This window comes from Mus musculus, chromosome 2 (genome assembly GCF_000001635.26).
Source record: "Mus musculus strain C57BL/6J chromosome 2, GRCm38.p6 C57BL/6J".
In the NCBI taxonomy this organism is placed as follows: domain Eukaryota; kingdom Metazoa; phylum Chordata; class Mammalia; order Rodentia; family Muridae; genus Mus; species Mus musculus.
This window is the reverse complement of record NC_000068.7, coordinates 174515650-174804007: the sequence shown is the minus strand read 5'-3', so window position 1 is coordinate 174804007 and position 288358 is coordinate 174515650. Positions and strand designations below refer to the sequence as shown.

Here is a 288358-nt window from a genome sequence, read left to right as displayed (position 1 = left end):
CCCAACCCCAAGCACTCAAAGATCCTGAACTTTTGTTACACTCTAGACCTTTTAGACAGAAGGACCTGAATGTGACCCAAGGCTTGAGATAATGACATGTGACGGTGCTGGCAGCTGTTTAAACACTTTCCCAAAGCTCACCTGAGTGCAAATAAAACAAAGCCCAGGTCAGATGGACATAGGCAAGAAGGGCCAGTTTCCAGGTGACCTTTGCTTCCAGCTGGGCCCTGGTAGGCAATAGAATCTGAGAACTGCCAGGACATTCATGCCTGACAATGTGATTGAACAAAAAGGGGAAGCCAGAGACATTCAGTCATCTGAGTGACTCCCTAAGGTAAGGGTTTTCAACTTCCATGGATGTTTGTTGCTTCAGACGGGATATTTGGCAATGTCAGGAGAAAGTTTTGGGTGTACCAATTGGCAGAGCACAGGACGTCCACACAGTCCTGAGTTTGGGCTGAGGTCCTCTGGAGGACATGAACAGTGAAGAGTCAAGCATGTGGGCTCTTAGCTTCATCCTGTAGGAATGAAGATGTTTTAAAGAGACATACATTGCCCTCCCTTCCAGTATCAGACAATTGAGATGATGGACCACCAACTCCCAAATTGAAATTTCACCAGGAATCTCACGCTGGGAGAAGGGAAAGGCTGAAGCCTGGTATATATCAGAGAATGAAATTTTGAGGATGCGATTTCACTTAGTTCTGATGATTTGTCAGACTATCTTGCAGGAAAAAAATGGAGCCAAGAAAATGACAGGCCAGTGATGGGCAGGATCTGAGGTAGTGATGGGTCAGTGACAGGTGAGATACCCCTTGACCATAGCATCTTTGGCTTCCACCATGACCTTATGTCAGACTCAGTGAGGGTCTGTTGACCTTTTCAATAGTTTACCTTTGGGATGTGGCCACATCAAATAAATCTCTTTTGTGTATTTTTTCACTTTCACTTATCTCAGTAGTTGGACTATTCAGGACAGACAGTGGTTGAGACTGTCTGGTGGGGTTTCAACTCTCTAAACCTCGGGGAAAATGAGGTCAAAGGCAACCTGGAATGTTGTCCTGGGTTCTTTCACCTGCAGAGTGTGCAGAGTGCATATCCCATGGCATGTCAGTGCCATGAGAGCCATTCAAGCCAACTGGGGGCTGTTCTGTAGAGCTGTCTTCAAGCCCACACCCCAGAGTCTGTTCCCCATATGCAAGGCCGGATGACAACTGTCCAACAGAAAGCAGATGCTGGTGCCACCGCCACCGCCACCGCCACTCTGATGACACTCCCAAAACCCCTTGTCCTCATTTTTCTTTCTCCACAGCACATCCATCTGCAGGGGGTGGGATTGGCCCAGATGAGAGGAAGCCACAGACGGAACCCAGGCCCATCTGCCGGAATGTCTACAACTTCCTCTAAATTATAGCTACTCTGTCAGATGGTGGGCTCATTGTCTCCAAGAATGCCCCAGTGGCACTTTACATGACAAAAGAACATGGGGGCTTTGCTTGATGAGACTCTAGAGTCTTCTTGGACAAACTGTTCTCTGAATACACCCAAGCTCAGTAGCAGCCAAGGTTCCCCTACAGAGACAGGAGAGTCACCACCAGCCATAAATCTCTCCTAAGAAGTCTTTTCCTACCAGCATGTTGAGTAGCTGGGAGGCCTGGCTGGGGCAGCCGCCTCCTGCTCACAAGTCCTGGCCACCTCTTGTCTGTCTGTGCTATTGTCTTGCAACTCTGGGGACTCCGTGTGACCCCACCCACACCCCTAATGTGGATTAAGGTCTGTTACTGAAGTGTTAACCTAATTGTCGCCTTCCCACTGTGCATCCTTTGCTTTGAAACCAGGCTTGGCTTCCCAAGACCTTTTAGAAAAACCCAAAGCCCTTCTCATGGAATCCCATATGGTCATGGTTTCCTGTCCTTTTTATAACCATCCAACCATCCATCCATCCTTCCATCCATCCATCCATCCATCCATCCATCTATCCACCTATCCACCACCAATCCATCCACCTATCCACCACCAATCCATCCATCTATCATCCATCCAGTCAGCCACTCAATAACATCCATTTATCTATCCACCATCCATCATCCATCCATCCATCCATCCATCCATCCATCCAGAAGACAGGTAGGCACACACACACACACACACACACACACACACACAACCTCAGTCCTTAAATTCTAGGAACAATGGCCCACACACTCTGCTCTCATCCCTCTGTGTGAATTCCCTCCCCTGCTTGGACGCAGCAGTTTTTCCTGTGACTTTTCCGTCAAGATTTCCATTTTCCAAGAAGCTTTCCCATCTCCTTCCCGGATACCAAGACTGAATAGTGGTACTGGGGAGACAGTTGCTGCATTATCTCAGAAAATCCATACACAAGGAAACCTGAACACTAGGAAGTTGAATAACCTGCCTTGGCCATCAGGCATTCACCGTGGAGCCAGGGGATGTTTCTGGTCACACTTTCCATTGGCCAGGAGGCCCCAGCCTAAGCTCTACAGTCTCCAGAATTCATCTCGAGGGCGCTCATCATATCTTGATGTCTCTCAGAGTGTTTTTTGTTTTTTGTGGGTTTTTTTTGTTTGTTTGTTTTGGTTTTAGTTTTGGTTTTGGTTTTTGGTTTTTGGTTTTTGGTTTTTGGTTTTTGGTTTTTGGTTTTTGGTTTTTGGTTTTTTTGGTTTTTGGTTTTGTTTTGCTTTGCTTTTTGTTTTTGTTTTTGTTTTTGTTTTTGTTTTTGTTTTTTGCTGTCTAGACACTTCTACCCAAAGCACCAGATTCTTAAGGAGAGCTGTCTCCAGAGTGCTGGCCAAGCCCTAGGTCTGGCACCCAGTATTTTTACATAGTTGTGGACAGGAGGTCCTTTTGGATGCAGGCCCTTTGAGCTGTCTGAAGGATTGGCTGGAGGACTTTCTTTTCATCAGCATCCATCTCTCCAACCGCTCGGTGGCCGACACCCTAGCCTGCCGTGCTGAGTGCAGATGCCCATCACCACCAGCAAGGCTCTCCCAGCACATGTACTCTAACTAGATGCTAGTCAGCACAGGTTCACAGCCCATGTTCTTCTGAAAATTCAACTGCTTCAGGAGTCTGGTCTGATCTGGGGGCATTCCCAAAGCTCAGAGAGCAATTCCACAGCCAGACCTTGTCCTCTGGGCTTCAGGGAAGGCCATCTTTTTCTCCACTCATGCTCCACAGGTGCCATCCTAAAGCACTAATGCATCCTAGTTCACACAGATGGCACCATCATCCCATTCAGAAGGTCGCAATTATCTCACATCACAGGTGGGGAAATCAAGTCAGAGAACCACTGATCTACAGCCTAGGGCTCCCAGACCTCCCCTGGTGTCTTGAACTGCATGCCAGGACTAGAATATTTCTGTGACATTCACTTCTGGAAATCCCCATTAAGGCCACACAGTCACTGCACAAGAAGACAGGACTTGTATTCTTTACTTACCTGTTTGTGACGTCAAGTAAACCTCCATCCAAGGATGCCTGGAGAACTTAAAAGGGATCTGTCAATTGTTGCTGTCACTTAAGCAGTGTTTGCTCCTAGGTATTTCCTGATGTTAAGTAGCCTGCTGGATATCTCTATAATCAAAAGCTGGAGTGTGAATATTTTTAAGCTCTTTGTTCGTTTTGACAAACTGTATCTGTACGGATCGTTTCAGTTTGTGTGTGTACCAGTAAGTCATGTGAACGACAGCTCCCTTTGTCCTGTGGCTGGGGTTAAAAATGCCAAAATAAGTTTTATTACTTAAAAAGAAAAGGTTTGTTTTTCACTAAGTACGAAAGGATAAAGCCCAGGAGGCTGATGTCTCTCATGCTATGGGGATAGCCTCCTTTTGATTTAGAATTGCCAGCTAAAAGCATGGGCCAACATAGTCTTTGAATTTCAGACAGTGATTGGTTTCTCAGCACATGTCCCAGTTGCTGTGTGAAACATACTTATACCGACATTTTCCTTATTCTTCGTCTGAGATTTAGGTTCACTGAGTTTGCTTTACTTTTATTGGTTAAATCTGGAACGCCTTTGTGAATATGTGTCTAGATTAAAACAAAAACAAGCAGGAATTAATTTTCTCACAGTTCTAAAATTCAAGGTACAATAGGAATAGGTTATGTTACTTTTCTTTTGGGGAGGGGGCAGTGTCCAGACAGGCTTTTGCTGTGTAGCCCTGGCTGTCCTAGAACCCACTCTTTCTGCTCTGTCCTCAAACTCAGAGATCTGCCTGCCTCTGCCTCCTAAGTGCTGGGATTAAAGGCGTGTGCCATCACTGCGTGACATTGTTTATTTATTTATTTTTAACCAATAGAGAAGGCATAACATTGTTTGTATTAATGGGTTGCCACATGACATACACTCATATAAATAAAGTAAAAATTTTAAATTAATATTTAGAAATCACATGATTTTTAACTTTTTATTTTATTTGTGGAGTTATAGACAGTTGTGAACACCATGTGAATGCTGGGAATTGAACCCAGGTCCTCTGGAAAAACAGTAGGTGCTCTCAACCACTGAGTTATCTTTTCCGGAAACACCCCCATAGAATTTTAATGCATATATTATTTTGCAATGTCTAAATCAAGGTAGACTTATCCATTTCACCCAACATTGGATCATTAGTTCTGATGAAAACATTTAAGACTGACTGACTGACTTACTTAAGTGGTTGATGGATCGGTTGGCTAGTTAGTTAGTTAGTTAGTTAGTTTAGTTGGTTAGTTCTGAGGCAGGCTGTCCCTATGTGCTCCAGGCTAGCTTTGAACTCTATAGCCTGCTCTCTCACCTTTCTGAGTACCAGGATTACATAAGTGTGCTATCATACCCAGCTAAGTGTGCCTACTTTTATTTATCTCCTTTTCCTTTTGAACAGGAGCAGCTGTGCACAATAGGCCCTTGGGGATGAGGCCTCACTCCATGCCACAGCCATATATTTCATCCCCTCTGCCTTGACGTGTTTCACCCCATGACCCTGTGTGCAGTGACCTGACGTATGGTAGTGATATGTGATCTTAAATCTTTGTTATTTGATCCTCCGGAGGATTTAGCCCTCTGGGTCTAGCATGAAGTCCTTCATCTCTGGTTCTCTGGGTACCTTCATGTTGGTGCTATGTGTTGGCAAGAGGCCTCTGGTTTCATAGACACACTCATTTTTCATGTCAAAAGATAGAGACAGAAGCCCTTAACTCCTGTCCAGTCCATCTGCACAGCCTGTCTGAGTGGAGAAGACCTTGTGGTACAAGAAGCCCAGTGAGTACCTATTGTCTGTGACCTTACTTATGACAACATCATTATTTCTGGTGTCATTTGAATGCTGTGGAGTATATACATATTCATGTGGTGTACACACATGTACGTCTTGTGAAGGCCAGAGGTCAATGTCTGGTGTCTTCCTTGACTGGTCTCCATTTGACTTTTTGAGACAGGGTCTCTTACCAAACATAAATCGCCAACACTAGCTGACCAATGAGCTTCAGGGATCAGCTTGCCTTCAGCCTGCTCAGTGGTGGCCTTTACAGCCTCCTGGCACCTTGTCTGCCTTTGAGGTGAATGATGAGAATGGGCACGCAGGTTCTGATTGCTTAGACGGTGGGCATTTTACCAGCTGAACTGCCTCCCCAGCCCCTTGTATGGCTTTAAAACAGGAATGAGAAGAAAGCCACCCACCAGAAGACTCACTGGCAATTACCTTATTAATTTATAACAGAGCAACAGATGCTGTGGATGGCAGGGAGGGAGCTTGTCCCAGTAAGTGGGCATGTCCCATGCAAGCAGGATTAGGCTCCTAATTTGCTTTTTCATAGATAATTCGAAACGATGATCCAGTCCACACCCTGTCAGAACAATTATAAACTCTGAATTTGTGGAAGCCACATCACACTGTTGACCATTTACTACTGCAGGTGCAGAAAGTGACATCAGAGGATGGCTCCATCAGCTACCACTGCAAACAGGATACACTCTGGTCTTCTGGGCTGTCAGTCCTGAATCCTGGAAGGCTTCCAGACTGAACGCCCATCTCCCTAATCCTTTCAGCAAATGGTCTATTCCCCCATTCTTTTCCCACAGTCCCCAGCCCTGGGAAGGGGATAAAGACTAGGCCTCAGTGACAGGAGTGGGAAAAACTTGGTAAGAGGAACAGGTGGCGCCACCTGTGGCCAGCTCCAATTCCAACCCCACAGCTGCAGTTCAGCTGCCTTCGAGGACCCAAATCCCAAGGTCTTCTGAGGCTTTTCCCACCATCTGGGCCCAGGAATTCCAATGCCCAGAAGTCCCTTCCTAGGCTACAGTGTCCTATTTCAAATACTCCAGTGTCCACAGAAAACCCATTCACAGCCCCTCTAGTCCTGAGTCCACACGGTTTAATTGCTCTAACAGGGAATGGGGGTGTTTCAAAGTTCTGAGAAAGATCTGTGTCCTTGTCCTTCCATGTCTTGGGTTACTCATTTGTTAGTAGTATAACAGCCTGGATATTTGACACCAGAAAGGGGACTACAGGGTAACTTTATTCCTGAGGAGACCCCAAACTGCCAGCCAAATCTTCTTTTCTTTTTCCCTCCTATCCTCTTCCCCGCCTCAATTTAAAAAATGGTCTTGCATCATTAATTAAATTATTAGACATATTTCCCCTGAAGATAAGCTTGGTTCTGAGTCCTGGACACCAACCAACACAAGAAGAATGGATGCCATTTCCTGAGGGTGCTCCCAAAGAAACTGGAGCCCTGAGGTTGGTTCACACGCTTAGACAACAGCTGGTCAAACATGGCAGCAGAGACTACTGTTTGCCAGTAGTCAGCACTTCTTGACCACCAGGGGCAGTATTTGCACATTGATCCTGCACAGCCTGAGGCTGGGAGAGGCCTTCCGGCCCATCTACACATTGTATCCTTGCCCTAAGGTCAAAGTAGCAAGGTAACATGGACTACTCAATAAGAACCAAACAAAATGTGAGTGGAGTGGAGTCATAGTTCCCAGAGGGAATAAACACTCCCTTAAAATAGGACACACAATGCTACAGTTGCTCCTGGGCTGTGACAGATACAAATACGTTTAATTACCAATTCCCCTCTTTTCCATGCCTATGCCCTTTAGGTAATTGTCTGGCTCCTTGCTACTAGGAGGTAGCTTTCCCCCATGCCTCTTGATTAGAAATGCCTTGCCACTTACTTTGAATAATTCAAAGTGGAAGCATCTTGGATCCGCAGACCATTTGCTTTCTTCTCACCAATGCCTCTGTCTCAACCTTAAGGAAAAGCCCAGGGAAACTTTCTGAAAGATGAATGACTCCATGAAGCAGAGTCAAGTCACCCTTGCCAAGGCCACACTGGATCATCCAGTCAAGCTACCCTGCAGACACCCAGAAGTTCCAGCAGAGATCACCAAAGCATTGCTCAGCTAAGCAGACCACCCCATGACCTATAGACTTGGGGGAGAGGAACTTTACTTTTGTAAACGGTGTGTAGCTGTCTTCCAGGTTGCCTATGATCACCAGCCCCTCGAATCAGAATACACTCAGTGATCACTGAGAGGTGGCCCTCACCTGATGTACCCTATGAATATTTCATGTGGAGAGAGAGGAGAGGCTCATGGGCATGTCAATAATCAAAAGACCACCATCACAAGGCCAAGCATTTCCCTGCACTTATCTAAGAAGTAAAAAGCTGGCCAAAGACAGACTCTTTGATGATACATCTTTTCCTTAGTGTCTTTGCTGTGGTGGATAGGACTCATAGCTGGTCACAAGTCACCACACTTCTTTAAGAAACCCCAATAAGTTCATTAGTTCACCAGGCTGGACTTGGATGGAGCCCCATCTGTGTTGGAATGGACAGATATCCTGTTAAGTCATCCAAGAACTTAGACAGGAACTTGTTCCTTTTTTAAAGTTGGGGGTGCTTCTTTTTTTTTATTAGACTCATTCATTTTTATTCTATGTGTGAGTGTTTTGCCTGCACACGTGTATGTGTACTATACCCATGCTTGGTGCCCATGAAGATTAGAAGAAAGTATCGGATCCCCTGGGATTGAAGTTAGAGATGGTTGTGAACCACCATGTGAGTAGGTACTGGGAGTTGAACTTGGGTCTTCTACAAAAGCAGCTAGTGAGCTGAACTGCTGAGCCATCTCGTACAGGAGGACCTACAGTAAAGCAGCATGGAGAGGACAGAAAGAGAACATAAACATTCAGCATTCTGCTTCATCTTCCAAAGCTGATCAAGCAAATTTAGCCAACACTTGGACAATAAGAAGCAATGGTGGCCACCCAGAGCCACTGTACCCCCGAGGCATGTCCTTCAAGGTAAGTTACTGTTGCCCAGGAGCCTTTTGAGGGCTCAAATAAATAGAGTCTATTGGATCTGGAGTTCAGAACAAAGTAAAGGACAGAGAAAACAACCTTGCATAACAAAATTGAGAAATTCTTCATCAAGTCCCTTGAAAACATAGCATTAGGGCAGTAAGCAAGCTGTAACTCTATTAATATGCAATCATATGAGTTGAATAAAATTTAATGTGTACAAGCCAAATGAATAATTCCTCCCTAATAAAATCCAAAATTAAAAGAAATCATGAGGAAATTCAAATTATTATCTTTGCCACTTGTACTATGCCAAACTCCACACACAGTTACAAAGAAAAATAATCTACTTTGCAGAGCATTTTATGCCACTTCCCAGTAGCCATTCAGTGTGGGTTATGTATCCACCCTCTCATCTACTCAATGTGCCTTGGCTTCACACAGCAGGCAGCCCAGCAGATGTCAGTCCCCAGGGCCTGTGGGACTCTTAGAAGCCCTAGGGAAACTTCTTCAGATGGAAACACTACAAACATGGGCAGAGGGGAGCTAGCTCAGTGGCACAGTGCTTGCTTCAAAGGAGCAAGGACCTAGGCTTGATCCCCAAAAGCTAGGTGAAAGCGTGAGGTATGGTGGCTCTTGCTAGTGATTCTAGTTTAAGGAGTAGAACTGAAAGATCCCTGGGATTGGATATCCAATCAGCCTAGTCAGCAAGAGACTCTGTCTCAGCAAACAAGGTGGATGACTCTTGAGGAAGAATAGTTGAAGGTGATCATCTCTGGCCTCCACATGTACACACAAACTTATGTATGTATGCCCCCTCACCTCTCACACATATTCAACCACAGGATTAAACACACACACACACACACACACACACACACACACACACACACACACACACACACCACACTTGAGACATGTACTATATGTATACATGAAGAGACATATGTGAGAGTGAAGGTAATTGACGAAGACCAGCAAGGAGTGGCTCATCAGGGCACAGGTATCTGTTCTGCACCTATCTGCAGAGGAGCCTTCCTACATCCTGGCTGCATAATAACCAATCACCTAGCACCTGGGCAATGCTTCTTTTGCTTACTTCCTTTCCCACTAGACTCCAAGTCCCACAAGGCGAGGACCATCTTGGCTCATCTCTGTGTCTTCATTCACTCAACAGATGTTCACTGGGCTCAACCAAGTACCAGGTGCTCGTCTAAGCAGCAAACAGAGCACACACTAGCTCCACCTTTGGCAAACAGGGAGGATGAGAAATAATCCCAAAGGCAAGGTAAGCTTGCCCAGGGGATATTGGTGAATTAGTAATGGTGTCTCTGTCCTCAAGTGATACCTTGCCCTACCCTTTCCAGAGAGAAAATTCACCATGTCCATACTGTACAGGCTACATGTGGTAGAATCAAGGCCCTAGCTGAACTTGAATAGCTCTGTGGAGACACTATGGGATATAAGATGTTGGACATGAGGAAACAAGCTTATTGGGGAGGTGGTCCAAGCTGCTGCAGGACATACGAAGTGGCTCAGGGACATCTCTGCTAAGTATTTGGGAAATCATGGTTGGGTGACAGGGCTGCCTTGATCCCTGAACTGCTCCAGATACAGCTTTGCTCTGAGACTAGAGCACAGAGATGACCATGAGGAATGCTGTCGCGACAAACTCACCAGGTTTTGACCTGGTTGGGTAGGAATAGAGTAGATGTAGTCTCGTGAGCAGAGCTGAAGAAAAGAGGAGAACATTCTAGAAAGAAAACAGTCTAAGTGAAGGTCATGAGCTGGGTAGAGGTTCAAGAAACAACAAAGGAGGGACCACTGAGCTAGTCAAGAAGCTTGGTAAAATGAGACTGGGGATGGATCATGTCAGACCTTATGGCCACTCGGAAGTTTCATTCAATTTTTAGCTCAAGAGCACCCAGGAAAGAGGGCAGTCTAAGAATGGCTTCTGGTTTTTAAGCACCAACTTGGTATCAAGTGACAAAAGCAAGCCCCTCAGACTTCACCCACCATAGTGTTCTACAAAAGACCCAACAGGATGCATCTCTATTGCCACCAATTGTCTTTGAAGACTATTTACTGACAAGCCTGGGGTCCTGATCTGTTCTACATCTAGGAGCTGGGACTCAGGTCCTATGTCCCAAGGTAAATCATTTACTAACTTAAAATATGTCCCCTGCTAATGAATGCTAATGAAACAAATACTTACAATGTGGAAGGTCAGTTTGGAAACAAGACTCTGATCCCAGGGAAATCTGGATCCCAGCTGTAGGGGAATGGGCTTTAGAGTATCCCCATGGCAACAATGCCATTGACCTCTGACTCTTACAGTTCTGCTGTGACTGAGGGAGGGGCTGTCCCTTCCCACACAATGTGAATTTCCCCACTGACTAGTCTCTTCTCTCATCCATTTCTTGGACCATGAAATCAGAAGAGAAATAAAGATGTTTTGGACCTTTAGAAACCTTGAAATGACATGTGCTTGACGGAAGTGTCTGAATAAGCCTGTCAGGGAACATTTCCTATTGGTAGTCTGGAAATTGATGAAAACCACAGGTTTTATTTATTTTTAATTTTTTTTTAAGAAGCACTTCACTTAATTCAAGACAGGAATGATGTCTTAATCAAGGCTCTTGTGTTGCTAGGCACCTCTGTGGGCTTGTGGTAGGTCCTTTCTGCTTGTCATTCATTTTCTTCTCTGGGAAAAATATCTTTTGGGTTCAAAGGCTGAACATGAGACCCATGCCAATTCCTACCCTGTGGCTTCCCAGCCCAGTTCACAGATGGACATATGACCTAGTTTGATCCAATTACAGTGGAGCCAAGATTATTTAGAAGCAACCGAGGACGACGTTTTCTCCTTGCCCTTGGAATTAGAGCAATAAAAGCTAAGAATTAGTGGGTTCTCGGGTGAGTTAGACGAGGATGACCACACTGGAACTGTTAACCAGTTACAGGAGCAGAGGGTCTGAGAGGACTTTGCAAAGTGGCAAATGTCCTGTTGCATGAAACCCAACTAGGAAGCAGAGCCAAGCTTGCAGAGAAATGCGGCAGAGATGGAATGTTGCCAAGGACCAAGAAGGTTCCCTTTCTGTCCTCCTCCCAAGCCCTCTGTACTATCTCTGCCACATGCATGGATTCCTTGTTTCTCCCAGCCTCTGAAGCTACTCCCGCTCAGTGTGCAATGCAGAAGGGAATGAGCTAACTCACGACTCTACTTTTAAACTCCAAGGAGACAGATAATTGAAATATCCAACCTTGGCCCAATCAGATAAGCCAGAAGAGCAATGACATCATATACTCTATGCCCCCCCTTTAAGTGAGTATCCCTTTGTCTTTTTTGAAAAGTATTTATTTATTTATTTATTTATTTATTTATTTATGTGCATTGGTGTTTTGCCTGCATGCATATCTGTGTGAGGATGTCAGATCTTGAAGTTACAGACAGTTGTGAGCTGCCATGTGGGTGTTAGGATTTGAACCCAAGTCCTCTGGAACAGTAATCAGTGCTCTTAACTGCTGAGCCATCTCTCCATTCTCCATATAGGATATCCTTTATTACCTTAAGTTCAACCTAGGGACAGTGTGTGAAGAAGAGGGATAAATTGTTTAAAAGAGGAGTTTATGGATAACATTGAAAATATCTGATGTCCTTGGAAAAACTGGTCTATGTAATCTTGATCAGGAATAGATGTTCTAAATGAAAAAATACAAAAGGCAGAGAGAGAGAGAGAGAGAGAGAGAAGAGAGCACAAGCATGTATATGTGGAGGCTAAAGATGCTATCAGATGCCTTCCTCAATCACTTCCTAACCTTAGAATTAAAAAAAAATATGTGTGTGTGTATGTATGTGTGTGTATCTAATGATTTCTGTCAGGACACATGTACCACTACATATATGTAGATATCAAAGGGCAACTCTGTGGAGACAATTCTCTCCTTTTACTTTATGTGGTAAAGAATCACACTCAGGATCACACTCTAGGATCATACTCAGGATCATACTCTGGGATCACACTCTAAGATCACACTCTAGAATCAGACTCAGGATTACACTGAGAATCACACTCTAGGATCACACTCAAGATCACACTCAGGATAACACTCTAGGATCACACTCAAGATCACACTCAGGATCACACTCTAGGATCACACTCAAGATCACACTCAGGATCACACTCTAGGATCACACTCAGGCTCATACTCTGGGATCACACTTAGGATTATACTCTAAGGTCACACTCTAGGATCAGACTCAGGATCACACTAAGAATCACACTCTAGGATCACACTCTGGGATCACACTGAGAATCACACTCAGGATCACACTCAATATCACACTCTGGATCACACTCAGGATCACACTCAATATCACACTCTAGGATCACACTAAGGATCACACTCTAGGCTTGCACTGAGGATCACACTCAGGATCACACTCAGGTTTGCACAGCAAGCACCTCTACCTGTTGAGCCTTGTTGCAAGCACACTTTATTTTTTGAGATAGAGTCTCTCACTGAACCTGGAGCTCACCATTCAGATAGATTGTTCAGCAAGCTCCAGGGATCCTCTGTCTCTCTTCTCAGAGCTGGGATTTTATAATGCTTAGCTTCTACCTAGATGGTGGTGATCAAAATTAGAATCTCACGCTTGTGTCGCAAACACAATCAGCTATCTCACAGACCCCCCCCTTTTTTTGACAGAAGGTCATACTATAATAAGTAACTATGACTAAGCAGGGGTTTATTGTATAACCAGACTGGCCTCCAATGTGCTATACAATCAAGGTTGGCTTTGAGCATCTGCTCTTCTTGCCATCACCCAGATTCCACACAACACATGGAAGCTGGCCCACCTGACATATCGTTAGTTTTTTTTCAACCTGATATAGGCTAGAGTCATCCAGAAAGAGGAATCTCATTTGAGAGAACACCTCTGTCAGAGTGGTCTATGGAAAAGTCTACAGAGCACTGTCTTGATTAATGATTGATATGGGAGGGCCCAACTCACTGTGGGCAGTGCCACTCCTGAGCAGATGGCCCTGGTCTGTATAAGACAGTGAGCAAGCCATAGGGGGCAATCCAGGAAAGGACACTCCTCCATGGTCTCTGCTTCAGTTCCTGCTTCCAGGTTCCTGCCCTGAGTTTTTCACTGTCACTCAGTCATAACTTGGAAGTGTAAGATAAAAGAAACCCTTTCCTCCCCAAGTTGCTGTTGGTAATGGTGTTTGTCATTTACACCAGTAGAAACCTAACTAGAGCAGGAATCTGGAGCTTCGGAAGTTAGCTGCCGACCTAGACAGGCCAAATTGGCTAGTTCATTCTGAAAGGGTGCCTAGGGAGGAATCAGACTACTCCATCAGAATGCATGCATGCGTGCATGCATGCACATATGAATGCACACATGCAAGCATGCATGCACCCTACTCACTGGAGCAAACACTTCAGGTTCAATGGTGGAAAGGAACAAACACTTTCTGGTTCAATGGTGGAAAGAATCAAACACTTCCTGGTCCTATAGTTCAATTGCTGTTTCCCATATTATCAAAAACCACATGGGAGAAGGATTTCTGGCGACACTGTAGGTCAGGGAGAGGTTCTTGGCAGCTTTCAAGGGGCTGTTCTTCTTTCTTTCCTTGCTATCTAAAACTATAGTTGTTAATTCTTGGAGAATTTCATATATTTTGACCATATCCCTCCTTTACTATCTCAGAACCATCTATATCCTTCCCAACTTTGTGTTTTCTTCTTAAAAGCAAACAAAAAACCCACCAACTCCAATCTTTGCTCACACACTCCTGGGTGTGGCACATCCACTGTAGCATGACTTCTACTTATAAAACTTTATCCTAGACGCTGACAGGATGGCTCAATGGGCAGATATGCTTGCCATACAAGCCTAGGGACAGGAGAATGATCCCCGATCCCACATAAAGGTGGAAGGAAATAAATGACCCCACAAAGTTGTCCTCTGACTGCCACACAGGCACCACAGCATGTGTGCTGTAGTGTAAACTCCACACACAAATAATGAATAGAACTTTAAAGCAAAAATAAATTTTCGTCTTTCTTTAAGCCCTTCTTTAACCCCAGAGCATTTCCTCACTCTCTCCCATTACCACCTGCACTTCCTAATAATTTGTCTATTTCAACTTCCCTTTAGTGAAATCACTTTGGGGAAAATATTTCATCTTTTGAGCCTCAGGCTCAACTTATCTACAGATAACAACGACAGCAATGCATCTGTGAAACGTACAGATGTGGTTACCTTTTGATATATCAATCTTGCTGCTGGAACTATAGCTTTCAGAGAGACCTTCACATGAAGAAATGGTATTACAGGTTTAGCTATTGTAGTATTAATTGCTAAGACAAAATACTGGGAACAACTCATTGGCCACCTCTAGATACCAGTTGAATAAACCATATCATATTTACCCATTGCAAAACTAGAAAAGTCTTTTTTTTAAGTATGTCTGCTTTAAAATATATGTTTCTTTAAATATTTAAGGCACTTGCTGCTCTTGCAGAGGGACCTGAGTTCAGTTTATATTATCCAAACCTGGTAGTTCACAATTTCTTGTAACTCCAGTTCCAAGGATGTATAACACCCTTTTCTAGCCTCTGTAGATACCTGTACACACATGGTGCACATATGCACACATAGGCACAGCACTTCTACTCATAAAAGAAAAAATAAATATGTCTTACAAAAACATTTGATCTTTGTTCCCTAGTTCCTGGAAAGGGTTCCTAGATGCCCAAATATTTTCAGTTCTTTGTTTGCTAATGGAGTGACTAATGGGGCAGGGCATAAGTTTTCAATGGAGCAGGTCCTCAGAAAAACCTTGACTAGAGAGTTGTAACTTTCTCTTCTCATGCATTTACTCAATGAGATTGAGTTTAATAATCAATAATCAATAGTGACTTCAGTGGGACCCTGAAACATTGTATTCAATGGGCCGCCACGTTGGTGAGTGTATCAGGTATGCCAGAATGTTCTATACCATGCTGCCATATCTCCTTCCATCTAACTCTTGCTGTGTTCTTTCTCATGAGGCTATCTTTGCAGCCATACCACCCTGAAGTGCCCAACAGAACTGAGAGAATATGTGGAGTGCTTTTTTGTTCTTGCAGTTGTTTGGGTGACTTCAGACCAGGGTGGGTGGGATGTGCCTCATGGACCTAGGCAGAAACATGGGTGCCATGGAGACCCCACTCATGGCTGATATCTGCGGTGGACGTGACCTTGTTTTGAGATGTTAGCTTGTGGTATCAGGTGCCACTTCCAGGTAGGTAACATCAGCATTGAATTGAGTTGCTAGATACCCAGTGGCGTTGGAGAATTAGTGAAGAAAACCAGCATGCATTTGATGTTAGGAAAAAATAGGTAATCTGTGGCAGAAGAAAAACAATGTCAGGTTGTTACCTTTCCTACGGTGAGAAGCAGGATGAGGTGTTGCATTAATTTTATTAGAGAGGCATGAACAAATGTATTTTCACTCCAGAGAGGGAACTGGTGACAGACACCATTCTATCCAAGTACAGCTTGAGGACCCTTACATGGGCGAAGGGTTACTCATAGTAACACAGGTGACCCCCAAACACCTGCACTGCTGCAAAGTCCCACCTGGGGAATGGAGATAACCTCTCAGAAGCACTTACATGGTGGACTTCTTCCTTCCTGTATACACTGATGCCTTCTGTGGCTGAGTGGGAGTACAGAACATAGAGTGCCTGCGATCTCGGTAAAGCTCTCTGATGAGGTTCTATGAACAGATCTGATCTTGTGGGGGTCTCCTGTGTGGGGGTAATCACACAGCTGCTCTAATTTCAAGATTAACTATGGCTGTGTCATGCCTGGAAGACGGACTTCTCTTAACATTGGTACCTGTTACATGCTTAGATGATGAGATGGAACCAGGTCATAAAAAGGTATCTAGAGCCAGAAGTGGGGTGATGTAAGCAGAGACAGGGCGGGGCTTACAACTTCTGTGTGTAGTTTTAGAATGGTTTGGACATTGCCTCATGTAAGGGGTCTTAGCTCTTTTAGATGGCAACATTTTCACAAAAGCAGCAGCAGCAGCAATCTTAGCTCCTTGTGGTTGCCTGCACTGACTAATTCCTTATTTCACAAGGTAAGAGAGCTGAAGAGAGACCCTTGGTGGGAGCTGTTTGCCCATGGGAAAGCCAACCTCCCAGCTCCCAGCTTTTGTGGTTATCTCTTAGATCAGCCCTTAGATCATGGAATTCTAGCGAGAGACTAATGGGACTTCATGTGTGGCTGACTCCTCCCTCACACAGCACATGAGGAAACACCCTCCCCCCACCCCCAGGAACATCTGTGAATTGAATGACGGGCAGTTCCAGTATAAACATCTGCTTAGGACAACCTTGCATTTTTAAAGGGTAATTTGCATTATATTTGTGTGAATGTGTCTATGCATGGATGTAGGCACTCATACATGAGGGTGACTGTGGAGGTCAGAAGAGTGTGTCTGATCCCTTGGAGCTGAAGTTATAGGCGGCTGTCAACAAATTCACAGGCCCTCTGCAAGAGCAGCAAAGGCCTGAAACTGTTGAACCATCTCTCCAGGTCTATCGTTGGATTATTAATACTAAATTCACACTCAAGGAAAAGAACACAGACAAACGCCTCAGTGAAACTCAAGAGGTAGGTACAGAGAGAGTGGCAGAGTACCATTGTTGGGTGGCAGAGCCAAAAGTCTCCCAGAGATGGAGGGATGAGGCTCCTTTTGATTGAGAAGTCACCCAAAGTACTTATTGGCATAGACAAAATGGTACAATGTAAAAGCCCTGCCTAATCCCTTCTAATGCCGGGCATCAAGGACAATAATAAATGTATTTAAGGACACACAGAGAAAAGAAGCAACCCATGAATTAGGAATATTTGTAGGTGATTCCAGAAAAGAATGGGATAGCATCTTTTAACAACAGAACACTATCTGGTAAACTACCACACACACTGTCCAAGATGTGTGCAGGTAGAAGTTCATGACATTTAGAGTCCTGTACTGTCTCACAAGCCACTCAGTCTGCTGATTGATGTCAATCAGAAAGACAGAACATAACCAGGCCCATTCATTCACATACTGCCTATGCCTGCTGTGGGGCTCCATGGCAGAGGGATTGCAATAGTCAACCACATGACCCCAATGCTAAGGACATTTGCTATGTGAAAAGCAGTAAAGGTTGTATTAGCAGCAATTGTCCATTTTATTGGTGGTTTTTCTCATGGCTATGTCCAAATGAATACTTGATAGGAAGCAACTTAAGAGAGAACAAGTTAGTTGCTCATGGTTTATGGCTAAAGTGTACATAGTACGCCTTGACTGAGAAAGAATGTGGAGTGTTCACAGTGGTAGGGGTGTTTGCCGGAGACTTCTCACATTGCCTTAGATCAGGAAACAGAGATCAGACAGAAAGTTGGGCTGTGGAGCCTTGAGGAGCACACCTAGTAACTCACTTCTTCCGGCAAGGCTCCTCCTCCTAAGGGCTCCACTATCTCCCTAAACAGCAACGTTAACAGCGTACCAAGAAATCAAGCACACGGCCCTATGGGGGATATTTCACACTTGGACCACAACAGTTCAGTAACAAGAGAACGCAATAGTAAAATATTTAGAGTCTACATGGAAGTGTCCTGCTCCATCTGTGAAACTAGGTGTGCACATGCATAGTCATTGACTAACATCACTGTGAGGGACAGCATCACATGAGGTGAATACCTGGGACCTGATCCTAGAAGGCCAGAACTTCCATCAAAGTTCTGCCACTCAGGATGGCAGAAGGGCAGGGAGAGAGGTGGGGAGGGGAAGATAAAGGTGGAGGGGTAAGTAGTCAATTAGTGGTCATGGCCTGCCCTCCCCACCCCACAGGATTGCATCTATCAGCCCAGCTCTTGTCATGCCTTGCTACCTTGCTCTGGAGTGTTGGGAGGGTTAATGAGGTACACCCAGCAGAAGGGGCATTGTGTTCAGAGTCACAAATAGTCTTATAATTATAAGTCTTATAATTTCCCTGCATGGAATACCACTCAGACTACAACAGTTCCCAACCTTCCTGCCAACTGGTGAGGGAGAGGCAAGGTGTGATGGAAGATGTGGGCAGGGGAGGCAGAGGTGCGGTAGGGGTGCTTATAAAGCTCCAAGGGCAGGTGGCTCGAATTACATAAACTTTATATACTAAAGCTTTCACATCAGATAGTTCAGGGATTTGGAGAACTCCCAGGGGTTGGGGGCAGGTGTTGATGAGTCTGACAATACCATAAGTAATTCCATTACTTTAAGATACATTCCAAACTCAAAGGTATGCATCTCTGAGAAAGTTTTCATTTAAAACAAAAGAAAACAAAAGCCAGGAGGAGTTGGGGACAGCTCGGTGAATAATGTGTTCACTGTTTAAGCACAGGGACTTGAGTTCAGACTCCCAGTTCTCACATAGAGAGCTGTGTCACACGGAGTGGGCTCGCTGGCCAGCTAGCTTAGCCCAGTTAGGGAGACCCAAGCTCAGTGAGAGACCTTGCCTCAAAAAATAAGATGGAGGTGACTAAAGAAGACACCTGTAGTCAATCTCTGGCCCCAGGTACCTGTGTGCACATTCAGATGTTCATACATGTTTATACATGTGCTCACACACACATTAAAAATGGGGGACGGGAGCTGATGCCTTATTGTTTTGTGGGAGTTGACGACATTAAACCTTGATTGGCACGTAGGCAAGTGCTACAACTGTTTTGGAAACAAAGAAACCGAAGCTACAGTTGGTTAAAAACGAGCCCTACACAGATAGATGCTTGTAGCCAAACCGACTCTCCAGACTCAAGACCACCTGGGCAGCCCTTCAGAGGAGTGCCAATTTGGTTTGGCTTTCTGCTGCAGCCATCTTAAAATCCTTCACCTTCCTGAAATGGGGTGCTATGGATTCTGTAGCCATCCCTGTCAAATATCTCCTTGTGAATGGGTCCTCTACAACCCCTCCCTGATGCTGGAAAGCGCAGCCTATGCTGGACCAAACTGTGCACACGAAGCTCCTAGCCCTCTTGACCTGTTTGCTCCTGTGCCCTGCAGCCTCTCCAAGGGTTGAAGGATGCCAGGCCCCATCAGCGCCTCCCAGGAACACCATGTCCCTGCTGTGCACTACTGCACATCCTGCTGAATAAATTAGTACTCAACTCTCTCAATTCATCAGAGTCAAAACTCTCTAAAATGAGTTTAATTAAAACAAGAGGCTCTTGGGTTTTCTCAGATTAGATAGTGATCAGGCCTACTCCAAACAAAGGATGTCTTGGTGGAGGTAGGGTTGGGGGGATGTTTCTGTGTCTTTGTCTTGGTCCAGCTCTCTAATGGTATGGGTTTGGATTCAAAATTGGGGCACAGAGACAGGGAAGAGAATCCTTGCACCCAGACTCAATAGACCAACACTCTCCACCTTCCTAACACTGTGACTCTGTAACACAGTTCCTCATGCTGTAGCGATCCCAACCATAAGATTATCCCGGTGTGACATTATAACTGTAATTTCGCTACTGTTATGAATCATAATGAAAATATCTGCTATGGATATCTGATATGTGACCACCTCCCTAAAAGGGGTTGTGACCCACAGGTTGAAAACCGCTGCTGTAGATGCTTTAGAATCTTTTTTAAAAGTTTATTAGCATGGATCATACAAAGTGATGCTTTTATAATGGCATTTGCATTAATACTTTAACAATGTTCATCCCCTTGCCCTCTCCTGCCCTCCCTCTGCCCTCCTGTCCCCTCTCCCTCTTTTATCAAACAGCCTCCCTTCCATTTGCTTTTATGTCCTGTGTGGCCTTGCTACTGTGATCACTTCTGGAGATAATTCTCAGATGCTTTGAGCAATAGGCCCATGGTTGTCTCCCTGAAAAGGTTGTGTAGAAGAGCAGGCATTCCAAGGAAGTCACCAACTTCATCCAAACCTCCTTCTTCTTTTCCAGACACTTTGATGTTTATCTTCTCAAATGGTCCCCAAACTCCTCTCCTCCCAATAGCTGCCCACCCGCCTTGGTCTATACTTTCCTCTCTAGATGAATCCTACATCCAGAACTCTGGCTCTGTCCTGTCCTCTCCAGAGGCCTGTGAAGAGTGAATGTGTAACTGTGTGCAAGGAAAAGCCTGCAAGCCAGAGCAAACTTTTAGATTTTCTTTTATTATGCATTTGACTTATCTCCTGAGTGTTCTCACAGTGAGTGGATTTGTTTTTGAAATACAATCTGGCCACTGTGCCAAATAGTGCTTATGAGATTTAAACAATTTCTAGCTACTAAGAGATATGGGTTTGGATTTTTGAACACAATTTAAAATCTATTTTTCTGTCTGTCTATCTATCTATCTACAGTGCCTTTACTTTTAATAGATCCCATAAAGGAGTTACGTAGAAAATAGTTCCCCAATAAATAATTACTTCTCTTAACTGTACATTCCCCCCCAGCAAACCAGCACTCTCTCACACACCCTCAATAAGCAGGCACGTTCACACCTGTAATAACTTAGGAGACGGTCCTCTGAAGTTTACCATCTGGTTAAGGCTCCACTTCACACAATAGCTAAAGTGTCTCCACGTGGTGCCCTTGGAACATGCCCAAAGACAGGTTCTCATTGCTATGAGGCCTGGTGGGGAGGTGGGCAGACTCTCCCAGCTGGGCCTGCAGAGTAGAGTTTACATGGGAACTCACAGTCTGATCCCACCCCCACCCCCATACTCACCACGGACACAGAAGAAAGAGCTCAGCTAAAAGAGATTTTGAACAGAGGTTACAATTCCCAGTTGTTGCCAATTATATAGACAAACAGAAATTTACATAATGTACAAAGAGTTTGTGTTTTTGGGCTTATTTTGAAGCCACTCCCCAAGGATCCACATTTATTCATGAAAGCAGATATCCAGACCAGTAGCCTTGAGCTGAAGCTGCCCCTCAGGGCAGCTTACTGCAAGGCAGGGTTGGGAGCTCTGCCACAGAGGCCATCGCAGAACCCCCAGCTCTTTGCCGAGTGCCCCAGAGTTCAAAACCATCAAGAATATGGGGGAGGGGGGAGTCTTGTTGTTTATTTCTCTTTTTGTCTCATGAACATCTAGATCTCCTGTTTTCTTTTCCTTCTTGTTTTTGAGAGCTGCTCTTCTGATGAGTATTAAGCACAGTGGAAGATTTCTAAGTCCTATGAAATTCAATTTCATAGACTACTGCCCAGCTAGGATCCAGGTCTCAAGCACACAGATGCCTCGCTAACTTGCTCAGGCCACGCAGGCTGCAGAAGAAGGCCTGCTCCGGCCACATGGGTGTCCTGAATCTTCTAGGAGATGGATGTGTGTTTACTTTTGTAAAGAGCCAGCCTGGTGTCCACTTACTCTCCAAGAGGAGTCATGCCAAGGCCAGTAAGTAGCTTTCTGACTTAACATACCTCTCAAACAATTTCCTTGTGAAACTGGAGCCTCAGGCATCCGGCCCCCAGGGCACATGTGGGATCATTTTACCCATTAGGGAAACTGGGGTCTTTTGGACTTGGGCATTCTTGGGGTAAGGGTGTACAGGTAAGCATGGGCTCTTTGGATGGGTCATTCTTTCATTTTTGCCTCAGGCCAATTCCCAACTTGTCGCTAAAGAGGTGGAAATTCAAACTCTGTATGCACAAGCTCCAAGGCTCTTTCCTGGAAGAGTGGGCAGGCAGGGAGAGCAGGTGAAGTCCACTGCAGGAAGCAAGAAGCATCAGTTGTGGCCTGTTAGATCCAGCTAAGGCCGGTGGGCTTTATCTGTCCTTGACATCAACCTATTTCAAGGAAAGAGAACAAAAGGAAAAAGAAGGATGTCATGTTGCCACACCAGCTCTTCCAGTTTGAAAAGGAGGCCCTGGTCACCCCTCTAGCTGTCTCCGGCCTGGAAGCTTCCCTCATCAGGGCTCAGCAAGCTCAGAAGCTGAGCACAAAGGTGGGGAAGAGATTACAGCTACAGCAGTGGCCACCAGAAGGCCTGCAGTTGGCTCACTCTTTGATAACCACAAGCCAAGGATGGCAGTAGCTGCCTCTCTGTGAGTGTGCCTCTGGCCATTACTAACTCCCATCTAAGCAGCAAGGGATGCCGGATGAGTTAAATACTCTGCTCTGGCAGGAAGTGTCTTCTAAGAACTTTAAGTGAATTAAAAGGTGCTGGAAAGCTATCTTGACAGATGGCGGTGGGTGTGTGGATATCGGGGAGAGGTGGCAGACATGCTTACACACACACACACACACACACACACACACCTGTGAAGGTCAGAGAGCAACTCCAGGTATCATTCCTCAGGATTAGTGGCCATTTTTTGTTAAAAAAAAAAATAGTGTCAAGCCTGAGGGCCTGGGGCTGTTTATTTAGGCTGGGCTAGGTGTCCAGAGAGCCTCAAGGTACTTCTTTGCTGCCATCCCAGCCTTGGGGTCAAAGGCACAGACCAGACCACCACACCCAGCTTTTTGTGGGGGTGCTGGGGATCACACTCATTCTCCTGCTTGTAGAACAAGCATTTACAGTTGAATGTCTCTCCAGCACCTCAGTCTCATCTTTTGGTCATGTGACAGAACAATCCGAACAGCAGCATTGTGGGAGGAAGCTATCATGTGTTTTCTTGGCACACGGAGCCTTTGATGGCCATTCTTAGCCTCCCTCCTATACCCCTGTCTGAAACACCTCTCCCTCCTGCATCCACATAGCTCACGTTTTTTCCTCCCACAGGTCTTTGTGCCAAGGTCACAGATGGCTCCTTGTCTACCCAATGATAAACAACAGCACCCCAGCTCTTTCTATCCTTGGTCTACTGTCCAGATTTCCTTTGCTTGCCTCAGTTTGTGTTGTATGTTTGTCTGCTGTCTGCTTCCATCAATAAATAAACTAAAGAAGACCTATTGCATCTTCCCCTATACATCAGGAATAGTGAGGATCCAACATGTAGCTGGTGTGTGACTGATCTCGGCTAAACGAACGCATGTGTAAATTAATAAATGATAACAAGGGACGCATAGCTTTAATCATAGTCTGTTCTCACCCACGTGAGTTTGACTAGAGGGTACCAAAAAGTGATAAAGTGGGCAAAGAATGAAGAAGAGTCTGGGTAGGGACCAGCTGGGGTCTGGCAAATGCTCTCTGAGGCAAGCTGCTACCTCAGCCTCTCTGTTTCCTTCCATTTTCTCTAGACAACTAGAAGCCATCTTATGGATTTGGGAAGCTCCTGTATGCAGGGCTTGGATTAATCTTCCCTTGATCATTCCCTGCAGGAACTGAAGCCACCTCCAGGCTATCATTATGAACGCAAATTACCGTCCCATTGCAGACGTGCGGCTGAATCATAGATAATGACTTCTGACTGGCAGACAGAGTGACAAATAAGCCCAGCTTGGTTTCAGGAAGCCCTCAGGATTGCACATACCAAAAACCAAAGAAAATGACACACACACACACACACACACAGTAAACACAAAATGAGATTGGTATTAAAATAATAACAAAATGAGCTGGGAGTGGTGGGGGTGGGGAACTGCTCATGTGGCACACCCACTTCTATGGAGAAGAAATGATGTAACAGGAATCACTTGGTTACAGAAGTAGAGGCCAAGGTAGGGTTGATAAGCTCAGCCTTCAGATCTATGCAAAGGGCAGGTAACTGTTTTGCCATTCCTATGAGACCCAAGCTGTCAGTCATCACCTTGGAGTTGAAGGACACAGGGCGGGGATGCTCCAAAACCCCAAAGGGTTACACAGGACCAGGAAGGTGACAAATGACCATATACACCCAGAGTTGACAGACCAAGAGGCGTCACTGTCTGTTGGTGGGGACGCCTGTGAGCTTTGGAGTCCCACTGGCCACTTATTGAGACCAGATGCCAGCTCTCCACCCACCCTCTGCCCCGGAATGAATGTATCCTGTCTTCACCTTTGACGTGGGCCTCCAGTCTCCCGCATCTCTTCTGCAGCTGGCCTTTCTGCTCTCCCGGAATAACTGTGGGGACATAGCAGGTTTCAGGGATTAGCATTTCCATGTGGCTGTTTTGGGGGTGACAAATAATGACTTCCTCTTCCCCATGAACAAACACATTAGTATGTGTTCCCCACAGACCAAGTGTCAGGCACCAACTGTAGGACTGAAGGCTCAGTGGGTAGATGTCTGAGTACCAAACACATTCTTCAGTTACTCACCGGGTGCCCAACACCCCAGGTGGGAGAACAAGAGTGTCACTAGTACCAGATTTTCCAGATGGCAGAGCCCCGGCCCAGAGGCTACAGTGCCTGCTTTCCTTTGGGCCCACCCTACTCAGATTGATCTTCAAGCTCAAAAAGGAGAATTCGGGAGTTTCATCCACACACTCAGTCCTTCCTTTAGGCTGGTGATAGGCTGCTCTGCCTGGCTGCCTTGATGAGTCTTTCCTCAATGTGAAGGGAAAGAGGAGCCAAGAGTTTCATGGCACCTAGCTAGGGAACAGTGGTCCAGGTGGTGGCCCTGGGGCAGGTATGGTGGCTTACCACTCAAAATAGATCTATGTGCATCTCTGTGTAGCTGAGAAGACCACGCAGTCAGTCTGAGGGAAGGGTGACTCAGGGACCACACAGAAATGGAACCAAAAACCCCAGACAAGGGGTCCTTTATATGAGGTAGCAAGAGTATAAACTTCTGCTTGCTGTTTGTAAAGAAGCTAAAAATGCACATGGAGGACGGGTGGAGTCTTCAGTCTTTTGTGTTCCCAACTCATTCTGGTTTGTTCACACAGCTACAGGCTGTGGCTGTGCCCTGCGTTCTGAAAGGCAAGGAAGGTTGAGGACCTGGCTAAGCTACCCTCTAGCCACTTTTGTGAAGGCCCTGGCTTAGCTTTGCCCGCCAGTGGTTAGTACCTAGATATGAGTGGGACTAAAAACTGTGCCATACCTGGTGACATCTCTGGTGCGTGCACAGAAGTGTGCACAGGCCTTGTCATCCGCCCCCATACAAGTACAACGCAAGCGTGTCCACGGAGAAGGCTGGGAGCTTTCTGGAACTGGCCCCAAGGACCTCTTTCCCCGAAGGCTTTCTCTGTAGTTGGACAGTCCATAGGGCACAGTCTGTCTGCAGAGCACAGAGAAATGGGGAGGGGTGTCTATTCAGCCATTCGAGGGTGAAGCACCCTACTATAGCATGCTAGTTGGGGAACCATTTGGATGAACCAGACACTGAAATGGGCTGCTGACATAGAAAGAGATGCAGGAGGCCTAGGGAAGGGCTGACGGCCCTAGAAACCTTATAGAGATGAAACAAACCGATGCAGTCAGGAGAGCCCTCAGCCTCACTGACACATAGTTGGGCTTCTCTTGTTCCCAGCTCAAACAATGCAGGCCTAGCTCCTCCAGAGCAGGTCCTGAGATCCCAGCCTGGACCTCTAGCTCATTCCCAGCCTGTCTCAATTAATAAAACGCTCTCAAGCACGAGAAACTGAGTAGGCCCCCAGAATGCACATAAAGAAGCTAGGTGTGGCACTTGTGCTTATGATCCCAATGCCGGGGACATAGAGACAGCAGGATCCTTGTAGCTTGGTGGCCCGCCAGCCTAACTGGCTATGTCTGTCTCATAAAAAGGTGGATGGCTCCTAAGGGGTGACACCTGAGGTTGACCACTGGTCTCCTTATGTACATGCATACACAGACGCACACACATGAACCACTGGGGTTTCCTGCCAGAAACCAGTTACCCAAAGCTCCCTCCAAGGAAATCTTACTTGACCCATTTGCTGGTCCTTATCTGCAGCCTGACCTGGTGCCTGCCTATAAGGCCTTCCACACCTGCGGCTGTCCTTGGTAACTTTAGTGCTAACTGAACTTAATGGCAGGGCACACAGCAGGCCTCACAGCTGGCACTGGGGAAAGTGGGGCAGATGAAATTACAGTTATTAGAGATCCACCTCAGCCCCTGCATGCAGCGTCCTCAAAGAGACAAACACCACCGGCTATGCTCCATGCTCTCCAGGAGCCGCCGCCACTACCTCAGTGGGGCGGCTGAGAGTGGAATTCATCATGGGAAGGTCTTATTGTGCAGCAAAAACTGTCTGAAATGATCAACCACTTATGGTTATGGTCAGCATTGGAAGGCATCTAGGGCAATAAACATTTAAATCCGATTTTAAGAGCGAGCACAGCCCAACCATGGCTCATTCTCCAGAGAGGAAAGGCTTGTAGAGAGTTGAGTGAGAAGTTAAAACCACATGCGTAATTCATTAATGTAACTCAACATGATCTGGGGGACAAATTACTAAGAACTTGAGGAAACTTATGGGGCCAAAGGCCCTTTTCCAGTAAGTCTTGGCCTACTCGTTCATCCCTGTTTCTATGAGACCCACAGAGTATCACCAATTATCCACCTCAAAGGGTGGCCTAACATCCTCTCTGTGTTTTCAAAGTAAAATCAAATTGAATTCTTTTCTTTAGAAGCACAGGGCCAGGAAGTCTTTTTGGGGGTGTTGAGGAGAGCCAGGCAGGGTGCCTGTAGGAACAGATGCTTGGAACAGAACTTCTTCCATGCTGGGTTGGAGATCAGAGAAGAGCACCCCTCCAAGCCCCTCTTGGTTTTGTCCCAACTCCTCCCCACCAAGTACCCTAAAGAGGCAGAGAGTGAGTTCCCTGCTAGCCCAGGCAGACCTAGTTGCTGAGTTCGAAGGGTCCAGCCCTACTGGGAGCTGAATCCTTTCTCAGGACCAGGGTGTGGGGGAGGGGAGGAGACTGTGACCATTGTTGCGCTGCAGATTTGACTGAAGATACATATTTCCAGTAACAGGGTTGCAGTAAATCCCCAAGTGTTGACATTAAAGCCAGTCCTCCGCTTCTTGGTGAAAATTACACGTGAGGAATGCTGAAGCTCCCATTTCTCCATCAACATGGAGACCTGCAATTTTGAAATTGCTGTCACCTGATTATGCATCTGTGGGTGTAGAGACACTCAGATGAAGCAAACCGCTCTGTCTAAAGTGTTTTAAGCAAGGAAAATAAGGCGACTGGGTGTTTGTTAATAGAGATGTGTTAGCACTTCCCCTGCAGTCTCAAGCAAAACGCCATGTACAAACGCCCCCGACAGCTTCAAAGAGTGTTTATAAAGCTGATCCCCATCTCCAGGGGATGGAAGGCTCTTAGGAGCTGGTGGTATATCTTGTCCCAGTGACCACATACAGGGTTTGCAATGAGAGCTCACCATGGAGGCCCACCAACTCCAGGCCTAAATAGTAAAAGATTATTGATCAATTTGATAAATGCTAGTAAAAAAAAAAACAAACAAAAAACCCTGTTCCTCAACCTGGAAGAATGGCATTCAGAGTCCCTCAGAACAGCAGGCTTACATTAGGGGTCCCAGGATTCTTTAGAGTTCTCAGTTGAAATCTGGCAACCAAGCCCCAATGTGGCTTCTCTTCCTTCCTGCTTCATCCCACACCAAGGCAGCCTCATCTATTCCCAGGCTATATCTAAGATCTATCTATCACCAACAAACAGCACCTACCCTGTAGGCAGAGAAATATCGGGCAGTGGTGGCGTACACCTTTAATCCCAGCACTTAGGAGACAGAGGCAGGCGGATCTCTTGAGTTCAAGGCCAGCCTGGTCTACAGAGTGAGTTCCAGGACAGCCTAGGGCTACACAGAGAAAAGCCCTGTCTCAAAAACAAACAAACAAACAAACAAACAAAAAAGTGAAATACATGCCTGAGCCCTGCTGTGTCCTCAAGTGTCAGACACTAGATAATATCTACAGGGACATTCAATTCAGCTAGGGGAACCCAAGACTCAGAATGCTGGGAACGCTCTCTGGAAAAAGGTGTGTTCAGTTTTAGAGATTCCTTGCAAAGAGTGGAAGATGCACGGTCGAAAGAGGCAACCAGTGGCCCTCCAAATCAGAGGCAGGTCTGGGTGTCTCCTCCCCAGATCTGAATACTGCTCTCCCTGAGCAGGCAGCAGAGCTGCTTGTTGAAGCTCACACCTAATCGCAGCACCCAGGAGGGAGAGATGGGAAGACTGAGCAACCAAAGTTAATCTTGATTACATAACAAGTTGGAGGCCAAGTGTCTGAAAAAAAAAATCAAAAGGAAAGTCACAGCAAAAGAGGAAGAAGGAGAAGGAGAAGGAGAGGGAGAGGGAGAGGGAGAGGGAGAGGGAGAGGGAGAGGGAGAGGGAGAGGGAGAGGGAGAGGGAGAGGGAGAGGGAGAGGGGGAGGATGATGAGGAGGAGGAGAGCTAATCCTTTACTTCTTTCATACTAGCTACAGACTTAATACAAAGTAGAATAAGAATTGAGGCAGGAGGATTACTCTCAGTTAGACCTTAGCCTCAGCTTCTCAGTGAGTTCCAGAACAGGATGACCAACAGAATGAGACCCTGTAGGAAGAAAACAACAACCACAACAAAATACTAAAACGCAAAAGAAATTAAAAACAAAAGCAAAACCGGTCAATTGAGTCTTTGGTTGCTAATTGTGAGGTAATCCCGACTGGACCAGACCAGATGCTTTGCATCTGGATGAGCCCAGTCATGGAAAGCACCATCACAAAGAACTTCATGAGCTCTTAAGCACCCACCGTGTAGCTAGGTTTATTTTGAGTGTGAAATATAGACACATCCATGCCTGCAAGCATTCTCATGCTCCTGGGAGATGAAAAACTGATAAAGGAGAAACATCAAGCCTGTATGTTCAGGCATAGAAAGAGTACACAGAGTACAGAGAGATTGCCTGGTAATTCCATTATTAAGTTATAAACCACTTACATGACCTGAACTCCACCCTCACAGTACACAAAAAGATTGTCAGGCACTCGCTGGAATGAGATGCTGCTGTGTGGGAGCACGTCCAGCAAAGAGTTAGCAGTGAATGAAAATTAGATCCTTTGATTATCTAATTGGTTTGAGAAGTTGTGAGTTTCATCAGTAGAAAAATTCCATTTATCAGGCTTGCTGTCTTTGTGATGTGTGACTAAGCAATAAAGGAACCGGAAGACCACAACAGTGCTGTTTCCTGCCCTCCGTCATTCTGGCAGGCGGGCCACGCACCACCGCCCATCTCACAAGAGTCTCTACTTCATTTGTGTTACTGCCCTTTGTCACCATTCCCTGAATGGGCAACACAAAATACTCAATAGTGGAACCATGAAAAGAGTTAAATTAGCTGAGAACCTTGGACCAGTATACTCAACCCAACTGTGACTGCCTCCTGTTGAACAGGGTTTAGATAATGCAATTCTTTGTAGAGACAGGCAGTCCTTCCATCTGTCCATGCCAGTTATACCACAGAGCTCCACACAAGGGAAGCAGATGAAGGGATGGATAAACAACATGCTCTCCGTCATACCTACAGATGCACTGTCTAGTGTTTTGTGTGCTTGTGTAATAAATTATCTCTCAACTTATGTACCAAGAACACTCATTACTTAATCAGTGACAAGGATGCCAGAATCTTATCGATCACAGTGTCTTTGTTTTTCAAGTTTTCCCAAATGTCATATATAAATGTTATTAAATATTAAACTCCCAAGTCGCCTGCATTCATCTTCATCTGCAGAGACACACTGAACACCATTCATTTATCTCTCTGTGAGAAGTTTTTAAACAAGGAGAATGACTTTAGGGAAACACACACACACTTCCCGGTTTTAGGGTTTGTTTTTTTTTTCCTAGAGACAACAAGGGAGTTCCACCTTTCTATCTGTGAAGTTGGCAGCTGCATGTGACAGTTAAACAGTGGGCACAGATAAAACAAACATCCAGCTGGAAATCAGCACAGGGACTTCATCTGCTGAGTTCTAAACCAGAAGGAAAGTGGGTCAGACTGAAAGAAAAATGGCTCCTCATTTCCCCACTGAATGGTATTTAGCAACACTTGCCGGAGAAGGGTCTGGGCAAATATCATAAATCAGATAGGAGGTCCTGCCTACGAAGCAAAGTTTCACATACAATTAACTCATTGGCATGGCTACCCCCCTCCATCCCACAGCGTGTTCAGCTTCTCCTGCTTGATTGAGGTTGTCTGGGCCGCAGCCCCACATCTTGCCATGGCAGTGCTGGCCTCAAGATGGCTGCAAGAAAACACTCCACCTAACCCAAGGCTACAGACCTTGCAATACTTCAGTGTCTGACACTTGACACTTTCTGCTTGGTAGCTGAAAATCTGACTAAGGTGAGCACCTGAGTTTATAGCTCCTGTGTCAGTGACCTCGTTCATAATGTGAAGTCAGCCAGGCAGAGGGAAACATTCACAAAATTTGAACCTATAACTATTTTTTTTAATAAATATAGTTGTCATTTTAAGTTAGAAAAACTAAAGTTCTAGTTGAATACCTCCCCAAGAGTAGGGAATATCCATTATTCTCTCAGAACATGTGTCAAGTTAAGATCTGCCTCCTTCTTTTCATGCTTTTCCTTCTGAAGCAGTCAAGCAAAGAAGATGGGGCAGTCCAGTGTACTTTGGGGACCATTGGGCTTTGGGGACCATGCTGGCCTGGCCAAGAGAAGAGACACAAATGATTCCCACTAGCTAGTAAGTGGTCAGGAGACAGCAGCCACCACTGGATACAACCTCCCAGCACTCTACAGACAAACAACTCTGAGACCCTGGCATGCTGTCTGGCCATGGCTCGACTTCAGATTCTATTAAAGCCTTCCCTAGATGCAACCACTGGCCCATCATCTTAAGCTTAGTTCTTCAGGCAAGGAAGGTGGCATCTACCATGGTGTCTGCTAGCTCTGAGACATTAGCCAGTGACAATTGTGTACTCTCCAGTGTGACAAGATGCAGAAGGGCCAGCTAGCTAGTCATCCTCTTCGTGTCAACCAACATCTGTAGGTTGCCTGCTGTATAGAGATGGTGTGGGAAAACAATCTCGGAGATGGAATACCACTGTCAATAATGGAGAGTAGGGGTTTCTCTATCCAGAACCTGAGGCCAATGTCAGAGGTTCCTGTTTCCTTGAATCCAGCTTCTAGTTTTCCTCATCCACCTGTTTTGGGAGACATGATAATTAACCCCACCCACTCCAAATACTGGACATTAAACCTAGGGCCTCATGCAACTAGACAAATACTCTACCACTAACCCACATCCCCAAACATGGTTTTACTCCTTACTATTTATTTTTGCTAAGTTTTCTACTCCAGCCTTTAAATCATTCTATCACCTTTATCTTGGTTTCACCACCACCACCACCACCACCACCACCACCAGAAGCTGAGATTACAATCCTACAACATCAAGCTGTGGCAATTAATCTTAATTGCCAACTTCATTGAATGACAAAACCTGAGGGGATTAGTGGTCCAAGGGCTCTGACCTAATCAAAGGATTAAGCTCTGGCTGGAGTCACAATATGAGGTCATCACAGAGCCACTGGGAGATAGAAGGTATTAGGAGAATATCACTGAGCTAGATAGTGGTGGCCACACCTTTAATCCCAGCAATGGGGGGCAGAGGCAGGTAGATCTCTGAGTTTGAGGCCATCCTTATCTACAGAGTGAGTCTCAAGAGAGCCAAGGCTACACAGAGAAACCGTGTCTCAAAAGAACCAAAGATGGAGTAAGAGGAGAATAAGGAGGAGAAGGAAGAGGACAAGGAGGAGGAGGACAGGAAGGAACTGGACAGAGAGGAGGAGAAGGAGAAGGAGGAAGAGGTCACTGAAGAAAGGTGTGTCTTACTCTGACCCCTTCGTAGTCTCTGACTCTGCTTCCTGGTTGCTATGATATGAACTACTGTGGTCTACCATGTCTTCCCCACCACAGTGCCAAACAAGCCCTCTGACACTGTGAGCAAAATAAGTCCTTCCTTCTCCTGTTAGTAACTCTTCTCCTCGCTGTGATCAAATAGCTGGCAGGAGCAACTTAAGGAAGGAAAAGGTTGTTCAGCTCAGTTTGAGGATGCAGCCTATCAAAGCTCAGAAGACACAGAAGCAGCAACACTTGGCAGCTGGTACATCGAATCTGCAGCCAGGGAGCAGAGAAGAAGAGTGCTGGTTCCCAGCTAGCGCTTTCCTTTTTATCTAAGCCAGGACCCAGTTCATGGAACGGTGCAGCTCACTTATAAGGAAAGTCAACACACCTCACTTAACCCAATCTGTAATCTCCTTCACAAGCATGCAAGAACGTTCTCAACTAGACAGGTGGTTCTAGACCATCAAGTTGACAGTATTAATCATCTCAGGTTGTTTTGGAAGGCTGCTATAGTGACTGTGGGGCAAACAGTTAGTGGTAAGAGTCTGCCTCCCTAGGAGAAATGGAGTCTTCAGATCACCCCAAGTGTAGGCTCCCCATCTCATCGTGATCACTATGGCCATACATATACCATGCTAGTCAGAGCAGACTGCATAGACAAGCAAGGCATGGACCAGACTGGAGAGGACCCTCAGTAGGGAGACCCCAAGCTCCAGCCAAACTGATGACTATCTGAGATCCTGGGTGTGTTTCTTCCCCACTGAAGGAACTGAAAAGGGTAAGGTTGCTTGGCTATTTGTGAAGGTCCGCCTAATTTCACATTCCACCTGGAGCCTTTCAAGAACCCTCCACACCACCCAAGCACCATCAGCCACTCAATCCCCAGAGAAAGCCCCCAGAACTTGACTCTGACAGGACCACTCAGCACCAACCACTGCCTCACCAGTCTGAGAGGTTCCCAGGGTCTCACCAACTGTATTTAGAAAGCTTTACCCAGTTAACTGGGCCTTAGAAAAACAAACAAGCAAAACTCCCATAAAACCCAAAGCCAGAGAAAGCATCGTCTCCAAGCTCCCTGGAACACAGAAGCAGCTCGCCCTTCTTCGCACAGGGGTCAGAGGAACAGAGGACGCTAGGAAATGCTCTGGCATGTTTATGAGGAAGCTTAAGAGTTAAAGGCTCTGTTCTCCCCTGAAAAGTCAAGAGAATAATGTAGAAAATAGGACATCTAAAGAAGCCTTGGAGTGGGTAGCTTCCCCTCCGCTGTGCGACCAAAAGCATCAAAGGAGCTAGAGTTTCTCTTTCCAGCCCCACATGACCCTGACGAACTGCAAGTCAGATGTAGGCATGAGAACCCTCGTCTCTCTGACCTGGCTTCATTACAACTTTATGCAAAGCTGCAGACAGACGGGGCTCAAAATAGCTGCCAGACGTGGAGCCTGGAGAGGCAGATCAGAGCAGGTATTAGAAGGAGGGGGTCCCTGTAGAGGGGGTTTTCAAAAATGCCGACACTATCACATGCTTCTTTAAATTACCTGCAGGATGTGAACGAGGCCCGCCTGGCTGCTTTTTCAGGGGAGTCCAGGTTCAGGACAGAAAAGGTCTTGATGACTTGGCTTGATCAAATGTCATCACGCTGATAACAAGGTCTTGCATGTGGCTGTGTGCAGTGCCATCTTGATAGTGCTGGTAACTGCAACGCTTCCCTCAACACTAAATTGCCTGGCCCCTGCTGGAGAGTCAAGCTTTATCCTCAAGTGAGAAGTCAGGTAGGGAAACAGCCAAAGGTGGGCAGGCACCAGGTCAGCACCTAAGCTCTTGCTACAGGTATAGACTTTTCTCTCATTCCAACTTTATGAAAATACCTTGCCGTCCCATGCTAAGATGTTGGTGCCTCCACGCCCAGAAACACCTTGTTCTTCAGCCTCCATTTTGTCCCACAAGAGACACAAGGAAGTCAGTTCTGTATTCTCAATTAGTTTCTGCTATCTTTCAGCTAAGCAATTTCTCTTCCCACATTCACCATAGGCCTTTTGTCCCTCTGGCCACCTCTGTCTCTGGGCCTTTTCTAACAGACTCAAGCAATCTGTTTCTGGTTTTTAACTTACTGGGTCAGGATGTGGAGCCCTGTCCCTGTTTACCAGAGCCTCCTGCTAAGCCTGCCTCGGAAGGCCATAAAAGAAGGCCAGGCTGAGTGCTGCCAAGTTGTTCAAGAGCTCTTGGCTCTGAGACTCTGTGTCAGGGCTGACATGGATGCGACAGCACGGTTCTGTCCTGTTACTTTATGATAGGGAGACCTGCGGGCTACTAGGAATTTAGCCTCCTGTACTGTACTGTGCCTAGACAAACAACCCAGCATCCACCACGTCCAGCCATTCTGAAAAGTCCGTTTTCCCTTTGAGAGCAGTTGAGGGGCACAAGGGTCTATATCCATGTAGACATGCTGGGCATGCACACGTGCACATGTGAATCTTTGCACATATGTGTTTCTCTTATACAGTGCCATTGTGCCAACGGAGAACAACAGCAGGCCATTTTCTCATGTGACATAGGACTACTTGAAAGTCAAGTAGTGGCTAAACAGGGTCCCCTCCAGCGAGGACAGAACTCTCTAACAGCTCCCCAGCAGACATTCGGAGACACCAAGGGTGCAACTCGGGACTGAGAGCTGGAATGTTGAAGTCAGTCCGGTTCCAGCCATGGCCAAGGAGCCTCCTTAAGGAAAACATTGTTTACCTCCCAGCTTCCTTTGTTTTAAATTCTTGTAGGAATAAACCACACCAGAGATGTCAGGGACTTGCAAAGGCTTTCAGATTTAAGGCCAAGTTCCTAACTGCAACACCCCTTTCATCTAGCGGAAACCCAAATGCACCCTTGGGGTCATGCAGGGTCACAGCCTCTTCTCACTAAGCTTTCTTGCTTCCAATCAAGCCGCTGGTGAGCCTCAGGCAGGGCTCAGCTGCATTCCAGAGGAACCTGACTCTGCTCCCAGGCAAGAGCTCTCCTCCTCTTGACTCTGGGGCTTTTAGCCAGTGGGAAGCCCAGAGAAAGGTCACCTTGTAGGGATGACCTTCAAACCTACTCTGAAATTGAACTCCAAGGTTCTCAAGTAAAGTGTCTTCCTGTCACATGCTCGAAGAACTAAGTTATTCAAATTGAAAACTGACATATAAGGTGTTAGACTACCCAAGGAGGAGGTGGAAACGGATGCATAGGAAAATCCAAGCTCAAGAGTCCGGGGAGACTGAACAGTCAGAACCGTGAACTAGGCCAGCATTATTTCCTTCACACCTTTCTTGAAAACATACCATGCAGTTCTTTCTCAGCAGTCCATGTGTACAGACTTCTCTCCATCATTGCTGGCAACACTGTCTCCTGTACCTACTTCAGGGACTAGATCTGGACCGAGATGAAGTGGGAAGCTCTGAACCTCAGGGCTTGTCAGCTACAAATCCCTTGCTTGGACTCCATTAGACTCTTCCAGGTAAGAAGGCAGGCCATGACTTCCTTTCAACACTCCACAGGATTTAACAGAGAGACGCTGAACCGAGTGTTTAACGAACCCTGAGGTGGCCAGGTGCTGCCTACTGTGCCAAGAAAACCTGTGGAGGACCTCAGGGAGCACCATGCTCCGGTCTTCAAGTCTTCTGATAATTTACCAAGAACAAAGAGAAGCAACAGGAAATAACAGAAGAGGGCGGGACAAAAATCCCACCCCAACCTGAAACAACCTTTGGCCAAAGGTAGCTTTATCTAGCTACTTATCAGCCACTGGGACAGCCAGACACACCTTTTCCCAAAGTCTAGAAACCTTTATGTTAACTGGACACCAATAGACAGAAAAGACAGCATCAGAAATGCTGCATGTCTGAGAGACACTTGCAGATGGGTTACTTCTGGCCAAGAGAAACACCAAGAGTTCTCTTGGTCCAAGAAGTCAACTTGAGAAGGAATTCTGTAGTCACTGATGTCCAAGCATGGGATGGAAAATAGCAAGACAGTCAGTCACTCTGTGGAGATAGGTTTCTGCAGGCATAGAGGCTGTCCTGGATTGTGATGGCCATGTTTCTATGTATTCTAGACCTGGCTGGTGACTACTCCTAAGTATTATGTTGACCAGTCCACAGATATTTCCCCCAGTTACCTTCACAGACTCTTCACTCCCCTAACAGGCATACAGGGAACTGAGACCCACAGAGAGACGTCTTCAAAGTGTAATCTCTACTAAGATGATATGAGTTTAAGCTCTTCAATGACACATGGCTCTTCTTCCCCTGGCTGTGAAAATTCACATGAGGAAGTTCTGGGGTCCCCCTCTCTCTAAATGCCATGAGTCTTGGACCCAAGGTGTGTGAGACTCTGGACAGCAAGGGATAATGGGTTTAAGCAAATCCATCTCTCTTTGTGATCGCACCAGGTGGTAAAAGGCTGGTCAGGGCATGGACTTAGGAATGATAGAGCATGAAACAACAGTCAGAAAAAGAAAACTCCTACTCAGGATGGAGTCAAGGGGTTGTGGATCCCTCAGACCCACACCTGTCTATCCCAGCATCTCTGCCATCAGGCTAAACCTGCCAGTGTGCCAGGCACATACATTACCAGATCCAAGGGCCCACCCACAGCTCTCAAAGGCTAATAGTCATCTCATCAAGTCAACACTAAGTTACCATAATAAAATGTATACATATGATGGACCCACAGTTTGTAATTTTGCTTGTGTATGTCTTTATATCTGCAAAACGAATTCTGCAAAGGGGCAGATGTGTTATTCCAAAGAGTTGTGTATATGAATCAACATCACCCTTGAAAAGAACAGAGGTGGCCAGAGATAAGAGTTATGTCCCCGAGCCGAACTCACTGCCATGAAGACGTGGTATTCATAAAGGTGTTTCTGAGACGGGGGGAGACGGCCCAGTCAGTGAAATTACACATGCATGAAAACCTGAGTTTTGATCTCAGTCACCCGCATAAAAAGCTGAATGCGGTGGTGAGTTCAACCTCAGCATTGAGAGACAAAAACAGAGGCATCCCTGGAACATGCTGGGTAGTCAATCTACCTGAATCTGTGAGTCCTAAACCCCAGGAAGAGACCCTGTCTCAAAAACCAAAATGCAGAATGACCGAGGATAACACATGATGTTGACCTCTGGCCTCCACCCATAAACACACATGTAACCATATACAGATGAGAACACACACACACTGTCAAAAGAACGGATGCAGGAGTTAGTTACAGCCCAGTAGGTAGGCCTGTGCTAAAAAAGAGTAAACAGGGGGAGCCTGAGAGGACCATTCTAGAAGCCACACTACCGAGCTGAGGGTTCCTACAACCCCAGGTAAACGACTCAGCCTCCTGAAAACTGTGGAGGACACACACAAACACTACCACAAACAGAGCTGTACGGCTTTCACAAATCCACATTGTCACTGTGGGCCTGTCAGTCACTCGTGACGGATGGCCATAAAGACTGTCCTCTCTGCTTCAAATAAACCCAACACAGGCATGATCCCACCAAGGGCTGGCTTACAGAACAGGGTGACTTTTATTGGGATCCTGAAATGCTCTAGTCTGCAGGAAGCTAGGGCCCCAGACCCCTAAATTCCATTGGGATCTTGTAACAGTTGGGCAGCTGCTCTTCGGAACCTGCTAAAAGGCCTTTCTTGAAGACCACAGATGCTGAAAGCACAACTTGTGCCTTTCTGCAGTAAAAGACATTAAAATGCAAGTTCAAATGTTGTGTTAATTATTATCATTATCAGTCTACTCTTTACTTCTTTGGGGAAAGAAAGAACGCAAAACAAATGTCATTCCTGAGGGATTAAGTCAGCGTGGCATGCTTTGGCAAAGGCTGGGCAGCAGGCTGGATGTCCTTAGGAGGTGTCAGTTGGAGAAACTCAGGGAGACCCCTTGGTGACTCCCTTACACTTGTACCAGAATCTGCACCCTACAGAGGGGATGGCACCTCCTGTCATACAGAGAAGTATGGCCAGAACTCAAAGCCAAGCAGAGTCGGAAGATAGCACCAGTCTCCCCACCATACCACAGTCACGGTTCAGTGTCTTGGCCTGCTCTTTCCATAAATACATTCCTGCTTGTCAGCCATGTGGCTCAGAGTTTTGTTTGGGAAACATGGTCGCCATCCCAGCATCACAGTGGCTCCCTCAGATGTCCCTAAGGGATTAACAGATGGCGGGTCCCCTGGCACAGGGGTGAGGAAGCACACACCAGGCTCTTTGCTGGGTTCCCTGGTTGCTCCGTTGTTATTTCAGGATGATTAGCAACCACCTACCTCAGAAGGGAACCTCCTCTGTGGGGCATGATAGAACCAATGTCACAAGAGGGTTCATTTTGTTTCTCAATGCCCAGTTGTTTGGTCAACCACCAACCTTGAAGCAGCTGTGACAGTATTTTTCAGATGTCATTACCATGTATATAGTACCCTCTGAGCAAAGCACATTGTCTTCCACTACCTAGATAGCATTTGTCTAGCCAGTTGGCAGCCTTCAAGACTCAGGTCCCCTTACAAAGACAGAATTCTGATTCTGGGCTCCTTTTGCTCTCAAGTCTGTGTCACCATCTCTCACTAGAATTTTCAGCCATTGGTGACCTTTGTCTGGAATCATATAACATTAATTCCTCTGTCTCCACACGGTTGTACAGACACATCCTATTGCTTCTATCTCTCTGGAGAACTCTGAGTGGTACAATCCCCACCTGTCTTGACGGTAGGACACATGTGTTTTAAGCACACTTGTGCAGGCAGGGCAGCCCTAAGCATTTGAGTATGTACACATATAACATTCCACCCACCATCTCCCCACTCAAATGTGCACATACATGACATCCCATGTACCACCCTTCAACTCACATGTATACACACATGACATCCCATGCACCACCTCCCTCATCACTGTCTTAGGCTTTGTGAATTTTCCAGGACAAGATGGGGTGAGGTTTCCCTTGGTTTGGATTTGTTTCTGCTTTTGTTGGCAATGTTGGAATTTGACTGCGGGTTGTGGGAAGTCGGGGCTCCTCGCGTGGCTGAGGCAAGTTTTAGGAAACTCTGTTAATTGTGCCATCTGTTAATTGTGATCTCAGATGCCAAGTCCAACTGGTAAAGGTCAAGTGTGGATCTTTAGGTCCATGGGCTTTGTTGGAGACCATGAGGAAAATTACGGGTAAGGCACATGGAGAGATATGCACCTCCACAGGGCAGTGAAGGGTTGAGTCTCTAAAGGGGCCACACGTTCTGAACAAAGAGACTTCCTGGAAGAGAGAAAGTCCTTCAGACTAGAGCCATGGCAAAAGTTAAAGTGAGAAAGCAAAATTAGGTTCAGGGCTTAACCAAAAGTCAGCCAACATTGATAGAGCATCTATTGTATACTGAGTGTGTGAGCACAATCTAACTGAGCTCAGGGTCTGACAAACATGGAGGAACCACAAAACCTCAGAGCTTCTGATTAAGAGAGTCTTGGGAGTATAAAGGTCCCTTGAGCCTAAACTAGGCAGTTACTATCCCACTGGAACTCGGGTGGGGCTCGATGGTAACTTCCAACGTCACTCCTTCAGAGCCTCGGATGTAGAACCAAGCCTACTCAGCACAACCTATGAAAGATCCTCACAAGTGTCCTTCAAGGACAAAAACAGAGGGTGGACTTGATCCCCATGCGACCAAATGGACAGGAACTGGAGCATCATGAAAAGGCAGAAACTCCCATAGTTCAAGGTTCTTGGTTTAGAAACAAGGATCAAGATTGCTCCCTCAGCCTGAGCAGCCAGCCACAGGGATTAGGAACAGCCACAGCCTCGTCGGGGCACTCGGGGAGTGAGAACACTAGGCCCCTTTAGGACAGAAATTATGTGAGAGGGAGGGAACCACTGGAGAGGAGGGGCTGAGATGGGAGGGCCGGAAAGGAAGATGTAGACCTTGTGAGTTAGTCAGTAACCTTTCAGGTTCTTCTATTCCACTGGAGGCCTATAGAGCTCATTTTCTCTCATTGTAATCTTGTTTACAATATGTTAAAGATAGAAAATGGATCCACTTAAGGGAAGGAAGGAGAGGAGGAAGAGAACAGACGGTGTGTGCGTGTACACGTCTGCATGCACAGAAAGAGAGTAAGGCCATCCAGGAAACATCTCCCAGCTAACTTATTTATCTTGTCTGAATTCAAAGTGCTCTAGTCTGGCAACTGTCACTTTTGTTTCACAAGCGGTTGAACGGAACACGGGGACACTGGATTCACCCCTTCCCTCACACTGGGTAGAGTAAATTAAGGTAGGAGAAGAGAGGAAGACGTAGACCAGACGCGAGGAGAACTCTTCTAGGTGGCTGTCCCAGAAGAAGCAGATGGTCCATGGCATCCTTTTACTCCACCCAAGACAGCTCAGAATTCCAGCACAGGATCTCAAATATCTCTGGGTGTTTATGGAGCCTCTAGGACATGTCCCAGGTGTTCAATTCCCACCCAAGCAGTGCTCAGAACATTGGACAACAAGCAGAGACCTAAAGGAGTTTCCAATTCCTGACTCCACCCTGTCCCTTCCTGCTCAGTTTCTTCTCTCTTCTTCTAAACTTATAACTTGGGATTCGAGCCAAGGCCAGGACCCAGGGCCTTTTGACTGCCTAGGGATCCCCTTTCTGGGGTGTTCATTTGTGGGATCACAACAGCAAATGGTTAGAAATCAAGGACAGCAGTCAGGGTGGTGGTGGTTCTGAGAAAAGATGAACTCGAGACTCTGAGAAGAGACACCAATACAGGACGGCCCAATACTCACCCCTGTAACCTGCCCATCTCCCCATTGTGGCCAACAGATTGTATAAGGGCCTCATCAGACACAGGAGGGAAGTAAATGGCTCCACTGAGATCAGCTACAGAACTGAGGAGTCTCACACAGCTCTTGGTTCAGTAAGGGATTACTGAACCCTTATTGTCCTGAAGTTGAAGGACAATAGCAGCCATGATTAAACAAACCCAGGGTCCACCTGAGCCCAGTTCCTATGCAGGAGTCTGGGTGGCTCTTCAGTGAAGCCAGTTCTGCCTGCCACTCTGGACACTTGGGGAGATTTCAGACATACCTGGGTATTGTTAGGGGTCTTGTCAACAGAATCAGGAAACACTGGACCCTCAGAGTACCCCCTCTCCTGTGTGCTTTATTACTAAAATGCCTAGGTGGATGAGTGACTCTTCAAAGCCATGGCACAGAGGACTCTGACACCAATGGGCTTCCAGAGAGAGGAAACCCTGAAGGAGAATAACTAGTTGCCTTTCTAGGCTGAGGGGTTGTGCTCAGCCATCTCCAAGCTCCCAGACAAGGATTCCTAGGCAAGTTCCAGTAGATATCCCTAGAGATGCAGAGAACACCCAAGGAACTGAGTTTAGCATCATCCAGCCCAAGATTCAAGGGATCCAAGAGACAAGCTGTGAGATAGTGGCCACAAGGTCACACCCTATAGCTGCTTATAAGTCATGTCTTAGCGCACGGGGAAACCCCAGTGGTCCAGTGGGGATTGAGTGGAAAATAAAACAGAGAAACCTTCTCTATGGTTCCAGGGGAGGGTGCCTCTTATCAAAGGTGACACCTAGAGACACTTAAATACAGCAGCACCTGGTACTAGGTATTTGTGAGAGATTTTAAGATTGAACAGAGAGGCCCTCTGTGGCCATGGCTGTGGACATTGGGGTTAGCCCTGGGGAATGGCAGCCATGTGAGCCACATGTGTCACTCTGGCTTGGCATCCAAGATGGGCAGAAACGGAAGAAGCCATTTCAAGGGATGTATATCATTTGGGTCTGCCAAGCCTACCTTCCTACTTTGCCCCCACCCCAAAGCTGCTCTTAAGGGATTCCAAAGAGTTAGGAGGAAGGCTCAGCCCAACGAGCCTCTGGGGTAGGAGCATAGAACTCTGTGAGCATCTAAAGTCCCACCCCACCACATCTCAAATCCAGCACTGAGTTTCTTTGTAACTAGGTTCTCAGAGGGGAGGTGGGTTGCCCCTGGCCTGTGATAGGAGTCATGCTGCCTGGAGCCACTGCAGGAGCTGAATGCTGCACTGTGGTAGATTCAGGGATCTGAATGAGGTGGGCTGAGGTCTGAGCAAAAACCCCTGAAGCCTTAGGCCTGGCACAGAGCCACACTCCTCCCCCAAACCCCTAGGCCAACTCACTCAGGAGTGTTAATCCAGATGATGTCCAGGTGGCAATAGTAGACACACTCCTTGTCCTTGTAAGTGAAGCACGTGCAGCGGCGAGGGCGGTGGTGTGCAGGCAGCCCCTTGTCCTCTTGTTTCCCAGACCTGCCTGGTGCCCGTTCCTGCCCAGCGCTTTCAGGCTGTGCAGGCAGTGCAACTGTTGGGGACACAATCCTCTCACCAGGGCCAGCCACAGTCTCTTCACAGCCCCTCTCTGATCCAGCTTCAGGGGGACCCTGGGACACACTGGCTCTGCCAGAGTCCCCAGACTGGGGGCAAGGCACAAGTCCTGCAGGAGGAGGATTGAAGGGCTCCTAAGCTGCTGACACAGAGTTCTTGGCACCCACTACCCCGCCCCCCAAACCAGAATGAGACTCAACCAAACTTCTGCAATGTCTGGAGGAGGCTGGTTGCATTTTCCCCAAGTCTCCAAACTAAGCCAAATGCCTTAAAAAGTTTACAAAGCTCCGTGCACATTCAGTAAAAACTTGAGAGTTATTGCAGTCCCTGTGAAATCTGAAAGCTATTTGTTCTTCACTGGGTAAAACTCAAAAAAATTTTTGTATAGTCTCTGAAAAGTGCCCAAAGAAAGTCTCCCAAACTGAAAACCCCCAGACCCAGTGGAAGTTATCGCTATGTCTTCAGGCCCTTCTACCCGCCCCTGGGAGACTTCAGGGTGTAAAGCCAGACTTATCAGCTTCCCCGCAACACAGACCCGCGCCTGGCTTCCTTTTGTGTGCACTCCCGCGTGGAGAGGAGCGCCGCCCCGCCCCTCCCGCTTACCTGCAGCGGAGGTCACTGTGAGCCCGAGAAGGAGCCACAGCCCCGGCTCCATGAACCCCGATCAGGCGCGGGAGCACCGGGCCTGGAGGGTGGCCGCTTGTGACCGCAAAAGGGTAGTGAGACTGGCTACAGCTTTCGAGTCCTGTCGCTGCCTGAGCTGCGCGTCCCGGCTCAGAGTTACTTGGCTGAGGCGGTCACGAACTTTCAGAGCGCGCTGCCCATCCCTGCGCAGGGCTGGCCGGCTGTGGCTCAGGCTTTTCTGGCTCCCGCACCACCCCCTTCGCCTCCCCGCCCCTCCGAGGGGCTGGAACTGCCGCGCTGGGCCTTTGAACCCGGGGCTCACGGGGGTCGCTTTGCAAGCGCAGGGGGGGAGCTGACCAGAGGCGCATTCGCCCCAGGCTTACCCAGGGGTAGAGAGAGGCGGGGACGCCGCGCTCCCCGTGGGTGGATGGGGTAGGGTGAAGGCCCGAACAGCTGCTTGAAGGCCACACTCTGCCGGTGCTCACACTGCTCACTTACACATAGACTCACACTTGAAACCCCCTGCCCAGCCCAAAGCAACCTCACCCCCACCCCAAGAGCACCAAGACCATGAAAGGGCTGCACAGAAGGGCTGCTGGCTTCTTGTTCCTTTGAAGTCAGTCTAAAGGAAAAGTTCTATTCACCAATGGTCTTACCCTTGCCGAGGGCCCTTGTGCCACGGCCCTGGGTGTACTTTACTCTTCTGATTCATGGGTGCCCGAGCCAGCTCCCTGACTCTGGAAGATCTAAGTGACAGGTGGGGCTGTAGGACCAGAGCAAAGTCACAAAGATTCCACTCAACGTGAGTTAGCGGTTTCGGGGGAGCCCTATTTCCTCACTGGCCCCTTTAGTGAGGGGCCTCTCTCCAAAAGTCATACAAGTGTTGCTTTTCAGGGCACTGCGGTAGTTTAATGAGTCTACAAACCTTTGACTATTGTCATAAAATGTGGGTTTCAAAGCCATTCCTCCCCCTGCCAATATTTCTAATGATTGGCATTCTAAAAAGTAGAATCCAAAGAGGTGGCCCAGGTGGCTCTCATGAGGCAAGCCATGAAAGGGGTACACTTGTCATTAGAAGAAGCCCCAACCAGTCAGGCAAAGTGGTCCCATGGGGAATCCTATGTGAAGGGAAACTGAGGCCTCACAGCAAATGAGAAAGCAGATGGTAAGTAGAAAGAGACTAATGCCCCTGCCTCCAAGGAGTCCAGCTAAAGGCCAGTTGGTTTGAACTGCTGTGTGTCGCAAGACACTTTAGACTGAAGGCTCATACACAGAAAGATACTGCTCCCAGTTCTGAGGTCTTGGACGTCCAAGTATGTCCGGTGTCTATCATGGCTCATGGATGGCTCTTCTTTAATGGTGGATTGTGGTAGAAGGCCACGGTGCTCCGGTTAGCTATTACCACCTGACACCTCCAAGGTGCCACCTCCTAACAATCATCTTGGATTTCACCAGGTCAAGAGAAGTATCTATTATTCTCTCTTTCCTTGCCATTAAAATACCCATCTGCCATCGTCGAGGGCACTGACAGCCCAGTTGTCTTCACTGGTCTCTGTGGGTGTGGCCAAAGCAAACACTGCCTGGATGGACGTGTGCCCTGGGTCTTCACTCCAGCTGAGATAAGGAAGGTTAAAGGTGGAGAATCAGGGTTAAGAGTAAAAGACACTGTACAGAGGGCAGAGAGGAGGCAGGTGGCCCTCAGGGGAGGCAGAACTCTGGTCTTTTTTTTTTTTTTTTTTTTTTTTTTTTGGTTTTTCGAGACAGGGTTTCCTCTGTATAGCCCTGGCTGTCCAGGAACTCACTTTGTAGACCAGGCTAGCCTCGAACTCAGAAATCCGCCTGCCTCTGCCTCCCGAGTGCTGGGATTAAAGTCCTGTGCCGCAATGCACTCTGGTCTTTAAAGTGACTTGGATACATTGTAGAAATTCCAGAGGCCTTTTCTTTCCTATTCTGCTCTTGTTGCTGTTCCAAAAGAACAGTGGGGCCGTTCTCAATAATGTTCTAGCCAGCACTACTCTCTCTGTGGCCAAGGAGAGCAGTCAGTGGCTGGGCTCTGGGCAGGACTGGAGTCCAGCTGGGACTTAATGACATTGTACTCTACTCTTAATTGTGTGCTCATTGTTTATTTATGGCAATCAATGCTGGCTTTCCTTGTGTGGTAGAGATAGAACATTCCTTTCTAAATTAATTTTGTTAAATCAAAGAGAAGTAATCTGAATTGGAACATGATGTAACTCATTCGTGGCTCAGATGATTTGGTGGTGTGGTAAAATCACAAAGCTGCTTTGCCTGCCACCAACTCCTGGAAACAGGGGTGAACTCTAGTGAATGGACCACAAAACCAGGTGAGGAGGCCAGAAGAAAGTGCCAGGGACCAGCTGACTGCAGTGTCCCTGACAGAGTGATGCTTATCACCAGAGAGTTGGCATTGGGAAGAGAGAGTCACATCGTCTTTTGGAAATCGACCTTCAGAATCTGGGGAAATTAGCAAAACACTTAATATATTCTGACAAAGTAGTAGAAAGAATTTCACCAAGCTAGCCATCTATTTCTGGGAACTGGATGATCTAGAGAGACTTAGGAAGTTCTGCCTTGGGCTATCAAAAGCTTTATCCCTACTCTCTTGTACTGTAAATAACTTGGAGGTCTGTGATGGGGAACACGGACCAATTGGTCTTCCCTCCACCCCTTGGACCCCACTAGCGATACCACTGACAAAACAGCCACGGACTTACTAACAGTCACCTTGAAGGCCATATTGGTTGGCCTTGTTTACTGTCCACGCCAGCTTCATCTCGCTCCCTTACAGCTACACCTAGTAGTGTCTCTCGCAGGCCCTGCTCCCCGTTTGGTTCAGGTGGGTCCTCTGTAACCCCATGAGTCTGAAATTTTAACATAGGATGCAGTTGAGATCTGGGAAGCTGACACAAAGAAGACACAACTTTCTGGCCACAAGTTCAAGTCTGGATTAGACCTTTGACCATTTTGGGTAAATTAGTCAGTTTCAAGATCTTGACTAGAGCTCTTAAGAGAGTTCTCCATTCAGTGTTGTGATAGAGAAGATATCGGCAGGTCCTGGGAGGCAATGTTGACACAAAACAGGCTGAGTATGATCAACCTCAACATAGAGGAAGTGGAGTTCAAGAGAAAGACAGTGGGTTTAAGCTTTGATGTACTATTTAAGTTCCTGGATCCAGCTGGGCCTGAAATCCACACTGTTCCGCTCTGAACCAGCAGTAAGGGTTTTATTTGGTTCAAAATGTTTAGACTATCTGGCCTCCCATCACAGCCCTGTTACTTATCAGAGTTCAGTTTTGAATTCAGTACTAACTCATTCCAGGGCAGAGTTCACACTCATTAAGTGGTGCTAGCTCTTGAGCTCGTACCCTGAGTTGATACTCGATTTCATTCTATCCAGTGTGCTCCTGAAGGCCAATCACCGACTCTGCACCTCGAGTTTCCTGATTCTCAGCATCTCTTCTGAGAGGCTATGATGGGGAATCGTGGCCACGTGTCTCCTCAGAGGACAATAATAAACAGTCCTCTCTCCTCTGAGGTCTGCCAGTGTTCCTTGATCTTCCTTGGGTACCATCACTGTGTGTCCCAAGAACCTTCATCTCTCAGGACACTGCTGAGCCTCCGCCAAGGGCAAGCCTCCGCCAAGGGCAAGCTTCCGCCGCTCTCTCATGCATCTGCTTCTTCCCAGGTGGCAGATGTGTGACCGTCGCGTTGACACTGTAGCTCTCGTGGGTTGATTCAAAACCCAGGGTTGAGAACATTGCAGTTTATCTCAGCTAAGCGTCCCCTCCAGTGACCCCTGCCTGTACTTTATGACTCTTTTGAAGATTGTTTTCCCTTAAATTTAGGGGATTTAAGAGACAGGGACAAAATATATTTTGTAGTTTTCCATTATCCTAAAATTTCTTCCTCCACCCATTTGAAAGAGCAGTGGATGCCTGGGACTTTCTCTGAAGCCGGAGAATTAAGTCCCTTTCCGTGTTCTGCAAGCTTAGCTTTGTATCCCCTAGTCATGATAGTTCATCCTTAGACCTACCCACAGCTCCAGATGTCTTGCTTTAAAGGCAATGTACGTCACAAATTTGATTCCGTGAAATAAACCCATCACAAGCCAGACTTAGTGATGCAGCCTGTAAGCCCAGCTGCTCAACATGTTGAGAGAGGCAGGAGAATCCTCAGTTCAAGGAAGCCTGGGGGTCAACGAGGCCCTAAAACTTTTATTTATTTATTTATTTATTTATTTATTTATTTATTTATTTTGCATGCAGATTGCTGCCCCTGCCCAGTCCCTTCCCCAACCCCCTTATCTTCTCCTCTGAGAGAATAGAGGCCCATCTAGGTATCCCTCCATCCTGGAACATCAAGTCTCTGCAGGGCTAGGTGCTCCTTCTCCCATTGAGGCCAGACAAGACAGCTGAGTTGGGTGAATGAATTCCACAGACAGAAAACAGCTTTAGGGACAGCCCCCACTCCAGTTGTCCAGGACCCATGTGAAGACAGAGATGCACATCTACTATATATGTGAGGGGTGTGGAAGTGAGCTAGGCCTAATGCTCTTTGGTTGGTCGTGCGGTCTCTGAGAGCCCCAAGGGTCCAGGTTATCTGACTCTGTTGGTCTTCCTGTAGAGTTCCTATCCCCCTTGGGGTCCTCAATCCTCCACCGACTCTTCCATAAGAGTCCCCAAGCTCTCATTTATTTAAGTATGGGCTATATCTTGGTGGCAAAACATTTGTTTAGTATGCGTGAGTACTTGAGTTCTATCCCCAAAACCACAGACACAGACAGACAGACAGACAGACAGACAGACAGACACACACACACAGAGAGAAAGAGAGACAGAGAGAGAGATCACAGTGACAGTGACTTCTCAACTTTAGTCAAACCCATACAGCTCCAGCAGAAATTGTCCCCGAGGGCTGTCTCGTGAGCCTTGTGAGCTCTGCTGTGCACACCAGCTCTCTTAGTATCCCATCCCTACATGTTCTCTCTCCCACTCTTCTTCCACTTCTAGGTGACACTCCAGGACGTAGATTGAAACTCTGCACCTACCAATCAGATTCTTGTTCCCTATGATATGATCAGGATGACAGCTCTTCAAAAGTTCTACATCTTAGTCCTCAGAGCCTGTGGGTAATTCATCCAAAATGGAAAAGGGACCATGAAACAAGAAACATAAATGGATTACTTGTGGGTCCCAACATCATCATAAATGCCATGTATGAAAAAAGCAGGAGGAAGACCATAGAAGCAGTCATGGAAAGGGAAACCCAAGAACTAAGGTTGCAAGCACCTTCAGAAACTGGCAAAGGGCAGGCACAGTTCTCCCCTGCAAAGTCCAGAAGGGGTGTGCTCCTGTCAGCCTGGTTCTCAAAGATCTGACCTGCAGGGTGCATGATCCTAAATTCACATGGTTTCAACCACTGCTTGTGATGATTATCAAGCAACAAGACTGACAGAACTCACAGAGTTTCGTCCAAGGAGAGCTTGTTCCAGAGATGCTCCTGAGAGCTGAGCCCAGAAAGCCAGAGGTAACATGATTCTATGTTTTTGTAAATTTTTTAGGAGCATTAGATGGAGTGAGGGGCTTCTGGTAGCCATACCCACCATAAGGTGAGTGTAGCCCCCTGAATGAAAGCAACAGAGAGGGGAAGATGCAGTGAGGGGGACTGACTAAGGCATTGGACTCTTCATGGCTCCATGGATCTTTGCATCCATCAGCCAGGATATCTCCCTCTTTACTTTGCCCACCCAACTGGATTACTTCCTCTGAATTTGGAAGCATCTAACTGTGACTCTCCCACCTTACAGTTGTCTGGAACCACAGGAAGTACAAGCAGCAGGTGACAACTGTCTCCGGAAGCAGAATGACACTGGAAAGAGAAGCCCTTGCCAAGAGTCTAGAATGTCTACAACCTACACGCCTGACCGGGAAACCATGCACGCTCCTTCAAAACCCTTTCCTACAGGAGTTGACGCTACGTAGGGGAAGGGAGAAAGGCTAATTGATATCCTAAAGCTATCAGGTGCAGCGTTGCGCTAACCAGAGTCTCACCACTCCCTGGCACAAGTACCCATACCCACATGGGATCACTTTCATCTTTCCACAGATGAGAAAACAGCCCTTGAGGGGAACGTCAGCAGGGAGCAGTTTGTGTTTGGGAATTAGAAACTTTTCCCTCAGCAACATCTCCAGCTTATGTCTGTCCCAGTTCTCCCAGGAACTGTTACCCAGATGTGCATGTGGGAAGAAGGACATACGCACAAACACACATACACCCACCACTCTTCTCACCCAGACTTCATGCCTAGATGTGCACACATGTGCCACAGACACACACACACACACACACACACACACACACACACACACACACACAGACACACACACACAGACACAGACACACACACACACACACACACACACACACACACACACCACTCTTCTCAACTTACCTCAAACACTTGTACATTCTTGCTGGCACCTTTGGCACCTTGGCTGAAGGTGGGAATTTCAAGCATTTCAGCAGATTAACAAGAGGCTGCTTCTGGGCAAGCTAAGTCAACAGGACACAAACACACCTGCCTGCTTCACCACCTTGAAGCAGCACTGGCTTTTATCACAAGAATTTTTTTTTCCCACAAACTTCATCTTTCTGAGGTTGAGATACTGGTGAATTCCTGTGTCCCTTGAATGAGACCAGTCACCGGATTTTGGAAATTTGATTCCAGCAGCTGCCAGATGCTTTGAACTGTTTGCAGAATAAAAATATTCATGCACATGTTTCTTGCCTTTCACCTCGTTGCATGAAACCCTACCCAACACCAATTCAAAACCCAGGTCTTGGGGCCCCCATTGCCCAGCTGTTCAACCTCTCCCAGTATGTTTCCCCATCCATGAAATGGGATAATGAAAGAATGGCCCTATGAGGGTTTCACAGATCAAATGAGTATAGGTGTGTGAAGTTTTGAGTTCACACCTAGAAAAAATAAAACAAGCACTTAATAAGCTTTACCCAGCAGTGACAGCCACTACAGCAACTGTAACGGAGGGGGGGTGTTTCTTCTGCTAGATTTGAAGCCCTTGAGCGTGTATATTGGTTGTTATTCATTTGTTTGATTGATCCAGGATCTTACTGTATACACCAGGCTGACCTTAGACCTTTGGTGGTGCTGTTTTCCAGCACCTGCTTTCTGGGGTGACAGGTATGCACCACCACACCTCGCCCTAGTTGACACAATAGTGGACATTGTAAATGCCCACTAATGTAGTAGTGATGGTTAACAAAGCCATCCACTGGCTGCGTGGACCAGTGGCACAGCAATGCCCACTCATCTGTCTGGATATCAGCAGCTGGAGGACCCACAGTGTCATTGAAAGAGACATGGATGATCCACTCTGTGATTTGTATCCCTCATTCTCTGAGGGCTCCCTTGGAGTATCCTTAACAGGCGGAAGACACCCAGTGAACACCCTATTGGTCAGCTCATCTATTGCCAAGTCCACAGACATTCCATAGTCAACCCCCTGGGACCCAGGAAGGCACACATGGGAAATGATGGTGTGATATAGGAGGTATTATGAAGGATTGGGGCCACCTCTGGTGTACCATACCAGGAAATGAAATCCTACAACTGATACTGAACTGGGGAAATCCATCTACAAATAAATGTTAGATGAGTCAAACAAGAGTTTGGGAACCACCCACACCTAAGTCACCAATGTTTAACATCAGAGTCAGTGGCTAAAAATAGATGAATGTATAGGGTATAGGTGACTCATTGCTATTCAAATGTATGTTTGGTGGGTAGCTTTGTTTGTTTATACACTATTTAAGGAGGTCTTTTTGTTTATTTGTTTCCAAGGTAATAAGAATGAGAGACTGGAGTGCTGAGCACCAAATGGCACACCTACAACACACCCCTTCTTCCCAAGGCTCTGGGATAATTGAGGGAGAGGGGGCAGAAAGAGTGTAAGAGCCAGAGGCCATGGTGACAAAGAAACAGTGTCTTCTGGACACAGCAGGACAGCTGCACATATAAACTCACAGCAGATGTGACAACCTACAAGACCCATGCAAGCCCAGGCCAGACAAAGTCCCAGCAGGGAATACCGAGATGGGCAGGAAGTCCCACCCCTAGCTAAAGAGTTATTGGCAACTGATGGCTATTGGGAGACAGAAAGGCAGTTTTTGTTAAGGATGTGGGCCCTGGTAGGTCAACCAGGCTCCATTGGATGGCCACACACCCAAGAGTATATGAGTAGGACAGATTTAACATGATGGGGAAATCAAAAGGACATGAGTTGTGTGGGTAGGGAAGTGGGTAGGTCTGGAGGGTTTTGGGGAAAGGGTGAATAGGGTCCAAATACATTGTTATGAACTTCCCAAAGAAGTAATAAATTTGTTTAATGAAAAGAGACAGAGATATACCAAATTTGCCTGCTGATTTCCAAGAAGCCAATGAAGAAGGGCAGGAGGTGGTGGCTGAAGGCAAGACAGGATCCTGCACGGCCGCTAGCTTTGGATCTCCTAAAACTCAGACTAAGCTTCTCCCATCTCAAGCGACGGGCCTGACGAGTTTTCTTCTGAGGGAAATTTCACAATTGTGCTTTTAATGAGCTCCACATTTTCTCGTGTGAAACCCATTTCCTTCCAAAAGACCAGAGCAATGGCCTCAGCAGGGCAGCAGCTAAACAAAGGGATGATGCTGTTCAGTCTGGAAGTCATAACTCAAGTTCTGAAATCCAGAGAGGGCACACTTCGCCCTGCTACCTTCTCAGAGCCCGGGAGCCTGCCAGACTCTGTGGAGGATCAGGGAGGAAAGAGAAAGAGTTTGGTTTTATTTTTTATTAAAACCTGAGGATTAAATGCTTAGTTTACAGAGCCGTCAACCAGTCATCGGACAAACACATCGACTGGAAAGGCATCTTCTGTGTTTGTTCCCTTATTCATACAACTCTTCATCGAGTACCTACAGGGAGCTGGCACCATGCTAGAACAAAAGGTACCTCTGTGCAAGAGAGACAAGGAGACAAAAACAAATACCTAATTAACACGGTGCCAGGGCTGGCATCTTGGCTGTGCCTTGCTGTGACAGGGAGCTGAGAAGAAAAGTCAAGACATAAGGATTTTGGTTTTCCATGATTTCTGAAGTTTCAGGCCATGGTACCTAGGCTCTGGTGATCCTGGGCCCAACTGTGATAAGCCGAGCGAGCATCATGGCAGAGAATGTAAGCTCCAGCAAAGGAAGGCGCCTCATGGCAGAAGCCCACCAGAAGAGAGGGCCAAGGACACACTATTCCTTTCAAAGCTGTGTTACAGTCATCTGTAGGATGAGCCAAGCCTCACCACCCTAGTTACTAACTTCTCCCAACATTGATATAAAATTGTGACTATATCAGGATGTTAACCCTTTGATTGGAAGAGAGCTCTGATAGTCTGGTGAACAGAGGCCTTTGGCCCCTGAGTTTTTTGTTTGTTTGTTTGTTTGTTTTTTTGAGACAGGGTTTCTCTGTGCAGCCCTGGCTGTCCTGTAACTTACTTTGTAGACCAGGCTGGCCTTGAACTCAGAAATCCGCCTGCCTCTATCTCCCGAGTGCTGGGATTAAAGGCGTGTGCCACCATTCCTGGCTTTTGTTTTTTTTTTTTTTAATCTTTTAAATTTTTAATTAATTAATTAATTATATGTAAGTACACTGTAGCTGTCTTCAGACACTCCAGAAGAGGGTGTCAGATCTTGTTACGGATGGTTGTGAGCCAGCATGTGGTTGCTGGGAATTGAACTCAGGACCTTTGGAAGAGCAGTCGGTGCTCTTAACCGCTAAGCCATCTCTCCTGGCCCCTGAGTCTTAGGAAGAACACTTCATATTCTAACCAGCTCATATGGATGAGTGTTAAGGAAAAGGTTGGACACAGCCTGGGTGGAGAGATATCAATGGGGTGAAGAGAAGGGGCCCCCTTTTAAAGAATAGGATGGGAAACCCCAAAATGAGGATGAAGCTCAAGGCAGGTTTCCCAAGAGACCTGAATGGAGTCAGGTTATAAAACCTCAAGGCTCACCCTCAGTGGCCAGAAGGCATTGACTAGATGTTCAGGAAAGACAAGCTATGTCCCCTGTGTGCTTCCTGATTGCAGACACAGCGGGATTAGCTGGTTCACAATTCTGTCACCAATCCTTCTCTACCATAATGGGCTGAAACCTTCAAATCATGAGCCTTTCTTCCTTAAGTTGTTTTCTGTCAAACATTTAGTTATAGTGACAAGGAAAGTAACTGATACAGCATTCTTCATAGTAGTTACAAAATGCCAATTTCCATGATGACTAGAGAGAATCTTTCCCATCATTAGGGGCCATAGATCATTCCTACCAGATCCTTGCTGCACCCCAAGCCTCGCCCCTAAACTTTACCCTTAGTGGATACTTCTTAGCTTGCTCACACCCATCTACCAAGTGGGTGCCACCACCCTCCCATTTCTCAGGCATGAAAACTGAGGCTCGGGAGGAGGTGACTTGGCTAGAATGAAAGTGGTGGGGCTTTGGGTGCCATTCTAACCTAGGTGTTATAAACTCCAATGTCTCACAAACAAACCATACTCTCTGGACAGGCACATCCCTAAGTTGGAGTCCTGACATACCAGGAGGCATCAACTGGATGTTCAGAAAAGAGAAGACTGCTCTTTTTCTGGGACCTAGGGTTGCAAGTGATGGAATGCCATAAACAACAGAAAGGAGAGATGAGAGACCTGGGTCTTCACAGGCACAAGTTGAGGACCCAGATCAAGCCTTACCTGAAACAGACATGCATCTAGACACCCCTGTCTTTGTATCCTTTTAGTCTATGAAAACACTAAAGTGTGAGTATCTTCTACCTGCTGTGCTATACACGTGTTGGCCATCACCAGAGCCATCACCAGAGAAGAGATTAAAGATACAAAGTGGGTTAAGGCATTAGATGTGCCTTTTTCCAAAGCTGCTGTCATATTTACCCCTGGTTCTTCCTTCTGTTCCTTCTCTAGCTCCCTCAGAACCCAGAACCCCTGGTAGGCTGGTCATTTATACTTCTACCCTGGCCACCATGGCTCAAACCAAGCCTTTAAAAGGAGAGGATGCCAGTGGCTCCCGGGATAAGTCCCAAGCCTGGCATTTGCCTTTTCCTCGATGCTGTCAATAAATGATTGATTCACGACAGATGCGGAAATCAGGGTAAGGTCACGTGACTACAGTTAGGCCCACCAGGGATGAGCCCATCAGTCATCAGAGGATCCAGAGCCTTGTGTTTGGTACTCAGCAGCTTGCAGAGGTGTGGCAGTCTCTGTGGCTTGCCAGGGAGCTAAAGGAAAAGACAGAGAGTTGCTGGAGAACAATGGGAGACAGACACAGTTGGAAGGGAGTAGGGTCTCCAGCTGTGAAGGAGGCATTCAGTGGCGGCATCGCCATGCCTCAGGGGTCTTAGGACGTGGTTGTCTTCTATAATCTTCTACATATCTGGAGTTATGCTGTAACTGAATGATTGCCTGAGCCTGGGTTCATGCTGCTTTTGTCTTTTACTTGATTTAAGAAAAAAAAATCCCTTCAAAATGTTTGCTTTAGAAAGAGATGACGTCAGTTACCTAAATGGAGACCAGTCTCACGTGTTATAAACAAAAGGAAATTATAAAATCAAATACATGCGCCCAAGGCGTGACAGTTGCCGATCTAACTGGATATTACTGTGTACTAACAGATTAAGGTTTTAGCTGCCCCTTTCCACCTGCTTTTCGATACATTGTGGGCGAAGGCTTCAGCACCCCAGCTCGGGTTCATTCAGGTGCAGCTCTGAAGACGGGTGGTGAACATGTGGCTCAGGTCTGCAAGCCTTAGCTTCCTCCTCGGGAAGAAAATGGTAGCAATAACAATGCCTTGGTGGCTCCCCACGCTGTTGGGAAGGACTTAACTGAAATGACATGTGTGTAATAATATGCTCCTCAGAATAACTTCACATATGGATACCATCATCCCTTGTGCTACAGGGCCAGTGTTGAGACTAATCTCCGAAGACTTCCTGCCTCTGCCGATGGTGCTGTGGCAATCTTTAGCTTCAACAGCGTTCCTTGTTTATCTAGCTTCGGCAGTAGCACTTGCTCATCTGGCAAACACTTAGCCTTCCTCCTAAGAACTACTCTTTAGCAGGAAGGCAACATCAGCCTGGGGAAAGTCCACCGGTAGAGATGACAGCGAGTGGAAACATAAGTCCAAAGGGTTAGACCCCAGCAATTTAATGTCTTCTGTAGAAGCAAAAAAGGGCCCAGCTCATGCCCAGGTACTAAAATGGAAAGAGAAACAGGAAGAGGGAACACCAGGCATGCAAATAAGCAGATACGGGCAGCCAATAGGAGAGCAGCTCTAACAAACGGACTTCCTAGTGGGGTTGCCTTTGGACAACTCTGAATTTGAGTCCTGAGGATCTCTGCCTAATGCCCTCCATTCTGGTCGAAGGTCAAAGGGACGTCCCAGGAGAGGGTGTGTCAGCACAGACTGCTTGGTGCTGGTTCCAAAGGCTGCCGGGGTGTGTCTCATTGTCGCCTAGCAAATTGCTGCCACAGCCAGTGTTCCCATCATCCAAGGACCCACCACTGCTCACAGAGAGCTCCGTGTTGAGCAGATGATGCAGGTGATGGGCTGAGATGGCATCTCTCCAAAGCAGTCCTAGCTTGTGGGGCTGGGAGATAGTCAATCCCTTTGCAGAATCTAAGAATTAATTAGAACATCAACACTATGATGGAATGAATCTGCTTCAAGAACATGTGGTCCTGTACGCAGTCTACCTCAAACCAGGTGTTGTGCTATAGCACCAACAGGCATGGGAGGTGAGGTCTCCATCGCAGGATTACCAAGAGAAATGCAGGTAGCAAAGGGTGCATTTCTCATCCCCCGACCAGGGGTGAAAGTGGAGGGAGGTTTTGCAAGTTGTTGAAGATTCCACTGCTGGACTCATTATTTCCCTTTATAGTCTACACAGAACAGATGTTCTTGAGTGTGCTCACCATCAGAGAAAAACAGCAACTAAAAGATTAAGTAGCTGGACTTGGGTCATAAAGCTAAGAAATGAGATGCTGGGGCCAGAGCTAGGTCTGTCTGCTGCCAGATTCCTGAGTTTTCTCACCTTCCCTGTGTCTGTGGTCACATCTCCCTGTCCTACCATGGCCCTCAGATGTGAAGGGACCTCTGAGGGTCAGGCATACACTGTTGCCATCTTTAGGACCACAGCACATGTCAGTACTGGTAGCTCTCATCAAATGATTTTGCAGAGCTGAGCTGACATCTGAAATGTGAATGAGAGTGCTCATGGGTAAGATATGCTGACACCTGAGGTGAACCAGTGCCTCCTTGAAGACCCTGCAGGACTCTCCTGGGCTTGGGAAATCTTTTTCCATCTAGAACTGACTCATTACAGGCACTGTTCTGGTCACTTGGAACGCCACCAAAGGATGTCAGGGACTCCCCAGTCAGATGCACTGCCTTGTAAGATTGACTACCCAACTGCTAGATTCTATGGTAATCAGAAGGCCCCTCCCATCCCTGGCTAGCCTAGGTTTATCCCAGAGATAAGAGGCAGGTGAGTCATGACCTCAGAGAACTTGAAAGCAGGTTCACACCCTGCACAAACATCTGTGGCACTTGACAGTCTGTTTCTGGTGGTACTCAACTCAGTCACCTCCTCTTATATGTGACCAGCACAGGAGCCTGGCAATGGCCTCTCAACATGGACAAAATGGATGTTGGTGGTCATTCTTGTTAGTCTGAATTAGGTGATCTGGACCTTGGGGGACCCTGTGCCTGGAAAGAAGAACTGAAAAACTGACTGAAGATAGACAGGATTTCTTAGTAAAGGTTTCTCAAAAGCAAACTGTGGAGGAAAGGGTTTCCTTTCTTATGTTACCACATCCCTTTTTATCATCGAAGAAAGTCAGGGCAGGAACTCAAGCAGGGCAGGAACCTGGAGGCAGAGGCTGACACAAAGACCATGGATGGGCGCTGCTGACTGGCTTGCTCATCATGGCTTGCTCGCCAGGATCACACAGCCCAAGGATGATCCCATCCATAATGGACTAAGCCCTTCCACCTCGACCACAAATTAAGAAAATGCCTAACAGGCTTGCCTATAACTCGGTCTTTTGGGGGACATTTTCTTAACTGAGGCTCCCTTCTCTTAGATGGCTATAGCCTAGCTGACATGAAACCAGCCAGCAAACAGACCAATAACAAACAACATGTTATGTGACCTTGACAAACTTACAGTCATAATGCAGGTAGCCATGAGTGACAACCATGTAGGGGAAGGGACAATCACCGCCCCTGACTCTCATTCACCAGGCCTCATATACTCCACAAGAAAGCAAGGCTTCATCCCCCTGGGTGCTCATGCAGATGATGGAGAGAAAACAGGCAACGGGAAGGTAAATAACATGGAAAGAAAACATGAACTTAAGGTCCCTTAAAGGATCTGAATGGAGTGAAGCAACATGGAATATGGAGGGAGGCCACTAATCTATGCATGGTCTGCAAAGACCTCCCTGTTGGTAGACATTTGAGCTCATCCCAAAGAAGGAGGAACCAATAACTTACATATCTGCCAAAAGTGCTCTCTGTAAAGGAAATGGAGTGGGGAGAGCCTGGCCAGGTGGAGTCTGACTTAGCAGAAGGAAGAGAGGAAGGAACCTGTGAGCATCCCTGTACAGAGTTGGTGCCTTAAGGAAGTTCTAAAGCCAAGGTCTCCATAGCTGTACTCAAAGCAAGGGTTCTAGGGCAGAGACTTCCTGTGCCATGTCCAGTTTCTGGGGCTCCATGACCATGGCAATCTCTGTCTCCATCCTTGCTTGCTCCTCCCTGCCCTTTATCTCCTCCCTGATGTAAGAACAGCTGTCTCTGGATTTAAGCCCCACAGTACCTAATTATATCCACAAAAGTTCCTTCCTTCAAGTAAGTCCACATTCACAGGTTCTGGGCAGATCTTTTGGGGGAACCACCATTTCACTCACTATGGTCTTCTCCTTGGATCCCTAAAATGTATTCATCCCACATGCAAAATACATTCACCACTTCCCAACACCTAAAGTCTACCTGACACACGCACTCTGCACCTAGAATCTCCTCTGGAGACCATCAGCGTAGTAATCCCCAAATTCATGGTCAAACAACGGAGAAACACTGGATACCTGTCCTTGGAAAATATCTCTGGCTACGGATCCTGGGACTCGAAGTCAGGTTATGTTTCCAAAAATGCCATTGTGGGACCCATGAGAGAATGACATTCCTCCTCAAGAGCAGAGACCTTGAAAGAGAAGACACGCTGATCTCAAGCAGGTTGGGAGAGCAAGTAGGAGCAAGTAGGAGAGCAAGTCCTTCAGACTGAATGAAGTTCTGGGAACACCCCTCCATGGCTGAAGGCTCCATCTTGTAAAGCTAAAGACTGCTGTCTTAATGTTGGCTCCTTCCTCTTGGTTAAGGCTATTTCTTCTTCAGGAACACTCAGCTTCACTCTCTAGCCCAGACCCCACACCTGGCAGCTTTCAGAAACACATTCTGAACCCTCTGGGCAGTGGTTCTCAGCCTCCCTATTGCTGTGACCCTTTAATTCAGCTCCTCGGGTTGCAGTGATTCCCCCAACCATAAAATTATTTTGGTGCTATTTCAGAACTGTAATTTTGCTACTGTTATGAATCATAATGCAAACATCTGTGTTTTCTAATGGCCTCAGGCAGGAAGCCACTTGAGATGCTGATATGGATGAAACAGGAGCTATTGGTGGCTTTGTCTAGAGTGATCAGTGGCCAGAATACAGGCCCATGGTCGGATCAAGAACGGCTACACAGGCAAAGATAACTGGATATTCACATAGATTGAAGTTGGAAGGCAGAAAAGATTGTACAGGGAGGATTAGAAAGGCTTCTAGGACTCGAAGACCATTTGAAGGAGGGACTGCCGAGAAGGTGTGTGGAAATGTAAGCTGTGCTAGTAGAGGGGACCCCACGCACACAGCAGCTGAAACTAGACTCAGCCCCACTGGACTTTCTTTCAGACTTGAACACAACACAGAGAAGAGATTTCATGAGAAGAGAGTGAAAGAGTTCTTGAAGGCCAGCAACATAGCCCAGCTTGCTGAGATAACCTGCCCCCAGCTCCTGCATCTGTATTCCCTCTCTTCACACCAGCCCAGCTCTTCTGATGCCTTAGAGAACAGGCTTAAGTTTAGTTCAGGACCCCAACAGCTCCCACCAGCTTGCTTCAACTCATCATCACCGTCACTAGCATTGCAAAACCGTGTTAACATCACCTAACGTTGCGAGACACAAAAGAGAGTGATAGATGAGCCCTCTGGACAGAGGAATGTAGATGTGTGTGAAGATGCACACTACACACTAGGAGGCACCTGGGAGCTGCCTGCTCTGCACACAGTGTTTAAGAGATGCTGGGAGCTTCTGTATGTTCATCCTTGATCTCCTTGCCTCTGAGATGTCCCCCATTAATCCATTTTTGATGACACCAGTGGTCTTGAAGTGGTACCTAAGCTGAGCTACTTCTAGAGTACCCAGCACGTTTACTCTTTTATGGACCAGGTCATTAAAGACTTATCAGGGCTCAGCAAAATCACCACACAGGAACAAGGGTGAGGCTAGGTCAGAAACTCTGACTCCAGACCTGTGTGCAGATAGATTTCGTATGAGGCTCTGGGACAAGCTCACTTGGCAGAAACTCAGAATAAGATACCTGGAGGCACAGTTCTGAGGATCAGAAAGGATACCTAGAAAAATGGGACTGAAGGGGAGAATCCAGCTGTGTTCCAACTCTACTAGGATACTGGGTGTGAGGTGACATCCTCACACTAGTGGCCACTTCCACTGTCCCAAGGGCCATTTGTCTTGGGCTCATTTGTTTGTTCAATTTGTTAGAAAATGAGTCTTTGGCAGTCATTCCTGCACCCTGGCTAGGGGGAAGAGCAGTCATCACAGTTTCTTGTAGATTCTATATCCATGGATCCAACCAAGCACGGATGGAAAGCATTTCGGGGCCAAATGGAACTATTGTGAATATGGACAGACCATTTCTAATCATTACTTTACACTCAATAAGTATAATGGCAAATTTTGTAGCATTGATATTGTGTGAGATGGTAGCATGATCTAGAACACTTAAAATATGCAAGAGGGTGCACATCAGTTATAAGCAATTACAGTGTCATTGTGTATGAAAGACTTGAGCATCTAAAGACGTGAGCACCCTTGGAAGTGATAGGAGTCATTAGATAATCCTTATGATCCCCAGAGATGCTGAGGGATGGCTCGTTGTCTGCCCACATCAAATACTGATTTCTGTAGCACTCCACGGGTAACATGGGCTGATACGATCTGACAACATTGATCCAGATTAACTTTAGCAAAGTAAACAGGAAAAGTGCTCAACCACACCGAGGTACAAAAGTCACAAGAGAAATCACACACCATTCTCATTACCTATAAGACGGTAGTTCAGCTAGATGGATATGGAGATGTTCTGGGATCCATGAAGTGGAGAATTCAAAAGAAGAAATCTCAATACAGTGAGAGTTTCAAGGGTATAAACCACAAAAGGAAGACCTGAGGAGAAAGCTGAGGGAACTATTTTTATAAAAGTGCCAAGAATTTTCAGTGAAAATGGACCATCTTTTCAACAGATTATGGTGGGAGATGTCATTATCTATGTGCATGAGAATGAAGGTGGACTTTTACTGACAGCACATGCCAAAATTAGTTCAACCTGTGAGCTATAGTAATGACCAGTGTGGCAAGACATGCTCATACTTACAACAGTGACATGAACCTTATACGAATAACTGTCTTAGTTACTTTTTAATTAGTTTTTGGTTCTATTTATATTATATATATTATAATATATATATTATATATATATTATATTATATATTATGACTCTTCTATGATAAAACACCATGACCAAGGCAACTTATAAAAGAAAACATTTAATTTGAGGGCTCATGGTTCCAGCTAGAGTCTCTGACCGTCACGGCAGAAAGCATGGCAGCAGGGACATGGTGCTGAAGCAGTAGCTGAGAGCTTATATATGAACCAATTGGGAACAGCATGGGCTTTCAGTACCTCAAAGCCCACCTCCACTGGCATTTCTCCCTCAAAAAAGCCACACTTTCTAACTTTTCTCAAACAGTCCCACCAACTGGGGAGCTATCCCCATTCAAACCATTATAGTAACCACTTTCTGATGTATTTCAGAGCTGCTCCATGGGCGGAAACCCAGGCCCGATACTGTAAACCTGGCCAAGAACCCATGTTTAGGGAGCCCACAAGCCCCAGGGAAGACTCTATTACTGCTACTTTGCTAAATGGATATATATTCAAACTGCACTTAAAATCCATGTCTATAGAGCCACAGATTGGCTTCACTCTCAGACTCTGCCAGAGAAGCTTCCTTGTGCTGCAAATGGTGGGCAATACAGAAACCCATACCTGGTCACAGTGGCTGTGGTGTACTCATTCATAGATGGGACTTCTGTCTTGTGTTCCTCCCCGCAGTGTTCAAAGACCATCAAGGAAAAGGGAGTTGAAGGATTGTATGAGCTTGGAGAGGAGGAAAGAGAAACAATGACTCCAGGTTATAAAGAGCAGTTAGACTCACGAACTCACCACAGCTGTGATTGCAGACCACAATTGTGTAAGACCTGGACAAGATCAAGCCAGGCAACAGCCCATCATGGAGGTAGGAAGTGCTCACAACCCTCTACCTCTAGCCTAGGAGTTGTTAACTGTTGTTGGTTTCTTGAGAAGAGAGAATCCATTTTCTTTGAGGGTGTGTGACCCTTGGTAGGTCAACCCTGAGGCTACAACCAAGGGTACCTGGGCAGCACAAACTGGAACAAGTGGGCTAATATAGACGGAAGGAGGACAGAAAGTTAGGAAGGACTGGAGTTTGAGGGTAGGAGTGGATCTGGAAGGAATGGGATGAATATGGTTAAAACACATCGTGTTTGTGTATAGAATTCTCAAAATAATGAAGTATTATTCTAAAAATTAGCATAAATTGTACCAAAGGTCTGAAGACATACTACAAGAACTATAAAACTCAGACCATAAATCTCTTAGAAGAAAGAATGCAGACAACAAAGGCAGAAATAGCTAACTAGATCCATGTCAACTCCAAGCCCTTTTGTGCACTGAGAGACACTGTGAACGGAGCAAAGAGAAGAGACACAGAACAAGTGTGTGCAGTCATTTATCCAATAGTGGTGATGTGCGCCATATGCAACAGATTCCAAAACTCCATAACAACAAAAATTCAAAAGTGGCAAAGAACTTAGAGACATGCTTTTCCCCAAAGAAAAATATATAATTGGCCAATAAGCACGTGGGAAAATGTGCCTATCACTAAGACTAGAGAAATTCAAGTGAGAACACTAGAAGGGCAGGCAAGCTGGCTCAGCAGGTATAGGAGCTTGCTGCCAAGCCTGACTGTGACCTGTGTTCCCTGGTGGAAGGAGACCCAACTCCTACAGGTTATCCTCTGACCTCCACAAGCAAGCTGTGGCACATACCCTTCACCCATGCATAAATGTAATAATAATAATAATAATAATAATAATAATAACACTCTTTAAAGGAGCCATAGTGGCATACTCTCTATGAGCATTAATATGTCAACAGTTTGTTTTTAAGGAAGAAAGAAGCCAGAGGGGAGAGGAGGCAAGAGGAAGAACACAGAGAGGCCTCCAGCTTTGGGGGAATTTTAATCTCACATTCTAGTTGGTACATATATAATGGAAGGCCTCCCTCCAGCTCAGTGTTTGTTTGGAATAAATATGTCATTTAATAACGTTTTTGGAAAAATATCTCAAGTTAAGGAATTCTTTTGATGTTCAAAGAAATTAAATGACAAATTGTTCCAGAGAGTTGGCAGAGGCAAGGAAAAGGATTCTATGCTATTTACACTTTTTTTTTAAAAAAGCTTAACCATTCTCTATCTGTCCCTCAGATTTTCTTAAAAAAAATAAATAAATCAGTTTTTATAAAACAGATGTTTGCATGGGTTCCTCCAGGCAGGACCTGGGCTCACCCACTGATTTGATCAGGTCAGTTTAAAGAGCTGGCATATTGAATAATTGGTTTTCCAGGCCTTCTGTCTTCCTGATTTGACTGATTCGATTAATTTAAAGTCAACCTTTTGGCTTGTCACTAAGGAGCACAGGACTGCCTGTGACATTTCCTTTTGACCACTGCCCTTTCTGCTCCTTCCCCCAAACTCTGGGCTCGTGTGAAGAGGAGACAGAGTAATTACTGGAAAGTTGAAGGATCCCGGAAACGTCCCAACAAAGTGGATGTGATGAGATTAAACCCTAAACTGAGAACAAGCACCGTCCGCTACGACATGTTTAGGTTGTCTTTCACCATGGGTCCATGTTCACCACACTTTTCTGAGAAACAGAAAAGCATTGTGGGTAAAAGTTGGGTGAGCCTGGAGCCTCATTTTGCCTCAGCTGAGGCTGTGTTGACTCAGGGCCTTTGTTCTGGCTCACAATGGAATCCTGAATAAGACTTCATGTTGAGCAGTAGCCTTAGACTCTTGGGAAAACAAGGCGTGGGGGGCTCAGGAGAAAACACTTACATAAAGCAGAAAGCAGGCCAGAGGTTGTCTAAATAAGCTTTGGAAAACAGGCATTCTCAGATCCACTGGGATCTGTTCTGAGGAGCAATGGGCTTTTGGAAGCATCCAGATTCCAGAGAAGATATGGGGGCATATAGGGAGAACAACACCCATGCCAGAAACCAATTTTTAAAAACAAGGTGTTGGAGATCCAGCCTGAAGGGTCTCCTCTCTTCACGTGGACATGAAGGAAACATAAACCTTGCAAGGGCCCTTGTGAGATTTTCACACACTCCAGCCAGAGGATGGGGGACATGCGCCCAGTGACAGGGGCCAATTAATTACAGGATTCGTTATAAACAGCTTGCTGCATACCTTCAGCACAGAGAGAATTTGTCATCTCAAGAAGAATTTGACGTTCCAAATAAATAAACGCTATTAAGATGATAAGCAAACTTCTACCCCCTTCAAACCTCTCCATTCCTGAGAGACAGACAGGGTCTAAATGACAGGATGGTGAGAAGGGTTCAGGCTGAAAGGAGATGAGCCCCGGTGAGCCAGCAGGGAATGGTGAGAAGGCCTGGGACAAATGAGGCCAATGTAGCTCCCAGAAACTTCAAGAAGGCAAGTGGCTGGGTCAGCTTCAGCTTGTGCATGTGGCAATGCCCTTCAGAGCCATTAAGTAAGAGCAGGATTCCAGGTGTGCCCTTCCTGACCCATGGGCTCTCATCTGATTTTATTTATTTCTTGTGATGAGGTCCAATCTACTGGTCCCTCCCTTTCTCATGTTTGTGGTGTGTGTGTGTGTGTTTGCATGTATGTGGGTGTATGTGCATGTATGTGGGTGTATGTGCATGTATGTGGGTGTATGTGAGTGGTATGTATGGGGCTGGTGAGTGTTGCGCATGCTTTGGAAACCAAGGTTGGCATCAGGAATCTTCCTCAGTCACTTGCCAGCAAGCTTGCACATCTGAGTACTCTCACTATAAGCAAGCTGGTAAACCACACAGCATTCAAAGGATTCTGAGGACCCAAACTCTGGTTCCCGTAATCACATGGAAAGGACTTTATTTGTTAAACCATCTCCCTCCAGCACCCTTTGCATAGGAGTTTAGGGAACATGCTCAGGAAATTACATGTTTTGTGAGTGTGGTCTACATGTATGGATGTGTCCACATCTGTGCTCATGTGAGCGCATGCATTTGGAAGCCACGGGTCCACATTACTTGTCTTTCTCTATTGCTTATAGTCTGAGATGGGATCTCTCTTGATCACAGAGCTCACTAGGGGTTGGTACTGTCTCTGCCTTTCCAGTACTAGATTATAGCTTCCTGTTGCCACACATAGCCTTTATGTGGGTGCTGGAGATCTGAACTCTTTGTGGCAAGGACCTCACCATCTTCCTAGTCCCAGAAAGTTCTTCGTGGTAACATGCTGTAAGTAAGCTTATGTGACAGAGGTTTGCTCTTTTAGGGATAGTTGACAACATAAAAACACACTTTGAATTGCTACTTCCTTGTGTTTTTGGGCATTGTTGGCTGCTGAAATCTCATGGGTAGAGAGCAAGGATGCTCTGAACACTACACTGAACAGAACAAACAACTGGCTTAATGTCTATGGGCAATGGTGTGGGACCCTGGTCCATTCGAGCTTCTAATGGGTGAGATAGCAAAGCCTTACTGAGCATTGTTTTGGGTTCCAGACTCTGGGTACACAAACTAGAGGGGAGACAGGGACTGAGTACCACCCAGACACGCTCATGTGGAAGAGACTTTGCTGTGCCCAGCCACTCCTACCAGCGGGGATAATCTGTGAAGTCGGTATGCCTGTCACCCTCACAGGAGCTCTGCTTGGACAGATAACCATCATCAGGCAACCAAAACCAGGTCGGCTTCCCTTCTGTGTGCTATGTTTTCCTCCATCTGACCCTGGCAAGAGGCTTCTGTTTCTCATCAGAAGCTGGCCCCATGTTCTTCCTATTCTCTCAGAGACACACTATAACTGGTTAGTGTCTATCTAGGATTTGGACCTTTCCCTGGAAAATAGTGTCAAAAATAAATGCACTACACTGTGCCTTACTAAGAATAAATGCACTACACTGTGCCTTACGAAGCCAGGTCTAGATGTTCTGTGCAGCCCTAGTGAGGAGTGCAGAGCCGAGAGAATGTCTGATGAGCTTTGGAGAATTCCCAAATCCCGAGAGACTGGGTCAACAACACTGTTGGGTCTTTCTTCTGTCCGCCCCTCACCAATAAACAAGAACTTGGTCTCTTTTACGATTCCAGACGTGCCATGAGGTCTTTTTTTTTTTTTTTAACAAATCGGAAAATATGACTTGAAATCGTTATTTGTGAAGGGAAAGGAAAATCTCACGATTGCTGCTTTTACCTCAAGGATAAAAATCTCATTTGAGTTCTTGAGAACATAGATGCCCCAAAGCAAAGGAACAAGGCCTGGCTGAGAATGGTGGGACTGAGGTAAGTTTTAAAACATTTGGAGGTAGAGAGTTCAGTAGAAAGTATACCTCAATCACTCGGACAAGTACTCCACCTCTCTCTCTCTCTCTCTCTCTCTCTCTCTCTCTCTCTCTCTGGCATTTAGGAGCTGCCCCATATGGATACATATCTTCTTGATAGAGTGACAGATGCTCTTAACCCCTGAGTCATCTCTCCAGCCCCCATTTTTACTTGGAGAACAGCTTTTGATGTAGTAGCCTGGTGAGAGCCCATGTTGAGGCTAATGTGAGTATTCTGAGTTAAGACGAGGCTAAGGGGGTTGGTTGGCAACTTAGAAGCTTCTGACTCATGAGGTTTAGCTACTTTTCCTGTTGTTGAGACAAAACACCCACCAAAAGCAACCCAAGGAAGGGAAACCGTGTTCTATCTCACAGCTTGAAAGGCAAGTCTAGCATGGTGGGTGAGGCAGTGAGCACAGCTTGCCAGCATCTCTGCCAGGAAGTAGAGCGAGATGAGCGAGCACTGGTGGTCCACTGACTTTCCCCCTTCTTTCTGTGGTCAGTACTGATATCCTGGTCTATGCATGATACTGACCCACACTCAGGATGAGTCTTCACTTGTAGGCTAACCTTCTCTAGAAACTCCTTCACAAGCGAGCTAAGACATGTCTCCCAGGGGACTCCAGATCCCACCAAATTTCCATCACTTTGTTACCAGGCTGTTGTCCTACAGTGAGCCGAGGACAGCCTACAGGTGCAACCATTTACACATTTTTGTCTCACTCTGTAGTCCAGGCTTCCCTCAAACTCACGGCAAACCCACTGCCTCAGCAGGAAGGCAAGTATCTTGCCTTCATATCTGTATGTACCAAAGGTCTTGGATTTCAACTTGGGCTAAAGAAGACCTGGTAAGAATGTCTTGCTTCTGCACCAAGAAACCTGGAATGAGGTTGCTTAAGCATGGTTCCTTCCATAGTGATCTGAGAAGCAAATTCCACATTCTAGAAGTACATTGTGAGTTGTCACACCTGGCCCATGGTAAACAGTAAAGTGTGCTGTGGTGAAGCACAGTCGCTGGACTATCTCTTGAGAACAGGCACGCTGGACGTGAACATTGAGTAGTCAGACTATGTGTCATGGGAGGAGGATGGTCATTTAAAGATCCTTTACTTCTTGTAAAAGGTGAAGGTAGGGCTTGGCTTGTTTGTTGTGTGATGGCCACTCTAGTATAGAGCTATGTCCCCTGCAGAGAGACTTCTAGTCAAGATGACTTGAGGGGCTGACATACCACTCTAGTGAGAAGGCGCTGTCAGAGGACGGTGAGGCCTCCTGTCCTTTCATTTAGAGGCTCACATTTTTACAGAACTTCCTATTTTGCAAAGTGACTTTTATGTGTTTCATGCCTTCCAAGAGTATTCTATGACTGGTGTATCTGGGGGGGGGGGGGCTAGGACTTTGCCTCCATATTGGTGTGTAGCAGAGGCCTTGGGTTTCCACTTAGGTTGAAGGAGGCCTGGTGAGAAAGTTGCTTGTTTCTGCACCAAGAAGAGTGGAACTGGGCTGCTTGGCACGAATCCTTCCGTCGTTGTCCGAGAAGTTAACGACAGCTGCAGCGGATGACCTTCCTGGCCACACTGTCCTCCTGAGAGTCGTTCTGCTACACAAAGGATCTCCCTTCTTGTGGCTTGCTGTCCCCACCGCATGCTGGGCCCGTCATTCTAATCCTCTTCCTTTTGTTTTCTGGGCTGTTCATCCCTGGCCAGAAATTGCTATGCTGTTTCATATTCTGGTTTCCCACACACCCCAGTACCAAGAGCTTCAGCCTTTGCTCTGAGCATCGAGGATTCTTTGGGAGCTGCTGAACAAAGCAAAAGAGACTGGAACATTACTGGGATGGAGGTAAAGATGCCATCGAGTCCCTGATTTCGGGTTCCTTGAGGACGGGGCCCAGCCTGGTTCATCTTTGTGGGAAACTGAAGTGGACACTGTTACCTGAAAAAGTAAGAAGTCTTCCAGAGCCACTTACTTTACCCACCTAGGCATCGTGGACTGGGTATATGCTCTTTCTTAGCCCCTTCCATGCTCACCATTGTGTCTCCAAAGTGACCCAGTGGGATCAAGGCCAGTATCTTTGACAGCATGAAGGAATGTATTCCCTCTCTCATCTTCTTCCCTAAAAACTATAAGTTGTGGTGAAAACACCAGGCAAACCTGACCTGAGGAAAACTGCATAAAAGATATGGCCATACTACCTCAGCATGTTCAAGGTCATGCCAAGGTCAATGTCACTTCCCTGCAAAGACTCCTGTGCTTAAGGCTTGGTCCCCAGATCCAATCTTAGACCTGACTCAGCTGTGAAATCTCTAAACTGGGCAGCAGATGGATCCTTGATAGGTTTTAAGCATGATGGTATGGCTGGAATTTAGTGGAGTAGGAGGTGGGGTCTGGTTGAAGGACATAGGTCATACCTAGGACATGTCCTGGAAAGGAATGCCTTTACTCTTGTGTTCTTCATGTCTCCATCACCGCTCCCTTTTCAACATGAAGTAAGGTGCTTTGTTTTCCCAAATGATGCTCTTCTGCCTCTCCCCTGAACTACAGTAATGACTCTTATATGCCCTAACATGCACAAACATATATATGATAATTTATCATTCAAAAGAAGGTGCTCTATGTCACCCTAATTGACAGCTGACTATGGATCGAAAACTGTGAAACTGTGAGCCAAAATGAACCTCTGGACCTTTAAAGGGTCCCCTGAGTCATGTATAACAGCAACAAAAAGCCTAACACAGTCATGAAAAATAAGGAAAAACAGAACAAAACAAAAAAACCAAAGGCATTGACTAGCTGAGTCTAAGAAGACATTATACCTACATGTAGTATGATATCCAAATGAAGGCCCAGACTAGGCTCAAGATGTTAGGAGAAAACTAGTGGAAGGCTGAAAACCTGTATGGTTCAGTCGAAAGGAATGGACCAGTGACCTATCCAGTCTGTGACATATCCACCCCCAGAGAAACGGATGTCATCAGCAGAGGAAACTGGATGAAACTGGATGAAACATTTCTGGGACTTCTGTGTTGGATCTACAACTTATCTTGTAAATATAAGATGATTTTTAAGATAATTTGCTAAAGAACTGAACCTTTGAGGGTGGGGAGATAGCTCAGAGAGTACAGACTCCTGAGATAGCCCAGCCAGCAGAGACTGCCTTGCAAGCATGAAGACCTAAGTTCCATCTTCCAACCCACATAAAAGAGAAAAAGATCAAAAGCTGATCATGGTGTGCTTATAATTCTAGCAGTGGGAAGGCAGAGGCAGGTGGGTGAGCCCTTACACATACAAACATATACATACATGATAATCTATTATTCAAAGGAAGGTGCTATGTTTCATCCTAATTGACAGATAAACAGACTGTCCAGAGAAGTTCAAGGCATTGTCTCCTAACCTGACTATCATTCAGCAATCCCTCAGACCCTTCTCTAAGACTCTTCTTTTTGCCACAGGGCTCCTGAGAATTAGATCATGAAGAAGAACTTGACGTGGCAATTTCTCTGCTCAGAACCCTTTATGACCCAAATTGCTCTGAGGGAAAGAAAAGAAACACATCTGCAGGGCCTGGATGCTGAGAGTCTCTCAGGGTAATTCAGTCGTCAAAGTGCTGCAGGGGAGAGAAGCACTGTGCCGTTGATTTAGAGGGATGGGATGTTCCATTGCCATCTAGAACCTAAGTAACTCCTGGATGCCTGAGCAAGTTGAAAAATGGTTGTGATCCAGTCTGGGTGGCAGGAAGTCATCTGGAGTAACCTCTAACTCCATAAAGACACCAACGTTCCTACTCCTCCAAGAAGTCAAAGGCCCACAGCTGCTTCCAATCAGGAAAGCCAACTTTTCACCAGAGCCCCGAGTTCTCACACATTCCCCTTGCTGCGTCTTCAAAGCACAGCTCCCTCGACCCAGTGCAAGTAAAAACACACATGTCCTTCCGAGATCCTGGCTGCTCCGAGTGTGCACCTCCTCCCCTCACTGAGACGTCTGTGTCTCCATGTCCTCAGGCGCCTCCAGTCTGACCCACAGGGACTTCTCAGAAGGTCCCTTCTCTCCTAGCCCTTGCGTGTACCCATCAAAGCCTAATGGCTGCACCTATCAAGCTCTCATTCTCTTTCTGTCCACAGTAGCTTGGTCATCACTCAGCAGCCTACCCACCAGCAGGCTGGCTCCCATGCCTAAGGTTTTGATAGAGGTTGTCCCTCCCTCCTCTAGTCCTGGCTTTATCTAATGGAGTCAGGAATGGGAATATGAGACCAGCTAGTTTTAGGGGAGACTTGCTGCCAAAAGAGAAGAGTCCCAGGGCTCTTTAAGGCTAAATCCCCTGGCACATTGCAATGCATCCCAGATTGTTGTGTCACTATGATCAGTGACTACTACACTAGGTTAGCACAGGGTCCTATCTCTTCCAGTCTCAGAAGTGGCCATCATTAACTAAATAGGTGACAACGGAATCTAAGAAAAAAAAAAAACCCACATTAGCTGTGGAAACACCACTCTCTGATCTCCTTATGTGTGGAGACCTTACATCTTGTTTCTTCCTTATTTCTACAGAGATCTGGTTATGGAAATGGGGCTCATCACACATACCCATTCAACTCGTTCTATGTGATGCTGCAGACTTTCCCACCACCCTGTGCACTGCACAACAGAACATGTACAACCATCACTGTGGAGCAACTTTAATGGCTCCAACATCACCCAACTAGCAAGTGGCTACTACCCAGAGGGGCCATGTAACTATGTTCTGTGAAGTCAGAATAAAAACTCACGTTGGTGTGCTGGGCTGGGCTGTGCTGCTGAATACCAGAGTTCTGAGTGTCTTTAGCTGTGGGCTGCAAGGACATTCATATCCATTTCATAGATAAGGAGACTGAAGGTTAGGAAATGGGTAGTCAACACCCAAAATCACTTCACTGATGAGGAAAACCAGACTGGGTTGAGTCTCGCCCAATTCCTGGGCCTGCTCTGATATCTCCTAACTTTTCAGCCAGCACTGGTAATTAGAGCTGGGTACTTTGTCTGGTACCCACTTTCAAGGGGTCTGCTACTGTTAGTACCACAGTGTCCAGATGGAGTGTCCCAGGGCTGGCCTTGAGGTTCTCTTCGTCTGGGTTGGATTATCATGGAATCAGGCTGTGTTGATGCTGGAGAAGCGATGATTATTTTCTTTCATTCATTTATTTTCCTTTGCTGTCAACTTCAGCTACCAAATCCTCCTCTGTAGAACCTTCCTGATCTTTCCAAAATTACACAGGATGAGGAGGATTTGCTGTTTCCTCAGAGAGTCTGCCCCGAAGGGCTGGGCTCCAGGGTCCCAAGGACAGATGGGTGGAGGCAGAGGACTTCTCGACCTCTGCACAACGTTTCCCACAGCATCCAGTTTGGAAAGCATCACCCATGGCGCCAACAGCAGTGTCCACACACCTCTGTAAGTGGTTTCCAAAAATGGGATGCGTTGAAATCCATCTGAGTGAGTTGCTTTTCTCACTGGGGTGACAATCATGTGACAGGAGCAACTTAAGGAAGGGTCTGTTTTGGCTCGCAGTCTGTAGGTACACTCCGTCCAGATGGGGAAGGTGGGGCAGTGAGGCTGTTAGTCAGGTTGTGTCCACAGCCAGGAAGCAGGTGGAGATGAAGGGGGCAGCTTAGCTCACTGTCTCCTGTTAATTTGAGCCAGAGCCCAGCCTGTTAGCAGTTTAAACACTTGGCAGATAAATGTGGGAACCAAAGTTCAGATTCCCAGAAACTTGTGTAAATAGAGGCTTGGTGTAACAACCTGGCTGTCATTCCAGCCCAGGACATTCGAGATGAGACTCCCCAGAATACGATGCCTAGCAAGAGTAGCAAGAATCCATATCCATGACTTCTGTGTTTGCCCGAGAGACCCTGCCTCAATGAATAACATGGCAGAGCCCTCACTGGTGTCTGTGTGTCTGTGTGTCTGTGTGTCTGTGTGTCTGTGTGTCTGTGTGTCTGAACATACACAGCAACAGCAGAACCAAAGGACCAGTGATGATTCCCAACAACAACCTCAGGCCTCCACAAGCATGTACATCCATGTGCACACACACACAGTCCACATGCGTGCAGACACAAGCATGTACATCCATGTGCACATATACACACTGTCCACATGCGTGCAGACACAAGCATGTACATCCATGTGCACACACACAGTCCACACGCATGTAGACACAAGCATGTACATCCATGTGCACACACACACACAGTCCACATGCGTGCAGACACAAGCATGTACATCCATGTGCACATATAAACACTGTCCACATGCGTGCAGACACAAGCATGTACATCCATGTGCACACACACAGTCCACATGCATGTAGACATAAGCATGTACATCCATGTGCACACACAGTCCACACGCATGTAGACACAAGCATGTACATCCATGTGCACACACACAGTCCACATGCGTGCAGACACAAGCATGTACATCCATGTGCACACACACAGTCCACATGCATGTAGACATAAGCATGTACATCCATGTGCACACACAGTCCACACGCATGTAGACACAAGCATGTACATCCATGTGCACACACACAGTCCACATGCGTGCAGACACAAGCATGTACATCCATGTGCACACACACAGTCCACACACGTGCAGACACAAGCCTGTACATCCAAGCGCACATACACAGTCCACACGCGTGCAGACACATGCATGCACACCAAATGCACATACACATACTGGTGTGTGTGTGTGCGTGAGAGAGAGAGAGAGAGAGAGTGTGTGTGTGTGTGTGTGTGTGTGTGTGTGTGTGGCAACGGTGACAGCCAGAAAATGTCTGTCTCTGAGTAATGGACTGAGAGAGGCTTGAGGGAGCCTTCTGGAAGCTGGAGGTCTATACTACCTGACTGAGCAGGCCTGTACCTATGGACAGGTGACGTGCATCACAGGATAGATACAGATCTGCTTGCATGTGTGTCTGTGTGTCTGCGCAGACACAACGGCAGCAGAACCGAAGGACCAGTGCATGTGCTTATGTGCTGAGACACCTCAGCATTAGCAGCCCCATCAGCTAGGAAGAGGATTTACAGAGTCACTCCCCAAAGTTAGGGCCAGATCTCTGCACTCTCCAAGGCCAGTTCTGAGAGAGAAAAAAAAGTTTGATGAAGTTTAGGAATGCAATAAAAATGTTACATGTTAAATATTAATGGTATTTTTCCTGAGGTGTTAGGGACTGAATCTGAAGTGTTTGCTCATGTTGGGGGAGCAGTGGTAATAAGGTAAAACCCCTGTGCTTTCTTGTGGGTTTCACCTGGGGCAAAAACTCTATTCCACATAGTTACCAGAGTTAAATCCATGGAGTATATGACAGGGCCGAGAAAAGTGCAAAGAATTATGCAAATGGAGGAGGTATTATCATCATGCCCATGAGTGACGGTCTCTGGTGGGATGGAGCCTTATGTGACAAAGATCTATGCCTTGTCTGGGCTGAATTCATAATTTGCTTATGCTAATAAAACAAAGAAATGCAGTTGCTGGTGTTTCAAAAACAATCTCATTTCTTCTATGAATTCTAATGTGACTTTTCGCCCCTCTCCTATTTTTCTTTTTGATTGGCACCTGCAGATATGTGAGGTGTTCTGAAGTGCTTTGAGTCTGGAGAACAAATGGTCTGTGGGAAAGAGAGGGGCGGGGGAGGGGGGAAGGGGGAGGGGGGAGGAGGGGGGTAGAAAAGGGAAAGGAAAGAGAGGAGGAGGAGGGGTATGAGGGAAAGGAAGAGGGGTGAAGGGAGGGAAGACAATAAGGAAGAGGGAGAGGAGAAGAGGGATGGGAGGAAGGGAGGGGAGAAGGGAGAGGAAGGGAGGGACTACTTTGCTTGGCTTCCAAATGTACCCTTAGGTGCAAGTCATTTTGACAAACTGCCCACCGTTTTTGTCAAATCAAGCTAGGTGAGAGAGACTCGTGCTCCTTGCTGGAAAGGCTGCTTCATTAGGTCTTCAATGTGCCTGCTTCTTTTGTTGGCTGCAGGCACATCCAGTTTGACTCCTCTACAGGGAAAAACAAGGAAGAAGCCGTCTAGTGGCTAGGGGCTTTCTGGAACTCTCAGGATGGACAAGCATATGCTTGTCCTCTGTGAGTGGCTTCTAGTCTTGGAGCTGCCCAAATGGGTGTGCAGGTCTTTAAACAAACACTCAGAAACGTAATGAATCTCAAGTCCAAAGTGTCACAGCAGTGATGTTGGTGAACTGTGAAGGGGTTCCTGGAGGACTTGTAGAAGCTATCTCCATCTCCACAGCACAAAGATGCCATGATGCCTCATGGCGGACCCAGCTGGCTAGGGAGCCCAAACCTCCCTTTAATTGCCTGCATCATGCATGGATAGTGGAGGCGGAATCACAGAAGCTAGAGGGCAACAGCTGGGGCCAAAGGCCAGCTCTGCTTCTTCTCCCAAGGCCTGGACCTAAACCTTTCTGTTACATAGTTCCCTCCTCCCCAAATAATGATGTAGAAGTTCTTAAAAGGGTGATGTGGGCTCTCCATCCCAAGCTACTCCAAGAAGTAGACTCACCACTTGTCCAGAGAAGTAACAGGTGTTTAATCTATGCAGAGGGGCACCTTCCAGAGGCAACACAGAATGGGAAATGGCAACAGACATTAAGAGAGGGGCTAGAGAGATGACTCAGAGGTTAAGAGCACTAGCTGCTCTTCCAGAGGACCCAGGTTCAATTCCCAGCAACTTCATGGCAGCTCACTTACCTAACATCCTCTCCTGACCTCTGAACCACTGCAGGCAATACACATAGCACATACATGTCTGCATCCAAAACACTCGTATACATAAAATAAAATTAAATAAATAGAAAAAAGAAAATACTTTAGAGACATGTGCAAGCACAGTGGGCTGCGCTTGTCTTTTCATGAAATTGTTTTGGAAAGTCTTGTTTTCTATTTAAAAATATGCAGCGCATTTAGTATTGTTAGTATTATTAGTACAAAATGGATTAACTAACAGATTTACATGCCTCTCATTTTAATTTATAAACTAAAAAGCATGGGAGGCTATTTTATAATAGATATTTCAGAAATTGTTTTTCTTCATTAATAAGTTTTAGTTGGTCTGCAATATAGAATTTTTAACTGACACGCTTTGAGGTTTCTGGCTGCCTTTTAGGGTGTTGATGACCATAACTGTTCCACATGAATGTCCTCGACCTGGGAGGCGTTTCTTATGCTTTCTTTTCCACTGGAGGAGAGACTGGGGCACAGAGGAGACTCAGAGCCAGCCTTAAACCCAGGGGAGGTGTGGTGAGAGTCAAATTAGATTTTAGAGAGAACTCCTCTTTTTTCTCTGAAAGCAATCGTCCTTCTTGGGAAAGAGAACCAGCCTCCATTCTTAGCCCCATCACAGTAACCTGTAGGAATACAAGGCAAAGTCGGGAAGCTTGGCAGAAAAGGTTCCAGGGACATTTGATCCTGAAGAACTCAAAAACTAGAAAAAGCTCTCCAATGCTACACTACCCTTGGCACTGGGGACCTCCAGAACATCATTCAAAGCCAGACACAATCTACCCTTGGTCCCTGTGACTTCCAGGGCAGAAAATGGCTAAGCACAACCTCAGGTGCTTATTTATATTCAAGGCAAATGTGTAATACCTGCCGGTTAGAGCTACTTCAAGAGTTTGTAGGAAGGAAGGGGAAACTGCTCACAACAGTGAGCTGTACATGGCCCTGTGGCCCTCACAGTGCTGAGCTAGCTGTACATGCCTGTCTTAGTCAGGGTTACTATTCCTGCACAAACATCATGACCAAGAAGCAAGTTGGGGAGGAAAGGGTTTATTCGGCTTACACTTCCATACTATTGATCATCACCAAGGAAGTCAAGACTGGAACTCAAGCAGGTCAGGAAGCAGGAGCTGATGCAGAGGCCATGGAGGAATGTTCCTTACTGGCTTGCTTCCCCTGGCTTGCTCAGCCTGCTCTCTTATAGAACCTAAGACTACGAGCCCAGAGCACTAATTGAGAAAATGCCTTACAGCTGGATCTCATGGAGGCATTTCCCCAACTGAAGCTCCTTTCTCTGTAATAACTCCAGCTGTGTCAAGTTGACACAAAACTAGCCAGTACAATGCCCCTGTGGCCCTCACAGTGATGAGCTAGCTGTACATGCCCTGTGGCATACACCCCTTCTCTCTAATTGCACCTCTTACAAGGCGGTGGCTCCGCTCCTGCCATCCGCACATGGCTGAGGCCCAGGGCTGCGTGCTTCCTCTCAAGTACACCAGGTATTCATTTGAAATGCATGTGTCTGTAATTGAAAGCTACTTTTCCTCTTGCTGTGTAGGAAACCAGAAAGGAGCGCCCACCGGGGTGATTAATAATATAGTTCCCACTCCCACCCCAGCATCTTGGTTTGGGGTAGCAGTGAATTCAATTTCCACCTTTAGGCTCCCTGCTGTTCTGTAGCAGATCGTTTTATTCAGTCTGCCTGTAATATCCAAAGAACTGATTATAAAGCCAGCAGCATACCCCACCCCACGAGCTCTATCTTCCTCAGATAAAGTAATGATGAAGCCCACACAATGAGGCTCTGGTGGTTAAGGGGTCTCACCTGTACCCCTGTCCATGGGTCTGTCCTGGCTAAGGGCCACAGCAATCTCTGGCTCTGTTAATGCACTGTGGTAAATGGATCCCATGAGAGGAGACCCCAGTTTTACTTTTCTTGCTACTTGAAAGGACCGAGTGACCTCGGCAAGAGCTTGCTGGTTATTTATACACTCGCCCCATCACCACCACCATGGATTATCTAGCTTTGGGTCACCTGCTCTACCCCAGGTAGGAACCTGGACGCTGGGGCAATGAGCCTAGCTCATCTTTATTACACAGGTTTCCTGGCACCTATGGGCTACAGGTGGCTTAAAATGTGAAAGATTCTGCACACCTTCCTTACTCAGAGACCAGTATGTGCCTTCTGTTCCTTGTCACCTAGAACTGATGCATTCAAGACAGAATATTTTTTACAAATTGTGTGTGTGTGTGTGTGTGTGTGTGTGTGTGTCTAGATCAGCTTGTGAGGATCTATTGTCGTCTTCTCACGATATGTGGGGCTTAGGGATCAAACTCAGGTTGTGAGTCTTGACAGAGTGTGTCTTTCTTCACCTGCTGAGCTATCTCACCTGCCCGACGCTCGTACACTTTAAAGTGCTTTTCCCCATGAGCCCCTTGGCGGATGTGGGCCGTTTTATTGATAAGCACCAAATAAAAGACAAGGCAGCGACACTGACCTATGAATTGGATTTTTAATTGGATGGTCTCCACGGGGGAGAGCTCCGCTACTAATTGAAAAGATTAAGCTTTTCAAAGCCTAAATCTATGTTAAATAAAGCCTGAGCTGAACAAAATGAAGCCGGCCAGTGAAGGCACTGAATGAATCCCAAACAGGCCTACAAACCCTGGAGGTCTGCTCCCCCACCACAGATACATGTTTTCAAAACTCTCTCCTACCATTCTCTGGAGAAAGAGCAACAGACAGCACGGAGATGAAATACGAGTCTGAGCTTCTAGAATATTCTTCTATTTCAGTTCACTTAAATTCTGTTCCCAAATCCCCAGAGACAGTTCTTACATTGCAAGTCCTAGAAGACACAACAGCAGACATTGGGAATCTTCTAGATGCCAGAGGAGCTTGGCCATCTGTTCATGCAGACGGAAGGTGAGGGGTGCAAGGCTGCAGAAGCCAGCTACGTGTCTATTCGGTGGTTTATGAACTGTGGCCTTCACTGACTGCTTCTGAGTCTCATTTCATCATCTGGAATGTTCCATTTAAATGCATGCTTGTGAAAATTACACAGATCAGCATAAATGAGATAGCAAAAACCCAAAGGGGTCTTTGGGAAACTTTGCCCAGCTCTTCCAGTGACACTGAATATAGATGTTTTTAGCTCAGCCACATCCATTCCCAGGATCTCTCTAGGTTAATGTCCATTTACATTCAAGCCAGGACTTGAGCTGAACACAGGAGACTGCTGAGCACATGACAGGCCGTGGCCCTCCAGATCTGGACCTCATTGCTCTGCAGAGCGACCTCCGGTGTCTCATATCATCATTGCACACTTGGGCCAGGTCACTCTCTTAGTCTCTCCAACTCACTCCAAGCTCTGTCCACCTGGAAAACCCATTCCCTTCACCTTAATTCTCTTTTCAGAGTTAGTCAGAAAGGGCCCCATATTCTGTGGTAACTCCAGTGGTCTTCTTTGCTCTCATGTAGTGTGGTCTCTTTCTAGAATTTATCATATGCTGTAAATAAATCAAGTGTAATATTTAGCTTAATGGCTCATTAAAGCTGTACCTGGATTATAGACGGCAGATACTTGGTGGACATTGGCTGGATATCAAGAAGAAGGAAGGAAGGAAGGGAAGGAGGGAAGGAAGGAGGGAAGGAAGGGGGAGGGAGGGGGAGGGAGGGGGATGCCCAGTGCAAGCTCATGACAGTGTTGCACACATACTGTGAGGTGTTACCCAGACTCTCCTTGGCGAGAGACACAGCCCCACAGCCCCACATGAGATGCTGGGAGTGCTGTATACCACCTGCCTTTGGTCACTGGCTTCTTCATATACGAGGTCTGACTCCCCAGGGTTGCAAATCTTCTCAGGCAGTCCCAGAAACCCACATCTTTTGAGTGACAGATGCAGAGATCTAAAGTCCAAGCTTGACCAACTTAAAGAGTCATCTAGATTCTGGAGCATCCTTGGTTGACCAAAAGTGTGGTTCTCTCTATCAGTGTCTCTTTCCATCCGCCTACCTCCCAACCCCCGTGGGTACCAGTGAGCTCCCTAATAAAACTCACGTGCATGCTGACTTCCACTTTAGCCTGATTCCCAGGGAACTAGAAATCCTCGTAAATCCTCATAAGCAATGCAGGGCACTTTCTTTGGGAATGGATGGTCCCCAAGGCCTAGGATAAACCAGTCTTGCAGCCCTGCCCCTACACACACAGAAGACTCAGGCTCAAGGTGGGGGAAAACACCTGCAATAATTCCAGCTGCATCCCTAAGTACAATCATGATGATTTTTGAAAGGGAAAAAAAAATGAGAAGAAATGGTCTTCCTGGGACCACTTTTGGAATCAGTAATGAGATATCTAGAAGTTTCCTTCTCACCATTGAAAGTGATTTTAAAAGCAGAAAAAGTCACAGAAAAGTGTATCCTGGTGCCTGGCAACTTACTTAGCATCCAATCAATGTTTGCTGAAACAACAAAGACATCTTTCTTCTTCTCTGTTCTTCCCTTAAAACTTTAAAACCGGAAAAAAAAAGATAATAAGATGAACCTATCAAGCCCTGCGTGGCTATTTTCTCCAAATCTCTTGTTTTTAGCACAAAAGCAATAACTACCTGAGATGTATTTTTCCATTATTTCCTTTGTGCAGGAGGTTTTTAAATTAATTTATGCTCTTTCAGCATCAGGCTGCCTCATAATGGAAGATGTGCGCATCTGTTTTCCGAAGGCTTTCTGGCCCCGTCCTCTGCTGCTCGCATCTCCCTTTGTCTGCGCTATGATCTCTGCCAAAGTGCCCGAGGAATGGCATCGGAAGCCCATAAATTATGAGGCCGCATAGGAGCCATTGGCATCTCCTTGAGTCTAAGAGTCTTTAGAAGACTCTTATTTCTGCAGAAACAAACACAATGGAACCTTGATGAACTGGAACATTTAGGGGCCGGGTGGGGGGTGCTGCATGATTTAATTTTCCGGGTAATTTCCTGTTAACCAGAAATCCATCGATACTTTCAAACCTCAAAGCAGAACATCTCTTTAAAAAAAAAAATCTGTCATTCTTTCCATTTCTAGCAAGGATGCCAAGGCACAGTGGAAAGTCTGGGGGGTGGATGTGGCCTTTGCAAAGATGGTAGACACAAGGGTGGTGCACTGGTATCAGCAACAGCTTTACCTCATACTCAAGGCACAGAAATCTCCTCTTGGGGATTTAGTTTCTCCTAAAAGAAAGAAGGTACCCACCAAAGACATGGGTCATCACAACCAAACCAAAGTGCTCAGGACCAGAACTTGCCTACCTGTGTTTGTCTGAGTAGCTCTGTACAGTCTGAGCTGCACCCAGCCCTCTGATGTGTCGGGCATGTCTAATGCACGTTTGAAGGTTAGCACTGATTGTCAACCGGACAGCCTCTGAAATCACAAAGGAAACAAAGCTCTGAGCATGCCCATGAGGGAGTTTCTCCACTCAGTGAGTGGAGGTGAGAAGAGCCATCCTGGGTGTGAACAGCACCACTTCACAAGCCGGAGCGTGAGCTGACTAACAAGGAGAAAGTGAGTGCAATGCTGACACCCATTGCTCTCTGCTTCCTGCCCGCAGATGCACCTGACCAGCTGCTTCATGCTCCTGCTGCCTTGACAGTGCCACTGTAATGGACCATAACTTCAAACTGTGAGCCAGTATCTACCCTTCCTTAAGTTGCTTTCATCAGGTGTGTTGTCACGGCAACGGCTAGTGGACAATTGTCAATTGTGTGCAGTGATGGGAAAACAGCAAACAGCCCTTGAGTTACATTCCTTCATCTTGACTCTTTTTCCTCAAGGGAGAATCCTCAAGAAGAATCGCTAAATGAGAATTGGGCTTCTGTCTATACGAGGAGCCTGGACATTGCAGAATGCATGGAACGAGCTGTTTGGCTGTGTTGGGCAGACTATAAGCTTGACTTCCTACACCAGGACATCTTTGTTCATCACCATGGACACTGCAACCCAGGCTCCTCTTTATTATGAGACCATCCCTTCTGTGAACTGCTGGGTGCTGAAGCACAATCTACACCTCTAGCAACTGGCCCACGCTGTGACATCAACACTGTATCCAGACATTGCCCTGTATCCTCTGGGTGGCACAGTGACAAGCATGACCTGCAAGGGTGAGATCAGCTTTCCCTGGGGAAAAGAATTGAAAAGGAACACACCAGGATCAAACACTTGGAATTTTGCTCCAGAAGTTAGGCCTAGCATGGTGCTGCAGAGGGTTTCAAGGAGCTCTTGGCAGCCTGCAGGCTGGTACTTGGGAATCAGCACGCAGACTAAAGTTATTCTGGGACATCATTCAGGGGTGCCCCATGATCCCTGGGACAAACTGAAGATCCTAGGAGGATCATCATTAAGACTCTAAGCACCAGGTGCCCTTTGTCACCTTCTTGACTTCTTGATAGCTGAGAATGTTGGCCTGAGGCAGAGGAGAAGTGGGTTTGAATGGTGGGGTAGTACGAGTGGGGCAGTACCTCTTTCCTAGCTGAGAAAATGTGTATTTGCATTCAATGTTTTCTTTAGGCTAAAGACACGCCCATCTTTCACTCCTTCATACACAGTCTCAAATCCTTAGTATGCCTGCTGCAGGCTCTTGATACCTACTGGTTAGAAAGACAAAAAAATGAAGTTGTTTACAAGGAAGTAAAAGTTGTTACTCTGTTGCACACACTGAGGGTAGGCAAGGCTGGGTCTCTCTCTGGGGACAGTAGGAGCACGATCCCTTTTAGTGATATCCATGCACCAGCTCAGAATAACAATCTACCAACTCCTGGGCTGAGATAGCCATGGACTAACCCTGGGATGCTGAGTGATAAAGGACATTGATTTTGCCTCTGGCAAAAATTGAGAGAAACTGAAAACAAGCCTGCCACAGTGGGAGACAAAGGACCCAGATGCCACAGAGGAATCTTTCCCTAGTCACAGCCTAATGATCACCAAGCAGGAGGCTCAAAAAGTTGCTCTCCACAGTTGTTAGTGTGGCCAAATCCATTTGCTTCACATTTAGAAGCAAAGGAAGTATGGAGCCAGGCGCATCTGCACCATCACCTCATGCCGTGTGAGCAGGAACTCCTAATTACATGTCCTCAGAAGTTCTTTTACATTCACCAAGCAAACGACTCACACTCACTACCCAAAAGAAAAAAAATCATTTCAAGCAACAAGATAACACATCAAAATTCTTTTGAGACTAACTAATGTCACATCACTCTGATTTGGAAGCATACTTATCCAGCTCTAAGTTTTTATTTATTTGCTTATTTATTTTATTATTCCTTTGCTTACTTATTGATTTTACTTACTGGCTTTTCCTCCTTTTATTGAAAGTAGATTTTTTTTCTCACATAATATATCCTGATTACGGTCTTCCTTCCTTCTACACCACCACCCCCAGCTCCTCTCACCTCCGTTCCCATCCAGATACCCCCACATACACACAAACTTTCTGACTCTCATTAAAAAGCACAAGGTTGCTAAGAGAAAATAATGAAATAAAACTTATAGTATAAAATAATAAGGGAAAAAACCCAAAAAACAAAAACTAACAGCAGAATTGGACAAAACCAACAGAAAGGCAAGTATCCAAGAGAAGGCACAAGAAATAGAGACCCGCTCCTTTGTAAACTACAGGAATCCATAAAAACACTAAACTGGAAGCCATAATATATACACAAAGGACCTGTAGGAGGAAAAGAGAGAAGATATATAAGAATAAGTTTTTCTTAAAAAAAAATCCTGGCACTGTATTATGAGCTAAGGAACCGCCAAAGACTCCACTAAGCTTGCTTTCCGTTGTCTATCCACGCTATGCATGCGGTTTCCCCAGTGAGAATCCCTTGGAGAAAACTACATTTTCATTTGCAAGTAGTTATCAATTATAGATTATTTCTGGGTTAAGGATGAGGTCAATTGTCCACTGCTCCTTTCAGCTCCAAGGCCCCATCTGATGCAGACTTTCATAGGCCTTGTCTCAGAGTTCATATGCAATCATATCATCAATCATGATGATTTAGAGGGCCTTGGTTTTTGGCTCTTATACTCTTTCTACCCCTTCTTCTGCAGGATTCCCTGAAGCCTTAGGGGAGGGATTTAAGGTAGCCATCCATCCCATTTGAGGCTGAGTGTTCCAAGGTCTCTCACTCTCTGCATATTGACTAGCTGTGGGTCTTTGTTCCCATCAACTACAGCAGGAAGCCTCTTTGATGATGGCTGAGCAGGGTCCTGATCTATGAGTACAGAAGGATGTCATTAGGAATCTTTTTATGGCTACATGTTTGTTTGGTTTTGTTTTTGAACAGTAGTATTTGATTTAACCCTAGGTCCCCAGTCTCAGGATGTTGGTTACGCAAGACTTGTCAGGTATGGGTTTCATCTCTTAAAGTGAGCCTCAAGTCAAATTAGATATTGGTTGGTCACTCCCACCAGCTTTGTGCCACCATTGCCCTAGCAAGGCAGGACATCATGTAGATGAAAGGGTTTGTGCCTGGCATGGTATTTACGTAACTTTCAGTATATGCATAATACCTTCCTGTACAAAAGACACTAGCACGTAGGGGTGAGGGCTGTCTAGGCAGCAGCTCGTTTTCTCCATGTTCAATGAGTTGTACGGATGTTTGTCTTCTGCAATGGGTCCTTGCAGTCAGCTTGTGGAGAGCAACCTAGAGTCTTGGCAACAGCCTGTTTAGGGACTCCCAGGGGACCCTTTTGGCCAACAGCTCAATTATACCCAATCTCATTACTGGAAACTTCATTTGGGACTGTCTCTTCCATTATCTGGCAATTTCATTTAGATTGCCTTCATATATGTGTACAGCTTAAAGAGTTTCTACTGTATTAGGTTTATAAACTATCCCCCCAATTGCCCTTAATTTTAGCTATCTCTCCCAATATTCCCTTCCCTTCTCCACTTGATCCTCCAATTCCAAACATCCCCCATCCATCCATAGCTATTTATCCTGATCTATCTGAGATCCCTTACTGTATACCTAACCTCTGTGGTTTGACAGAGTAGGTTGCTTATCGTTGACTTAAAAGCTAATATCCACATACAAGTTAGTAGTACCATAGGTCTCTTTCTGAGTCAGGGTTGCCTCGCTCATGATGATTTTTTTTTCTAGTTCCTGCCATTTACCTGTGAATTTCATGATTTCATTTAAAGGGGGAGAGTGGGGCTGAGTACTACTCCATGGTGTAAATAAATATACTAAGTTTTCTTTATATGTGGAGGGACATCTAGGTTGTTTCCAATTTCTGGCTATTATGAACAGAGCAACAGTGACCATGGTTGAGCAGATGTCTCTGTGGTAGGATAACGAGTTCTTTCCATTCATGGCCAGGAACTGTATAGCTGGATTTTGAGGTAGATCAGTGCCCATATTCCTGAAGAACGGCCACACTGATGTCCACAGTGGATGTGAGTTTGCACTCCCACCAGTAATGGAGGAAAGTTCCCTTTGCTCTACATCCACACCAGTATGAGCTGCCACTTGTGATATTGACCTTAGCCATTCTGACAGCTCTAAGATGATAGATCGAGATATTTTTGATTTGCACTTCCCTGATGAGTAAGGATGGTGAACATTTCTTTAAATGCTTCTCAGCCTTTGAGTTTTGTCTCTTGAGATATCTCTGCTTAGATCTTTACCTCATTTTAAAATTGGGTTATTTTCTTGATATTTAGGTTTTTTAAGTTCTTTATATATTTTGGATAGTAGCCCTTTAATGGGTGTGTAGTTAATAAAAATCTTTTCCTGTCCTGTAGGCTGCTGCTTTGTCCAAATGAAGGTGTCCCTTGCTACACAGAAGTGTTTCAGCTTCATAAGGTCCCATTTATTAATTGTTGATCTTAGCGCCTGTGCTGTGTTCTGTGCAGAAAGTCTTTTCTTCTCTCAGTGAGTTCAAGGTTATTCTATTATTTTGTCTTCTATCAGGTTCAGCGTATCTGATTTTATGTTGAGGTCTTTGATCCATTTGGACTTGAGTTTTGTGCAGGGTGATAAAAATGGATCTATTTTCATTCTTCTACGTGTGGACATCCAGTTAGACCGGCACCATTTTTTGAAGATGCTTTCCTTTTTCCAGTGTGTATTTCTGGCCTCTTCATCAAATAACTGGTGTCCATAAGTGTGGGGATTTATGACTGGGTCTTATATTTGATTCCATTGATCATGTGTCTGTTTTTATGCCAATACTATGCTGTTTTGATTACTCTAACTCTGTAATATAACTTAAACTTAAGGACAGAGATGCATCCATCACTTCTGCTATAATTCAGGATGGTTTTAGTTATCCTGGGTTTTTAATGTTTCCATATGAAGCTGAGAATTGTCCTTTTAAGATCTATGAAAAATTTTGTGGATGGGTACTGCATTGAGTAGATTGCTTTTGGTAGAACCGCCATTTTTACTATATTAATCTTAATGGTTTATGAACACGGAAAATCTTCCCATCTTCTGATATCTTCTTCAATTTCTTTCCTCAGCGTCATCAAGTTTTTATCATACAAGTCTTTCACTTGCTTGGCTAGAGTTACCCCGAGATATTTTATACTATTTGAGGCTATTGTGAAAGGTGTTATTTCTCTTATTTCTCTCAGCTACTTTGCTAGATATAGCCTTATCAGCTTTACCAGTTCCCTGGTGGAGTTTTAGGGTGCGGTGTATACTATGATATGATCTACAAATAACAGTACTTTGACTTTTTCCTTCACCTTCTGCTGTCTTATTTCTCTAGTTAAGACTCCAAGTACTATACTGAGTAGGTATCAAGAAGTTCGATGACCTTGTCTTGTTCTTGATTTTAACGGAATTACTTTGAGTTTCCCTCCATTGAAGTTGATATGAGTATGGTCTTGCTGTAAACTGCTCTTATTATGTTGAAGTTTGTCCCTTTTACCCCTAATCTCTCTAGGACTTTTATCTTGAAGGGGTGTTGGATTTTGTCAAAGGCCTTTTCTGCATGTAATGAGATGATAATGTATTTTTTTTTTGTCTTTCAGGTTGTTTATGTGATGGATTGTGTTTATCAGTCTACATATGTTGAACCATACCGACATCTCTCAGATGAAGCCTGTTTGTTCATGATGTATGATTTTTTGATGTGTTCACATGTTCAGTTTCCAAGCATTTTATTGAGACTTTTTGTGTTTACGTTCGTTAAGAAAATTGATCTGTCTTTGTTGGGTCGTTATATGGTTTGCTTTAGGATAACTATGACCTCGTAAAATGAATTGGGAAATATTTGTTTTATTTTGTGGAATAATTTAAAGAGTGTTGGCATTAACTCTTTTTTTTAAAGTATAGTACAATTCTCTAAACCTATCTGGCCCTGAGTTTTTTGTTTGTTGCTGCTGTTGTTTTCTTTTGTCTGGTAGACTTTTAATTATTGCTTCTATTTCATTAGGGGGCTGTAGGTCTGTTTAAGTTGCTTATCTGCACTTGATTTCATTTTACAAGGTGGTACCCATCAAGAAAATTATTTATTTCTTTTTGACTTTCCAAATTGGTGGAGTATAAGTTTTTAAAGTATGTCCTTATGGTTCTCTGGGTTTCTTCCGTGCCTTTTGGTATGTCTCCCTTTTCCATCTCTAACTTTGTTAGTTTGGATTTTTTTTTCATTGCCTTTTAGTTAATTTGGATAAGGGTTTGTCAATCTTATTAAATTCTCAAAAAAACAACTCTGTCTCCTTGATCTTGGCAATTTTGTAGTTGTTGTTGTTGTTAGTATTTTACTGATTTCAGCCCCAAGCTTGATTATTTTTTGCCATCTAATTTGTTTGTGATTTCTTCCTTTTGTTGTCTATCTTCCATCTCTCTTGTTTTGTATCTAGGTCCTTGGTGCTCTGGACTTTCCTCTCAGATCCACCTTCATCATTTCCCATATGTCTGGGTACACTGTGTGTTCATTTTCATTGAATTCTAGAAAGTCTTTAACTTCTTACTTTCCGTCTTGACCCATTTTTCATTCCATAGAACTTTGTTCAGTGTCTGTGAGTCTGTAAGCTTTCTGGTGTTTCTGCTGTAGATCTCCAGTTTTAATCTGCCACAGTCAGGTAAGATGCAGGGTATTACTTTAATTTTTTGTATTTGTTAAGACTTGCTTTGTGTCCCAGTCTGTGATCAATTTTGGAGAAAGTTCCATGAGGTGCTAAGAAGAAGGTATGCTCTTAAGTGCTTGCTTGAAGTGTTCGGTAAGAATTAGTTATAACCACTTGGCTCATGGTGCCATTGTCATCAGTCAGTATTACTCCAGTTACTATGTTGTCTGGATGACAAGAGTAGGGTATTGAATTCTCCCACTATCAGAGTGTGGAGGTCAGTGTGTGATTTAAGCTGGAGTCATTTCTTTTATGAAGCTGGATGTCCTTGTTTTTGGTGTATTCACATTCAGAATTACAATACTCTGAGTGGTTTCCTTTCATGAATATGTAGTTCCATCCCTATCTCTATTAGTTTTTGGCTTGAAGTCTATTTTGTCCATTAAAATGGCTACACCAGTTTGTTTCTCAGGTCTGTTTGTTTGGAATATCTTTTTCCAAGCATTTGCTCTGAGATGATGTCTGTCCTTGATGTTACAGTGTGTTTCTTGTCTGCAGCATAAGGATGGGCCCTGTTTTCACATCCTAAAAATCCTCCATGTCTTTTTATTAGGGGAAATGAGACCATTGATGTTGAAAGATATCAGTGAGCAGGGTCTGTTTATTCCTTTTAGTCTCTTATTTTGTTTCTGTGACCTGTGAATGGTGTGTGTAGTATAGTATGTGTGGTGTGTTTGTGTGTGTGTATGTGTGTGTGTTGTTGTATATGTGTGTGTATATGTGTGTGGTATGTGTGTGTTCAGTGTGGTATATGTGTAATATGTGTGTGAGGGGTATGTGTGTATGCAGTGTGATATTGTATGTGTGTGTGGTGTATCTCTGTGTGTGTGTAAGGTGGTATGTGGTGTGATGTGATATGTGTGTCTGTGTGTGGTGTGTGTGTCTGTATATGGTATGTATGTGTGTATATGGTGGTGTGTGAGTATGCAGTGTGTGTGGTATGGTATATGTGTGTGTAATGAGTGTATGCAGTGGTGTGTGTATGTGGTATATGTGTGTGCAGTGTGGTGTGTATCTGTATGTAGTGTGTGTGTATTTTGGTGGTATATGTATGCATATATGTGTGCATGGTGGTATGAGTGTATGTGGTGTGTGTGTGCGTTTGGGGTAGTTGTGTGCAGTGTGGTGTATGTATGTGTATGTGTGGTATGTGTATGTGTTGTGTGTGTGTAATGTGTGTATAACGTGTGTTGTGTGTGTGTCCTCTTTTGATCTGCTGATCTAAGATTATTACTCATTGTGTTTTCTAGGGTGTGGTTAACCTCTATAAGTTGGAGTTTTTCTTCTACCACGTTCTGTTAATATATATTGCTTAAATTTGATTTTATCATCAAATGTCTTATTTTCTCCATGTATTGTAACTGAAAGTTTTGATGGGTATAGTAGTCTGTCCTGGCATCTGTGGTCTCTTAAAGTCTGTAGAACATCTGTCCCTTATGGCTCTTAGAGTCTCCATTGAGAAGTCAGGTGTTGCCGGGCATGGTGGCACATGCCTTTAATCCCAGCACTTGGGAGGAAGAGGCAGGTGGATTTCTGAGTTTGAGGCCAGCCTGGTGTACAAAGTGAGTTCCAGGACAGCCAGGGCTATACAGAGAAACCCTGTTGAGAGAGACAGAGGGGGGGGTGTCAGGTGTTAGATTACTTTGCCTTTCAGCTTTTACATTCTTTTCTTTGTTAGGTATATTTGTATATTTAGTGTTTTGATTGTTACATATAGAAAGGACTTTGTTTTTCTAGTCTAGTCTGTCTGGTGCTCTGTGTGCCTCATGTACCTTATAGTCATCTCCTTCTTTAGGTTAGGGAAATTTCCTTCTATGGTTTTATTGAGAATATGTTCTGTTCCTTTGACATGCACTTCTTCTTCTATTCCTTTATATTATTAAATTTGATCTTCTCATAGGGTCCCAGATCTTTTGGATATTTTGTGCCAGAATTTTTTTTTAGATTTAATATTTTGTTCAACTAAGGTATCCATTTCTTCTACTGTCTTCAATGCCTAAAGAGTCTTTCTCCATCTCTATTATTCTGCTGGTGAGGCTCTGGTTTGAGGTTTCTTTTTGAGTTCCTAAGTACTTCACTTCCAGGTTTGTCTCAGTTTAGGTTTTCTTGATTCTCTCTCCACTTTCAGGTCCTGAACTGTTTCATTCATTTCCTTCCACTGTTTATGATTTCATAGATTTCCTCAATGAATATACTCATTTCCTCCTTAAGGACATCTATCATATTTTTAAAAGGGGGCTGTTTTAAAGTCTCTGTCTTCTTTTTCAGTTATGCTGCCTTTCTCAGGGCCCTACTGTTGTAAGGTTACTGGGCCTAGCAGAGACATCTTACCCTGTCTGTCATTGATTGTGTTTTGATGCTGCTGTCTTGGCACCTAGGTTTGGAGAGATTATAATTCTAGCTGTTGATGTCTGCTCTTGTCTAGGTTTGGTGGCTATTTTGTTCTCTTGTTGCTTTTGCTCGCTCGGGTTCTTAGGAGTGTGTGGTGACTCTGTGTTGCCTGGTAGGGGGTTCTTTTGGGATCCTGATAGGGGTGGCCACTGGGAGGCTTCCAGGTAAAGTATGTTTCTAGGTATTGGGAGCTGGCACTTAGGAATGGAAATGGGTTAGGAGGTGGGCTGAGGAAATCCACAGGAGGGAGGAAAGCAGAGTGGTACACCAGGATCTGCTTAGCTCCCTGGGAATAGGGGCAGAGAGTGAGGAGAGGCCACAGGACATAGTCTGCTGCAGAGCTGGAGATGAGACTCAGGGACATGGAGGGCTTCGCTGGCTACTCTTGTCCAACCATCGTGTTGAATTTGCAGGGAGTGTGTGCACTGATGGGACGGGGATAGCAGGGTGACAGGAGTTGGAGAAGATCTGCATAGTCCACTGGAGTGAGGGACACAAAAGAGGGGGAGTCAGGTGATCTGCTACAGAGATTGGGGTGACAATAGGGTATCAGATTTGGAGAGAAAAAGTTGTCACTGAAGATCTGCAATTAGCTTCCCTGCTTCCGAGGCCACCATGGGTTCCCATGGAGTACCTGCAGGGACTGACAGATGGGATAAAGCAATGGGTGCAGGGGTAGGAGGAGAGAAACTATGTGATCCACTAGAGATGGGAGAAGGGGAGGGAGGGAGGTGGTTTGCTGTGGAGAGACGGAATTGAGGGCTTGAATTCGGAGGAATGGAGGGAGAGCTGGATATTTGCAGTCCATTTATTGGCTTTCTAAATAATTTAATATTTAATATAGTTTGATCATATCTTTTCCTTTCTCCCAACACCTCCCAGATTCTCCCAATCTCCCTTCCCTACTGAAAAATAAACAAAAATAAAAAAATCATAATCCCAAACCACAAAAGGCAAAAGGAAAAAATACCCAAACTAAACGAAAATCACACACAAAAAAACAAAAACAAAAACAAAAAACCCATGGCGTACTGTTTGTGTTTGCTACTCCTGAGCAAGGGCCCTGTCTTGGGTACACTTGACATAGAAAGGGACATTCCATCTTAGTCACTGAACTGGACAGTTTGATGTCAACGTGACACAGGTTAAAGTCATCTGAGAGGAGGGGACCTCAATTAAGAAAATGCCTTTATAAGATCAGGCTATATGCAAGCCTGTAAGACATTTTCTTTAATGTGATTGATGAGGAAGGGCCAAGCCCTGATTTCCTTCTGTGATAGCAGTGATATGGAAGCATAAGCCAAATAAATAAACCCTTTCCTCCCCAACTTGCTTTTTGGCCATGGTATTTTATTGCAGCAATAAAAGCCCTAACTATATAGAAACAATGACCGTTCTGTTGCTGTGAAGTGACACGATGACCACAGCAACTCTTATTTTAAAAAGTGTTGAATTGGGGGCCTGGCTTAGAGTTTCAGAGGTTCACCGTGGTGGGAGGAATGGCAGCACACAGGTGCAGTGCTTGGAAAAGTAGCTAAGAACTGCACTGTGATGAGGGTGGGAGGGGGGAGGACAGAGAGAGACAGACACACACACAGACAGAGACTGAGAGAGACAGAGAGAGAGGGAGGTAAAGAGAGAGACAGAGAGGACAGAGAGAGACAGAGAGGGAGGGAGGTAAAGAGAGAGAGACAGAGAGAGAGAACTCCATGCTGGTATTTTGTCCAGTTTGAACCTGTGTAGGTCTCATGTGTGTTGTCTCAGCCTGTGAATTTGTGTGTGTGCCCCCACCCCCACCCCGTGTACCTTGAGATGGCATTTCCTTGAATTTGTCTGTCACCTCTGGATCTCACACTCTTGGACATAGGTCCCTGATAAAGACATCCCATTTGGAATTGAGCACTCCAAAGCCCCTCTGTTGCTGGACATTGTCTAGCTGTGGGGCTCTGTGTTAATTACCATCTACTGCAAAAGGCAGTAGAGCTGAGGGTTGAGAGATGTACTAGTCTGCAGCTACAGCAGTATGCCATTCCAAGTTATCTGTTCATTTAGCAGAATATAGTTATAGGCTATCCCCTAGCCACATACACCCCAAAATATAATAATGGGCCATGGGGGAAAATCAAACTTTTTGTTTGTTTGTTTGCTTGCTTGCTTGCTTGCTTGTTTGAGATAGGACACTACTATATACCCTATCTGGCTGGCTGTAACTCACATTGATCTGTCTGCCTCTGCCTATTGGATGGCATGGTTAAAGGTGAATACTAACACATCCATTTACCTATTCATTTTTAACTATGTGCATGTGAGTACAGTTGCCAGTGGAGGCCAGAAGGGGGCACTATTTCCTCCCTGGAGCTGGAGTTATGGACAATAGAGAACCATCTAATATGGATGTTGGAAACTGAACTGGGGTCCTTTACAAAAACAATACAGCACTCTTAACTGCTGATCCATCTCTCCGGCTTCTCAGCTGAACATTCTTTAAAAAGATGTATTCATTTAATTTATATGAGTATACTGTAGCTGTCTTCAGACATACCAGATTAGGGCATCAGATCCCATCACAGATAGTTGTGAGCCATCGTGTGGTTGCTGGGAATTGAAGTCAGGACCCCTGGAAGAGCAGTCAGTGCTCTTAATTGCTGAGCCATCTCTCCAGCCCTCAGCTGTACATTTTGATGGAGAAAATGTACCTGTATATTTACAATTCTATGTGTGGTCATCAATTTCAGTATCTTCTTGAAGGGGAAAAAAGATGAGGGCAGAAATTATGCTTACTGGGAACTGGAATAATTGGAGAATGATCTGAGAGAAACTACATCTTTTAGATCATCTCATTGTTTCCCCAAGTGCAGTGAACACGCCATTCCTGGCAATGAAGATGATATTTAAGTGCTATACGGATGAATGATTTTAATGATTTTGTGCTTAAATGTATATTAGAAAAGATACCTAACTAGTTCATGTAACTTGAGCCATTTCACAGATATTGTTGCTTAGAGCAATAATCTTTCCTGTAGTGCAGAGATGTTTAAATAAGAAGATTAAGTAAATACCATACCTGTGAGTGGTGTATTGAAACATATGACAAAAAAAAAAAACATTGAGATGGTTCTCAAAGGATTGAAGTTTGAAAATTAATGGGCTAATCTCTTAGAGCTAGAGTTTGAGGAGTTAGAGACTAAGCCGTTACGAGCCGTCAGACAGAGCACGTATCGGAGCGACTGGCTCCCTGAGGCTGTCCATACAGAAGGATAACACTATGCGAGGTTGGAAAACCTGTTGCCTCATTCTTGAAATGAATACACAGTCTGTCTTCAGGAAGAGGTAGGATTCAGAAGCACAAATGTTTCCTTTGTTGATGAATAACACAAAGCTTTCAAGAACATCAACTCCAAAGGGGAAAGTTCTGGATTGTTGCACTGTGGATATTAAGTACTCTGATATGTTTTTCAAAGTTTAGCTACATTTACGAATTTTTAAAAAGCATTTTTAAGTTAGAAACTATGAGTTAAGGCAGGCCGTGTGATGAATGAGGCACTGGGGGGGGGGGGGAGAGCAATAGCACAAGAAGATAGGGCCGTTTGCTATCATCTATCCTTTCATTGGCTGGAATGGAATTCCAACATGGCTGACATAGTGTCTGGTTAAGGGGTTGCAAATAATCAGAAGTGAAGTTTTACAGGAAGTCACTGCTTGCAGTGGGTGGTTCGGGTTAAAATTAATAAATCACACAAGACGTTTTCATTTTTAAGTTTTATTTTTATCAAAACAAAATAATTTAACCATAGAAAGAAGTGGGGGATATTCACTACCCAAGAAGCCACATGTTTCCCCACCATAAGCAAGGAATTGTCTGTGTACAGAAACAAGCAAGCCACTCTCCCGTGCTCCCAGCAGCCAGACCTGACTTCTTCCTGACTCCTCTTCTCCCCACGGTGACTCCGTATGCTCACATGGTCGCATGTCCCTTCAGACCAAATTGTGCATTTGCCACATGAATAAAAAGTGTAGAGAATATGCACACAAGGGTTGAAATTTAGCACTCAACACTGTTCTACATCCTGATACCTGTGTGTAATGAGTTTTGAAAGAGATGGGGAAATACAGTGTTTCAAAAGCCAATGCTTCTTGAACTGGCGACTAATTGGAGTAAGACTCCTTGTTACAGTTGTAGGAATTTGATAGTCACCAGCCAGATGGGTCACTTCCTCCCTCAGCCAGGAAGTTGAGCAGCCCCACATCCCATAACTGTAAGAATCTGCTGCACAAGGTAAATTTTGTGCAAAATGCAAATTTCTGTGCTGAGGGAGAAATGAATAATGAGTTCACTCTAAGTAATGGATGTGAACGCCAGGAAAGAGTTTGCCGTGAGACTGAGAGTCCTTTATCTTTCATGTTGAGGACAGTGGTCACACCCCACTGGTTCGAGACTAAGACTTCAGATCCCAGTTTCAGAAGGCAATATGTCGGAAAGGGAAGTTCCAGTCAGTCCTAAGTCACTCCCCACGTTGTCAGATATGCTTTCATTAGAATCCAGAGGGTCCGTCTGTTTATCTCTCCTCCCTGTCCCCCTCCGCCCCCTCCCTTACTCCTCCCCTTTTCAGTCTTTTCCTTTCGCTCCCCCTACCTGTCTCTCCCCCATCTCTCTTTTTCTCCCTCTTCTACATCTCTCCCCTTCCACCACCCTGCAAATAAACCACAAGTTGAGAGCTGTGCACCATTGATCTTGGGACTTAGCTTCCTCTGAGATGCCAAGCTTAGTCCTAAGGGAGGGAAAAGCAGTTCCCATGGTGGCACCTCACAGCAAGGAGGGCCGGGCCAGCCACCAAAACTCACAAAGCTTTAAGAGTTGGCCAAGTAGAGAGCTGAGACCTATTCCTATATGCATCTCAAAAAGCGGCCAGGCACAGCAGTTCAGGAGGACTGTCAGTGGCCAGCATCAGACACTATGAGCAGCGGCACTTGCGTGGCAAAGAATCCCAGGTCCTCTTTCTCTCAGTCCATGCTGGCAGCCCTGCAGCTCATCTCCATGGGGTAAGTGGAGGCACTGATTACTCAAGACTCCTGCATGAAGATGCATAAGAATAACAGCACTGGCGAGCAGTGGGCTGGCCTTGTCCTAACATGCTTCTTACGTGTGGTGTTGGGAACTGAATCCCGAGCATCACACATGACAGCCAAGCACTAGATCACTGAGCCACATCCCCAGCACCAAAAAATAGACATGTATTTTCTGATCCATCGTGTGATATACACTTGTAGTATTATCAAATTGCAGCAACAAATAGACTGGTAGGTACTAGAATTTTATTTTAATAACCCAACCTGAGTTTGGGGGTTTATGGGTAAAAGTTTTCTTACAATTTTCTTATAATTGTATTTTGCCTTAAGAAAATTAGATTTATAAAAATCAGTGACTATTTGGTGCATTATCAAAAGGACTCCCCATTAAAACCAAACTAAACCAAACCATGTGTGTGTGTATGTATGTATGTATATGTATATATATGTATATATACATATATATATACATATAACTTTAGGATGTTTTTCAGTAGCTAGTTCCTCCCAAGGTCATTTAAAATAATTGTTTGCTTTTTCAAAAATTCTACTGAAATACAGGGTTTATAAATCCATGTTGATTTAAATTAAATGACCCCCCCTGGGAAGACTGGCACTAAGTGATCAGGTGAACCAGTGGGTCTGGCAAGTTTTCTAGCTTTGTAAGAGACAGGGGGGGGGGGGGGTTACCAAGATCGAATCGCTCGATATTCTGCTATATCAGATCCAGCCTTGGGGGGCAGCAGCTAGCTATGGAGGCTCAGAAGAAGCAGAGCTCCCAGCATGCTTTTTGGAGCTATGATTATGACGTGGGCCTGGTGACCCTCTTGGACTTCATTGTCCCCTGGAAATAAGGATCTAGGACAATGGTTTTCAACCTCCCTAATGATGCAACCCTTTAATATGGTTTCTTGTGTTGTGATGACCTCTGACCATAAAATTATTTTCGTTGCTCCCTCATTACTATAACTCTGATGCTGTTATGAATCATACTGTAAATACCTGTGCCTTCCAACAGTCTTAGGCGACCCCTTTGAAGGGATCATTTGACTCCCACCGGGATCATGACCCACAGGGCTGAGAACCACTGATCTAGACAGTGGTCCTGCCCTGCTGCCCTATACCTCCTGAGACAGAGGAGCCAGCTTCACCTACATACATGATTTCTTCCACTCAGTGTTATGCCTTTTTGTTATATTAGTTCTGATGTATAAGGTGGGTGACTACAACCCCAAATCAGGGATTCCAGGGGGGTGCATAAGACGACCCTTTCCTCAGCTCACATACTGCATGGCAGGAGTAGCCTAACAATATTTGTACATCAGCTCCCTAGCGTGTTCTTCAGCATCTTCCATGACAACTCAAGAGCAATGTTTTCTGTGGGGGAGACACTTCTAAACTATGAAGACACAGATGTAAAGGAGCCCAAGTTTCTCTATCAGCCACTCCCACCAGGATCCAGCCCCTCAGAGGCACTCAGCTCCTCTGTCCAGGTCTCAGCTTCATTCATGTCTATGCACAGGGACCAAGATCTCCCAGCCAAAGACCCAGTCAACGGGGCTCGCTACCTCCACTGCCTTCCTCAGGTACAGGTCATCCAAAGGGCAGCCAATCACACGTCCATCACTCTCCTTCTGGTCTGACCCCACCCCCTCCAGACACATATATACCAGAGGACTACCTAGTCTGGTCTCAGTAAGAGAAGATTCACCAAAACCTTGAAAGTCTTGAGGCCCCAGGGAATGAGGAGACCTGAGATGGGGGGGGGGCGGGGGGGGAGGGTCTGGGAAGTGGAAACATCCGCTTGGAGATAGCAGGAAGAATGGGATGAGGAACTGTCTAAGGGCAGACCCGAGGGGGATAACGACTGGACTATTAAAAAAAAATTAAGTAATTTTTTTTTTTTAAAGAAGCATAGAGAGGTGGTGGTTAGCACTTTCCTGCTCCTCTGTGCTTGTCGGCTGGGATTTGATCGGTGAGATATTTCTGAACACGTGTGATGACCGCAGACATACGCTAAATAACGAGAGGCTGCTCTTTCTTGCATTGAAATCCTCTTTAAATAGCAGCAAAACAGGAAAGGTCACATGAAAAATATTTGAAACTGGACCATACTTCTTCACAGATAAGGCCTTTTGAAAGTATGTTTGCGCGCGCGTGTGAGGCAGGTGCTTCTCATGGCTGCCTGGCCTGGGAGCAGGGAGCACGAGGTGTCACGTGAACATCACTACCACGGCGTTAAGCCAGCAGTTCGGCTAGAAATCACAAAGTGTACAAAGTCGCCACGGCAAGTAGAAAATCGTAAAGGACTGAGCAGTGTAAACTTCTGGAAGTTTCCCCCTCCCATTTAAGGGGAAGGAGAGGACGGCTGGGAACCTGAGGCCTGCATAGTGGGCGGGCAGACCTTGCCTCCGCCCATTCGCTTGGAATGCTGGGGGATTTGATCTGTGCTGTTCTGAGATTCACAATACAAAGGCTGATTTAATCTGACAGCGAAGTAACACTAAGCCCGCAAAATAAAATTACCAAGATGTAAAACAGCGTCAAAACTCCAATTAGTTTTCTGCCCTGGAAGCTTCTGAAGGAAGTCGGAACGGCTCCATCACGAGGCGCAGGCATCATCAGCTCAGGTCGCACAGATTACTACAATGTAGCCCTCTAGCTGAAATCACTTACAGCCCAATATGACAAAAAGAATCAGAGGAAAATAAGTTAATTTCCCCTCAAAAATAAAAATGACTCATTACAGTGACTATTTTACTAACTTAATGCAATGTTCCTTTGCAAGACCTAAAAAATAGAAAAGAAAAAAAAAATCCCAAGGCTTTGAGGCGGCAGGAAGGGGGGTATATTCTCACAGAAAAGGCACCAAGTACAAGGGACACACATGCTTGTGTTACTGGACCAAAAACAAGTATTTGTGCAACGTATTAAATGGCCTTAGGCATTGTGATGTATATTTACAGTCTTCATTAGGAAGATGGATGGCCCTGACCAGTTTTTGAATGCATCTGGAGTTAGTCTCCAAACTACATGGAGCCATCTTGGTGCCCAGTTCAAACCCCATGCTTCTTTCTTAAGCTACCCCAATGACCCCAGGTGCGTTTGCCACTCTTAACTTAGTGGCAGTGATGTCAGATGTGTTGACCCAATGGGGTCTCAATGGTCAGGAACAAAGTCCCATATGGCTCTTCTGATTAGTGTCATCTTACTGGGCGAGGCAAAGGGGATCACAGCATCAAGTTGGAGCTGTGTACTCAGAGTCTCTTGCAATGGCCCTTCCTGACCATTCTGACTCTTCCAGATGAATGAAGAAGGCTCCAGGGAGTGGGGGTAGGTTTGGTGGGCAGGGGAAGGGAGAGGTAGGGTGTAGTGGGCAGGGTAGAAGAGTCCAAGGTCTGTCTAAGAGAAGCTAAAGAAAGGTATGGCTGGATCTGGGCACGGTGTTGGTTAGAGTTGGCTTGAAGAAATTATAGATGGCTTTCCTAGTCTATAGATGTTTCATAAATAAAGTTCAGTGCCATGACACTTGGTGATGTTTATCCCAAAAGAGCCCTAGGCCTTGGCCATTTGCCCCCATCTTTCTCTGGGATGACATCAGATCTCAATGACCAGTCTGTCTTCATCGTCACTGCTGGTATCGCTGAGCTCCACCCGTGTCTGCTTCCTCATTCCTTCCAGACTCCTCTTTCGGATGGATCTCAAAGGGGCCTCCTCGGGGACTTGTGAGGGTTGTCCTGGGTCAGAAGGAGCTGTGACAGTCTTGGAGGTAATTAATCCTTCAGCTTGACAAGTCCTACTCTCACTTCCTGAAGCAGCACCCTGGACGGTCAGGTCCCCACATCCGTACTGGCCCCACCAAGGAAAATCTGCCTGGGCTCTTGCTTCCTCCTGGAGTGAACTGACTGAACTTGGTCCTGAACTTGGTATTTCTAGAGTTTGTCCTGGTGATTGTTTACCAGGTGAAGGCCTCCCTGGCAGGAGCACCCGTGGAATGCTGTCCGGTGTGCCTCTTCTATCTGGGGAGTTTCGTGCCAGAGTCTCCTCTGCACAGGATTCTGCACTGTGAGCCCGCAGGGTTTTGCGTCCTGTTCTTATCCCCGCAGAAACACAGATGGCAGCCACAGAGGTAGCAACGTCATGGTGGGGAAATGTTCCTTTGGGTTTAAAGGAAGAAGGCAGCTCTGGGACATCTGGGGAGAAGCACAAGTTGGGAGTGATAGAGACTTGATCCTGGGAAGGCGGCAGCTGAGTTTCTGGAGGTCCAACATCAAGACCTTTGCCCTGAGGCACATCTTCCTGAAACACTGCCAAGAACGTGTTGGATTGTGGAGATAGTCCGGACCCACCAGCATGCTCCTTCTCCTGAGAACAGTCATTATGCTCACCAGTGGTTGGAGAAATATCCTACAACAAAGTGCAAAGGAGAATAAATAGGGAAAAGGATAATTGGCATAAAGAAAACTTGTTTAGAAACACGGTCCACAATGAAAGCAAGGTCCTGAGGTCTTGATGAATCTTTCCTGATCAGGGACTTCAATAGGATCCCTCAGTAAGTTTCCATTAATAACTAATCAGCACATTGACCCTAGCCAAACTCCTTATTAATGCAAATTAGGTCACTGTGTGATCTTATGTGGCTCTGAAGGCAAACAACTCTACTACCTAACCAGTCCCACACTCCCTGTCTCCTTCCAGCAGAACGGTAAAGTGGGCATGTGGGTCCAACACGGTCTGCCTGGAATGATTTTACATTGTAGAAGCATCTGAAGTATGGTAGCATCTTCATCTGCGAGGATTAATCACACATAAAGCATCCCAAAGGTTCCACAACCAATGTCAGCGTATTGTACGTGTGACACATCAAAGTCAGAGGCTAGCGCTGGGTGTAAGTCAACCTTCCACCTTGGTCACAGCTGGCACTCCTTGTTTTCCTCTGCACACACCAGGCTAGCTAGTTCAAGAACTTTTAGAGATGTTTCTGTCTCGACTTCCCATCTCCTTGTAGGACTGCTAAGGTTATAGACTCTCAACTGTGCACCCAGTTTTGATATGGGCTCTGAGATTGCTTTAGTAAGAGCTCTGGGATTTGAACTCAGGTCCTCACATTTGCACAGCAGGTCATCTACTTTCTGAGCTGACTCCCATGCTCCAAAGTTGGTTAATTTTTCAGTGTAGAATGTTTAGGAAAGTTTTGGTCTGGTTTTAGGGTTCTGGGGAGTCCTAGAAGGAAACCAGGGCATTTTACCACACGGGCAGTGATACAGGAATAAAGACATAGAAGTCTGGATAACAGATAGGTGACAGTGCCTTAGAATGGTGGTCTTACCTTCAGAGCTGATTTGTCCATTTCCAACATGGTTTTTGAGCTCATGCCCGGAGACATGGGTCTCGAAGTCTGACTACAGTCACCTTCCTTTTCTTTGTTCCCATGAGACACAGACAAGTCTTTGCTGGCACAAGATGGCTCCCCTTGTACATTTCGACCTGAAAGAGAGACTGTGTTTGTTACTGTACATCTAGACTTGTAAAGCGAGGCAAAAATGACACAGAGGCCATCTGAGTCTCCACAACCACCCTCAGCTCCAATGAACCTCGACTCACTCGGTGCACACTGCACCCTGATTACCTACAGCCAACTAACACCCAGCCAAATGAGTTGTCTCCGCTTCCTGCAAGGAAGGAAATGGCAAAAACAAGCCCCTAAGTTGAAGACTCCATAACCACATCCATTGTAAATCGTGTCCCACACAGTGTCTGTTCTCATTACAGAGTCATCTTCCACCTAGGTTTCTTTGGCTTTGAGTCCCCAGGTCTTAGAGCCAGGTGGCAAGATTAGATAGACTTTGAGCTCCTTGGTGACGAGCTCTCCACCGGAGTGCCAGGCAGTAGGGGATGGGGTAGATACATAGGACACTGTCATTTACTGTGGTAGCTGTCTCCCTGTGGGAAAGGAAGAGACAGACTAGCCTCTCCCACCTACTCCTTCTGGTCTCCCATTGCTCTCTCCTCCATTTCCTCACAAAGACCCAAAATCGGGCCAAAAGAACCACAGGGTGGTCCTTTCCAAGGAGTGAGATTGCATCATGAGATAGCTGGAAAAAAACAAAAAAGATCCGGAATGCCTGGATTCCTGGAAGACGCACCGGGCACACCGTCAAATCTGCTCTTGTTTTGATGAAAGTTATCCAAGCACAGAGTTTGAAAACCTCAAGCCTTTCTGCTTATGAGGAAAGCTGGCCACCCCTGCCCACCCAGCCATCTTGCTTCATTCTGGAGTCTTCCGAGATTTATCTCTCTCTCTCATACTTCAGGTTAACCTATGACCTCCTGCAACGCCAGAAGAGCGCAGCTATTCCTCTAAGAGCCTCCCTCCAAGACTTTAGTTCCCTTGCACACAGCACAACTGTCATTTCCATCCTCTCAGCCTTCATGTGCATATCCCTCATGCCACGGTCTTGTGTAGGTGGCTTTTCTAAGTGGACATCACATTTAGGTACACACCTGTCACCATTGAGCTATGCTGAACAATAATATTGCATTGCCTGTTTTAAAACAAAATTGTTTTCCTCAGAGTTAATAAGTTCTGAGGTCCCCACCACTTCCTCTGTTTACCTTTGTGGGAACATATTAAAATCACTCCCCAGTTTGATATTAAAATCAAACTGTCTATGGTTTGATTTCTCTCTGGGCAAGCTAAAACTCATGCCTTCAGCATATAGTAAATTCTGCAGGTTCTTCTTCTTTTTTTTTTTTTTAATCCATGTAAAAGAATGAAGGAAGGAACAAAGGAGGGGAGGGATTAAAGAGAGAGAGAGAAAAGGTGGGAGGGAGGACAGGACAAGAATTGAAGGAGTGAAGAATAAATAATGGAAAAAAAGACAGAAAAGATACGGTAATTTAAAAACCAATTTAGCGGTGTTCTCGGGTACTTTTCAACTGTAGGTCTTACGGTTAGAATATTTGAGTTAGAGGCTTACAAGCAATGTTGGATGCAGTGTATGTACCTGTAATCTCAGCATGAGAGAAGCAAAGACAAGAGGATCCCTGAGTCTTACTGGCCAGCCAGCCTAGCCCAGTAAGTGAGCTCCAGGCCAGTGAGAAGCTCTCTCTCAAAACAAACAACGTAGATGGCACCTGCCAGCTCCTCTGTTCTCCACACATGCTATCACCTCCCCGAATCATCTCCTATGGACAAACCCATTAGACGCCTAAGTTCTCCCGGGATTCTCAAAGAAAACAGAGTACGTAGATGCCAGCTAAAGATGGGAAAGTGGTTTTTCAGGTTCCCGGGGTCGTCTCACAGCCCAGACTCCATGTCTCAACCAGGACAGTGAGACTCAAAGTGGAGAGTCTCCAAAGGCTCTGCTCCATCCTCACCTATGACATGACAATTGTGGCAATGGCTAACATGTCTATGCCCCGTGGTGTGCCAAGGACAGCCGCTCAATCCAAGTCGCTCAAACTTCATCCCCACGGTGACAAAAGGACCAGGCAATTAATTCAATTCAATAAAGAAATAAAGCCAATTAGTACAGAGAAAATAATCGGGTTAGCCGAACGTCTTCCCAACAGGTTGTTTGGGTTCTTAAGCAGAAAGGCCGTGTGAACATTTGACTGATAACTTCTGGCTCGTCGGGGAGAGCGAAGAAAGAAAATCTATTGATTTAATTTGCTTTCAACCCCAGAGTCTACAGAGAAAAGTGAATTATCTCTAATAATTGTGAAAAATGCCCAAAAAATGTCACCGAAGTATGTTAAACTAATTTGGATTATTGAAGCAGGACACTAACTTGCTTTGGAATGAATGGCCCTTTTCAAAATGTAAGGCATGCCCTGGTTGAATTCTGAAGTGCTAATGCCATCCTGTTTAGGCTTCAGCTCTGCGCCCTATGAATCACCTCCCCCATGTTCAGAATTACAGATCCTGCCATCTCCACGCATCTTCAGAGCCTGGCTGCCCACACTCAATTACAGGAATCTTATTAGAGACTCGTCTCTCACTGAGGCTCTCTGCTGCGTGTTCTTTCCCTGATTAAAGGCCGCACGCACTCTTAATAATTTCTCTCAGAAATAATTGTCGTGCCACGTCAGGAGGAAGAGACTGCTTAAGCAGTTACAGCAATTGCAAATTTAGCCCTCTTGAAAAGGCTGTAAGAAACTGTAAAATAATTAAAAAGAAAATGCAGGCAGAGACAACAGGACAAAATTGACAGTGGAATTATCGGCCTCTTTAATGTCAGATCTGCTTCAGGCCTTCTCATTTCCAGGCCTTATTAAAATGCTAATAAATGGATTACTCAAATACCATTATCTCAAAATGTGAGTAATTTGAATCATTTCTTTTAGTTTGTCCCAGTATCTCCCCAAACTCTGTTCCTGTGGAGTCCACAGACTCAGAAGTGTGAAGTTGGAAAGTGAGCCTACAGGGTCAGCCTAGCTGCCTTCCTAAGCACGTAGAAATTATAAACAGGAAGGTGGGTTTGTCTCTGGAACTGGTAATTGATTTGAGATTAAATTGTTCAAAAGTGTCTTTGCCATTAAAGAGCACACGATGTGCTGGCAATTTAAGCAATCACTTACAAGAAAGCCGGGCAGATCTTTAAAACTAATCACTCCGTGAATGGTTCTTTGCTCATTTATTTAAGTATTTATCGAATGCATTTTAAGTCTATATTTTTAAAGCCCATATTGTTGAGCTTGAATATTGACCGGACACTGAGTGCAGCCAATATTGTGCCAAGAGCTAAGGTGTTTGTTCAATGGGTAAGGGGAGCTGATACCACCTCATAGAGATTACTATCTATTACTACACAGATTTATTTTATTCTTGATTTGTCATGATTACTGTTGGGGGCTTACACACTCCACAGTGCACATGTAGAACTCAGAGGACAACGTTCAGGAATCAGTTCTTTCCTCTTACCACGTGGCTCCTAGAGATTGACATCAGGCCATCCAGTTTGACTACACATGCCTTTACCTGCTGAGCCATAATCACACATGCACACACAATGTCACCAAGCAGGAAAGACTATGCTCAGACAGACGGTAAGGTGATGCCCCAATCTCTGTCCACAGGAAGAGTAGAAACCATGCGAAAAGTGCCTATCCCAGGGCTGTGTCACTAGTAAACCTGAGTTATTCAGCCATGTCATTATGGGACAGATTTTCTTGGATCCTCTCTGTATAGCTGGTGTGTGGTCTAAGGGTACCTTCGCATGTTACTCACATCCTACAGCTTATGTAATCTCTTTAGGAAAACAGGATGGTGTGTCGTGGTGGCAGAGAGCTGTCGGTCCTCCCGGGCAGAGGAAGATGAGCACTGTTGGATGCTGAAGGCAGCCAGGAAGTAATGGGAAACCTAGAAGCTGGTGGGCGGCTGGCAGAAGCAGCTTCAGCCTCCAGCTCTACCAGCAGGAGGGACCCAAGAGAGGACCGGAAAAATGTGTTTATCCAGCAGAGCCTCTGGTATTTCTGTTCTAATGCAATCTTTGGAAAGTTCTCCTCAGAGTCCTCCTGTCTCTTCTCTCAGTCTCTCAGTGGCTCTCAGCACTTGGGTTTCTCTGATGAGAGGCAATCAGGCCAAGCACTCTCCCCTCATGGACATCCTGTGCCTTGACTATGTTTAGGACAAAATGGTGCTTAAAAATCTTGTCACGAGTCTTTAAAAACCTTTTCAAAAAAACATGTCCATTCTACAAAATTGTACCCTTCAGATATGGATTCTGAAATCATGGAAGGAAAGGAATGGAAGATGATTAAAGAAATGTCACCGAGACCATTAAATCCGGAGGCCGAACCCGAACCAGCACTTTAAGAGTTCTTATTTTTAAAGTCTCTTGTTGTCGAGTGAAAATTGTGTGTGGGTCTCTTCCTGAGATGCAATCAACACACCTGCAACAGAGGCTCATCACTCCTTAAGATTCATACAGCCAGGAATGGGGAGAAATTATTCTGTCTCAGCAATTTCAGAGAACTGTGATTTAACTAACAGCTTCAGAGAAAGAATTAATACTCCTCCATTAATCCTAATAATAAAAAAAAAGGTACAGAGAAGGAGGTCATTATAAGAGATGTAGGAGGACTAGTTAGAGAGGGAAGACTGCCATACCTCAGAGCCTCCTTCTAAAAACAACCCTACAGAATCTCAGGCCCCAGGCCCCAGGCCCCAGGCCCCAGGGCAGGTAAGATGCCCAAGGAGGGCACTGCCCATGAGGGAAACCATTAAAACTAACAGCAGTCAACAAAGGCAGGAAACGGCCTTTTACTAGAATCACCTGTAGCCCTCTGTATATAATATTTAGAAATCTGTTCCTTTTATGCGTATGTCATTAGAAAAACTTTTCTTTGGAATACCTGTCTCTTTCCCAGGGTGAAGCAGTATGTCTGGATCATGCGACCCTCTCAGCTCATTTAGTTCTGCAGATGGGGCTAACCAGGTTTTCAAACCTGGCTATGACACAGAATTCACCCTGGCCAGTGAAGTATTCAAAACTCCCCAGGCAGCACCACTAGGAATGTCTGGGTCACATTTGACTAAGGAAGATCTGCCATAGTGGTCTGGGTCAAACAGGACTCCCGAAGCAGAGAGTAACGGCAATGTGGGGCACTGGAGAGGTCTCCTCACTGGCAAAGACCTACCACAATGCACACCCAAAACAGGCTGCTTGGGTTTTTATATTCCCATATGAAGTTGAGTATTAATTTTTCAAGGCCTGTAAAGAATTGTGTTGGAATTTTGATGGGAACTGCATTGAATCTGTAAATTGCTTTTGGTAAGATGGCCATTTTCACTATGTTAATCCTGCCTATCCAATTGCAAGGGAGATCTCTCCATCTTCTGAGATCTTCTTCAGTTTCTTTCTTCAGAGACTTGCAGTTCTTGTCATACAGGCCTTTCACATGTTTGGTTAGAGTCACATCAAGGTATTTTATATTATTTGTGGCTATTGTGAAGGGTGTTGTTTCCCTGATTGTTTTTCTTTTCTTAGCTTGTTTATTGTTTGTATAAAGGAAGGCTACTGATTTTTTGAGTTAATTTTGTATCCAGCCATTTTGCTGGAGGTATTTATTAGCTGTAGGAGTTCTCTGATAAAATTTTTGGAAAAATAAGAAAACCTAGGATAGTTAAAACAATCTTGTACAATAAAAGAGTTTCTGGAGGTATCTTTGACTTCAAAGCTGAACTACTTCAAAGCTGTAATAAAAACTGTATGGCATTGGTATAGAAACAACAGGTTGATCAGTGGAATAGAATCAAAGACTATGAAACAAACCCACACACCTACAGACAATCATTGACAAAGAAGTCAAAACCGTACAATAGAAAAAAGAAAGCATCTTCAACAAATGGTGCTGGTCTGACTGGATGCCTGCATGTAGAAGAATGCAAATAGATCCATATTTATCACCCTGCACAGAACTCAAGTCCAAGTGGATCAAAGACCTCAACATAAAACTGGATACACTAAGTATAACAGAACAGAAAGAGGGAACTAAACCTTGAAGGCATTGGCACAGGAGACAGCTTCCTGAACAGAATACCAGTGGCTCACACTCTAAGATCGACAATTGATAAATAGGACCTCATGAAACAGAAAAGCTTCTATAGGCAAAGGATAATGTCAAGATGACAAAATGGCAGCCTATAGATTGGGAAAGGGTCTTCATCCACCCTACATCCGATAGAGGGCTAATATCCAAAATATGTAAAGAACTCAAGAAGTTGAACACCAACAACCAACAGAGCTAAGAGAGAATTCTAACAGAAGAAGTCTTGAATGGCTGAGAAACACTTAAAGAATTATTCAATGTCCTTATTCATCATGGAAATGTAAATCAAAATGACTCTGAGAATCCACCTTATACCCATCAGAATGGATAAGCTCAAAAACTCAAGCTACAGTTTGTACTGGTGAGGATGTGGAGCAAGGGGGATACTCCTCCATTGCTGGAGTACAAACTTGTACAGCAACTCCAAGGATCAATTTGGCAGTTTCTCAGAAAATTGGAAATAGTCCTACCTCAAAACACAGCTATATCACCTCTGGGCATACACCCAAAGATATCCCACCATACCACAAGGACACTTGCTCCACTATGTTTATAGCAGCTTTATTAGTGATAGCTAGGAACTGCAAATAACCCAGATGTCCCTCAACCAAAGAATGAATACAAAAAAAAATGTGGTTCATTTATGCAATGGAACACAACTTCAGTATAAACAATGGCATCATGAAATTTGCAGGCAAATGAATGGAACTTGGGAATACCATCCTGTTTCAGGTAACCCAGATTCAAAAGGACATGCATGGTATGTAGTCACTGATAAGTCGATATTAGCCATAACTTATAGGATAATCATGCTACAGTCCACAAACCCAAAGAAGCCAAGTAACAAGGAGGGCCCAAAGAAGGATGCTTGAATTTCACTCAGAAGAGGACATAAAATTATCACTGGAGGTAGAAGGAGGGAGGGAACTTTGTGGGAGAGGGGATGAAGAGAGGAATGGGGGATCAGGTATAGGGAGAGCTAGGGAAAGATGGCCAGGAGAGTGGATGGAAATTGGGGGAGGGGGCATTTCAAGGAGCAGAGACCTGGGATGGGGAGGCTCCAAGGGACTCTATGAAGGTAGCTCTAGCTGAGACTCCAAGAGGTAGGGGAATATGGAGCCTAAAGTGGCCACTTCCTGTAGCCAGGCAGGACTTCCAGTGGAGGGCTAAGGACACCAACCCACCCACAGAACCTTCAACCCAGAATGTGTCCTGCCCACAAGAAGTACAGGACCACAGATGGATCAGAGACTAAGGAATGGCCAACCAATGACTGGCTTATCTTGAGACCCATCCTATGGGCAAGTATCAATCCATGACATTATTAATGACACCCTGTTATGATTGCAGACAGGTTCCTAGCATAACTGTTCTCTGAGAGGCTCCATTTAGCAGCTGACCAAAACAGATACAGAAACCCACAGCCAAACATTAGACAGAGCTTGGGAAGTCTAACATTAGCTTGAGTCTAATGGAAGAGTTGGGGGAAGGATTGAGAAACCCATAGGGGATTTGACAAGAAGACGAACAGAGTCATTTAACCAGGACCCTTGGGGACTCCCAGAGACTGAACCACAAACCAAAGAACATATCTGAGCTGGCCCTAGGCCCCCTTCACTTATATAGAAGATGCAAGTCCCTTAACAACTGGGGTGGGGTTTACCCTGACTCTGTTGCCTGCTTGTGGATTCAGTTCCCCTAACTGGGCTGTCTTGTCCGGCCTCAGTGGGGAAAGATGTACTTAGTCCTGTAATGACCTGAGGTGTCAGGGTGGTGTGGTAACAAAGGGAGACCTCCCCCTTCTCAGAGGAGAAGTAAGGGATACTGGAGTAAAGGGCCATGTGAGGCAGGGACTAGGAAGGGGCTACAATCCAGATGTAAAGTAAATAAATTAATGGGAATAAAACAGGCTGCCTGGGTGCAGGGACATTGGGACCAGACCCAGGAGATGCATTCCTGACCCTCAGATCCAACAGAGAAAGCCAAGAGAGGACAGAGAGTCTCGCTCACTCAGCACATGTGCCCAGAGTTTGCAAGGAAGACACAGGAATTGGTATTTTACATGCCTTTTATCATTGCTATTTTCTAAACACAAACCTTGCTTACCCAACAGCCCTGTGCCCTGAATTTGACCATTAGAGGCCAGCACTGTGGCTTGTTTTCCTCCTACCTAGTATTTAAAACACTCAAGTACAAGAACCGGACCATGAGGGCAAACTTAACCTTGGATTTCCTTTTAAAAACAAAAACAAAAAGTGTTTAACCAAGTATGGTGGGCCTCCAGGACTTGTAAGGCAGAGGCAGGAGGACCAGCAATGTAGTGTTGTGCTACATTATATGGGGGAGGGAGTTGGGGCTAGCCTGGGCTATAAAATGCTTTGTCAAAAAATGTAGAAAATATAAAACAGTGTCAAAAATATTTGCCGGACTGGGAGACCGGCTTCAGGAAAGTAATTCAGTAGCATAGTAAAGAGATAACACTCATAACACCATTCAAGGCCATGGTTCTCGGAGTGAAAAATGTTAGAGCAACATGAGAGAGAGAGAGAGAGAGAGAGAGAGAGAGAGAGAGAGAGAGAGAGAGAGAGAGAGAGAGAGAGAGAATGAGAATAAAAATCACACAACTTAATCCCCTGAAATCCATATAATGTACGCTGTAACACGCATACCTACCTACTACATACATGTACACACACAAGCACCCCAACCCTACACACACACACACACACACACACACACACACACACACACACAAGAATTAACTTGGAAGACATCCCACTGCTTTTACCTACTTAGGATGTGATTGTCTTGTTGTTGTTAAATGTGTCTGCAGTGTCCACTCGTGATTCTGTCTGTATGGGCAGAGATGCTGAAGGCAGTGCACCAAGCTGACTGTTTGTGATAAAGGAAAACTAAAAGGCAAATTACGATGTCACTTCTAAAACTTGGGCTGGACACTCTGAGGAAATATCCCAGCACATGTGCACATGCGTTAAGATAAGATGAAAGCCATGCCGTCCTGTTGCCAGAGGGTCAGAACATGTCGTTCAGGGTGGAAGATGGACCCTCACAGGCTAGTGACTAAGGTTTGGTTTCTCTAGCAGAATTGAGGGGCTCAGGGAAAGACATGGGAAAGAGGTGTTGCTGGTGTTTCTCATCTCTAACCAAGTTCTCGGTGTCTTTGTGCGGCTTTTTGTTTTCAGCCTTGCTTCTTCTGATCCACTTTTCAAGTCCCTCTTGTTTCTGTTCTCTTCTCCATGAAAGGCAATCAGTCTGAGAACCCCTCATTTACCGCCCTTCCCCCTCCTCTGCCAAACATCAACAACAACAACAAAACACCCCGCATTCGAGTGGGAAAGTATATTTAAAATCTTTTGGTAAATCAAACCTTTAATCATGGCCAGACAATAAAAGAATGCTCTAAAATAAAGAAGGACAATTTGCAGAGAAGAAAGAAACTAAATGGGGGGGGGTGTTAATATTATTTGAATTCTTTAGTGCCAAATTTAATTCAAGAGAATCTACTTTATGGGTCATTAATTTTAAACTTTCTTAAGTCTAAATGAAAATGGAAGAGAAACAGTTCAGGCTTTGGGTATAATTGATGTGTTTAAGTCATTGCTTCATCGTTTCTGAAGATTTACACCCTGCAGAAAGAGGTGTTAGCCTGCTTCAGCAATTCTGTAAGCAATATTACTTAAATAATGGCTTTGGGAAAGAATATCTCCTATTAATTTTGACAGGAAAAATAATGTTGCAGACCCATTAGCTCTAGTCAGAGAAAAGGGAGGGAGTCAGTGGGTGAGAGAGCCCTGCAGCTCAGCTCAGGCTGCCATCTTGATTCTGCTAGAGAAACACACACACACACACACACACACACACACACACACACACCACAACACCTGGTTCATCTGCCACTTACAATTAGGTAAACATTTTTATCTCTGAACATCCCTTTCAGGGCACTTCACTTCTTTAGGTTTTTTTAAATGAAAGGCAACTACACAAGGGTGTGTGTATGTGTGTGTGTGTGTGTGTATGTGTATGTGTATATGTGTATGTGGTGTGTGTGCCTATATGTGTATGTGTGTGTTTGCCCAGTTAAAATACTTCTGTTAGTTATATGAAGTTTCCAAAGAAGACTTAGAGACAGGGAATAAGAACAGATGACAACCCTCACCCTGCCTTGCCCTGCAGTTAAATACAGGTTCATTGCTAATAATCAAAGGAATTAAGTTCTGAACAGTTGATGTAGTGTTCACTTGGCTGAAGAGAAGGAATTAGAGCCTAATTATCCACTGATTGCTGCCGTGGTAAATGCCACAAAGAGATGGGCTGCAAATTATGCCATAAGAGTACCTCATCTGGTTCAAGTGTCAGAAGTGGACAGCCTCGGGAATCATGGAAATGTCACCTCCCCAAACCATTCAAGGAGAGCCACCATGGCCCTAGAGCCTCAACTCCAGATCCCCTGAGAGATGGGGGTCACAGGAGCAGATCACTCTGCAGAAGAACATATCCTCCTTCCATCGTGAATTTCTGAAACTTTGTCTCTCTGAAGTAATCAGACTTCAGACTGCCTTTGTCTGCTCAGATTCTTGCTATTTCTTTGGTGAAAGCCAATTAATTTAACCTTTCTCCTTTGAAGGTCAGTTTCCCCCTTTTCTGAAAAACATGTCAAGATATGTAGAGTCATGTTCAAAATCAGTCCCCAAATTAAACTTTTTTGACCAAATCACAGCCTGCACCTAAAAATGTAAGAGGAAAAGGGTAAAGGAGTGAGGGTGGGGGGAGAAGAAGAGAAGTAGGAGAGGAAGGAGGAAGAGGAGGAAGATCAGAGGAGGAAGGAAGGAAGAAAGAAGCAGAAATACTGCTACTGATATTCGTGTTGAGGCCTGCAATGGTGTGACAGAACTCAAGTGATCCATGCCCAAGACGGAAGGGATAGCTCATGAGCTAATGCTATTGCCTTGCACACATGAGGACCTGAGTTGTGATCTCCATCACTGTGTAGGGAGCTGAGTATGGTAGTGTGCACCTGTAATCTCAGAGCTGGGGAGGTGGCCTGATTGTGTCTGGCCTAATGACTGAGCCCCAGGTCCCAGAGAAAAATACATCTTAAAACACAAGGTGAATGACTACTGAGGAATGTCACCCAGAGGGGCCTCTCAACTCCATGTGTACATGCCCATACACACTTTTGTGTACCAACGCACCCACAGCACACACACACACACACACACACACGGACTCTGAACCATTACTTCTTAATGTTTCTTACAGCTGAATGAGCCTGTCAAAGGCACTTCATTTCTCAAAGTATAACTGAGTTACTTGGGAGAGCTCATTTTTCTTTGCATCCTTAAAAAGGAGAAATTGATCCATTTCAATGATAATAGCCAGGAAGAAAGATCTTCTCTTGGCTCCCCCATTAATCCTGAGAGTGCTGGGGTAGGGGGACATACTTCTATCAAAGGAAAAGCAGAGACAAGAAAGAGACCATGGGAGCTGACCCCATCAATTTTGGTCTTTTCAATCACCTTAGGGAGAAACAAAATTAGGTGTAGTCTCTGTGAGAAGATAGATGCCCAGAGAGAACCTCAGGTTTTGATCAAATCCCAAATGTTAGAAAGACAAGAGAATGGAAGGCCATGTTTTCATTCCTTCTGCGTGTACAGCTCTGTCCATGTTCCTTCCCCTCCCTTACAGTGCTCGCCCCTGCTATCCTCACTTATAGTGCTCGCCCCTGCTATCCTCACTTACAGTGCTCGCCCCTGCTATCCTCATTTACAGTGCTCGCCCCTGCTATCCTCACTTACAGTGCTCGTCCCTGCTATCCTCACTTACAGTGCTCGCCCCTGCTATCCTCACTTACAGTGCCAGCCCCTGCTGTTCCTCCTCTGTACTGAGAGAGAGGCCTTGGGAAAACCAGCACACCTAACTTCTCCCAGACAAATGAGTGGAAGGGCAGGGATAATATTCGCTAAAGTCGGGGTGGGGGGGGGCTGAGACAAAGGTAGAAGAATAGAAGTCAACCAAAGTTTTCTTTAAAGAAGAAAGAATGCTTGTGGCAAAGCTCACTCAGGGCCAACACTTTCTCCCCTGTGTGCACACGAGGGACTAAGTGGGCAGACATGGGATGCTGAAGTGTTTTCCTCATGACTTCATCTTGAAATACAGCTGCACAGCAACCCACTGATGTAGTGTTTTCTCCACAGAAGCTTGATGTAATTTCTATGGAGTCCCATAAAAAAAAAGGGTGTGGTCATAAGTTCTTTTATGCTCCACCAAAGTGGAGCATAGAGTATGAAGAGTCAGCTGAGCCAGGCTATGGGTGGATCACGTGGTCTTGAACTTGGAGGCTGTGCATGTTGCTTAAAAGTTGAGGCAGAAGTTGCAAACCAAGAGTGACAATGGGGTAGATAGGCCCAACTCTGAGAGGATCCTACAAAGTCACTGTGGGAAGATGGACCCAACTCTGAGAGAATACTACAAAGTCACTGTGGGAAGATGGGCCCAACTCTGAGAGGATCCTACAAAGTCACTGTGAGAAGATGGACCCAACTCTGAGAGAATACTACAAAGTCATTGTGCAACCTCACAACAGCTCTAGAAACTCTCTTTTGTGATATGAAACTGGAGGTAGAGCATTTTCTTACCCTGGAAGTTCTTGGTTAAATTCACCCTAACTGCAACCAGTCCAGTTAAAAAGCACTTTCGATCCAAAAACTCAGTAAGCTCACAAGTTTGCAAGTGAAGCCAAAAATACAGGTGGGAAAAGAGAGAGGGTCAAAAATGAATACGGCCTTGGGAGGAATCTTTAGCTCAGGCCGTGGAGGCAGCCTGTTTGATAAGGTGCTAACCCTGCCCACAAAAGTACCTTAATTTGGTCCCAGTAGCTATGCTAAAAAAGAAGAGGAGTGAAGAGAAGAGGGAAGGGGAGGGGAGGAGAGGGGAGAGGATAAGAGAAGGGAGGATAGGAGGAGAGGGGAGAGGAGGGGAGGGGAGGGGAGGGGAGGGGAGGGGAGGAGAGGAGAGGAGAGGAGAGGAGAGGAGAGGAGAGGAGAGGAGAGGAGAGGAGAGGAGAGGAGAGGAGAGGAGAAGAACTAGTGAAGGTAGGGGTGAGGTTGGGTGGAGACATGGTGGAGCTCCACATATCTGATCTTCAAGGCCCATTAGCCAGCTCCAGGCTAGTGAGACACCCCATAACAATCGAACACACACACACACATCATACCTAACAAGAAAAATTATAAACTTATTTCTAGACCTTTTCTTTCCCTTTTGTAAAAGAGCCAAAATCGACATGAGAACCACTTAAGGCGTACACGAAAAAGAATCAGAAGCATGAGAACGAATCCACCCATCTAGGAGAGCAAAGGGGCTCATCTGATAAAGGTGCTGGCCGCTGTGCCTAATCTGAGTTCGAATCCTGGAACCTACTCGGTGGAAGGAGAGAAACGACTCCCACACGTTGCCCTCTGACCTCCACATATATTCTGAAGCACACGTGATACTCCCAACCCACCCCACCCCCAAAATAAATAAATGTGATTTTTTAAAAGTCTGATCTTCCCCAAAAGATTTTACCTCAACACTCACCAGTGGGGTTCATGCTGTGATTTGAGAGGCATGTGGGAAAGAATGTGGAGGGGGCCTTCTCCTTGGTACAAGAATGTAAACAACACAGCATATTCCCCTAAGGGAAGGGCTGGCACGTATGGAGAGCTGATCTTGAAGCCTATATAGAGAAACTAAAGGCTTATGGAAAAAAAAAACAAAAACAAATACTTAGACCTTTCCAGAGAAAATGAAGGCAAGCATGAGGAACTTCAGGCTGCTCCCAGACTTCTCTCATGAGGATGAGCTTGGGCAAGACTGAGGCATCATGGCTCACCTGAACTCCCAAACACCCATGAGTAGAGTCAACCACATACATAAGACGACCCTCCTCAAACCGTCTCCTCACGGAAGGCAGAGGGTGTTGCTAGAACACTAGCAGAGAACACTGGTAACCGATGAGACTCTGACCGAGGTCACGTAGAAGTGGTGAAAACGCACAGATAAGTCAGACAAGGCAGATGAGGGTTCACTGGGGGACTTGTCCTGGTTTTTTAAAACACGTGCGCCATAAATTCAACCCAGAAAAGGAATGCACAGCTTGGAAGCTCATAACTAGCACAATGGTGTTGAAATAAAATAGCTTACACTGTTTGCATGAATGAGGACAGAGGATAAGTGGAAAATTGCGTACGGGTCTATGGAGGAATACGGTCTGGGTGGGTGGAGCTTCCTCATCAGCCTGTGAGAAGTTCTGTAGGGGGGTGAGTGGGAGGGACACAGCCTTCCGGAACGCTGTGGTAGAAACGGCATCACCCCCTACATCCCTGCTTGTCACTTCAAGAAGTTTCGACTTCTTTTAAAGCAGATATTAGTCGAGGTTACCCAAGCCACTTGTCCACTACAGAGGAAAACAGGGGTGAGCACTTTCTCACAAGAACGTCCTCCAACCCCATGCAAGCTGGAGATTACTGTCAAGCATACTTCATTATTGCAGAAGTTCCATCCAGGAAAGAAATCCATACTTGGGCTCTAATAAATACAAGGTGGAGAGGGTGTGAGGAGACGCAACAGCATGAGGTGGATAATGAAATGTAGAGTAGTCTTTCATGCAGGCGCACACCCTGCCTGTGTGATCACAGCCCATGAGTGTCTTTCTCAACCAGAATGCGCACCTTTGATGTCCTTCTCATCCATATCAAAGAGAATAGGCAATTAACCCTTTCCTTTCAGCACACTAGCTTTTAGAAAGAAGGAAGGAAACGGTTTGCGGCCCTTTGTGGTGGACATCTTTCATTCCCTCGGTAGCTTTTAGAAAGAAGGAAGCAGGATACGGCCCTTCATGGTGGACATCTTGCATTCCCCTGGCCAGCCAGTCACAATGCCCTGCTGAGGCGGCCACATCCTGAGCAGGCAATAGCTCATCAGAGCCCAGCTGTCCAGGTGGACAGAAGAGAGAGATAAATCAAAAGCAGTGATTTCAGAGACTCCAGGGAGTCAGGCTGCCCCGCAGGTGGGAACTGGTTTCCTGTCTCAAAAGAGGTAATCAGCTAGGTGTTGGAATAACAGCCTAGAAAGCTACCTGGCTGCAAGAAGAACCCCAGGCGGCCTGGGCAGGTATGAGCAAGAAGTCTCCAGCTGACCAGCATGAGGGAGAGAAATCAGATTTGAAACTCTCCACAGAGAAGATGAGAGATGCTGTCCTATCCCCTCGGTGCTGCTATAGGAAGGGTTGCCAACAAAACATGGATGCCTGGTCCGTGGGAGTTGTAGGCATATAACAGTTCATTGTGAACATGGGTGTGTCTTACGTAACACTTGGAACACATTTATGTTAAGGAATGTGTATGCCAGAGTGGAGAGTTGGCTCCATGGTAAAGCCCACTTGATGCTTTTGCAGAGGACCCGGGCTTGGTTCTCAGCCACATGGTGGCTCACAACCATCTATAACCCCACTTCCCGAACCACCAATCCCCTCTCTTGACCTCCATGGGCAGCAGGCACGAATGTGTGCAAGACACACATGCTGGCAAAAAAGCACATATAAAATTAAAAAATCTAATGTGTGTGTGTGTGTGTGTGTGTGTGAGAGAGAGAGAGAGAGAGAGAGAGAGAGAGAGAGATGTCTATTTAGAATTCAAATTTAACATCTAGAAATCAATTTTAACTTGTGTCTGGCATTTTTCTTTGCTAGACCTGATTAACTTAAATTAGGACAGAGGGCAGAGATACAGGTCAGAAGGAAATCTATTTGAAGACTGAGTTAGAACGCCAACCATTGCTCTCACCCTGGCTCCAGGCTCTGTATCATTGGGAGACTGTTAATCTGAAGCTGGCTATGGGGTTCCCTGTTAACTTTGAATGAGCACTAACTACCAAAAAATATGACTTTATTTAAATGGGCACTTTACAAATACCCCTAGGTAGGGAAGTCCTTGATGGTCCTTAAAAGAAAATAGATTGTAGAAAAGGCATTTAAGAAACTTGAAAAGTCTTGTTGACAGGCAGAAAGCAATGTGGAGTGTGGTACATGGCCAGTGTAGTCCTCATGTCCTTTCTCAGAGTGGTTTGTATGTGAACACGTGCACATGTGAGTGTGTGTGTGAGAGAGTGTGCATTGTGTGTGTGTATATTTAAGAACAGCATGAAGAACAACCTTCAAAAAAATTCATTTTGAGAAATGACCAGTACATCTGATCTTAAAAAAAAATTTTTTTGCTCTGCCCATTATTGGAGAACCCAAGGCTACCCATTTTCTCCCCAGATGGCCCCTAACCACCGGGGGAGGAGGGACTATTAAATAGAGCCTATTACTCTGAAGGTTCTTTCAGATGCAGAGCTTGAACCAGCCTCCCCTAAACTCCAGGGAAGAAAGAGAGCCTCAGCAGCCAGGTGGGAATAATGATCATTATAAGGCACATTAGGGGAAAACAAGCCTGCAAGTTTTGAACAAGGCTGCTAAGCTCCAGTAATTGTAGGTTCGAGGACATTTTCTACATGAGAGTTTTGTTATGCTCCTAACTTTCCCCTCAAGATCTTTAAAATGGAAGAGAAAAAGAAAAAAGAAAAAAATTCAAAGAGCCTACTCTTAAACTAAGGTGGAACAACAACAAAAAATAAAAGCCACAAACTTTTGTGGTGGAATGTGTCCACATCGTGGACTTCAGAGAAAGGCAAGAGCAGACTTCACCCCACCAGAAACATCTTCGTTCATCATCTGAGGTCAAGGCCCTCACAGGAAGGAGAAGGATTGGCCCTCTAGGAGAAAGATCTTCAAGGGAATAAGTCAAGACCTTTCTGCCAGCTGGGCCTGGTGGCTCACATCTGTAATGCCCATCCCAGCAGTCAGGGTGCTGAGGCAAGATTGCTGTGAGTTCTAGGCCAGCCTGCTCTGCATACTGAGTTCCAAGTCAGCCAGGGCTCAGAAGAACACCACTTCTGAGAACAAACCAAGTCCCTTCGTTGCTCCTGTACTCTCCCATGCAGAGAGAAGGGACAAGGGACAAGAAAGATGAAACATAAAGTGGAGTATAGCTGAGCCAGGGGCAGACAGACTCGGATGTAGTCATCTTGTGGTTGCATATATTCAGAAACGGTTACAACCAAGTCATGGCAACTTCTTTAGAGGGACATTGGGCAGGCCCAGAAGGAGGGAATGAATCTATAAGGATACCAAACAGACTCAGAAAGCCACAATAGGTTGATGGTAGATGATAGGGAATTGACCGATGGTCAGAATGGGAAAAGGCAGTATTGTATATTCAGTAACCTAACCCTGACGCCTGCCTGGGTCATTTGAAACTTTTGTATACAAATTCAACCTTCAAAAGCCCTATCTTTAAAAAAGATTAGTCTATTTGCTTCCGAAATATGTCTTCCCTCCTTATGAAGACCCAAGGCTATCCATCTTTCTGCAGTAAACATCACCAGCCCCTGCTTGCTGGGAAAGAACCAGCTCACGAGCTGCTATTAGGATGTTTATTTGAGGAGAAAGCTGTATCCACCTTATAATAAATAAGGAACGAGGAGACGGGAGCTGATGAAATTGTACGGGGCAAATAATAAAATTTTAAAGTAGGTTTTTGCACAGCAATGTACCCTATGGCTCTTTATGTTTTATAGACATCATCTCCTCTCTGATTATAGGCTTGGGGTATATTTTCTCAGTGAGGATTTTAATGTGGTTCATATCAAATATTTTCAAGGAAAATATAAGTAATTTACTTCTCCAGTCACAGTTTGGGTTGGTAAAGACCGTAGCGACCTCAGCTTCACATCATAGCTCTGAAAGAGTGAGCACAGAGCCCGCTGTAGGAATACCAAGTAGCTCTCCTGTCAGAGGAAAAAGGAACAGGGTACATGGTAGACTTCCAAGGATGGAAGGCAAAGTGTGCCTCAGAGAGAGCTGTGGGGAGAAGAGAAGGGCCCTGGCATTGGATGTTTCTAGGAGCCAAAAGAAAAAGTGAGAATTTCTAAAGATAAGAAACCTGACCATGAAGAACCCAACAAGTATGATCTTAGCCAGGCAGTTGGGGACAATAACCTCCAAGTTGGTGAAATGGCTTTCCTAGCCTCCACGAGCCATGTCTAATCATGAGGAAAACATCAGACAATCTTAGATGGATGCTCATCCTATGAGATTCCCCAGTACTTGTCCAGATGTCAGTACCCCACCAGTCTGAGAATGGTTCTAGCCAAGAGACACCCAGGGAGGCAGTTGTATGTCATGTGGTATTCCAGATGGGATCCTGTGACAAGAAAAGGGCTTTGACGTTTCTTAATGGTCGTGGATTCCTAGAATGACACATCTGCCCTACTGCATGTTCACGGTGGATGTTTACAATAAGGGAGTGCAATAAACAGAACTTCACAGTGTCTCTCTCAAACAACCCAGGGCTTTAAATATTCTTTGAAGGCCTATGCAAACCCCTTTCTCTTGGGAAAGAAGTTGAAAGTAGGAAATGTTGAGCATCCTAGAACATGGATTCTTAAAGAACCTTCCAGAAGCCCACATTGTCTCCTTGTTCTCTTCTGAGAGGGGATGGTGAAGTGTCACTCCATCCCTGATGGTCTTTGAAATAAACATACATTTGCTTTTTGTCCTCATCTTTAGGCATCTTTAGCAATCTCAGAGACATTGTTAGGACCAACTAGCTGGTATCGACCCCCTCCTCCCAGACAACCATGTGAGACCTCCATTCAAAAGTAGCAAGAATTTCAGGGCTTGGAAGAAGACTTCATTGGCAAAGTCCTTGCCTTGCACACAGGAAGACCTAAGGTGGAGTTCTACAACCCATGTGAAAAACTAGGCTCAGTGACTAATCGCAGCACTAGGTGATGGGAACAGGAAGAGCCCTGGACTAGGTCGAAACCAGTCTAGCCTACTTGTACATCTCCAGACCAGTGGAAGACCCTGTCTCAAAAACCAGGGTGATGATTTCTGAAGAGCAAGAACTAATGTAATCTTTGGCTCTCATATTCTCATAAGTGCATCTTCATGCGTGCGTGCGCGAGCACACACACACAGAGGAGAGAGAGAGAGTGAGAGAGACAGAGAGAGAGAGAGAGAGAGAGAGAGAGAGAGAGAGAGAGAGAGGCATACAGGCAGAATACCCCCTTCAGCCACTATCATATACCACAGGCAGGTAAATTTACCTCTACTCTTTTGCAGAAGTTGGGGGCAGGGGATGGTTGTAGCTCCACAAATATCTGTCCTAATTTAAGTCATCGTCAGCAACAAACACAAATGATTAGAGTTGTGGTTGCTGATTCACAAGATTGAAAAGGCTCCAGAATATCTTTTAAAGGTCTTCTCTTGATTCCTGCTACACATTCCGAATTTAGCAGATGCCTGAGAAGACATAAGTCTGTGGCCACCGTCCACACAGAGGTGTAGGTTCTTGGATATGTGTGATCATTGCTGGTCTTATAGCTTGCTTCAATAGCATATGTGACAAACACAATCTAAGAACAGGTTGACCTTGGTTCACAGCTCAAGGGTCCAGTCCATCACAGCAGATGAGTCTTGGTGGCAGGAGCGTGAGGCAGCTGGTCACACCACCACAGTCAGGAAGTGGAGAGAGGTGAATGGTGATGCTCAGATTGCTGTCTCCTTTTTATTCAATTTGTCTCCACCCATGGAATGGCACTACCCACATGTAGGGTAGATCTTCCCATCTCAGTTAACCAGGTCCAGAAACTCCCTCAAAGACACACCCAGGGATTTGTGCCCTAGATTGCAGCTCTAGAATCCAAACCCAGAGTGGAAAGCTTAGAGCAGACACTGAAATGTTCTTTCTTCTCTTCTTTTCTTTCTTTCTTCTTCTTCTTCTTCTTCTTCTTCTTCTTCTTCTTCTTCTTCTTCTTCTTCTTCTTCTTCTTCTTCTTCTTCTTCTTCTTCTTCTTCTTCTTCTTCTTCTCCCAGAGTGACCCGTATCACTGATAACCTGAAGCCTTTCCCTCTAGCTCAGCAGTAGCTGCTAGAGTGCTAGGTCTCAGTTGACACAGCTCTCCACACAGGTGCTAATCAAAAGCCACCGTGGGCTGAGGGTGGCTCAGAGGGTAAAGGCGCTTGCTACCAAGAATAATGACTGGAGGTTTATCCTGGGAGTCTACACAGTGGAAGGCAAGAGCTCAGCCATGGAAGTTGTCTCCTGACTACCTAACGTGAGCACACCCCAACACACGCACACACACGTACACACACACACACACATGCACACGCCATGCACACATGTAATTATAATTAAAAGGTGGTCAAATAAACTTACTGGATGTAAACTAGCCCATCTTCAAAATTTTATTTCCAGAATCCCAAATCCAGTCTCTTCAAGAAGCCAAACTCTGCCCCTTTATCGCAACTTGAAGGTTCTGGGGAAGACTCTTTCCAGGGTATATTAAGAGCTTAGATTCTGAGGGAGCTAAGGGCTGAGGTGGGCTTCATGGAGTAGCCATAGTCAGACCAGCATTAGAGAAAATCCTGCTTCCAGATTATTCTGCAGCCACTTGCCCTCCCATGTGCAAGCGAGCAAGCGAGCGAGAGGTAATCACAGGCTAGGTCCCTCTCTCCTCATCGACTATAATCATACTGTAAACCCTGATCATTTTTGTTTTTTCAAACTCCACTTAATGTCAGTGTGCATCCATCAGGGCTTGTTGCTGTTTTCCTTCTTTTAAAGAAGTAGTTTCCTTTAAAGGCTAAGTGCAAAGCCTGAAGGTCAAGGCCTCCCATTCGAAGAGCATCTGATCGTGAACTCTAGGACAGCAGGCACCACGCTGGGATGGGACACGTGTCCTTGTCATCCATCCTTGTGTGTCCTTGCTGACAGTGGTGGTGGGGAGAGTCTCCTCCTGGAGTTCTCTCACAGTGTAGACATCAATGGGCTCTCCCTGAGTGGTGGGTGACGGAGGACTGGGAAGCAGAAGTAACCATGAATAAATGATAGGACCGTTTCCTGGAGTTTTGATAGACGCTCATGCCTCATTCCCTGTAAACAATAGCAAGGTGTTTCTCTGCTGTTGTTGCTGTGCCTCATCGTATGATTTGAGGCTTCTTCGGTCGTTGGGAGTGGGAAGCAGCAGGTTGGGAAAGGCAAGGCCAACCATGGCAGTTTGGAGACAGAGAAGAGACTTTACTCCTTGGAGTACAGGAAGGGAGACAGAGGGGGAAAGAGGAAAGGCGGGGGAAGGAAAGTGGGAGGGGCCCAGGCTCATGAACAGTATGGAGCATTCAACAACAAACTCTTAAAGAGATGTCAGAGAAACAGAGCGTGTTCCTGAGGAGAACTTCAAAGCCAACCCCTTTCTGTCTCTCCAGTCACTGTCTCCAGGAGTGCTCCAATGAGTAAAAGTTTGCTGTGCTCAGAAAGACAGGAGGCCCAGGACTTAACAGTTCTGGCCAAAGAGATGGGAAGTAAACTGGATGGAATGTGACCTCTGGGTACTAGCGAGTCAACTCTAACAGTACTAGACAAAGTTCCTTCTAAGGGAACAGTCTAAAGGAAACTTCTTTAGACTGCCTGCTTACATTTGAACTTGTGTGGCAGACCTGCATGGTCCCCTTCTGATCTCCTTCCTTGGCACTGGAAGGAGTCACTTGCCAGCAGGTGTGAAGGACTGCTGGGTTGAAACATGCTTTCTCCACTTTTCTCTGCAGCTGAGCACGGTTAGCTGGTTTAGTTCCAGCCTAGGTGACCTGAGAGGAAGATGTGCCCAATTTACAAGAAATGCCTCTCATGGGAGAATGCGTGCCCTCTCCTTTCTCCTTCCCATTCACAAGAGCACCGACCTAACAGCAGGAGCGACCACAGCCATTCTGTGGTGTGAAAAAAAAAAAAAAAAGATCAGAGAACTAAGAAGGAGGAGGTCCGGTCCTCAGCACATAGCAGGTCCTGCACCATGCTTAGACCATTCACACCCCAGTGGTTATTTGTGAGAGAAACAAAACTTCCTAAACCCACTGTGCTTTGGGGTTTTATGAGAGCAGCTCAGACTTTATCATATTTAATTCCACAGTAATGCAACACATTGGTAAAAGCTCCACTGTTTGCCTGTTCCCCAAACACCACAACCTCCCTGTGTGCTTGGTGAATACGCTCTGTCTGATGGTCCCCAAATAGCAAGCCCTTATCATCATCCCATCATATCTGTAGAGTATCTGGACCAGCAACCAGCAAACCATAGTGTGAAGGCCAAATCTGATCTGCTTGTTTTAGTAAATAAAGTTTTATTGGCACACAGCCACACCTATTCGTTGTTAGACTCTTCCTCCAGCAATGCTGCTGAGGGCTTGCCGGGCAGATTACGGGGTTGTCTACACAGAAGATTGCCAATGCTCGACCTAAGTAACAATATGCAAAGGTTAGTGAACTTACTCTTTCCTTTAAACAATGTGTGTGTGTGTACCTGTGATGCATGTGTGGTTTTGGGCATGGGTTCACATGCCTGTATGAATGTGAGTTCGTGTGCAGACAAGACAACTGTCAGTCCTCAGGAAGTATCCACCTTCACCACACACGAGTGCTGTCATTACATCACCTCCACACTCCCCTGGTGTCCGCCAACTCTTCCAATACACTCCCTTGCAGACACATGACTTCTTCTTAGTCATTTATATATTAGTATATAGATATACCTATAGATTAAGATATACTACTGATCCTACCTAGTGTTGCTCATATGTCACTAGAACTTACCATACAGACTAGACTGGCTGGGTAGAGGGTCCCAAGAATCCACCTGCCTCCCCCTGTCCCCTGCCCATGTTACAATCCCATGCCACCATACCCGACTTACAATCCCATGCCACCATACCCGACCTTTTAAATGGCTTCTGGGGATCAAACTCGGGTCCTGGTGCTTCTTTAGTCAACACTTTACCTACCGAGTTAACTCTGGGTTCTAAATAAGACGATTTACACTCAGGCTTTGTGTCTCTGTCTTAAATGGAAGCCTTGTAAGTTCAAGACAGAGTTATCTTTTCACTCTCCCTTTCTTGCCAACAAAAGCCGGAAGCTGTTTGGAACTCCCTAGAGCAGTGTTCTTGACTCTGAAGCCAGGTGGCCCCCTGACCAGATCCAGACAGCAGCTGAGGTGGGGATTGCTGGAGGCGCTACAGAAAGCCAACCCCAGCAGCGGTGCAATCTCTGTGGGGCTAAGCTGTTTTCTGAGTTTTTCTTTGTTGGCCAAGGATGGCCAGGTAATTCCTGAGGCTCATCTTTTTCCATCTCACACACAAATGTGGGAGCCTCAGGGGTTTCCCGGGGACCTTGCTACCCACAGGAAGCATGCAATGTCACAGGTGAGCAGAGAAACCTAGCGCACTGGGGAGGTCGCCAATGGCCATTTTCTCATCTTTAGAAAGAGTCTCAGTAAAGCACCAATATTCTTGTCCAGGAGGAGGAGGAGGAGGAGGAGGAGGAGCTTAAAATGCAGCCGGTGAGATGGCTCTGTGGTTAAGAGTACTTGTTGCTCTTCCAGAGGACCCAAGTTTAGCTCCCAGTGCCCACATCAAGGCTCCCAACCACCTATAATTCCAGCTTCATCAGATCTGATGCCCTCCTCTGGCCTTTGTGGGTAACTACACTCTTGTGCACATACCCTACACACATACCCATTATAATAAAAACAAAATTGGAAAACAAAAAGTTTAAAGGTGATGCTAATAGGGTTTAATTGCCATGATCAGTCTACAGTAAATGTTCCATGGACAATAGCTAAAAGGACCCCAGATTTAACCTTTATTAAGGTATTCAGGACAACAGAAACTGGTGACATCAAGACTGATCAGTAAACAGCACTGAACTGTTAAAATAAAGATACTCATAAGAGGCCGGCATGGCTGCTGGTAAAGTTCTTAGTGTATAAGCATAAGAATTATTCTCCAGAACCCATGAGCAAGCGGGGGAGGGGGAGCAGAGACATACCCCAAGGGTCACTGACTCTATCAGCAAGGTCAAGTGATCGGCCCTGTCCTAAAGATTAAGGCGGAGACTATGAGGAAGACACCTGACATCAACCTATGGTCTACACACACACTCACACACACACACACACACACACACACACACAGAGTTTTTTCTTTTATTGAAAAAAGTTTTTTTATACATTATGTTTTGACTATATTTCCCCTCCCCCTATTCCTCTCAGGTCCTCCCCACCTTCCCTCTCTTCCAGATCCACCTTCTTTCTATCTCTCCTTAGAAAACAAACAGGTATGTAAGGAGTAATAATAAGATAGAATAAGATTTAAAAAAAAAATCAGAAAGGACAAAACAACCAAACAAGAAAAGGATTTAAAGAAAAAGCACAAGAAATGTAGAGAGCCTCAGAGGTACATGGGTTGCCATACACAGGACTCCCATAAACACAAAATCAGAAGCCATCATGTACACAGGAAGGATTTGTAAGGTCTTCCAAAAGAGTCCTGCATTAACAAAGAACTCTAAGGATGGCATTGACTTTATTTTTTTGTTGGCTATTTACTGCTGGACATGGAGCCAACACTTAAGAGTGGTTTGTGTCCCCAGTGAGACTTTGTGGAGAAAACTAATCTTTCATTTGCGAATGATTGTCAATTGGAACTAGCTTCTGGGTTATAGATGGGGTCGTGTGCCCATCTCTCCTTTCATCCCTAGGACTCCATCTAACACAGACCCACACAGGCCCTATGCATGTGGCCACAGTGCCTGTGAGTTCATACGTGCACCAGCCCTGTGGACACATTACATTCTTAATGAACGTTAAAATGGATGACTATTTAAAATAACACATAGAAGTAAAATTGACCCTAGACAGCTATGTACAGGGAATTGTTTAGGTGGTAGGTCTTCTGTTTATAGTAGAACAAAATGAGCCTTCTTGCCTCATATCCAGTAAAATCCCATCTGACTCTACAGACATGGCACTGGCCCCAGTTCAGTTCCACTGAGCCTCTCATAGCACCAAGACCAAGATCTCTCTACAAAACAAAAGATTTTCCCCAAAAAAGCTGCCCTCAGAAAGGAGGGCATGACCAAATCCACACAATCTTCCATTTAATAGGGAGCTGGCTCCCCAGTCACAGAGTGGTTCATACTGGTTGAGGGGTAACACATGCTCAGTAGCATTGAGCGTCATCCACTTTGGTGTGGACTCTGTTGCGCTCTACAGTCTCTTGCCAATGGGCTGCAACCATTTCTGAGTCCCACCACCATGAAGGACAACCGGCACCCCGCAGTGCCCCAAGTCGGGATGTGTGGTAGGTGAGTTAGGAATTCAGTGCACTTTGGATGCTAGATGCTCCCCCACTTAGCCATGGGCATATCAGGACACAGTCCCATCCTGAATGGAGGAACATGAGGCCTTCACGTTGAATCACAAAATGCTACTCAGAAAAACACATTAGACTGATATGACGCCAATGGATGCTGGTTTGGTTTATTCAGAGACATTATCTGACAAAATTAGTTTTGGAAAAGGTAATGGGGGGTGATTTTAACACAAATACAGTCATTAGTCCCAGACATTTGGGATACAATTATAAGCCTTACGTGTTGCTCTAAACAAATCTCTTAAAGACTGCCTTAGAAAAAGCAAAATGGAACATATTTTGTGAAAATTGCGAACAGGCATCTACTGGAAAAATGAAAGTGACTGTCCTAATGCCGACGGAAAATGGGCTCTTAGGGTAAGTCTCTATGACATTGTCCTCCAGTTCTAAAGGTACTAAATCTCAAAGAGCCGGGATGAAAGCAGAGAGCTGTTCTCTGAAAGCCACATTAGGTGACTCAAGCCAGCAGCTCTGGGGATGACAAAGACGTTATTAAAGACGCACAGTGAAAGTTCAGCTCAGCTGCCTCGTGAATGTGAGCAAAGCACATGACACCAAACTAATGCTTTATGTAACGATACTTAAAGGGGCCTGGACCACAAGAGTAATCAATTAAAGGTCAGAGGTGGCGGTTGGCCTGTTGCATCTACGTCTCTCTATGCTGTTTTAGGTTGTCCCCAGACTCTGTGCCTTCTTTGGGTTGAGGAAGAAAAAAAAAAAGGTATGGGGCCTATATGGTACATGACTCCATCTTGAAACTTACAGATAATTGGTGTCTTGGGTTCTCCTGGAGATGACTTCCTAAAGAAGTCCTGGGAGAAGTATAGATCCAGAAGAAACTAGAGGGAGATGGCTTCTGTAGGCAACCCTTCAGAGAGGTGAGAGCTATAGACAGGATATGGGAAAGAGCCAATCTGGAAGAAGGTTAGTGCATAGCATCTACTAAGACCCTTGCTGTGTGACCCATGGTGTGTAGAATAGAACTCACTGGTTGTGAAAATTCTCACTCTCCTCTACCTCTTTGGGGGTGAAAGTTCCCCCAACATGTGCTTCCCTGTGTTCAGCAGCCCTTCTCCACCCAGTGGTCCTTCACCAGACAGACACCCTTCCTCAGCACAGGGTGGCCCACTACCACCTTCCACCTGGTACTGCACACAGTCAGATCTCCCTAAATTAGGCATGCAGAGGCTTGGGTCAATGTTTTCCTTAATGCAATTACTAAGTTGGGAGGACCTACATGAGGCCACTAGAAACTACCGAAAGCCATCAGAGACAGCCCTAGTAGTCTAGGAATAACATATAGGGGCATTGCTTAAGTCCCCAGTCTGACTGATTTGCTTTTGTGCCTAAGTCTTTTTGAGTTGGATTTTAGTCGTTTGGTACCAAGAGCAGTGATGGATATTCAGCCATTCTCCTAACCCACAGGGACACTGAAGCTTCCTTAGACCCCAGAGTGAAGGGAGGCATATATTCTTGAATGTCAGTTGACCCCTAGTACCCTCCTGCTCACTTCGACGCTGGGATGAAAGATTTACCTAACATTACCTCATGGTAGACTTAAATACAAGGCTTGGTTCCCCCAGGAAGCCTCTAATGGATCTACATTTGAGAAACAAATCAGATTGATGGAATGAGCTAGTCTTTTCTAGAAATAGCCGTCTGCAGCTTGCATCAATTCCTCTGGCTTCCCATTCTGCTGTGCTCGCGGCCATCAATTCCCTCCTTATCGAACTCCTCAGACGACTGCAAGGCAGATCCTCAAATGGAGAGGTGGGATGAGGAGCAAGGAAGAAGGATGTGCGTGTGTGCGAGAGCTTCTGGGAGCTCAAGCTGTTGAAACCAACTCCAGTCTTGCTAACCCAGCTGCGGAAAAGGCATCGATTGACAGGAAAAGTCAACACAAAACCAAACAAAAGAGAAAGCCAAACTTGCCCTTCAGAGAAGTTTCCAGAACATGTCAGACAGGGCTCATTCTGAGCTTCAAAATGCAGTTACTTAGAATGGACTAAGAGGATTTCTCTCTCTCTCTCTCTCTCTCTCTCTCTCTCTCTCTCTCTCTCTCCCTCTCTCTTTTAGTTTTTTTTTTAAATTATGCATTGTATTTATAATGAGTCACTTCAATTAATTAAAATTAAGTACAACAGAACACAACAGATAAAAATTAATAGCAGAAAATGAAGAGCCTCCTCTGCCACTTAGGAACAGCAGCGTCGTGTGCTAGCATGACAGAGTGAAAGCAGAGGGTAGAAACCACGCATGGAAACCCAGCAGAACCCAGAAGCAACTGTAAAAGGAGAACAATCGCTTCCAGATGAAAACATATACCACCTTTCTCACTTGAGCCATGAACGTGTGAGCTTGTGAGAGTCAAAAGCATAGTCTATTTAACCCACTTTAGCAGAGGTAGATGCAGACATGTCTTTGGTTCTCTATGGTCTCCACTGCAACGTTCAACGTTTTAGGATACAAGGAAGACACAACGGGATTTTAGATTGCCCTTTCAGAAACAATGGGTAAAGCCTGGTGGGTGGCAACTATGATGCAGGAGGAGTTCCGTACGTTTGAGGCAGCCTGGGCTATGTAGCCAGATCTTTCGTGGAGAGAGAAAACAGGAAAGGTACGATTAGAAGCCACAACAGCTCCCCAGGAAATAGCTAGTGGACAAAGTAGGAATGCCCGTGTGTTCTGCTAAAGCAACAGGGTGCTATACTGGAGTCCACCACTAGAGGCATCAGAACACCAGGCTCTACCGTCAGAAGGGCAGGAAGAAGCCTAGGCTGGGTCAGGGCAAGGGGGTTTGGGAGATACGGGATACCCAGAAATTCCATCTTGGGAAAGATGCCCCCAAATCACAAATGTAACTTTGGATGCAAGTGACAAACTCGAAATGGACCCGGTTCAGTGAGAAGCTGGGAAGAAAGGACACATACCTATCAGGAGGGGACGGGTACAGACCTTTCTGGGATAAGAATAGAAAGCCCACCTCCCCCAAGTGCCACCACATTCCCCACGGGACTTCTAGGGAGTTGGGGGTGTGGAGAAGCAGCTGTCTTCCTATAGTCTCCAGGACCAGAAGGGAGAAAGAAAAGGAATTTTCCCCTCAAATCCAACCGGTGAGTCCCAAAAGAGGATACAGACAAACTGCGTTTGGCATTTGGCTCTCCTAAGCCAGATGCTGAATGTGTGGGTGTTAGATGACAAAGAGAAACGGCAGTGAGCCCCCCCCCCCTTAATAAAGATCTCTGACAGTAGTGTGTGTGTGTGTGTGTGTGAGAGAGAGAGAGAGACAGAGAGAGAGACAGAGAGAGAGAGAGACAGAGAGAGAGAGACAGAGACAGAGACAGAGAGAGAGAGAGAGAGAGAGAGAGAGAGAGAGAGAGTTTGAATTACCATCATGTAAACACTGGAAGATCTATTTACTGTCAAATTCTAGATTTTTCTCATAGAGACCAGAGCTGGCTTTCTCCCTGTATAGGAGCTAAGATTACCCGGATGATAGTTTGGTTTTTGCATTTGTTTTGTTTTGTTTTGTTTTGTTTTGTTTTGTTTTGTTTTGTTGGGTTTTGTCCTTCCTTCCTTCCTTCCTTCCTTCCTTCCTTCCTTCCTTCCTTCCTTCCTTCCTTCCTCCCTCCCTCCCTCCCTCCCTCCCTCTTTCTTTCTCTCTCAGTTCTGAAGCAAAGCTCAGTCCTTAGCAGCAGGACTCAGGTGTGAGGGACCAGAGAATCTGAGTGCCGCATGCTACTGCCTCTTCTGGGCAGGCTGCAGCGCCCGCTCCTCTGTCTCTGATTTACATTTGTTTTTCTGAACGGCTTTTTTTTTCTTTTTCTTTTTCTTTCTTTCTTTCCTTCCATGTGCTTCCTAAAAACACGGTTCTGAGGGAGAGCTGGGGTGTTTTGAAGTTGGGAGGGTGGTTGCTGACCATATCCACGTTCCTTCTCACAGGGACCCTCACCCCATCCCCCGGTCTTCTCTTTTCCCATCTCTCACCCTGCTCTCTGCAATGCTCAGCTTCTCTGGGTCTCAGCCTCCTACGAGGCCCCTGCCTATACTCCTGTCCTTATTCCTCTGGGGGTCATCATTCTTCCTTCAGTACATCTGGGTGGCATTTACGTGAAAGCAGCAAAAAGGAACAAACAAGCAAGGGTCGCCTGCGTGCTCAGACTGTAAGCTTCGCCTGCTCTGCAGGGGTCCAGCCGAGGCTGGCAGTACAAACCCTGCTGGCGATTAGCCTGCTCCTGGTTTAGCCATTTGAACTTCAAAAAATATAAACTAAGACCCAGCAAGGTGTCCGGGTTCGGAGCAGACCCGGGGTGCAGTGGAGGGGGTCCAATCACCCGCCGGGGATCAGGTCCTGCCAGGTCCTGGGCAGCCTGCAGCTCCTGCTGCAGTCGGCGCTGGCTATTCCTCGCAGGCAGCTGTAGGGGGCGCCGTTGAAGCTTGGTAGACGATTTTCCAGCAAATACAGAGTCATGCTTCGCTTTTTTTTTTTTCCCCCGGATAATAAATCCACAGAGCTTGTTTTTAACCCCCACCAGAGGTTAAAGTAGTTTCATAAAAAGTTTTTGGTAAATTCATGGGTAACTTTTTGAGGTTATGTGAGGTTGTTGTCAAAAAAATAAAAAGAAAGGGAAAGAGAAAAACAGCTTTTAGCTGTTGTTCCCTCTCTGCTCATGTAAGACCAGAGTCACAGGAGGGCGGATGGGAGGGGGATTGGAGCTTGGTGTTTTTCCAGAACAGTCCATGCACAGCCGCAGCTCCCTAGTCCCCCCGGAAGCCTAGCGATGGGGCTGGGGGTCGTGGGTGGCTGCGTAGGGTCTGCTCTGCACCCCAGCCTGCAGCCACCTGCCAGACAGCTGCCCCCGAGTTCCTGCCGGCGCCGGGGATGCAGTGCTGCAGTCTTCTCGATTTTTCTACAGCTCCCAGCCCGCAGACCCCTGCCCAAAGCGAGTCAGGGTGTAGAGAGAGCTGGTCGGGGGTCTTTGCATGCATTTCCCGAGTGGCAGTCAGAGTAGGGGTTAAACGGATTAAGAAGTTTATCCAATTGATAGGGAAGGAGACTGGAGGAGGCAGAGGGAAACAGCGCAGTTAAGGGAGGGGGCGTCGCACATTAACTATGATTCAGAGACTCAAATGCACCGAGTTCGTTTTTCATCTGCCTTTAGCTAGAAGAGAAAAATAAGGAAATTATAGAAAATTGAGACGCTAACATCCCTAAGAGCACTGTGCGCCCGGGGGTGCTTTAATGAACACTTAATAATTTCAAATGTTCGTGCTCAGAGGTGGCTTTGTCCGTCTCCAGCATGTCAGGTGCCTCGTAGCCATCAAAAGCTAATGCCTTTGGGCTGGGACAAAAAAAACAAAAAACAAAACAAAACTGAAAGTTAAAAACAAACAAACAAACAACATTTTAAGAGTTTTAGCAGAGAGGGGGCTATCTAGGAACCTATCTTTTCATCCACTATGAACTTGGGCACGACTCCCTGCCAGTGAGGATGGGGAGGTGGGTAACCTTGGCAGCCACCTCTGACCCCAAAGGCCATATCGAAACTCAGGTGAGGAAAAACATTTGGCGGAAACCCTCAAATGCGGAAGCAGGAAGCTGCTTGTTGTTGGAGCTGATTCTCTGAGCTCCCTGCCAGCATCCAAGGTTGAGGTGAAGGCCAACAGGAGAGGGGAACCTTGTCTGGAGGTTGGGGACCTTAAGCAGAGCACCAGTGACTTTTTGAGCTCCCTCTGGAACATCCATCAGAGATGTACATGAAGCATAAATACCCTAGCCTTCTCTGTGTCGCACTAGGGACCCAGTCCCTGGCAGCGGAATGAGACTCCACAACTTCTGGCTCACTCCTGTGGCCTAAAGACATCTTCTCTAGATGTGGGGTGAAAACGGTAGCGCCCCCTACTGTTTGCTACCCTGGTCACACGCTACAGAGTACTGTCATTTTGTAACAGCTCTCTGCCAAGACCTCGCTCCCTGTTGGACCTAGAGGATCCTGTGATGTGGGCCTCTCAGCAACGCCCCCCTCCCCTTGGAATGAGTCAGGACTTTCTAGACAGAAGCCAGATTAGACACTAGCCATACTCCATTTTACAGATGAAGGCCTGGGGCAAAAAGAGACAGATGTCCCTCGACTTAAAAACAAATGAATTCTAAGTCCACAAATGAAATTACTGGTTTCTATAACACCCCCGCTTCACAGGAAGCTGGGAGACCGAGGACAGCGGCTTCAGCGTCTCAGGTGCGCTGAGTCCAAGGCAAAGCAGAGCGTGAGAGCAGATGCTATGGCAAAAACAACTTCCATCAAAACAACCTTGCTCTCAGCTCCCAGCCAGATGTGGACACCTAACCCCTCTTGATGCAAAGGGATTAGGAAAAGGTTAGGCAGGTGGCAAAGGGCCATTAGCATCAGAATCAAACCTTTCCCATGACATCATTAGGGGGCTTAAAGGACTGAACAGCAAAGCCCCTTCTCCTTGGGATTCTGTCACCTAAGGTTGGTGGCGGATCACCTGTCTCCTCCAGAAGACTCGCTGTTTCGGACATTTTGTGTCTCAGATTTCTGCTAACACCTTAGTTAGAATTAATCCTAAAGGTTCTAACCAAAAGGGTCAATTGGGAATTGAGGGGTGTGGTGGTGGGGTGGATGAGAGGGAGGGGCCAATGGGGTGAGAGCGATGTTGAGGGCTCACAGCTCACCCTACCCTATTTTCTACTCTCATTTGGTTGCCCGGCCTAGCATTTCACAAGAGAAATTTCTAGAACAAAATTCAGGCTTCATTTGTAGTTCCCCTGGGAAGGGTGGTTTGCGGAAAGGCTTTCTTTCAGAAAGAGACGCATCCTCAAGATCTGGCCCCCTCCCGTCTCCATGAATACCTGCTTGTTCTTTTCAAGTAGCCCCATCTCCACTGACCTGGTCATTAGCACCGGTGGCACTTTTGCCTTTTCGATTTCTGGGGGTCGGGGTGGGGGAGTTCAAACTTCTGAACTGGTTATGGTATGGGACTCGGTAGGTAGAGCACCTGCCTGGCACGCACAAAGCCCTGGGTTCAATCCCAAGCACAGCACAAACACAGCATGATGGTTCATTCTGCATGTGGAAACAGGAAGATCAGAGGTTCAAAGTCGTCCTGGCATATGTAGGAAGTTCAAGGCCTGTCTGGGTTACATGAGACCCTTACTTGGAGACAAACGGGAGGAGACACAGAGACAGAGAAGAGAGCCAGCATGCAAGTTACTCCAGTAAACAAGACTCTTTTAGTGGTTGCTAAGGAAACACTTAGGATTTAGATAAACAAGTAAATAGTTAAGTGCTATGCATCTTCACTGACTGTTGTAGCATGTATAGTTTTTTTTTTTTTTTTAATCTTTTATGATTCAAGGAGGGAAGCAAGGCGGCTGGAGATACCCAGCAGCTATCCCCCACCGCCCTCCCTCCCACCCTCCCTCTGCAGTGGGGGGCTGAATGGAGAGGCCATGGGGACAGGTGCGGGTGTGCTGCAGACCTCCTGTTCCTGTTTGTGTGCCTCAGCTCTCCTTGTCCCCCCCCCCCAGCCGGTCTTGTCAGGACCCCTCATTCAGAAACTGAGTCATATCAGAGAGCTCATCGTTCTGCATGCGTAATGACCTGTTTACCCGTCTCTGTGGGCTCCCCTTGCCAGACCCAACTCTCCCAAAGGACAGGGCCATAGCGTCTTCTCATTTGCCTGTCCTCTGCTCCCACACACTGCCTGGCACACAGCAGGGCCCGGTAATTGCACGAAAACCTCAGGACTCATCTCCTTTGCAAAAGTGTCATGGTCCTCTAGTCCCCGAGCACCTTGAGGAGAGCCCACGACGTCTTCTGCCTCCCCATTCCCTGCTCCCGTTCCTTCTCCCTTCTCATGGGGCATCAAGACACGCACCTGCTCATAAGATCATGATTTATTGCTTTAACCTAGGGGTGAGACACCATCTCCGAGTTTGTACGGACAGGTAGAAGCATCCTTTGTCACTTGCCTGACCCCCTCCTGTTTAGGCAGCCATCTCCCCTTTACTCTCAAGAGCTCCACGAGGCCTGGCCAGCCATACAATATCTCTGTAGCTGGATTAAAGACAGGCAGTGATCTAGACTAGGCCTGAGAGATTTAGTTTAGGGAATTGGGCTGGGGCAACTATTGGGTCACAGAAGCATGGAAGGATGGAGAGGTTCCTTGTTGCCTAGAGACAATGTAACTGAGTCCAGTAGCCATCAGTAGAAGCCATTTTTTTTCCTATATGAGATGATACCTCTTTCCCTCCTTCCTTTTCTTGCCACCCCTTCTTATTTTTTCTCAAGCAAGTATGCATGGGTGTATGTATGTGCATGTGGAAGCATGTGTGCATGCACACGTCTGGGTGCACGTGTGTGTGTGCGTGCGCGTGCACACACACACACACAAATATAGACTTTTCTCACAACAGAATCTTCCTAATATAGGTATACAATATACAGTGTTCATAATAAGACAGTGTGGTGTCAGTTGGGGACAATAAAAGCTTTAAGGGACTTCAGAGATGACCCAGTTCATAAGGGGTTCACCCTCAAGCATGAAGCCAATAAAAACAAAAACAAAAAACAAACAACCCCCCTCCAATGTTAAAGACAGAGAATGTAAGGGAACTTTCTAGTTAGTCAGCCTAGTGACCCTGTGTCCAAAAAAAAAAAAAAAAAAATACAGTGGAGAAGGCTGGAGAGACTGCTCAGTGGTTAGGGACACATACTGCTCTTATAGAGGACTGGAGTTCAGTTCCCAAATCAGGCAGCTTTCAACACCTGTAACTCCAGCTCCGGGGGATCTGAGAGCCCTCTGACCTCCTCTTCCTCCTCCTCCTTCTCCTCCTCCTCCTCCTCCTCCTCTCCCTCCTCCTCCTTCTACTCCTACACACACACACACACACACACACACTAAAATTTAAAAAGGAAGGAAGGAAGGGAGAAGACAGGGAGAGAGAGAGAGAGAGAGAGAGAGAGAGAGAGAGAGAGAGAGAGAGAGAGAGAGAGAAAGGGGTTCAGTTGGCCATGGTGTTATACAAGTTTATCCAGCACTGAGAGGGCAGAGCCAAGTAGATGCATCTCTGTGAATTCAAGGCTAGCCTGGTCTACATGGTGAGTTACAGGACAGCCAGAGCTATGCAGTGAGGCCCTCTCTCTGAAAAACAAAACAAGACAAACAAACAAAGTGGAATGTGTGTGCACCTGCACATGCTGGTACACACACACACACACACACACACACACACACACACACACACATGCACTTTTAAGAAATCTACTTTCTATGGCCACTCTTCTCATTTTATCCCAGAAGTCCCTGTTGTGGCCCTACATGCCACCCTGATCCAGAAAGGACTGAGACTGCCATGCCTAAGCTCCTGTTTATGATGAGAAATGAAGGTAGCCCCATCCCAATCTTCACTCAGAGGCTCCCATGTTGCTGTTGGCTCTCTTAGGTTCCCAGGGGTGGGCAGAGCTTCTCTGAGCTTGCTGCCAGGAGGGAGCTGACTAACACTCAGGGCTCAGCAGCCTGCAAATCAATTAATCTCTTTTGCAAATTGCTAACCGGGTTTAATGAATTGGCCAGGCACAGAGGAAGTCCTACGTGGCTCTGTGTCCTTAGCAGTGACAAGACTGTCCCTGAGCAAGGCTGAGACATCATGCCTCTGCCGGAGAACAAATCAATTAATATTTGGAAGGAACATCAAATTGTACCCAGTAGACTTCAGGTTTGCTCAAGAGAAACTTCTCTGAGGTCTAAACAGAAAAGGATTCTTAGCAGCACTCTCAGGTTCCTACCAACTCTGAGGCATGGGGGACAGATGGAGGGGCCTGGAGTTTATGGGTTCAAAGGCAGTGTGCACCACACCTGGGGGCAGGGGGGGAAGCAGAGGACCCAGTTGGATGAGACAAAGGAGGGGGACAAGGGATCTCCTAATATGTTACTGGCAGAGACTAATTAGCAAGCAATTTGGAAGGCTGTGCTGAGAAGGCCTAGGAGGTAGCCCAGTGGTTACCCCACCACCAGGAGGACTGGAGTTCCAGCTCTGAGAAGGCAGAGGTAGCCTTCTGATCAAGTCCCAGGTTCAGTGGTTAACCCTGTCCTAAAAGCAAGGTGGCAAACAATTGGGAAAGAGACCAAACATCATACCAGCACCCTACGATCCCCCTGGAGTACAGAAGGCAGGGCCTGTGTGATGTGTCCAAACTCCAATTTCACCAGAGGATGTGTTGGATGGGCTGATGGGCTATCCAAACCTTAGCCTTATGTATGGTTTGGCAGCAATATAGAGGGAGCACACACCACTGTGGAAGTCACTTAAGATAAATCATTAATCCCCCCCCCCCACTTTTTTTTTAAAAGTCTCAACTCCAATTCCTCTAGCTCCATCTAACCACGCATTTTGTGTGAGCCCATAAGTCCTGCCGGCGTTACAGCAGGGACTGGGGTGCAAGGAGCAGTGTCATTTACAGATTCTTGTGTCCAGAACATAACTAGACCAGGGGCACGTGGAGGATAGCAAAGCCAGAGAAGTTTTATCAAGGGAGACACTTCTGAGGCTCGGTGGCAGGCACTGCTTCTGAGGCTCGGTGGCGGGCGCTGTAGAAGACATGGGCCCAGTTTGAGCTCCATTTCTGAGGGCACAGTTTCCTGCTCATCTGTTCCTGCGAGCCTGGGGTGGAGGCAGTAGTTTTCTGCCAACAGGAATGTTTTCATACCCTACTGTGCACCCTCCTCCTCTCCTGCTGCACACACCCATTTTCTTTCGACATTAAGATCAGACAAAAGCCTCTGATCTACCAGCCTCCTGTGCTCTCCATACTAGCAAATTTCATCAGAGGCGTAGTGCAAGATCTTGGGTCTTAGCTTAAGGGGCTCTAACTACAATATATTCACCAAAAAACTTTGCTTGTGGTGTGGTTGATACTGCCTTAGGGCACACCAGATCAGTTTTGCCTTGATGAAATGATGAACAGTTTCTGATTAAAATAAATATACTTAAGGGGTTTGTTTTGCTGTTTGTTGTTGGGTATTGAGTGCTTTTGGAAGAGAACAAGCTGATAATTACTTAGGGGTCACAGTGGATGCAACCCTGTTTGTTTTTAGGTTTTTGATAAGTTGTGGGGTTTTGGGGGGGAAGGTTGTGGGGTTGTTTTTTGGGTTGGTTTTGATTTTTTGTTTTGGGTTTTTTTTGTTTGTTTTTTGTTGTTCTGTTTTAGGGTGTTTGTTTGTATTTTTGGTCTGTGTTTCCCCTTTTTCTTTGTTTTGTTCTTTGGTTTTGGCTTGAGTTTGTTGGGTTTTGTGTTTTGTGTTTTGTTTTGTTACTTTTTGAGACAGTGTCTTACTCCATAGTCCAGGCTGGTCTCAAACTCACAATGACCCCCCCCCCCCCTACCATAGCATTCCCAGGGCTGAGATTATTGGCCTGTGCCTCTACCCCTGGGCATACATGCAGGGAGGGTTTGAACTGAGGAAAGCCCACAAGTATGCTAGCCATCAGATTCCTCCCGTGAGAGACTGCATGCAGATTGCTAGGCTCATACCTCTTTCAGCCTCCGTTTCCCTGTCCACACAACGAGGACAAAGTCATTTCTCCCAGTTTGTTCAGAAGTACAGATTCGGATACTCCTTCTAGACTGGAGAGGCTCCTTCAGAAGCTAAGTTTTAAGGGAGGTTTCTAAAGCCTCCCTTCAGAGGAGCAGGGAGAACATCTGCATGCTTACTGCTGTAAGCCATGCTGACTGCCGGAAACTGTGGACCATAAACCCAATGTACTTCTTACCATTCTATAAAACATCTCCTTCAATCAGTGACTTTGGATGTGTCATCAGGCACAGGGCCGCACTTGGGTCCTCTTCAGTGTTCCAATTTTAGTCTGTGTACTGAGAGGAGCCGCAGGCCTTCCAATCCACCCAGAGAAAACCCGAATAATTAACCTCTGTTACATCAATATCCTCCCTTTGCTTCCGTAAAACCCGTTTCTAAGGAAATGTATAAGAGCACTCTTTCTGCCACAGAATGTTCTATGTACCCCAGTCCCAGCTCTGAGTAAACAGGACAGGGCTCACTTAATGGAAAAGGCCCTTTTACCACAAGGAATCTCAATAATAATAATCAAAGCGGATATGTCATCCGTTCGAGAGATGCACATAGAAACTCAACCACAGGCTCAGGCTAATTACCAGATTCTTTCTGCAGCCCTGGGTCAATAACTGTGATATTAGGCGAATGGTAATGAGACTGGAAGTGGCTTCGTTTCCAGCTCCCCAAGAAGAGAATGTCCCACTGGAAACACAAACACATCCCAGGGATGTGGCACCCATCTCCACTTGCCTCCCCCCAAATTATGTTCTGAAAGAGAGGGTGCAGTATATCTAAGCATACACGACACGTGCCATGTCACATGACACACTGCCTCAACAGCCTTGCTGGGGGTGGGGGGCAGCCCTTGGTTTGCACAGACTTATGGAGTTTTCAGTTGCTTTTTTTTTTTTTTTTTTTTTGACAGACAACAGTGAGCTGCCCCCAGTGCATGCTGGGAATCCAACTCAGGTCTATGGTCTTAAATGTTGAGCATCTTTCTCCCAACCCCCTTCAGTTGTCTTTCCTAATGGGAATATGAAACGTGTGTGTGTGTGTGTGTGTGTGTGTGTGTGTGTGTGTGTGTGTGTGTGTACAAGTTGTACCTGAAATGCTTCTCTTCTTAGGTGATTCCCTGACTTTGGAAACGCAGTGGAAAAATCATATTCAGTGCAAGGTTTGTTGGTGAACTTCCTGCATGGCCTTGAAAGGTCAGTCTTAAGCTAACTGGCTCCAGCTGGCATTTGGTGAAAAATTGCCCCCCTGTCCCCAAGCTGGTAAGACAAGACTCAGTATACAGGGAAAAGGCTGGGCCCCATCACATATGCATGTAAATGACGTCGTGACACCTGTGTCTCACCCTCCCCTGACCTGAGAAGACTGCACCTCTATTACCTCCCCTAATCTCCATCACAACAAACCAATCCATTACGATGTCACAGGCCTTTCAGAGGCTTAGTGATAAACCAGGCGGCCTACGCCTCCCAGAGAAGCAGGGACACCTGAGATCTCCTCACACCCTGCCTTCTGTGGGTGGATTTACTGCCTACCTTCAGGGTGGCCTGGGTGGGTGGATGACCAGATGGCCTTTCCCCTCCTTCTTTTAGCTTGTCCGCCAACACACTGTCTGAGGACATTTCTGCTTTGATTTGTATACACAAATCATACCCAAGAATAGATTTTTTTTCCAGAATCTTCAACTACACTTTTTATCATGGGTAATTTTCTTTTCTGCTTTAGGGGTTGCCTTTGGAAAGGATAAGAGCATCCTTCAAGACCCCGGTCCCCACTACCCTGTGAGAAAGGATTGAATTGCAGAAAAGTAGCGTTTGTAGGCTTGCACTAGCTACCTTCATCTCCCCAGAGTTTTCATCTGTAAAAACGAGGTAACAGTTGATGCGACCTAAGATTGGCGGTTATGGGTCTGTGAAATTGAATTTTGCTTGTCTTCCACTGCCGCCCAAGCTAGACACCTGCTGTCTGCATTCTTCCATGGTTGACAAAGCTTGAACACAATGAGAAAGCAAGCCTGTGCTTGGCCTTATTCAGTCTTACTTACATATTCCATGTTTGCTTATTGGATCTCCTATATCCCAGGCTAGACTCCTATATCCCAGGCTAGACTCCTATATCCCAGGCTAGATTCAAACTGGAGCCAAGGAAATCTTGAACCCTCATCCTAAGCCTTGATTCTACTACCTTTATCTCCTGAGCACTGGGATTCCTGGCATATGCCACTATGTCTGGTTTGACTTAGACAGACAGACAGACAGACAGACAGACAGACAGACAGATAGATAGACAGACATCTATCCGTCTATCTGTCCAATCTATTATTGTGCTAGGGATCCAATCTAGGGTCTCATACATACTAAGCAATGTCTCTACCATTGGGCTATACCCAAGTCCTTCTGGCTCAATCTCAAAGGCTCGGAAACTGGCTTCTGACTGAACTGTTGGATGAAGTTCAGCAAAAAAGAAGAGAGGCCCTGTTTGGGTGTTTGCTCAGTGAACACAAAGACTTACCCCAGCATTGGGCACCTGAAGACAGAGGCTGCTGGCATAGCTCCTGAGATCATGGCTCCTAAGAAGGCACCTGAGATTTGCTAATGAACAATGGGGGCCAAGATCTCACTGGAACCAGAAAGAATAACCTTCAGTTTGTCTTGAAAAGCTAGGATGATGAGGGTGCAGAGATCAGAGTGAACCTATTATTAGAGGTCATGATGCAAGCTCTGCATTAACTGGGAATATCAATAAAAGCCAGTTAAGTATTGATGAATATGGAGTGCATTTGACACATAACTACCAGGTACCCAAGGACCCACCTTACTTTCAATTGACTTCTACACTAAGTCTCCCTAGAAAGACGCTTTTTGTTCTTTCCCTTCATAAACACATTACAAGATTCCATCAATTTCTTCAAGGGGCTTCTCTTGAGCCTGAGACCCCCGAGTCTCTCTCCCCACTGTAATCCTTGTTGGATTTCTCCGGTTCGTTTATCACCTGCCCTGACTCCCCCCATGAGTGTGAATGAACTGGGCTTCCCATGGTCACTTCCATCAACTCCACGACCTTCAACATCCTGGCTGTAATTTTCACTTAACAATCAATTCACAGCTGTCCCCTTCCTCACAGGGAATATGTGTCAAAACCCACCATGGGTGACCGGGGCTTCAGACAATACCAAGTCCCAAGTGGACTTAGTGTTGACCTGAACACCATTGCCCACAATCACATTTCATTTATAAACTAGGCCCACAAAGAGATTAACTAGAAATAAAATTGAATATTTATAATGACACAATGTTATAAAAGTGTCTGGGAACTTACAAACTTTGTTTCTAGAAGTTTCCATGTAATGTTTCACCAGTCTAGGTGGTGGGTAACTGAAACAGCAGAAGGTACAGTGGTGGAGAAGGGGAGTCTACAGTGAGACTTATTCTGAAGGGCATGTTCGAGTCTGGGATAAAGACAAAGGAGAGAGGCAGTCCAAGATGAGAACATGGGGGGTATAAATAGGAGGCCAGCACAGAAGAATAATGGAGGAGCAGAAGAAATGTGATTAAGGAAGGAGGGAGATGGGGCTAACACTCAGTTTATTAGAGGTGCTTGGGGGAATTCCCTGTTTCCAACTAAGTAGTCACTCTCATGTTTGGGGCACCCCAACCATCTGGTGGCACCCCAACCATCTGGATTATAAGGTAGACATCTGCTTTCTTGCTATATTCAGTAATTTGCTATTTAAAAATCCATCCTTTCAATGAGGTAGTTTAAGTATGCAAGATTAAATCTGCATAACTGCTTCCTAGGACACACACATACATAGACACACACACACATACACACATACACACACACACACATACACAGACACACGCACACACACACACACACACACACACGCACACACACAGAGAGAGAGAGAGAGAGAGAGAGAGAGAGAGAGAGAGAGATCATATTCTGTATTGGGAGATCCAGAGAGTCTTAGTATCTAAATAGAAAGTTCTAGATCCCTCATTGCTTTGCTGAAAAGTTGGCTGAGACACTGTTGGATTTAGGTTTAAGGGGGAAAAAAGACTTTTTTCTCTCTGTTCTCAGGAATACCTCAGTTTGTAATCAGTGTAGAATCCTGTGACTTGGGTCTCCATCCTTTGTAACTTTCCTCGCCTTCTGCTTACAGACAGCTCCATCACCACACCATCTGTTAATCTGAATGATTAGCTCTGAGCTGCTGGAATGGTTTAGAGAGGAAAACAAACATCTTTTAAAACATTAAAAAAAAATCCTCTCTCCCTGTGTCATTCCAAGTTATTGACAGCAAGAGTCTCCAAGAAAACAAAACAAAGCAACAACAACAAATTACTGGATCTGACTTGTTCTTGGGAAAGTGTGTCCTTAACCAGCATTTAGAAACGCCAATCTCATAGGGGCCGCCATATCCAGATCCATCGTTTTCTTGGGATTGGCAAATCCCTCATCCCAACGTAACGGGGATTTTCAATTTCATCTTTAGATTCCATCAAATTTCACCAGTTACGTCCTCTTGAACCACCCTAAACAAGTTGGCACATACTACTCTGCCCTGGGATACAGCTCCTCCTCCTCACCTCCAAACAGCCACACACCACAGATACACACAGCACACGCATTCCCACTCACATGTATACACAGTACAGGTACACACAGTCACAGGTAAACAGAGTCACGGGTACACACAATCACAGGTACACACAGTCAAAAATGAACACAGTCACAGGCACACACAGCCACAGGTACAGTCACAGGTACAGTCACAGGCACACACAGCCACAGATATACACAGTCATAGGTACACATGATTGCAGGTATTCCCAGTCACAAATACGCACAGTTGGCAACTATTCACCCTTCACAGTGGCACACATAGTAACAGGCATACTATCAAGTCATCCTGACCACTGGGAACCAGCTCAGATGTCTGTCTCTCTAGCACCCACCCTATCAAAGGACACCCGACACAGTCATTTATTAATGGCAGACCACCACAGTTCAGCCTGGCTTCCTTTGAAGTTAGAGCAGTTTGTCTTTGACACCCTTCACCTACTGGTGAGCCATGGGTAATGAAACCCTTCGACCCCTTGGTTTCCAAGCAGTATTTATTTTGACATGCTTTCCCACCCCTCAACTCCAGTGTCCATCAGACTCTGTCAACCCCAGCTTGCTGATGTGCCCTACCACGATTTCTGAGGTCCCCTCTGACACTTCAATAAAGACACACAGTGATTAATTCTTTCTAGGCCACTGTGTAGACCTCTCCCTGCAGGCTCACACCTGCCCTGCAGTGGCCGTGCTCCCAGCTCTGACTAATTGCAGGGACAGGAAGCCTTTGAAAATGGGCACTAGGGACCCTGTCCTCTGGCTCGGCTTGCTGCTCAAATATCAGACAAGAGAGATTAGACATCTGAGAGCCCTGCAGGCTGTGCAGGGTATGATTACCTACATGGGGTGCAAGCCTAGAGCTGGGCTCCCAGAGGGAAAGTAACTTAGTGCCTTCGATCCTTGAATTCTGTTCCTGTTGAGACCTGGACTTATTCACTAGCTCGCACCTTTGTTCTTGGGGGTGTGACAAAGCCATGGAAAGCTATGGTTGAATTTGGACTGTCCAGAGTAGATTATCTTCAAGGGGAGGGACATGGCGGGGATGTCTGGGGCCTCTTAGACATCCTGCCAAGTGGATACAGAGCCTCCCCCCAGCCTAAAAGAAGCTTTCAAAATGATAAAAGATAGAGTCAGTGGCTCTCTAAGGCCACTCTGTGTTCCTAAGACTCCTGTATCTCTATCATCAAGCCAGTGCCATGAGCAGGACCAGGACTTCCCAGGGGTGCCTGGAAAGGACCACAGAGAGCAGGTGTTCTTTTCTTTGGCTTTCATAGTCCCGTGGTTGGGGCCATAGGGTAAGACGAGGCACACTCTAGGGGAATATGGAGCCGAATGTCTGCATTGCCCACAAAGTCACATGAGAGGCCTTACCTATGGCTCCCTGGACTGATCCCTCAGCCTTCCTCTTAATGGGACACTTAAGGGCCCCATGCAGATTGAGAGTCCCAGAATATTACAGAGCCTGCTGCTTAGGGTAGGTGGAGGTGGGAAATACCACCCTCTCTGTGAGAGAGAGAGAGAGAGAGAGAGAGAGAGAGAGAGAGAGAGAGAGAGACAAGGTTTCTCACTGAACCTTCTCTTCAAAGATTTGGCCACATTGGCTTCTCAGGGAAACCTAGAGAGTCTCCTGTCCCCAACGCCCCAGCGACGAGGTTATGAAATTACACACCTGGTTTTTCATTCAGATATCAGGGACTGATGGACTCAGGCCTATGCCCTTCCCCAGCAAGCACTTTGCCCAATGAACAATCTCCCAGCCCTGTGATTCTGTTCTTTTATGGCTTAGGCTAACTGCAATGCTCTGCCACATGTGTTTGCCATTGAGGAGGTCCCAGGTGATAAGCCTGTTTACGCACTGACGTCTGCATGCACCCTGCCCTCTGTTCATTCAGAAAGACGTGTGCAATCGCTTGTGTGGGATCGGGTGAGGATGACTTACAAAGGCTGGAGCACAGCTTCCCAACCTTTGAGATCTGTGAAAATGATGTTGGTAAAGAGTCCGAAGAACTCATTAATGCATGATTCCAGTCCTGGCTGTCCGTGTAAGAAAAGAACAGAGTGGGAATCCACAGGAGACAAGCTCGTGTGATAAGCCCCAAGGCTGTCTGGGAAAACTGTACAGGGATAAGAAGACCAAGCTTGTGGTGGCATAGGATGGGCCAGCAGGACAATTTTCTTTCATCCAGCAAGCATGTGGGGTGATGATGTGCCCTTGGGTAGACAACCCCACATGGCAGCTCCTACATTCTACTCACCTCTGCTATCTCTCCATCCTGAACATTCCCTTCCTTGTGCTCAATATCCAGCCAGAAAACCACACCCACCTTTCCATAAAAAGGCCTGGTCTCCAACGGAAACCTCCTCCCAAGACTCATGAGAGTGGCCTCATATTCCTCCGATAGCACAGGCACTCGTCACCATGGGTCTCTCAGCACTGTGTGTGTGTGTGTGTGTGTGTGTGTGTGTGTGTGATCACTGTCACACACGTGTGTGTACTAGTAATCAACATCACTGTCTGCTTTGGAAGCTGCAAAGTAAGGCTGTACCCAAGAAGCTACTGTGAGCTCACACTGAGCATTTGGGCCTACAGGCCAGAGCCTGTGTGTCTAAGCTTTACAGTCAAAATCCTCCACACGGAAGTAAACAGGTCACCTATTGCAGTCCCAGTATGGCTTGGTCAAAGATGGACAAGAAGCCAGTCAACTTGTCTCCCCTACTATCAAGAACAGGGACTCTGTTTGTCCCTCCCATCTGTAGGGCACCAAGCCTAGGCCTATGACTTGGCTGGTGTAAGCTCCCAATACAGTTGTATTCACCATTCCAAAGCTGCTGAGAAGAGAGCTGGAGACCTCTATTCTGGGAGACAACGGGCATAGTTTAGCAGCTGCTCCCATTTATTTCGGCTAGGACCATTGGCAACCTCTTGCCCATGGACAGACAGGACCATCAGCTCCCAGACAGTTCATCAGCAGAGTCCAGTCAGGCATGTGACTGGAGCTCCCTGCCACGTGAAGGAAAACCCTAGAGCCAAACCCTCATGGAGATATGTGAGGATAAAGCACAGATACAAAGAATGAAGAGCCAGACAGCAAGGGCCATGGTTCCCACATAGGGACCCTTCAATGTGGGGTCCCTGGATCTGGAGTTCCTCACCTTAAGGTTCTCTGAAAACTGGGGTCCTAACAGTTGGCTGCAAGTTGAAGAAGCATGCCCTAGAGTCCGGAAAGCACAGAGACGCCATCATTACTGTCACACGAAGGCCCACTGAGAAGGCCTCACAGCCTCGCAGGACTCTCTGGCCTTGTATGGAAGGAGCCTCTTGTTCTGGTGTAAAGGTAAAACCCGTGCTGAGCAGTGTGATGCCCTCCACAGAGGGTATCGCGGAGCACAGTGGATATAGAGAGCAATGGGATGTAGACGAAGGTAAGAGTCGTAGACTCTGGAGAGAGAGTAGAGCTGAGCTCCCGCATCCTTCTGCACCCCAGCCTTTCTCCCTCCTGGATCCGGACCCGTCAGATGCCTTAACCAAAGCAGTAGTTTGCCTCCTCCAGCTGGCCACCCAACCGTGGGAATGAGTACCTATACCTACATTGGTTTGATTCTGAGTAAGAAACCCTACAGCTCATCTTCCTCTCTACATGGAGAGAAGACTTTGGGGACTGGGTACGGGGGTGGAGCAAATACCATTTGCCTGTAGGGGGTGCTGGAGCTACACAGAGGTAGAGTACATGCCCCACTGTGGCCCCTAAGAATCAAAACCCGGGCACCAGACAAAGGCTTCAATCAGTCCTTGAACCAACCAGTTAACAACCAGACACAGAGATGGCAATTCAGCCGCTGCTGGCCAGGTGGGCCCCACAGCTTCTCAGACAGCTCCAGCCAATCCTCTTCACGCAAGACCAAGGCTGGAGTCACCACTGCTGTGTGAAAGGGGAAGGAAGATGTGGTGATCCAGAAAAGTCCCCTGACTTGTCCTAGCTGCTCAGGGACTGGAGTCTGGGATGCCTCTATTCCAGGAAGTGGCCTCCATGAGCTCATGTCCCATTTCCTCTGGGCCTTGTCCTGATTGCTGCTCAGGTAAGCGCTAGATACATGCCTCTCACAGAACCATAATACTTGTCGTGGTCTCTGACACCCACAGCCCCAACTGTCTTCATCCGCGGAGCCTTACAATGATGGGATTGTGCAAAGAACTGAGCATACTTCCTGTCCAGAGATGCAGGAGGTGGAGGCACCAGGAGTTCCTGGTGCACACACTCCCAGATCCCAGAGGGAATCTGTAGCTGTGCAGGGCCTAGCTCTTGCAGCCAGGGCAGGGACAAGTTTGTACTGCCCAGAATTGCCATCTTGATTTCATATGCCCCTCCATTCTCCATAGATCAAGGCTGGTCGTCTCACAGATTAAAAACCTCATTGTGGCCCTTCATCCACTTTTCCCTTCTGGATTTTCCCTGCCCGTCTACTACTTTCCTGAATTAAATTCTAGGGCCTCATTCCTTTGCTCACCTAGTCCGGATTCACCACCGAGGAAAATGTTACCTGCCACTTCTGCCGAACTCCTCCCAAGGGTCCCCCGTGGCTCTAACCCCTCAAGTCGGTGGGGGAGACAGCTTCTTCTTGGCAACCAGGGTGGCTTGCACAGGCGTTTGGCTCTCTGCCAGAAACTCCCTTCACACCTGTGGGGCAGAGCAGTGCATCTATAGTCATTGTGTGGAAGGGTATATGCCAGGAAAGCTGGAAAGACCCCGGGGGTGACTGGGAAATGTGGGGCTGAACTGGAAGCATCTTTTGGAGCCCAGTCTGTCCTTGAAATTCCTCCCTAGCAGAGGATGATTCTGACCCTGTGGGATCACAGGTGAAGGCCCCCATGCCTGGTTTATGCAGTGCTGAGGCTGGAACCCGGGCCTCCATGCATGTGAAGAGAGTGCTCTACCCACTGAGGCAGGCAGGGCCCAGCCCGAGCTCATGTTTAAATGTTACTCACGCTGCTGCACAACCACGTAGGAAAATGATGGTGCCGTTAAATTCTGGTCCTTTGCTACTTGCTAGACAGTTGGCTAAATAGAACTTTGTGCGAAGATGGAAATGTTCTAGAACCCACCCAGATCTGCCCCATCGCTGCTCCCCTCCTGGGGCTGCTGAGCATTGTAAGCCACAGTTATGTTAAGAACTACACGTGGTCATCACCACCACCACAGGTGATGTTGGCAGCCTATGTCTTGGGGGTCTGCATAGATTCCCTAACAGAGAGCCCCCTTCGGTTCATTTGATCTATTGGTTCCCCCAAACAAAATGTCCCTCATGACCCAGATGGCAGACATCACAAGGATGGGGAAAGGCTAGGAGCTCATTTGTACTGGATGTCATGGAGACTGCATTCTCTTGGTGCACGGCCTTTGTAACGCACGGTATGCATCCAGCAAATACCTCTGTACACATAACCTTGTACTCTTCGGATTCAGGCTCACAATATTTTACTGACAGGCAGCCATCCCATCTAGCACACACATCTTAGGGGAAAGTAAGCTGAGATGAAGGTTCACTGACACATACATGCCTTAAGCTTGTTTGAAAGCTCTTTGCAGATCCTTAGGGGAGCCACCTTCCTGTATGGGCTTCAGTTTCCAAGCACTTGACTCCCATGAAGCCCCACAGAACCTTCTTGGGGAAAGGCAGCATGCTTAGTCTTCTTCCTTGTGTTTGAGCTTCCTCCAAGACCCAACCACCAGGGCTGACTAGGAATTTTAAATCAGGACTGAAAAACAACACACAGCAGCATGCCCTAGGGTGTTGCCTTCTCTTGGCACCAGCCGTGAGAGAGTGTTTTTTTGTTCTTCACTGGGTGTCTACATTTGAAGAAACTTGCCTTCCCAGCCTGGACCAGGAGCTGTCATCCTCTGGGGTCAGGGTGGAGGGGATAGCTCTGAAGCCACTGTCCCATTTGTCAAGATTTATCCGAAGAGCTATCAGGGGAGGGAAGGCAGGCTGCTACTTCACTCATCATAACCCCCTGAGCCCACTGGAGCTCCTGCTGAGTGATTTCAAAGCACACAAAAGAAAGAAGGGAGGTGGGACCTGTGGGGGTCACCCAGCCAGTAAGTATGCAGGCTCACCTTTGCCCCCAAGACCACTGGTCACTGCAGCTGGCTTGCAGTCTTTATGAACAGCACACATCCTGAACCTTGGAGACTACATTCAATCAAAGGGGTGAGAGGGTCTGTCAGTAGAGTTCCTGGCCCTCCTTATCAAAGTGGGATCTGGACCCTATCATACTTGGGGAGAACCTGTATATATACTTTGTTTAGCCTTGGGCTGGAGCTGTCCCCATCTCTCTTAATCCTTTCAGAGGAGTCTATGTGTAGGGCCCCTACCTCCCCACATGCAACTGCATAAAAAAAAAAAAACCTGGTTAGGCAGTTTTTCATCTGCTGTCATTCAGGGAACCCTAAGGCATGCCAGGTTCTGTGAAGTTCCATCTAACAGTTCTCCCTGGGGCTACCCATCTCTACCACTGCGTTGGGGATGTGCATACCCTCTGGTCCAGCGGGGACTTTGACTTGCTTGTGCGTACCTGGGAAACTTCCCACCTGACTGGCTGGTGTGGGGGCACCGTGGTTCAGACATGTTTACCTCAAAGTAGGATGATCTGTACAGTACAAGTCCCACTTCAGAGGTCCTGAGGGCCCAGGCTGAGGCCAGACTCCTTAAGTGTCTCTACACCCCTTTCCCTGCCTTCAGCTGGCTCTTCACAGCCTCGTCCTAAGAGCTCACTTACAACCCAAGCCCCACTTTCTAAAGAATCCAGCAGGTGTTGGCGTGGGTGTTGCTCTCAGGATGCTTGCTCTGGTTTGAAGGACCGAGGCTATGCACACAGTCCTACGTGCATATCTACTTAGTACATGATGCAAGGCCTGTTCCCTCACTCCCTGTTCTTCTGCCTATTCAAGGCTGAGTTTGAGATCAACTTAGTTTTCTAAGTTCACATCTAGTCTGTGACACTGGGCTGACCCATTTTCTCCTTCATACTTTTAAAAAGCAGCCCCTTCGGATTTTGAACCATAGGCTCCACGCAAGACTCCTTTCTGCTTCCTCTGGGTCCTCGCCATGTGCTTCAGGATAGCTGTGCTCCTTGGTCTCATGGAGACCAGTCACAGTGAGCGTTTCTTGCCCAGGTCAGTGCATCAGGGATTCCTGAAGACTGCTAGGTTAAGATCATGAGCCTGTGGACTTCAGTTTGGAGTGGAGGTCCTTGGTTCACTCAGGAGCTGGGAGGGCTGAGGTTACTGACATGAGTCTTGACGAGCTGAAATGTATCAGCCCTGCTGTTGCTCTAACATACTGCTGTAGTGAGATCTAAGGAGAGGCCTGGCAAGTGGGTGAACAGGCCGGCCTCAGACGTGCTCATCCAAGGGAGAGCTAGGTCCTGCTGTTTCTCCCAGTTCCGTTCATGGCTCTAAGGACATGTCAAAGCATAGAGAAGCTGAGAGGTGTCTGTGACCATGCTCAAAGCCCTAGGGCTGTGGCCAACGGGTCACAGGGTCTCAGTCACGTGTGGGGTGGGGCATAGGCAGCAAAGGCCACCTGAGCTCAGACCCACTGTCCACCTGACTGTGGATCTTACCTCACAGACTTCTCAACTGAGTAAATTCCATCTTGACTGAAGACAAGAATAGCAAATGCACAAGGTAGACCTTCATGATGACTAGAATCCTGTCCTCAGGGCCAAGTGTGCCCTTTAGGACTGAGCCCCCTACACACACACACACACACACACACACACACACACACCTGTCATCTCCCCTCTGTGGGGGCTATCTATTTAGCACTTCCTGGATGCTTCCTCAGCCAAGTCTCTGAGCGCTTCATGCTTGTACACAGCCACAAATTAATCAACAAAACCCAATTCCACGGTCCAGTGCTTGCTGTGGGCCTGGCACAGATGTATTCCGAGAACTTTGTGAATCTCTGTGCCTCGAGTTAACATCTAAGTAATTAGTCATGCCAGCAAGAAGCTTCAACATGTTTCCATTACCGCTCTCAAAATGGACCCCGTATTTTCGACTCCCTTTCTTTTAACGTGAGCGGTGTCATTAATGGAACCATTCTCATCACAGCACTGGGATAGAGAGAGGGAGAGAGAAATGAAACCGAACGGAAAGGCCCCGAAATGAACTTTGAGTGTAAACGGGGAGCTAAAAACAGCAAACAGCTGAGGGACCCTTGATTCTGATGTAAATTCTACATTATGTTTTAGAGTTTTCCAATCAAATAAAATCTCTATATGTGAAATGTGTATGTGTAATCTAATAGCATATATGCAGTTTCAAAAACATTATGTTATAACTAGATAAAACAAATTTAAAAAAAATCACATTTGATCCATGCTCCCTGGTTGTCTAAATCACAAAAATAAAACCAAATCCTTCTACATATATATGACTGTGTATACTTATGTATGTTAGAAAGGTATCAGAGGAAGTCTTTATTTGCTCATGACATTGGGAGACTGAATTAGGAAAGACTTCCTTGACAGACCATCACTGAGTAACTGAAGAAGAAAAGGCAGCTTCGTGGATACATTGAAGTGGGCAACTTCTCACACAGATGCTGAGCGCTTAAGAACCCCATCAAAAGTCTAGATTGGCTTGATCGAATTAGCAAAGTCAGAGCTTCAAAAATATTAGGAATTAAAACAACTTCTTAACAAGAAGGCACACAGCAAATAAATTCTAGCCGGATCTCCTGGGTTCAGAGCCCTCACCTAACACTGTGGTCCCATTACAGCCCTCCTTACCAAAACCAACTGAACTACAAGTTAAGTTGTTGTTAAAAATTAAATAGATTTAAAAGTATTGATAGTCTGGTTGGAAGGTACAAAACCATTAACATTGTAAAGGAAGAAAACCTGAGCAGGTAAATCTGTTTTCATCTCAATGGTTTCTCCAGACCAGGTAATTCCTGTATATGTCCCCTAGCTGGGTGGGACAGGACCTTAGTGGATGTCAAGGGGGGAGTTCTTATTGTTGCAGAGACCTCAGGCCCCTGGCAAGCCATGCACTTACCACGCTTGTGACTGAAAAGTGAGTGCCCCCAGCCCACACCCCCCCCCCCGGGAATGAGAAGAAATCCTTCCAGTTGGTTCCATAAACAGAAGAGACCTTCCCTGATTCCTGTGGGCTGACACCAGGAAAACCTTAACTTCAAGAGCTTCTCTTAGACTAGAGCCTAGCAGAGTTAGTAGAAGCAAAACAAGTCGTCTCCACTCCACTCCAAGAGGTGTGCTTTCAGCCCAGATCTCAGTGTTCCCATATCACGAGCACAGGGCACTCAGTTGCTGTAAGTGAGAATTAATATGTAAACAGAGGCAGGCATGAGGGACTTTAACTGCTGGGATCATCAAGTGCAAACTCTAACGTGTGGTTTTTAAAGAACTGAGGGCCTGGAGAGATGGCTAAGTCAACAAGGTATCTGCCATGCTAAACAGTTCAGATCCTCAACATGAGCACAAAAGCCAAATTGTGGGAGCCTGCTATGCCCATGCTGGGGAGTTGGACATGGAAGGAGGCCAGACAGCCAAGCTGAATTCACAAGCTCCAGGTGCAGTGAGACCCCACCTCTAAGGATGAGGGGACATATTCTGTATGTATGTGCTTCTTGCAGATAAAAGGTAATATCCAGGAACAACTACATTTAAAGATTAGTGAAACTCTCTCAATGGGTAAAGGTGTTGCTACTAAACCTAATCACCTAAGCTCCATCTCCAGGACACACACAGTGGAATAAGAAACCCTGCCTCGAACATTGTCCTCTGACCTAAACACAGAACATACAAACAAACAAATAAATGTAATAAAACTGTTTAAAAGGTCAGACCAGTAAAGACAGGATGTCAATGAATAGGAAACCGCTATGGGAGGCTACAGACCTCTGGTGGAGATGAGAAATGATTAATTTGACTTACAGTCTGGACAATGTATGGACTGACAGGCACTGTGGGATAAAGTTGCTGCTCCTTAGAGCAGAATCCGACGAGATCGCCACCTAAAGCTTCCTTCTGCTTTCCAGGCTGGGCACTGTTGGCTGGAAAGACAGTCCCTTCTCCTTTTCCCCACTGATTTTCCTTTAAAACTTATCAAAAGTCCCTCTTCACCTCCTGGTCTCTCTAATCAGTCTCTGTCTATCCTGGTAGAAGTACCATGCTGCTTTGAATTCACCAGCCTCACATAGAATCTCTTCGGTTTAAGTGTTATAATCAAAATGGTGTGATATTTGCATCAAAACAGACAAATAAATCATGTTAGGGCTAGCACATGGCTACCTGCAAAACTCTGAGCTTCAATCCATAACTCATACCATAGAGCGAAGTGAACATGGATCCCAGGCTCAGGTGTGGAGCCTGAGGTACAGGGTGGTAGGAGAAATGTGTGATTTGGTCAGAAAGAAACTTCAGATATTTTACACTGAGAGAAAACACAACGAAAAGGGGAAAGGAAGAAAATGCATTTCGTCAAAATTGAAGATGATTACTCTTTAAGATATAGCATGAGGGAAATAAAAACTGGTAATTAGGATGTAGCACAGTGTGGAGCATTTGCCTGGCATTTGTATGGATTTAATCCCAAGAATCTAAATAAGTAAATAAGAGAATTATTTGGGCTAGGCATGGCAGCACATACCCACAGTCCCACATTCAGAGGGCACTTGTCTTTAAAAAAAAAAAACAAACCTAAAAATATTTAGTCAGTCATGTAGTTGAGACTCCATGGGTTTAGCTTCTGAAACTTTCACCGATATGACTACCTAAACATGAGCTGAACCCCAGCCGTCCTCAGTCATATGAATCGATCAAGAAGGGGTAAAGTGTTTATGCATACAACATGGATGTGGTGGTCGCCTTTAACTGGCAACTCAATACACCCTAAAATAACCTAGGAAGAGAATCACAATGAGGAATTAATTAATTAGGTCAGGTTGACTGGAGACTCAGTCTATGTGGGATTATCTTATGTTAATTGACCTGGGAAGACCCAGCCCAGAGTGGACATCACTTCCTGGTGTTGAGTCCAGGGCTGTGTAAGAGTGAAAAACTCAAGCTAAGCCAGCACAAGCAAGCAAGTGAGCAGTGAGGGAGCATGCATTCCTTTCTCTCTGCCCTTGAAGGTGGGTGTCAGGTGACAGTCATGTGAGCACTGCTTCAAGTTACTGTAGCCTTCACATCCCTGCTACAAGAGACTATAACTTGGAACTGTGAACTGAAATAAATTCTTTAGCCCTTAAGATGATTTTTGGCATTTTTTATCATGTTTTATTATAGCATCAGAAATTAAACCCAGTGAATCGATGAGTCCCAAGATAATCAAGGTGTCTGGGAGAGCTAACCCCAGAGAAGAGCAACTCCCACACAGAGAGAGTGAGTTTGTTTCTCTTGTAGTCTAGAAGAAGCAATCAAATCTACGTTGATAGAAGCATATTAAAGTTCACTGGGAAAAGGAGAGGCAGGTTGAAGAGAAGAGAGGAATTATAAAGACATGATGGAGACTTTCTACCTTTGGCATCCTACGAATTTATGTCAAAATTAATTCAATTACATGTCTTAAAGATATGCAATTTATTAAAACTCAATTATACATTAATAAAGCTTCAACAGAGAAGTTATTTAATGAATTAAGGAAATTAGTAAAATTTTAAGTATACCACTCATTGTGTAGCCATAGAGACACCAAAATTATTAAAGGTAGAAGACATGCAAGTTGGGTCTGGTGGTGCATTCTGTAAGACCATATTCAGGAGGCTGAGGCAGGAGAATCACCAGTGCAGGCCAACTTGGGCTACACAGTAAGACCCTGTTTTAAAAAAGAAAAAAAAAAGTTGGAGAGATGTCTCAGTTGGCAAAGTGCTTGTTGAACAAACATGAAGACCTGTGCTGTGCAAATACCTGAGCTGTAATCCCAGGACACACATACAAAACCAAAGAACAAACAGGAATAATAATATGCACTTGTAATCTGAGCTCTGGGGAAGCACACATGAGGAGAAGCCTGGGCAAGGTACAGGCCAGTAAGAAAGCCTGCCTCAAAAATAAAGTGAAGCTGAGAACAGACCTGATATATATCTCTGGCCTTCATATGCACCAGCATATATGTGAATGTTCATACACATGTACCACACACAAGAACATGCATACACACACACACACACACACACACACACACAGAAGAAAAAGTCTAAGAAACATTACTTTTCTGTGTTTCGAAGGAAAGGAGAGAGTGGGGTGGAAATGGTGCTTGAGAAATGATGGGCAAAGGATTTTCTAGGAAGATCATCAAAGCCCAGCAGATTCTGGATGGGCTACATAAAGTGTAACCTCTATCTCCAAGTGTCACAGTAAAGTGGTGAAACACAAACACTAAAGAAACAGCTTTAGCAGCAACCAAACCTAAAGACATTCCACAGACAGAGAAGTGGCAAATGGCAGATTTCAACAAAACAGAAACTAAAGATGGTGGAAGAAGAGCCTTGATGCCCAAGCAAAAGAGGAATGTTTATCTAGAGCCCTGTAGCCAGAAGAAATACTGCCCAACACCAGGATGAATGCAGCTATTTCAAACTGATGACAGCCAGGGCAGTATTCTTTTCTGCAGGAATTCTGAAGAAAATACTAGAAGGATGATCCAAAATGCATTCAGAAATGAAATATGGGTCAATTCCATAGGCCAAGATGAATAAAATGGCTTTAAAAACTAAATGCTAGACAGAAGAATGTATACACAGCTTTTAACATGTAAAGAATCTATACTATCTAGACTCTCACAGGATCCTATATATTATATTCATCATTTGAAGATTCAAAACAGCTAACATTAACAAGCATCAAAGAAGGGTGAGCCTCATTCACATAATGTAATACCTCACAACAATGTCAGGAAGATGGATAGTGGACAACTAGATAGATAGATAGATAGATAGATAGATAGATAGATAGATAGATAGATAGATAGATGGACGAATGTGATACATTATATATATACATATATATACATATATATATGTATGTATATATATATACATTAGGTACTTTTTTTTTATAAGTTTTTATAAGTTGCCTTGGTCATGGTGTTTTATCAAGCAATTAAAAGGTAACTAGGACAAGGACCTTGTACAGAGCTTCCTTGCTCCCCTGTGCCCAACTCCACATATTCAACTTTGAGGATCTTTTAAAGCACTTTCTTGATAAAGATGCCCTCTCTTGATTCCCTCAAGGTCAACTATTAAGATAAAGATCTTCAAATTTAATTGTCTGTGGAGATAGGCATGTAAGATAGCTGAGAAACATAGCTGAGGATCCAGTACTGAAGAGAGGTAGGGAACTGGGATATTCAAAAAACAGCTCTTACCTATCAGGGTGGCTACTACCTGTCTCTGGCCAGCTGTGGCCACTCAAGAAGACAAGTCTTGTGTCCTCAAAATTCTGATAACTTCAGATGAGTGGAAAATAAAGACACTTACATGAAATCTGATTTTTATGATTTTTAGACAGACCCCCTTGCTTGATACACTTAGCATGAGAGCTGTTGCTGAGCTCTTAAAGCCTCCTAAAAAATGCCTCTGGACTTGTCTAGAAATAGTGCCTCTGAATGTTTAGAAGAATATCCCCAAGCCTTGGGATTGCTGAAAGATTCTCTTTGCTTCTCTGGATTTTTTTTTCTGCAAAAATACACATTTCTTGCAAATACTAAAAAAAAAAAAAAGTCTGAAAAGCAATAATTAACACATACTCTCTTATCATTGGATAGATGGATGGATGGATGGATGGATGGATGGATGGATGGATAGATGGATGGATGGATGGATTTTCAACTTGGTTATCTCAAATATTTACTGTGTTCTGTCTTAGAAATATACCAGTAAGCAATTACATGGTCAATAGGATCATGCTGGATGGGCTATGGGCAACAGAGGCAGATCTGGAGCTTCAGAATTCCAGACCAATAGAATAGGAGCCTCTCTCTGGAGCTAATCTGCCATTTAATGCCACATTCAGTTCTTGAGGGTTTGGCTAAGTAGCCATTTGCAGCTCCTCATACTAGGCTAGCAGGGAAGGGGAAGGGGAGGCCACATATCTTACCTTTTAGAATGAAGCCTCAGTTTCTTCTGTTTGGTGTTTTCACGAGATGTCTTCACCTTTCTACGCCATAGTTGTTCTTTCTTCCACCGTGGCCTGGATACTTGGTCCTCAGCCCTCAGCTCTGGGACTGATGGATAGGGAAGCTGAAAATACCAGGCATGTTGGCATCATGTCACTCAAAGCCCTCATGGTGGGGACCACCATGATGGGCTCTTTCTCAACAGACAGGATGCCTATTCTATAGAAATTAAGACACCAAAATGTTGTTACTAAATAGTCTGAGCCTGTTCAGTACTCTTACCAGGCAACTGGTAATGTGTCACATGGAACCATCCAGAACTATACCTAGCTGGATTTCCAGTGGAAATGCTGGACCTTTGATGTGAGTGGAGAATTAACCATCATCCATAGTTCTACCACTCAGGAATCCCTACAATTTCGAAGGGGAAGATTTAAATCACACCTTGGATCCTCACCCTTAGTCCCTGGAGAGAAGCAAGAATGCTTTCAAGTCTCAGGTGTAGTGTGTGTGCATATGTGTGTGTATGTGTGCATGTACACACACATGTGGAGGCTAGAGAACAATCTTGAGTGTCATTTCTCAGAAGCCATCCAGCTTATATTTTGAGCCAGGGTCTCCCACTGGTCTGAGACTCACTGGCTAGGCTAATCTAAGCCCCCAGAGACCATCTCCCCAGTGCTGGGGTTAGAATGGCCTGCCATCCTACTTGGCTTTTTAATTGTGGATTCTCTGGCCCTCATGGTTGTATGGCAAGTACTTTACCAACTCAGCTATGACTCAGACTCTAGTAGAATAGTTTTTTACTATGTTATTTTCATGAATTTGTTTAGTTTTGTTCATATCTAGGGCCTTTATTTTTTCCCAGCCCATGTATGACAGCGCTAGCCTCTCTTGGCAGCAGAGGACCTCCTAATGGAGGTGATATCCACAAGGATAGATTCAGGAGCTCTCTCTCTCTCCTCTCCCTCTCTCTTGTTCTTCGTGTCTCACTGTCATGCTGACCCTGTCCCCAGGACAAGCTGGTGTTACCTCAGGCGCCTGTGTAGACACTTCTCCTCCTTGGCTTGTCTGGGTCCTTCCTCCATTGCTCTTGGGTAGTGTTTTGTTACTGTCGCCCTGGAGGTTTCTATTAGGCAAGGATGAAGCCAAGTGTCCAGGAGCTATCCTCCGCTGCTCTGCAGGCAGGGGCAGGCTTCGACTTAAGCAACACCATGTGAGCTGGGGTTCAGTCTTAAGTGAGGGGAAGGAGCTTGGGGCCTCACAGCTCCTGGGGGTTCCTAAGACGTGTGACAAGGCCGGTTTCTGCTGGTTCAAGGAAATATCCTGGGGTTTTGTAAAAGTTGTAAGGAAATAGTGTGCTTGAGAGGAAAAGAAAGCAGGCAGCCCTTCCTTGGTTTCTGAAGGAGGACCTTCTAGGGCACTCTTGGGCGGTATCCCCAGCTTCTGGGATGATGTCCAAGGGTTTAAGAGATTCCCATATGTCCTAGCTCTTGCTGGTGGGCTGTCTGTGCAGAGGCAATGGATGGCATGGGTCTTACTCACTACATCCTGGGCCACCCGAATGTCACAGGTGTGAGTAGACAGAACGGAGGCTATCTCCTGGGTGGTGCTGGTAATTGGAACAGGAGAGTGCCCAACCACTAGGATGTTGTCCTTGGTCCTATCTCTTTTCTCTCTTCCTGTCTGTGCCTCTTCTTTTCCATCCCTTAACCTGGACCAGCTAGGGTCGTCTGGGCTGCCACCTGCCTCACCTGGGCCTGAGTATGCACCAGGTGGCCGGAGCATTCCGAGTTCTGATCCAACCAGAAGGGCCTGTTCTACAGGCTGTGTACTTGTACACAGAGAGTCTGAGCCTTTTTCAGGCCCTGCAGCAACTATCGGTGAGGGGTTCTCTCCCTGAGGTAACCTGAGGAGGTACTTGGGAGGAAAGAAGCCACCTGACCGAGCATTAGGGACACCAGGATCCTGGGGCTGAGCAGGCAAGAGGGAGTGAAGCCCAGGAGTCCTGGGTACAGAAGGCAATGGGGAATCCTTGTCCCCTATCCCTGGCCATTGCAGGGCAACAGGAGAAGCGGCTGAGGAGACATCTGAGGGCTCCGGGGCTGTGGTCACATGCAGGGTACTCTTATTTGAGCAACCCAGCAACTCCTCAGAGTCACTGTCCTGTCTCTCGGACGGTGGGGGGTCAGCCTGCACAGAGCCTCCTGAGGTATCAGCTTCCAGAGGCCCTGGCTGCTCCTGATGGTCCAGCCCTTCCACCTTCAGTCTCTTCCTCTCTGAAGGTAACTTGTCTTCTGCAAGCTGTAGAGCCACAGACCCATCACTGGACCGTCTGAGGACGGTTTGGGCTCCAGGGCTGGTTTCTTTTATAGCCTCACCACTTGAGTCTGGTGAAGCAGTCTCGGGAGCTTCTAAATCTCCTGCTTGGCAAGCCGTAGGCACCGGAGGCGGCTGGCATCCCAGATCTAATTTCCCACTTGGAGAGAGCAAAGAGCTCTTGCCACTCAAACAGAGGCTATCTGTGCTGCCGAGGGTAGGAGATGATTTGACTCTGGTCACCACCTTCAGTTGCTTAGGAGACTCAGCCTCCAGTGAGTCTTCCAGGGATGGTCTACTTCCCCAAGACTCTAGCTTACATCCTGCTGTAGTGTCTCCAAGGATAGGGATCCTACTGTCTTGAGACAGGCCTGTATCCTCACCTCCTCCCCCCTGTTTCTGAGGAGGAGGAGGAGGAGGAAAGTCCAGTTCTGTCCCCTGGCCCTGTTTCACCTGCCTGTGTTTCTGTCCTCCCTGGTGGTTGGTCTTCATTTTCTGGTATATTCTCTTGAAAGTCTCATTTCCATACACTTGCCATTTCTCCTGGGAGAACATCCTTTGCTTCCTCTGGCTACACTTTTTACTGGCTCTGCCCTTGTACACCACACCCTCCTTTGCCACAGCTCTCTTTCCATCTAGTTCCTCAGCAGCGGCTGAAGGGTCTCCAGTCGGGGTACACGGCAGGTCCTCCACAGCAGCCTGTCTTACCAGGGCCCGTGGGTGACCACTGGAGATGCTTGCCAAGGTCAGTCCTGGGCGGCATCCCAGCCGGGCTGGGGTGGGCCTGGGGCTCAGGGCCTTCTGCATTCCTGGGACAGCATCCTGTGGGTCCCGTTGCTCTGGCCACAACTTAGAACCCTCGACGAAAGGCAGCGAGTTGCTTCTGGTGACAGGGACACACTCCACTGTAGTGGAGAGCTGCGTGGGGACTGAGTGGAAAAAGAGAGGTCTGGCCTTTTCCAGGGGTGTGAAGGTGGAGCGGGCCGGGCTGAGGGCAGCCCTCCTGCGGCTGGGCTCCAGAGCCCGGATGTCAAAGTGGAAGGAATCCTTGTAGGTATATGGCATGGGCAGGTCGATGCTGCCCTGCTTGGACAGCACAGTCTTGCGGGGCCGCACATGGTCCAACTGTGGGTCATCTACCACCGCCTGGTTGTGGGAGATGAGCTGGGCAATTCGTTCCTCCAGTTTCTTCTTCTCTAACTCCAGGCTGGGCCCTGGGGTTCCTCGTTCAGCCCTGTTGCCGGAAGAGGAACAGCCAGGGCCTCCTTCCCCCTCAGACTCCGCACTGTGCTCCGATAGACTATGCAATGGGCTAGAGGCAACAGGGGGCTGCTCCACGCTGTCTGAGCGCGACAGGTAGCCAGAGTCTGTGCTCTCACACTTCCTCAGCTGGCCCTCCAAGGCCTTGGGGTCCCAGGGCTTCTCTGAACAGGTCTCCTGCTGTCGCTGCAGGAAGCATGGCTTTGGTTCTGGCAGCTTCCGCCTAGGCTGCGGGCTGGCTAGTGAAAACTCAGGTGACACCATCTGAGTGTGATCCGCAGAGGCCTCCCTGTGGGAAAGGGTGGCCCCGAGAGAGGGAGCCGATTCCACCTTCCTTTCCCTGTTCTGAGCAGCAAGGGCGGGGAGGGCACCTGGGGAAAGGGCTCTCTCTGGAGCACCTTCATCTCCACGACTATCCACTGAGGCGGTCTCTCCGGGCCTGTCTCCCTCCTCCAGAAGGCTGCTCCCACTCCCCTCAGACTCCAAGGACAAGCGGGAGTTGTTGAGATGTGTTTGTGTCCGCCTGTGTTTATACAGGTTGCTCTGGGTCTTAAAGGCGATGCCACAGGTAGGGCACGGGAAGGGCCTTTCACCTGTGTGGGACCGGATGTGTTTCTCCAGCACACTGGGCTTCAAGCAGTCCCGGCCACAGTGGGGGCACAGGTACTTACCAGTATTCTTCACTCTGCCTGTGCTGACCAGTGCAGACCCCACACCCGAGGAGAGTACAGGCAATGTGCCTACAATGTTCACAGTCAGGGCGGGGGTGGCTGGCTTGCCCACCTGGGTGGCACTGGGTCCTTCAGGCTGCAGCAAGGGGCTGAGAATGAAAGGTACGCTGGCCCCCTCCAGGCTGCCTGTCACCAGGGGTGCACGTGGCTGGAGGCCCCCAGGAGGTACCGTGTGGTATAAGGGGACAGGCAATGCCTTCAAGAACACAGTTGGGGCCAGGCCCTGCTCTGGTGGCAGGATAACAGGACCCAGGGTCAGGCGAGGTGAGGCCTGCCCCCCTAGGCCCCCTGGAATGCCGGGTACAGAGGCTGGCTGGTCCGTGGCCGATGGGGTAGGGTGGGTCGGTTCTGACGCCTCCATTCCTCATCATCTGCGTGGTCCAGGATTATGTCAACCTGTGAGTGAGAACCACACTTACTATGGGGTCTCTCTTCTCCCCAATAGAAGGTATTATAGTACCCTCTGTGAACCCAAACAACAATCCCCCACCACTCAGTTAAGGAAGGTATGGTGTTGCCAAACTGTAAGCCTAGCTATTCAAGGGACTGAGGCAGGAGGATTACAGGTTCTAGTTAGATGACAGAGTGAGACCCTGTCTCAAAATAAAACATACAAAAAGAGCTAGGGATGTAGCTCAGTAATAGAACACTTGAGTAGCATTCAACAGGGCCACACACACACACACACACACACACACAGGTGAGCACCCCATTGAGGTGGTTAACATCCACACTGACTACTCCAGCAAGTTCAAATCCCTTTCTTGCCCAGGATGCAAGATCTATGAGATGTCCAGAGTAAGGCCCTTCTCACTCAGACGTTCCGAGTCTTTGATCAGGAGGACTACAGTAAGAACCGACCTTGGTGGGCTAGGGTTAGGGTGGAGCTTCCTAGATTATGAAACTAAAATGCAAGGCTGTGAGACAAATTTGAATTTCATAAAAATTGTGCATCATCCTCTGAATGCATGGAAGCTTGGCCCAAATATTACATGGAAAATTCTCATAATATAAGCTTGTCCCTGCACCCAAAGAGTTGTGTCTATGCTAAAACATTACGATGTTGTCAAGTTCAAATATAAATGGGAATCCTTTATTTGGTGTCATGGCATTCCAAGGAGTTCTCATCCAACTTCAGGATGAAGCCTAGGTCTGTACTCAAATCCCTACCTGATACAATTGAGATTAAGTCAGTTGCTGGTATTCCAGGAGGAGCAGATAGACCACTACCAGGCTACATTCATTCTCAAATCATGAAGGGAAAGTCAGATGACTTCCAGTAGGCTGGTGACACCCCCCCCCCCCCACCTAAGCTTGTGTGCACATTGTACCACTCACTGGAAACTCAAGTTTCCCTCAAGGAACCTGAAAACTGCGGTCTTCAGCAGGTTATCTGTGCTCCTTCCCAGCATCACCACACTGGGTAACAAGGCCACTGGGAGCAAGTGCTGCTCAAGAGAACTGCTGTTGGATTTCCCAGCAAGTCTGTGAGCCAGATGCAAATCATAGCCTCACTTAAAGGCAAATTGTGGTAGATGTAATAGTGCATGCCTGGAATCCCAGCAGTTGGGGGCTGAAGCAGGAAGATTATGAGTTCCAGGCCAGCCTGGGCTACATAGCAATGCCATATTTTAAGAAATTGAAAAAGAAAAGGAAATTTTATAAATAGGCTATGAAAAAATACGCAATAAAATTCTTGCCAACCAAATCCAAGAATACATCAAAATGATCATTTACCATGATCAAGTAGGCTTCATCTCATGGATGCAGGAATGGTTCAATATATGGAAATCCATCAATGTAATCCACTACATAAACAAACTCAACGAAAAAAACATATGATTGTTTCATTACATGCTAGAAAAAACATTTGACAAAATTCAGCAACCTTCATGTTAAAAGTCTTGGAAATATCAGGAATTCAAGGCCATTACCTAAACATAGTAAAAGCAATATACTACAAACCATTAGCCAACATCAAACTAAATGGAGAGAAACTTGAAGCAATCCCACTAAAATCAGGGACTAGACAAGGCTGCCCACTCTCTCCCTATCCATTCAACATAGTATTTGAAGTTCTAGCAAGGGCAATTAGACAACAAAAGGAGATCAAAGGGATACAAATTGGAAAGGAAGAAGTCAAAATATCACTATTTGCAGATGATATGATTGTATACTTAAGTGACCCCAAAGATTTAAGAGAACTCCTAAAGCTGATAAACAACTTCAGCAAAGTGGCCAGAAATAAAATTAACTCAAACAAATCAATAGCCTTCCTCTACTCAAAAGGATAAACAGACTGAGAAAGAAATTAGGGAAATGACACCCTTCACAATAGTCACAAATAATATTACATACCTTGCTGTGACTCTAACCAAGCAAGTGAAAGAAAGATCTGTATGACAAGAACGTCAAGTCTCTGAAGAAAGAAATTGAAGAAGATCTCAGAAGATGGAAAGATCTCCCATGCTCAGGAATTGGCAGGATTAATATAGTAAAAGCCTGCACAAGCAATCTACAGAGTCAATGTAATCCCCATCCAAATCAATTCTTCGTAGAGGTAGAAAGAGCAATTTGCCAATTCATTTAGAGTAACAAAAAACCCAGAGTAGCAAAAACTATTCTCAACAATAAAAGAACTTCTGGAGGAATCACTATCCCTGACCTCAAGCTGTATTACAGAGCAATAGTGATAAAAACTGCATGATATTGGTACAAAGACAGGCAGGAATATCAATGGAATAAAATGGAAGTTCCAGAAATGAACCCACACATGTATGGTTACTTGATCTTTGACAAAGGAGCTAAAACTATCCAATGGGAAAAAAAGATAGCAATTTTAACAAATGGTGCTGGTTCAGCTGGTGGTCACCATGTAGAAGAATGCAAATAGAACCATTCTTATCTCCTTGTACAAAGCTCGAGTCCAAGTTTATCAAGGACCACCACGTAAAACCAGAGACACTGAAACTTATAGAGGAGAAAGTGGGGAAGAGCCTCGAACACATGGACACAGAGGAAAACAATTCCTGAACATGACACTAATGGCTTATGCTGTAAGATCAGGAATTGATAAATGGAACCTCATAAAATTGCAAAGCTTCTGTAAGGCAAAGGACACTGTCAATAGGACAAAAAGGCAACCAACAGATTGGGGAAAGATCTTTGCCAATCCTACATCCGATAGAGGGCTAATATCTAATTCATTCAAAGAACTCAATAAGTTAGACTCCAGAGAACCAAATAACCCTTAAAAATGGGGTACAGAGCTAAACAAAGAATTTTCAACTGAGGAATATTGAATGACTGAGAAGCACCTAAAGAAATGTTCAATATTCATAGTCATCAAGGAAATGCAAATCAAAACAACCCTGAGATTCCACCTCACAGCAGTCAGAATGGCTAAAATCAAAAACTCAGGTGACAGCAGATTCTAGTGAGAATGTGGAGAAAGAGGAACACTCCTCCATTGTTGGTGGGATTGCAAGTGTACAACCACTCTGGAAATCAGTCTGGCAGTTCCTCAGAAAATTGGAGACAGTACTACCTGAGGAACCAGCTATACCACTCCTAGGCATATACCCAGAAGATGCTCCAACATATAATAAGGACTCATGTTTCACTATGTTCATAGCAGCCTTACTTTATAATAGCCAGAAGCTGGAAAGAACCCAGATGTCCCTCAACAGAGGAATGGATACAGAAAATGTGGTACACATTACACAATGGAGTACTACTCAGCTATTGAAAACGATGAATTCATGAAGTTCTTAGGCAAATGGATAGAACTAGAAAATATCAACCTGAGTGAAGTAACCCAATTGCAAAAGAACACACATGGTGTGAACTCACTGATAAGTGGATATTAGCCTAAATGCTCCAAATACAATTCACAGACCACATGAAGTTCAATAAGAAGGAAGACCAAAGTGTGGGTGCTTTGGTCCTTCTTAGAAGGAGAACAAAATACTCACAGGAGCAAATATGGAGGTAAAGTGTTGAGCAGAGACTGTTCCACTTGGGGATTCATCCCACATACAATTACTAAAACCAGACACTATTGTAGATGCCAAGAAGTGCATGCTGAAAGGAGCCTGACATGGCTGTTTTCTGAGAGCCCCTGCCAGATCCTGACAAATACAGAGGCAAATGTTCACAGCCCACTATTGGAGTGAGCACAGGGTCCCCAATAGAGGAGTTAGAGAAAGGACTGAAGGAGTTTGTAACCCCATAGGAAAAACAAGAATATCAACTAACCAGACGCTCCAGAACTCCTAGGGACTAAGCCATCAACAAAGGAGTACACATGGCTCCAGCTGCATATATAGCAGAGGATGGCCTTGTCATGCATTAATGGGAGGAGAGGTTCTTGGTCCTATGAAGGCTTGATAAATGCCCCAGTGTAGGGGAATCGAGAGCAGGGAGGCAGGAGTGGGTGGGTGGGTGGAGGAACACCCTCATAGAAGCAGGGGGAGGGAGGATGGGATAGGGTGTTTCTGGGAGGGAGGGAAACCAGGAAAGGGGATAACATTTGAAATGTAAATAAAGAAAATAGACAATAAAAAAATAAAATAAAATAAAAATAGGCTACAAAATAGATTATGTTGAAAGAAAAGATATTACAGTTACATATATTGTTTTTAAAAAACTATTATTACTATGTGTTCATGATGTGTGTGGGTGCATAAAGCTGAGAGGACAACTTTGCAGAATCAATTGTCTTTCTGCTTTTATGTGAGTCCCCAGGATTGAACTCATGACACCAGACTTTCTCACCAAGCCCCTTTAGCTATTAAGTTTTACAACTTGAGGCCTTACATATATACATGCACAAAAGATTAAAGCCTCTGCTTCATGTAATATGCAAAGGAATAATTCAAAATAGATCAGAGACAAAAATGAAAGATCAAAAGCTCTAAGACTCTTAGAAGACATAGAGTTAAATCTGGACTTCAGATGTGGCAGTGGCTCCAAAATACACGCCAAAGGCACAGCCAGCAAAAGGAAAAGTAGAAAACTTTGACTCAGTAAGACATGTGTGTATTAAGAACACTAACAAGAAAGCGAAGAGACACACAATGGGAGGAAGTATAAGATCTGGTGGTAGAAAGGGCATAAGACTGAGGCTTAGGTGTGTGCCATACAGGCACAGAGACCTGGGTTTGGATCCCCAGAGCCTGTTGTGAAAGCCAGGTGCAGTGGTGCATGCCTGCAGTCTCAGTGCTGGGGAGGCAGAGACAGACAGATCCTCTGAGCTTGATGGCCAGTCACTCTAGCTGAACCAGTGAGCTCCAGCTCTGTCGCAATAAAGCTGAGGGGGGCAGCAACACAACTCAGAAAGTAAAGATGCTTGCTACACAAGCCCCATGCCTTAGAAACGAACCCCAGGACCCACATAAAGGTGGAAGGAAAAAATTGACTCCATACAGTTGTCTTCTGGCCTCTACAGCAACACTGTGGCATGTGCACACCACTCACCACCATACAAACACTCACATACATTCATTCACATACATGCACTCACATACATGCACTCACATATATACACTCACAAACAAGCACTCACAGACACACACTCACATACATGCACTCACATAGTAATAATAAATGAAAAACTTCAAAGTAATAAAAGTTAATGAGCAGAAAGAACTTGAGGAAGACACTCAGTGTTGACCTCTGGTCTTCCTACACATGCACACATGTGGGCACAAACATGTACAGACATGTACATACACAGAACTCTTTAGAACTCAATGTGATAGTTCAAATTCTCAACTTTAAAATGAGGGGGACCTAAAAGGTGGCTCAGTGGGTAAGGGCCCTGGCTGCCAAGGCAGACAACCTGAATTTCATCCCTGAGGCTGACATGTGGATGAAGAGAACTGACTCCCACGAATGTCCCCTGATGTCCATATACGCACAGGTCACACGCACGTCCACACGTACACAAATAAATACATGTAATTAAATAAGCATGGGCATTAGAGCGGCAGAGATGAGAGGATCTCAAGGTTGAGGTTTGTCTAAGCTACCTAGGAAGACCCCGCCTCAAAACACGTTTAGAAAGTCTCCTGATGGTTGGGATTACAGGCATGTACCACCACACCCAACTCAATCTCTTTTCTTCCTTTTCTTTGTTCTTGTTGAGTTAAGGTCTTGCTGTGGAGTCCAGGTTGGCCTGGAATTTGCCATCCTCCAGTCCCAGCGCTCTGGATACTGGGTTTACAGATGTGTACCACCAGGACTGGTAAGTGAAATAATTTATGTGAAAAAAAATTTATGCCTGCATCTACCATGGAGAAGAGCTTGATTAATCTGTGTTTTCAATAATAGCATTAAAAAATAGTATAATGTTTTGAACTATTATCCAGTGGCTCTTCCCTCCCCTGCCTCTCCCTTCATCCCCCAGCATCCATTCACCCACCCCTCAAGTTCCATTCAGGGGATGTGACTCTACTGTGGCTCCCAGGGAGAGGTAATTAGGAAGGCTGTCTGTAGTGGAGTATACTGTTGCCCAGTGGCTGTGTCACCCCTTAGGTTTGGCCATTGAACAGAGTGCCAACAAATCTGGGGCTGACTGCCTCAGACTGCTACAGGAGACATTGTCTCCTGGAACCTGAGTACTACCTCAGGCTCTGTCTGGTATTCCTGGGCCTAGGAGGAGGAGGAGGCAAGGCTGCTCCCCCCCCCGCCCCCCCTACCCCCACCCCGGTTGGCTCTGAAATGGTGTCTGAGGGTTGACGGGCAAGGTTTCTGTTGAAGTCCCTGTGGCAGAATCAGAGTCAAGACATCTGAGTTCTGAGCCCTAATCCTAAGGAAGGAAGTGTAATGAGCAGAATCTGAGCTCCTAGCACTTCTCTGATAGTCCCAGTGGGCGGGTGGGGAGGAAGTGGAAGGGAGGGGAGCCAGAAGGAAGGGAGGAGTACTTCCCACCTCAGCCTGCCTCATGGGGAGTTGAGGGAGAGGTAAGTGGGACCCCATGCCAGGCAGTCTGCAAAAAGCAAGTGTCCTGAAGTGAGGGGAAGACAGCCCACAGAGACCTTTGCCTGGGAGAAGCCAGCAGCCCTGATATCCTCCTACAGAGCTGTGTCCCTGCAGAGGGGGAAGAAGCTACATGAGGGAAGTGTCCCAGCAGGTAGCTGGGGAGCTGAAGCCCAGTGACAGGTGGCTCCAGCAAACAAGCCCATTATTGGGGAGAACAAAAATCTCAGCCGGAACTGACTGTCATGGGTAGGAGGCTCAGCCCTTGGAAACAGTGCGCTCTTCCAGCTTGGCTGTCTGAATCTAATCTGTAATCATAGCTGATGCCTGCTGAGACCAAACAAATGATACCCTTCAACTGGGAGACCAACACTCTTGTCCAGGGCGAACTGTATGGGACACAGCTGATTTTAATCAAGGAAGGGCTAGTTGTACCGTCCCTACTTGGATGGATGGGAGGATTGAGGGGACGGTATGGGAAGGAGGAGCAGAGTTTAGATTGTCCAGTCACCTAGACCCAATGTCAAAGGATCCTTTCAAAGGCTATCACACAGAAAACAGGGCTTCTATCCCTGTCCTGCCAGTTGTGTGCCCATGAAGGGTCACATTCTCCAGTAAAGTCGTTTGGCTTTCTGGATACACAAAGATTTTATGGAGGAGAGATGAGAAGACACGTAGGACCAAAGTAGCAATGGTGATTTTCAAAGCTTCCGATAGTGAGAAAAGCCAGCCCCTCAGGGGACCAGGGCAGAGATGAAATATAAAGCCCAGATGAGTTTGCAAAATTCACATCCAAGGTGAGATGCATGAGGGGGCAGTGGAGGGACCCATGGAGTTGCTAAGTGTGTTGGAAGGAACTGGATGCAGAAGTAGTGGCTTCCATGACAGCGTTACCTAATTTCAGTTCATCTTGTACCACAGTCACCAGCTTGGCCACCCAGTGTGGTCTCCAGGCTTTGAGATCTTTCCATTCCTGCATAATTTCCTCTTTTGGAGCTGTTGGAAAACTCATTCTAAGAGGGACTGGGATACATGAGGGTGTGATCCTAATGTGACCCTTGTATGCTGCATGTCCTCTCCTGGGACTCTCAGAAGCAAGAGGTCATCGTTCTACGATGGGCTGGAAACAAAAACTTGCACACAGATGATTAATATCTGCTTATTAATTATTAATTTTGTCACGGTGAAAACAGAGAAGCGGCTGAGACACCCTTTAGTATGCAAAAGAATAAACAAACACGGGTACAGCTAGACAGTTGAGTATTACTCAGAAATAAAAAGACGTGAGCTATCAAGCCACAAAGAGACACAGGGAGCCTTCAGTGCATGATGATAAGTGAAAGAAGCCGCTCTCAACAGGCTGCTTCCGGTATAACTCTAGCCTCAGACATTCTAGAATAAACAAAGTGTGGGACAATAAATAAGATCTATGAATGCCACAGGTTGGAGGGGAGGAAGGAGTAAATAGATTTAGCCCAAAGGATACTTGCAACTGTGAATCCATTCTGTGTGATACTGTCCAGAGGTAGCAGGCAGTAGACCATTGTCAAAACCCAGGCTACGGGGAGGTGGCTCAGTGGATAAAGCATTTGCTGTTGCCAGCATGAGAACCTGAGTTTGGCTTCCCAGAAGCCACATAAAACGAGGTGTGTCAGAGTCCAACACTGGGGCTCGGGGTGAAGACAGGAGGATCACTGGAGCTCACTGGACACAGTGTACTGTGTACATGTACATGTGTCTGTGTAGTTGTGTGTGTCCATGTACATATGCACATGTGTCTGTAGGTGTACATTCAGAGGACAGGTGTCTTTCTCAATCACTCTCCACTTTATTTTTGGAGGCAGAGTTACTTACTTGACCTTGGAGCTCACCTATTCCATTGGGCTGAGTGGCCGTAGAGCCTCAGGGATCTGTCTGTACCCTCATGAACATGTACATGCATGCTCACATATATGTATGTATAAACACACACATATGCATGTATACATACTCATGCACACGCACGCACATGTAAGGAGAGGTGGGCACTGTGACTCCTGCTTATGACCTCAGTACTGGGGAGATTAATGTATGAGGGATGTTTCTAGTTTGAGGGCAGCCTGGGCTACATAGGGTATGCCTGTACAGGGATCACCCATGTACCCTCCTCTATCTGCATAACAAGAGTCTCCAACGTGAACTGGCACACCCAGTTCCATATATAGGTTCTAAGGATTCAAAACCAAGTCCTCTGGCTTTTGAAATAAGTACTTCACAGATGAAACCATTGCCCAAGCCCCTCTGGTCACTGTTTAATTGGCCTAAAACCACTCTAAACGTGTGTATCAACTAACATTTTTTTTTAAAAATCCAAGTAGTGTTTAGGGGAGTTATCCATGAACAGAAGGCCATCCTCACTTCCAACAACAGACAGGTATCCCTCAATACTGTGATTTGTCGGTGTAGGTACCATTAAAATAAACACAGAACTTCTAGATTGCTTTGAAGTGTGTGTATTTAATTCCTAAGCTGAGACACCAGGTTCCTCTGTTCCCTGAATACTCATGACGGTAGCAATGGCATGCAATGGCATCCCAGTCAGTCGTCTGGCACCAGCTGGCTTTGCTCCATAGGAGACAATGCAGATAAAAAGGAGAAAGGCAGGCACCAGCTCTCATTGCCTCTGGCCCCTATTAGAGGCCATACATCCCCTAGGAGGTTCTTTCCTATCCTAACCATGGTTCTGAGAAGACAACACTCTTCTTCAACATCCCTGCTATCCCTCTAAGCATCCACACCCCTTAACTAGGCCCTCTCTGTACAAACACCAAGCTCTGAATCACTCGTGAACACATGTCTCTTCTCCACCCTTCCCCCACTGTGTGTCTGTCTGTCTGTCTGTCTGTCTGTCTGTCTTCCAGCATCCACAGTGAGCTTGCAATTTAAATTAGACGTATGTGTGATTTTTTCCGCAGAAAAGGAGTCTGTAACTTTTCTCATGGTCGTGAAGGACCTAGAAGTGTCTATACAAGGGCAGGATTTCCTGGTTCTGTGTGCCATCCCTTGAACAAAAGAACCCATCTCCAAGGCTGCCCAGGATCCGCTAGGCTCAATTGCTTGTTAATCAGACTAGAACTTCACCTAAATTAATTCCATTTGGTGATGAAATTATGTTTTTCTTAAACAAATTAGGATAACTGAGCAGGCCAAGAGAGAGTTTACAAAGAGACAATGTGCAGAAAGCAAGAGTGAGTGAGTCCAAGCACAAAGCAACTCATGCTAGGAATGGCATGGCTCACATGAAGATGGGCAGTAGGTTGCAGATACTCCAAGGAGAAAGCCTTATGTTCAACTGGCTATGCCTTAGGCTCAGTTGGGGGGCGGGGAGGAAGCTAAGTTTGAATGCCAGGTTTGCCTTCTTCTGGTTCTATGTGCTCATCAACTTGGCGAGTTCTAGAACCACTTAGGAGATAAACCTCTGGGCACTCTGGAGATGGTCTAGATTTGGTTAAATAAGGTGGAAAGACCCACCCGGAATGTGAGTGGGGCAGTTCTCAAGTGATTGGGTGTCAGACTGCATAGAAAGGAGAAACCAATCCCAGCAACCCTCTCTTCACATCCTGACTGTGGATACAATGTGACCAGCTGTCCCACTTCCTGACTGTGGATACAATGTGACCAGCTGCCTGAGGTTCCTGCTGCCATGCCTTCCCTATCATGATGGGCTGTATCTCTTGAAATTCAGGTGATTCGAAGCTTCTTTTGTCAGGCATTTTGTTGCTGCAAAGGGACAAGTAACTGGTACATTCCATGAAACTTGCATATCTCAGTAAGTTTCTAGAGGCTTCAGGATCTCCCAAAGTCTATATCACAGCCAAATGAGAGTAGTCTGCTGAAAACTATTCACACATTCCTTTTTCCAGAAAATTTAGTTTTATCACCATCACCTTGAGGCTGGAGTTCCTCTACCTGAATGGAGCCACATAGTTCTCGTCTCTGGGTTCCCTGGAATTCCCAAACTCATTGTACAGCAACAATGCAAACTGAATCCTCCAGAATTCATCCATGGGTTGCACAAAAAAAGGGAGACAGCCATTTCTACTGTGCACTGCCCTAGTCATCAGGCAATAAGCACAGAGCTAAAGGAAAAGAAGAGATGCTGGCCCAGGCTCCCTGAGTGAGTTCAGCCACATAGCACTCCTCCCTTCTACCACTTGTACTGAGTGCTGCTGCAGCGCACACAGTTTTCAGGCTACAGTGCACATCAAACACAAGCCTTCACTGCATCTTTTGGATTAACACAGACACAGGGCAGGACTGGCAAGACAGCACAGTGGATTGAGCCTGATGACCTGAGTATATCCCCAGAACTTCCTTGGTAGAAGGAGAGACTCAACTCCTGTAGGTTATCGTCTGACCTTCACACAAGATAGCCCCCTCCCATCCATATGCACACTGAAGTGTATAAAAACAATGAAAAAAATATTTTAAAGAACATGGTAAGATTCAACATGGAGGATAGCTTGGCTGGGTAGAAATATTTTTAAAAATACCATTTGTAGCCAACTCCAAGCAACCTCGTCCTTCTCTTCCTCATTTCCACCTTATGGCTTGGCTATTTCTAGCATACAGACATGGTGACTTTTTCAACCACTTCTCAGTGCTGGGCCACCTATGAACATACCGATGCTGTGCCGGGATTCAAGATGGTTACGGTATTCCTCCCTGCCTTGGTGATAAGGACTAGCTCCAGGTCAGTGTACTAGATGGTAAGAACCCTAGCAGACATGCCCTCAACCTCAGACAGATCCACAAGCCAGCAACACATGAAAACACTGGGGAATCTAGTCTAAACTGCACAGACTCACAGGCCAAATTCCAGTTAGTCCATCTACATGCCCATGTTTAGGGATGTTTGTTAGACAGGGAGGTCCAGAGGAATTGCATGAGGATAGTCTCCGAGGAGCATTAAAGAGTCATTTGAACTAAGGATGTCTTTGCCTTATGACCGGCTGATACCAACTTTCCCAGGATGCATTGCTAGAACAGGTCATGAACTGATGGATGTTAAAAAGATGCCATCAGGTCTGGGAGGACCCTGGACTCCTGGAGATGGCAACGTGCTCACCATTTCTTCAGCTATCCCATGGTCCATGCACAGCATGAGCCCAACCAGAGTTCTTCAGCCTGTGGGAGCCTCAAGCCAGTGTGGGAGCCTTAGCACCCCATCTGCCTCCTTAAAGAGCCTTGGACATTCCACTCATATGCATTTAAAATCAGAGAAGTTCTCTTTCTTGGTTACTTATCTCCATCCAGCTCAATCATTTGTATTATTTGGGGGGACAGGGGTTAGTGGTGTGTGTGTGTGTGTGTGTGTGTGTGTGTGTGTGTGTGTGTGTGTGTAAGGGCACACACATGGAGGCTAGAAGTTAATCTTGGATATAGGTTCTCAGGCACTGATCATTTTATTTGATCAACTCGGGGCTTCTCCTGAAATGTGCCCATTAGACTAGCCTGTCTGACTAGCAAGCCCCAGAGACCTGCTTGTCTCTGCCTCCCCATCAGACTAGCCTGCCTGACTAGCAAGCCCCAGGGACCTGCTTGTCTCTGCCTCCCTACCATTGAGGTTATTAGAACATGTCACCATGCCTAGCTTTTACATGCAGGTGTATACCAAACTCAGGCCCTTCTGCTAGTATATTAAACATCTCCCCAGGCCACAGTTAGATACTTTTGACACCATTTCAAGACAAACATTCTGCTAGAGTTCAAGAAAGGGAAGGAGGGGGACACCAAGAGGCACAAATGGTGCAGTGGACCTGGTGGCATAGAGGGAGCTTGGCTTGGGTTCTCCACCCAGCCTACCACACTGGGGCTCGTCAGCTGAGGCCTGTGTAGCACCACTTTTAGCTCTCTCTTTCACAGTCACTAAGTCTGATATAGTGGCAATGAAATAACACCAAGAAAGACATTAAACAGGTATGTGACTTATAAAAACCAAGTAACTATTACAGTTTAGTCTTCACCTGTAGAACCATCCACCCATTCTATTCTGATGTTTGCTGAACAGCTGCTTACAGCAAAGCACTGCCTTACACATTAACGGTTGTGGGTCTCATCTTTGCTGGAACAGAGAGAGAGCCAAGGATGAGGGACTTGTCTGTGAGTTGGCCCCTCCAGTACTGCAGGATACCACTAAATAACAGAAATTGTGTTGTGGGACTTACATTTTAGTTAAGCAGCAAGAGATTGTTTTTTAAATAAACAATTATATAATATGTTGGAAAATATATAATGAAAAGGGGGTGATGAAGGTGTGACAGAAGTGTGAGCGGGAGAGGATGGCTTCAGAGTGGCCCTTTTAAATGGGATGGGTGGAATGAGCCTCACAGAGAAGGTTGAAACCTGGAGGAAAAGTGGCAAAAGAACACACATGGAGTGTGTGTGTGTGTGTATATATATATATATGTGTGTGTGTGTGTGTGAGAGAGAGAGAGAGAGAGAGAGAGAGAGAAAGAAAGAAAGAAAGAAAGAAAGAAAGAAAGAAAGAAAGGAAGGAAGGAAGGAAGGAAGGAAGGAAGAAAGAAACAGAAGACCCAAACCAAACATGAGCATATGTAACATGGTTGAGACATAGATACATTTCTCATGTCCTTGGGATTTCAGGCCTTCACACATTATAGGCAAGTCCTGTTCTATTGTGCCACATCGGGGAACTGCGTTTATAAATGCTTGACAATATTTTGTGATTCTTTCTGGGCAAGTCTTTTATTTTTTGGACCTTTGGAGAGTAGAGGAGGAAGAGAAGAAGGAAGAAGAGGAAGAGGAGGAGGAGGAGGAAAGGAGAAAGAAAGAAAGAAAGAAAGAAAGAAAGAAAGAAAGAAAGAAAGAAAGGAAGGAAGGAAGGAAGGAAGGAAGGAAGGAAGGAAGGAAGGAAGAAAGAAAGACAGATGGGGAGGGAGGGAGGGAGAGAGGGGGGAAGGAGGGAGGGAGAGGGAGAGAGGGAGAGAGAGAGAGAGAGAAAACCATTCCATGAACCAAATGGCCTGAGATGACAGATACTGGAGGGTGTGCTCTGTTCAGTGACAAGGAAGGGAACTGACCTCGGGCTTGGGTGGTTGTTCTGTGTGCCAAGCGGAGAGAGAAGGAAGGTCTTAAGTCTTCCTACTCACTGGAAGATGGTACTAAGGAGAAAACTACCAGCCAGGGCTGCTCTCATGTGAACACCAAGCCTCACAGACCACAAGGGCAGCTGGAGGCTGTCCACGCTTCCTGAGCCCTAGAACACGTCAGATAAAATAATGCTGCTCCCAGTTGCCTTAGGGTATAAACAGTTGCTGGGATGGGAGATAATGTAATTCTGAACGCTGTGCTGGGGATGGTTATTGTTTTATATAATTACAATAATTTGCCAGGAGAGCAGCAAACAGATAGCATGCTGAGTTCAAAGGGAGATAGTAGAGTCCCCAGAGCCTGTATGAGCCAACCTTCTACAAGAGTTAAGCACCCCCCTCCCCTTGTGATGGCTAATTTCCAAGGTCACCTTGATTGGATTAAGAAAAAAAAATTGGCTTCTCTAGGCCATTTTGTCATTTACAGAGTTTGTGCTAGAAAACTGGGCAATCGAGTTAGAACAAAACAAGTCGCATGATGGGTTAAGTGAATTGGGGCTGCATGACTATTATCCTGGGCTTCACGTGGCCCAAAGGCTGGGTGCTCCTGGCTTAGAGTGCTCTTGGCTACATGGGTGGCTAGGAAGTATGGTTTGGGTGGTTAACCTTCATTGCCAATCTGGCTGGACGCAGAATCACCTAGGAGACCCATCTCTGGGTATACCCCGAAGGCGGGGAGCACAGCATCCCAGAACTGAATAAAGAGGGAAGAGAGAGAGAGCCTGATGAACATAGCACTCACTTATCTCTGCTTTCTGACACATCCCGATGTGAGCAAGCAGCTGCCCTCTCCTGCATCCCTGCCATACTTTCCATGGTTTATGAAACCCTCAAGCACCGTTCTAAAATAAACCCTTTCTCCCCTGAGTTGCTTTTGTCAAGATGACTTGAAAGCAGGCAGCACACTACCACATGAGATGTCCACTCGAGAAACACAGAGTGTGATAGGCATATCCTGCACAAATACTTTGCCTGTGATAAACACACAACACAGAAATGCATCATGGGAGCTGAGGGTTTACATCTGAGAAGCTGAAAGCAGACTCCTCGGACTGCAGACGACAGAGCAGGGACAAGGAGCAGCTCCTCAGAGTTCCCCATCCCTACAGAGGGCTGGTCTTTAATTAAGCACTATATATATATATATATATATATATATATACATATATATATATATATATATGTATGTATGTATGTGTATGTGTATGTGTATGATGTATATGTATATGTATACGTATGTACATATACATATACATACATACATACATATATATAATATATATATACACATATGTGTGTGTGTGTCAAAGTATACATCTTCCCTAGGATACATTTCTATACATTTTGAGAAGCAGATACAGTAAGAGTATCCATGGACATAATGAACTTAAAGTGGAACATTCCCAAGGCTCCCCAGATCATGCTGTGGTAAGCCTCTTCCTCCCACCACAGAAAATCTGGTAGCCAAAGATCTGTTTCTAGGCTCAGAGTTTGCCTCTTCTAGACTATCATGAAATGGAAGCATGGGCAGAGTAGCATGTTCAACTCTGTGTCTTGGTGTTGGAGACAACGCTGTTGAGACTCTCCCACACCGTAGTGTGCTTCAGTGGCCTTCTCCTTTTCATCGTCCAATATAACTCCATTGGTGGGTATGCCTGATGTTTGCACTGTCAGAGGAGGTCACATTGGACAAGGACAAGGTCTTCTGCTTCTGGGACCCCAGCCCAGAGGACAGTTATCCCCACATCCGGGGCAGTCTTGTTTTCTACCCTCAGCTTACCCTCTCTAGAAATACCCTCACAGATGTTCCCAAAGGACCTCTCTCCTCATCTCGGGTGTTTCGTGATCTAACCAAGTCCACAGTGGAAAGAAACTCAATGGATCCAGACTGTCACGGTAGAATTCCCCAAACGCCCATCAAACATGAGTCATATCAAGTCCCAGGAAGACCTCAAAGCACATGGGATCCGAGATCCAGAGACACCAACGCCAGAGGTATCAGTTATCTGCAGATAGAAAGCCAACCATGGTAGACAGCTTCTGTGAACATCTGCAGATAAATCTTGAGCACATGGGAAACGGGAAGACTGGGAAAGAAATCCAAGATTTTCAAAAGCGTTATTTTAGAAGGGGGAAAAAATGCTCTAACCAAAAGTTTCAACACTCAATACATCGCTCACCAGGAAACAGAAGGGATCGGCAGCGACGAGAAGTAAAGATCTGGAAGCGAGATCATCAAGGCTAACCTCTCCGGACAGCATAAAGAAACACAGAAGGAAATAGAGACAAGAGTGTCAGGGACCCAGGAGACCAAAAAGGATCTGACATGTGTGACATCAGAGTTCTGGAAAAACAGGAAAAGGAAGGTGGGAATTACAGATGCTGATGGATGGCTGGGAAGGTGGCTGGGTGCGTGAAAGTGCTTGCCCTGCAATATGAAGAGCTGATTTTAAAGCTATCCATGTCAAGAACCTGTGTCAAGCCGGGTGTGGTAGCACATCTGTGATCTTAGCATTCGGGGCCAGGTGGGAGGCAGAGACAGGATGCCTGCGTGAAGGCTGGGGGCTGGCTAGTGCCACGAAGAACAGAGCAGACACTATCGCAAACAGGCAGAGAGTGATGACTGACACCTGGAGAGCCTTCTGACCTCCACAGGCGCACCATGGCATGTGAGGATCTGCATACACACGTGTAAATGTGTGCAAACACAAAGACACCATACAAAAGAGGGTACATTTACAAGTTTCTGAAAGAACCCGGCTTAATAATGAATTCCAGTAATCCTAGCACTGAGGCAGGAAGATTTTCATTTCATCGTTAGTCTGGCCTATAATGCAAGACCCTCTCTCAAAAAGTAAAACAAGGACAAATGAGTGTTCGAGGAAGAATAATGGAAACTCCAACATGGCAAAAGAGATAAACCTATATTTATAAAAGTGAAGTGGACCCTAACCCAATATTAAATATGAACATTAGCCAAATCTAAATCTAAGCCTAACCTTTGCCCTACTCTAAACATTAACCTTAAGAATAACAACTAATTCCTAAACCTAAATTCAACCCTAACCCCAGTCCTATCCTAAAACTTCTTCCTACCCCTATCCCCAACCCAACCCCGACTTGAACGCAAAGAATTCCTCACTGAATCACATCAGCATCAAACATCTCCCTCTAAAGATGGAGGAGCCTGACCTCTGGGGAGCAGTCAGACAGGGGCTCCTCAGAATCTGGGTGCCAGCAAAAGGGTGCGACATTTTCCAGGGGTGAGAGAAAGAGACAACCGACACTAACTCTTATATCCATTGATTCTTCTCCACTAAGATGTAAAAAGATGGTCTCCGATAAGGGGACAAACCAGAGCAATGGCTCCAGGCCTGTGGGTCACAACCCCTTTGGAGGTCCCATAGTAGATATTTACATTAAGATTCCAAACGCTGACACCATTGCATACACTAGCAAGATTTTTGCTGAAAGGACCCTGATATAGCTGTCTCTTGTGAGACTATGCCGGGCCTAGCAAACACAGAAGTGGATGCTCACAGTCAGCTATTGGATGGATCACAGGGCCCCCAATGGAGGAGCTAGAGAACGTACCCAAGGAGCTAAAGGGATCTGCAACCCTATAGGTGGAACAACATTATGAACTAACCAGTACCCTGGAGCTCTTGACTCTAGCTACATATGTATCAAAAGATGGCCTAGTCAGCCATCACTGGAAAGAGAGGCCCATTGGACACGCAAACTTTATATGCCCCAGTACAGGGGAACACCAGGGCCAAAAAGGGGGAGTGGGTGAGTAGGGGAGTGGGGGGTGAGGGTATGGGGGACTTTTGGGATAGCATTGGAAATGTAATTGAGGAAAATACCTAATAAAAATATTTTAAAAAAGATTCATAACAGTAGCAGAATTATAAAGTAGTAACAAAATAATTTTTTGGTTGAGAGTCACTACCACATGAGAAACTGTCTGAAAGGCCAGCAGCATTAGGAAGGCTGAGAATCAGTAGGCTAGAAGCTCTTCAAGAGGTGTGGAGGGAGGGGCGGACTTTTCAAATTAAGGTTCGTGGTTAAGGCAAGCATTATAATAGGATTTGATATGGTTTTGGGGTATTTGTGGGTCAGACTATGGAGTTGGCTCAGTGGGTAAAGAATATGCTCTGCAAACATGAAGAACTCAGTTTGGTCCCCCAAACCCACATAAAAAATTGATCACGGCAGTGTGTTCCTGTCACCCCGGGTTTGGAGAGTGGGTGGTACAGACAAGTAGATCCCTGGGGATCATTGGTCTAACCAAATCAATGGCTCTGGTTCAGTGAGCGATTCTGTCTCAGAAAATAAAGGCAGAGAGCAACCAAGGAAAGGTACCTAACGTCCATCCTGCATCTATACATCCACACGCTAGCATGTGCATGTGCACACATGCACATACACAGCATGCCACACACATGCCCAAAAATGAAAAACAAAGAGAGCTTTCTATATTTCACTTCAACAGTGCAACCGTCCACCATGGCAAGCTATGCACATGCAGACCAAGCTATTCCCCCAGTGTGCACAGGGATTGGTCCAAGGATAGCCAAATCTAGGGATGCTCAAGTCCCTGAAATAGACTACTGTCACTTTGTATAGAAGCCATGCTTTGTCACCTTTAGGTATAGCTAGCTGACCTATGGTACCTTTGCATAAGTAGCCACTATGCAAAGGGCTATCATGTTGTCTCATTTAAGATGGACAAGAAGGAAGAGGTCTTTCCTGACCCAGTTCTTACCTTCTTCATATATGTCTGATGTATGTGCACATATGTATATGAGCAAGCATGGATCCATAGGCTGATGTCAGGTGTCTTCCTTAGTCAGTGTCTACCTTATGTATTTTGGAGCCAGGTCTCCCGCTGAACGTGGAGCTCACCAGTTTGCTAGGCCGTCTTGCTGGTGAACCTCAGAGATCTGCCTGTCTCTCCCTCCCCAGTGCTGGGGTTACAAGCATGTGCTGCTGCTTCCGGCTTTTTTCATAGATGCTAGAGGCTCAAAGTCAAGTCTTCGTGCTTGGCTAGTAGGCATTGTTCCCACAGAGCTATCTATCCCTTTTCTGACTGTGTTATCTCCCCAGGCCATTTCAAATACACGCTATTCACAGTTGTGGCTTCAGAGGGCAGACTGTACCTAACTGTCACTAGTGTAGACCATCCCCTGAAACCTCTCAAACCACGGGCTACAAATTGGACATCTCTGCTCTCAACGTCAGATTAGTGATTATCTGCGCCACACATGTCTTGCTGTGGCCAGGAGTCCACATAAAGGGGCTCCCTCTGGGATGTGGTGGTGCACGCCTTACATTCCAGTACTCCAAAAGCAGGTGGATCTCTGGGTTCAAGGCCAGCCTGGTCTACAGAGTAAGTTCCAGAACAGCCAGCCAGGGCTACACAGAGAAACCCTGTCTCAAAACAAACAAGCAAGCAGGGCTCTCTCCAAGCCCTGCTTCCCTCCCAGTGACCCAGGAAAAAACTCCAAACCTGATGACCCAGCAAGTGGCCCGAAGCGAAAATGCATGGCCATAACGTGCTTGCTAGTAACTCCTTTCAAGATGTACTCCACACCATCCTGGCCTGGCCTGTTTGCTCAAATCAGAGACACGCACCCTACTCTGGTAGTCCAAACTTCCGTTTCTCCAGGAGCTCAGAAGCCACCCCACATGTGCCCTTTCGTGGCACAGCCTTTAGTCCCTTGGCATAGCTATTCTCTGATTTTTATTAGTTCTTATGTTGCACTGCCCAACATGGCTTCCAGAATGGAGCTTGTCTCCTGACTGGATACAGATGACTGTAGACCGGACCCAAGGTGAGATCCTTACCAGATATTGGGAGGGTCTTTAGATGGCCTTAGACTCAAGCAGGAAACTAAGTTCCTTTCCAGTGAGAAACTTGAGTTTTGCAACCTCTGGCATGCCAGGGCATCATAATTAATCAAGCTGTCAATTGGGGTCAATCGAGACGAAGTGACAAGTGGAGCCGACTCCCTGGGAACCAGAGCAGCTCCAACGTGCGCACAGCAGCAGTGCAGAGTGTAAGGACCATAGTGTGGAATGGATTTTCCTAAGTGTCCTTGAGTGCTAATACAAAGAAAATGACAATCTCAGGCCCATTAACTCCCACCTCAGGTCACGGTCTTAAAGTCATATGGCTTCTATGACAGCCGTGAAGAAACTCTTGTTTCTTGGAGCCAAGGGGCTAACATGGGTGAAAACCAAACACGGAACTTACTGATGCAAGTTGACGAATTCAGAGTCTTGCAAGTGTTCATGTGAGAATTGGGGGGGGGGGAGTTACTAATGGGGATTCTGAAGCTTGGAGTGGGAACATCTCAGATTTATGAAAATCAACTGTATTGAGTCAGCTGCTCTGATCCCTCCAAATTCTTAGAAGAGTTACTGTCAGCTGGGGATCCCTGTGAGACCTTCCCCTAGGGCAGATACCTTGTAAGAGATGGCCATGACCATCCTCTGTTGTGTTGAAACTCATGAGCCATGTGACTAGGGCTAGGCACTCAGTTTAGCCCAGGAGGAAAGAGGTGGCATAACCAAGAAGCCTCTGGTGACAGCCACCAGCAGAGGCCAAGCACTATATGCAAATGAGCCTGAGGGTTTTCATCAGGGAGGACAGGACCAGCAGCAGTGATCCTGAGAGTTCACGGACATAGGAATCGTTCCCAGAGATTCTTTGGTTTAATGTGCTGGTTACACAGCGAGATACAGCTTTCCCTGTGTGTGTCCTAGGCTGGAAGGCAAAGATCTGAATGTGATGGTGGCCTCCAGATAATGAGGTAAGTTCCGTTTTTGGTTTTCACCCATGTTAGCCCCATGGCTCCAAGAAACAAGAGTTTCTTCACGGCTGTCATGGAAGCCATATGACTTTAAGACCGTGACCTGAAGTGGGAGTTAATGGGCCTGAGATTGTCATTTTCTTTGTATTAGCACTCAAGGACACTTAGGAAAATCCATTCCACACTATGGTCCTTACACTCTGCACTGCTGCTGTGCGCACGTTGGAGCTGCTCTGGTTCCCAGGGAGTTGGCTCCACTTGTCACTTCGTCTCGATTGACCCCAATTGACAGCTTGATTAATTATGATGCCCTGGCATGCCAGGGGTTGCAAAACTCAAGTTTCTCACTGGAAAGGAACTTAGTTTCCTGCTTGAGTCTAAGGCCATCTAAAGACCCTCCCAATATCTGGTAAGGATCTCACCTTGGGTCCGGTCTACAGTCATCTGTATCCAGTCAGGAGACAAGCTCCATTCTGGAAGCCATGTTGGGCAGTGCAACATAAGAACTAATAAAAATCAGAGAATAGCTATGCCAAGGGACTAAAGGCTGTGCCACGAAAGGGCACATGTGGGGCGGCTTCTGAGCTCCTGGAGAAATGGAAGTTTGGACTACCAGATCTCCCTCACGTGACAAGGACAAGGGGATCCAAAGGCCTAGGCCAAGTTCATTTCTCATGAAGACTCCTCTGAACCTGGATGGAACACTGAGACCTTCGGGGAGCTCCCACATCCCCTTAGCTCTGTGGACAGGGAGATCTGTGCATGATGCCATCCTGAGGAGTAGTTCCATCACCACAAGGCAGAGATGATCCCAGAACAGTGGAGGGAGAGCAGCCTGCTGTGGTAGCACTTGATCAGCCAAGGCAAGATGGGTGTGTCAACCGCAGATAACAGGGTCACACCAACTCGGTAAGCTGTTTGGCACATGAAGACCTGTAACAGCAACTGATGAGCCACGACGGGCCTAGCAGTGGAAGAATTATCGGCCTGCTAGAATATCAGTATCTCAAAGCAAAAAGCTCCCTAGCTCACGAAGAAGGCACCTGACTTCAGTCCTCAGGTAGAGACCCTCAGCTCTCAGCCACCTGCCTTCTCAGGATGAAGTCGCAGATCTGTGGATCCTTGACTGCCTTGAGAGAGGCCTCTCCACAAAGACTGTAGACATAGACTCTCAGACACACAGGCTTCTTGCCCTAAGCTTCGCAAAGATGCCTGTGGCAGCAGAAGAGGGATTTCTCATACTCTTTAGGATTACCAGGTTCTCCGAGAGGTAAACAGCCAAAGGAGGGGGAATTATGGGATGGCTGCTGAAGAAGCAAGCCAAAGCAGTAAAGGTAGCTGTTAAGCAGTTACACAGCCAGTAAGCCACGGGGGTAGCTGTGTAAGGTTCTCTATGAATAGTGCACATGTATCGTTGTCTCTACTAACAAGGCCATACTCCTTGACTCTTTCTAATTTTATACCCGAGATGGTGCTGCTTAGCTTCGCGACTTGGCCTTCAGTAAAGAAAACATTTGGTGAGAGCCTTGCTGGGCTAGAGGAGTGGTGAGCGTAGCCATTGCTGCACACAGCACCCAGCCTTCTTACCCTGGAGAGAGGCGAGAGCAGGGTAAGAAGGGAGGGAGGATGCTCTCCCGTCTTGTGAGACAAAGCAGAGCTCTGTGTTGTTGGAAGAAAGTTCAACGCACAGAATGGAACATGCTGCTGAGAGTCTGTATGGGAAACAGCAGTTCTATCCGGCTTGTCTCCTTCTACCATACAAAGAGCTAAGTTTTCCCAATAGAGGATGCTGGAGGGATACTGTAAGGGGAAGAGATTTCCTGAGCATTGCAAGATGAGGGTCAATGGGGTTGGCCAAGGAAGTACCCAAGCCATAGGCCTCAAAACACACTTCCTCAGCTCCAGGGCAGTCTCACCTGAGAAGACACACAAAGGCAGACCCAGAGCTCAGCCTCAGCAGCCTCCTGAGGAGGAGACATTCACAGATGTCTGCCAATCCGTGCAGTCTGCCTATGGGTAGCATGTCCATGAAGAACAGCCCTGTTCTCACCTGTGACTGTGAGCTTGGAAGACCTGTGGCTCCTGACACCCAAACTTGCAACACACACCTATGTCTCTGGCTGTGAGTGGGCTGCCTCCAACTTACACTCTGGAATGTTTCCTACCATTTGCCTAGCTACTCCATGCACGGTGCAGCCTGGCTAAATCAGCCAGCAGCTCTGCTATCTAGGGGTCAGAGCCCATTGCCTGGAGTGGTCCGGCTTCCCTCCATATTTCTTGCTCCTTGGTATTCCTTCCATTCTTCCTTAGGGATACTCTTGTGTGTTGTGAAGGCCCTTGAAGAGCTAGCCACCCTCAATGTCTCCTGTTTTACTTACTATGTGCCCTCTGCATCTTGAATAGATCCTAACACCTAAACAAAGAGGGGCTGCATCCTAAGTCCTGAAGTAGCCTAAACAGATTTAAAGAATTAAAATTAGACCAAGTGTGCTCTGAAACCATAGTGGAATAAAGTCAGAAATCAATAAGAGAAAGGAGACAGAAAAAAGCCGAAATGCTTGGAAACTGAATAACACACTTGAAAATAACCTATGGGCCAAAGAAGGCACCTCAGAGGCGTTCAAAAGAACATTGCTGAATAAAAGTAAAAAGACAACAGCTCAGAATCTGTGGAGCACACATAAGAGAGTACTGAGAGGAAAATTTGTAGCATGAAATGTTTGCATTAAAAAAAAAGAGAGAGAGAAAGAGAGAGTTAGTTAGTTTTAGGTGAAGCTCTAAGCTCCTTCTGCAACCTAGCCAAAAAAGTATAAGCATCCTAAGCAAGCAGAAGGAAGAAAATAATAAAGGTTGGGGAAGAAATCAATAAAATTGAAACAAAAAAATAACAGAGGAAAAAAATCAATGAAACAGAAAGCTTGTTCTTAGACAAGTTTAATAAAATTGATTTATAATCTCTTCAAAGACAGACAAAGGAAGAATGAGACAAGACACAAACTATCAATATCAGAAACAAACCAGGGGCTATCACTACAGACCCCACACGCTTCAAAAGACTCACCAGGGAGTCACTCCGCCCCACACACTCAATAACGTGTATGAAATAAACCAGTTCTCCAAAAGGCATAAACTGCCACGAGCCACTTCATCTGAAATCGATAATGTGAACAGCATTCTAACTATCATCAAATTGAATTTGTGATTTTAAAAACTCACAAATAAGAAGTCTCCAGGTGCTGGTATAGAGAATTAACTTCACAGAGAAATTAATACTAGCTCTAGACGGAGACTGGGAAGGAGAGAATGTGTCATGGACCCAGATATCATCCTCGGACCACAGAAAGGTCAGACAGAGACCAGCACCCCTCACCAAGCTAGATCCAACCTCTTTGCAAAGCATTATTAATTAAATACTAACTAATACATAAGAAGGATCACACACCATGACCAAGTGTGCTCCGCCATATTAGCAGAGCAGAGAAGGCAAGCACCTGGCTACGTCGGTCACCCCAGAAGCAGCTTCAGGCAACCCGACAGCCATCATGGAGAAAACGCTGTCTTCTCAGTGTAACAAGTACCAGCCCCAGCACTGCAAAGTGAACATTAGCCAGGAAGAGGAAAAAATAAGGGGAGGAAAGATGTCCATTGCTCTGACCCGACAGACTTCTCAAACTTCAGTGCATTAAAATGGGAAAAGATAAAGTCCAGTCCAGGCAATGGAAGACACATGGACTGCAAAGGAGGAAATGAGTGTCCCTGTTGTCAGGAAACATGACTATCTATGCATAAATTCCTAAAGAATTTTTAAAAAAAAATCTTTAGAAGTTTTATATAATAAGTTCCATAGTGACAACATCAACATGCAAAAATTAATTACATTTCTATGCTACTTGTGAGTTGCATCAAAATTCAAATTACAATGTCATATATACTCAAAACTGCTATGTGAAACTCGAACAAAGCATTCCAAGGGCTTACAGACTGCATCTTACACTGACAAAATTACTCAAAGAAAATATAAATAATAAAAAGACTTATTGAATCCCTGGATTAGAAGATTCAACCTAGGGAAAAAATGTCAATTATTCTTCTAATTGGTATAAAGATGTGGATCAAGTATTATTAAAATCCCAGTAAGAATTTCTTAAGATCTAAAAGGACAATAAAAGAGGAAAAACCCAACTGATGGTTTGAAAACTCATTATAGAGCCATGGTAACCAAGGCCATGCTGTCTGTAGGCTAGACATGGCAGTCAGTGACACCCCACCATAGCAAACAGTAGAAACAGACCTGAACAAAAGCACCCATCTGAGACAAGGTCTCGGTGTGTACACCAGGCTGCCTTCAAAGTCACAGAGAAGCACCTGCTCTGCCTCCTCAGTGCAGGATTAAAGATGACCCCAGCTGATTTTTGACCAGAGTTCAAGACAATTCACTGGAGAAAGCCTAGCATCGCCACACGTGGCACTGAGGAATCAACACTTTGGGCAGTGGGGGCAAACTCTGAGACTATGGCGTGCTAGGGGAGGGGAGGGGATGATGGGGGAGGGGAGGGGGGGACCTGCAGATCTAAGCAGGAGTATCAACACCAGGGACCATGAGACAATGTTAGACCTCTGCTAGGTTAGACCTCACTGAAATGGACGTTCTTTGCTCTGTGAAAAGCCCCTGTTTATAGAAGGAGGAGAAAACCACAGCCACAAACAAGAAGGGGGTAGGGGCAGAGAGAGACGCATTTGAAGTCATCACGGCTGCCAAAGGATCCATATCTCTAGAACTTATAAAGAGCCATGGAAACTTAACAGTGGAGAAATCCGATGATAACGCAAGTAGAAAATGAACAGAACTTACAAGGGATGGGCCGGCAAAGACGAACCCATGGTACACAGCTCTGTGAGCGTTCTAGAAGACTGTTATGAGCATGCAGCCAGCTACCATGCTACACAGCTCTGGTACTTTCCAAAGAGATGAAAGCGTGCCCTCACACATGTCTGCACTGTCCGAGTTCACACCAGCTTCACACCTCATAGCCCAAACCAGCAGCGGCCCCATTGAGCTTCAACAGGTACAAGTTTAAGCCAATTAAGCCAACTGTATGAATCTATACCACAGAATCTTACTCAGCAATAAAAAGACACAAACTAGAGAGAGGCTGGGGGAGGACCTTGGGGGGGGCTAAATACCCACCATGCAGTGTAAGAACTCGAGTTTGATCCCAGAACCCACCTGAAGAAAGATGGGCGTGGTGATACACACTCGAAAGCCTATCACCAGAGAGGCAGAACCAAGAGAATCACTGGGGCTCACTGGCCAACAAGCCTAATTTGTTTAGCAGGTTCTAAACTAATAAGAAATCCTATCTCAGAATGTAAGGCAGATAATACCTAAAGGATGCCAGATTAACCCCTGGCCTACACACACACACACACACACACACACACACACACACACACACATGTGTATGATACCCCCCGACCCCCAACACACACAGACACAGACAAACACACACACACACACACACACACACACACCTGCACACTCAGGAACACATATACCAAAACTTTAAAAATAGAAATAAAAAATAAGAAAGCCAAATAAGTTGAGTGAATATCCAGAGATTTGGGCTGAATGAGCAAAGCCAGACCCCCAAGAGCTACACATGATACAGTTTTTTATATATAATTCTTCTTAAAATGTTGTGAAGTAGAATTAAAGTTTAAATTAATTTATTGGTTCGTTTGTGTATCTGTTTAGCTTGTGTGCGAATGTGTGGGTGTGTGGGAGTGTGGGTGTGTGCATATGTGTGGGTCTGTGAGTCTGTGGGTGGAAGCATGCTACATCACAAATGTGGAGACCAGAGGAAAATCCTTCTGCCATGAGGGTCCTAGGCATCAAACTCAGGTTATCAAACTTGTCAGCAAGTGCCTTTCCCTGCTGGGCTTTCCCACCATTCTAGAACAAAACATTTCTACTGTGACAAACTCTAGGGCAAGAGGACAGAGCCATGGTTACCCAAGCTTTGGAAGAAGGCAGGGCATGGGGCCATAGGCTGGAGTCAGCTGGCAACTAGTGGGTTCTTGACAGGACAGGAGAGCCCTGTACCATTGCCAGTGCAGAAACGAGATGAAACACACCCAGGGAGTCTGCTTGATTCTTACAGATCTACCATTATTTCCATAAAAGACTAAATGACTAAAATAAAAACAAGCAAATAAACAGATCAAAAGGGAAAGAAAGCCCCCTCCCACTCTGTTAAACGCAGTGTCCTCAGAGCATCGACTCTGTGCTCTGAGCCACGAGTTCCACTGACGGGCTCTGATGGGTCATTTTCCGTAATGCTGGCCTGGAACTCCCAGGGATGCTCCTGCCTCAAGCTCTCAGGCCAGAATGACTGGCATATATCATGTCCCGCCTTTAGTTTCTATAATCCTATTGAAAAGAAATCCTTATTACTGCCACCCTTGGGAATGCTTCAGTGTGATATGACCTAGAAACCATCATAGACTTCAGCTGACCTGAAAAAGACACTCAAGGCCCTGTCAAGTGTAGTCAGCCATTGCCTAAACTGCATGGTAGACCCACTGAGAAATGTATGGTTCTTATATCCTGAGACCATCCTGAGATGCCCATGCGTCGGAGTGACTCGGGCCTGAGACCCCAGAGACAAGTGGTATTCTTGCATCCTTGCTATCTACAAACCTTGAGACTTCTTCTCTCAGAGGTTGTTGCTACTTCTCACAATAGACTCTCTGGCCTTTGTGCAAAGTGTTGGATGAGATAGCAGCTGTGACTGGTAGCCCAGGCTTGCTCCCCCTTGGCTTGTCCCACATCACACCAAGGCCTTCCCACCTTCCCTTTCCAGGCCTGGCTCTGTGTAGATAATGTGTGTAGCCTCTGCCAGGGGAAAGGTGTCTCTGGCTGGTGACCCCTGGCCCCTCACTGTGAGCTCATTTCCCCAGGCAGCCATGCAGCAGTCCCTCTGTCTCCCTGTCTGGGTAACCCTGCAAGCAGAAAGCTCCTCTTTTGTAGCCATCTATCCCCAGGCTGTCCAGCAAGGATCAAAGAAAGCTATGATTCACAACCCGGCCTTGGAGTCTCCTTACAGACCCCCAAATTGCCCCCAAACTCAACACCAACTCTGATTTGCATTCACCTGTGATCTCAAACGGTGGGAAGGGTGGCTAGGGCTACCAGTCCAGACATCCACTGTGCCTGCTAAGTTCATGCCACCTCTGTGTGTCCCGTCCCCTGCTGGGTCAGCAGATAGCATCTCGGTCTTAAACTCTGTACTTCCTCTAAGGGGAGAAGGGGTCTGTTACCCTCAGCCCTGCCTCCCAGACTTATCTGAGATTCCTCCAACTTTCCCAGTGGAAAATGATTCTCCTGGGTGAGAATCTGAATGGCTGTAAATGGTATTACTGCCAGATACATAGATATTTAGGGCTGGATGTGGAGACATGGGGTGTGTATGGATGGGTGTATTTTCAAAACTCTTGGGCTAATATATGTTTCTAGTCCATTTATGCCTGTGGCTTAATTAGGCCACATCTGATGAATATCAGTTTATAAAGCAAAACAATGTGTTTTCTTACTAATCTTTAAAAATTGTGCATCATTTTATTTTGTGTGTATGAGTATTTTGCGTGCGTGTGTGTGTGTGTGTGTGTGTGTGTGTGTGTGTATGCACAGAGGGTCACTTGGAACTGGATGGTTGTTCCCTTTCCTATGGGTCCTGGGAACCCAACACAGGTCTTCTGCAGGAGCAACAAGTGCTCTTAACTACCGAGTCACCTCTCTGTCCCCCTTATTTGTCTCTCTCTGCAGATCACAGACTGTAGGCTTGGTCTCTGACAACCATTATGAGGAGCCGTAAACATTTTGACAGGTACAGCCATGGAGGTAAACACACCAGAGGCAAAAGATTCAGTTGCTTCAAGACATGCCTAGAAGATTCTATATGTTGAGTCCTGCAAGATACACATACCTTTATGAAGGGTAGTAGGTTGCCAGACTGTGAAGTTCCGCTCTAAAGCCAAGTAGCCCAAGCTAGTCCTGAGAGATACATCCACAGGTCCGTGGAGAGGAGAGGAGCCTAGAAGGGTCTCTCTCTCTCTCTCTCTCTCTCTCTCTCTCTCTCTCTCTCTCTCTCTCTCTCTCTCTTCCCTCCCTCCCTCCCTTCCTCTCCCTCTTCCTCTCTCTCTCCTTCCTTCCTCTCTCATTCTCCTTTCCTCTCCCTCTCTCCTTCATTCTCTCTCTCCTCTTTCTCCCTCTCCCTCTCTCATTCTCTCTTTTTCTCTCCCTCTCCCTCCTCCTCTCACTCACTCTATTTCTCTTATCTCTCTCTTTCTCCTCTCTCTCCCTGCCTCCCTTCCTTCCTCTCACTCTCCCTCTCTCATTCCTTCTCTTTTTCTCTCCCTCTCCCTCCTCCTCTCACTCATTCTATCTCTCTTCTCTCTCCCTCTCCTCTCTCTCTCTCTCTCTCTCTCTCTCTCTCTCTCTCTCTCTCCCCTCTCTCTCTCTCCTCACCCTCCCCTGCCCCCATTCTGCCAGGAAGGTATCTTATCAGTGTCTCCTCTGCAAGCAGACTCTCAGCACAGAGAGATGCCCCACACATGCCCCACACACCTCAGGAAAGAGACAAGACCGTGTCCCAGAGGCTGGCATTTGGGTCAACTCCATGTTTCACTGAAGAAAACAAAACAAAGCATCTTGAGAAACCTGGAGGACACTGCAGTGGAGGTGAAGCTCGCTCTGGCCCAGAAAGGGGAAGTAAATTAAATTCTACGCATTACTTAACACGGCGGTAGCAACACTCAGAAAACAGGAAGCGAGAGAGGCAAAGCCTTCAGAGACCATGACTGCTGAGCTGGAAACCCAAGAGGCCCAGAAAGCCAGTGTGCAATGCTCTGCCCTAAAGATGGGGCTGTGTGAGAGTGAGGGTGTCGGTATTCCTGGACGTCGGTGACAAGAGCGTCTGGAAGATGTAACGTGAGTATTTCCATTGCAGGTGGCATGGTAGGCAAGCAGGGCATATCCCTCTTCACTAGGGTGCCATTTTCAGTTAAAATGTGAATCTGTTCAATACGGATATGTCTGCATATCCGTACGTCTATAGGTTCCAAGCCAGTGAAGCTCTGCTCTACAGTCAGGTAGCCCAGGCCAGTTCTGAGAGATACATCCATCCACAGGTCTGTGGAGCTGATGTCTGGCTTAGAATATCACATCAAAACACTCTCCCTCAAGAGGAGTTTCTTTATCTGCCCCAGTCTCCACTCTGTTCTCAGATGCAATCTGAGTAGCAGAGAAAGATCTAGCAAAAAAGAAAAGGTCAGGAGACATGGCAGACCAGGAGCCCTGGCTATGGACTCTGCCAGCTAATTGTTCGTGACTTTGAAACCCAACAGACGGCCATTACTTTGCTCCGTTTTGACATCAGTGATTTCCAGGTGGTTGTAAGTCTCAACCTTGTTTTCAGTTACGTTAGGGGAAGGGCTGTTTCCTCTGGACTTCGGAAGAATCAGACTGAGCAAATTCCTGTGCCTCTTATATGAGCCACGCAAGCCACCACAGGTATGAGGCCTCAGGAACGTGAAGTCGGGATAGGAAGGATAAGCTGCAGGGTCAGATACAGTGTCCCTGGTCCATGTAAAGGGCCTTGAGACAGCCACTAATAGTCTCTGTGGCCCAGATCCTGGGGAACCTCTTATATCAGCATCCCCTTTGATTTATTGATATGTCTTGATATAATATCAGAGAGAGAGAGAGAGAGAGAGATCAAGTGTGTTTGAATGTGTGCGTGGTGCACATGTGTACAGAGTGTATGTGTGTAGTTCTATGTATCTCTAGTCCCTTGCACTCAGGAGATGGAGGCAGGAGCAAGACCATCCTCTGCTATATAGTGAGTTTGAAGTCAACTTGAAATACATGAGACTGTGTAAAAAAATCCTAATCATACAAAACAATAAAAATCAAAGGGTGTGTTTACAGGATGTGAGCTCTGTCATAATGTTAAGTGATTCTTCTAAGTGCTACAACAGAGTTTGTTCACAGCCTGCAACAGGCAACCAAGAAGCTTTGAGGGCATAGTCACCAAAGAAAATAAATTTTCAGAGTTAACTCATTTCCTAAGGCCTTCCCCCTCTCCCTCCCCCTTGAGGAAACAAGAAAGAGAAATTGCCCCATACTAAGATCAAGGCTCTTTGGGCAAATTGCAATTTGTACAGACTGTCTTTAAAGGTAAAACTGTTTAATGCAGCCCAATGAACTAGCCACAAACTATGAGAGGATGCCAGAAGCCCCAGTTCAAGGTTCACAACTGAAAATAGCACTCAAGGGCCAAGCTGTGCCGTTCTTCACACAGTGGCACCTTTATCTCTACAGGCAGCTATGTCAGGAGCAGCAATGGGCTCCCTTGCCATTGGAGGCTCGGGGTTCACTAATCCCACACAGATAGATGCTGACTGTGGGAACTCAAGACAGACTCACAAGCTGAGCAATGTGCAAGGTTTCTTGTGTCTCCCTAAATACATGGTGACCTTAAGACTCCTTCTAGGAGTCAAGGCCCAGCTGCCACCCCTGCTACTGACTCCCTCTGCCATTCTTTGAAGGACCTTCAAAATATGTGTCCAACAAATGAACGGAGTTGGGGAATATTCTTGCTTGTTTCTGTACAGAGGCTTATACCATAGGATACAATTTGAGAAGAATCAACATTCCACATCCTATTGTGAGAAACACTCATTCTCTTACAGATACTGAGCAGCCAACTCAGTGTCTATGTCCCCAACTGTTCTCTAGTTTGTCAACCACATGTGCCATCATAGATTGAACATCCATCTCACACAAATGGCTGCACACTTAGCTCTGGGGTCTTCAGATCCCCTTCCAAGAACAAAGTTAACTCTCAGCCAACACCCACTGGATCTGGGACCTCCTTTCCCTGATATGACTTAGAGACACTTAAATTTTACATGCCAGGTGGGAACTCCATAATAGTGGGAGGCCTCAAAAGCTTCGAAACGTGGTCAGGAAACAAAGGCAGGAGCTGCCACACCCATGCCAGGAGTCCCTGTGAGGCTAAACCCCATCCCTGCCTTGCAAACACATCCCTATATCAGGGTTTCAAATGGATCTGGAGGCTTTGTGGCCTGGTCACCCTGACAGCCTCCTCAGGGTTTCTTCCAGGGTCAAAGACAGGTGCTAATCACCATTGCTCTGTGTGAGAAACCAGGCTGTGCCTTTGGCATCTCTTTAAGGAGGAGCACTCCAGAGATGTGTGAGAGCCTGCTGAGGGCTGTTGTTCACCAGGGACACAGGAAAGGGCATCTCCAGAAGTGTAATTGGACCAGCACCGCATGCAATTACCTGTCTGCATGTCCTCTGGCCACTTAAATGATGTTTTTATTTAAAGCATGATGAATCCAGGAAGTTTTTGATTACCTGTGATAACGGGGGTCAAGGGTCAGTTGAATAATCGAAATGAAAACCTTACTCCTCTTGAGATGTCTCTCCTTTCCATCCTTTTCCAAAGCCCCCTTGGACAGGGTCCAGGCTCTAGTGTCCCGCTGGAAAGGATACTGTGCTGCAAGCCCCATCCCACCCCAGTGAAGACATGGCTCTGAAGAGTGGCACTGAAGCAAAGCAGCCTCCCTGCGGGTCAGTAGGAGAAATAAGTGTCCATCTCATTTGTATGCGTGGCACCTGCAATCACAATGACTTGCTTTTATCATTTCATTTGTCCCATACTGTACTTTAAAATAATGTATTTTCATAATGTGTGTGTGTGTGTGTGTGTGTGTGTGTGTGTGTATTCCTTTATGTAGGAATAGGCAAATTTGCATATGCAGATAGGAATGCACACATTTGCATACTTAGATAGAAACACATTTGCATATGTAGATGACAAAAGTTGACATTGTGTATCTTCTTCAGTAGCTCTCCATCTTGTTTTTTGAGACAGGGTCTCTCACTGAACCTGGAGGTCACTGAGGCAGCTAGACTGACTGGCCGCCAAGAGCTTGGGATTACAGGGAGACCTTGCCTGGCGTTTTGCATGGGTGCTACATATCTAAACTCAGGCCTTTGCACTCGGATGTCAATCACTTTATCCGCTGAGCCACCTCTCCTCAGCTCTAAGTACTGCACCTCTTTTAAAGAGCTGTGTAGTAAAAAATACCACCAACCCCAGCTTGGAGCAAGAACCAAATGTGGCATCCAACAAGGCTGGTGGCACACATGAGGAGGCTGGGCTTCAACCTATGCATTTCTGTCATGGCCAATGTCGCATGAAGGTCACTGTAACAAAGAGAATAAGGACACCTGCCATAAGTTTGCAAGCTTTCTATAAATCTAAAATAATTCCAAATAAAGACAATTATCATCTCTATATTTACCCACGTGTTTAATAACAACAATAATAACTATTATTGTCACTAGTAGGAGTTCCTTCTGAAGTTACAAAAAATAGGTTATAAAAACAAAAAAAAAAATGTACTAAGTATAAGTATCCATAGGGCTTTGCAGACCAATATTGAGAAGCAACAGGCCAGGCCTGCACATCTGTTATTTGCCATACATCATACAACAAAGTAGGTGACACAGGGGTTGTTTTCTCTAGCCCCAAACCCCTGTAAACACAATGATGCCAGACAGCAGAGAGAGGGACACACCATACTGCTACAACAGAGTCTCAGTGAACCCAGCATAGGCAGAACCTCAAAAGACAGGATCCTTCTGACCCAAAAATAGACAGCTACACACCCCCATGTACCCTCTTACCTCCTCTAACCTGTGTCCCCAACCCATCGCTGGCCAGCCAAGGCTGTTTGGGAAATAGATGCCCCCAGGGCTCATTTTGGAACAGTTCTCTCCACATTGGCAAGCTAACTTCATCAAGAAAGCTGTGGCGGGTGCTCTGGGGGAAAGGTACAATGGCCACCTCCCGGGGCTGGTACACCAATGTTCTTCTGCAGGTAATTGCCTAAGCTATCGCTGTGGGCTATGTGCACACGGTGCCACCTGTAATGAAAGTGGCTGAGTGACAGCTGAAAAGCCAGGGGAGAGCAGAGTGTTTATTTCCATAAGATTGTGTCTCTGTTTAGGAAGCTCTGATGTAGCTCCCGAGCTCCTGGCTCTCCCATTTCTAATCACAGAGTGTAAAAATAAAATTGTTTCTTTCAGTACCGGAAGTGATTTCGTTGGCATCACCTACTGTTTGGTAGATTAAATTTTTTGAAGCCAGAAAGAAGGGAAAAAAAAATATCTTGAAATTTCAACAAAATCAAACAAACAAACAAAAGCTTGCTCCCTCTCTCTCTCTCCTTGTGTTCCCAGAGTTTCCTCAGTATAGAGCTGTTTTTCTTTTCCTTTTTAAGAGATGGGTTCATCAGTCCAGATGGAAAACAATATGGCTGGATAAGACCCTGCCACAACTGCCATGGTGGGGTGGGGAGGCTGGCTAATCGGTGCCTGTTGAGTATATTTATAAAAGCAGTATGTTTAAACATTTCAATAAGCAGACTACAACACAGGTTTGTACGTTAGCCTCAGCCGTTTCGATGAGCCAAGATGACTTTTGTCCTTGTAAAACCAGCTGACAACTGGTCCTTGAATCCAAGGGCTGCTCTGGGAGGTCTTGACCATTCTTGGGACTTTGATTTGTGGTCTCTTGAGCTCTCCTGTGGATCACTTCTGACTGTCTGTGTTCTTATTCTGAGTCCCTTCAAATCCATTTTTGGAAAGAAGCAGAACTCGGATCAAAAGCTTCTCAGGTTGGCTCCTAAGCTAAAGTTCACATCCCCCAAGAAAGGAAGAGCCAGTATGACCTCAGCCTATCTCTTCCCTAAGCACAGTATGACTTCAGCCTGTCTCTTCCCTAGGCATGAGGCTCACCAGCTGACTCCTAGTAGGGCTTTGTTCATATCTTTATATATTTTTATTCATCATTAAAAGTACTTTCTGGAAATATTCAGCCTTTAAAATATACCAGGGGCTCTGGTCTTCACAGCTGTACAGACCCTGATGGCACCACACTAAGGGAAACAAGCCAGGCACCAAGACCAGGAAGTCCTGTATCCTGTTGCATGGGTAATGCAAGAGACTCATCCAAGCACAGTTGAATGGTCATGAGCAGGAATGGTGGAGGGAATGGCCAAAGGGATGGATGCTCTATTAGTTAGCTCCTTGTCCTGTTTCTATGGCAAAATACCCTGACAAAAGCAATTTAATTATTTCGGCCTACAGTACGGTCCATCGCGGTGGAAAAGTCACACTGGCAGCAGCTTGAAACAGCTGATCCCTTACGTTGGACTCAAAGTCAGACAGCAGAGAACAATGCACACATGTACTCAGCTTGCTTTCTCCTTTTTGTTTCAGCCAAGACCCCAGACCATAAAATGCTGTTGCCCACACTCACTGGTCTTCCCACTCAATAAACTCAATCTAGATAATAACTCACAGGCGTGCCCAGATGCCAGCCCTGTAGGTGATTCGAGAGACTTGGATTTGATATCAATATTAGCCATTTTAAACACATTCCAGGGATCTACACAAGATGGCCACTGCAGCTAACAGCCCTGTAGTCTCCACGAAGAAGTACTCAGGGGGTGAGGCTAAGGTAATTTTCCATACTACCAATGTCACATTGATAGAAGATGCCAGGGGAAACTTTAGAAGGTGGTAGATGTTCTAAATCACCTTAATGGTATGAAGGGTCCACAAATGTAGAACATTCTACCTTATGACCCAAATTATCCAGTGTGTAATGTTTTTCCAGGGACTCACTTCTCAGTGCCGAAGATTCAGAGAAATAGTGAAATTCATCCCTGAGTCACCCAGATAACAGTCACCTCTCATTGTCCACGAAGGCCCTCCTCCATGTCCTCCAAGTCAAGCCCTGGATATAGAGAATGCCTCCTCCTCTCAGCATCTCCATCTCAACTCTTATTCCAAGAACTGGAGAGGGGTCTAGAATGGAGAACCAACAGTGCTTTGGGCTTCATCCAATCAAACAAGGTCAAGTCCAGTCCAGCACCCTCCTTTCTTCCACACTTAGGACAGATGCTGCTGTAGGACACGATTCCCTTCTGAAACCTTCATTTGCCAGTCATATTTAGCATCTGCTCCCAAACCAACTTGCCACCTTTTTCTCTTGTCACAGAGCAGAGAAGAAACATGACCAGATAATGAACAAATGGACGCAGCCTCACCTCTTAGCAGACCCTCAACCATGGCCCATAGCATTACTATTTCATGGCTCGTCTTCAGACCAGTGTGTTCTGACCACACAAGCAGACACACACACACACACACACACACACACACACACACACACACACACACACACATACAAGTGTTTGTAGATCAAAAAAAAAAATCAGTGTATTGTTTGCCTAGCATGGCTCACTTCCCTGTGGCTAAATGAGGCTCTGAGTTTTTCCAGTTTGTTCTAGTCCTTCTCTCTGCCAAGGCCTCTTTTGTCTTTGCTCCACTCCTCTATCATCTTTTGTGTGGTGCATTGTAATCAGGATAATAGAAGACAACAAAGGATGACCAAAAGACTAAACGGATGGCCTCTAACCAAAAAAGCCACAAGGGAAGACAACACGTGCTCTCCCAGGTAACAGGCGATCTCGTTCAACCATCATACAAATGCTCAACAAATGCAGGCAGAGAAACAAACTTAGCCCTAGGCTTCCCTGCAGCCAAACAACCTGTGGAGAAGAACAGGTCAGTCTTGTTTTCAGGAGACTGACAGCCTGGCAGAGGTGTCCATAAATAAGAAAGTGCATTCAATTAAACAAACCCCAGTGGTAGTGAATGTACGGGAGTGAGAAATGGAGTTGTAAGAAGCTGTCAGCTCAGTAAGACCCTCACAAGTGAACCTAGAAGATAGGGGACCCAGCCACAGACATATTGGGACAAAGTCAGAGAAGACAGAGAACACAGAGACCTTGAGGTGACCGCTTGCTTGCAAGTCACAAAAGCCAGCAAGAGGCCAGTGAGACGTGCTGGGAGAAGCCAGAGGCTGTACAGGGAACAAGTGACACAGAATTCCCAGGGTGAAAGGAGAAATGGTCTGCCAAGTAGTACAGGACTTGGTATGGACTTGGGGAGATAGTTGGGAGAGGACAGAGGAGAACAGAGATGTGAAGTTTCCGTGGGATGGGCAGACAGCAGATCTCCTGGAGGGTTGAGGCGGGCCTGCTTCTTCACAGTGCTCAAGAGACAAAGAACTAGAGTCATGGAGTCTCTTTGTTTGTGGCTCTTAACCTGCTGTCCAGAGAACAGCTCGGAGGCTGATTGCCTGAGCTCCATTTCCCGTAGGGCTACGTGTGCATTCTATAGAGTTCACCAGGGTGTGTGGAAATGTATATTGGGCATCTTTGGAGAGGTTCCAGTTTCTGGATGCATCTGTTTCCTCTCCCTGAAGTGAGAAAAACAGATCCAGGTCCCAGATGTCCTTTCTATAAGTCCTGATGCAGCCAAGATGCATGGGGAGTCACATCTGCCTCTAGGGTCTCATAGCCCCGGCTGGGCAAGTTCTGAACCCCTGAAACCTTAGGTCAAGCCTCTCTCGTCAAACCATGCATTCCTTAACAATGTGGACAAACACTGCGCTTGTGTCACGTAATTCCAAGTGGGCACATTGTGAATGTGGGCCTGGAAAGCCCAAGCTGTATTGGAAATGAAGAATGCCTGTGGCTTTATCTAAGAAAGAGTTCACTACCACACAAAACAAAGCAAAGCAAAACAAAACAAAACAAAACAAAACAAAACAAAATTTGCTCTCCAAGACCATAGTTAGCAAAGTCTCCTCCAGACCTGTCCTTGACCTCCTGGAGATGAGGAACATGTCCGCCATCATTGCCTGGCACTTTCTAAGACATACTGATGACCCAGGGGAGAATCAAGCTCACTCTTTCAGCCTCATGACCAGAGATCTTGGCTATGGGCAACCCAGACAAGCCAGCCAGTGTAGCACAAGTAAGCATTTCACCTTAGATGCCTTAGTGTGTCCACTCTCCATGAAGCAATCCACTGCTTGTGCCAAGCCTCTCACTCCTCAGGGATCTACCCTAGGAGGATACACCCAGCCCAGTAGAGAGGGCCAGACTAAATTCTGCCTCCGACCTTCCTGAAAGTCAGGCAGTAGGTCTTGAGCATGTTTCATATCTTGTGGACTTCCTGTTCCCTTTAGGTGAAGTTCCTTGAGATTTGGCTCAAATAGAATGAACTCAGAGCTAGGTGGCCAGAGCCAATACACGTGTTCTCTGAAGCAAAGGCAGCTCAGAGCCAAGTGGGTCAGAGAGCTTAGAAAGAGAGTTGGTCCAAGACGATGTCTGTTGAGTCTGAGGACACCAGACTGAGAGGTGCTGGGAGCCAAGTGAGGTTTTGGTCAAAGTGTTCAGGGCACCTGCCTCTCCCCTCAGAAGCAAAGAGAAAGCTCATTCAAACACAACGTTACATCTCTCTCCTGGGAAACATCAACAGCCCTCTTGCTCTGGGATACAGTGATGTCCCCTGGTCCATAAGGTCCTATGTTTGCTCCCTTCACTTGCCCCCCCCCCATCCATTTTTCTTGTCATCTATAGCAAAGCCATATCCTGGCCTCTAGGTTCTTGAACTCCTGCCTGTGTCAGGGTCCCCAGAGAGCCACACTTGTGGCCTGGAATGCTCTTCCCATTCCTCATCATCTCTTGCTGACCTTTGACATCTTTAGGAAAGTCCTGAGTCAGCAGTTCTCAACCTTGGTGCCACTGACCTTCTCATACAGTTCCTCATGTTGTGGTGACCGCTAACTATAAAATTGCCTCATTGCTACTCCATAACTGTAATTTTGCTATTGCTATGTATTGTAGTATAAATATCTGACACACAGGGTATCTGATTAGTGACCACCCTCAAAGAGGTCATGCCCCACAGGTTGGGAATCTGAAGCTCTAGCGGCTGCTTCAGCCACCTCAGGTTCCCAGGTCCCCATCACAGTGGTGATTATTAAATGTGTTGTTACTTAGTTTCCATGGGGCAGCATCTCTTACCTATTCCACACTCATGACCAGACGAGGATGTGTTATTGGGTAGATGCATGAATGGAAAGGTGGGTGGGTGGAAGGATGGATGGATGATAGAGGGGTATGTAAATGATGGATGGTTGGATGAGTAGATTATGGGATGGGTAGATGGATGGATGACTGGATAAGTGAGTGAATAACTGAATGGATACCTGGGTAAATGGATGGGTGAATGGATAAGTGGACTTTCCAGTCAAACAGTGGTTTGTCCTCTTACACATTCTCCTTCCCAATTGTATGTTGTCCCTTTTACCTGGAACTACCATTCTTTTCTTAATTCACATAGTCAAAGCCTACCCCCCCCCCACACACACACATGGTGGAACCCAAGGGCCACTTCCTCAAGGCCCTAAGCATTCTCTTCCAGCTAGAAGTTTTTCCATATCCCAAACTCTACCAACATCACATCTGTGATAGCTTCTTAGGTGAATCCTTACCTGACTTGTGTCGCAGTGGACTTAGATTGGTTCTAAGATCTTCAAAGGAGAGAGACACCCTTTTTATCGATACACTAATAAGTATGACCAGCTAATGATATGCCTGTGAGACCTCTACGTGGGACAGAAGCACCTTACCAAATATATCATTTCACAAATGAAGACAGGAAGCCCACAGTTGTAAAGTCATTTGCCCTAAACCAGCCAGCAAGGGTTCAGCAAGGAAGAGTATGGGTTCAGGCTTCATGGCTCATTTTCTTACTTTCAGAAAAGTAAGGTTGACTTTTGGTGGAGACCTTCCCCCATACTTCCAGGTGGAAAAGCCAGGAAGGCTACTCTCCTGGCTGTCTCCTCAGCCCAGCCTCCTGCCCAGGAGAATATCTCCCAACACACTATGCCAACTCTAAAAGCACAAAACCTTTGTCACAACTAACATAAACTCCCAATGGAATCTTCTTTCTGTGGGGAGTCCATACCGGGATGCAGCATGGCTTACTCTTCTGCTCCTGGTAAGATACCTGGCCAACATGGAGCAGCTGTGGACTTGTTCTCTGCTTACTTTGCCATTAAGTGTGGTCAAGTGACTCTACCTACCCACTGAATTTCCTCAGGGCAACACAAACCCCAGGCCTGGATAATTAAGTACACAGCATTAGCCGCAGGGCCAGGTATAGCATCAATGCTAATTGTAGTATTGTTGAGAAAAGGATTATCCTCCAAGGACTCTCTCTGGTCCTAGGGCATCTCAGTAGACACAGTCCCAAGGGGATGCTTCCTTCTCTCCATAGAGCAACACCAAAGCTTTGGAGGAGGTTATCTGAGGAGACAGGAGCCCTGTGGCTTGCTGGGAATACACAGATCAAGGTGGCAGGTCACGCACACATCACCACGCCCCATAGCCTCATGTATCCACCTCCACACCAGCCCCCTCACATCCACATCCGAGAAGAGAGAACACGAGAACTCGGGTGTGCACTCACCCCAGCCCACGTGCGCTGGGAACACAAGGGGCTATCAACCTGTTACCCTTGCCCCTGTTAGAAGCCCATGGGCAATGGGGGACTGCTCATGGATCTCCCACCTAGGTGAGCCTGCCAGGAGGGCCAAGTGTATTTGCATATAATTTGCATGTGTTGACACAACCCTTCCCATCTCTGCACAGAGCTTTCCCAAGCTAACCTGTTATTACTGCCTCTCTGAAGTTGGCGCCGCCGCTCGCCCACCCACTGCCAGTGAGTACTACGCATGGAGACGGTCTAGGAGCTGGCAGATCAGATCAGATCACTTCAGCAACTCGCACAGCCTCACAGCCTCAGTTTCTCCTCTGGACAATGCATACCAAGACAGCTCTGTACAAAAACTCCCGATGTAAAATGTCCAGAGTGAAGTATTGCTTGCATGGAGGGAGCTCTTGATTTGCAGCACAGGGCTCAGAACGGCCTCTGGGTGAAGAAGTCGGTTCCCTAGGCCTCAGTGACTAGTTGTCACAAACTCAAAACTACAGGACTCTTAGTTAAATTGATATTTCCTGGGAACAGTTGAGTAGTGTTTTAGGAAGAACTGCTTCTATACGACCTTCTTGTATCAAGACAATAGTCACTGTTTAATTGAAATTTAAAATTTAGCCGGGTGTCCTAGATTTTTATCTAAACGCCTTACCTGGGGCCGAGGCCAGGGGGCTCCTGTCATTACTAATATCCTGTTTTCTTACTGTTCTTACAAAGCTCTGGGGGACATGGTCTCTGTTTCCCAAATGTCCTGCTTCCTACTCTCGGATAGGAAGCAGGGGGGGCAGGAGGCTTCATGTGAGGTGAATTGAGAATTGTTGAGGGGGAGGGGAGGGAACACATGCTTCCTAATCTAGGTACAAAGCTAGTCTGTGCTCCCCTCTACTCTCTGTGAAGAGACTGGGCGGTTATCACTGTGAACGTGAGGCCCATGCTTCCTGTGGTGAAGAGCGCGAGTGTTTTCATCAACAGAACTGGTTTCTAGGGCCTCCTCACAGGATGTGAGGCCTGTGGCAGGTCACAGAGGAAGAGGCAAGCTGTGGCAGGGGCTACAGCTTGGGGCGGGAGGGCTGGTGGTGGAAGGGGGCTGCATGTGGGCCAGGCTGTGTCAGTCCAGGGGCTGGAGCAGGAATCCAGCCCCATGGTTATCTACAGAGAGCTCTCCGTCAGGCTGCATTCTGCTTTCCTTGATTCATATTCGGTATGATGCTAGACTTACTCCATTACAGTCTTTAAGTCTTTATCTAAGCTAGGCACCATGCAGGATGGGGCAGAGCTCAGCATCTGAGGTTAAGCCCCAGTTCTACTGGCTCCTCAGAGCCATGACTGAAGGAGCCAGGGATGGAAGTGTGGCTCAGTTGGTAGAGCGCTTGTCTAGCATGCATCAGGCCCTGGGTTTGTGATCTGCAGAGTGCATAGCACACCTGTCATCCCACCATCAGAAGGTGGCAGCAGGAAGATCAGACTGTCTAGGTCATTCTCAACTATGTAGCACGTTCCGGACCATCCTAGGCTACCTGAGAACCAGGAAAGACTAGAGAACGCCCGTCAAGCTTGCCTATGAGCCATGTGTGGTAACTAGGGAGAGCTCTGCATCTAAGGGCTTTGCCAGGACAAGCTTTTCACCCTGGGGAACAGGGACACTATTAGAAAACATGTGGCTCACCCAAGAGTGACAGTTTCCTTCGAGATTTGTGAAGAAGAGGAATTGTACGGTAAGACCAGAGGATAGATCATGGAGTGTATTGAGAGATAAAAATCCAAAACTTAAAACACAAGACTCCACATTCTTCCCATAAAGTAGCACTGGGCAGGCCCCACCCTTCGGGCAAGTTGCAAAGATGACGTAACACAAGGCATCACTTTTCCCTGCCCCCACCACCTTCATGAGACAGATCTTCCTTCTGGGAACATATGTTTCCACCATGTCTGCTTCCATGTGAATGGTTAAACCCTAAGCATCCACAGCAGCTGGGGCACTGAAGTAACCCCTTGGGCTCTCACAGGTTGCTAATGGCATGCTATGGTCAGACCTCCAACAGAGGCCAGGCACCTCGAAAAACCATTTTCCTCTTGGCTTCACCAAGATGTAACTGTGTACCTGTGGTTCAAGTATGGCTAGCCTAGAAGGGACCAGAGGATTTCATAACTAATGGAGACCTGTCCTTCGCATCTGTCCCTCATGAACAGTGTGCCCCGCCTATAGCATCCATCTAGCCCCCTTCTCCTAGGTCGAAGGTGCTTCAGAGGAGGACTGAAAGAAAGTGGCCAGGGAACTTGAGGTGTGTAGGGGCTAAAACACACTCAGGCCTATGAATCTACAGTGATATAGCTCACGGTCCTTGATGCAATCATCTGAATGCCAAGGGAGAATGGAGGTGACCACATCACACCTGAGTCAGTGTCCTGCTGGCGCACAACCAGATTTGCCCATTATCCAGAGAGGCTTCGTAGTCTAAGAAAAGGAGATTCTCCCCCAGGGCCTGGGAATGTAAAACTGGCCATGATCATCGGAATTTCTCCGTGCTCCCAATTTCTTCACTCTACAGAGGGAACTCTCATATGCCTCTGAGCACAGTGGGGCTATTTTTACGCTATTCTGATGAGTTCATCTGAGACCTAGCCTTGCATTGGCCAACCAGAAGGCATTTATTCACCGATGAAACCTGTGTGCTGGCCTCCATTGATGTAAGTCACGGCCATGGACGGTTCAGGCTCAGTCCCAGCTGTGGGAGAATATTCTAGATCACTGAAGAGAACACAAGGGTGGTTTGTCTCTTCAGACAGGACTACGGTAGATGGGTTACCGTGTTCTCATTGGTCTTGTGATGATGTTAATACACTGAGGCAGTTACCTCAGACCATGAATGGCTCCTGCCCATCCATTCTTACTTCTGCCTATTCTCAACCTGCCCACTGCCTCTGTCTTCTCCTTGGAAAACATGGCCCCATGCCAGGGGCCTCCTGCTCTGATGTAGTTCTTCAGAAGAGCAGACTTAACTCTTGAAACTGAATCAGGCTTTGAGGGGGGAGGGAGATAAAAATGACCTTGTCAGAGCCAGTACCCCTCTTCCTGAAGTATTAGAAATGTTCCCCAGGGCCTCTCTTTCTTATTCCAAGCCATGACCCAACATCCCCCCGGCCCCCGGCCCCAACCACACACTAATTTCAGCTTGTACAACCTTTCCTTTAAGAAAAACAAGGCATAACCATTGTAGTTCTCCCTTGGCCAATGGCCAGGCTGTGAAGGGCTAGAGCCAAGACACTAACGGATACACCCGGAGAGGCCAAGGGCAGAGGGCAGAAGAGTCTGGACAGACTTTTGTCGGAGGCCAGCCTGAAAGGCCTTGCGGAGAATCTGTGCTTAAGACCAACACCTCCAGTCTGAATAGCACGCACGCCAAGGCCCCTCAGAACCTCGTATGGAACATGCCTGTGACATTAATTAATGCCAGGCAAACTGCAAGAGCAGAGTTGGAAACCTAAAAATAGAGCTTTTGCCAACTGACTCATCTCTGACTGCACAGGATCCAGAGCTTCTCGCAGCTCCTTCTTTTCATGTGCGGTATATTATGCTCTCTCTCTCTCTCTCTCTCTTCCTCAGTTTCTCTCTTTTTCTCCCTCACTTCCTATCTCCCTTTCTCCCCCCTCTCCCTTTCCATAGTAGCCCCCTCTCTCTCCTCTTTCTCCCCATCTTTGTTACTCTCCTCTTCTTTGCGTTGGGAGGTCTCACTTCCGGAAGTGATGGTCCCACTCAGCTACCCTCCGACCCATAAACATGCTTAATAAGCAAGGAAGTCATTGCTTTTCCTGGCTCCCATGGTCCTAAATCCTGTCATTTGTACTTCATATTTTCCATGCGGATACCCCTGCCCGTTACATCACATACAACTCTATAGCTTCGTTTCCGATTACAGTCCCATCTATTTTAAACTTTGTTGATTTCTACAAGGAAGGAAGCCTATTTCATACAGATTAGCTGGACAGCTGGATCTGATTGCTCCTGATTACCCGGCTTGGGGCCACTAGGGAAAGAGGTTTCCCAAAGCCCCTTGGATGGAAGACCATTCCATATGGCCCCCAAAGTGTGGGTCACTGCTCACTCCAGGGAGGAAGGGCCGGCAGCCTTTGTCGGAAATCAACAGGTCAAGGCGAAGGCAGGCTCACACATTGCTCCACACCTCAGGGCTTGGAGACTGTGCTGGAAGATGGGGGGATGGGGGTGGGGCCCAGAAACCCCTGGATTCCAGAGCTCTTGTGTGCCCCTGAGTGGGGGGTTGTGTCAGAAACAACTGCGTGTGTTGGAAAGAGGCATCCATCATGCTTGGGAGACAAGAGACCAGGCATAAACATCAGAGCCCTTCCTTCACCTGGCCTTGCACCCCAGACCTCCAGGTGCATAAAGAAATCACAAAGTCCTCTCTCACCTTTCAGTGGTCAGTCCACAGGCAGGGGGGGGGGGCTGCCGCGCTCTCCTGAAAGCTGGTGGATCCGATGAGGCAGGAGCATTCTGCCTGCTCGTCCCATCTCTGCTCTCTCTTTGTGCCTCCTCTAGAGAAAACCCGAGTGCTGGAGATTTAAAAAAAGGATGGTGTGTGTGTGTGGAGGGTGGTGGGAGTCGGGGGTGCCGAGGCGGTGGGGGGTAGCAGAGGGACACGGGGTGGGAGTGGGGGTTAGTAAGCAGCCTGCCCTGGTGTGGGTTCGGGGTAATGGCCGACACAGGGGAGATGGCTTGCCTGCCGGAGCTCAGCACCACGGCAGCCTTGTGTGGGCGGCGGCAGCTCACGGCTGGGTTTCAAACCGTTACACTGAACATTTGCAAACAGATAAAAAAAAAAAAAAAAAAAAAAACAAACCCATTGGGCACAAATGGAAACTTCTGCTTTCCTTCTTTCCACAATCTTTCTCCTTCTCCTCTGCTTTAGGGTTTCCCTGGAGGAAGGTCAGGGTGGTTGCTGGCCCCTCAGACCTACCAGACCCCATCTCTTCCAACCATTCCAGCCCCACTGTGTATAGACAGGAGGCAATGTGCAAGATGTTCATCAAGCCTTCGGGTCCACTGGTTAAGCAACACTCTCTCCCCTAAGGTCTCTCTCAAAACCCAGACACTGGAAGCCATCCAACTGAAAGGGGTCTTGGATTTCCATATTGGAAGGTGTGTGGTTCTTCTTGGTTTCAAAACTACCTTAGAACAAGCCAGCGAGAAGCTGGATGAGAAATGCTGTCTTTGCAAGGTGACACTCTTTCCAAAGGACGTCCTGTGAACAGTGGGAAGAGGTAGTGTTGGAAATGAAATGGATTCCGTGTTCAAACAACTTTGAGAAAGGTCATGTGACATTGTGCCCAGGAGTAATCCTAGCTCTCAGCAGGTGAAGGCTCTGAAAAGTCCTGCAATAAAGAAGCTTGTTTTACTCTGTCTGGACATTTCCAGAACGTGTAAGACCTTAGATGAGAGGTCAAGGGCAAATGAGGCGCTCAGGGTTCACCAGTTTGATTAACTTGAGACGACATCTCTGTCACACACAAGAGCAAAACATGAATGACTAATTTCTAACAAAGCTTCTAACACATCCCATCTCCCTTCTAGGTGGGTTTGTTTCTACAACTCAGAGGCCACGGGAGGCAGAAAGGTGCTCTCAGGTATACTGCCACCTCCCAGGGTCTCCCTGTGACAAAGCTGGGGGACGTACTATCATAACCTGCCCTCCAAGAAGGCAGAAGCTCAGAACCCCAAAGCACAAATCCTAGTGAGGTGACTCTAGATGACAGAGGCATGCATGCTGCAGTGACGATGAGAGAAGAAAGAAGGCGGAGACGTTGGAGCAGCAAGAGAAGAGAGGAAAGAACAGGACAGACAGCCTGTGAGCCAGAGGATGTCCGAAGCCATTAGTACAAATAGAGCATCCTATTAGTTACTTCCTATTGCCGTGATAAACACCAACAGAAGCAGCTCGAGAAGGGAAGGTTTTACAGATCATAGTCTGCCGTGAAGGGGAGAGAGGGCATGAACTCAAGGAAGGAAGCTGGAGGCAGGAGCGGAGGCACAGACCATCTGGGAGCACTGTTTATCAGATTGCTCCCCATGTTTTGATTGTTACAGCTAGGGGCCAAGACTACAGACAAGGGCTGCTAATGAGTGTCCTTCAGGGCAGGTGATAGTCCCACAAAGAGGATCCGATCCCTAATACCACCATGGCTGAGTGGGTTCCCTTGTGGGGTGCAGATGAGAAAGACATGGCAATTCTTGGCACACTGGAAGGCAACCATGATGTCTGAGTTCATTCTGACAGCTTTTACTCACCCCGGGGGACAGGATGGAAAAGGCTGGAGAATAAAATCTCCCTGTTTCAGACCCAAAGGAAAGAGAGCCAGCCTTCCTGGTAAACAGTCTAAATTACAGGATTACAAATGAAGGAAGGAAGGGAGGGAGGGAGGGAGGGAGGGAGGGAGGGAGGGAGGGAGGGAGGGAGGGAAAGGAAAGAAAACCTTGCCTCATCTTGCTTAAGTACCTCCGACAGGTTGAACCCTGTGAGCAGAGTGAATCGGTATAGAAAAGCTTAAAAAGGCTTAAAAAAACCTTGCGAGCACTTCAGCAGATAATCGCTCATAATTAGAGCATTTTCTAGACTCCATTAAAAAAGACTTTAAACAAAGCTGAAAACTATTTGTTGACCTTCACTCTGAAGGAGGCGAACGGTCATGTCGACAACACTAGCACGCTAGGCCTGATTGGGTATTTTCTTTTAAGGCAAGAGCTAGCAGGACTCACAGCAGCGCTTGGCACGTGGCACGTGGCAATTATTAACAGCCAATCAGAGGAGACTGTGAGGCCTCAGCGCAGACTGACATCCTGGTTACTGCACACTTTCTGTGCTCTGGCCTCCCACGCCCGTAGGACCTCCAACTCAGGAATCAGGCCTGAAAACGTAGCGGAAAAAAGCAAGAGTTACGTACCCTGTAGAGTTAGGTAGGCCTAGGTCAACAAGGCACAGACAAATCCACCTGGGGCACAAGGATGAAAGAACAAACGTGTGAGGGAACCTGGAAAGGGAATTTTGGAGGAAGTGTGGGTGGCCAAGTTCCCAGCGTGGCCTCAGAACAGAGCTACACAGCCTTCAGGTGTTGTTGGAGATCCTGAGCCAGCCCGTGAGCCCCACTGCCATGTAGCTTTCTCTAGTACGTGTGTGTTCCTGTATGGAACACGGGACAAGTGTTGGGTGAGCAGTTAGTCTCCTGAATTGTGCTTTGCTAGACCCTAGGAATAAAATTCCAAAACAGTTACAATTCGTCGGGATGAACAAAGTCAAAAAAATAAAAATAAAATAAAATAAAGAATCCAGAAGAGATCCAAGTCGGCCATTAGTTGGCTGAAAATTGCAAATTCCAGCACGCTACCTGAGGAAGGAAACGGGCTAGTAACTGACTAGGGAACTATGAGAGTTCAGAGGTTAAAGGCCTCTCCAGCAAGCATGAACACCTGTGTTAGAGCCTCAACTGTGATAGTGTGCTGGCCACCCCAGACTTGAAAAAGTGGACACAGAAAGATCAGATGAATTCCCGGCTTACTCAGCAGCCAGTCCAGTCTAATCCATGAGTCACAGGCCAGTGAGAGACCCTGACCCCAAAGAAGTGGACGGTGCCAACATCAGAAGTTGACCTCTGATCTCCCTCCCACACACTGCCACACATGCACTTACATACACAAATATGAACAGACACAGAAATAAAGAATTTAAAACCTGCAATTGCAGTAGAGGAGTCTTATTAAAATCCAGCATTCAGAGTCCCTCTTTGAGACTCTGACCCTGAGCCTTTTTCTCTGTGTTGAAGAGCACAGGAAAGGGCCAGGTCTTAACCAAGATCACTGGTCAGGGGTGTTTCTCTGTCCTGTGATGTTCTGTTCTTTAGGGCAAGGTTCTGTGCACTCTAAGATCACCTTAGCCCTCAGCCTTCTTTCCTTCCTTCCTCCTTTCTTTCTTTCTCTCTTTCTTTTTTGTTTTGTTTTTTGTTTTTTGTTTTTCGAGACAAGGTTTCTCTGTGTAGCCCTGGCTGTCCTGGAACTCACTTTGTAGACCAGGCTGGCCTCGAACTCAGAAATCCGCCTGCCTCTGCCTCCCAAGTGCTGGGATCAAAGGCGTGCGCCACCACTGCCCGGCTTCAGCCTTCTGTAGATCATAAGTGAAGGAGTCACCTTCTCAGTCTGGAGGACTGTCAGGGAGGACCACGGCATAGTCAACTCTCAGAGACCGCTGAGATTACTCAGGACCTGGGACAGCACCAAGGCTGGCTAGGCTGGCTCCTTTCTTTCCCAGCTTCTGTCTAGACCCAAGGACTATCAGCTTCCCACCATAGGAGTCTGCCATTCTTTCCATAGGAGGGAAATGCTTTCTGCATGCCCTGGACACTCTTAGCCCCGACTCATCGTGGCTCTCACCAGATTCCCACTGCCAGCTGTTGCCCCTTGTCTTAGGGTTTTGCTCTTGTGAACAGACACCATGATCAAGACATCACATTCCATTCCCTGGCCTCCATAGGCTTGTTCAAACACATGACACTATAGGGGCCATACCTAAACATAGCATAATAAAAAAGTACACTTAGTCCAACTTCTAAAGTACCCATAGTCTATAGCAGTCTCAAAATGTTAAAAGTCCAAAATTCATGGTCTCTTCCGAGATTCATCCAATCACTTAACTGTAACCCCAAGGTAAGACAGAAAACCAGCTGGGTACACTCCAAACTGTGCATCTTCATGTCTGATGTCAAAGTGGTCTTCAGATCTCCACTACTTTTTTGTCTTTGTTGACTACAACAAACTGCTTTCTTCAGGACTGTTTCTACTCCCTGTTAGCAGCTTTTCTCAGCAGGTATCCAAAGACTCTGTCATCTTTAATATCGTTGAGGCACCAAGGCAACTTCAACGTTACAGCTTCTTGTTCCAATGTCTGGGATCCACACATGATATTCCAGGCTCCTCCAAAGGACTTGCAAACTCCTCTCCACTTCTGCCCGCTGTAGCACTCTAAGTTCAGGTTGTTCAGTCCACCGAAGCTGCTGCTCTTGGTGATCATTCCACGGCACTGGCATCTCCAATACACTGGGTCTGCTGTAACTAGGCTTCACCAATAGCCTCTCATAGGTTCTCTTCATGGTGCCAAGTCTCAACTTCTTTGCATGACTCCTTCAGTCCTGGGCCATCAACTGCAAATGAGGCTGCATTTTCACCAATGGCTTTCTCTGACCTTTCAAAGTGCCAAACCTCAGCTGCTCTCCATGTCCCCTTTTTGCCTTCAAAACTAGTACTACTTGGGTGACTCTTACACATTACTAAGTACAGCTACATCACAAGGTAGAACCTTGGCTGTCTGTGGAGCACAGCATCTTTGTGCTCTCAGAAAACACTTCTCAGAAGATTTCACCTCAATGATGCTGGTCTCTTCTTAATCACCACTAATTAACTCCAGCTAAGCAGCATCAACTAACCCAATAGTCCCTTCTATTATTCACTCTAAAGCCAGAGCCACGTGGCCAAAACTGCTAAGTTTCCCCGTGTTTTATTACATTATCACTAGCTTTCTATTTTCCAAATCCTGCACTGTCTAATCTTGGCTGTCTTGTATCTTGTTCTGTAGATTGACCTTGAATTTGGGGATCTGGATGCCTGCTTACTGGGATTAAAGGTGCGTACCACTCCTCCAGACTTAAGCTTTTCTTTACCTAGAATTTTCTCTGTTTCAGTCTGGCCTTGAACTCAGAGATCTGCTTGTCTCCTCAGATTAAAGGTATGTACCACCATGCCTGGACCTAAACTTAGCTAGATGGGATCTTGCACCAAAGTTCCACTCCCTTAATTTGATATCTTCTAGAACATAGGATTCAGCTCTAATCTACTTCCTGGTGCCCCTTTAATTGACCCCTTGAACATATATTGTGTATTTTTTTTCCTTTCTCAACTTGCTCCTTTTCATTAAAATGCTCTTCATAAGTGTGAACTTTAGTAACAACACAACAGAATTTACACCAGGCTGTTTTTAGATTTCCTTTTTCAAAGCAATTAATCTAAATCCTTCACCTTAGCCTCAGGCAGACTCTTCAGACAAGAGCAAAAAGCAGCTACATTCATCACTAAAACACCACAAAAACAGTCTCTAGGCCACATACTGAAATTGTTTTCCACTGAAACCTCTTGGGTCCAATCAGCACAGTTCAAATCACTCACAGCAACAAATTCCATGTTCCTTCTAGAATAGCCCATTAAGCCTCACTTAAGCCATTCCAGTGTTTTCCAAATCCAAAGTCCCCAAATCTACATTCTTCCAAACAAAAACATGGTCAGGCCTATCACAGCAATACCCTAGTTCCTGGTACCAACTTCTGTCTTAGAGTTTTACTACTATGAACAGACACCATGACTAACTACGACAAGTCTTATAAAGGACAACATTTAATTGGGGCTGGCTTATAGGTTTGGAGGTTCAGTCCATTGTCATCAAAGTGGGAACATGGCATTATCTAGGCAGCCATGATGCAGGCAGAGCTGAGAGTTCTTTATCTTCATCTGAGGTCTGCTAGCAGAATAATGGCTTCTAGGCAGCTAGGACTAGGGTATTAAAGCCCACCCACGCAAGGCCACACCTTCTCCAACAAGGCCACATCTCTAAATAGTGCCACTTCTTATGTCAAGCATATACAAACCATCATAACCCTCCTTCTCTCTGATGCAGTAATGTACTGAGAGAGGCTCTGGCTGGCTCACTCGGCCCATATGGAGGCCCTTGGCTAAACAGAACTCTTCTTCTGAGTTCCACCACTGAGAGATATCCTCACATGCCTACACAGGGCCATCCGCTATACCAAGTGAGCACAAGGCTCAGACAGAGCCATGTAAAGACAGCTTCCTCAGAGAGACCAACATTCCACAGGCTTTCTAAAGTGGGTTCTGGGAAATTTTGGTCCTTGATAATCTATCAGTTCCTGTGGTTGCTACTTTTGGTTCAAAGATGAAATCTCAGTACTATGATAGTTACATACATGTTCATTGTAACTATGACAGTACAGATCTGACATATAAAACTGGTTTATGTACCTAAAATAGTAACTGTCAACTTAAAAAAAAAACTATAATGTTACGCCAAAGCTCACACAGATAGCTGAATGACCCAGAGTGGATCAAGTGGTGTTCTAAACAATTGGAAGCATCTAGACACCTAATTTTAAGAGTAGTTTTATTGCAACAGTGACCAAGTCAGTGTGGTGCTTGATGGGCAGATATAGCTCAGTAGCACAGGACAAAGGATGCAGATATGAGCCCAGACACTGTGTCAGACAGTGTCAGACAAAAGCAAGAATTTGATGGAAAAAGAGTCAACAAATAATATTGAAAGAGTTTGACCTGGTCAGAAGTAGGGGGTAGGGAATTCTTACTTTCTACAAAACTTAATTCAAAACAGAGTTAAACTGTAAGAATTTTAGAGGAATTTAAGAATTAAGAAGAAAGCTTTGAGGTTTAGGTTTAAAGATAGGAGAAGTACCATGCAGACACTGGTCCAGACCATGATGATCATGAGTGTGGCATCATGAGCAAACTGCAAGAAGACAATGCCTACATTGAATCCAGAAGTGGGGAACAAAACAGCTTGCTTTTCCTGTCAGTGTTATTGTCTGTTACTTGTGGATCAGTGACCTTAATTGGAATGTAGATGTTACTGAAGACACTGAAGACCAACAACTGTAGCAAGAATAACTCACCAAATTTGGGACACTTGCTCTGAGTATAACTTTACCTCTATTAACAGGAACAAGAGGGACAAACTGATGGGTTCTCAGGACACCGGTGGAACACAAGTTTGTGCTTCTTGCCACGAGGCAAGTGAAGAATTCTAACTTAGATTTGAGTGCAGTTGTAGGATTTCTTGAAGCAAAAGCCATCATGTTGTTTGGAAATGTAGCGATGAGGAGAATCAAGGCATTTGGCCACAATCATGTGGCTTAAAATCACCTGTGTAGGCCTCTGTTGAGATCCAGTGAAGGTTGGAGAGAAATTATGGACAAACAGAACAACATTGGCCACAGTCCCAACCCCAAACTGGCAAAGCAAGAGGAGCTGAAGAGCCACTTCCTCAGTGGTTTTCCAGGATTTATCATGAGCAGACATGGAAAAGGCTTCGTTCGACCCTGGAGTGATGACTAGGTGGGACACTACTGACCTCCAGTCTCTGTTCTATTATCCACGCTTACCAATTGATTTGAGAAAATTTCTTCTCTTGATAAATAAGACACTATTCTATCACACTACAGGAGCTTTGCCTGGAGAACGATGTATGGATAGTAAGTTAGAATAAAATTTTATACTTATTGAATTAAAAAAGAAAGAATATATAAAAAAAACTCTGAAAACTTACCAGTAAAAACACGCATTACCCAGAGATGATCATAAATTGGTAGTCAATATCTTTACCAACAGAATACCCAACTTAAAACTGCAGTAAAGATTCGGGCTGCAATCTGAGTACTTGGGAGGTTAAGGCAAGAAGAGAGACCCAAGCTTGAGGCTACGCTGGGATACAGAGCGAGTTTTAGACTAGCCAGGGATACACAAGACCTTGTTCAACAAGGAAGTGAAAACCCCAGGGCAAACTATCCTAGCACATCCATCAAGGGAGGGGAAAACTAAACGCCAGCAGCTAATCCTCACACATTCACATGTTCCACTGTGAATAGAACACTGGACGGCCACTCTGAAAAGCAGGATGGGAGGATTCGTATAAAACTAAACATGTACTGTCTTCGTTAGGCTTCCTATTGCTGTGATGGAACACCATGAACAAATGCAATGTGAGAGGAAAGGGCTTTTCCCACTAACATCTTCATGAAACAGTTCATCATTAAAAGCAGTGAGAGGAAGAACTCAAGCAGGCAGGAACCTGGAAGCAGGAGCTGATGCAAAGGCCATGAATAGGTGCTGCTTCCTAGCTTGCTCCTCATGGCTTGCTCAACCTGCTTTCTTATAAAATCCAGGACCACCTGCCTAGAAGTAGCACAATCCGCAATGGGCTGCCACCCCATCTTTCACTAAGTAAGAAAATGCCCTACAGGCATGCCCACAAGCTGATCTTACAGAGAGGCATTTTCTCAATTAAGGTTCCCTCCTCTCTGATGACTGTAGCTTGTGTCAAGTTGACATAAAGGCTAGCTATCACAACTGACCCCTTGTCAGCTTGACACACGAACATATCACCTTTTAGTTAGAACATTTTCTTTCTCATTTATCCCCAAGATGGGATATTAATGTCACAATATAAAATATAAATAATTTCAGAAGTCCCATAGTCTTTGCAAATTTAAAATTAAAACAATTTTAAATTGTTTGCAAATTTAAAACATTAAAATTTTAGTGGCTTTAAAATAGCTAGTCTCTTTAAAAATCCAAAATCTCCTTTAAAAGATTGAAGTCTCTCAAATGTAGGCTCCTATAAAAATAAAAATTACACTAAATACTTTCTTAATTCAAGAGGGGAAAATCAGGGCAAGGTCATAATCAGATCAAAGCAAAACCAAGCTCTAACAGTGTAAATAATGCAGCATCCATGTCTGGGATCCACTCATGATCTCCTGGGTTCCTCCAAAGGGCCTAGGTCACCACTCTGGCTCAGCCTTCTGCAGCACACACAGTTTGTCTTCTAGTCTCTGGCTGGCTCCACTCTACTACTGCTGTTCTTGGTAGTCATCGACCACCAAGCATCTCCAAAATGTTGGGGTCTTCTGCTGCAACTTCACCAACAGCGTCTCCTGAGCTCTTTTCAGGGACTCTAGCCCTGCCACACAGTGCCAAGCCTCAGCTGCTCTCCATGACCCCTTCATGCCTTCAAAACCAGTACCACCTGAGTGACTCTTACACTACCAAGTTCAGCCGCCAGCATGAGAACAACCTCGGCCACCTCTGGAACACAGCTTCTGTGTGCTGGCCCTGAGGAAACACTGCCAGAAGACTTCACCTGAACGATGCTGGTCTCTTCTTAGTCACAGCTGATTCTTCAGCCCCACTGACCAGCATCCATTGTCCCAGCAAAGGAAAGGTTTTCCTTCAGTGGCTCTGGACATTTGTTACACAGTTGGCTCTTCAGCTCCAGCAGACCAGGCCCCACAGATTCTTCACACAAATGGCCCAAGAGTTTTTGCTTCCCTCTGAAACTTCAAGAGTGATGAAAGACCATGACCAAAATCAACTTGGAGAAGAAAGTCTTTATTTCACTAATATCTTCTTGTAACAGTTCATCATTAAAAGCAGTCAGGACAGAAACTCAAGCTAGCCAAGAACCTGAAAGCAGGAGCTGAATCAGAGGTCATGGAGGAGTGCTGCTTAATGCTTGTGGAGTCTGCTTTCTTACAGAACCCAGGACCACCAGCCCCATGGGCTGGGCCCTCCCCCAACAATCCCCAATTAGGAAAATGTCTTACAGGTCTGCTTACAGCCCAACCTTATTTTCTGAATTGAAGATTCCTCCTCTCAGATGGCTCTACCTTGTGTCACGTTGACATAAAACTAGCCATTGTGTGTACTTTACCAGACAACTCGGCAAAATGAATATGTGTTACACATACAAAACTGTATTTGGAGCCAGTGAGGTGGCTCAGTGGGTAAAGGCCAACCTTAATAATGAGTTTGATCCCCAGGTCCCATGTGGTGATGGAGAGAACTGACTCTCACAGCTTATACTTTCTCCAGCACAAGAATGTTGCATCGTGTGTGTGTGTGTGTGTGTGTGTGTGTGTGTGTGTATGTGTGTGTGTGTGCGTGCTGGCTAGTTTTGTGTGTCAACTTGACACAGGCTGGAATTATCACAGAGAAAGGAACCACTCTTGAGGAAAAGCCTCCATAAGATCCAGCTGTAAGGCATTTTTTCAATTAGTGATCAAGGGGAGAAGGTCCATTGTGTATCTTGTCATCCCTGGGCTGGTGGTCTTGGGTTCTATAAGAGAGCAAGCTAAGCAAGCCAGGGAAGCAAGCCAAAAGGGTAACACCCCTCCATGGCCTCTGCATCAGCTCCTGCTTCCTGACCTGCTTGAGTTCCAGTCCTGCATCCTTTGGTGATGAACAGCAGTGTGGAAGTGTAAGCTGAACAAACCCTTTCCTCCCCAACTTACTTCTTGGTCATGATGTTTGTGCAGGATTAGAAACCCTGACTAAGACAATATATGTAAAAAATACATAAATAAAATGTAAGAAAAGTGTGTCTGAACATGTATGGGAACTTTGATTTCAATAGTCAAAACCTGAAACAACTCAAATATCTTTTAACAAGTAAGAAATTAAGATTGTGGAAGACTGTTCAAAACGAAAGCTATACGCAGGACACATCCACCCAGGAGACATCCATCCATCCAAATGGTAAAATCTCAAGAACTGAGTGGAGAGGAACAGTCATGTTCTCATTAGCATATTCACTGGAAATAATCTTTGCAGAATGACACAGCTAAGGAGACAGAGAAGCAATGAGGGTAGAGAAGCGATGAGGGCAGGCCAGGAATATCTTCACACAGAGAGACAGAGGCATGACCTCACATATGTGGCAGTATGGCATAGAACCGAACACATGCAGATGTGGAAGGCTATGAACATTTCCTGAATGCCAACTGAAGCCTTTAGGAACAGTTTATAGTGTAGCACTCATGTCGATACTGATGATAGTTTTGTAAAACCTTGACATTAACCAGGCATGCTGGTACAATAAGCCTTTGATCTCAACATTGAAGAGGCAGAGGCAGGTAGACCTCTGTGAGATCAAGGCCAGCCTGGCCTACATAGAGTTCCAGGACAGTCAACGTAACATGGTGAGACCCTGTCTGAAATACAAACCATTGACCTTGGGGAAGCAGGGTGAATGGTCCATGGGATCTCTCTAGACTCTTTAGAATTCTCAGTGGCCTGTGACAATGGTAAGCAAAAGGCTTTACACAAAAAGCTATTCATTGAACATGGTTCAGATAATTTATTTATATTGAAAATAAAAACTGTAGGGATGGGGGTATAGTCTAGTTGTTAGATTGCCTGCAAGGCATGCACAAAGCCCTAGATTCCTTCTATAGAATCCTTAAAGGGGGGCATAATGGAACATACTTCTAATCTCATCACTTAGGTGATGGAAGCAGGAAGATCATAAATTCAAGGTCATACTTGGATATATATGAAGTTCAAAGCAAACCAGGGATATACGAGGCGCTGTCTCATAAGAAAAAGAAAAAGAAAAAATGGAAGGAAGGAAAGAGGGAAGGAGGGATATGGAGAACAAAAAGAGGGAAGGTAATGAAAGAAGAGAAGGAAAGCAGGAGAGGAGAGGAAAGGGAAGGAGAGGGGAGGGGAAGAGAGGAGAGGGGACAGGGGAGAAGAAGAGCCGAGGGAAGGGGAGGAAAGAAGGGGGAAGAGAAGAAAGGAAAGGGGAGGGGAGAAGAAAGAGAGGGGAGGGAAGGAAAGGAGAAGGGAAGAGAAGAGAGGAAAGGGGAGGGGAGGAGAAAGAGAGGGGAGGGAAGGGAAGGAAAGGGGAGGGGAGGAGAGGAGAGAAGAGGGAAGGGGAGGGGAGGAAAGGGGAGGGGAGGAGAACGAGAGGGAAGGGAAGGAAAGGAGAAGGGAAGAGAAGAGAGGAAAGGGGAGGGGAGGAGAAAGAGAGGGGAGGGAAGGGAAGGAAAGGGGAGGGGAGGAGAGGAGAGAAGAGGGAAGGGGAGGGGAGGAAAGGGGAGGGGAGGAGAAAGAGAGGGAAGGGAAGGGAAGGAAAGGAAACAGGAGTAAAGGAGAAGAGAGGAAAGGGGAGGGGAGAGGAGAGGAGGAGAAGGAACAGGAGAGATCTGTGCTTGGAGGTGCCTACATGAGTATGATCTTCAATGACTCCCCTTGGGAAGCTGAGGGACCCATCCTAGCCAGCTCAGGATCTCACAGCAGCTGAATCTTCTGTATCTCAACTTGTGTGTCAAGGAGGGACATTAATGCCTCTCTCCAGTGCAGCCAACTCTACTCTAAAACCTCAGGAACTTCACGGTCCAAAGGAGCCAGTTTTCCAGTTGTCCAGAGACTTTGTCTCAACTCAGCTGAACTTGAATGGGATGACATAGCAGATGTCTTCGTGATAGGGCAAGCTTCTGATGAAATGCCACACTGCCTCAGCCCCAATTCCCACAACTGCAAGAGGCGTCATTATTTTTTGTTCTCCTATGGGGGGAAAAAAAAGCTGCCAATTAACCATGACACAATGCTTTCTTATCACTGAGAATTTTTAATTTTACTTATTGAAAGAATTCTTTGAGACTTAATTAGACAGCCTTTTATCTCCTATTACTATTGCGCATACTTAAAAAACCAGATTGAAGCAGAATCCTTGATTGGTAGTCCTCAAACTACTTCATACTAAACTCAACCACTAATCACTTTTAGCTCAACTCAGACTCATCCTAAAGGTTTTGTCCACGTTCTGTTTCCTGCTTCCATCTGCCGGTACTACTGATGAGGCAATCCTTCAAAACATCATCAAAATACATAAAAGAGGGCCTGTGAGATGGCTCAGTACATAAAGCACTTGCTATGGAATCATGAAGATTGAGAACCCACGACCCACATCACAGGCTAGGCGAGGCTAGGCTACGATGGATGGATGGATGGATGGATGGATGGATGGATGGATGGATGGATGGATGGATGGATAGGTGGAAAGGCACCAGGAAACAAAAGGATCATGGGACTTCGTGACCAGATGTCCTAGACTAAACCCTGAGCTCCAGGTCCAGTAAGAGACCCTGTCTCAAAAACTAAGGCAGAGAGTGGTGGGGGAAATCACAAGACATCATGCATAAATAAACAAATAAGACTGAGAACAATAGATGCCAGACTCTTAAATAAACCTTTGTCTATGTTTCTACTTTGTGTCTCCTTTTAGTAACATACCTGAATATGTCCAGCAGTGTGTCCTCATGGCCAAGATGCTCACGGGGAGACAGAAGAGCTCCACAGTGAGACTCTGCATGCCTGTCCCACGTTCTGATGCCCATGTGAGTGCTACACGTCAGCTGCAGAAGGGAGCTTCAAGTCTGTATGTGACCTCTGGGATGTTTCCATGCACATTACAATTCAAGCTAAGGTGTGTGTGTGTGTGTGTGTGTGTGTGTGTGTGTGTGTGTGTGTGTGTAGGGCATAGGTCAGTCTAATGCCATTCCTCAAGTACTATTCTGCTGTTTGGTTTGGCTTGGCTTGGTTTGGTTTGGTTTGGTTTGGTTTGGTTTGGTTTGGTTTGGTTTGGTTTGGTTTAGGCAGGGTCTCTCACTAACTTGGATTATGCCAAGTAGATTAGGGCTAGCTGGCAGTGAGACTCGGGGGTCTGCCTCTCTCCTCCTCCCCAGAACAGGGATTACAAATGCATGCCACCAAGCCTACCTTTGCTTGTTTATTTACTTGCTTACTTAGCTAATTAGTTGGTTAGCTAGTTAGTTAGCTAGTTAGTTACTAAGTTAGTTAGTTAGTTAGTTAGTTTTGCATAGATTCTAGGGATCAAACTCAGACATTACAGACCAAGCCATCGCCTCAGCCCCTCTGTCGTGACATTAGTAACATACCAAACCTGACTGAGAAGGACAAGTATGTAAAGTCATGTACATCTTTGGACTAATGAAGTGCAGATGCAATGGACAAACTCAATAATTTCAGATGGCAAAAAAATTCTATGAAGGGGAATTTAAAAAGAAAAACAAAAGCAAAAATAGAGTCAACCAGAGCTTGTCAGGTCATGTGCTCACACAAAACCACCCCCAGTTCTCAGTGGCTTAAAACAAAAGAGGTTCACTTCAACTGTGTGCTATCACAAACATCCTGGTGTCAAGACCAAGGCTGATGAAGAAACAACTGTCTGGGAAGTCTCCAGTTGCCATGGCAAAGGAGAAGAAACAGAGTTGGTTCCATAGGTTTCTGCAGCTTCTGCCCAAAAATGGCACATGTCCCTTCTGCCCACGATGCCTTAGTTACTAGGGATACCCGGCTTTAAGAGGATGGGGGTGGGAGTGGAGTGTCCTCCACTGTGTGCTTGAAGAAGAACAAAATATGTGGAGAGGAGTAGTTAGAATACAACAGGAAGAGGAGTGGAGGAAGAAGAGGGGGCATGGAAGCAGGAGAGGAGGGAGAAGTGGGGATGGAAGCAGGAAAGGAGGGAGAAGTGGGGATGGAAGCAGGAAAGGAGGGAGAAGTGGGGATGGAAGCAGGAGAGGAAGGTGAAGTGGGGATGGAAGCAGGAGAGGAGGGAGAAGTGGGGATGGAAGCAGGAGAGGAGGGAGAAGAAGAAAGGGGACATGGAAGCAGGAGAGGAGGGAGAAGTGGGGATGGAAGCAGGAGAGGAAGGTGAAGTGGGGATGGAAGCAGGAGAGGAGGGAGAAGTGGGGATGGAAGCAGGAGAGGAGGGAGAAGAAGAAGGGGGACATGGAAGCAGGAGAGGAGGGAGAAGTGGGGATGGAAGCAGGAGAGGAGGGAGAAGTGGGGATGGAAGCAGGAGAGGAGGGAGAAGAAGAAGGGGGACATGGAATCAGGAGAGGAGGGAGAAGTGGGGATGGAAGCAGGAGAGGAGGGAGAAGAAGGAGGAGTGAAAGCAGGAGACTGGAGAGATGAAACACAAAGACAGTGAGGTTCCAACAAGCATAGGGACAGACAAGACGAGGACCGCAGACTGGAGAAGCCCTTCCCTGAAGCCTGGGTTTGTTCTAGAAGCCATGACTTCATCCCAGTCATAACCTCAAATGCCTGCAAGCAGAATTAAACAATTAATTGTATAATGGGATGGTTGGGTTACACCTAATTGTCACAGTTGCTTTCACTGGGCAAACACTGCAACACCAGAACATGGCTCTCAATAATTTAATTAGTCTTCCAAAAATGCTCCCAAATTGGTGTTAATCACAGTTTCAAAGTAATACATTTCATGTGTCCTTAAATGTATCCCTGGGTCTCAGCATTAATCCTGTAATTAAATACATCAAGTAATTGATGCACATATGCTACCTGTCGGCTGGGATTTTGAAATAATCTGTTTTGGAGAGCAAGCAACCTATGAGTAAAGTTCAAAGGACTTCACAAGTCTCCCTGGGATGTCAGAGAGGAGGGGAATTGGGGTCTTGAACTTGGAGCAGAACAGACACATCCATTAAAATGAAAAGCTAAGGGTCTGATGCAAGGTCAGAGGAAGATTGCTGTAATCACTTTTCTATTGCTGTGAAGAGACACCATGATCAAAACAACGTATAAAAGAAAGTGTTTAATTGAGGACTTGCTTACAGTTTCAAAGGGTGAGTGCATGGCCATCATGGCAGGAGGCAAACAGACTGGCTGTCATGACACCAGAGTGACTGCCAAGAGCTTACATCTTATCCACAAGCTCAAGGCAGAAATACTGGGCCTGACATGAGCTTTGGAAACCTCAAAGCCTGTGATGGTTTGTATATGTTTGGCCTGGGGAGTTGAATGATTAGAAGGCATGGCCCTGTTGGAGTAGGTGTGTTACTGTGGGTATGGGTTCTAAGACCCTCATCCTAGTTGCCTGGAAGTCAGTATTCTGCTAGCAGCCTTCAGATGAAGATGTAGAACTCTCAGCTCAGCCTGCACCATGCCTGCCTGGATGCTGCTATGCCCACCTTGATGATACTGGACTGTATCTCTGAACCTGTAAGCCAGCCCCAACTAAATGTCGTTTTTATAAGAGTTGCCTTGGTCATGGTGTCTGGTCACAGCAGTAAAACCCTAAGTCAAAGCCCATCCCTAGTAACAACACACCTCCTCCAATAAGATCACAGCTTCTAATCCTTTCCCAACAACTCTACCAACTAGGGACTAAGCATTCAAATATATGAGCCTATGGCTCATATTCCATCAAACCACCACAGAGACTAACTTGAGTAACACAAGTGGGTCCTAGTGAGTTCTCTGTCTATCCTGTGCCACTGGCTGTCCCCACATGCTCCCAAAAGCTTGAGGTTGGACACTACAGACTGACCTGACTTCACAAGTCTCCCTCCACACAAGTCACCCATTGACTTTCTGTCAGCATTGATGTTCCTGAAAGCTTGAACCACCAAGTGAAACCGAATGACCTGGAATTCCAGCTTGACCATTGTACTAGTCAGGGTTCTCTAGAGTCACAGAACTTATGGAATGTCTCTCTATACTGTGGGAATTTATTGTGATGACTTACAGTCTGTGGTCCAACTCCCCCAACAATGGTCAGCTGTGAATGGGAAGTCCAAGAATCTAGTCGTTGCTCAGGCCCACAAGGCTAGTTGTTTCAGCTGGTCTTCTGTAGAAGTAGGTTCCAACAGATGTGCTGGCAAGTAAGTGCAAACAGGCAAAGAAAAACGAATCTTCCTTCTTCCAATGTCCTTATGTAGGTCTCCAGCAGAGGGTGTGGCCCATACTAAAGATTTGTACAACCATGCCTGGATCTGGGACTTGCTTTGTCCCAAGCTGACCTTGAACTCAGAGATCTTCTTGCCTTAGTTCCTGGGATTAAAGCTGTATACTACCTTGCCTGGGCCTAAGCTTTTCATAGCCACTATGCCTCAAGATCTTCATGCCAAGATCCAGGTCGGAAATTTGTGTCTTCCAGCCTCAAGATTTGGACCACAGGTGAGCCCTCCAATTCTGGACTGTAGTTCATTCCAGGTATAATCAAGTTGACAGCCGGGAATAACCATGAGAGCCACTGTGGGAGACCTAAAGACATCAAGAAACATGTCACCAATCTGAGTGTGCCACCTGGCTTTAGCAGTGAAGCAGCAAAGGGACACAGTGGGAAAGCAAGGAGGCTCATCTCAGATGGTACTTTGTTGATGCATTCAAACAAGCAATCAAAAGGTGCATGGGGGTTGGGTGGGGCATTGAAGACGTATGAGAGTGAGGGACCTGAAGCCATTTGAGAACTGCCAACTAGCGGAGCAGCACCACCCAATGAGAAACCCTGTCTCAAGCAAGATAGAAGGTGACATTGTCTTGACTGCCACATGTACGCACCTGCACTCACACACATGAACATTCGTGCACAGGCAGACACACACACACACACACACACATTACAGTACTCCCATGGTGGACCTAGACAGCTACTTATTGGTGATGGTCCCTTCTTAACAAATGGCAGGCACACATGGACTGAGATGGCTCACCACCACATTCCAGACTGAGTAGAAGTTGAAGGTAGGGGGGGTTGTTTAGGGTTAGCACTCAGAACAACACATCTATGCCCAGAGAACAGCCCCCAACCCCCACTACTCCGCCCAGTGCTGCTTGTTCCAGATATTCAATTGCTATGGTCCTTATCTACCAGCCTTGCTCAATGGGGAAATGTTGCCTTTGTAACTCCTTAAAGGTTAGACAGAGATAGACATGTCTGCTTGCAGCTCTTTGCCCAGAATCTAGACACCAGGCTGTAACTGGCTGCAGAAGAAGCAGGAAACATCTTTCAAATATTTATTTTTGAAATGTGTGTGTGTGTGTGTGTGTGTGTGTGTGTGTGTGTGTACATTTAGAGCCCTCAGAGGCCAGAGGAAGGTGTTGAATCCCCTGCAACTACATTTATAGATGGTTGCAAGGCACCATGTGGGTTCTGGGAACCCAACTCAGGTCCTCAACAAGAGCAGCAAGTGCCTGAAAGTTTTATTTTTGCTCTCCATGACCACGGATCCAGCTAAAATCGGGATCCGTTGCTATGAAAGCCAGAGGAAGAGATGCTGGGAGCAACTGGCAGTTTACAGCACGCTGCCCTCCAGGAGCCTGGTAGGAAAGAAGAGAATACTGCCCAATCCAATAGCTCACCTAGAAGCCCAGAAAAAGAAAATTCAAGAGAGGCTGGAGCCAAGGGAAGAGCTAGCCATCTACCACAGAGGAACATGGTTTCAATGTCAACTCTGAGCTCAGTTGAAGCTGAGGGCAAATACCACCCTGAGCTCCAGGGTCACAGGACAGAGCCAGGGCCCTGCCCATCATTCACCGAGGGGGTATGAATATGAAGACTTGAGTTCTTAAGATTTCCCTGAAATGTCTCTGGTCTGTGTTTAGCCTGCGTGCTGCCGCAAAGGGACCTTGGGGATGGAATGAAGCTGACGTTAGGCTAAGAAAATTCTAGATTATCCACTGGGGCCAGTATGATAGCATGAATCTTTTAAAGCAGAAGAAACAGGAAACCTAGCACAAACTGCGGGAAGCCCTTGCTGCTCCCCATGGCCTTCCGGGTGGGATCAGAAGGCAGCAATGTGGTCTCCAGATGCTTAGATAGCTCCCTGTCGGAGGCTTATCAGAAGCTTCGGCCCTAGAAGCACCTGGAGCTAGCTTCAACCAACAGCCGAGGTACCTGGGAAGCATCTCCCTTCAAAAGTCTCTAGAAAGGAACATATTTGTCCCCCTTTCTGCATAGGGAGAGTTGCCTCAGTTACTGCTAAGGTACTTTCTAAAAGTGTCCTGGGTGCTGGGTTCCTGGAGTGAGCAAGACATACAAACCCCACACAGCAGCAATTCCATTGGGAAGGTCTCTGAATAGAGAAGCCTGGACAGCCAGAAATGGCTGTATAACCATGTACCCAAAGCTGGGGGAAGGGGGGGCAGGCGCAAAAAAGGACAGCAGGTTATTGCCCTCATGGGGCAATGGTCTCAGGGCGAGGTGACACACTGGAACATCATGTCAGCAGGAATGCTTCTGAGATTGGTCATCTGGTAAGACCAGAGAGCATCCAGGCTTAACTTTAATCTCATAAGTACCAACCAGAATTCTCCAAAAACTGCACTGATTCCTCCAGAGAGATTCACCCTAGTGACCCAATTACTTACCATGGGGCCCTACCTACTAAAGATTCTGTCAGCTCCCAGGACCGGTCAGGTGACCAGTTTTCCAACAAGCAAGGCTTGCTGCCCACAGTCAGCTGTTTTTTAGTCATGGGCATGTCCTTGCAGTTTGTGTCCTGGTACGCCTCACCCTCTGCCCATGCTTCAGAGACAGGCTGAGCATCTCTCTGCTAGAGGGCTTGAGGCAGTCCTGGGTCCACGTGGGTGCCTTGTAGGGAGGTCACTGAGAAATGTAGCCACTGGAGGCAAAGAAAGGTAGGTGGTCCTGGGTGGCAAGTTACCCCTTTCTAGAGTTGTTAGTTGTCAGGGGCTTTGTGCGCCAGATGCTGAGACCTGAGATTGAACAGAATGGACGTTCTGCAAGAGAAGATGATCAGAGTGGCACTCTAGCTCCAGTCCACATGATAAATTTGTATCCCCGCTTTGGGTCTCGGTTTTCCTGAGATATGAAGGAAGGAAAATGAGCTCTGGAGCACCCCTGAGCTTTCATATTGACGTACGTGTGTGAGAACTTTTCATCTGCTGCTAGCCGTGCACCCAGCCCTGAGCCTGAAATTGTCATCCAACATTTTCTGTATACTTTTCCTTCTTGGCAGCTGTCAAACTGAGATCATGTGGGCCCCTTGGGCCATCCGTCGTGGGGGGGGGGGGGGCGGGCGGCTCTGGCTCAGCTGAAAGGGGCTATGTCTAGATCTACATTGCATTTTCTGCCGTAAATCAACTTGGAAATTGACTTTGGGTTTGACGGGTGAGTGTGTTTTTCTGCTGGAAAAATCAGCTCAGGAACTGCTGGAGATGACCCCCAGGGCAGCCATGTGGGACTGGAGGGTGACCGCAGTCTAACATAGCACCTGAGCAGCAGTCCTAGTCAGCAGCACAAGGGGCCACTGTCTTTCTTTGGAGGTAGTAGCAGAGTACTGCTTTAGCCTGGTGAGTCCACGGCCTGTGTCCACGGGGCCAGCAAGGCTGGGAGTAGCCTGCCCTACTACCATCCCAGCTTTACAGCCTTCTTGGAAGACTGCTGAAGGCTAAGCTCAGCCTTCATGGAGGGCCTGACTTAACACAGCAGTCTGCTGATCTGGAGATTTCAAATGGGTAGGAGCAGGAGCTAGGGATACAGTTCTGCCAGTAAGGCGTTTGCTTAGCAAGCATGGGTGCCTGAGTTTAAACCCCAGAATCCAGATGGAAAGCCAGGCTGTGTGGTGCACACCTACCATCCGTGATGGTTTGTATATGCTTGGCCCAGGGAGTGGCACTATTAGGAGGTGTGGCCATGTTGGAGTAGGTATGTCACTGTGGGTGTGGGCTTAAAGACCCTAGTCCTAGCTGCCTAGAAGGCAGTATTCTGTTAGCAGCCTTCAGATGAAGATGTAGAACTCCCAGCTCCTCCTACACCATGCCTGCCTGGATGCTGCCATGTACCCACCTTGGTGATAATGGACTGAACCTCTGAACCTGTAAGCCAGCCCCAATCAAATGTTGTCCTTCATAAGAGTTGCCTTGGTCATGGTGTCTGTTCACAGCAGTAAAACCCTAACCAAGACACCGTCTAACACTGGAGAGGAGAAATAGTGTGTCCTTGGGACTCCTTGACCATCCAGGCACCTTAGCAGTTCATAAGCTCATGGCCAGTGAGAGACTCAGCCTCAAAAGTACCGTGTCTGGAGAATGATGCCTGAGGTTGTCCTCTGGCCTCCACTCGCGTGTGGCACACATGTGTATGCATACATGCATGTGCAAACACATAAACACGCACAAGCACACACACAACAAAATAGGAACATGACAAGCCATCCTTTTCAATGGAGTATGGGGAAGGGAAGAGTGAGCAAAGACTTCCCAGAAGATGTGCCAACATAGCCAAGGAGGAGAGGTAAAGGCATGTCACCTCTCTGCTCATTAAAAGGAAGACAGATAAAGCACCATGGCACTGTTGATCAGAGTGGCAGACAGCATAATATTTCCCAGGTGCACCTGCCCACAAAGGGTGAGGCATGGGATATGCTTCTGCCCTTGGTCAGTATGTCACGTGGTATTAGGATTTAATATGTAAAAAAAAAACAAAACAACAACAACAAAAAAAAAAACGCCGCAGGTTCATGTGCTTGAGTTCTTGACTCCCAGCCATCGGGGAGTTGGGGGAACCTTTGAGAAGCAGCGAGGCCCAGCTAGAGGAAGTGGGCCTCAAGGGGCCTGGTCTTAGGCTGTACACAGTCTTTTCTGTGTCTGTTTCCTGGTCCCCTGAGACATGATCAAGTGGCCATGCACTGTAGCTGCCATGGCTGTGAACGATGCTCTCCTCATTGACCATACATGGAAAACATGAGCCCAAATAAGTCTTTCCTCTTCAACTCGCTTCTCCTGTATTTAGTCACAACAACAAGAAAAGTATGTCACACACAGAGTAAGCTTTGGGGAGACCAGCATGTTAACACTATGGCTTGGTGACATTGGTCAGAATAGGAAAAAGAGTGAAGTTTCTGACAATTGGCTTGCCTGGTTAAGTGGTGGCTGTCACATAGTAGAACATGAGAGAGACATCAAAAATGCTGATACAAACTTTGCTTTTTGGTTGTCGTTGTGGTTGATGATATTGTTATTACTTAGAAAGATGTCTCTATCATATTATTGAGGGGGGAAAAAAACAAGTTTCCGAACAGCACAGGACGATGTTCCCATTTATCGAAATTGGTCCCACAACAGGGCGTGAGCGCAGGCGTCGGCACAGCGAGCCGCTGGAGGAGCAGCAGACCCGTGTTACCCTATGAGGAAGGAACCGGAGGGATTTTAATTTTCATCTCTGTGCTTTCCTGTGCGGCTTGAGTTCTTTACAGTGATCATGCATCATTTTTATAATCAGAAAAAGTACAATAAAAACCATTTCCATTTTAAAAGAAGGGAACGAACTTAATGAGGCACAAACAGCACCATTTGCCAGGGCTCTCGCTAGGCCCAGTGGGAGAGAGAGAAGCCTGAAAGGCCATTTACTGCTCAAGGGCAGGTTATGCCTCACACCTCCCTGCCTGCGGCTGCTCATGAGCCCTCTACCCCAGCTCTCTCCCAAGATCATGCCCATACAGAAAAACAGGCTTCCTGTTCTAGGCCAGGATCCCCTGAGAAGCCTAACAGGACCAGGAACAGCGAAGTGGAAAGGAACAGAGCTCGGACCACCATTGAGTACAGAACAGAAAGAAGCAACTCCAGGCCAAGGCCTCTGAAAACAGCCCAGCCGAGGAGCATGGGACTTGATCCTCTTTTCTATCAATCCAGGCATGGGATGCCTCTTTTTAGCTATCTCAGAGACCCTTAGTTTGTTCATATGTAAGTTAACATGTGGGGGCTGAGAGCTGGATGTAATCACAAGGGCTAACGGTTGCCACCGTTCTTAGCCTGGGTTTTGTCTCTCTGGGAGTTTTGGACTCTGGCTAAAAGGCAGTTTTAAGTAGGAAAGTGATAGCTCATATCAGTGGCTAGGGAGCTTCACTGAAGGAAGGAAGGAAGGAAGGAAGGAAGGAAGGAAGGAAGAGAAGAAAAGGAAGGAAGGGAGAGAAAGAAGAAGGAAGGAAGAGAGGGAAGGAAGGAAGGAAGGAAGGAAGGACAAGACACAAAGGATCCAGATCAGTGGGTGCATCTGAGAACATTCTGCCAGAAAGCAGACCCCAACATCAGTATGTCACCATGAGGGGCTGGGATTCCCTGGGACCTCAGTAGTATAGGAGATGTGTCACACAAGGAAGATTCAGAAACACTCCATGTGTACGAGCTCCTACTGCAGCTCGCACAGATTGTATTTAGACCTCACAGCAACGCAAAGCGAACAGATAAGCAGCCCTCACTTCATAGCTAAACTCTGAGGCCACAGAGATGAGCGGCATCTAAAGTCACATGACAAGGACCAGACGGAGCACAAGTCAGAATCCACACCCCAGAGTCCTAGAAGAAAAGACTAGAAACCCACCCCAGGTTCCTTGGGTTGCTTACCTAAAAGCTATGCATGATGGGCCTCAAAGGCCTGTTTAATCTCCATGTTCAACAGGATTCTGGGTGCTCCTTCACCCACAGAAGTCCAACTTGGGTTCATCCCTGTATCGGGAGCAGCTCCCCCATTGCCACTGTCCTACTGTGCACAGATGCACATAGAAGCACACATGCACAAAGACCCACGGGAGGTCCATAAAGCGCAGCTTGTTCATCTACAGGGAAGGGAGCCAATGGCCTTAAAGGTATTTTTCTGGCTCCCATCCCAGCCACATGTTAGATGAAAGGACTCACATCTGCTGCCTGTGTGTGAGGAACTCCAGGCTGGACACCCACAAAAGTTGAGTCGAGCCCTGAAAACTGGGAGTCTTTCACATTTGGGAAACCTACACGTCTTCCAATGGCCACATGAGTTCACAGCCTGTTAGACAAACACATGAAGGGAGGGCAGGAGAAGCCAGGCTGGAACTAAAATGTGCTTCTTGGCCCAGCCCAGGGGCCATGTCTCTCATGGAAACATGGCTGCCCTCCCAGACCTTGTCTCTTCCAGACCCTCAACAGTCCTTTATCTCTAACATTCGCTGGGTTCTATTCTACATACAGGTCTCCCCTTGGCTCACTGCCCACCCCCTCCCTCCCTCCCAAGCCTATGTGGGAAAGACTATTGGCACACGCACATTGAACAAGGAAATCAACACTATGAAGGTTTCTCTCTCCCTCCCCCTCTCCCTCCCCCTCTCCCTCCCCCTCCCCCTCCCTCTCCTCTCCCCTCTCCCCTCTCCCCTCTCTCTTCTCCCCTCTCCCCTCTCCTCCCTCTCCCCTCCCCTCTCCTCCCTCTCCCTCTCCCTCTCCCTCTTCCTCTCCCTCTCCCTCTCCCTCCTCTCCTCTATGCTCTCAACCCAGTGTCTCAGGCTCCAGGAGGTCTCCATGTATCAGACACATCTAAAGTCTGCATACAGTCTGCATCTAGTTTAAGAAGTGTAAATGTCCTTTGCCAGAGGTCAGTTACCCTGTGATACACCCGGACCAGCTAGCAATACTCAGTCACTGAGACACAGGGATGAACCTCAAGAGTAGGGTACATATAGGTTATATACTGAGCATGTGATGTATAATTCATGTAAGATGCTCAGATTGAGAGATTTCAGAGAGAGAGAGAGAGGGAGAGGGGGAAGGGAGGGGGAGAAGGAAAGAGAGAGACTGTGAGAAAGGAGAGAGAGACAGAGAGAGAGACAGAGACAGAGACAGAGAGAGGCAGAGAAAGGCAGAGACAGAGAGAGGCAGTGCTAGGCTGCTGGAGTCCAGATGGGCATGGAGGCTTCTGCATGGGAGCAGCCTCCAGCTGAAGGGCGGTGCTGTAAACTGCTAATGTCTAGGCTCCTGGCATCCCATATGTCAGGTACAGAAGTGTGTGTGTGGAGATCTCTGCAAACCACAAGACTAGCAGATTAATGATTTGCATGAGGCAAGAAGGAGGTCCAGTTTAACATGATTTAGTAGCTGGTGTTGGTGCAAACTTCTAGACTTTGACACCAGGCATTTTATTTTAAGCCTATTGAAGCATAGTACATTTTATAACAACAATGACAAAAAATCTTAGTGTAGCACAATCCCTGTGCACAGGAGGCAAAATTACATCGAAACTCTTCTCAAAGTGCATGTGATTTCTGCCATGAAGATGGGTCCTAGAGATAGGCTGCATGTGTTATCTTAAGGGCCTAGGAGAGGATCTCTAGGTCATACAAACAGTGTATTTGACAGTCATTTTTGATACTAGCCACCTCCTATCCTGCTTGTATGAGCCTACATTCAACACAGATCACTTAAACTACTATATCCTGATTGTAGGATCTAAAGGGAGACCCTTGTTACACAGATAATACAAAAGTTAGCTAGACTATTAGCCAACTCCAGTCTATTTATGTATTTATTTATTTATTGGTTTTTCGAGACAGGGTTTCTCTGTATAGCCCTGGCTGTCCTGGAACTCACTTTGTAGATACAAAAGTTAGCTAGACTATTAGCCAACTCCAGTCCATTTATTTATTTGTTTGTTTGTTTGTTTGTTTGTTTATTTGTTTATCTATCTATTTATTGGTTTTTCGAGACAGGGTTTCTCTGTATAGCCCTGGCTGTCCTGGAACTCACTCTGTAGATCAGGCTGGCCTCGAACTCAGAAATCCACCTGCCTCTGCCTCCCAAGTGCTGGGATTAAAGGGGTGCGCCACCACTGCCCGGCTTTCAGTCCTTATTTGTAGGAGCTTGGTATGGCCTGGACCTACATAGTGCACAGAACACTGGGCTACTAGCCAACTCTATTCCTAGGCATCTGGGTAGAAAAACAAGTTCTCCCTCTCTCTCCCTCTCTCTCCCTCTCCCCCTCCCCCTCCCCCTCCCCCTCCCCCTCCCTTCCCTCTATCCATTTCCCCTCTCCCTATCCATCTCCCCCTCCCCTTCCCCCATCCATCTCCCCCTCTCCCTATCCATCTCCCCATCTCCCTCCCTCCCTCTCCCTTCCTCTCCCTCCTCCATCTTCCTCCCCCTCTCCCTCCCCCTCCCCCATCTCCCACCCCCTTCTCTCTCAACAACCTGTGTGTATGTTTAACATTCCTGGTTCTCTTAGTGCTATGATGAGCTCAAGCTATGATGTGCTACACACAGGCTCACCTGGGGAGACATGACTCCACCAAGAATGCCTATATCATTTCCCCAGCTTTGACAATGTGAGTGCAAGATGTCACCATCTAAGAAGTTAGCCAAGGCTTCATGGGAACACTGTGACGTTGGTAAATCCTTGTGATTGTAAAAATTATTTCTAAGTTAAAAGAAATTAAAATGTATGTCCCTGGGGCCAGTGAGATGCCTCAGGGGTAAAAATGAGAGAGGCCAAACCTGGCACTCTGAGTTCAATGCCTGGAGCCCCTGTGGTGGAAGGAGAGAACCAACTCCTGAAAGGTTTCCTCTGACCTCCACATGCTCACTGTGGCATGTGCATCCCAAGTAAGTAAATGCGTGTATGTGTGCAACAGTACGTCCGGAATGGGACCAAATCTTGTTTGAACTCTTGCCACCTCTTAGTGCCACAGTGGTGTATACTTCTGCAGGTGTGTCCAACCTGAGATCCACAAGCTACAAGCATCCCAGGAGAGCTACAAGCAACACAAAATTGTAAACTTTTTAGGACATTGAGGTTGTGTGTGTGTGTGTGTGTGTGTGTGTGTGTGTGTGTGTGTGTTTTAAATAGCTTGATTGCATGGATCTCGGGCATAGGTTCTGTGGACGGTGGTGCTGCAATGGCAATATCAAAGGGCTGGGCACACCTGCTAGCATTTCAGAGGCCACAAAGCCCATGGGCCATGGCCAAGGTCAACAGGGCTTATGCTTCCTTTGATGGCCTCCTCACCCACCTGTCAGCCCCTAGACCTTCCCAAGGGGAAATTAGACCCTCTCCAGCTCTGTGTGGCTTCCCCTCTTCTCTTCCTCCTCTTCCACTGGACTTTGCTCAAGTGATCTGTCTTCAGAGAGGCCTCTATCAGCTGTTGACCTCAAAGACCCTTCAAAAATTGATGGACCAGGAGAAGAATGGACATGAGAGAGCTTTGAGCATAAATATCAGCTATAGCTCATCAATTCCAACACTTCGACCCAACCGAGCATCTTCACCACGTGGTATTATAGCAGGTTGGCATGCGATAATGCACAAATAAGAACTGCCCTCACGGATACTATCCAGCCTTCCTCCCTTTGAAGGTCCATGTCATCAGCTTGACAGAACCTTGGATCACTGGGAGGTGGATCTCTTGGGATGCTTGTAGCAGATTATCTAGATGGAGTGAACTGAAGTGGGCTCTGTGCCTCTGCCTGGCGTCCTGGATTGTGACAGGTGGAGACGGGGAGCCAATGGCGAGCATGCATCCATGGCTCTCTGCTTCCTGATTGTGGCTGCATGAGAGCAGCTGTTTGAAGGCCCTGAGCCTTGACTTCCTAACCATGAGGAACCTTGAACCTTAAACTGGGGGCCAGAACAAGTCCTTTCTCTGTGACAGTGCCTTTGTCAGAAGATTGAATCACAGTGACAGGAAAGGACATTTTCTTAAAAAAAAAAATTAAGACAGGGTCTCATATAACCTAAACTGGCCTTGGACTGTTGATCCTCCTGCCTCCACCTCCCAATACTGGAATTGCCAGCCTGTGCAGCTACTCAGTTTATGTGATGCTGAGGACTTTGTACATGCAACCATTCCACCAATCCTGTTCGCTCAGCCTCACCCTGATCTTTTCCTCCATCACGTTTGCTGTGATTGGCATCATCCTTCTGTTGGGGTTCGGTCTTTAAGATAAAAAGACTCTCTGCCTACAGCCCACGCTATCCTCAAAATTAGTCTTCCTAGGATGGCAGTGTGTGCTGCCATGGTCCACCTCATCCTTTCCTGTAAGTATGTCTTGTTTGGTGTCTGTTCTCAGCCCCACGTGTGTGTGTACATGCACCCACATGCTTGCAGGGCTCCTTACTGGGCCTAGTGACTTAGTGATGGCAGGTGTAATGACAGACTCTGGACCCTGTGCCTCCTGTGCCTGGCTTGGTGCCTGTCAGCACATGAACCATAAAGTCTCTGCCTTCCCCTTGTCTTGGCTAGAAGACAATGTCAATCCACATGCAGCTCCATTCACCTGGCAGCTGACGTAGTGTCACAGAAGTGATGAATACCAGTCATCAGACTGGACCTGCTCTAGAAGCCACTCTAGGCTACAAGGTCCCAGGCTCAGAGCACAGACATCTCCTAAGTGAGGTGTTGAAAAATACATGCCATGAGACCAGCGTGCTGAGCATGGAGAGCGGAGGGAGCCTGCTCCACACATAGGGAGTTGAGAGCCAGAATCCAAACCACAGACATGTTGGAGCCGCAGAGGAAGATGAAGGAGCCCCTGGTGCCTTGAAGCAGGTAGGAAGAGGCAGGACAGGGGCTTGGGACCCACTCCAGGAAAGAGAGATGCCTCAGAAAGATTTGCCCAAGACTTTGTGAGAAGCTGTGATTTAGGTCTGAACGACATCACACTTAGAAGAAATGACAAGACTGGGGAGCGACCAAGCATCATCACCCAAAGGTCAAGGCTCCTGGGGGTGTGGAGGAGAGACCCAGGCTTAGCTTCACCTTTTCATTCACGCAATCTAGAAGCAGAGGCAGGAGAATTGCTACACAGTGAATAACAAGACTAACTAATGAGTACCGGGTCATCCTGAGGTACCTGTCAAGACCCTGCGTCAAAAAGAAAAAAGAAAAAGGACCCCACAAGATGTGAAAGGAAGAGTAAGAAGCAACCATATATTTTTTAAACCCTTTAAGAGTAGAGCTGGAGGGATTTTCTGGAGGACTTGATGTAGGGTAGGAACTAGAGAAAGCAGGTCAAAGCTCACCCAAGGGTCCTGCATATAAAACAGGCAACACTGCTTTGGGATGGACTCAAACAGTGAACATGTAGGTGGGGGAGCTCCTGAGTGGGGGAGCTCCCAGCTGAGGAGTGAAGAAGCTAAAGACTGCTGCACTGTGGAGAGGCCCAAGCACAAGCATGGACTTTGATCCCAGCCCAGAACAGGCAGGGACAGCCTCGATTCCCAGCTCATAAGAGATGACCAGAGAACATTGTCATCGGACAGAGCAACATGGAGACACAGAGGATGTGAGACCAATGGATTGGCCAGCAAGCGACCACTGAGGTGGTGCAGGATCCAGACCTGGGACCCAGAGGGCTAACCAGAAAAACACTCCCCAGCTCAGTGTGTCTGTCATCCAGCACTTGGAAGGTAGAGACAGAAGGACTACAAGTTTGAGGTCATCTTGGGCTACAGAAGGAGTGAAAAGCCAGCACAATCTAATAGCACCACCCTGTTTCAAACCAAGGGAAGGAGTGTAGCTTAGTGGTAGAGTACTTACCTGGCATGCACAAGGTCCTAGGTTCAGTTCCAGCAACCACAAGCAAAGAAAAAAAAAGTGTTCCTTTGAAAAGAGAGGGAGCAACTGTGTTTAAGGTCACCTACAAGAGCAGCACACAGACCCTACCTGTGGCAGCATGGGCCTCCTGGGAGCACACAGGAGCATCTCCTGTGGGGAAAAGACGCTCTGAGAGCGGAAGAAGGATTTGAACTAGGAACGGGTAACTCTGCGAAAAGAACAAAATATGTTGGTAGCCAGAGAGACACGGGACCAAGATTGGAGAGACTTCCTCTTTAAATGATGGAAGTAACAGCAAGTTACAATGAGCTTGGGGAGGGGCAGGGTGGGGAGAGGCACTGTTAGGGCTAGGGGTGGACCGGGATGAACAAGGAAGAAAGAGTTTTTGTGTTTTGAAGAGGCTGGCAGAAGGCAGGAACATCAGGCTGGGTAAGAAACTGCGTTGCCTGAAAACATCTGCTAGTTTCCTGCACTGATCAAACACTAACTTTTCCAGCTAGGGACCTGAGCATAAGTCACACTTGGTGAATATTTGTTAATAGATTGATTTTTCGAGAATGAGCCCTATTGAACACACTAGGGTCGTTGATAATTGGCAAGGTCATCTCTTTACATCTACCAGGTGAGCCAGAATCCATACAATCCATTCGCCCCTCCCCCCACCCTACCTATACCACAGACTCGTCTCCACCTCAATTAGCACCTCAGAATCGCTGAGGCCTGAATTAATGAGATTTCTCCGAGCTCACGGCTCCAGATTAAAATCGATGCCTCACCTAAATGGGAGTTAATGAAAAATAGTTTGGCACAACAGAGACTAACTTGAAGGCCTGCTGGGCCTCCCGCTCTCCAAGCATTGCTCAGTTCTAGCCCATCATGACTTTGCAAACCATGCAGCCAGTGCCATCCTGGGGGGAACTGAACCCACTGTTGTCAAAACTAGGGTCCTCCACAGTAGGCTTGTCAGACAAAAGTGTACCCCTGCCATGGGAACTTATAGACACCACTGTGTGGTCACAGGCATCCCAAGAGAGAGCAAAGAATGAAGCTCTGTGTGTGTGTGTGTGTGTGTCCACTGTGTGGTCACAGGCATCCCAAGAGAGAGCAAAGAATGAAGCTCTCTGTGTGTGTGTGTGTGTGTGTGTGTGTGTGTGTGTGTGTGTGTGTCCCTTCCTCCCTCTCTCTTTCTCCCCCTTCTTTTAGACACAGCTTCAATATGTAGTCCAGCCAGACTTCTCCTCCTGCCAGAATTTGGGGATTCCAAGGGCAGGCGCAGCCCATACCTATCAAGCTCTAGGACACTGACATCACAGACCCAAGGAGCATTCTAAGGATCAAGGGCTTCAGGACACTGCCCTATAAGCAACGGAAACCAGCTCTTCAAAATGGCCAAAGGGATACTCTTTTTATAATGTCACACATACCACACCAAGATACCACCAGGGATGGGAAAGGCAGGGGCTGAGCAGCTTCTAGCAGAGACAGGAACCCTTCTATCTCCGCTGCGTGCAACCTCATCACAGCCATGAGACTCTGACACCATCGCAGCCACTCCCTTAAGCATATCTACGCATCTGTGTGTGTGTGTGTGTGTGTGTGTGTGTGTGTGTATACATATGCATGTGTATAAGTACACATTCATGTGTGTGTGTGCAGTCATGAGTACCCATGTACGGTATGTATGTAGTGGCCAGAGGTCAACATCGCTGCTCTTCCTTTCTATATTTCTTCTGGTATATGTACATGTTGTTCTGTGTATCCACACATGCATGTGTTATGATGTATGTGGAAGGGTATGTGCACCTGATAATGTGGGTTTGTGCGCGTCTTCCTCAGTGGTTTCCCGTCTCTACCTTATAAGACAGAATCTCCATTGCCTCAGAAGCTCATTGATTCTGTCCAACTGGCTGGCCAATGAGCTTCAGGAGCCTTCTGTCTCTGAACTCCCACCTTGGGGATCACAGCTGTGAGTAACTGCCTTTCTACATGGGTCCTGGGGACCTGAGTCTATGTGACTGCCAGCACATCTTCCCTAGAGCCTCTTTTCACTTTTGTTCTTGTTGTTTGTTGTTGGTTGGTTGGTTGGTTGGTTGGTTGGTTGGTTGGTTGGTTGGTTTGCTTTTGAGCTGCCTTTCCTAGAGTCCTTAGCAAACACCATTTTGAGTCTCAAAGGTCAAGACATTCACCCAACACAAACCAAAGCACAAGATGGCCAGGACTAACCATCAGTCAGAATTCACACCTGCCTGGGGATTACAGCTTCACCCTTCTGCAGGCCCTGTGTGAAGGGGCCATCCACCCAAGCAAGCAATTCCTGCTGGGGCAAGAGCCCTACATTCCACAGTGAGCATCTCGCAGGACCCTTCCTACAGGAAGGGGCCAAAGTTTTGAGAGTCCTGATGTGGCCAGAGACCCATCTTTTCACTACAGATTGGTGTCTCCATATGAGATTTCGTTGTCCCAATGTGAGCACCAGGGCCAGAATGGGATGCCGCAGAACCTGTCGTACCCAAAGAGGCATGGAGACCTCTGAGAAGCCCGATTAGGTAGTGTTTCTGTAATCCCCACATGAAGGCCTAGAGACAACAAAATCCAAATTCACAGTTAATCGTGGCTGCAAAACCCAAATTGTCACACAGCTTGGAGAGCTAAACCCTGGACAGATGGCAAGTCAGGCACACAAAAACAAACTCTGTGTGGCATTGGGGGGACGTTGCCAAGGGACAAAAGAGGTGATGGTTTTATTCAAACTCAGAATCTGTACCCAGCTGTGCCTCCAGCCAGCACATTCTAATGCAAGGCCAGCCAAGGCCACCAACACAGCAGCCATTTTTCTTTGCCAGTGAGGCCTGAGGAATGACCCTGGAGACAGAAGTAATGGAACACAAACAGCTGTGTTCCCACCCCACCCCAGAACCTTAGGAACAGACCAGCCTTAGCAAGAGAGTTTATTTTCCCTCAGCCTCCAGAGGATCACCTGATGTTGCCACCAACACAGATTATTTTGCATCGGGCTCCCTCCCTCCTCGTTCCATCCGCTCTCTCAGCACCTGAACCAACGTCACTGACCTTCACGGGGAATGGCAGATGTCTGGCAGGAGGAGACCTGTGTTGCCTGCTCATGCCCTGGCTAAACCAGTTACCAGTCAAAACTTCAATATCCTCTCGTCTGGCACCAACTTCAAACATGCTCTGTGGGGCTTCCGAACAGGGTTTATGTTCAGTAAAAGGACCCTGCAGCGGCTAAGCCAATGCCCCAGGGCAGAGACACAACGAGGGCAAGGTCCCCTGAACGTTGTGAGCAGTGTACACAGCAGTATACAGGGAAGTCTCATGCTCCCAGGAATTCCTAGAGGCCCACACCTTCACACCAGGAGCCAGCACTGTATGTCACCTCCACACCTGTCCCTTTGTCCTTTGCTGACCTTGTCATGCCAGCCAAGTACTTGCTCTGACTACCCTGCCACCCCAAACCGCATCCACCAGTGCCTGCCCTCCTGTGGGTGTAGGAAAGTGACTCTGTCAGCCTCGGGACTCTTTCTCCAGGCCTCGTGCAAAACCTCCAAGCAAAAAGAACCTCTTCCGCCCCCACAGCCTTCTGAGCCGCGCTGTTTTGGTGAGACAGGATGTTCATGGCCGATGTGTTCCTCTGCATATGCACAAGGGTATTTGCCTATCATTTGTTTGCTCTGCATAAGATCTCCACACACAACTGGTGATTTGTCTCTCTAAAACAGATGCCCCAGACTTCTTTCTTCCTCTCTCCCTTTATTAAACCCAACATCTGGCCCTCTGTGTAGAGGCGCCATCCTGCAGCAGGCTGTGAGGGGCAGGAAAGGAGACATGGTTGAGGGAACAGAGTTTAACCCTCAAGCTCCAGTCACTTTTCTGGGGACCCTGGGCAGACTTCACTCTCCCTGCAGCTCAAATCCCTTCTTGACAAAATGGCCAATCTACTCCCTCCTTGCTTGCCCATTGGGGAAGAAATGGGGACTCAAAAATGGTTTGAAGCTTAAGGACTGAGACACAAAACCCTGAGTACCAGAAACATGGCACCATCGGGCCTCTCTTAGAAGAATCTGGATAAGGTTGTGTCTCCTCTGTTTGATTTCAGTGACTCCGAAGAGTTGGACAAAGTGACCCTAACAGTAAATGTAACTACTGGCAGGCAATGGCCTCAAACCCACTGCAGGCTCAAGGATGTGCCAAGCTTGCTGCATTTCCTCAAGGCCCATCACATTTAAGCCGGCTGCATAGCATCGCACAGCCAGAGAGTAGTCTCACACCCACGTCCAGGCCTGGCTGAGTGCTACCCTCATGTTACTGAGCGTCGAACAGCCTCCTTCCCTCTCTAAGTCTCCATTTCCCTTCCTGCCAAGGGAACACAGGAGCAGGGGGCTGGAGGTTGCTAAGCCCTGTCTTGCTGGGGTGAAATCTCAATAGCTAACTTCAAACTCTTCTCGGGACCTATCAGTGGCCCTGCTTCCTGCTGCTTCCTGCTGCTTCCTGAGGCTTCCTGGCTGTGCAATCTTCTCCTGCTGTGGGATGGGCCAGGATGAGGGTATTGCTTCCTGCTGCTCAGCTTACAGCTCCCAATTCAGATGATACTTGCTTCTGATAGGCCATCAAGGGAATGAAGGCAAGATGCTGGGGAAGGGCTTAACCCCCCTCCTCATTTTTTATAGTCCTTCACCTTCCCAGATTTCAATTCGCAACCCTGTTGTCAAGGCAACACTAGGTTTCTCTTTCTGCATTCTAACGGCTCAGTGGAAGTAACCATAGCAACAAGAATACCTTGTGCTTTAAAGCCACTGAAACCCCGCCCCGAGCCCCCCCCCCCGCCCCCCCCCCAAAGCTTCAGGACTTTACCTTACATTATGTTTGGGCAACTTTTACCACAGCAGTAGTACCTGCTTGGTGCCCAATAAGCCTAATGAGTGATATCTGCAATAGTTAGCTTTTGCCAAGTAACAAACAACCCCAAAGCCTCATAACCTCAGACAGTTAGCATTTCTCCTATCTCTGAAGGTCAGCTACATGGTCCCTCTGGGGTCAGCTACACACACAAGTGTAACTCTGCTGAGCCACCCATCTTGGCAGAGCTCTTAGGTATCTGATTGTGGGCTAATACCTTACAATATCAAAATTCTCTCCCCCCAAAAAAGTTTTCATGCTAAGCAGCTGGCCCAGGCTCTTTCGGCCAAAGGCAAGAGGTTCATGGAGAGCGGCAGAGGCAGGGAGGGCATTCAAACAGGCTGAAGTCCACAGGTATGGAGATGTCTTGGTAAAACATCTGTCACGTGCCTCAGTCAAGACAGTCCTAGGCCTGGACTGCTAAAAGTAGTAAAGAGACAGAATCCACTGTTGGAGAAAATGGAGGTCTGAGGTGGGAGGGAGGTAGAGGGTTACTAATGTCTTCTTAGACATCTTCCACGTTAACTTTGATGGTTTTGAGGAGGCCCGTTGCCATCTGCATGGGACCCAAGTTCAGTAGCCACAGAGCAGCCTTGGTAAAGAGGAAGCAGAAGTTTAGGGATTCTCGGCTTTCTCATCTCTTCTAGAGAAAGTGTTTCAGGCTTCCAGTTCCTCATGAGCAGTGGTTACTTCTGTGTGAGCTAAACAGTCCATTTGAGCCATAGACTGAGAACACAGTCCCCACTCACCCCCAGGGAAAGGACACAGAGTGCCAGAGGACATCATTCCCACCACCACCAGCCAAGACATAGACCCAGGACCCCAGCCTAGGATAATGGTTGATTTGTCAAGAAGAGGAACCAGGGATAGCTGAGAAGGTTAACCATTTTCCTCTGGTAAAATGCTGGCAATTAGCCAGGCAGTGGTGGCACATGCTTTTAATCCCAGCACTCGGGAGGCAGAGGCAGGTGGATTTCTGAGTTTGAGGCCAGCCTGGTCTACAGAGTGAGTTCCAGGACAACTAGGGCTACACAGAGAAACCCTGTCTCAAAAAATAAATGAATAAATAAAACAAAACAAAAAAACAGAAAATGCTGACAATTTTTAGGGTTCTGTCAAAACTATTTAAAAAACAAGTTTTAGTGCTGAGAATGGACCACAGTTGGCAGAGTGGCAACCTAAGGGGATGAGACCTGGGCTTGTTCCCAGGACTGCATAAACTAGGTTTGCTGCTGCCTGTAATGGCAGCACTTTGAGACAGAGACAGGAAAATTAGAAGTTCAAGGTTATCCATGGCTACATAATGAGTTCAAGGCCTGCTTGGATAACTGAGAACCTATCTGTTTGTTGTGTTGTGTTTTGTTTTGTTTTGTTTTGTTTTGTTTTGTTTTGTTTTGTTTTGTTTGAGTCAGGGTCTCCCTGTGTAGTCCTGGCTGTTCTAGAACTCACTCTGTAGAACAGATTGGCCTCCAACTCAAAGATCCGCCTGCCTCTGCCTCTCGACTGCTGGGATTAATGGTGTGTGCCACCACAACCCAGCAAGAACCTGTTTTAAAAATAAATAAATTCTTAAATGAGTAAAAACCTGAGACACATCAACAGTCCTAACCCTAGGCTGAGATTACAAAAACCATCCTCCTCTTGGCCATGAAGTTGTCTCCTTCCCCTGACTGTGGAGGCCCACTGGTCTCCAGGAGCCAAGCTTCACGCCTGCATGAGACATACCAGCAGCCCGACAGTGTGCTGAAAGCCATGATACTTTACTGTTTGCTTCCCACAGCACCGGGACCAACCTCAGTTTATAAAGTTTAGCTTCCTGTTATTATCCCAAGATTCTTATGACGGCAAGTGACAGGAATCAACTGACCATTTCTGATCAACTCAGGATCACTGGGTTCCTTCCCGAAGACAAATGTAGTTACGGCCTCAGTATGTCTTCCCAGTGCTTGAACAACCAACTAGAGAATGAAGACGGTGAGAGAGAAGATGCTTGTTGCTCGAGCACCAGAGAGTTGGGACCACCATGGAGTTTCTCTGAAGCCCTTGAAAACTGACATATCTTGAGTTCACGACCATCCTACAGAATGGGACCTACCTCCAAAGACAAATGGGCTCAGAAGATGGCTTTGACATGCAAGAATGAGGATCCGAATTTGGATTCCCAGCACCGGCTTTTAAAGCCTGGCAAGAGAACGCATGCCTCTAATCCCAACACAAGATTCTGGGAGAACTTGCTGGCCAGTCAATGTAGTCACATGACTGTCTCCTTGCAACTAAAGTGAAGATCAGCTGAGAGAAACATTCAGTGTCAATCTACTCTGACCTACATGGCTCCCCTAGACACACACACACAGACACACACAGAGATACACGCAGAGAAACACACACAGACCAATTAAAAAACAAAAAGTCAATAACTTCAAGAATGACCCTCAGTGCCCCCTGCTTCCAGCAGGACAAAGCCTCTGTCTGACATCCTGTGCACAGCCATACTCTAAGAGGCAAGCTAAGGGTTAAGCATCTTCTCCAGGGCAGGATCCACCTGCCTCTTCAGCCTGTACCCTGTCACCCCCCCAACCCCCCCATCCCACCCCCTGTTCCCTGTGCGTCAGCGATTGTCTGCCATTTGGCCTTCACAAAGGCAAGTACCCTGTAGCCTTTCAGAATAAGCCATGAAATCTGCTCTGAAGCCTCTGCCCCCAGCTGCTGTGGCTTCCTCTCTAATCCCACATGACTCATCCACTTTAAAATTCCCGCTTTCCACCCACTTCCTGAAATGTCAGGAGCCGCCTGTCACCACATAATCAAGTTTCTAGTACCCGGTTTGAAAACCTTCTTTTTTTTTTTTTTTTTTTAATAAAAAAGGTGATTGTTTTAAACAGAAGTAGAAGAAAAAAAGAGGCGTCTCACAGCAAAAAAATGACAACCCAGGAAGAGCAAGCAGACGCCAGGGACAGACAAGATACACGAGGCTGTCCGCATGATTTCCCTTTATTAGTTTTTAAAGTAACTTGCAAAATGGAACCAGGGACCGACGAGGATTCATTTCCGTTGTCTCAGTGGCGTGTGAAAAACAGTGGCTCAAAACTGTCACCCCGAGTAACCCAAGAACAGCTTCGCTTCTTATCCCAGACTTAATAAGATAAATCCTTGTCTGATGCGTGTTAATAAAAGCAGCTTTTTATGAAATATCCTTCAGATCGGCAACAAGTTCAACGGTCACAAAGTTGACAAAGAAGCAATATGTCAAAATTGATTCATTGCCTGCATTTTTAATGCTTTTAGATCATTTCCTAATTCACAAACCCGCTGGTTTGCCATGGCAAGGCTCCATTTTTGTCTACATTTGATATGAGGAAATTGAACCCATCAAGAAAATAGGAGGTTGGGTCACCGCGTGGGTCAGGGAGTAGGCGATTGGCTATTTCAGTAAACAATTTGCTTTCAGCTTGGTCTAAAGCTTTTTCTCTCCCAAAGTTTCATCTGCTGCTTGTTGTCTGGTTGGGGGGGAGGAAGGTACTTGTTTTTTGCCTTTTTGTAGGGATAGGCTTTTGTTGTTGTTGTTGTGGTTGTTTTACTTATTTATTTTTTTTAATACAGTTTCACCATGGATCCTAGACTGGTCTAGAACTCATTATAGAACTCAAGATTGACTTTGAACTTAAAACTCTCCTGCCTCCGTTCCCCAAGTTCTGGAGTGGAAGGGCTGCCCCACGGAGCCCCACTGCCTGTCTGTGACATAGGTATAACTGTGACCTTGTTGTACTCCCCAGGTTGTCCTTTCATATGGGTCTGGAATCTCTGGTAGCGAATCCCGGGGTGAAGAGAGATGTGAAGCTTGGTAATTTCTCCATCCTTTTCAGCATTCCCCCTGACACTGACAGTATGTGGAAATGACAGAAGAGAGTTATCCCTTTTGGAGATGGGGTTGAAGTTGGATGGGGGGCCTTGCCACCTGTCTGTCTCATTAGCCACACCATGAGTAATTTGCACGTGCATATTTGTGATTTTATTCAGTGCCTTCTATAATCCCACATTTGTCAATCTGACGACCTTCAGCAAACTCTTCCTGCTAGCTTCCTCTCTTGACTTGGTACCATTTTCCCCACCAAGACAGCGGGGGGGAGGGGGGGCACAAAGAGATGGAGCACCTTAAACCCCATGAAGGCAGGAAGCTATCTATCACTAGCTCCCTAGGGTTGGCTCTGGGGTGGGAGGCTTCAAAGTCTGTCTCGGCCTCAGCTCAGAAAGCTTCATGCCACTCTTGGAGGCCAAATGATGATTAACATTCTAAATCTTACAAGATCCTGGGATATAGAGTTCCAAGCATCCTGGAGCCACAGCTACTCATTGGCACTTCTCAGCAGGCTGAAAGTCATAGAGGGGTGGGCTCAGAAGAGTTCACTCAAAGCCTACATCTCATATGCAACCATGGGGGCAGGGGTTGGAGTAGACGGAGCATCTGGACATCCGTCCTAATGACAATGAGATCTCAGCTCCCTCACAACATTCCCCAGCACCAGCTCGCATCAGTCAACCTCTGTAGAACATAAGGAGCAACCATTTCATGTGAGATACAGCACTAAGACAATTAGAACATGTGACCAGCTTCGGGTATCTTAGCCTTTCTAACACCCCCATATACAAACCTTTTCTGCTAGACCTTGGAAAGATTCTCCCAAGGCATGCACACACACACACACACACACACACACACACACACACACACACACATACCACACACAATGCTTTAATCATCATGTGCCTCTAGAATGTACCCAGGCCCATTCTAACTTCTTCGTACAAGCAAATTAATCTACAAGATGAATGTGGCTACCCCTATTCCTAAAAACAAAGACTTGGAGGTTTATCGGTTGTCAAGGCAACAATAGCAGTTTTCTCTCTGACTCCTTAATGCCTAGATTTATGTTTCCATAGTTACAAGAAATCCCTAGTTCTTCAAGGTATCAAATATTGGCCTACTGGAAGTTCCAGAGGCGGGATTGTGCCCATCCACTCCTCACCTTGGGAGCTCCTGGCTCTTTCCCATCCTGGGGTCCCTTGGAACTTGGCAGAAGCTTCTCTGGTTAACTGTTCAAGCCATGCAAGGAATTCTGGGGGTCAGGGAATAGAAAGGACCTAGAACACGATACTGTCAAGATGCCTACTGTGACCCACAGTGCCACAGAGAATTCTGCAAACAGGTTGTCCCATAGGATCCAGGCATAGCTTTGGTCTCAGAAAAGAGTCCCAGAATCTCTAAGATATTGCATCAAGACTTCAACCCCCCAAATTCATAACCTTTATGCGTAAGGCATAGGAGTCTCCTCCAGGGTTAATTCCTATGGTTTTAAAGGATTTTGTTTAGGCTAACTGATTAGCAAACCATGTTTGTGCACATGTGTAGTACTGCGAATAGAAGCTGTACTAGACAATCTTGCTGAGCTACATCTCTGGCCCTCTTCTCACTTTGATTTTAAAGAGTCTCACTAAGCTGCCTAAGCTGGTTTTAAACTCACTTCCCAGCCCAAGATGGTCTTCAACATCTCATCCTTGGTCCTCCTGCCTCAGACTCCTGAATAGCTGGGATTATGGGTTTTTGCCAAAGCATAGCAAAATAAGTTTTCTTCCCTTCTTTTAAAACGTGTTTTGTTCTTTTGTTTTTTGTTGTTGGTTTTTTTTTCCCCTGAGGCAGTGCTATCCATGCCAGGGTTGACTCAGTAAATAGATGAAGAGTATATCGCTCTGGCAAAGTAGAGATTAGTCATTGAATGTGTGTTTGTATGAGAATGCATGTGTGCATGCATATTCATGTATGTACTTGTGTGTGTATGTGTGTGCACAGGTGATAAGAAGGGACCCAAACTATGAAGCAGTAATCCTGTCAGAAAAGGGGAGATTTGGGAAAATGAGCACAGCATCCTTCTAGCCAAGAAGCTATTGGCTACCTCAAGCTTCTGGAGGAGAGGAAGTCCATATGAATCCATCTTCCGTCAGTGGCGTGAACTAGGTATATCAGCCATACCCCAGGGCAGGCCCAGGCTAAGGGAGAGTCGGTCAGTACCAATCAGATACCATGCTGTTTTTGTTTAATTCCGTGTGTGTGTGTGCATCTGTGTGCATGTGTGTATATGTGTGTGTGTTTTCTTTCATTTTGTTTTGTTTAGAGGGTTAAAATGTTTTAAGAGAATAAGTGTTGAAGTTGGGTGGGTAGAGAAAGTTGGAGAAGACCTGGGAAAATCTGGTAGAAGAAAGATTATGACAAAAATATAGTGAATGAAATTCTCAAAAATATATATTGAACCATCTTTAAAAAAAAATAAAATTGAAGATAAGGTATGGCCAAGATGAGACACCTAGACAGAAATAGTACATTGCAAGGTGCACACTCAAGTTCTGAAGGTCTCCCTAGTCACCTTAAGAAGAGTTGTGGTCACCCTTTGGGATGTGAGGAAGGGACTGAACTGGAGTTGTGGTAAGTGTGGCAGGTAGAGGGGACGCAGATATAACCATCGTGCTTGGCAGTCAGCTATGTCAAGTACCACAGACTAGGAGGCCAGAGAATCTTTGTGCTGTGAATCTGCAAGGCTGGAGTTAGAAGCCAAGGCCCCTTATGAGGTTGGGAGAGGCGAATCTGTCCCAGGCCTGGTTTCTCTACGGCAGGGGCCTTCCTGTTCGTGTGTTTTCTCCTGAATAGCTATTTATTCAAACGCCTCCTCTCAAAAGTTTTTCCGTATATGTATTATTTGTGTTGTGTGTACAGAAGTCAAAAGACAACATGCAGGAGGGGTCAGTTTCTCTCCTTCCACCATGTGGGTCTGTGGTGTTTTGAATGAGACTGTCTCTCATAGGCTCTAGCATTTGAATATTTTGGTCTGCCTCCGGTGGCTTCACTGAGAGTGGACTGTGAGCTGTCTAGTTGGCTTTCTCGGCTTCCTAATAGGGGGTTCAAGATGTGATCTCTCAGCTTTCTGTCCCAGCCACCACACATATCTTTGCTTTGCTATCATGGACTCTGGCTCTCTGGAACCAGAAGCCCAACCATAAACTTTCTCTTCTATAAATTCCCATGTTCACGCCACGGTGTTGTTATCGCAGCTATAGAAAAGTAACCAACATGGGACCCAGAGACCGAACTCAGTCATGAATGTTGTCAGCAAACACCCTTACCCAGTGAGCACTCTCACATTCTCCAGCAAACTCCTCCCTGTTATGAAGACTCCTACCACCCCCAGGCATGGGCTAAGACTCATCCTCGGCTTAACTAAATCCATCTGCAGTAACTCCTGGCCCAATAGTGTTGCCTTTTAGAGTGTGCGATTAGATAACTGAAATCTGGTCTCCACACGTGGGTGCCTGGCTATGAGGCAGAACAATCCTTCAAACATGTGAGAAGGATGTTGGCCAGCGTCAAATGTCACAGAGCTGGATTGAACATCTCAATCCTAGATCTCAGTCAGAGCCTAGGAAACCACTGGCTAGCCCCCGGTGTCCTGCATTCAGGGATAAAGATGGCCCTAAAACCTCATGGGAAGGGCTGTTTGTGGGGAGGCAGGCAGGAAAGTCCTCAACAGAATGAGATCTGGATGTGGCCTGGGGCAAAGCAAACTAAAAACTGTATACCAGATTGAGAAAGCACAGAAACAAGTCAGTCTTTTATTTATTTAAAAAAAAAACTGTTTTGTTTTCCATGTAATTTTTCATAATAGATATTACCAAGTCTGAAGAAACCACTGGGAAAACAACAAAATAGCTCTCCATGTATCTCCCACCCAGCTTCAGTGATTTCCCCCCCAGTGGCTTACCAACAATCTTATCTACACAACTTTTTTCTTGGAGGCTTTTTAAAAACTATTTTGAATTTACTTATTATTCTTTTACAGTTCCATCTATGCATGCATGCATAATACATACACACACACACATACATACATACATACATACATACATATATACATACATACATACATACACACACACACACATACATACATACATACATACATACATACATACATACATAATGTGTGTTGGTCATTTGCATCCCATTACCCTCTTTCCCCCCTCCCCCCGCCTCCCTATCCCATGATCCTCCTCTTCCTCTCAGTGAACTTTACTTCCTAGTTGTCCTGTTGTGTGTGCTTGTCATTAGTGATACTCATGTGACAAGCATGGTAGGGATTTTTTTTTTTACTTATATGAAAAACTTGACAGTGGCCCTGAAGAAAAACAATGTCCCACCCCTGCAGCAACCCTTACCTGGTAAGTTGACCATGGAAAGGATGCTGGCCTCATGGGCCCCTCCCCCATCCGAGATGGACCGCTGATGGACCGGGTCTTGTGTGTGCTGGTGACCACTGATGCTGTCAGTCCCTGCCTGCAGCAGCCATGCCACACGTGGAGGAAGGCACTGCCTCCACCCACCAGCTCTTATGTTCTTTCTGCCCCCTCTTCCACCATGTCCCCGCATTCTGGAAGAGGAGATACGTACCCTGTTTAGGGATAAGCATCTAAACCCCGGAGCTTTTTAAAGTAAGGCCCAAGAGGCAAACCAGTTTCTCTATCATTCCACCTGAGTCCATCTCCACTCACTGAAGACAGTGACGGTGCGATGGTTGTGACATGTCTATACCTAGTGAGATGAGCTTGGACTGTGGCTGATGCCTGCGTAGGGGAGCTTCCCCCACCCCACCCCCCACCCTGCGCCCGGCCCGGCCGATGGGAAAACCTTCTTGCTGCTGTTCACCTCCTCGCTTCCTCTGTGGGCTCAGTTCATTCACGGTGTTTCATTGATGTGTCTCTTACTCAGAGACCTCTTCCTCCCCGGTGGTTTGGTTTGCTTTGGTTTGTTTTCTGGTTTACACTCCATGCCTGTGCATCCTTCCAGAGCCCCAAATTCTAGACAGGGAGAACTGCTCCTCTGTGGCACCATTTCCCCCAGCTCCACTCTGCGTCCTATCCCCAGCACTGGTGTGATACGCTCCACAGACTAAAATTCATTCAAGTTTGTCTCCCCTAAAGAACATAACTAGTGCTGAGTGAGCACGGCGACATGTAGTCCTGTAATCCCAGCACCCAGGAGCCTGAGGCAGGGAGATCTTGAGTTCTAGGTGAGCTTGGGCTACACAGCGAGACCCTGTCTTGAAAGGAACGAAAGGAGGAAGGAAGAGAAGAAGGAGGAAGGGGGAGATAGAAGGAAAAGCCGATGAGAGGAGAAAAGAGATTCCAGAAGGCGCTTTGTGTTGCTATCACAGCCCATCAGCAGGGGCCCTAATGGACGCACACCTCCCACCAGTGTTGCTCAGGTGGCTCCACCATTCTGGCGATGCCACTTAGAGCTCTCCATTAACTTTGCACCTTGTGGTGTGAACGGCATCAAAGGAACGTTGCCCAAAGGGGCAGGTTCATTAAAGGCAGCACGCGCCTATTGCTGCAATTATATCGATCCTCCCCCACCCGTTGCCTATCGTCTGTTTGTAAAAGGACATCCCCCTAATAACCTCTTACCAGGATGCGACTGGTAAGAAAGATAGCCTGGGAACACATCTGTGGCCTCCTAAAACATTCAATGAGTTCTTACACTTTTAGTATCACTTTAATCATAATTTATTTGTTTCAAAGAAGCGTAGTTATTATCTTCTTTGTGGCTCAGATTTTTCCCACCCTTGGCCAGTGGGGACAATGACTAGCAATGATTCTGTGTCCTTGGGTAAATCCCTTGCTTTCATCAGTGGGATAGGAAATGGTATATCTAGACAGGCACAAGTCAACACAATAAGGATTCACACACACACACACACACACACACACACACACACACACACCACCTACCAAAAGGTTCCAGTGGGGAAGTGGGATATGAGTGGTAAGTGGGAATCACTGGGGAATCCTTATCTGTCCTTGTTTTTGCGTCTTAATCCCCAACATCTTTGTCCCCACAGCAATAGATCCAAAGACTGTCTTTGCTCAGGGTCTCTTGGTTGGCAAATGTCACCAGTCACCTCTAGACCTCCACTGCCTTGTCTGCAGATCACTCAGACACAGGGCCCTGGGTTAATGAAGGTAGTCATCTGTCCCCTACTCTCAGGCCAAGCCACATTCTCCTAGACGCTGGGCAGAGGAGTTTACTCGAAGCTGTGAAGCTGAGGCTCTAAAGCACGCGGCTTTCCAAGAGAAAAAGTCAAAACAACATCAAGCCATCCTCTCAGCCAATCTTAGTGAGTGCTGGCACAGAGGGACACTCATGAGCAGGGAGGGAAACTGGCTCTCATAGCCCTCCAGAATGCCTCTGGGCTCTGAGTAGGGCCTGGGGGTTTTCAAGGTCACTTCACAGTGCAGAGGCCAGTGCGGGCACAGCATTGTCCAGCTCTGCAACAGGAGTTCATCTGTTCATACGGAGGAAAGATTTTGCTGGTGGAACCCCCACATCCAGTGACCCCTAAATCAGGGAACTTCTTAAACTTCCACTGTCAGCCCCTTTTCCCCTGAGAATCTTTTTCTAAGTATCAGTTTTACAAACCAAATATTTACTGACAACCAAATCACATATAGATTCATTTAGACTATTTTTTTTTATTATTTTTAGTTAGGTGTATGTCTGTGTGTCTGTGTATGTGAGTGCAATACCCATGGATGCTGGAAGTGGATGTTGGATCCCCTGGAGCTGGGGTCACAGCAAAACCAAACCCATTCTTCTACAAGAGCAATAAGCACTCTCAGCCACGGATCCATCTCTCTAGCCCCAAGGAATTTATTCAAAGCAATTATTTGGCATAATTTAAGTTTACCACTTATTAAAGACCCAAGCAAACTTGCATGCTAATGAGATGGGTATGCTTGTTTATTTTTCCTAAATTATTAAATCTCAGCTGGCAGTGGTGTCAGGGCACAGCTTTAATCCCAGCACTTGGGAGGCAGATGCAGGCAGAAGTTCAGGATCAAGCCCAGCCTGGTCTATAGAATGAGTTCCAGGATAGGTAGGGCTAGACAGAGTAACCTTGTCTTAAAAAGACCCAAAATGACGACAACAACAACAACAACAATAATAATATAATGATTTAAATATCTATCAGAATATTTAATCCTGAAGGACATATAGCATGTTCAATGTTTTTAAGAATGAATGGATATTTTGATTTTATAATCAGCAATTTATAGTCAGCTATTAAATTCAACCACACTGCTTTGATCAAGTATATAGTCTAAAGTAGAAGAAGCATATTTAGGGCCATTTGAGAAATTATTAGAAATTTTGTCCTAATACCAGCCTCTACAACCTAGGCTATCTCTGGAACACAGCCTCTGTGCTCTCAAAAACATTTCCCAAAAGATATCACCTCAGTGATGGTGATGCTGGTCTCTTCTTCTTTTTTTTTTTTTAATTAGGTATTTTCCTCGTTTACATTTTCAATGCTATCCCAAAGGTCCCCCATACCCACCCCCCCAATCCCCTACCCACCCACTCCCCCTTTTTGGCCCTGGCGTTCCCCTGTACTGGGGCATATAAAGTTTGCAAGTCCAATGGGCCTCTCTTTGCAGTGATGGCTGACTAGGCCATCTTTTGATACATATGCAGCTAGAGATAAGAGCTCCGGGGTACTGGTTAGTTCATAATGTTGTTCCACCTATAGGGTTGCAGTTCCCTTTAGCTCCTTGGGTAATTTCTCTAGCTCCTTCATTGGGGGCCGTGTGACCCATCCAATAGCTGACTGTGATCATCCACTTCTGTGTTTGCTAGGCCCCGGCATAGTCTCACAAGAGAGAGCTATATCAGGGTCCTTTCAGCAAAATCTTGCTAGTGTATGCAATGGTGTCAGCATTTGGAAGCTGATTATGGGATGGATCCCTGCATATGGCAATCACTAGATGGTCCATCCTTTCGTCACAGCTCCAAATTTTGTCTCTGTAACTCCTTCCATGGGTGTTTTGTTCCCATTTCTAAGAAAGGGTAAAGTGTCCACACTTTGGTCTTCGTTCTTCTTGAATTTCATGCGTTTGGCAAGTTGTATCTTATATCTTGGGTATCCTAAGTTTCTGGGCTAATATCCACTTATCAGTGAGTACATATTGTGCAAGTTCCTTTGTGATTGGGTTACCTCACTCAGGATGATACCCTCCACCTGGAGCTGGTCTCTTCTTAATCACTGCTAATTTCTTAGCTCCAGCTAACCAGCAATAGTCCCAGTAATGCAAAGTTTTTGCTTTAGTAGTTCTGGTATTTTTTTAATCACCGCTGATTCTTCAGCCCCAGCTAACCAGAACTACAGAATCTTCACAATCAAAACAGCAATGGCCCCGATAAGAATCTTAAATCTTCCCTCTGAAATTTCACAAGCCAGGCCTCCATCTTCTGCACTCTTCTCAACATTGTCTTCCAAGCTCCTACACAACATTCGACAGAGCTCTTAACACTGAATGGATCTTCTGGCCCAAAGTTCCAAAGTCCTTCCACAGTCCTCCCCAAAACATGGTCAGGTTGTCACAGGAATACCCCACTATGCTGGTACCAATTTGTCTTAGTCAGGGTTTCTATTCCTGCACACAAACATCATGACCAAGAAACAAGTTGGGGAGGAAAGGGTTTATTCAGCTTACACTTCCATACTGCTGTTCATCACCAAGGAAGTTAGGACTGGGACTCAAGCAGGTCAGGAAGCAGGAGCTGATGCAGAGGCCATGGAGGGGTGTTCCTTACTGGCTTGCTTTTCCTGGCTTGCTTAGCCTGCTCTCTTATAGAACCCAAGACTACCAGCCCAGAGATGGTCCCAACCACAAGGGGCCTTTCCCCCTTGATCACTAATTGAGAAAATGCCTTACAGTTGGATCTTATGGAGGCATTTCCTCAACTGAAGCTCCTTTCTCTGTGATAACTCCAGCTGTGTCAAGTTGACACAAAACTAGCCAGTACAATCACCAACTGAGAAAATGCCCCACAGCTGGATCTCATGGAGGCACTTCCCCAACCAAAGTTCCTTTCTCTGTGATAACTCCAGCCTATGTCAAGTTGACACACAAACCTAGCTAGTACAGTCTCATACATTACTACAATATATATTTGATCATATTCATCCTCTACTTCTAGCCCTAACTCCTCCCAAATCCATACCCCAACTCCTCCTAACTTAATGTCCTCTTTCTCTGATGCCCCACCGAGCCCAGCCTACACCACCCATACAATCTTCTGTTGTACGGCTATCCACTGGAGCATGGTTGACCACTAAGATCCACACCCTTAAAAAAAAACCAATTCTCTGTCTCCCAGAAGCCATCAACTGTCAATAGCTTCTTGGCTAGGGGTGTGTTTGTGTGTGTGTGTGTGTGTGTGTTGTTGGGGGATGGGGTCTCCTAAGTCCCTCCTCACTCCATGCTCAAACAACAGTATTTAAAACCAAAGATACTAACACAGCACAATCCCAAGATAAGACTAATCTGATACATGCTGAGGAAGGACAGTGGGAAAATTTAAATCTTTGTTTTCTATTATTAAACCATTGCTTCTGTAAGAGCAGCAAACTTCATATGTACTATTTTTAAAGCACAGTAACTCATAATGCGCCCTGGCCTGAATGTGAGTGAGGTATGTCAGGCAGCCCCAGGCAGTACAACATGCAAAGGTGTGTGCAGACTCAAAAGCATGTACAGAATGAAGGCTCTGGTGAGGACCTCATTACCTCTCAGGTGACAGCTGTCACAAACTCCTCAGACCAGAGCAGTGATTTGAGTCTGAATTGCCTTTGGGTTGAACAGTCAGAACCTCCGACTGCAGATGGATTTTTTTGTAGGCTTTGAGTTCAGTTACCAAACCCCAAATAGGTTCAAACCACGGCTCAAGATGCATAGATCCTAAGAAATTAGTCCAAAGTCGGTATTGCCGGGGGTGGGTGGGCAAGAGGACATGGGATGCAGATGTCCTGATGCAGTGAGGGGAAGACCGGTAGTGTCCACAAGATCAGCGTGTCCAGTGCTGGCCTGAGTGCCCGACAAGAGTAAGCAAAGCCTTATATATTCAGGGCTTACTTTGTCTGGACTTACCTAGAACAAGAAAATAAATTCCCTACCTTCTAGCCTACTTCAAAATCCAGCAAGAAAAGGAGAGAGGCTTAACCTCAGAGGCTAGGAGTCACAGAAAGACCAAGTCAGAGTGCCCTGTGTTCTGATCCATGAAGGACTCACAAGCACAAAGGCAGCTTGCACACAAGATGCCTGGGGGGCCCAGAGGAGGGCCAGCGTCCATGCCTGTGAGGGGGTCAGAGCAGAAGCACTGACTCCTGCAATGGGCTGAGTGGTGCCTTTCCAAAACTCGCATCCTTCCTTGGAACCTCCCAATGTAACCTTGCTTGTTGTTAAGTTCAATAGGACTCATGTCCTTATAAAAAAGGAGAGAACCCAAGAAGTATGGAAGGGCATGTGGTCATGGAGGCAGAGCTGAGAGAGGGATGCAGCCACAGGTCATAAACATGAAGGACAGCAGCAACCTCAGGAAGAAGGGAGATGGTGGGGGAGGGCTTGCCCGTCCTACACAGCTCCTGCTTATCAGAACAGCGAATCTGCATTTCACAGTTTCTCTGCAGAGGGAGGTCACCATTCATCCACCAGTGTCAGGCACTATGGCTAATTGGTCTTGGGGGGCAGAGGGAGAAGGCTTCACTGAAAGGTGCATCAGAAAGCTGTGAGTGCAAGGCTCTCACCTGCAGTCTCAGCAGGAGTTCAAGGATCAGAGGCAGGAGAATTGTGAGTTCCAGGCCAGCCAGTGCTACACCAAGAGTTCCTTCTCAAAGAAGGAAAGGACGGAGGGAAGAAAGGAGGGAGGGAGGATACAGTTGGCTCTCCATACCTAAAGATTCAACCAACTGAGGGTGAGGCATATTTTTTAAAAGATTGTTTTTTAACTAAAACTTTATTGTGAGGAACTTGTAAATAAAAAAAAATATTATGCAAAGGGATTATCCAGATCCAAAGTCTTGGACTGAATTCTATACAGCTATAGTAGCCGTTGTGAAGCTGCAGAGCGTCACAGTGGGTTTTACATGGTCACTTCAATTTTTATGCATTTATCTAACACACACACACACAGACAGAGAGAGAAAGAGAGAGAGGAATTAGAAATCAACGACAGAGTTAAAACTTGAAAAACAATTAGCTTTATGTCCTTCTTGCTGACTACTATGTTCTGCACCTGGATTTCACACACACACACACACACACACACACACACAAAACCTGCATTTTTTACTTATATGTGTGGATGTGTCTACCACATGTGCTCATGGAAACCAGGGTCACAGGCAATTATGAGCCACCTAAAGTGGGTCCTGGGAACAGAACCCCAGTCCTCCTGAAGAGTGGCCACCTTAACTCTTCAGCCCTATGGGACATATTTTTTTTAATTCATGTGTCCTGAGCATGCACAAACTTTCCTTGTCCTCCCACGAGCCCCCAAACAGAGTGACACAGCTATTTACACATGTGTGTTCTGTGTTGGATGCTAGCGAACCTCTCGGGGTCATTTAAAGGGGATGGAAGGACACGTGGAGGTGAAGTGCAAAGGCCATGAAGACCTTGAATGCCCCAGAGTCTGATACCCACAAAGCTGTGTGTGCCACCTCCCCAGGGAGGTGGTTGCATGTGTGCTCTCCTCCTCTGATCGTTCACCTTTTCCCTTCTTATACCTCCATGCAATATGCCGTGACGGGCTGCAGCAGACAGCTGTGGCACACAGGGAGGGAAAGGTCAGGAGTGCTGCAGAGACCTTGGACCTGGTGCCTTCGAGCTACAGGCTGTCCAAACATCAACTTTCAGGGTAGCCAAGAGGAAAGGTCAAGCTCACCCTTGCATGTGGTGCCCCTATTTGGAGTCCTTACTCTAGACAGCAGCAGTACTGGCAGGTGGCAGATCAGAGATCAAAAGGCAGACTATGTGCTGGTTTCAGTTCAGGTTCAGACAAAAGTGAGGTGTGCCTCACCCTGGTGGTCTGGCAGGAAAGAGAATGGGAAGGAGCATGGCAATCCAGAAAGGATTACACACGTGGACAAAGCAAGTCAAAGGGACACAGGTTCTAGATGCCTCGGCCTAGACAACCTACCTCTACCCGGCCTTTTCTTTACCTCTAGGTAGGAAGAGTCCAGAATCTAGACCTGTCACTCATGCCCATGCTTCTGACCTCAAGGGCGAATACAGTGACTCTGGAGTCACCTCATCAGTATTTCACACGTTGAGTGTATCATGGTGTGAAAGGGCCATGGACGGATGAAGGTCAAGAAAAGAGCCTTTCTCTACAGAATGAAGTATGGGTCCTGGGGTCTTATCTCTTCCAAAGGCAGGTCTGTCCCTGGAGCATCACTATGACCTGCAGATACAAGCTGACTGTGCTTAAAGAAGAGAGGGAGTGGCTGGCCCACATGCTAGTGACTACCTGAGTCACGGCAAGGGTGCCCCTCACTTGAGTCTTCCATGTCTCCCATCTCCAAGCCATCCTCAGCTTACGACAACCATAAGAAAACAAAAATAACCAGAAAGGGAGAGAAAATGAGCCCACAAATAAACCCAATGAGACAGGAACAAAAGGTCTCTAGAAAGAGTCTGAGAAAACCTGTGGCCAGTGTGCAACCCACCCCGAACACAGTGCTTTCTACCAAGCCAAAGTTCCCAGCTCTGCAAAGAGCAGGTCTCTGGGTCAGACCTTTGACCTGGTAGCCCGAAGCAGGGGCCAAATGATACCCACCTTCACCTAGTTGAAAACTAAAGGCTGAGTCAAGGAGACCCGCCAAGGAGACACTATGCAAGCCAGCCAGAGCCCAGGAATCCTTGGGGAGAACCCTGGAAGAGGACATGGCTTTCCACATAGGCACACCCACTGGGGACCATGGGGACTATGATCGTGTTCTTCTTGGAGCCTTCCCAGGTCCTGGCAGCCCCATCGCTACCCTCCCCGCACACTTCACAGTTTTCTTGTGTTGCTATAACAGTTTCCAAAGGAAATACAAATGTAATGCATTCAGCCCAGAGCGAGTGTGGCACTACCCTGCAGAATATTCTAATAAAGACAGGGGTTATTTATACACAAAGGGAAACTTTCCAAAAGGTTATGTTCACAGCCAAGGTCTTTTAGGGAGGGCAAATGATCAGCAGGTTGGCTCTCACTTCTGATCCATGTAGGATACAGGTCACAGGAAAACTACCAACAGGAGGGCCTCTAGGGTACCTCTCAACCTTGGTGAAGGTGACATAGGACCTGTGTCCTGGGCGCTGTGGGGTGAACAGCGCTTCAGGTACCCTCCCCAGAGCTATAATAACAAAGTGCTCCTGGGCATTTTCTGTGTCCTCTAGGGGGCAGGACAGCCCAATGGCAACTCAGACATGGGGCAATCTCTGCTGTCTGCCAATGGTCTGCCCTCCAGCCAACCCCTTCATTCCACAGACTCTCACTTTCCTCTTTATGGCTATGAATGCTCTTCCTTTTATAACAAGTGTGTGTGTGTGTGTGTGTGTGTGTGTGTGTTGATCTGTGTGAGGGTTCCCATGGCGAGGTCAGAGGTCAGAGGTCAGAAATGCTCCATCTTGTTTTGTGAGATTCTCTTCTGGACTGGAATTCAGTGAGTAGGACAGGCTGGCTAGCAGTGGGCACTAAAGATCTACCTGACTCTGCCTTTCTAGCCCTAGTATTACAAACATGTGCCATTGTGCCTAAGTTTTTAATTCCAGTACCAGGGGTGGATCTTAGGTCCTCTGCTTGCACAGAAGGCACTCCACCTAGCTCGACTGCAGCCTCCTAGAAATTAGGGCAGTCCTGTTTCCTACCACCCAGAAAGCTCTCTCATATCTATAGTCATGTATAGGAGTGGATCTGAAAGCATACAATTGTAAGGAGCAAAGTATATATACTACAGCAAAGACTGCTGGTTCCCAGTGAGCCGGGTCCCACAGAGACCCTAGAAAAACCAGACGTGGGCCTAATGCAAATAGAGACTATATAATGAAGAGGAACCCCCGTACTCTGAACCCACCGGTCTGCAGAGAAGCTCCACACTAGCCAAGCCAGAGAGGGATGGAAATTCCTGCTCCCTTAAGAGCCTCCAGAATAAAAATGGTTGGTTCAGGAAAAGAAGGGGAAGACTCCACCCACCAATGTCAGCATTTGACCCTGAGGCCCCACCCACCAGTGGCAGCATTTGACCCTGCCCTTGAATGGGACTTCCGAAGTTTGTGAAGATTGTCCAATGGCTTTTTTAACAGGCAGTGCTAGAGACATCTCAGCTCTTGGAGGTCATGCATTTGAAGGTCTTCCTTGACTAATTTGTCACCCTTGTCCCTCCATCTAGCTGGTGTTGTGCCTCCAGGTCTCATGACTGTCTCACATTGTCCCTAGAGCCCTCTCCAGTTGAGGCATTTGTCCTGTCTCCCCAGCAACACTCCCAATGATGTCTCCCCTCTCTTAGCCTTCGGGGTGCTGTGCCTCCAGTCAGCAATCTCAGCAGCTTCCTACTGTACTCATCAACATGGTCCAAGCATGCAGGTCCAAGCATCCACAGTCCGGAGCACTACTCAAGCTGGCTTTCACAGCACGCAATACACACATCTCCTCATTTTAACGGCCATTGTTTATTTTTCCAGGGACATTTCATGGCTACGTATAGACGAATTATGATGCTTCCTTCTGGGAAAAAAAAAGATTTTCTAAGTACAAAAACTTATTTCTATTTAAATCAAATTATTTTAATAGTATAAGAAGTTAATAATCACTGCAAATACTGCAAGATGTCCAAATCGCTGACTTTGGGGGGTCAGTGACCTACTACTATTAAGGACCTGTGGAAGGTCGCTCCTGATCTGAGCCCTTCCCTTCTTCCTGCCTCGTCATCCCTCACCACCACGCCACATGACCACACACACACACCATTCACTTCAGCAAGACCACGTTTAAGGATTCTGCTATCCACCCAGCCTGCTATTTTCCTATTTCAGTATAAAAAGTAGCTTCCCAGTGGCGCTTGTGTAGAAGGCAAACGCCAGCACCTGAAGGGATGAGTCTCGGCTCTCTTGTTCTTGTGTGCAGAACCACAACAGATCAAGTGATCCAGCGGGGATTTGATCCTGCCACTAGCCTATTACTGTGGGCTTACCAGGGGGTTACATCTACAGGCTCCCTATATACCACTAAATGATACCACCCAGCACCAGGAGAGCTTGGATATAGTTTCACATCGCCCCACTCTGAAGCATCAACTCCAAAGACACAACCCAGCACACACAAGGCACCCAATTGATGTTTGCAGAGTAACTGATTTTTATATTGCTGGTATCAGTTTGAGACTTCTCTATATTCCTTTCTTTTATCTTCCTTCCTTCCTTCCTTCCTTCCTTCTTTCCTTCTTTCCTTCCTTCCTTCCTCTCTTTCTTTCTTTCTTTCTTTCTTTCTTTCTTCCTTCCTTCCTTCCTTCCTTTCTTTCTTTCTTTCTTTCTTTCTTTCTTTCTTTAGAAAACCAGTATTGTGCTTCCCCTGCCTGATGAAGGCAGTGTGAGCAAGCACTGTCGACAGCTGATCCTGCAGACCTGACATCTATAGAGGCAGCAGCCTGCCCTTTGGCCCTTCTTCTTATAGACTTAAGAAGAGTCTTGGATGTTTCCATTTGATCGACTTTTTATTTGGTGTGAGGAAGAAGTAGCAAATTCTAAGCTCTTCCTGCCCTGAACTGACAATGTGAAGTGCAATCTTGGTTTTCTGAAAATAAAGACAAAAAGAAAAAAGAAAAAAAAAGAAAGAAAGAAAGAAAGAAAGAAAGAAAGAAAGAGAGAAAGAAAAGAAAAGAAAAGAAAAGAAAAGAAAAGAAAAGAAATCTCAAAGCAAGATCAGCAACAACATAAAAATCAGTTACTCCAAGAACATTGATTAGCATTTCCTGTGTATCAGGTCCCATCATGGACAGTGAGGCTTCTGAGTGGAGCAATAAGAAACTGTGTATCCACTGCTCTGGAGGTGGTGTTTATGGTGCCTGAGAAAATAAGCCAGTGGCTACTTCAACAGTAATCTTGACACTAGAAAACTGCTTGTCTCTGTGGGTACCCACAACCTGATTCTTCAGGTTCAAATCTTGGTAGCATATCTTTAGGGATATGGACATGTGATATAATCCCTGTAAACCTTCATTTTCTCATCTGTAGCCTCCCCTCCCCCAGCCTTAATGGTTCCACTGTTTACACCTGGATGGAGCTTGCAGCTCAATCGTTCTGCCACGCCCACTGCTGGAACCTGCCGCTTTGCTGTTCAGAGCCATACACGTGGTCACCCTGCTACTGAACCCCAGGACTATTTGGCGGGAATCGCCCCCCCCCTCCTTCCCCTCCTTCATAACTGCGTGTTGGAATAGTAAAATTGAGCTTTGATCAGAATGCCTGTCTTAGCAGCATCCTTTTCTCGCCCACCTAGCCCTTCTTCTCTTCCAGGTTTCCAAAATGCCTTTCCAGGCTAGAACCCAGGCTGTGATCTGCTGGCCGGACACAACACTCATCTGTAAAGCCAAGGCACTCATAGCTCTGATCACTCTGTAAGGACTGACTTGCCATGAGCAATGTGTGTAGCCCAATGCTAAGATGCAGAAACCCTCACCATCGTGGAGCAAATGCCTTTGACCAGAGGCCTCTTTGGAGACCAGCACCAGGGTGAAGCATCAGCTGCCATTGATGAGTTGCTGGAGATTGGGTGTGAGCATGCCAAGGAACATTGGGCTTCAGAGGGACCATAGTCCTAATTGTTTCCTGTTGCTGTGATGAGACACTGACGAAAACCGGCTTGGGTAGGAAGGCTTTATTTTGGCTTACAGGTTACAGTCCTTCCATCATCCCAGGGAAGACAAGGCAGGAACTTGGAGGCAGAAAAAGAAACAGAGACCATGAAGAATGTTGCTTACTAGCTTGCCCAGGTATCTTTGTTATACAACCCAGGCCCACCTGCCTAGGGACGGCAGCACCCACAGTGGGCTGGGCCCTCTAGCATTGATAATGTCCCACAAACATGCCCACAAGCCAGTCAGATAGTGGCAACTCTTCTGTTGAGGTTCCCTCTTCCTTGGTGACTCTGTGTCAAGTTGACCAAAACTAAGAGCATGCAAGGGCCATCTAGGATCCCTGTACCTTTGTGAACTGGACCCATTTGTCTCCAGGGTGGAGACAACCCCATTGTGCTCCCACCGGGGCATGGGAAGAGGAACCACGTTTATCAATTCTATAGCATTCCATTATGTTAGCAAGGGCCTCTCTTGAGAGAAAGCCTTTAGCAGAGCTCAGTGTGCTGTGTACTCATTGGGATTTAACTGAGCAAGGAGAAGGGAAATATACATCTCCATCATCCCACAACTCCCACAACTGTGACACTCACATGGACATCACCGAAGAGCACCCACAAAGTGTACAGTGTAGAGATACAGGTCTGCTGCAGAGGTAGAGCAAGGGCCAGGGTGAGACTCGGGTGAGGCAGAGACGCTGCAGTTATCAGGCTGGGAATTTAGAACAGCCAGGGCCACACTGCTAAAAACCTCAATGAATGACTACTCAGCCTGAGAAGATAGGCAGCAGAGATGTGAGGGTTCCAACTTAGAGTTAAGACACAAATGAAGGCTGCCATCTGTGGGTTTGTAGCACAGCAGACAAAGACTGCAGTAGGCAAAGGAGGAAAACACAAACTGAAGACATCTTCCTCAAGATGCCAGAAGAAAGAGATCAGAGGAAGAGGTAGATAGATAGATAGATAGATAGATAGATAGATAGATAGATAGATAGACAGACAGACAGGGATAGAGATAGATGATAAAGATATAGATAAATGGGGCTGGAAAGATGGCTCAGTGGTTAAGAACACTGACTGCTCTTCCCGAGGTCCTGAGTTCAATTCCCAGCAACCACATGGTGGCTCACAACCATCTGTAAGGGAATCTGATGCCCTCTTCTATTGTGGCTGAAGACAGTGACAGTGTACTTAGGTAAAACAAATAGACAAATGTTCAGTACATATATTGAAATTAAAGCTGGAATCAGTGAAAAGTGGAAATTCATAGGGTAGATAAATAAGACCGGAAGCTGGTTCTATGCAAAGATCAGTGATGTTCACCAATACGAAGAAAGGAGGATAATACAAATTACAACATACAGAAATGAAAGAGTCATCACTACAGATCCCACAGACATAAAATATGCATCTCTACGGCATATTCTGATACTCCGCTTGACTGTCTCTTATAAATGCACAGCCCTATGCCCTCTGCACTCCTCCCTTTAAAGCCCAAGCAGGAACAGTCTCGGCAAGTGCACTGTCTGCCAGCACTCACGGGAGAAGAAGGCAGCCACCTGGAGAAGCCGAGGTGGACTGAAAGAGAGGAAGGCGAATCGGCAACTGGACGACAGCAAACCAGAAAAAATAGTAAATTAAACTCAACAGTGTAGAAAAGGATATGCATCACAGCCAGCTGGAATTACAAGGGTAGCTCAACATGCTAAAACCAAGTCATAGGATGCATTGAATTAGAAGGTTTGAAAAAAAAAAAAAAAGCCTGGGCTGTCGAGATGGCTCAGTGGTTAAGAGCACTGACAGCTCTTCCAAAGGCCCTGAGTTCAAATCTCAGCGACCACATGGTGGCTCACAACCACCCGTAATGATATCTGACGCCCTCTTCTTGTGTGTCTGAAGTCAGCTACAGTGTACTTATGTATAATAATAAATAAATCTTTAAAAAGAAAAAGCCAGACACAGCAGCACACACCTTTAATCCCAGCATTTGGAAGGCTGGGACAGGTGGCTCTCCCATGAATTTGAGGCCAGCCTGGTCTACATAGTGAGTTCCAGGACGGCCAGGGCTACATAGAGAGACCCTGTTTCAAAAACAAACAGACAAAAAGGTTAAATAAAATCAGAAGTTCACAGCCATAGATGCAGAGGAGGGAGTGTTCCTCATTATTGCAAGATACAAAATTCCATTCAGACAGGGGCACTAACTTCAAGAAATCAACTGCCCAATGGAGGTGGTGACAGGGCCTCTCAGTGAGTCTGGAGCTTCCCACGCTAGACGAGTTGGCCAGCAAATCCACCATCCACTTGCCTTAATCCCCATAGTGCTGGATTATCTAGCTTTTTATGTTGATGCTCGGGAACCAAACTCAGGTCTTCAAGCTTGTTTGAAAAACATTTTGCTGGCAGCCCAAGACTCTTTAAACTCAATTAGATTTTAAAACATGGACCACTGTCCTTGCCACGTACCTCACCTGGAAGAAGTGTATAGATTAAAAAAACAAACAAAAAAACAAAACAAAACAAAAAAAAACCATGAGAAAAATGTGCTGGACTAAGACCTTACTAGGGAGACAAAAATGAAAATGGCAGGAGTAACTATCACTTCCCATCTGTCAAGATAGCCAGAATCCAAACTTTGGCAAAGCCAAAGACCATCGAGGTGGTGGTGGTGGTAGTGGAGAAACCAGGGAACGGGTGAGTTAGGACTTGCTGCCAGTGGAAAAGCCACTTTGGAGGGCTCCCTGACAACTTCTTCTAAAATTAAACATTCTGTGAAACTCCTTGGTATTTATCCATGAGCTGAAAACGTACATCCTCTGGAAAACCCGCACACTGAGATGGATAGCAGCTTCATTCATAGCGATCAATGCTTGGAAGCAAAAAAGAAACCCTTCGGCTGGCGAAAGGGTAAATAAACCGTGGTACATCTAGACAGGGAAGTGTTATTCCATGCTAAAAAGAAATGAGCTGTGGAATGAAACAGGAGCCAGTGTGAAGAGGAGGGCGTGCTGTGTAAGTCCAGATGCATGGCATTCCAGAAAAGGGAGAAAACTGACATGGGGTGGGGGGTGGGGGGCAGGCTGGGGTCAGTGCTTGCCAGGGGTTAGCAAAAAGGGATTTCAGGGTATTAAAACTACCCTGTAGAATGCTATAATGGTGAATACCTGTCATTAATTTGTCTGAGATGACAGGAAATATGTCAAGAATGCATACTAATACAAGCTGTAAATTTGGAGGTGATATATGTCCAACCTCTAGTCATATATAAAAATACATCCCTCTGATCAGGGCGTTGCTCATCAGGGAGGCTGTGTGGATATGAGAAGCAGAGGCATATAAGAAGTGTCTCCATCTTCTGCAGAATTTTCTGGGAGCATAAATTCTCTAAAAAAATTAAAGTGTGTGTGTGTGTGGTTTGTTTTTTTTTTTTTTTTTAAAAAGCAATTAGCAGCTTATAAGCAAGCCCGAACCATCCAACAGGAAAGCGCTGATAGTCATGCACGCACGAAGCTGTCAGTGTTGTTAGCCGTTTCTGATCTCACCCAAGGACGTCAAACTCGGAGCAATGAAAATTAACTGAGGATTGCAGTTGGAGGAGAGTCACTGGTCTGAGAAGGACAGGCAAGCAAAGGCGGCAGGAGATAATCTGTTCCCAAGTTCAGCAGCCAAAGTCACACAGGAAAGGATTCAGCCACACAGCTGATATACCTGCAAAAAGCCCAGCCCACAGCTGACTGGGAAGGGAGCTGGTCTGTTGACTCCCAGACATACTTTTTTTTTTAAGGGCAGACTTTGATCCTCTAAGGAATGGTGAGAATATATAAGTTGATTTTCCAGCCTGGAACCTGACTTTGGAAAAAGAGAAACTGGAAGGGGTTGTGTTTTGTTTTGTTTGTTTGTTCTTGGTTTTTTTTGGTTGTTGTTGTTGTTTTTTTTTTTTTTTTTTTGCTTGTTTGCTTGTTTTTTATTATTGACTGCTTTGAACACCGAGTGCTCTGGAAATTGATGACAGCTGCTTATAGGTATGTGATGTGTAGATGTCCCCAGTTGCCCCACAACCCCGTGTGGGAATCACAGTTATCCCATTGTGGAGAACTGATATAGCACCTTGTCTCTCGAGAGCTCCAGGCGGTATTCAAATTATATTTAAACACCAAATTAAAATTTTAACTGTAAAAAATAAGGGCATAAACGAGAGAGAATCATATTATAATATTACATTAGTTTAAAAAAACATGTCTGGAAGAAGGAAGTGGATTTTCCATATTGTCATTATGCAAAATATAACATTCTTTCTATTAGAGCCTTGGGAAGCATATGGCCCACTTAGTGCCGGGCTCCACTGGTGCGCCGTGGGCTGTGAACATCCATTACGGACTCCGAGACACCAGCTTCGTCCAAGTGTGGTCACTAGAGATGAGGGCCATAAAAGTTTTCCTACCAGTGACTAATACACACCTCTACTTTCTTACTTTCCAAGGGATATTTTCAATGAGCTGGGAAAGGGAACCTGGTCACGCTGAGAACAGGCCCACCATTGAGTTCGCTCGCTCGCTGCGTTCATCCAGATGTTTTGGCTCCTGAGGCCTAAGCCTTGTTGGACAGTTGTACTGGGCAGGACCTTTCCTTTCTTCTCTCTGGGAGCTCTTTTCCTCCTCAGAGGCAGAGACCACAGAACTGTTTCAAACCACCGCAGCTTTTGAAGCCATGTTGGAACTGACTGAAGGGCACATTTAAGGAAGAATTTGGTGTCGGGACTGATTTATGTAAAATAATAAATGGTGCCACTTGGCTGTTTATAGAGGTAGAGATAAAATTAGATTCCAGACAGTCCCTCCTTGTGCACAGGGTCCAGCTCTGATGGATCGCTGCCTTCTTGGGACATGGGACAACACAGTGCGTGGGCATTTACAAGGGCCTCCTTGAGAGCAGGCTTCCGGCCACTTTCACCCAGTCGTCGGATGGGGACTTTGGGTTCCAAAAAACGATTGAAATTTGACCTGGGACCAATACTTGGAAAGAGTTGTGTGATGAGAAGCTCCGTGAGAATGAAGACTAACACATTAGGCTCTAACTAACTTCTAGCTACTACACTCTCACCCTGACCACCTATTTGAACAACAGGAAGAGAACATAGTCCCCGAGGCAAAGGCTTGGAGAAATGAATGTTTTCCCCACTGCACACAGAGAAGGGTTTATATCTAAGAAAGAGTTGCCGTTGTCATGGGAGGTTTCCTTTTTTTATGAGCAATTAGAAGTCAGACAGAGCCAGGCAGTGGTGGCGCACACCTTTAATCCCAGCACTTGGGAGGCAGAGGCAGAGGCAGGCGGATTTCTGAGTTCGAGGCCAGCCTGGTCTACAAAGTGAGTTCCAGGACAGCCAGTACTACGTAGAGACACCCCATCACAAAACAGAACAGAACAGAACAGAACACAGAAGAGAAGAGAAGAGAAGAGAAGAGAAGAGAAGAGAAGAGAAGAGAAGAGAAGAGAACAGAACAGAACAAAACAAAACAAAAACCAAACAAACAAAAAAAAGAAGTCAGACAGAACTGACTGTCAGGATCTGCCTGGGTTTCAGTCTCTCCAGGACGCCAGGTAAGCCACCCTAGGGCAGTAGGCAGCTGGATGGCCTTGGTTGTTTTCTGAAACACAATCTTTAAGACAGCTTCCAAATGGTGCTAGCTAGGGCTGTAGCTTCCAATGGGCCACTGGAACAACAGGGCTTGGAGCCATCTATGAAACACGGTGCTGGGTGATCTCTGAGGAAGACACAGAAGAAGACAGTAGTGCGTGCAGAGGGAGAAGAGCTCAACTCAGGCCTGGAGGAAGAGCAGGACGCCAGGAAGGCTCTTGGTGTGTAGAGTAGGGAAGATTCTGCTGAAGATGTTAAGCGTAAAAGTGATGTCTCCAGACTGTAGAGTGGAGAAGGAGACAGGGTGAGCAAGGAGGGTGAAGGAGTCCATCAATAGGGTGTCTTTCCCCGGATCACCTAGAGGAGCCTAGCGCTGCGACAATATCCCCACATGTACAAACTTGAGAAAAACACCCACTACCTTGTAGAGGGAGGATCAAACCGAGTCAGATTGGAAACAGAAAACCAGCAGAGTCCCTCCTGCCTGCCAGGTTGAGGTAGACCATAGCCCAGACCAGAGGGGAGACAACTGGAGTGGTTCCAAACAGGATTAAGCGTGGAATCCCACAGCTTGGATAGGAGAGGCCTGGTCTTGAGAGATGGTGGATGTTCTAGGCCAGCACAGAAGTTTCTACACCATAACAGATGAGTTTAGAAAGGTACAGCCAGGTGCAGAAGAGTTCACAGATCATCAAGGGCTTTCTACCTTTACCCTGCTAGTACACCTTGCCCGTGGGGACAAATGACAAACATACAGATGGGCAATTGAGGTCACAGATACCTCGTCAGGCATAGCTGGAGCCCTAGAAGCCACCAACCCACTGACACTGTACGTTCACGTTGAGAGAAACGCTGGATGTGAAAGGGTATGGCCTCCGTCTGAGGGCAGCATAGTTGAAAGCTCTCCTCACGGTGAAGGTGGTAGACACGGTCATGTCTAAGCCCCCTGTTAGTCTTTGGTGCATGGTACAAAGGTCGTGTTCACTCATCCAGAATGTGAACCAATTATACAGCCAACGCAGGATTTCTATGTGACACGAGAGTCTGTGGCTGTGGAGGGAGAGCTCATGGAAATGTGACAGTTACTCTGTGTATCCTTGCGTCTCATCCTCAAACCGCCTTCACCTCTTCTCTTCTTCCTGAAACGGGTTGAGCCTCTCTAGCCTGACAGTTGAAGTTCCTGGCTTTTGTTTCTGAGTCTAGGCCAAGAGGCCTTCACCACAAGCTGAATTTGTTACTTTAAGTTTGTTCTTAAAAGTGTAATTAAGCCAGGCATGGTGCCGCACACCTTTAATCCCAGCACTTGGGAGGCAGAGGCAGGCAGATTTCTGAGTTCGAGGCCAGCTTGTTCTACAAAGTGAGTTCCAGGACAGCCAGGGCTATACAGAGAAACCTTGTCTCGAAAAACAAAAAACAAACAAACAAACAAACAAACAAAAGTATAATTAAAGGGCAAGTTAATTTCATTGAGGCAGCTTGTTATACTCATTATATCCTACACACTATTTAAACTATTAAGACAGATTATTTGTATGCATATTAGACTGTAAAGAGCCAGTGCATTGTTTGCACAAAAACATGCCTTGTGAACTAATGATGCACAAGTGGGCAATAGCGGCAGTGTGGCTAGGACATGCCAGATAGCACCACTCTAGGCTGTTGGGCACCAATCTTCACTTTGTCCTAGGTGTGACTGTAACTAATCCTGCCTGCCCACCGACAGCCTGGATAAGTACCTTGTGTGCTGTCAGACAGGCTGTAACCCAGCTGCGGTGTCAGCTACATTAGGTCCAGTGCTGGCTGAGCTGTTGAATACCTTGAGTCCGATGACTAAATCTCTCTGTGCCTCAACTTCACACTGAAAAATGGAAGCGAATCTACTCCCTTCTGGGAGTATTCACATAACTGGAGAATTGTATACAGAGTATCAAGAGAGCAGGCCTGGGCAAACGCTCTATGGTTTCTTCCTGTCTCTTACTGTTTCATAGAAATGGGGTGGGCCCGTAGAGATCAGGTCAACAGAGAATGTCTTCCTCAATTGCTCCCCACCTCTACTCTTGAGGTAAGACTCTTGCTGAATGTGGGTCTTCCCAATAGACTAGTCTGCATGGCCACTGAGCCCATGGGTCAGGTGTCCCCACAACCCCAGAAACGGGGTTATGACCTGCACCACCAGGCTTAGCTTTTCTTTTCATGTGAATGCTTGTGTGACTTTACCCACTATGTCAGTTTCTTCGGAGGACAGTGTGTCTACTGGATTTCCAATCTCTACTTCCTGATGACTCTGTAAGGAGGAAATTAAAACGGTCTGCCGAGAAACACAGGGAAGCGACCCCCAGGAAGCGAGGAGCTCAGGTCTCTGGCTTTATCCAAAGCCTGCATTGACTTTGGAGCTCCGAATCACTCTGTGCACATCACCTGCCTTTGCAACCACGGATCAAACACCCCGAGCGTGGCAGAGTTCAGCGTCTGGCCAAGTGCACCTATCAAGAATCTGAAGCACTGAGGGAATAGAGTGAGAAATGCAGCAAGTGGTCCTACACTCATGTCTACACTTTTACAATGAAAGAACATCAGAACCAAGTGGAGGGGAAGGACCAGGCAGAGGGATGGGTGAAAGACGAAATTCTACTCCGACTACTACGTCCTTGTGCTCTGCTCCCTGTAGTCTCCAGTCACAGCTGGTCCACAAGCAACTCTCATAATCTTAGGATCGACAACTTTATTAGCCTTTTGTTTGGAGATCATTCAGACGCGAAAGTTAGAAGAATATTACAGAGTGTCTTCGGTACCCTTTTACACAAATGCACCAATCACATGAATTTCACCACGCTTGTTTTTATCATAAAACGCTCTCTGCCTGAGCTATTTGAGAGTGAATTCCGTACATCATGTCCTTTTATCCCTAAATACCTGCATATCTATCTCCTAGGGAAAAAAGGTTGTCTTTGATGTAATCACAATACACTTATCAAATTCAAGAGCTTTTGCATCGATATACGCCTCCTGCCTACGTTAGAACCAGGGAAAGAATAAGAGGCTGGGAAGCCAGAAAAACAATGCGTGTGGAGTCCTCTCTGTCCGCTGCCTCTGCCAACGGGGCCCCAGTGTCCTTGAAAACAATGCTTTCATACCTAGGATCCAACCCAGTACCTTGCCTTGAGTTTAATTTGCCCAAAACTATTGAATTTCTCCTTTATCAACCTGAACATTTAGGGGTTTGGTGCTAAGTACTACCTTACCTTGAAAAAAAAAACACTAAGAATGTAAATCATGGGAGGCAGATAGAAGAGCTCGGCTGATAAGAGGGCTCACCTAGCAAACACCAAGACCTGTGTTCAGTCCTAGTCACCACATAAACACGATGTGGTGTCATCTGCTGGAATCCCAACACTAGGAGGTAGAGGCAAGAGGTCATTGGTGGCTTCTCCACCACATGTTCAAACCTGCCTGGACTATATGAAAACACTATCTCAAATACATAAATAAGTAATAAATTAATTAATTAATAAGCAAACAAACAAAATGACAGTTAGGACTGAAGATATATCTCTGTCAGCTGAATGCTTGATTAACATACAGGAAGCCCTGGGTTCTGCAACCCACAAATGCAGCCCGGCAGCGCACACCCATAATCCCAGCATTCCAGAGGTAGAAGCAAGAAGATCAGAATTTCAATATCACCCTTGACTTCAGAGAAAGCTCAGGACAAATCTGGCCTATATGATATCCAGTATAAAAACCGAGAGAGAGAGAGAAAGAGAGAGAGAGAGAGAGCGAGCATGTGTGCACTTGGCGACCTTGTGTTTCGAAAGCGTCTTGAGTGCGGAAATTGATGCCCCTGCATCGTTGGACACACATGACGAGTGACCCCTTCTGTTTAGACATCACAGGGACATTATGGAAACAACGATGTGAAGACTGGCCAAGGCTCTGAGTGCATGTCTAGTGCAGACAACAAACACAACGACACATTGTGTCAATGTTGTGAGGTAAACCTGAGAGCTGCGAGCCTGCGCACCCTCAGCAATCTGCCAACCTGCTCTCTTCCCCACACTCAGACTGAGGGGTGTTTGGCCTAAGCGTCAAGGTGTAGAGGTGTCATTTCTACGGGCCAACACAGATCACTGTTTTCATCATAGGATTTAGAGGGCATCCTCTGCCAGCAACCCAGTGTGTGCCCTAGTAACCATGAGCCAGCCAAGTCCTTCTGTACACCTTGCTGTGGTTTGAGACTACGCCCTGGTTTCACATGCTAAAAGCTCAATTCTTCGTTCACATATCAAGGGTTCCAGCGAGGTGTAACCATTGAGTGGCTGGTTCATGGACTCAGCTGTGAGGCAATGAGCTAGTACAGAAAGGGCTTTGGATGAGCTGAAGCCCTGGCAGTCACGTGACACCCTCTACTATGGTCTGACGCAGCACAAGGCGCTTACCAGAACCAGGCAGGGTTGAACTCCTGAGCTTCTAGACCTGTGAGCCAAGACAAACTTCTTTTGTTCGTAATTGACACAGTTTTCTATATTGGGCCACAAAAGCAGAATGCAGATTGTATAAATTCTACCATCAGTTTTAAAACTTGTATCGCTCAACCCTCCTCACAAAAAGGGTCCAAATATTAGTTGAAGCACAGGGACAGGGGAGCCACAGAAGCAAAACAACCCCGTGGAAGGGTGTGTCTGAGGTAAGGACAGGCATCCACACGCAGGTGGGCCATGAGAAGGAGGCAGTCATGTGTATACATTTGTTTCTTTTAAATAATAATAATAACTTTCTTTGTTGTTGAGAGATCAAGAGATAAACCAGTAGTCCTGTTTTCTCTTGCTTTTAGAGAAGAGCCTTGTTAAAGGAATACTTCAGCCCTTATCCTGTATCTTTTATTTGTTTATTTATTTGTTTATTCTCTGTATGTGTGCATGTGTATACATGTCGTTTGTGTGTGTGTGTGTGTGGTGTTGGTGTATGTATGCATGTGTGTGTGTGTTTGTGTGTTGGTGTGTGTGTGCATTTCTGTGTGGTGTGTGTATGTGTGTGTGTGTTGGTGTGTGTATGTATGTGTGGGGTGTGTGTGTGTGTGTGTGTGTGCCTGAGTGCATGCCCATGTGCCTCTGTGTGTGTGTGTGTGTGTGTGTGTGTGTGTGTGTGTGTGTATGGTGTGTATATGTGAGTGTTGGCATATGTATGTGTGTGGGGGTGTGTCAGAGAACTACTTACAGAGAGTCAGTTCTCTCCTCTGTTTTCACCACATGGGACCCGGGAATGAAATTCAGGTCATCAGGTTGGACAGCAAGCACCTTTAACCTCTGAGCCGTATCATCAGCTTGACACTCTCTCTCTCCTTAAATCGCATGTAGGAGAACGGAAGTGGAAAATTTGGTGCACTGCGGTAGCCTCTGCAGTGCTACCAGCTCAGGGCTGCCTGACATTCCCCAGTCTTCCTGCAGGGACAGCAGAGTCCACGTCTGAAGCAAGCTCACCTTTACAGCTGAATCCAGGAAGGAGAAATTGCTAAGAGAATATATTGACAACGCAGGCTGAGCGGCTTCTGCACACACGATAGAAATCCCTTCCCCCAACTCTTCACACTCAGCTGGTGCCGTGCAGAGCAGTTATTACTTTAAAACAAAGCCGTAGTGCGATGGCCACCCTGGACACACAGCAGACACTGAGAAGAGCACTCTCAAGTTGAGGATGATACTTGCCTGTTTAGTACACACAGGACTCTCAGTTTGGTCTTCAGCACTATGCATGTGGATTCCAAGTTGTCGGTATGGCGGCATACATTTACTGAACGGCACAGCAGTGCCCTTGATGGGGACAACCTTGTTAGGCAGTTGCGTGTACCTCCATGAGCCTGATTTCTGCTAAAGGACAAAGGTAACAGGAATGAGAAGGCCTTAGAAAAAGGTGGGAAACAGTGCAAGCTGTGTCTGATGGGGTAGAGTCTCTTGAATACATAATAGACTGTTATCGTTCAACAGCAGAAAGGACTGCTTTAAAACAGGCACAAGCAGCAGTTTTGGAAAGTTGAACACAGAACTGTGCAGTGATGAACCATCCAAGGCCTCTATGCTCTAATCATTTAAAAAGGGGTTTTTAAGCAAAAACTCCTCAAAAAAAAATTCCCCTTCTCAATAGCTGCAGGGTGAGAATGTCCCAACGGTCCTTCGACTGACGGGTGAGCAAATAAATGGTGGTGGTGTGCGCACACAGTGAGATGTCCTCAGCCCATAAACAGGAGCCTAGTTCTGACAGGCGCTTGGTGTGCACTGGCCTCAGAAAAGGAGGACAAGACATGCCGAGTGATATCCCACTCTGTGGTTGTGGCCCATGCTCAGCAGAACAATCCAGCTGCACTGAGGGTGGGTGGGCAGGGCCAGCCTGGAGATTTGATGGGTCTAGTGATGTGCTCTGTAAGGAAAAATATAGATCCAGGTGGAACTGAGGTTACAGCAAGTTGTGACTACAGGACATCTTGATGCATAGTATGCTGGCAGATTGTTCACTTTGCACTGGTTACTTTTACATTCTGTTGGCTTTATTTCAATAAATAAAGCTATTGCTTCCCCTTATGCATGTGTGTGAGAGAATATGTGTAGCACGGAGGGAAACAGCTGTGCCTGTGTGAGGGTCAGAGCAGGGTGCTGAGCACTCTGTCACTCTCTACTGTAGTCCCTTGAGATGGGGTTGCTCGTTGAACCTGGAGCTGGGCTGGAAGCCAGTAACCTCCAGTGATTCTCAGCACCTCCATCTTTGGGACTCAGGGATTGCCAGGGGCCACGCCCAGCTTTCTATGTAGTTGTTGGAGATTTAAGTCAAGGTTCTCCCACTTGTACTGCAAGAGCTCTCACACCCTGGGCCACCTCCTCAGCACCCTTACATATTTATTTTATATATTTATGTTTCCTTATTTATTCTGTATGTGTGTGTGTGTGTGTGTGTGTGTGTGTGTGTGTGTGTGTGTGTCTGTGTGTGAGACTGCTTGTCCCTGAGCATTAACAGAAACATGCAGAGGGCATTGTACCCTTCAGAGATAGTCATCGATGTTCTGGGGTCATCTGGTTCGTTATGTGGTGCTGGGATCCAAATTGCTGTCTTCGTGATTCCGCAGCAAGCAAAACAATTTTCCATCCCACAGTAAAGCTGTTTTTCAAAGGGGGGAAATGGAGGTGTTAATAGAGTCTTTCCAAAATGCATGATGCACACAATACTGCTCCCAACTCCCTCTCCTGTAGAGTTGGGTCAATGCCACGTGGAATGACACACACTGAGACACAGAGGATCTCTTGGAACCCAACAGGAGAGCCAGAGGCCCTGAGAAGAGTAGGCTTCAGAGGCAGAGCCATGAAAACTCCATGTCATCACCAACAATAACTGTGGCCATGACCTCAGTATGCCAAGGGTCTGGAGACCTGGGGAAATTAGAATTCCTCGAGACAGTGCTTCCCCTACAAGGAGTACCAATCAACACATTACCATCGACCTAGAGGGGAGCACCTGTGAGCCCCTCAACCCCATGGGAACCTGAGTATCCAATGAGATAAAAATCCAAGGCATGGCTTCCACAGGCTAAGAATACGGCCTCATCCTTTCAAAGAATCCATCAAGACTCTCAGGGACTCACACATGGAAAATGGACATTCAGAGTTCCCTTCCTCCTTCTCTTGTTTTTAAATGAAAATGAAGGCATGACAGCATTTCCAGAGATGCATGAAGTACCAGACCCTGAGCAGGCGCTACATCGGCTGCTCTTCCTAACAGTCCCACAAATGGAACGCCTAGGAATTCTGATGGCCACAGACACGAGACACTTGTCCCAAGGTGACTTGTCAGTTCAAGGTGACTTGTTGCCAGGTTAATGCCAAGTGGGTCCCAGTCCCCAGAACTCAGAACTCTATGTTGAGGCTCTCCACAAATAGATGTTTCTAGGGCAAATCTAGCTCCAAGCATAGTTCATATAGAAAAGACCTGGAGCTCAACCTGACTGGGCTTCAAAGAAGTTGTGGATTGAAGGCTATGTGAATTAAAATCCAAGCTCCCCAATTTGGGAGACATAGACATTCTACTGTGTGCTGTGGATCCATTGGGCCAAGGAGCCTCGGAGTCCAGCCAATTTGTCCCAGTCTCGGGGAAGAGTTTGAGTTAAAACCACTAGGACCAACCACTGGGGAAGTCTTAGAAGCAAGGCACCCCTGATGATGTTCTTAACCAGGGACTGATGCCCATTCCAGAGTATTCTGCCCACCTAAAGAGGTGTTTCTATAAGAAACTTAATCCCTAGCTTAAAAGGTGGTCCATGCTTTGAAGTCCAGCACTCAAAAGGTAGAGTCAGGTGGATCCCTACGAGTTCAAAGCCAGCCTGGTCTACATAAGCAAGTTCCAGACCAACCAAGGCTTCAGAGTGAGACTTTTGTCTTAAACAAAACGAAAGATCATGTTTGGGGGCAGGGGTAATGACTCAGTGGGTGAAGCTCCTGTTGCTCAAGCATGGTGACCTACCTGAGTTCGGATCCCTGCCCCCACATAAAAATCAGGCACGGCAGTGCTTGCTCTTAAGCTCAGGACTGGGAGGTGGGGATGGGTGGATCCCAGAGTCTTGCTGGCAGCCAGTCCAGTGGAAATGACAGACTCCAGGTTCAGTGAATACGGTGTGTAGAGGTCGAGGAGGGCACTGAGCTTCCACTCGCATCCACATAGGAAAACGAACACACCACACTTTGATCATCGAATTTGTTTGTCAACATTGCCCGTATTATGAGCACAGAACGCTAAAGAAAACAGCAAGTTTAGAAGCTGCTGGCTACATCTGTGCAGTTAAAATCTGAACTCCACACCATGACTTCATATCTTCTCATTGTTGGGAAACAGTGGACAAATACAGGCTTTCCTCCTACCTGGTTGAATACTCTTCCAAGAGCCCTGGCACCCTGGATGAGACGTCCGCAGAACCAGGGAGAGAGAGTTGGGGCTTGAGTGAAGTTAGCTCTTCCTGTGACTACTGCTAGCCTAGCAGCCTGAGGGTGGCTGGTCTTTACCTCTGAATTGGTATTTTATTATTTATACGGATGGCATGTTCTGTTTACACTCTGCCTAAATTATTTTTAGGGAAAAAAAAAACTTGCAACATGATTAGTTCTGGATGCTCTCTTGGCTTTTTTTGTTTTTTGTTTTGTTTTTCCTTAGCATTGATGAGTTCTAGAACATATACATGATTTGTCCTGGGTATACAAAAGCAAACCCAGCAAAATGGGTTGTCAGTGGACACACTTAAAGCACACACAGAGTATTGCTGTTTGGGATAAAAGTAAAAGCCAAGAGTCAGCACACTTTCTAGTCGATGGCCAGAGAGGAAATATTTTAGACTTTTCAACAACCAAGTAGGTTCTGCCGTCATGACGATCCTTGCCTTTGAAGCATAAAATCAGATACAGGCCTTATATCAATTGGCTGGTGTAGTCCAGTGTCAATAAAACTTTATTTATAGAACCTGCTTACAGGTCATCCCTTTAGTTAAACAGCCTTTCTCCAGCAGCATCTTTAATATTGGAGGACACTCCAGAAATATGCATGTTAAGAGTGTAGCTATAGCCAGACCCAGGGAAGTGTAACTGTAGCCCCAACAGGGAGTTAGAAACAGAAGTATCAGGACTTTAAAGCCAACCTAGGCTACATAGTGAATTCAAGGCCAGCCTGGACTACAAGAGGTCTCATCTCAAAAAAAAAAAAAAAAAGAAAAGAAAAGACTACAGTGATATGAGTTTTATATGTTTATTTCTACTGTGCTAGCATTTGTTTTTCTTGATTATTTACTAACAAATAAATTAAATATTTTAATTGTATTTGATCACTTTTGAATAAGCTGCAAAGTCGCATATTTTCTTGTGGTCTATAAATCACCCTTACAATTTAGTGTAAAACTTTTATCAGCCTGATTGTTTAAATGGCCTCTTAGCTTACTACACACATGTGCACACACGCGCGCGCGCGCACACACACACACACACACACACACACACACGGGAACAAGCTAATACAGCCTTTACCACTTGCTGGAGTTGTACACTCTCAGGCAAGCAGTCTGCTTGTTCTTTCAAAGTTCAAAACATGTACACATTTGTTATATTTGCAACCTAATATCTGTCTTGTCCTATGTAAAACCTTCTAAAGGGCTGTACAGATTTCACTTGAAGCTGTATGAACTTTCTGGCTGATCCGTGTTTCATTTGCAAGAAGTTAAATTAGAGGCCTGAAGGAAGTACTATGAATCCAGCCCATGTAATCATTTGTTTCCTGTCTGTTTAGAGGTACCAATAATCAAAATATAAATCTTTGAAAGTAGGGTATGCAGCAGCTGGGTTCTGCCTTTTAAAAATCAGCCAAAGGGGCCGAGGAGACGGCTCTGAGGATAAAGTGCCTGTCATCCAAACATAAGGACCTGGGTGAGGATCCCTGAAATCCACAAAACAGCCAGGCATAGCAGTATACAGACATAATCCCAGCGCTAGGGAGACAGAGACAGAAGGATCGGAGGAACTCACTGGCCAGTTAGCCTAGCCACATAAGTGAGCTCCAAGTTCAGTAAGAGCCTTCATGGAGAGGGAAGGGGAGAGGGGGAGAGGGAAAGGGGGAGGGAAAGGGGGAGAGGGGGAGAGGGGGAGAGGGGGAGAGGGGGAGAGGGGGAGACGGAGAAGGGAGAGACGGAGAAGGGAGAGGGGGAGAGGGGGAGAGGGAGAGGGGGAGAGGGAGGGGGAGAGGGGGAGAGGGGGAGAAGGGGAAGGGAGAGGGGGAGAGGGGGAGGGGGAGAGCGAGAGCAGCAAGAGCGAGAGCGACCAAGTCCCTGGAATCTAGCTGTCTCTGTCTCTCCAGCTGTGGGGATAAGGACACATATTTCTATCCCTGGTGTTTTTACCTAGATTCAAATTCAATTTACATGTTTGCTCAGTAAGTGTTTAATCAACAGGCCATCTCTCGTCTATGAGTTACTGTATTAAGAAATGTAATCTCCACATTTACACAATGGAGTACTACTCAGCTATTAAAAAGAATGAATTTATGAAATTCCTAGGCAAATGGATGGACCTGGAGGGCATCATCCTGAGTGAGGTAACACAATCACAAAAGAACTCAAATGATATGTACTCACTGATAAGTGGATATTAGCCCAGAAACTTAGTATACCCGAGATATAAGATACAATTTGCAAAACACATGAAACTGAAGAAGAACGAAGACCAAAGTGTGGACACTTTGCCCCTTCTTAGAATTGGAAACAATCACCCATGGAAGGAGTTACAGAGACAAAGTTTGGAGCTGAGACAAACGGATGGACCATCTAGAGACTGCCATATCCAGGAATCCATCCCATAATCAGCATCCAAACACTGACACCATTGCATACACTAGCAAGCGTTGGCTGAAAGGACCCTGATATAACTGTCTCTTGTGAGACTAGGCCGGGGCCTAGCAAACACATAAGTTGATGCTCACAGTCAGCTATTGGATGGAGCACAGGGCCCCCAATGGAGGAGCTAGAGAAAGTACCCAAGAAGCTAAAGAGATCTGCAACCCTGTAGGTGCAACAACATTATGAACTAACCAGTACCCCAGAGCTCTTGACTCTAGCTGCATATGTATCAAAAGATGGCCTAGTTGGCCATCACTGGAAAGAGGCCCATTAGACACTCAAACTTTATATGCCCCAGTACAGGGGAACGCCAGGGCCAAAAAGGGGGAGTGGGTGAGTAGGGAAGTGGGGGGGAGGTTATGGGGGACTTTTGGGATAGCATTCTAAAGGTAATTGAGGAAAATACGTAATAATAAAAAATATTAAAAAAAAAAGAAATGTAATCTCTCTTTCTCTTTCTCTCTCCTCTCTCTTTCTCTCTCCTCTCTCTCTCTTTCTCTCTCTCTCTTCTCTCTCTCTCTCTCTCTCTCTCTCTCTCTCTCTCTCTCTCTCGACACTGAAGTATGGGTAATCTTTCCCCTTACAAACAGCGGCATGTATCCATAAGGGAAGGCATGAGCTTCAGGCAGCCCAGATGTTTCTTCCCACTAAGAAGAAACCAAATCCAACTGAAACCCGACATGGTCAATTGACTCTCAGGGACAGAGTGGTTCCACCAAGACCATTTTTAGCACAAGGAGTAAATAACTCAGTGGGGTTTTTTACGTTGTCATTTATACTGTATATGAATGGACACACCTATATTTCATACATGTACATAGTACCCCTTGACCTCTTTCCCATCCACTCCTGACTTCCACTTTCTCTACTGTCCCCCTCACACCAGCCTCTTTGCTCTAGCGTCTCACTGTCTAAAATGTGCCTAGTTCCTGGGGCAGTGGGCTGTATACCACTTGGGCACCTAAGATACTCAGTGTCCTACCCAGACCTCTACTGACGTTCTAAATAACCATCTACAGGAGGTTATATCCAGTCCACATGGGCAGCCCTTGGTCCTGAAAGACGCTCAAATCCATGTTCAGTCCCACTGAGATTCCAACTGCTAAGACCAGTGTTCAGCTCTTATTAATCTACTATAAACACAGATAGCTCTGCCCATGGCCTGAGAAGGTGCCCTGAGCACCTTACCTGGAACACCATAGGCGCACTTAAGTACTCAGACCAGGACTAGCCAGCAGGCACAGGAACAGGAGAGCAGAGACTCTTCACAGTAAGGCCCAAATATATACCTAGAGACAAGAGAGAGCCTGAAAAAGTCAGACTCGGGATGTTTCCTGTTTTCTAAGTTTTTGGTCTGATCCATTTTCCCCTTGACAGGAAAGTACATGTGTTCTCACTTGGGGAACTGCCTTTGAACAGTAGTCTATGTGAGGAACTGGTAAATCGCGTGTCCTATTTACTTCATCCCAGTTGAACTCATCATATTTTTGATGGGCTCGGCGCATAAAAGATTGAGTTTGTATTAACGATTTTAAGCAAATTACAGTTCATTAAAGGAGTATTTAAATGCACTATGTGGGTTTATTTTCTTGACGTGATATTTCTTATAAGTATATTTGAGTGCATTTGAAAGTCATGTAACTTAATTGTGTGACTGTAATTGCCTCAATATTATTTGAAATAAGAGGTTTAGGTCTTTGAACAGAAGCTCCGTGGAGCCTCTTTGGAGAGGCGGCTTCTTTGTTCAGCGTGATACATCCTGCTCTTCACCTTGTGGGAAGCATGGGGCTCTGCTAAAAGCTGCCCCAGGGATTCCTGATGTTGTGGGCTCTCTCTGTGTACTGAGAGACATAATCCCCACTTTATATGCCTATTTTTATTGGATCACTTATGCAACTTCTTAGTACAAAACATTCTATGCTCGCTATGAGATATTCAAAGTTAGATGAAGAGAGAATTAAGTTTTCTTAAGAATAAGAATAATCCCAACCAGGCAGCATCCATCAGCTGATATGAGGCCCCCAACACACATAATGCAGAGGACTGCCAGGTCTGGGCTCAGTCAGAGAAGATGCACCTAACCCTCAAGAGACTGGAGGTTCCAGGGAGTTTAGAGGTCTGGTGAGGTGAAGGGTGAAGACAGGGGGCAGGGAGGAGGTATGGGATGTGGAACAGTTGGAGGGTGGACAGGCATGGGGGGAATAAAATCTGGAGTGTAGAAAGAATAAAAGATCAAGTAAAAAGAAGGAAATTTTAAAAAGAAGAAGTAAAAGAAAAAGGAGAAGGAGAAGAATCCCATCACAAAATCACCCTTCCCAGGAATGATCTCTGATGAACTGTTGTTGTTGTTGTTGTTTAAAAAATAACTGTAATAGAGCCTGGGAGCAATGGCTGAAGAGTTATGAGCCTTTGTCTGTTCTGCAAGACCAGAGTTAGGTTCACATTGGCAGGCTTACAGCCATCTATCCGTCACTCCAGATCCTGAAGGTCCAACATTATCATCCATTGGCACCATGAATGTGAACGCGCACACACATGTACACACATGCACGAATGCGCACACATGCACACACACATGCACAAATGCACACATATGCACACATGCACGAATGCACACACATGCACACACACATGCACAAATGCACACATATGCACACATGCATGAATGCACACACATGCACACACACATGCACAAATGCACACACATGCACAAATGCACACATATGCACACATGCACGAATGCACACACATGCACACACACATGCACAAATGCACACATATGCACACATGCACGAATGCACACACATGCACACACACATGCACAAATGCACACATATGCACACACATGCACACACACCCCACATGCATGCACACCTTTTAAGATTTATGAAACCTGCGGTTTAATCTGTAGTTGATCCACACATGCAAGTACAGGGGTGATTTCCTAGGCTCACTATTATTTGCTTGTCCTTCCATTTTCCCCACCAAATATTCACCAAATATCAACATCTCCCCTTATGAAAGATTCTTCTCCGTTCTTCTTTTTTTTTTTTTCAAATCAAGAAAAAAAAATTACAGAACTTTGAGTCCTGTGGATCAAACTGAGGTTGATAGCCATGGCAGCAAGTGCATTTACCCTGAGCTGTTTGTCAACCCTGACTTCATGTTTTGTACCTGCACAAATTGCCATTTTCTTTGTTCTAAACAAAGGTTAAAGTCCAGGGTGATTGTGGTCATCTGACAAGAGACATAGAGATTCTGCCCTTGCCCCAAGGAACAATCATGGTCATTTTCAAGGGCCCATCTGATCTTACAAGTGCATAGTCCAGTTTGGGATGGATTGATTGATTGATTGATTGATTGATTGATGGGCCTTGAATTCCTTTTCCTCCTGCCTCCACTGACCAAAGGCAGGCATCGAAGGTGTGCATTCTCTGAGATAATTTTAAGGTATGATCTTAGTTGGTTGACTGAGGCTGAAGCCTACTGAAGTATATGCCAAACACATACAAGGCACTGTCTCCAAGAAAGATAGCAAAGATTGGTTGGGGGAGCATTAGAGAGAGTATCAGCTCTATGGTAAAATGCATCCATGCACAGATATCAGACATTTGCATAAATGTACCATATAAACTTATTTACCTATTTAGCTAGTTGTCAGTTAGTTAGCGTGTAGACACTCAGATGTGCAGGTTAGAGAGCAGTTTGTGAGAATTAGTTCTTTCCTTCTCTGTAGGTCCTGAGAATTGAGCTCAGATTGTCCAGCTTGGTGGTAAGCACCTTTACCCACTGAGCCCTCTTCCGAGCCCTTCCAGGAGGGCTTAAGGTTGGTGGAGACTTCTGCTATAGATTTGGGGAAAAGGGGAATCAGTGAGTTAGAAAAAGATCACGTGTACAGGAAAGGCAAGTGTTGGGGTGCACATGAGATGCTCAGAAGTGGTGTGCTTACCTAGCATGTGAGAGGCCCTGAAAAACACACACACACACACACACACACACACACACACACACACACAAACCCAACAAAACAAACAAAACTCCAAATCTAACCAAATGAGAACCAGGGAAATGGATCAGTCTCCTCTAGGGCAATCTGTCTATATTAGCCACAGTCTTAGTTTACCTTGTCACACCATGTCAGCTTCTGGGGCACATGTTGTTCTTGCTCAGAACTCGTGGGGTACTAGCCCCAGGACCCTTTCTTTTACAGGTGCCAAACTCTTAGACTGTCAAGTACTCTACCCATAGTTCCACTTTGTATAGACAGGGGAACATATTCCTGTAGACTTAAAAAGGCCAACATTCCAAATAGGTTACTCTTTTTTATTTTTAAATGACATGATTTTACAACACAAACCAGTTAAATATTGGAAAACGACTACTCCCAAGTCCCCACATGATATGACACAATGATCATTTACTAAGTGTCTTTAATACGCACTTAAATTCATATAAGGAACTACTGTTGCCTTTGTTTACACATGAGAAACCAAGGCACAGAGAAGGTAAGGATTTTGGCTCAGGAAATACAGCTGATCAAATATGTGCGGTGCCAGAGTCCAAGTAGCACTAGTCCTGAGCACCTCCTCTGCACTGATACCTTCTGGCTGAAGTAATTGTACCCAACAGGAACTATTATGTATACACACACACACAGGTACATAAGGAAGTATATTGCCTTGTTGAGACCTTGCTCATTATCACAAACCCAAGGCCGTGTGGGCTAATAATGGTGTGAATAATACTTTTCCCTTTTATAAGATCTAAGCCCCACAAAACCTGGATCTAGCTAGATCTACCTTTGGCAATTGAAAACAACCTAAATGTCCATCTCTCCCATAAACTTGAAGTAGGTAACTTGAGATACTTGGTGGAACACAGAGACTATGCAGAGAGCTGCGTGAATTTAGTCAGGGATGATGGGAACAGAGAGTCCAGACATGCTTGGGACACATGCATTTCCCTCCAAATATCTTCATCTGATGCTGGTTAGACCTATGGCTATGTAACCCATGGGTTTCAGAATGTTCTCGCCCAGAAGGCCGAGTGTAAATGGAAAACGAGATACCAAATTGATATACGGATTATGAGATGTTTAGCACAGCAGTGCAAATAAAGGCAAACGTGAGTTACTTAGATGGTCACAATCAGAGTAGTCGGCCGACGAATGATACATCACCAAAGACATACTAGGTCAGCATTAAGAAGGAAGCTGGAGGGAACATGCATGTTAAAAAGCCATGGTGGGGGGATGGGAAGATAGATCAGTGGATAAAACACTTGCCATGCAAGCAAGAGGACCTGAGTTCAGATCCTCAGCACCCACATAAACGTTGGGTGGGTATTAGCAGCCTGTCTGGAACTGGGAGGAGGATATGGGATTCCCTTAAGTAAGCTGGCTAGCTAGACTAGTGACACAGGTGTGACTAGTGATATCACTGTGACTAGTGGTATTGGTGTGACTAGTGATATCACTGTGACTAGTGATATTGGTGTGACTAGTGATATCACTGTGACTAGTGATATTGGTGTGACTAGTGATATCACTGTGACTAGTAATATTGGTGTGTTAGTGATATCGGTGTGATTAGTGATATCGGTGTGACTAGTGATATCGGTGTGATTAGTGATATTGGTGTGAATAGTGATATCAGTGTGACTAGTGATATTGGTGTGAATAGTGATATCAGTGTGACTAGTGATATCAGTGTAACTAGTGATATCAGTGTGATTAGTGATATCAGTGTGACTAGTGATATCAGTGTGACTAGTGATATCAGTGTGACTACTGATATTACTGTAATTAGTGATATCACTGTGACTAGTGATTTCCCTGTGACTAGTGATATCACTGTGAGTAGTGATATCAATCAGTGTGACTAGTGATATCAGTGTGCTCTGGATTTGATCGGGAGACTCCATCTCGATGGATAAGGTAGAGAGAGTGATTGAGGGAGACTCCTGGTGACACCATTAAGATGTACACACTCATGTACATGTGAATACAGTTATGCACATATATACCCACCATCATGCATACTACACACACATACAGATGCAAAAATTCACCAAAAATAAAACAAAAAATTACACAAACAAACAGCCTACATTGATACAGGAGATGGGTCACCATAAAAAAAAAAGCCAAAAAGTAGTAATTTTGTTGAAAAGTAGAGAAAGAGAACTCTTACATGTTGTCAGAGGAAATTTAAAATAATTCAGAAACATTGCTGTGCTAGTTTTGTGTCAATTTGACACAGCTAGAATTATCACAGAAAAAGGAGCTTCAGTTGAGGAAATGCCTCCATGAGATCCAGCTGTAAGGCATTTTCTCAATTAGTGATCAAGGGGGAAAGGCCCCTTGTGGGTGGGACCATCTCTGGGCTGGTAGTCTTGGTTCTATAAGAGAGCAGGCTGAGCAAGCCAGGGAAGCAAGCCAGTAAGAAACATCCCTCCATGGCCTCTGCATCAGCTCCTGCTTCCTGACCTGCTTGAGTTCCAGTCCTGACTTCCTTTGGTGATGAACAGCAATGTGGAAATATAAGCTGAATAAACCCTTTCCTCCCCAACTTGCTTCTTGGTCATGATGTTTGTGCAGGAATAGAAACCCTGACTAAGACAATTGCCAATTCTTTAACAATCAAATATAAAATGAACCTACTATGCTCTGTTCTACTCCAAGGATCCGAAAAGAACCAACCAAACCCAGGGACCAAAATGAATGGTCAGAGCAGCTCTGTTCATGGCAGCCCAGAAGGAAGTGGGTGAAGCACTGTGTGGTGTGTGTACAGTGTGGTGTGTGCACTGTGTGGTGTGTGCACAGTGTGGTGTGTGCACAGTGTGGTGTGTGCACCGTGGGGTGTGTGCACTGTGCGGTGTGTGCACCGTGGGGTGTGTGCACTGTTGGGGGGGTGCACTGTGGGGTGTGTGCACTGTGGGGTGTGTGCACCGTGGGGGGGTGTGCACCGTGGGGTGTGTGCACTATGGTGTATGTGTGTGATGTGTTGGAATATTCTTCAGTTAAAAAGCTGTGAAAGTCAGACATGCTCTGCAATGAGGATGAGTCAGAAAAATGCACAAAGCTAAGTGAAGGAAGCCAGGCAGAAGGGTCATGTCTGATGACTGCCTGGACCACACATTCAAACCAAGTCACTTCATAGGGACATAAACTAATTGACATTTCCATGGTATAGTGGTTTGAAAGAAAATGGTTCCAAAGGGAGTGCACTATTAGGAAATGTGACCTTGCTGGAGAAATATGTCACTGTGGGAGCAAGGCAAGTTTTGAGGTCTTATGTGCTCAAGTGATACCCAGTGTGGAGCTCTCGGCTCCTTCTCTAGCACCATATCTTCCTGCACTCTGCCATGCTTCCTGTCATCACTAATGGACTAAACCTCTGAAACTGTAAGGCAGCCCCATTTAAATATTTCCCTTTATAGGTATTGCTGTGGTCATAGTGTTTCTTCACAGCTGTGAAACCCTAAGACACAGAGAAAATTGACAATGGAGAAGAGTATATCATAAAGGAAGACGCTGCTGTTCACCAAATATTTGGTGGAGAAAAATGGAAGAACAGGCAAATAGTAGTGAGGCAAGGAAATCATTATTGTCCTTGTATGTGTGTAACAATTATAGAATAAATAGCAGAAGCTTTTATAAAACTTAGTACAGCTAAAAAAATCTAAAAGTTTGTGTGTGAGTGTGTGAGAGAGAGAGAGAAAGAGAGGAAGAGACAGAGAGAGGGAGGGAATGGTGGGTGCACATTTGGCAATCTTGAATGACTGGTTCTCTCCTTCCATCATGTGGGTCCCAGGCATCAAATTCAGGCCATCAGACATGGTGGCACCTTTACATGCTGAGCCATCTTGTTGGTCCCAAGCCTTTACCTTAAAAGAAAGGATTATTTATCTACTCCCAAGAAATACATAATTGTCGGGTTTATCTGGAAGTATCCGAGTGGCTGACTCTCAGAAGACTGCATCCACAAGGATGCAAGTTTGTAGCCAGCTTCAGCTACTTAGGAAGGCTCTGTCTCAAAATAAAATATTTGGAAAAGGATAGGAATGTGTCCCAGCGGTGCATGGTTTCCCTACTGCTTGTCAAGACCCTGGGTTCAAACCTTAGCAGCACAAAAAAATAAAATAAGATTAATTTAACCTCTTGAAAACTACAAGAAAATGGGAAATAATTCAGGGGAGACGTCCAGCTCGATGCATCATTTAGACAAGCATCGTAGCAAGAATAGAAAAATCATGGCTGTCTGCTGACTTGGTTTAGGCAAACAAGGAGATTTTGAATTCCCACTTTTGGGTATGACCATACCTGGAGGCAAGATTTCCTCAGGGCAGAGCTCGTCTTGATCTTGAGATGTGCAGAGTGGAGACACCATCTAGAAATGATGTAACAACAAGACTGACATCATCAGTCTCAGCCAAAGGGGGCCTAGCTAATCTTAATCTGCTTAATCGCTAATTTCCTGTCTTATTTCCGAAACAGTCTCATCACTATTAAAGTAAAGAATACTCTCATCTTTGCAGGTTAGGGTTTTGTAGTGTTTGAGGATTCTAGTATTTTGTGTTGTGTTTTATGCAATTTTCCATTTGGTAGCATAATTGCTTAAGATGCTATCATTTCACATAAAGCCAAGATAGGTTTCAAGCTTTCTGAACAGCCAGAATGTGGACATGATGTTCCACAAGCTCCAAAGACAGAGCTGGCCCAGCCGCCACCTCTTCACAGCATGATCCAGTCAGCCCCAGCAAACCTTTCCTCCTGCAAGTTGCTCCTGACAGGTTTTCTCTCACAAAGAAACAAAATAACTAATGCAGGCTCCAAGAAAAAGATGCACTGAAAAATTGTTCACCACAGTGACGAGAGTCCAGTATGCTAACAGCAGATGCACAGGCAGGCAGGCAGGAGTCCCCGGGAGGGACCCAGCTGTACACTGGGGTCCACACTGTCTGTTCCTGCAGCCCTTACCCACTTTGAAGGACAGTATTTGAGCACTTTTGGTGGGTCTATGACTCGTTGGTTCCTGTTTCAGTTCATCAGATCTCCTTCCTGTTGTTGTCAATTTGTTTGTTAACTCTCAATTGGCAGGTATATACCTTAGCTTAAAGTTGAAATATAAAATTTCAGTTTGTAGCTGACTGTGTCTACTGATGGAGAATAAATTCGAAATTCAGATTTAGCAAAGATTTGGCACTGCTGCCTAAAACTAAGTTACCATGAAGCTCTAAGACTGGCTATTGGAGTTGACTTGTCTCCTGTGGACCACAGTTCAGTGAAGACAAGCTCAGGGGAAGTCCCTCGGAGGCCAGGGTCCCATCTGACATCACTACTGACCTGTGGAAATGGTACTCTGACTGAACAAAGCACACTCTATGGACAAGACATGCCTTGAGCGGCCACATTTCTCTAGACTGTCAGAAAACATGGCATTTTCTAGTCTAGGGTAGTGATCTGCTGAGACTTACATCCTTTGAGTCTTGGGAGAGTCAACCAGAGGCTGGGGTGATAAGTCAGTTAGAAACTTGCCTCCCACATAAGCAGGAGAACCTCAGCTCCACCCACAAACCCACATAGCAAAGCCAGGCCTGCTGGTAGGAACTCAGTTGCTGACTTTGCAGTGTCAGTGCTGAGGAGGCCTTTGGAGCTTGCTCAGGAGCCAGCCTAACTCAATCCAGGCCAATGACCTAGACGTTGTTTCAAAAAGCAAACAAGCAGCTGGGGGCAGGCAAGGGGCGTGGTGGAGAAGAGCTTTGCCTGAGAAGCAACACTGGAGGCTGCCTTTCACATTCCCGGACACACAAGAATAAATGAAGGATTTGTGCCCTGACTTCCGAATCTTACTCAGAAGTTCCTAGGAACACCCAGTGAACCTCACTGTCCCACCCCACTGCTTCTCCTAGAAGCCCTGGCTCCAGGTTCCAGATTTCGTTTTAAAATAAATAAATGGGGCTGTTGTGGTGGCCCATACCTGCCGCCTCAGCAGTAGAGAGGCTGAGGCAGGAGGATAACAACCATGAGCTACCCACAGTAAAGCTCTTTAGGAAGGATAATGACATTCAACAGCAGCAGACCATCCAAACAGAGGCTATATGGGTACCACTCTTTATGCATTCACAGTGACTCTGGAATATTCATTAATCATCTGCCCTTACTTGGGGCTTAAAGAGCAACAGGACACGCTGAGACTGCCTTTGACATTTAACATCGCTAGGGAAATCAGACATCTAATTAAGGAGAAGCAGGGCGACGCACGCTGTTTCCCTCCACTTGTGACACACACAACTTTGCTCTAGCTCAGTGGAGGTGTTCTGTGTGGAAGCTTTGTGCGGATGTTCAAGTTGTGTGCTGCACCCCACCTAAAGGAGTGACATTCACATTATAAACTAACTTACAGAACACACAAACAGCAAGAAGATTTGAGACCTCCCAGAGGAGTTCTGGGTACCCCATGCCTGTGCATACAGCCATGCAAATAAGCTCAGGACCACATATTTTATGCACACATTCTGAGACACACAGTGGTCTTTTCGTCATCACTGCCTTGAGTCCACATCCTCACCAGACTCTAAACCCAACTTCATCCCCCAACTTCAGGAGAAGGGAAGCTAGGGGGTTAGCAGAGGCACAGACATTCTCTGCTTCTGTGGATGCCAGTCCATCAGTCCATCCTCCTGAGAAAGTCTTACTGCTCAACCCAGGTGAGATCCCTCCTCCCTTTACATCCTCAGCAGGCAGACAACCTAGGTAAGAATACCACTGTGCTCAGTGCCTCTCTCTCTCTCTCTCTCTCTCTCTCTCTCTCTCTCTCTCTCTCTCTCTCTCTCTCTCTCTGCCATTCAGTCTTGCCAGGGCTTTTAGGATAAAGACTCTGCCTTTCCTACTGGAAGAAGAAGCCCACAAAGCCACAGGTCATCTTTCACAATGTTCAGTAATCTCATGGCACACAGTAGGGACTCAGGATGTACCAGTCAAGAAAATGGAGGGTTATATAAGATCCCTCAGTGACTCTAAAACAGCCTGTTCAGAGGAAACGCTTGCTTCCTTCTGGAAATTTCCTGATCCCTGAACTGACATTTTCTCAGAGAAAACCTGTCTGTGAGTATAACAGATGTATTAGTGTCTCTCTTTTTCTTTAAGGTCTTCCTTTGAAGTTGTCTGGCCAAAAACAGCATCCACCTTCCAGGTCAGAATAGGACTTAGAAATAAATCCACAGGGTCTGACTTCTCTCCAAGGTGTCACAAGTTAGCAAGTAGAATATTG

At 46.2% G+C, this 288358-nt stretch overlaps 2 protein-coding genes, 1 long non-coding RNA gene and 1 pseudogene across 8 annotated transcripts; 1 reads left to right on the top strand and 3 right to left on the bottom strand.

Annotated features, from left to right (window-relative positions):
- Positions 1-19965: 19965 nt before the first annotated feature.
- Edn3 (endothelin 3) lies at positions 19966-43389 on the bottom strand. The gene is made up of 5 exons (NM_007903.5): positions 42990-43389; positions 42183-42495; positions 25244-25420; positions 24257-24322; positions 19966-22126 (listed from the first exon to the last, which is right to left on the bottom strand). Exons 1-5 carry the CDS (start codon positions 43039-43041, stop codon positions 22090-22092), a joined length of 645 nt encoding a protein of 214 aa, NP_031929.1. The 5' UTR covers positions 43042-43389; the 3' UTR covers positions 19966-22089.
- A 49786-nt stretch (positions 43390-93175) lies between these two features.
- On the bottom strand, positions 93176-205326 carry Zfp831 (zinc finger protein 831). Of its 6 annotated transcripts, XM_006498518.4 has the most exons (7): positions 189690-189988; positions 189049-189116; positions 156836-160509; positions 155785-155927; positions 146166-146335; positions 99828-99985; positions 93176-98905 (listed from the first exon to the last, which is right to left on the bottom strand). In XM_006498518.4, exons 3-7 carry the CDS (start codon positions 160472-160474, stop codon positions 98096-98098), a joined length of 4920 nt encoding a protein of 1639 aa, XP_006498581.1. In that variant the 5' UTR covers positions 160475-160509; positions 189049-189116; positions 189690-189988; the 3' UTR covers positions 93176-98095. The 6 variants fall into 6 exon arrangements, with proteins under 6 accessions (XP_006498581.1, XP_006498582.1, XP_006498580.1 ...); XM_006498519.4 differs by lacking the exons at positions 189049-189116; positions 189690-189988 and adding an exon at positions 205007-205326; XM_006498517.4 differs by lacking the exon at positions 189049-189116.
- On the top strand, positions 196994-201196 carry Gm46781. The gene is made up of 2 exons (XR_003953979.1): positions 196994-198047; positions 200735-201196. It is a non-coding gene; the product is annotated as a predicted gene, 46781 (long non-coding RNA).
- Vmn1r-ps1 (vomeronasal 1 receptor, pseudogene 1) lies at positions 212100-212733 on the bottom strand (annotated as a pseudogene).

Excerpts from the sequence above, each read along its gene's own strand:
- Edn3 (NM_007903.5), bottom strand. The coding sequence starts at position 43,041 with ATGGAGCCGGGGCTGTGGCTCCTTCTCGGGCTCACAGTGACCTCCGCT. Across the intron at positions 24,323-25,243 it reads CGCACCAGAGATGTCACCAG|TTATTCCGGGAGAGCAGAAA; the intron begins GTATGGCACAGT and ends ATGTCCCCACAG. Across the intron at positions 22,127-24,256 it reads ACTGGAGGCCCACGTCAAAG|GTTGATGTCAAGGACAGATA; the intron begins GTGAAGACAGGA and ends TCCTTGAAATAG.
- Zfp831 (XM_006498519.4), bottom strand. The coding sequence starts at position 160,474 with ATGGAGGCGTCAGAACCGACCCACCCTACCCCATCGGCCACGGACCAG. Across the intron at positions 99,986-146,165 it reads CGGTGGTGAATCCGGACTAG|GTCGAAATGTACAAGGGGAG; the intron begins GTGAGCAAAGGA and ends TCTCTCTTTCAG. Across the intron at positions 98,906-99,827 it reads TGGACAAATCAGCTCTGAAG|GATATTTCTCCAACCACTGG; the intron begins GTAAGACCACCA and ends ACTTTGTTGTAG.